The sequence below is a fragment of the Scleropages formosus genome, chromosome 24, assembly GCF_900964775.1.
Source record: "Scleropages formosus chromosome 24, fSclFor1.1, whole genome shotgun sequence".
NCBI classification, from domain to species: Eukaryota; Metazoa; Chordata; class Actinopteri; order Osteoglossiformes; family Osteoglossidae; genus Scleropages; species Scleropages formosus.
Genome location: NC_041829.1, coordinates 223,335 through 488,802, shown reverse-complemented (window position 1 = coordinate 488,802; position 265,468 = coordinate 223,335). Strand labels below are relative to the sequence as shown.

Here is a 265,468-nt window from a genome sequence, read left to right as displayed (position 1 = left end):
AGGGCCTCAACCAGTGAGAACCTCGATGAACTAAATGTGGCACCACAGCTGAAATACAGTAGCTCTTCAGTACTGTTTTCTAGCTGATACTTTTCTTCAAAGTGACTCACACTGTTAAACTCCCTACGTTTACCCATTTATACAGCTGGCTCATTTTTACTGGAGCAACTGAGGTAAGAACCTTCAAGCGCACTAGAGCAGCAGGTGGGATTTGAACCTGTTTGTCCAACATTCCTAGTGATGCAACACAGCATCTCAAGCAGTTTATTGTTTCTGTGCTTTGCAGAGTGAAAGACATCAGCGGTGATCTTGTGAACTTTCTTTAAACCATAAAAATCCATTAACCATCGAAATACCTCCTAAAATAACTAGGATGTTCTCTGGCTTTCATTCTTTGCTTTTACTTTGCCTTGCCATCTCCAAGACCCTTGTTTCGCTATTTTAATGAATGTTATATGGCTTTTTTGTCTCCAAACCAATTGTTCCCTCCCCTTATAGGAAATAATAGTAAGTTGATCCCTTCATTGTGGGGATGTGCCTGGCAGGGTTATTTCCTTGAAGAGCTGTACAACCATACATATATAGAGAGAGAGGAGCAGGTGTGCACCGCCACAGGACAGTGTACATTGATCAGGGTAATTGTGCAATTGCTGTTGTGAACTTGTGTATGTGTTTCCTTCTTGAAGTTGAACAAATGACCTGTACAAATGATAATCAGTAGAAAAATAGGCCTCCATCGTTTGTCATTGTTGTGGACAGTGAGTTGAGAACAGGCTTTCGTGTGACACTGCTGTTTCAACGTCTCTGCAATTAAAAGTACCTTATTTAGCATTTTCTCTGTTAAGCCCTGCATCAAATTGTACATAAAGATTGACACACTGCATCCTCCTCCACTGCATGTTCCAGGTGCAGCCTGTATGGTATGGGGTTGATGCCCTGGGTCACTGATCTCTCAGTGGGAAGCACCGAGGCCACGGCTCACAGCTCGCACATCGATACCGTGGTCGCCAAAGGATAAATGGGAGCATCCGAAAGCCTCACATCTAGTGACACGTTCTGGAAGCTGGAGCCCTTTCTTGAGCTCAACTTACCTTCCTATTGGGTCTTTTTTTAAAAACTGACCAAAGGTCAAACAGGCACATTTGATTTCATGTAAAGACTTTACCTTGAGTGCCATGTATTTAGAGCTGAGGAACATCAGCAGAAAATTTTCCAGTTGAACTACAGCAGAGTGGAAGGTACACCAGTATGTGTATGCCAATGCTACCCCCTACAGTACTATTATACAAGTGCAGGACAAGACTCCGCTTTGCTCTTTGCTGCTGTCATGCATGTAACCAACATACTGTTATACACCATATGTTAGAATTCTTTTAGTTCCAGGTAGCAAAAATTCCATCTTGATTTCCAGTAACTTTTCTGGCTCATACTAAGTCCAGAATGTATCTTATGACCTGAGAAACACCCTTACCAGCATCCCTGTGCCATACTTTGCTGGGTGCCCACACAATCCCTCCAAAAGGGCAATTTAAGGTGATTGGTGAACACTAAGCGTTTGTAATGTAGAAGGCTCCATATATATACCAGAACATTTCACAGATATTCTGAGGACGTGCTCATTCAATTCAGAAACTGCGCCTGGATTCCAAACCTAAAACACTGTTTAACACTAACAGGCCTCTGTTCACATACTCAGTCTAATATAGTTGAAAATATACAGACTAATCAGTCGAAAATATACGTATAGATATATATATATATATACACGCACACATACACACAACACACATCATAGCAGTTTTCGTAACAATCTTACGAATGTCAGTTATGAATTTTTCCACACACACATTTTCTGAACCGCTTGTCCCATATGGGGTCACGGGGAACCGGAGCCTACCCGGCAACACAGGGCGTAAGGCTGGAGGGGGAGGGGACACACCCAGGACGGGACGCCAGTCCGTCGCAAGGCACCCCAAGCGGGACTCGAACCCCAGACCCTGAATTTTTCCAGTAGGTGGCAATTTCATTTCTGAAAGAGGCCAAAGAAGTCAATGGTGCTTATTGTTCTAATTTTTGTGCTTAACACTTAAACTGTATCTTACAGCTTTTTATGTATATATATTTCATACAGTAACAATATAAATTCATATTTTAATTCAAAAAGTTTATAATACCAACAGAATAAACTTCAAGTTATATTAAAAGCCACACCAGTCCAAATGAAAAAGTATCCAGCTGCAGCCTTGTGACAGAAAGGTCAGTCAAAAGATGAAAATCTGGTTTTCACAAACTTTCTCTTGTTTACCCTTTGGTTGCCACAACAATCACAAGCCCACTGCAACTGTCATTTTCCTCTGTGTACACGACAACTGTTTATTTACTCCGAGAAACGTTTCACCTCCCTCAAGTATTTTCTCTTCAACCCTGAAATCCAGCTTGTTTCCACTCTCTGACTTGTACTCGTGAAGGTGGTGAGGTCCTAAGAAGTCATAATTTGTGTCAATATTCATCAAAATTATCATATTAAAGGCATAGGCATAAGAATTACAGATCAATTTCTAATCCTGGTAGTAAATAGAAAATTATCTCCAATAATCATCTAAATGCACATTATTGCGGGTACCTTTTGACTTACCCTTGTGTTTAACACTGAACAAACGAATAAAGTAGTTAATAGTTTGTTCTAACGGGCTAAAGCATTAAGTGTCTCTCAATAATAACATGCTAGTGAGTCCTACAATGCCTGTCCACAGCTAGACATCTGCTTTGTGGAGTAACTGCTTAGAGCAAGGATGCAAACAAGGATGTTCATGTTAAAATCCATGGGTTCACTACCCGTGGACTGAGAACTACCAGAAGGTTTACCACTGGCCAGTGGGCCACATATTAAACTAGTCCTCTGGCCAACCCCAGCAGTACTCCATCATCGTTTACTTTGAGAACCACTGATTATCTCATAAACGTTCAGATCTCATTTATGAGAGAAATCTTGCATGGGCTTCAGCGGAGATTTCAGAGGAAACGATTGCTGTTATTCCAAGTACAACATCTAATCAAAAGAAACATCACATTTTTCTGATGTTTCTCAGATATAGTCTACCTCAATCCATCCAATTAAATAATTATAGATGTATTGGGTGTGCTTAATAAATTAAGTTTCTGTGTGATCTGGTCTGTTGTTTTAAAAGGAAGCACACAGTAAAATGAAGGCCTTGCAAAGCACTGTTGGTTCCTTGATACATTAACCATATCAATTTGTAATTCACATCAATAATATATGAAAAAAGAGGAACATCTATCATGACACTCCACTACAAGACAGTTTCTGTCATCATCCTTCATTGGAGGCCATCTCTGCAATGGACTAGCATCCTGTCCGCAGTGGGACTCAACGGGGGTATGATCCTGAGACTGCTGCATTTTCTGCTGACTGGACAGCTTTAGCTGTGGACACTAGCTGATGATGGAGTCAGTTCAGAAAGTCTTCATGACTTTCTCCAGACACTGTCTCTGAGTGTCACCACTGTCTGCAACAGCCATGCAGCTGATGGGCAAAGCCAAAATGTTGACTGACACCTTCACAGCTGCTGCCCTTCAGCTTTGTCTTGTAATGTCCCATGTCAAACCCAGCCTCCAGAGGACCATCGCATGGAGGGCACCGTGGTCAGCTGTGACCACCTTAGAGGTAAAAAAGCTATGGGGGAAACTGGAGGCCCCACTCCGTGGGGGTGAAGGAAAGGCCAGAGCAGTGCTCTCACAGATGTCCAGGAAATTGTGGGTCATCCTTCAGCAAGAGGGGTGACGACAGGCTTGTCCACGACTCACTTGTCTTTCACTGGCACTGCTAGTATGGCCTCCCCACTCTGCTGCTGCAGATCAATGAGTTGGTTAACAAGATGGAGCAGATGGGAGTTATCCATAGCGGTGGAGTCAGTCCTGCTTCCAGCATTCAGCACCATTGTGATTCTTCCATGATTATTTCCCCCTGGAGATATTCAAACCTGGAATACCATATGAGCAAAGTTCTCCTCCTCATTTCACCTGCTCTGGGGCACTTATGGTCAATACTGTCTATGTAAGATTTGGTTGAGTTCTTCCTCTTGATGATTAATTCTTGTTACTTTCAACTCTTCAAGGAAGCAGAAGAGCTCAGGAAGGTGAGGTGGGGAGATGAGGGGAGGTGTAAAAGTTAAAAGTTGACCATGATTATTTTCCAGAGAGTCTTTGTTTTGCCTTGAGTTCTTTTATGTTATTTTGGCACCTATCATTTTCTGTTTAACATTCATTCAACAAAGTTAAATGACACCACCCTCGGGACCTTCCCTACTCGGTGTTCCTCTTGAAGGCAATGAAAAAACAAGAAGTCACTGAGGGGTAGTGGGGTTGGGACTCAGTTTGTCTACTGATGTCTCATGAAGACCATACAAAGTCAGCGCTTTGACGGAGGCTGTAAGTGCAGCTATTTCTTTATTTAGTGGGTTACTTGAATTTTTTTGTTTTCACTAATATGACTGACTGCTACTGGAATTACAGCATCATCTTCTAGCAAAGTTACATGACAAGCACTTAAACTTATTCACTGGAATGTCAACCCCATGCGTCGTTTAAACGAGAAAGATTTTAACATTCTTTAAAATGATCCTAATTGTATTATTATAAGACACCATTTCTGGATAAAATTAGCAAAATTATTTGAACTTTGAACTTTTAAAAAGTTCAGTGCCTTTTAGTTTTAAATTTGCTTGTCATATGTGCTTGAGTTGTTAAGGGGTAAACTGATGGCATGACTGTGTGTTTGCCGTTGCAGTTTAGCGAGAGGATGTCAGGAAAGCCTCAGATAAGCTGAACTGAACCTGAACTTTTAAAAAAAAAAAAAAAAAAAAAGTTTGCAGGCTTCCCTTGCATAATGGGAATTCTTTCTTCCTGAAAATTTATTCATAAATGGGGGAAAAAATAAACAATGAATTCCTGAGGGGCAAAAGATTCACCCACTTTTTCACCAAACAGGCAAAATTCCTGCTTTATGTTGTCAACACTGGGAAAATCGGATTCGGAACTATGTCCAGAATATAAAACCAGCTTTGGCCACCTTTCAAATCTTTGAAAGGTAAAGCACAAACTTTGCGTGGATCAGGACATTAACCAACCAACATCAGCAATTGCTTGTCCCGACGAGCCGGAGCCTAACCCGGCAACACAGGGCACAGGGCCGAAGAGGGAGGGGACACCAGTCCATTGCAAGGCACCCCAAGCAGGGCTCAAACCCCAGACCCGCTACCCAGCGGGCACCAACCAAACCTGCTGCGCTACCACCCCCTCCTTGGGAACATTAACGTTTGTCGAAACACATAATCCAAACGCTCATTTGTTATGTTGCACACCTGCTGATGTTTGAGAGGCCTCTAGAGCCAGTTTGATCTGGGAGATGTGCAAGAAACGGCAGACATGTGTCAAACTCACCTGCAAAGTGTTTGTCTGTCTGTCTGTCTGACACAGGACCCCTCTTCCCTTTGGATCCAAAAGAGATCTGCTCTCATAGTCTGAGCCCTTCATTGATAACTCAGTACAGTTGAGACAGGATCTTACAATATTAGATTCAGCTTTAGAAGGATCGTCTGAATATTGCTGTGATGCTTGCAACTGCTCCTAACTTTGACATTGTTGTTCCAGCTAAGTGATGTTAGGCAAGTGTAAAGGGTAATGATTAGATCAGAGTTTGCAAGTTCAAAGTAAGTTCCAACATCCTGTACTAATACCCTTGAGCAAGGTATTGTACTTATCTGAAATTGCTCCAGTAAAAGGTAGCCAGCTATATAAATGGGTGAATCATTGTCAGTAGCTTAACACTGTCAGTCACTTTGGAGAAAAACATTATCTAAATAAATAAATGGAAATGTACTGGAAACATTGCATTATGCAATGTTATGCTTTTTTCGTTAACATTTTATCATTTCAAAACTCTTGTTTTCACTAACTACACTACTGTGAAAGAGTAAGTACATCCCATGAAAAGATGCATTTCTTTTTTATCATATTTGCATGTATGTATATTTGATCTTCATTTCAATAATATAAATAGATAGTGTGATCTACACACATTTTCTGAACCGCTCATCCCATACAGGGTCACAGGGAACCAGAGCCTACCCAGTAACACAGGGCGTAAGGCCGGAGGGGACACACCCAGGACAGGACACCAGTCTGTCGCAAGGCACCCCAAGCAGGACTTGAACCCCAGACCCACCAAAGAGCAGGACTGTGGTCCAGCCCACTGCACCACCACACCCCTTATCTAGTATGATCTAATTTAACAAATAATATTTTTTTTCCAATCATTCAACAAATGCAGTTTTTCTTGTGGGAAAAATAACTCAAAATCTTGCAGACGTTTGTCTTTTATTTCATCATATTTTGTAGATAATATTGCAAGTCTGTTGAGTCTCTCCTGGAGCCTTTTTGACCTTCAATAGATCTGATTAATTTTAATTTGGAAAAGCACCTTTCCACTGAAGCCCTCTGCCCCCCTCCCCCTCCCCCTCCCCCTCCCCCTGTTGGGTCAAATAGACTCAGTTGGCCATACCCATAACCATAACTGCTTTTAGGAAAATGATTTGCATGAAATGTTTTTTTCACAGACCTATATGCAGCTGGAGCACAACGCTGATCTAAACTTGGTGGATATTGATGGAAATACAGCCCTACACCTGGCTGCTTCCATACCCTCCATCCCCCTGGCAAAGCTGCTGTCAGAGCATAAGGCCAATATCAACATATGGAACAATGTGCATGCTGAAGGATTACCTTCCACGTTTCATGGAAATAACTTGATTGGAGGCAGTGGTTGAACTTAAAACCAACTCTGTTCGGATGGATGCGCTCCTTTGACCTTGGCTGTGACAGGGAAACACATTACAATGGCAGTTTCTCCTTGAGGAAGGTGAAGATGCACATGCACAACGGTGAATTTCTTCCTGTATGTTTTTTTTACTTACATTAACTATGGATTTCTTTCTATACCGTATATAAGGATCAGAATACACATGCAAATACTCAGTCCCCATTTACAGTCCACATTATGCACATTATTTTATAGAGCTGTGTCAATTGTGTACAATTAACCAACACTATGTGACTACTGTATTATCTCAAACTTCCATATGTTTTTCATTTTTAAGCATTTCATTTGTTTTGTTCACTTTAGGACACCCCCTGATGATTGCTGTATGAATCGAGCAAATCAGTTTGGTTTTATTACTGCTGTTCCACAATGCAGATTTCACAATGAAGAACAAGAAAGGATGTTCATCTGAGGACGGCGCCATTTGCAATGCTTATGACACGTGAGTAATCTACAATGTAGATTTCTATAAATGTATTACAGAAAAGGTTTTAGGTTTCCTTTTATTTTGCCCTGTATCATTTTCTCTTCTAGTTATGCACTGCTCATAATAAAGCACATAATTAGAAGAACATGATTCCTCTTACCTTGTACCAAGAAAGAATAAGCTGATGCTGGGAAGTCCAGCACAGTGGCATGAGATGAACTTCTGCCTCAGGAGACTAGCCACCATCAGAGATGGTGAGGGAAATTACTGTATTCTACCATGAAGGCGATTGATAGCTCGTTACTTGTTTCATTTAATAATTTCACATTTTGTCCAGTTGTCTAGGATCTTCCAGTCTTTACAGTAACTAGGCAACTTAAATCGGTGGAATTTTTCATTCATTAGCTATTGATTGATATCTGTTGAATTTTTTGCATCTTACTAACACATAACACTGACACAGGGATTATTAAGTTTCACAATTCATTACAAGCAGGCAATACATCATTAACAGCAACCCAAACAAGCAAGAAAAATATATTATTTTTTGCTAATTATGTAGTCCACAGTCCATTCCATAACTTTGTTTTAAAAATAAATAAATTTTTAAAAATAGGGGGTTACCGCCTGGTGCCTATTGATTTGCTCTGAACTCCTGTGGCCCTGATCAGGAGAAGCGGTTAATTAAAATGGACTGATGGACAGTGGGGGACAAATTATACTTTTTTGCTAAATTTTTTTGAATGCTTCAGTGAATGGGGGGGGGCGTGGTGGCGCAACGGGTTTGCTGCTTTCTGGCGGGTCTGGGGTTCAAATTCCGCTTGGGGTACCTGCAACGGGCTGGTGTCCCATCCTGGGTGTGTCCCCTCCCCCTCGTGCGCCCTGTGAGGCTCCAGTTTGCCGTGACCCTGCTCGGGACAAGCAGTTTCAGACTCTCTGTGCGTGCGTGCGTGCGTGCGCGCGGCAGCACAGCGACTAGAGCTGCTGTCTCACAGTGCCTGGGTGGTGCGAGAAAATGTGGATTCGATCCCCACTCAGTCTGTGTGGAGTTTGCATGTTCTCCCTGTGTCTGCGTGGGTTTCCTCCGGGTGCTCTAGTTTCCTCCCACAGTCCAAAGTCATGCTGTTCAGGTTCCCCATAGTGTGTGAGTGACAGAGAGAGTGTGTTTCACTGATGTATGGATGAGTGACCGATTGTAAGTAGTGTATCTAGCAGTGTAAGTCATTGCGGTGAATAAGGTGTGTAGGCTGGTAACACTACATAGTATCCATTGTATGTTGCTTTGGAGAAAAGTGTCTGCTAAGTGAATAAATATGTGTGTGTGTGTGTGTGTGTGTGTGTGTGTGTGCATGTGCATGCGCTTCAGTGAACACCATAATACTAAGCTTGTACCAGATCACTTTCCCAGAATAACTGTACCAAAGTTCCAGAAACAGCCTTACATTTAAAGCACAGACAAGATGTCCCTGAGAACATCCTATGAAGACTTTTGCACATATAGATGACCATTCATCAATGCTCAAAGACGAGTCAAGGTCGTGTCTCCCTCAAAACATCATTAGAACTGTCTGTATCTGTGCTGTCACCAATCAATATACTTTTACAATTGCATTTATTCATTTAGCAGATGATTTTCTCCAAAACACCTTCCCATGAACCCTATGTAGTATTTAGCTGGAACCTTTACTAGAAATGCTACAGTACACTTTCTACAGTGACTCATCACTCATCTAAATATAAATGCCTTGCACCACCCAGCTGTCTGGAGGGTCACAAAATTGAAATTTGGTTTTCATAAATGCATAGAAATGCCCCATAAGCCGAAGTAAGGGTGTTAAATGAAATTCCCCATAAAGTCAAATTCTCAAAACTGAAATGGGTGTCTCATTTACATTACATTTACATTTATTCGCTTAGCAGACGCTTTTCTCCAAAGCGACTTACAACGAACACTATGTAGTGTTACTAGCCCACAGACCTAATTCACCAAGGTGACTTACACGGCTAGATACACTACTTACATTGGGTCACTCATTCATACAGCAGTGTAGCACACCCTCAGTTGTCTCAGGTGTCTCAAGGTTTCACTGTAATTACTTGTAACACTTGAATTGCATGATATATTAAACAATGATGTTGTAAATATGCTGGCTTTGCTACTGATTTTACAGGTCTATTTATTATGTCTAGTGTTTTTGTCTTTGCTGGCTAAGTCAGACACAGTACAAAAAGATGCAGTAAGGACCATTAACTCATATGGACATGTCAGGGGAAAGACAAGGAAGATTATTTACATTTATCATGACATATATTGTCATATATTCAAGTAGTACACAACCAAGTTTTCCTTATCTGTTGATTTTTAGTGCTGAATGGCTACAGCATGAACTCCACTGCACCACTCCCTCTCACCGAGAGGAGCCTCCTCCTGGACACGAGGTACTTTGGGTACTTTATGAGTCCTTGGCCCAGCTGGCAAAGCTAGAGGTCACCCTGGAGGCCGAGCAGGAGCATCTAAAGCAGACACAGGCCAGGGAGCTGCAGAAGAGGGGGAAAAGTGGTGAGTGGCTTGGAGCAGCACACACAGTTTATACACTGCAGAGGAGCTCTCACCTGAGAGACTTCACTGTGTTTCTCTCACATAATTTTTAATGTCATGCCTATAAGGTGTGTTGAACTGACAGCAATATATTGCATTAGTAAGATATTAAACTGGCTAACATTCTGTACTGTGCCTTCCACTATGCTAGCAGTGTAAACATACTGTATTTTGCTTTGTATATTACCCTGATACACCTGCAGCAGGACCCTGAGGACACCCTGTAGGAGTTATCCATGTGTGAGGCCTGTCTGGAGGTGAACTCTCATAACCAAAGTGATCTGCAGGAGGAGGACCTACACATATGGGAGAATGTGGAACAGCTGAAAGGAAGGGTAAGTACAAACATGTTTCAAAGCCATCTGTTGGAAACAGCATTTTCAAGGTATCCCTGTTCCATCAGAATGTGGTCTAAATAGACACTATAGTAATCAAGAAATACCAGCATGCATACATTTTTCATATAGTGTCGTTGGCATAGCATGGTTTTAACTGCCAGAAAATTTTGTGTTTTTTAATCATTTTCAAGGAATATCCATCAGGAATGTCTTTTAAAGAGAGACTAAAACATTTCTTGTCCTTGTTCATTGGACTCTGTCAGAGCAGTGCTTCAATACACTGTACTTCAAATATACTGGCTAACCAGTTAGGGATGCAGTGAAACAGAAAGCATTGTGGCTTGGAGTGACCAAGGTCAAGTACCAGGCTTGGAGCATTAAGTTGGGGACCCCAGCCTATTACAAGGCACCCATACACTTCTGCACCTACTCCTTAAAGACAGTTTAGGAAAATTCAGATATTTATTGTATGTCAACTCCAAGTGGATGTGCTCTCTATATATTATTTTTATTTATTTATTTTTATAGAGCACTCTTCTCACGCAGTGACACAGAGGGCTTTAACACAGGCATACAGCAAGAAAAATTGATACAAACAAAGAAGACAGTCAACTAATGGCTACCATAATGAACAACTTATTATAGAGCTATAAGAATACCTACTGGCCACTGGGGAAAGGAACAAAAACTCCCAACTGAAGGTTGAGGGAGAAAAAAAAAACCTCTTGGGGGTCCACGGGCCAGTGGCTGCCCACCCCTCCTGGGCATTCTAGAAAGTAACAATTTGTAAGCCAGCGTGTAACAAGTAATAATGATAATGTTGGTAAATGGCATCTTGGATCCCCAGCTCGGCATGGAACGTCTCGATCGTTATGGCAGATGGACATCATCCTCTGTCAGCACGGGATTCGTCTGTCACCACTGGCCGGCCTCCTCAGGTCTTATGTAGCGAGGTAGTGCTCAACGAGAAGATAGGACAAAGTTAATAATTTGTTACTTAAGTAAATTTAAAATGCATTTTTATAAAAGTGATAAAAAAACAACCAAGGCAGGTCAAATTACATTACGAGGTGGAATGCCTGAGTGAACATATAAGTCTTTAGTTGGGATTTGAAAACAGAAACAGATGGGGCATTTCTGACAGTACCTGGTAGACTATTCCACAGTTTAGGTGCTCTATAACTGAAGGCGCGACCTCCTACTGAGGTTGTATTGATCACAGGTACAAGTACAGGTACAGGTACTCTATACAGCTGCAGCACGTGGATGTGAAACGCAGCAAGCTGGAGGCCGTTAAATGTAGAGCTTAGGGAGAAGCTCTCCATAACTGAGTCTTTGGCTAGAAGCATTGAGCAGCTCAAAAGTAGCAAGAGGGAGTTAAAAAAGGAGATATTAGGGCTGCAGAGGAACATGGAGGTCATAGTGATGAACCAGAACTGAGCTGACCAGTTCTGCTAGGAGCACAAGAAGCAAGGCTGAAAGGAGATCCAGCAGATGTTCGATGAGATCAGCCTCTTTCTGCAGGTGAGGCTGCATGAACCAAGAACAATGCCATATAATACCCTGAACTTCTAATACTAGGACTGTACCATGTCGTGGTGTAGTAGCTTGCGTGTCTCAATGACCCCAAGAGCTGTAGCCTACGGGTTGCAGCATTTCTCCTGGTATGTTCAACCATATCGGATAGGTCTTGTGGAGAGCGGCTGGACAAAAACAGTCCACTGGTCCTCCAGGTTGGGGGTTGGGTGTGGGGCTTAAAATCCCACACTATAAAACACATTTCGTTGCAGAAACAGTAAGTCCTGCAGGAAGTCAGGAGTGTGAAGTCATATCTACTTGGACCCAAGAACAAGATTTATGTAGGAACATGGAATGTACGAGGTATCAAAATTAGCTCAAGTCCTCAGTGAGGTGGAAAGATACAAGCTGGACATTATTGCTATTAGAGAGTCCCAATGGGAGGGGGCGCGGTGGTGCAGTGGGTTTGGCCTGTGCCTGCTCTCAGGTGACCCTAGGGTTCGAGTCCCACTTGGGGTGCCTTGCAACGGACTGGCGTCCCATCCTGGGTGTGTCCCCTCCCCCTCCAGCCTTGCGCCCTGTGTTGCTGGGTTAGGCTTCAGCTCGCCGCGACCCTGCTTGGGACAAGCGGTTTCAGTCTCTGTGTGTGTGTGTGTGTGTGTGTGTGTGTGTGTGTGTGTGTGTGTGAGAGAGAGTCCCAATGGACCAGTGTTGGAAGACAGGTGACTATAAATGGGTCAGTTATACTGCGTCTTCTGGAGTAGACTGTGTCGTCACAGTTTTGAGTAAACAAGGGTACTGGCATCAGTCTCCAACTACAGAAGCAGATTGGTTAGAGAAGCCATAGAGATAGAACAGCGTCCAGACAACTTTAACAAAGAAGATGGTTTCAAGCTGTCACAAACATGGACTCCACTAATCTCATCTATCTTCACCAGATACACCATGGACTATTCATCAAACCAACCCAAAGCTGAACAGCCAATAGATGAACAGCCCCTGGCTGGTACAGCCCCTCAAGGGAGTCTACATGCTGACAATAGACCCCTTACTACCTATGACCCCGCCCTCCAGCAGATACACGATCCAACTGCAACCCTGCTGACTACAGCCCCGCCCACCAACTACTATAAATATCCAAACTCCTCAATCAACCTACTAGACTACATCAATGACCCGTGAAGACAACGTCTAATGGTTTACAATGCAGAACCCTGAGGATGTTTCCAAGATAGGAAACGAAACGTTGGGATTAGTTTCTATGACGACGCGGTCTACTCCGGAAGACGCTAAATTCCAGTCTAATGACAACGGCCGCGGAAGCCTACGTGACTTGAGATACAGTCATACTGCATTCGGGATACACATTCACAAACACGGTGTAGCCATCATAAACAAAAGTTAATACCTTGCTTGAATGGGAGCCCATCAATGACAGATTGATCAGAGCACGCTTCAGCTCTAACCCTTGTACACTTACCATGCTGCAGTGCTATGCACCAATTCACCAACAAACGAAACGGAGGACTCAGACAAAGATGACTGGTATGTGTTACGACCTCGACTAGCAGCACCTCTCTGTTCACCATGACAGTATGAAGGCCTACAACTAGCCCCCTCAAAAGTACCATAACATGACATATTACTGATCATGGGAGACATGAATTTAAAGATTTGTAGAAATAATACCAATTGCGAGAGTTCAATGGGCAAACATGGCTGTCGGGAAATGAATAAAAATGGCAGACACATGGTAGATTTTAGCCTGGAGAACAAATGTAATACCTGGTACTGTACCAGGTTTCCACACAGACATCCATAAGCCCACTTGGTTTTCATCTGACGGCAGTAGAACCAATCAGACTAACCACATAATGATCAATGGTAAATGACACAGGTGATTACAAAATGTTAGTTTGTCGTGGGGCAGATGTCTGTGCAACCACCAAAGAGTGAAAGCGACTATCAAGCTGAAGCTACGCAAAGCTAAACACGAAAGGAAGCGCAGGAAAACACCTTGACATTGCCAAGATGAAATGTCCAAAGGCCAACAAAAAGTTTATAGTAGAGCTGAAAAACTGCTTCGACCTGCTAGCCAATATGACTGAAGAGCCAAATGGGAGGCTATGAAGAACATTTATATAGAGACAGCTCAGCTACAAGTATCTTGGGCTATAGAAATAGAAAGAACAAAGAATGGTTCAGATCGGGAATATGGCAGATGACTGAAGAGACAAAACTACTGAAGAACAAGATCTTGAACATGCAGCTAGGCAAGGAGAAATGAGCACTGTTTATAAGATCACTAAAAAGCTCTGTAGCAGCAAACAATCTACCGCTGTTGAAGACAAATATGGAGACAATCTTACGACAGAGCATGAACAAGCAGCAAGATGAGAACAACATTTCTGTGAAGTGTTAAATAGACCAGAACCAGAGGACCCACCAATCTCACCACCAGCAGAAGTTGATCTGGACATTGATTCCAGGCCCCCAACAGAAGTTGAAGTTAGACATATCATTAAAGCTTTAAAAAATGGAAAAGCCTGTGGCATTCATGCAGTGATGCTGAAGGCCAACCTAAATACGTCAACAAATGTACTCATAGACCTCTTCCGAAGTATATGGGAAAAATATGCAATCCCTGACAACTGGTCTAAAGGACTTATTTTCAAACTTTCAAAGAAAGGAAACCTCCACATTTGTGATAACTAGCCAGGCCTCACACTGCTTTCAATTCCATCAAAAGTCTTCTGTAAGAATTCTACTGGGTAGAATTGATTCAGCTATTGACAGTAAGTTGAGACAAGAACAAGCAGGATTTAGGAAATGCAGAGGCTGCATAGAGCAGATATTCTCTCTGAGAAACATCATAGCACAATGCCTAGAGTGGAATAGCCCGTTGTACATTCATTTCATTGACTTCCAAAAAGCTTTCAATAGCCTACATTGGGATGCCCTATGGAAGATCTTAAGGAGCTATGGTGTCCCCCCAAAGACTTTAACCTTGATAAAGTTATTCTACAAGGACTTTGAATGCAGTGTCATCCTTGAGGGACAACTAACAGATTGGTTCCCTGTAGAATCAGTTGTACACCAAGGCTGCATCATTTCTCCAATTCTATTCCTAGTTGCTATGGACTTGATTATGTGGAAGACAACAGCTGACAGTCCAAGAGGTATCCAGTGGACTCTGTTCTCTCAACTAACCTAGATTTTGCAGGTGCTCCAGCAGTACTCTCCTCCAAGCATGTACACCTGCAAGAAAAGACTGACAGACTGATTACATATGCCAGTCATCAGTGGTCTAAATATCAAAACCTCCAAGACTAAAGTCATGTCCATCAACCCTATTATAAATAAACAAGTGACGATAAATGGTGCCCCACTTGAAAAGGTGGAGTAATGTACTTATCATCTGGGAAGTCTTGTCAGCATAGATATCAATACATGCCTTGGAAAACCCTAAAATGCCTTTGCTATACTTCTGCTCATCTGGAGGTCTAAAAAATATATCTTACGAACCAAGATTAGAATTTATAAGAGCAACGTAAAGTATGTCTTGTTATATGACTCTGAATGGCCCATGGTAACATGAAGAAATTAGAGGCATTCCAAAATAATTGCCATAATTCTGGCCAGTAAAGATACCTAATGAAAAACTGCATAAGAAGACCAAATGCTATAGTGTGATTCAAGGATCAAGCGCCGGAGGATGAGAATGCTTGGGCACATACTAAGAATGGACCAGCAGCGTATCCCAAAGGTTGCCGTCAGATGGACACCAGCAGGAAAGAGAAAACAGAGAAGGCCAAAAACAAGGAAATGCCTACTTGGAGAAGGACTGAATATCTGAGCCTAATGAGATGAACCTTACATGGGGAGTGGCACAACATGTCTCAAATGGTAGGGAGAGATGGCAAAAACTGATTGAGGCCTTATGTCCTAGGTCAGGGATGAAATCATAGAGAGACCCTGAGCTTGCTTTAGTCATTGAGAGCAAACAGCTACATCAACGTTCCAGCCTTCAGCTCACTCTTGCTTGTCCTCTTTGAACCTAGAGTTATACAGCCAATACAAAAAATTTTGGGTGAGCTTTTAAATGCCAGTTTTAAAAATATTAATTCGTATTCAAATATCAGTGATCACAGTAAGTTTTTTTATAAGTGAGCAATCTCTTCATGTTTATCAACAAATATTTATGCAGCCTGTTGAGTGCCGAAGGTGACCAGTTCTCTGTCCATTGTCGCAGGACCCAGGCTGTTTCACAAGCCAATGAAGCCATTCTGCAGACCCAACTGAAGCAGCATGTGCAGACCCTGGAGCACAGCTTGCTCTGTCTGCACAGCCCTCAGCAGCACCGATTGTCCCGGTAGAGCTCCAGCAGTACACTTGGAGCTGGAGCTCTACCTCTACAATGCAGAACTCCAGCTGTGCAAAAGCCTGGCTGCCCTAGCTGGAGAGCTCAGGATCTTGGATGTGGTCAACAGTCACCATTGTCATGTTTGTGTAATGTATTTATCTTGACATCTCTGCTTCATTTGACACAGTTAAGCCCTGCATCCTCCTCACCTTACTAGAAATGCTTAGTATCAAATGGCAGCCATTGAAATGGTTGAACCCCATGTCAGGTAAATCTTATCAGTTGGTTTGTGTGGCTCCTTCTCTGCCCCTCAGCCTCTCTTAACAGGTCTTCACCAAACAGGTGGGTAGTAAGGTGGAACATTTACCTGTTACATGTGCTGAAGTAAATTTCTGGAGAATTTCTGCAGATCTGTAAAAGAAAAAAAAAAAAAACTTTTTATATGTATGGAACATGGATCATTGACCAATGATCAACGATCATGACAATGATAAAAGATTTCTTCAACTGTGCGAGGTGTGTTTGATAAAGTCTGAAAGGCAGAAGGAAAGCAAGCAGAGGAGAGAACAGAATTGAAGGTGGATGGAACAAGACGGATTTGTGGCAGGGAGATGGTCTGTAAAAGAGGAGGACTGAGGTCATGGTGGCTTAGGGTGAGTAGGAGGTTGGAGATGTTGGATTCAGTGAAGCACATAAATGATTGAGAATTTATGTTTTATACCTTGCTACATGAGAGGGGGGCGCAGCGGGCTTGGCCAGTGCCCTGCTTGGGGCAAGCAGTTGTAGACATTGGCTCTGCTATATGAATATTTTGAGCACAGCCCATGGCATGTGACCTTATCACACTGAGCAATGGACCATCAACACCTTTCAGGGCTTATGAAAGTGAACTGAACTTTTTCATACTGTAGCGTAAAAGACAAATGGCTCAGTCATCAATTTTACACTCATGTATAATAGAATAACATACAGTCCTGGAACTATTACACACCAATACACTCTTTGGTGTTTTTGATTCTGAGCAACAGAATTTTTGCCTGTTACGCCAAAATTCTTAAATTCAAAAAAATTTCAAGTCATTTTACTTTCATAACAGCTATTGTGAGCTGGTGGGCAGTTCAACCCAGAGCAGGAGGGGGGAGCATTGTGATGGACAGCTCTCATTGACGTGGCCCTCCCCGAATTGAGTTATGACAGCCGGCAGCACCCATTCCAGCTCAACAAGGGGGACTATAAAGCAAGCTGGTCTGAGGATTTTGGGAGTGTTTGGGCAGCATTTGGGCAAGAACAGGCCGGGAGCATGGCTGAGAGGAAAATCATTTTTGTTCTGTTTGGGACTGCTTTTGGTTTATAATAAAAACCCATTTATGGTTTAAAGTCCTGCTGTCTCGCACCTTAGTCCTGCCCTGTGGCCGCCATACTTTGTTCCATACAGTGGCATAACTGCTCACATCACACGTTTCAGGACCAAGATACACAGCTGGTGTCTTTCAAAAAGACCAACTCCTTTGGTCCATCAGTGGTGTCAGCCTCTATTTTCCAGCTAAACGTACTGTAGTAACTTGTAAAGTAAGCGGGACATAACAAAGCAATATCATAAACAGACAAAGCTGCGAGTGTCACGGGGACGAGGGTGGGAAACCGAGGAGTTGGTGTGGACCCAATCGCGCGTTCATTTATTGTGGTACAGACAAGGAGCAATCCGGGATCGTAGTCAAGGACAGGCATGGGTCGTTCGAGATGCAGACACTGCTCTTGGAACGAGACGGGAATCTAAGTTGATCAGGCGAAGCAGGGGATCTGAAACCAGGAAGGCAGCAAACAAGAACCAAAGGACAAAGGGCAAAGAGGGACTGGAAGGACAAGGAGGTAAGTGGGGTTCTTTTGCTATCACAGGACTCAATGAGGTTCCGCAACCAGGTGAGCTGGGACAGCGTCTTTTATACCCTGCGGCTCTGATTCAGGGCAGGTGCGGTCGTCTGGCTCGAGGGCAGGATTGTGAAAACGATGAGATGAAGATGTAAAATGAAGTGCCCATTAGTAACACTACAGAGCCCTAATGACACAGTGTCTATGATGTGCATTGCAGAGACACACATAGGCAGTGATCCTCTCAACTTTATTTCGTTACGTCATAAACACCCGCAACACACATTACGAAAATACATCTGAAAAGGCTGAAAAGAGTACATAGGGCACCAGGAAAGACCACAGAGGTGAAGACAATGGAACTGAAGAGAAAAATGTAAGATGATGCCCTGCAGTGGCCTGGCGCACCATTCAGGGTAAACCCAGGGTAAACTCAGACTCACAGCCTAGGCTTCCAGAATAGGGTCTGGACCTCCATGTCCCTGCATTAAACAAACGGTAACTGATAACTGATGAAAAATGAAAAAATAATACTAAAAGATAAGCTCAAAATTATAGCTTTTGTTACAAATATTATAAAATATGTTTTTTTTTTTATTATAGTAATGCATGGAAATACCTTTTTTCATTTTAATGAATTTTCTGTAAATTTTTTTCGAGAAGAAGGAATTTAAATCCCTTCACAACAGGAATTGACTAATGGGGTGATTTCATGGAGGGGCTGCGGTGGCGCAGTGGGTGGGACCATAGTCCTGCTTTCCGGTGGGTCTGGGGTTCGAGTCCTGCTTGGGGTACCTTGCGACGGACTGGCGTCCCGTCCTGGGTGTGTCCCCTCCCCCTGCGGCCTTACGCTCTGTGTTACCGGGTAGGCTCCGGTTCCCCGCGACCCTGTATGGGACGAGCGGTTCTGAAAATGTGTGTGTGTGTGAGATTTCATGGAAGGAGCAAACCCTTTCATGTGAGCAACAGGTGAATAAAGTAACCAGTAACTAGTTTAATCGAGGGGTCTGTGATGGATGGATTGTGACTAACTGTGATTAATTGAGATGGGGTTGAGCACCTCTTCAATGACACACTGAGTGAAGAAGGGGATGTGGGTCATTAGTCCAGAGCTGATTAGTCCACAGAAAGCATTATTTTGTACTCGCGTCTTGGCACTTGTTATTGTCTGTGCTTCTGTCAAATTGTATTATGGCAGCTCACTTCCCATCTGCATGCATCTCATTGGGGACAGAACTCTAATACAGCTTCAGCAGGCAGCTCCACCTGTGAAAAGAGAGACACATGATCACAAACAAAATATTACAGGCCTTTGGACCAAGGCCATAAGAAGGGGGAAATATGTGAAGAAACTAAACTAACCTAAAACAAAATTAAAAGACATATAATAAAATAAGGGGGGTGCAGTGGCACAGTGGGTTGTACCAGTTCCTCCTCTCTGGTGGGTCTGGGGTTCAAGTCCTGCTTGGGGTGCCTTGCAATGGACTGGTGTCCTGTCCTCGGTGTATCCCCTCCCCCTCCGGCCTTACGCCCTGTGTTGCCGGGTAGGCTCTGGTTCCCCGCGACCCCGTATGGGACAAGCAGTTCAGAAAGTGTGTGTGTGTGTGTGTGTGTGTGTGTGTGTGATTTTTTCTTTTTGAAAAATTGGACCATTTATATCATACTTAGCTAAGATAATTGGTCTTATTGTACCATGGGAGAGCTGGTAGTGTAGTGGTTGGAGCTGCTGCCTTTGGCTCCCAAGGTTGCAAGTTCCAATCCCACTTCCAGCTGTAGTACCCTTGAGTAAGGTACTTATCCTTAACTACAAAGTAAAATTATCTAGCTGTATAAATGAAAAAATACTTGTAAGTTGCTTGGGGGGAAAGCATGAGATAAAAAGAAAAATCCTTGTACAGGTTATGAAATCTGAAACATTTTGGGTGCATGGCACAAAAAAGAACAAATTGAATTTATAACGTTTTTGAATTTTCAAACAAAATGCTTCATAGGGGAGATTTCCAAGAGCCACTCATTCACCATCTTGTACAAAGAACCTGAATGGAAATGAGCCTCATCTCCTTTTTCTCTGCTGCCTAGAGATGCTCAGCTCTTGCAAAACACAGCAGAGATTGACAGCTGGAAGCATCACTTGTCACAATGAAGTGTGTCCACAGTGTAGAGGAAACACACACACAGGTAGTCCTCCAGCGACACCCCTTTCAGACGCATGATTGGATCATATTTCTGTCCATCATCTGGGCAGACCCAATCTCTTAAAGTGTCCCCACATTTTGACATTGCGTAATACACACACACACACACACACACACACACACACACACACACACACACACACACACAGTTTCAGAACCGCTTGTCCCTTACGGGGTCACGGGGAACCGGAGCCTACCCGGCAACACAGGGCGGAAGGCCAGAGGGGGAAGGGGACACACCCAGGACGGGACGCCAGTCCATCACAAGGCACCCCAAGCGGGACTTGAACCCCAGACCCACCGGAGAGCAGGACTGTGATCCAACCCACTGCGCCACCACACCCCTTACATTGCGTAATATTATTTAAATATTTTTAATGCTCTGGTTTCCTCCCACAGTCCAAAGACATGATGTTCAGGGGGTGCGGTGGTGCAGTGGCGCAGTGGGTTGGACCGGGTCCTGCTCTCCGGTGGGTCTGGGGTTCGAGTCCTGCTTGGGGTGCCTTATGACGGACTGGTGTCCCGTCCTGGGTTTGTCCCCTCCCCCTCCAGCCCTATGCCCTGAGTTGCCAGGTTAGGCTCTGATTCCCTCCAACCCAGTATGGGACAAGCGGTTTGGAAGTGTGTATTTTTAATGTGGGGGGGCGCGGGCAGCACAGTGGGTTGGACCGGGTCCTGCTCTCTGATGGATCTGGGGTTCGAGTCCCGCTTGGGGTGCCTTGCGATGGACTGGTGTCCTGTCCTGGGTTTGTCCCCTCCAGCCTGATGCCCTGTGTTGCTGGGTTAGGGTTAGGCTCCGGCTCCCTGCGACCGTGTGTGTGTGTGTTTGTGTGTGTGTATTTTTAATGCAAACCCTAGTGAATCCCCTGTCAGAGAGGTCTTCAACTCCCACCTCCGACAGAGCTTCAACCAGGTCCCGAGGGAGGTGGGGGACATCGAGTCTGAATGGACTATGTTCCGCGCCTCCATTGTCGGGGCGGCGGTTCGGAGCTGCGGCCATAAGGTCTCCGGCGCCTGTTGCGGCAGCAATCCCCGAACACGGTGGTGGACACCGGAAGTAAGGGATGCCGTCAAGCTGAAGAAGGAGTTCTATCGGGCCTGGCTGGCTCATGGGACTCCTGAAGCAGCTGACAGGTACCGACGGGCCAAACGGAGCGCGGCTCTGGCAGTCGCCGCGGCAAAAATTCGGGAGGAGTTCGGTGAGGCCATGGAGGAAGACTTTCGGTCGGCCTCAAAGAGATTCTGGCAAACCGTCCGGCGACTCAGAGGGGGGAAGCGGTGTTCCACGAACACTGTTTACAGTGGAAGTGGTGTGCTGCTGACCTCAGCTGAGGATGTCCCCAGGCGGTGGAAGGAGTACTTTGAGGATCTCCTCAATCCCTCCGACACGCCTTCCGTAGAGGAAGCTGAGGCTGGGGACTCGGAGGGAGACTCGTCCATTACCCTGGCTGAAGTTGCTGAGGTAGTCAAAAAACTCCTCGGTGGCAAGGCTCCGGGGGTGGATGAGATCCGCCCCGAGTTTCTCAAGTCTCTGGATGTTGTGGGGCTGTCTTGGCTGACACACCTCTGCAGCATCGCGTGGAGTTCGGGAACGGTGCCTCTGGACTGGCAGACCAGGGTGGTGGTCCCTCTTTTTAAGAAGGGGGACCGGAGATTGTGTTCCAACTACAGGGGGATCACACTCCTTAGCCTCCCTGGGAAAGTCTATGCCGGGGTACTGGAAAGGAGAATCCGACCGATAGTCAAACCTCGGATTCAGGAGGAGCAATGCGGTTTTCGCCCTGGCCGTGGAACACTGGACCAGCTCTATACCCTCACTAGGGTGCTGGAGGGTTCGTGGGAGTTTGCCCAACCAGTCCATATGTGTTTTGTGGACCTGGAGAAGGCATTCGACCATGTCCCTCGTGGCATCCTATGGGGGGTACTTCGGGATTATGGGGTTCGGGGCTCGTTGCTATGGGCTGTTCGTTCCCTGTATGACCGGAGCAGGAGCTTGGTTCGCATTGCCGGCAGTAAGTTAGACCTGTTCCCGGTGCATGTTGGACTCCGCCAGGGCTGCCCTTTGTCACCGATTCTGTTCATTATCTTCATGGACAGAATTTCTAGGCTCAGCCAGGGAACGGAGGGTGTCTGTTTTGGTGGCCGCGAGATCTCGTCTCTGCTTTTTGCGGACGATGTGGTCCTATTGGCTTCATCAAGTCAAGACTTACAGTGTGCACTGGGGAGGTTTGCAGCCGAGTGCGAAGCGGCGGGGATGAGAATCAGCACCTCCAAATCCGAGGCCATGGTTCTCAGTCGGAAACAGGTGGATTGCCTCCTCCGGGTTAGGGGGGAGTTGCTCCCTCAAGTGGAGGAGTTTAAGTATCTCGGGGTCTTGTTCACGAGTGAGGGAAAAATGGAGCGGCAGGTTGACAGACGGATCGGTGCGTCGTCCACAGTAATGCGGTCATTGTACCGGTCTGTTGTGGTGAAGGAGGAGCTGAGTCGTAAGGTGAAGCTCTCAATTTACCGGTCGATCTACGTTCCCACCCTCACCTATGGTTATGAACTCTGGATCATGACCGAAAGAATGAGATTGCAAATACAAGCGGCAGAAATGAGTTTCCTCCGCAGAGTGGCTGGGCGCACCCTTAGGGATAGGGTGAGGAGCTCAGTCACCCGGGAGGAGCTCGGAGTAGAGCCGCTGCTCCTCCACATCGAGAGGAGCCAATTGAGGTGGCTCGGGCATCTGTTCCGGATGCCTCCTGGACGCCTCCCTGGTGAGGTGTTCCGGGCTTGTCCCACTGGGAGGAGGCCTCGGGGCAGACCCAGGACACATTGGAGAGACTATGTCTCCCGGCTGGCCTGGGAACGCCTTGGGGTTCCCCCAGAGGAAGTGGAGGAGGTGTGCGGGGAGAGGGAAGTCTGGAGGACTCTGCTCGGACTGCTGCCCCCGCGACCCGGCCCCAGATAAGCGGAGGAAGATGGATGGATGGATGGACCCTAGTGAATTTGAAACTCTAAAAAGTCTATTTAGGCAACCAGCTGCTCAATACACTGAGAATTTAATGACTATTATGTTTTGCAAATACATTATGTGGTTTGCTATTTAGCTCTTTTCAGCATTTAAGATGTCTGATAAATTAGTTTTTTATTTTTGGGACTTTAACATCTGTGGTTATCATACACTGATTGTTAGCATTACTGTTTAGCTAAACATGCAAACTACAGAACTACAGCTCAAACTGCAGAATTGTGACACTACACTGATTGTGATGCTGATACATTGAGTGACACAGCTGCTTTGCCAAATCACTAATCCATTGTTTATGTTCCCATGACAGATAAAATGTTTTGGGCAGATGTGCTATACGTAACCAGTAAGATGGTGAATTATGGATCCTAATGCAAAAACAGTGGCCCTCTGTGTCCAAATTCTTACAAATAATCCTTAAATTCTTATAATTTATTTTCTTAATTTAGAGGTAAGACCAAGTGTTAAGTTTTGAAAAGATTTCGAATGTACCCTTTCAATGAGGCTGTGACAGCTAGAACAGTTTCCTTGTTTATATTAGGCATCTATTGCTTTCATCAACATGATTTATGTATAGCACAAAATTATTGATACCCCATGTACTTTTCATGGTTGTTTTATATGTTCTGCTAGTTGTTTCGAGGTTTTTGAAATGGAAATTATTAATTTGCTTCATCTTGCGTCAGAAGTCACCTAAGACCACCTAGATACCAGCCACTTGGGTTGTAGCTGAAATGAGGAGGTTTGTCAGATTTGTCATGGACCAAAAAGCCTCTTCAGAATCACCTGAAACTAGTAAAGTGTCATCCAGTGGATATGAAGTTAAGGAGAAAGACTTGGGAAAAGTGCACAGGGCTGCATGTTCAGGTGATCTGGCCAAACTAAAAAAGCTTACAGAGAAGAATGATTTAAATCAAGTAGACAAAGAAAACAGGTAGGGTGGATTTAACTTCTTTAGGAATTATTCACTAAACTGACCAATAACTTTAGGCAGCAATGCAAAGAATGGCATGTTTTTCTGGAAAAAATGTCAGGAAATCACAAAGATTGTTTTTATGAAATACATTTTTTAAAAATTAATATTCTGTAGTAATATGATAGGTGATGAATTTATGGCTGCAATCTGGTGAACCTAAAATAATAATGCAGAGATGTATAATAAAATATTAGCTAAAGAGTGAAACATTTAAGGGTAAAAGCATAAATAGTTTTTCTAATTCAGTCTCGACTTGAATTCTGTTTTTCACAGTTCTTTATCTCTTTTATAGCTTTTGCTGTACGGAATCTTTATCACCAGGGGTATTGTTTTTGTACTTTAAAGAGCCAATTATCTTCTTTACAGAACCAGTTATGACGCCGATATTGATTGCAACAGTATTACAGTAATATTAATATAGTAAAACTGATCAGCATGGACTGCAAAAATGACACTGCACTATGGACCATTTATATCCGTTGTATATTCTAGGAGTGGAATAGAGTGTAACGTCAAAACTAGACAAGGATATTATATAATCGTGTTCCAGTGCTGGCCAACTAATAATACAAACGGTTCAAATAACCACACTGATCAGCCTTACTGCTTTTTTAGTGATTAATTTCTTCTCCCACAGTTTGACACAAGATCTCTGAAGAGCTCTAATCTCACTAATGTTTGTCAAATCTGTATTTTAAAAAAGCATAGTTGTGCTGAGCCTCAAAAAGTGTCACACTGCAACATTGTGAATCAATGCCCTATATGTTTCATGTAAGTAAAGATGAACTGTAATCTTTTTTCTTTTTCTTTCAGAACACCGCTGCACTTTGCCTGTGCAAAAGGACATGCAGAAATTGTTGTCACGGTTGTGCGCAGCGCGGACGGACTCAAGTGCAGAGAGTTCGGATCGACGTGCACGGAAGCCGAATCAGAATCCATAATCTACTAGGAAATCCAGCGCCACATGGGTCCAGGGTCGGGTCGGCGTAGGCAAGGGTTGTAGAAGACCCACTGCCTTTTCGGGGACGGTCCTGGTCTGAGCGCAGGTGGCACAGGCCTGGACGAAGTCCCTGACGTCATCGGACAGTGAAGGCTACCAGAACCGTCCTTGGACCAGGGAGAAGGTACGTCGGATCCCGGGATGCCCGGCCTCCGGAGCCTCATGGGCCCGTTTCAGCACCGTTGCGCGGAAGGAACTGGGGACATACACACGGTCAGTTGGCCTCCCGGGCGGTTCTGGCTCGCTGTCCTGGGCTTCTTGGATGTCCTGGAGGAGTTGCCACTGGACCGGGCCCACCACGCATCCCTGGGGTAGGATCTCCTCTGGGTTGGGGGGCAGTGGTTCTGGGTCATGAACCCGCGATAAAGCATCCGCCTTCCCATTCTTGGAACCTGGTCGATAGGAAACAGTAAAGCGGAAACGGGTGAAGAACAGGGCCCATCGGGCCTGGCGGAAGTTCAACCGTTTTGCGGTCTCTAGGTACTCCAGATTTCGGTGGTCTGTGAGTACCACGAAGGGATTGACTGCACCCTCTAGCCAGTGACGCCACTCCTCAAGCGCGAGCTTGATAGCAAGGAGTTCCCGGTTCTCAATGTCGTAATTCCGTTCGGCAGGGGTCATCTTCCTGGAGAAGAAGGCACAGGGATACAACTTGGGAGGGTCCCCTTGCCGCTGCGACAGGACTGCACCCACCCCTACCGAGGAGGCGTCGACCTCCACCACAAACGGCAAGGAAGGGTCCGGCTGTTTCAGCGCTGGGGCGGAGGTGAACCGTGTTTTTAACTCCTGGAAAGCCTTCTCCGCCTCCGCCCCCCAAGGGAGTCTTCGGTCCTTGCTTGCAGTAAACGCGGTAAGGGGTGCGGTGACTGTGCTAAAATTACGTATGAACCGCCGATAGAAATTGGCGAACCCAAGGAAACGCTGGAGCGCCCTTACCGTGGTAGGTCGAGGCCAGGAGGTCACTGCACCCACCTTCCTGGGGTCCATGGAAACTCCCTCCTGGCTCAGGATGTAGCCCAGGAAGGAGATTTGGCGTTGGTGGAACTCACACTTCTCTGCCTTCACATACAATCGATGTTGCAGGAGTCGCCTGAGGACCGCCCGGACCTGTTGGATATGCTGCTCTCGGGTCTTCGAATAGATTAGTATATCGTCTAGGTAGACGATGACACAGTGATGCAGGAAATCGCCCAACACATGGTTGAGAAAGGCTTGGAAAACTGAGGGGGCATTAGCTAGGCCAAAAGGCATGACCCTGTACTCGTAGTGACCGAGCAAAGTGGAGAAGACCGTCTTCCATTCATCCCCCTCACGGATCCGGATGAGGTTATATGCACTGCGGAGGTCTAATTTTGAGAACCAGGTTGATCCATGGATCCCCTCCAGCGCCGAGGTAATCAACGGTAAGGGGTGCGGGTACTTGACCGTTATGGCGTTCAACCCTCGGTAATCTATGCACGGCCTCAGTCCCCCGTCCTTCTTACCGATAAAGAAGAACCCCGCCGCGGCTGGTGATGTTGACGGCCGGATCAGGCCCGCTTCGAGGGCCTCCCTGATGTACTCCTCCATGGCCCGTTGTTCAGGTAACGACAGGGGATACACCCGGCCCCGAGGTGGTGTGGTACCTGGCAAGAGGTCGATAGCGCAGTCCCAGGACCGGTGAGGGGGCAGTTCGGCGGCGCGGACCTTGCTGAAGACCTCTCGTAGATCCTCATAGTCCGGGGGTATGACCGGCGGGGGAAGGCCCTCTACCCCTTCTACCGACGTGGCCCGGCAAGGAAGCGTGAGGCAGGATGCGCGACAGGATCCTCCCCAAGAAACCAGCTCCTTGGTACTCCACCGAAAGACGGGGTCATGTCATGCCAACCAGGGGTAACCTAAAATGACAGGGGTGTCTGGAGCTCGGATCAGAAAGAAGGTGAGTTTCTCGTGGTGATACGCGCTAGTTTCGAGCACGAGAGGTGCCGTCCGGGAATCAACCATCCCATCACCCAAGGGTTGACCATCCAGGGCTCTCACACTCAGGGTGACCTTACATGTCTTAATAGGGACATGGTGCGCTTGGGCAAAGCCTACATCCATGAAACAGCCCACGGCTCCGGAATCTATGAGGGCGTTCGTCTGCACCCGGCTGGCCCCCCAGGAAAGACTCACCGGCAGACATAGCTGTCCCCGGTGCTCCCCTGGGCTCGGCTTCATTTCTGCGGAGGTGCCGTGAGGTGGTCACTTAGGGTACGCTGCACGGAGATGCTCCGGGGACCCACAATAGAGACACAGTCTCCCCACCTGGCGCCGTCTCCTTTCCTCTTTCTTGAGCCGGTCTTCCGCTGGGCTGGTCCCCAGGGGTTGGTGACTTCGGCCAAGATTGTCGATGGCGATGGCTGTCTCCACAAACCGGTCAAAGTCCCCCTCCTCACCCCTATATGTGAGTTCGTCCTGGATCCGGGGATTCAGCCCTTCGAAGAAGCAGGTGAGGAGGGCAGGGGAGTTCCAGCCACTCTTGGCCGCGAGGAGTCTGAACTCAAGAGCGTACTCAGCCACGCTTCTACTCCCCTGGGTGAGACGCATGAGATAATTACCCGCCGCGCATCCCGCGTGCGGGTGGTCAAAAACCGCTTCGAACTTTTCACGGAAAATGTCATAGGTAGTTCTGGGGCGAGTGCGCCACCCAGCGGCGGCCCACGCCCGGGCTGGACCGGTTAATAACGACAGGACAAAAGCGATCTTTGCTGCGTCCGTCTGATACATGCGCAGAGAACATTCAAAAACCAACTCGCACTGCATCAGAAAGTCCTGACATTGATCGGGCGAACCGTCATACCTCTCTGGGGTCGCGATCCTTGTGACCGTCCCCGAAGCCTCGGGGGGTGTGGGCGGGACAGGCTCAGCAGGAGTCGCGGGTGCACCCTGGAAGGCGGGGTTGAGAATACCTCCGGTTTGGAGGACCTGGATTAATCCGTCGACCTTTTCTTGTATGCGCTGCAATGACTGGGAATGCGTTCCCAAAAACTCGCCTTGCTTGGTGAGCGCTGCATGCAGGTGCGCATACTCTGCTGAGTCCTGGTAGCAGGCGGAACCTTCTGTCACAGTTGCACGTAGCGCGGACGGACTCAAGTGCAGAGAGTTCGGATCGATGTGCACGGAAGCCGAATCAGAATCCATAATCGTAGTCGTGGGGCAGGCGAGGGTCAGGCGATCAGCAAATGTCGTGGAAAGGGCTAGGCAAAGAACGTGGTCAGGAAGAAACAGGCAAAGGGTCGAATTCGGAATGGGTCTCTCAGTAATACGGTTCGCAGGGAAACGAGGAGGCAAAACAAGGTTCCGCATCTGGGCTTCCTCGGCTTCCCTCTTTATAGTCGTTCCCATCAGGGAATGGCAGGTGTCGCGGATGTGCCAGATGCAGAGAACGTGACAATTGTTCAGTTCTTAGTGGACAGCAACGTTGAACTGGACAAATATGACAGTCAGAAACATTCACCGCTGATGAAGGTACAAATTTAAAAAAAAATAAACAAACAATAAAAATAAAATAGTAAAATAAATTAAATCAAAAGCTATTGTATTCTTAAATTCTGTGAAAATAATGTATTATTAATAAAATAAGTTGAGAAACATAAAAACAAACATTTTGGAGGGAAGTGTTAGACTCAGCTGCACACACCTGCCGGTCTCAGAAAAGGTATATAAACCACCACTGACCACACACCCATATGGTTATTCTCAGCACCTTCTACTCACTCATCTGCGGTTTCATTTTCATTTCCTGCTGATTTACTGATTACGATTTGCCTCATTCAATAATAATCTAAAGGGCAGCCACTAGGCAGTGCCACCATGAACATCCCGGCAGCCGAGCTGCACCCCTCTCATTCTGGGCCATATCCAGTTTCCCCCTTGTGCGTCAGCTTCTCACTCTGGCCTGCATCTGGTTTCTTGCATGCAATCCCCCAGCAGGTGCTTCTGTCATTCGCCTTTCCCCATCAGCAGACCCTGCTGTCCCCTACCTCAACTCTGCCCTCTATATGTTTTCCCCCTTAGTTAGCTTGTGCCTTGCTGTTGGTTGCTCCACTGTGCTCAGTTGAGGTCCAACCCTTCAACTAGTGAACAGGATTTTTTCAAAAAGGAAAGTTCAGAAGAAAAGCATTAGACTAAACTTTCTGGTCAATCACCGGTCAGTCACAGACAAGATGTACTGTATAGCTTCATCTCCATGCTCCTGCAGGCACTATTCTCAGAACCCCACCACTTCCCCATTATTCCCTCTCTTGTGTCTCAATTCTGCGGTAGACTTTAAGACAATGCAAAGCACACTAAGGATTTGCTCAAATACTTCTAATTACTTCTAAAAACAGAATTCTAAATGTTCTACATTTATTATTATGATTAACAAATCACCTTGAGCAGCTTTACACAACAAAGTCTAGTGCGGAGGTGACCGGACTTGGTCCCGAATTTGTTGACTCCAAAATCATTTTTACCACTAAATCACAATCAATAAAAGCTCAGTGATATAAACCTCCATGAGTTCAAATTTGGGTTAGATTTTCTAAAAACTTTGGAAGTAACTGTAGTGAATAGAAATGATTTTTTTTTTATATTTTTATTAACTTCGAGCATCAAACTAAAAGTAATGTTAAATGACTCAGAATCATGTTGTCTCCACAAACAATTTTTGTCCAGTTGTCCTCATAATCTCATGCAACGTTTTCTTCCCTTGTCATTCGTTTCCAACAACACATGTGAGCTGTGAACACTGTAAAGCCCTAGATGTACTAAGGTGGCCCCGCTGCCCTATTCTGTTGTGTGAGTGTGAAGTGGTTGGACATGTAAACAGGCAGCAAGTTTACCAGCAGCAACTTTAGAAACTTTAGAAAAAAGAAAAGTTAAGAAAAGATGCATTTTTGGAAGGAGGGGTAAAGAAACGTAAAAGAATTTGTATCTGCAAATTTTGTATCTCGACTTTTCATAACATGAGGAGTCAGTGTACATTTTAATTAGTGTCTGATTTACTCCTGAAACAACAGACACAGCTGGCTTACTGTCCCCTTTGAGGTAAATCAAAGTAAGAATACGCTAAAGCCCTTCAGGACCAGGGCTGGACTTCCCAGGTCTACTGTCCTGTTATGAATAACAAAAGAGCATCATTTTTGGATCACCTTGGGAGTGAAAACTGTTAATTTGTTTCACTAAAATTTGCTGCCAGGAAACGGATCTGTATTAAAGGATATTTTTGTACAAAAGTCTGTACAGAGAAAAAGTCTGACACGTTATTTGTGAGAGATTCTCTCTAAGGACCCCCACTGTTGTGCTTGCTGTGTGTAGGCAGTGCAATGTCAGCAGGAGAGATGTGCATTGACCTTGCTGGAGCACAATGCTGATCCTAACCTGGTGGATATTGATGGAAACACGGCCCTACACCTGGCTGCCTCCATACCCTCTATAGCTCCCCTCCCCCTGGCAAAGCTGCTTCTGGAACACAAGGCCCACATCGATGCTCAGAACAGTGTAGGTTCCACACAGCCACTTCCATGCATTTCTTCAACGACAGTCATTGAAACCTGGAGGACTTGAACATTCTGACTGTGTGTGTGCAGAATGGATGCACCCCCTTGATCTTGGCTGTGATGGTGAAACACTTTGAGATGGCAAAGCTTCTCCTTGAGGAAGGTGCTGATGTCAACACTAAGGACCATGAGCAATGGTGAATTTTCCCCTGTACATAAGGATACCATTTTAATGCAAATATTTGGTCTTCATTTACATATAATAAACAAACTGTTAGAAATGGTTGAGAAGGTTGATGGTGTCCGTAGCTCGGGTTGTTGATTCAGATGTTCAGGTGTTCGCCGAGCTCGGCATTCAGACTGCAAACGTTTCATCACCAGTCGAGTTGACATCATCATTGAGCACTGCTGATGTCACCTCAACTGTTGATGAAACGTTTGCAGTCTGAATGCCGAGCTCGGCGAACACCTGAACATCTGACACAAATTGTTAACACAGATTTGCTAATTTTGTGGAATTAATCACAACTCTGTATTTACTGTATGTTTTAAACTTCCATTTTTTAAAAAAACTTGTAAACATTGTATGTATTTTCCTCACTTTAGGACACCCGTGATGATTGCTGCTTATGAGGGACTGGCCAACTTGGTTTCCTTATTACTTTTGCACAATGCAGATGTAACAGCTAAAGACAAGAGAGGGAAGACCACAGATGATCACGCAGTTTGCAATGGCTATTTCCTGTCAGTATTCTACCTGTTTATGATGGTACACTTATTGAATGCGAGTTTTATGGTTTTCTCTTGCTGTCTTTAAAATGTTATGTTTTTTGCTTTTAGCAGTTCACGCTTGATAATAAAGCATGGGCTCAGCAGACAGTTCCAGCTCTTGCCCTCTTGTCTTACACCAAACAAAAATAAGTAGATGTCCAGTAGCCTGGTAAAGGGGGGTGAGCTAGACCTCTCCCTCGGGATACCAGACACCATCAGAGAAGGTCATTTCATTTTATCATATCATGGCCAGTTGTGTACTATTGTCCAGACTTCACCCTATGTTAACTAGACAGTTAAATGTTTCATCCATTTTTTGTTTTTGTAGCAGAAAATTAATTGGACAAAAGTTGGTTCAGTGGGCTACATTCCCTAAAAGATGGCAGAGACATCCAGAGGGCTTCTCCTCCAGCTACGAGAACTAATAAAAAAACTGACTCATGTATTTCATTACTATCGTTGACTTAACAATCAGAGCAGTTTTATGCAAAAAGTTACCTAGTTCTCTGTAGTGATCAGTGTAACTGAATATAATCATTGCAAAATTGCAGAATTTATTTGCTGCTTTTTTCAGTTAATTCAAGAATAAACTGTCAAGTCTGGGGATTCTTGACTTTCAGATGTGAAATGGTTGGATTTCATCCCTAAGGTACTGTACTTCATCACTACATCCCCCGTTGATACAAAAATGTGTTATTTTGCTCATGTAGCTCTTGTTCTCTTGTACAGAAAGCTCAGAATTCTAAGCTCATAGAACTGATGAAGGCCTCAGAGAAGAAAAGTATGAATGGTACCAGTTTAAAAACTCTACAAAGTTTGACATCCTTTCTTCTAAGACATCTACATGAATCTTTTTTGAATGTTTGTGTTTAAAAGTTTATTGTTTACTGACAAATCAAACAGTGCTGACGTGTGGAAATGATAAAACCCTATTTACATTATGCCTTTTTTTCCATTAAAGAAAACCTGACTGTAACCTGATAAAATTAAAGCACCACTTCCCTGCTGCATTCACAGTATATCTGTGTTTGCATCCTTAAAATGACAATACAACCAGTATGGTAGTTACAGATCTAGTCTAACGGTTTTTGTTGGATAGTTGGCATCACAGAGCGACCACAGGCAAAGCCACAGCTGTCTTCCCCAGAACAACATGCTTTGGAAGAAGATGAAGGTGGTGATCATCCCCCAGACCTAAAATACACTCAATACAAAAACTGTGGCTATAATGAGGCCCTCTGTGTCATGGGGTTTTGTGAGTGATTATGCTGATTTACTAGAAGTTCAGGGACAGCTGGTAGTGTAGTGGTTAGAGCTACTATGTCTAGACCCCATAGTTACCAGTTCAATCCCTGCCTCCTGCTGTAGTACCCTTGTGCAAGGTACTTACTCTAAATTGCTCCAGTAAAATTACCTAGCTGTATAAATGGGTAAATAACTGTAAGCTTATGATAAGTGTAACCTTAACATTGTAAGTTGCTTTGGAGAAAGGCATGAGCTAAAAAAATAAATGTAAGTCATTCTTGTAGCTGGAAGGGTGTCACACATGTACAGCGGTTTCTTTCTTTCTGTCTGTCTGAACAGATTTGTCTGGCTGGGACAGCTCCAGCATTGAGAGTATGGACATTTCTGGTTACATTGAGGTCCTTTGCCCAGAAGTGGATGCCAGGAATGACATAGAGCACTTGCTCCAGCAGGAGCCCAACAAGGGAGAATGCACACAGAAGTGTGTCGCAAAGGCAGCTGACCACCATGTACCTGTCCATAACCTCTCTGCACAGCTGAGTGCCGCAAAGACCCGAGTCGATAGCCTGGAAAGTGAGTTTCATCGCACCATGCTGTCTCTCACTGAGAAGAACCTCCTGCTGGAGACAGTGCAGAGGGAGCTCCATGGGACCCAGGCCCACCTGGCGGAGCTGCAGGCTGCCTTGCAGGTTAAGCAGGAGCAATCCTTGCAGCTCAGGGTGCACCAGAAGGCCATGCCACACCAGATAACACAGACCAAGAGAAAGATGGAGAGCAAGAGGACCATAGATGCTGAGATGCAAAGCCAGCTGTTGAAGGAGTATGAGAAAATTGAGAAAGAGGTATGCAGAGTATGAACTAAACTAGTTACTGGTTACTGTCTTTACCTGTTGCTCATATGAAAGTGTTCACTCCTTCCATGAAATCATCCCATTAGTTCAATTCCTGTTGTGAAGGGATTGAAATTCCTTCTTATGGAAAAAAGTTACATAAAATTCATTACAATTTTAAAAAAAAAGTATTTTTATGTATTAGCAAAATAGAAAACATATTTTATAATATTTGTAACAAAAAGCTATTATTTTCAGCATATCTTTTAATATTATTTTTTCATTTTTTATTAGTTATCAGTAACTGTTTATTTAATGCAGGGACAAGGAGGTCCAGACCCTATTCTGGAAGCCTAGGCTGTGAGTCTGGGTTTACCCTGAGTTTACCCTGGGTTTACCTTGAATGGTGCGCCAGGCCACTGCAGGGCATCATCTTACATTTTTCTCTTCAGTTCCACTGTCTTCACCTCTGCAGTCTTTCCCAGTGCCCTTGGCACTTGTAATGTACTCTATTAGAATATGTAAAATACAGAAGTGACGTAAGATGGATGTGATGACGAAGTAGGAGGTATCGATCATTGTGTTCATGCAAGATGGTGGAATAAAGAAGTCACGTTAACTCAGTCATGTGTCGAATGCTCATTAAACCACAACAACAAACATTACAGCACTCTTTTCAGAGACATTTTGTTAATGTGCCTCACAGATGTTTATGACATAAAGAAATAAAGTTGAGAGGATCACTGCCTGTGTGTGTGTCTGCAATGCACATGGACACTGCTTAGGCTCTGCAGTACAGTAGTGTTACTAATGAACGCTTCACTTTACATCTTCATCTCATCGCAACTTTGTCTCCTTAAGATATTGCTTGTTGTTAGGTTCTGCTTACTTCACAAGTTAATACAGTATGTTTATTCAAAAAATACAGGCTGACGGATAAAGAGTTGGTCTTTTTTGGCCTCATCCGGGATGGTGACGAGTCTGCTTACAGACAGGAGGTCAAAGAGCTGGCTGTCTGGTGCAGTCATAACAACCTGGAGCTGAACACACTCAAAACAGTGGAGATGATTGTGGACTTCAGGAGAAGCACCTCAGCATTATCCCCACTCGCCATCATGAACAGCACTGTGGCAACAGTGGAGTTATTCAGGTTCCTGGGTACCACCATCTCGCAGGACCTGAAGTGGGAGTTCCACATAGACTCCATTGTGAAGAAGGCCCAGCAGAGGTTGTACTTCCTTCGCCAGCTGAGGAAGTTCAACCTGCCACAGGAGCTACTGATGCAATTCTACTCTGCAGTCATCGAGTCTGTCCTCTGCACTTCTATAACTGTCTGGTTCGGCTCAGCTACGAAATCAGACATCAGAAGGTTACAGCAGATAGTTCGGACTGCTGGAAGAATCATCGGCACATCCATCCCCCCCAGCTCTCCAAAAACTGTACTCGTCCAGAGTCAGTAAAAGGGCTAGCAAAATCATTGTAGACCCCCTCACATCCAGGCCACTTCCTCTTCGAACCTTTGCCATCTGGCCGGCGCTACAGAGCACTGAGCACCAGGACAGCCAGGCACAAGAAAAGTTTCTTTCCTCAGGCCATCTACCTCATGAACAGCTAAATCCCCCCTAGAGAGAGTAAACCAGTGCAATACATAACGCTGTTTATATTTATATCTATTTATCACATCATATGTCTTACTCACATTCCCTTGCATTTGTATAGAACATACCTGTACATACATATAATGTCTAGTGACTATTTTTTTTGTATATTGTGTACAAGTTTATATTTTTTATCCTTTATTCACATATTCTATCTTCTCATCTGTGTCTTGTCACTGTCATTCTGTCTGTGCTGTAGAAGTTTCTGTCACCAAGACAAATTCCTTGTATGTGTGAACATACTTGGCAATAAAGCTCGTTCTGATAAGGAGTTACAGTTAGTCTTTTTCAGAAACACCAGCTGTATGTCTCGGTCCTGTGACGTCGGCAGTTACGTCACTGTACGACGTAAACTGTCGCGGCCCGTTTACATTTCTCAACATCCTCTTCTGAGGGCGCACTTCAATAGCGAGAGGCAGGCAGGCAGGCAGGCAGGCAGGCACGCACGCAAACCGCTTGTCCTACGGGGTCGTGGGGAGCCGGAGCCTAACCCGGCAGCACAGGGCATGGCTGGAGGGGGAGGAGGAGACACACCCAGGACGGGACGCCAATCCGTTGCAAGGAACCCCAAGCGGGACTCGAACCCCAGACGCACCGGAGAGAGTAGGACCCGGCCAACCACCGCTCCACCGCGCCTTCCAGAGAAAGAGGTACAAAACGTGCTAAAATCACTACCCTGTTCAGGGCCCCTTCAGCCCAGCAAAGCTCAGCTCCCCCTCCCCCCGCCGTAGTACCTTTGAGCAAGGTAAATTACCCTGAAAGAATTTGCTGTATATGGGTAGCGGAACACAGGAAATCACTGGAGAAACACGTCGTGCAAACGTATATAATAAATAATAACAGTGGTGGTGCTGTGTGTTGAGATTGTGTTGTTACGATTGGAGGACGCTGTGTCAGTCAGTGCGGTCGGAAGGAAGGATCCTTGGTTTTATGGAACACGTGGTGAAACTGAAGTAAACAGCAGCACTGACGGACACAAACCCTTCGGGTTCCACACAGTCTCTGTCCAGGACGCGTGCCACACAGTGTGTGACTGACACAACTTGCCTATTATTATTAATATTATTATGTAACAGTAATCATGTGCTGTGCAGAGTGAAAGACCCGCTGAAATGACCGCGGAGTAGTCTTTTTAAATCCCTTGAATGAAAACGGGTATACAGTATATTTTTCATAAGGAGTTGCGGTGGCTTTCCGTTGTACACGACTCACGTATACGACAGCTGAGTGTACATAAGTTCTTGTGGCGGCAGTCCGTTATTCCAAGATGTGCGTCTTTTCGATGTACAGCTGCTAGGGGAAATACGGTATTCATTTACGTGTGACGCAACGGGACTAAGTCGCAGTCCGTGCGCCATGTGTTTGTGCTGTAACTGCACAGGAATGAATGAACAGGTCAATACTGTACTGTATGTCGTTGCAACACAGAGCCCTTTGAGCAAAGTATGGCATCCCATGGTCCTGCAGTTATTATATCCCTCTATGCAAATAAATAAATAAAAATACAAGTCTTTTTTGGACAAGAGAATAAGCTAACAAATAGTAGTGTGTGTGTGTTTTTTAACCTGTGCATGATGATCAAGACAATTTAATTAAACATTTCTATGGATAGCTAGAAATGACCAAACAAGTTCTAGAAGTTAATATAACTCTCTTTTAGGAGAGAAGGATGTGTAATGCTTCAGAGATGCTCAGCAGCACATAATACACACACACACACACACACACACACACACACACACACACACACACACAGAGGCCACTTGTCCTGGGGGGGGGTCACAGCAAGCTCAGACATGGGGCTGGAAGGGGATACACACCCAGGATGGGATGCTAGTCTGTCGCTAGGTACCTCAAGAGGGACTTGAACCCCAGACCCACCCAGGAGCAGGCAGAGGCCAAACCCGCTGTGCCACCACATCCCCCCTCAGTATGTAATAGATTCTCTGAATCGAGACGTAGGAAATGCAGGCAAACATTAGACATGGTTGTTAAGAATCAGCGGTTATGTTTACCCTCAAATTAAGGCCCCAATAAAAGCCATCATTCAACAATAACACACACACACACACACACACACATTTTCTGAACCACTTGTCCCATACGGGGTCGCGGGGAGCCGGAGCCTACTCGGCAACTCAGGGCGTAAGGCCAGAGGGGGAGGGGACACACCCAGGACGGGACGCCAGTCCGCCGCAAGGCACCCCAAGCGGGACTCGAACCCCAAACCCTCAACAATAACTATGAACATTAATAACTATTTATTTATTTATTAAACTAAACTAATTAAAAATGGTTCCTGGTACCAGGTTACAGATGGATGAACTCATCAGAAATGGGAGTACAGGCAGTCCTCGGGTTACGAATGTCCGACTTACATACAACTCATAGTTACGAACCACCCCCTTGTTGACCGGAAGTTAATTTTTTTCGTGACCCTTAAGTAACAATCAAATAAAAACTTAATAATTAAACCTATTATATTAAAAATTCAAATTACATGTAATGATTCGTAATAACAAACGTGCACTACTTTGCAACGCAAAACAAAACATTGTGCATCTACAGCTGTTTTGTCGGCTCCTGGGCACGTGAGCCGGTGGTAGGACAGACTTCCTTCTTTTCAGTTGGACCATGTTGCTGTTAACAGTGGCTCATGTGTTACTGTATTTGGCTTTAATTTTTTTTTGTTTTTACCCTCATAACCATGGCACCAAAGCGTAAATGTGATGCAAGTGATGGTGATGCATCCAAGAAAAAGAAAATGATCACGATTGAAACTAATGTGGAAGTAATAAAGCGACTGGAAAACGCGAAACACCAACGAACATTGGAAAAGCGAACATTAAAGTTTCTTTAATGTTTTGCACGTGCGCACACACATTCTCTCGCTCTCACTCCATTATAAATACTGTAGTTGTCACAACCACATCCCTCACCTCAACCAGTCGCTTCAGTCGGAGCACTTGCCTATAAAAGACACTTCTCAACCTCTTCCCAGTTGTGGAATCTCACTGTAGACAACCATCCCCTCTGCGTTCTCAAACCTACCTCGCTTTGCTCTTCCAATCCTATTCTTCATTGTTCCCCAGTCCTGTTCCGCGTCTCTTTGATAACGACCGCCCTCCTTGACCCCCGACCATGATTTCAGATCCTCGCCTCTGTTCAGTTCACCGATTGACTGACCATTTGCCCATTCCCAACCACAAGAACACGTCTCGTCCTTTGATCTTGAATAAACGATCCTGCACTTGGGTCCGTGTCCTCTGTTCATCATGACAGTAGTAACATTTATCATTATTATTTCTTTCTACGTCTCTCTATTATAAATACTGTAGTTACATTTATTATTATCATCATTGGGGGGTGCGGTGGCGCAGCGGGTTTGGCCGGGTCCTGCTCTCTTGTGGGTCTGGGGTTCAAGTCCTGTTGCCTTGTGACAGACTGGCGTCCTATCCTGGGTGTGTTCTCCTACGCCATGTGCTGCTGGATTAGGCTCCAGCTTGCCGCAACTCCGCTTGGGACAAGCGACTTCAGATGATGCAAGTGAGAGATTATTATTATTATTATTATTATTATTATTATTACTGTATTGTTATACTAAACATGTTTTAGTGTATCCAAAACTGTTTTTTTAATGTTTTTTATGCATAGAAAGGTACACGATATACGAAGACAAACATTTGACAAACTGATATTAGGTACCCACCATACCTAACTGTTCCAGTTTACGTCAAAATCCGACTTAAAGACAGACTGAGAACATGGAACTTGTTCGTAATTCGGGGACTGCCTGTAGTAGCTTGTAATAAAATTAAGGGATTAAAAACAAGGATAAACCATCATCTGGCATTGGATTTGATAGTCCCCAAATGTGTTTTTTTCTGCAACATTTAATTCCTTTATTAAATTATTTGGGTTGTTTCACCTCACCAGGTGTTTCAAGTGCAAGTCACAGTGCTGTGAAGAAGTATTTGCCCCCTCCCTGATGATATATTTTTTTTTTTGCATATGTCACACAAATTATTGAGATCATCAAACAAATTTTAATATTACACAAATATAACCTGAGTAAATACAAAATGCAATTTTTAAATGATGATGATTTCATTTATTAAGGGAAAAAAAGCTGTCCAAACTTACCTGACCCTCTGTGAAAAAGTAATTGACCCCCCCGTTAAATCATGAATGAACTGTGATTAACCACATTTTTTGGAAAGCTGAGTTAAATTTCACTTGCCACACCCCAGCCTGATTACTGCCAGACCTGTTTAATCAAGAAATCACTTAAACAGAACCTGTCTGACAAAGTGAAGCATGCTAAAAGAGCTAAAAAAAAAAAAAAAAAAAAAAAAGGGGGCAACACATCATGCCGTCATCTAAAGAAATTCAAGAACAGATGAGAAACAAAGTAATTGACATGTATCAGTCTGGAAAGGGTTACAAAGCCATTTCTAAGGCTTGGGGACTCCAATGAACCACAGTGAGAGCCGTTATCCACAAATGACGAAAACTTGGAACAGTGGTGAACCTTCCAGGAGTGGCCAGCCTACCAAAATTACTCCAAGAGTACAATGACGACTCATCCAGGAGCTCATAAAAGAACCCAGAACAACATCTAAGGAACTGCGGGCCTCAGTTAAGGTCAGTGTTCATGATTCAACAATAAGAAGACTGGGCAAAAATGGCATCCATGGGAGTTCCAAGGCGAAAGCCACTGCTGACCAAAAAGAACACAAAGGCTCATCTCACATTTGCCAAAAAAACATCTTGATTATCCCCAAGACTTTTGGGCAAATATTCTGTGGACTGATGAGACAAAAGTTGAACTTCTTAGAAGGTGTGTGTCCTGTTACATCTGGCGTAAAACTAACATAGCATTTCATAAAAAGAACATTATACCAACAGTAAAATGTGGTGGTGGTGGTAGTGGTGGTGTGATGATCTGGGACTGCTTTGCAGCTTCAGGACCTGGACGACTTGCCATGATTGATGGAACCATGAATTCTGCGCTCTACCAGAAAATCCTGAAGGAGAATGTCCGGCCATCAGTTCGTGACCTCAAGCTCAAGTGCACTTGGGTTATGCAGCAGGACAATGATCCAAAACACACCAGCAAGTCCACCTCTCAATGGCTCAAAAAAAAAAAAAAAAAAAAAAACTTTTGGAGGTTTTGGAGTAGCCTAGTCAAAGTCCGGATTTAAATCCGATTGAGATGCTGTGGCATGACCTTAAACAGGCTGTTCATGCTCAAAAACCAATTGGCTGAATTAAAACAATTCTGCAAAGAAAAGTGGGCCAAAATTCCTCCAGAGCGATGTGAAAGACTGATTGCAATCAAGCGTTTGCGATAACTGGCAGTTGTTGCCACCAAGGGTGACACAACCAGTTATTAGGTTTAGGGGGCAATTACTTTTTCACATATGGCCAGGTAGGGTTGGACAGCTGTTTTTTCCCTTAATAAATGAAATCATCATTTAAAAACTGCATTTTGTATCTACTCAGGTTCTTTGTGTAGTAATAAAATTTTGTTTGATCTCAATCATTTAACTGTGACAAATATGCAAAAAAAAAAAAAAAAAAGCAGGGTGGGGGCAAATACTTCTTCACAGCGCTGTAGGTGCTAACAAAAAATGTAATCTCTAAAACGTGCAAGACTGGGGCTCCGATGGAAATGAAATTAAGGACTGGAATAATACTTTCATTAAAGACCAACCAATAAATGGAGATTTACCTTTTTGTCCAGTTAAGTTGCATATGTTAATCAGAATTTACAAAGACAATTATTTACCTCGATTAATATTCTGCATAGTATCTTAGAAATGTACATGTAGATTTTCAGTTTTTTCTATTTAATTAGTATTGCGGTTATATTTTGTCTAGCAATACAAAGGGTGAATATCTCCCATAGTTACATGGGTTATTGTGACACATTCTGCACTGCATACATTGCTGAGAACTGAGTGTTTAATAGAGCGATGTGTATCATGGTTCCTGGCTCCACACACGAATTCCTACACTGCAGGTTGTGTGTCACCAAAACAGTTACCAGGTTGATGGAGCATCTCAAGAACAACTGGTACCCTAGCAGTTATAACTGCTCCCCCTAGACCCCCAGGTTTCCGGTTCAAATCCCACCTCTAGCCGTAGAACCTTTGAGCAAGGTACTTGCCTTAAAATGCTGAGGAAAAACAACCCAGCTGTATAAATGGGTAAATAATTGTAGATAATTTACCACTTTAAGTTGCTCTAGAGAAGTTATAGATAAATGAATAAATCTGAAAGGCCTGGTTATTCTGAATATTGTTGAAACATGTATGTCCACACCACATTCATCACGAGCAATGTCACTCTCCACTTGGACACTTGCAACTTAAGCATGTTTCCCACTGAGGAAGCCCTGAATTCTTGTCTTTTTAAAATGCAGTTTGGTTCCCCTGCCTCTGATTAGAATCTGACAGCATTTCAAAAGAAAACCATGTAAACTGTAAGTCCAAAATTCCGTGTCAAAGTGCCACACAATGGCTTGTACGATTGTTGCACTGGGAGCAATGCAAATGTTACACAGATATGAAGCAGCCGGCCACATGTGTCTCACAGCAAGAATGGGCACAGCGCCATCAACAGGAGAACTGTGAGGTGACTGGGTGCCAGGGCAGGGCTGTGGCTCGAGTCCTGGATCTTCAGTTTGGAGGTACAGATCTCTGCGGATGGCGTTACGTCCGGGCTGCTGTAAGTGTTCCTCTTGAAAACAAAGTTGTGTGTCAGGGCGGAGTACTTGTCCGGCCCATAAGGAATAGACAGGGTCTCCGTCATTGCCTCCTTCTGCCCAGGGATTGTCACCTGTTGACAAAGTGACATGAGTAAGGTACTAAGGCAAGTTTTGCTCCAGTAAAAAAAAATTACCCACTTTGGAGAAATGTGTCAGCTAAATGAATGGATGGACATCGTGAACCTGACATTTTCCGAAAAGGACTATGCGTATAGCGTATATCATGTACCTTTCTATGCAGGAAAAACATTAAAGAAACACTTTGGATACACTAAAACATCTTTAATGTAACAAAATAAAAGTAATAATAACAATACAATGTAAAGATGATAAGAAAAATAATAAATGTAACTACAGTATTTATAATAGAGAGAGACATAGAAGGAGATAATAAATGTTACTATTGTCATGATGAACAGAGGACACGGAGGAGGCTGGACCCAAGTGCAGGATCGTTTTCTCAGAATCAAAGGACTAGACGTGTTCTTATGGTCAGGGATAAGCAAATGGTCGGTCAATCAGTGAACTAACAGGTGAGGATCCGAAATCGTGGTCGAAGGACAAGGTAGACAGTTGTTATCAAAGAGACGTGGAATGGGACTGGTGATCCATGAGGGACAGGACTTGGAAGAGCAGAGGGAGGGAGGTTTGAGAACATGGGGGGGGATGTCTGGAGTGAGATTATGCAACTGGAAAGAAGTGTCTTTTGTACCTGAGTGCTCTCTCAGAGAAAGAGTGAAGGATAGAGATAGAGAGAGCGAAAGTGTCTTTTATAGGCGAGTACTCTGATTGAAGCTACTGGTTGAGGTGCAGGATGTGGTCGAGACAACTACAGTATTATAACAGAGAGAGAGCAAGAGAGTGTGTGTGTGTGCATGCATACATTCAGAACATTAAAGAAACTTTAATGTTCACTTTTCCAATGTTTGTTGGAGTTTCACCTTTTCCGATCGCTTTATTATTTCCACTTTAGTTTCAGTTGTGATTGTTTTCCTTTTATTTGATGCATCACCATCACTTAAATCACATTTATTATTATTATTATTTTATTTTTTTATAGAGTGCTCTTCTCACGCAGTGACACAGAGCGCTTTAACACAGACAAACAAAGAAGACGGTCAGCTAATGGCTACCATAATGAAGAACTTATTATAGAGCTATAAGTATACCTACTGGCCACCGGGGAAAGGAACAAAAACTCCCAACTGAAAGCTGAGGGAGAAAAAAACCTCTGGGGGTCCATGGGCCAGTGGTAGCCCACCCCTCCTGGGCATTCTAGAAAATAACAATTTGTAAGCCAGTGTTTAACAAGTAATTATAATGTTGGTAAATGGCATCTTGGATCCCCGACTTGGCATGGAACACTCTGGTGCCATGGTTAGGAGGATAAAAACAAAAAAAATTAAAGCCAAATACTGTAACATACGAGTCACTGTTAACAGCAATGTGGTCCAACTGAAAAGAAGGGAGTCTGTCCTACCTCGGTTTCACACGCCCATGGCCTGACAAACAGCTGTAGATGCACAATCTTTTGTTTCGCATAGCAAAGTAGCGCACATTTGTTCTTAATTTTTAATATAACAGGCTTAATTATTAAGTTTTTATTTGATTGTTACTTAAGAGCGAAAAAAAATTAACTTCCGGTCACTAAGGGGGTGGTTCCTAACTACCGGCTGTACGTAAGTTGGACGTTCACAACTCGGGGACTGCCTGTATTCTGTTTTCAATGACTGAAACATCCATAAGTATATTCATATTTGGCATATGTGAATTCCAGCTCAAACTATTTTAAGAACTAGGCCCTGCTACAAAGAACACTTGATATGTGACTCAGCAATAGCAGTCATCCTTCTGCTAAAATACAGTATTATAGGATCAACCACATGTCTACTGGTGGACTAATGCTGAAGTCACACAGGGGTCCATTCGTCCACTTATCACTACCGTTACACTGACCTTTATCACCCAGAAACTGGTGTTAATATTTACTTGGGACTAACAAGACCTGGACTGGCTTAGCATTCTGTTCATGTTACTGGAAGCGTGTGCTTAACCAAGATGGGGTCCACAGCCATATCCAAACACGGACACTCTAAACAAAACCTGATATATATCCAGCTCACTCAAATACATGAGCTGCAGCTGTTTGGTAAAAGACTCCGTAGTTTTCCAGTTACATCAGAGAAACGGGCCAGTGTTTATCCCGGGATCCTTATTTTTGAAGTATGCAATGAGTCACTACTAGATCTAACATTAACAGATTCAAGAGAACTTCTTCAGGGAATGTACGTCCTCTGAGTATATAGACCAAGTGACAATGTTGGACATCACCAAAAATTTGAAAAGGACAGTCTGGAAATTGTTCAACACCAGCCTCAGGTTGAATTCTGTTTACAACCAGATGATTGCTGGGAGGGATTTGGGTGGGTTTCACTCCTAAACCCTGCATGGGATTTATTTTGATCCAGGGTCCAAATATGTTGACTAGCAACCTCACTGTTTTCTCTGTTTATTGCTGCTTTATGGGGATATTACATAATTAAAGGTCAATGGCAGTAAAGTATAATGAAAACATGGTAAATCGGTCCCTGTCTCTAAATATAAAGGAGTACGTTCCCATAGCAAACAGGAGAGGAGTATTAAGTTGCTATAGTGGTGGTGTTATCCCACTCGGAAAGACCATACATGAGGATACAGAACAATTGATAGCCCAGATGAAGGTCAGCTGGCTCACCTTGAGAGTGTAATTTCCAGGCAGGAGCAGTCTGTAGTATTCCCCATTGCGGTTTGTCTTGAAGGGGCAGAGGTTGTTTTTGTCCTTTACTTCAACAAGAGCGTTCTCCACTGGGGTTCCATTTGAATTGAGAACTTGTCCTTTCACCCCTGGAGAAGCATCACATACAAAGATTAATGTATCCCTAGCACCGCCCCCCCATCCCCCACCGCAAGCTGGCAGGAGAGAGTTTTTAATTTTGTACTGTATGTTGCAAGTACTGAGAGCTGAGATGGTACGCAATCTACTCTCTTTAAAGTACACAAATAATTCAGTTCAAGAGGAAGCACTCATAGGTGAGTAACCCACTGGGAACTGTTCCAAAAGCATTAAAAATAAGCAGATGAGTATGATCAGAACCTACGATCAGAACTGTTCAGAGAAAAGTCCAAAAGTCACTGTGACAACAGTGAGTTTGTTAGCATCTAATGTAATGTCAAATGTAACAAATGAATACTACAGATATTTTAAATGCTACTTGTATGGCAGCATTATATTCATTTCTTTTTATTAAATAACGGTTAAGATTTTACATTTATGTTTGTTTATTTAGCAGACCTTTTTCTCCAAAGCGACTTCCAATGAACTCTGTGTAGTGTTATCGACCCACACACCTTATTCACTAAGGTGACTTACACTGCTGTAAACTACTTACAATGGGTCACTCATCCATACATCAGTGGAACACACTCTTTCATTCACTCACACACTTGGGGTGAACTTGAACTGCATGTCTTTGGACTGTGGGAGGAAACCTGTTCTGGACACTTGGGTGAAGAGATGTGCTGAGCTGTCAACCAATCACCATCTGGTGGTGAACTGGATCAGATGGTGGGGAAAACTGACAGACAGACCCGTTAGACCCAAGCGCATAGTGACGGTGTGCTGGGAACGACTGTCAGAGGACCCTGTCCGAAATGATGTAAACTCCCACCTCCGTGAGAACGTGTCCCATGTCCTGGAGGAGGTAGAGGACATGGAGTCTGAATAGACCCTGTTCAAAACCTGCATTGTGAAAGCATTCAGGTGCAACTGTGGCCAAAAGCTTGTTGGTGTCATTCACAGCGGTAACCCAAGAACCCGCTGGTGGACACTGTTGAGAGGGAAGCCGTCAAGCTGAAGAAGGTCTTTAGGGCCTAGTTGGCTCTGGGGACTCCTGACTCAGTACATAGATACCAGCAGGCAAAAAAGGCAGCCACGGCTACGGTTGCAGACACAAAATCCAGAGCATGGGAGGAGTTTGGAGAGGCTATGGAAAATGACATTCAGTTGGCCTCAAAGAGATTCTGGAGAACCATCCGACGGCTCAGGAGGGGTCAGAGGAGTTTCGCTCAAGCTGTGCTCAGTAAAGGTGGAGAAACTCTGATCTCAAATGAGGACACTGGGGTGGAAGGAGCACTTTGCGGAACCCCTAAACCTGAGAGATATGCCTCCCTTACAGGAGTCAGGGCCCGAGAGTTCCGGGGTACCAGAGTCCATTTCCCCGGTGGAAGTCACAAGTAGTTGGAAAGCTCCGCAGTTGTAAAGCACCGGGGGTGGATGAGATTCGCCTGGAACTGCTTAAAGCCTTGGATGTTGTGGGGCTGTCATGGCTGACACACCTCTGCAGCATTTCATGGACCTCAGGGACAGTGCCTTTGGATTGGCAAACGGGGGTAGTGGTTCCTATCTTTAAGAAAGGGGGACCGGAGAGTGTGTGCCAACTATCGGACTATCACACTTCTCAGCCTCCCTGGGAAAGCCAATGCAAGGGTGCTGGAAAGGAGGCTCCAGTCGACAGTTGAACCTCAGATTGAAGAGGGATAATACTGATTCTGTCCTGGCCGTGGAACAGTGGACCAGCTTTTTACCCTCTCACAGATAATTGAGGGGGCATGGGAGTTCGCTAATCCAGTCTATATGTGTTTTGTGGACTTGGAGAAGGCCTATGACCGTGTTCCTTGAGAAATTCTGTGAGAGGTGCTTCAGGAGTATGGGGTGCCGAGGCCACTACTGCAGGCCATTCGGTCTCTACACACGGAGCGAGAGCTGTGTCTGCATACTTGGCATTAAGTCAAGCCCGTTCAGTGTGGGTGTTGGACTCCACCAAGGTTGTACCTTGTCCCCACTCCTGTTTGTGGTTTTCATGGACAGGATATCAAGATGCAGCCAAGGTCAGGGGGGAATTCTATGTGGGAGCCAGAAGGTGATGTCTCTGCTTTTTGCAGATGATGTTGTCCTTTTGGCACCGTCACATGGATGCCTCCAGCATGCACTGGAACAGTTTGCAGCCATGGTTCACTCATGGAAAAGGATGGCATGCCCCCTACAGGTAAGGAGAGAGAATTTGCCCCAGGTGGAAGAGTTTAAGTATCTTCGGGTCTCATACACAAGTGAAGGGAGAAGGGAGCGTGAGATCGGCCACAGACTGGGAGCAGTGGCAGCAGCAATGTGGTCGCTGTACTGGACTGTACTGGTGAAGGGAGCTGAGCCATAAGCCAAAGCTCTCTATTTACCGGTCGGTCTATGTCCCTGCCCTCACCTGTGGTCATGAACTTTGGGTAATGACCGAAAGAATAAGATCGTGGATACAAGCAGCTGAAATGAGTTTTCTCAGCAGGGTGGTGAGACTCACTCTCCGTGACAGGGTGAGAAATTCAGCCATCCGGGAGTAATTCAGAGTAGAGCTGCTACTCCTCCGCATTGAGTTGGGGTTAGCCAGCTGAAGTGGTTCAGGCATCTGGTAAGGAGGTATACCAGGCACGGCCAACTGGAATGAGACCCCGATGCCAGCCTAAGACCAGCTGGAGAGATTAAATCTCCCAGTTGGCCTGGGAGCGGCTGGGGATCCCCCGGGTTGAGCTGGAGGAAGTTGCGAGGGACAGGGACGCCTGGGCTTCTCCGCTCTCCCTATTGCCACTGCGACTCTAGAAGGACAAGCGGTCTAGAAAATGGATGGATGGAAGGGTGATTAGTTCACTTACCCAGGTGGACCAACTGTATGTATGCAAGCAGTGCATCTTTATTGTCATCCCAGAGTCCAGGTAGGTCTTTCTCCGGGGGATATTTACAACAGGACAGCTCCAAGGTGATCTCCAAACACTGACCCCAGACGTAGTTGTAGTCCTGCATCCCTCCTAAAAGTAGATTATATACTCTACAAAGATTGTTTGTACATGGAAGGATATGGAAAATCTTAGATACACGTTTTCATTGGAAGCTCCTTTGCTTAAAATCAGCGGATGTCAGGGAGACTGAAAAGGAAAATACCTGAGACAATGAACTCATGAATACTTTCACAAAAAAGCAGCAACTGTACAACATACAGCATCCCAAGGACACTGTAAAAATGTACTATTGCAAGTACATTGCTATGCTGATTTCCATCGTGTTAAGGTTAATTAATTTTATTAATGCTAAGATTTTCTTTCATGCAACGACAACTCAGGCTAGCCGGGCATATTCTACAAATGCAACGACATCGCATTCCCCGGGCGGCAATGCACTGGTGCCCCCCGGGGGCCAGGCGTGGCCGTCCCCGCACCACCTGGCGTCGAACCTTCATCAACAATCTTAAATTCGCTGGCATATCCTGGAATAAAGCTGAAGCGCTGGCAGAGGACCAGCAGCAGTGGAGAGACCTTGTCGCCCGATATGCTCAACAGCACGGGAGGATCTAAGACTAAGAAGATTTTCTTTAACAGTCCTCTGTAGATAAGGTGGTTTAGCTAAAACAGGAAGTAGCAATTTCTTAAAAAATACCTTTGCAAGGTATGATAGTAATAAGAATGAATGCCTGAAGTTAAACATATGAAACTAAAGCACACATGTTGCAGTGTTAACCCCCTCACCTGAAGAACTACAGTATAATCCAACCATGATCCAAGGGCTGATCCAATAGATAACAGAATTATAATTCATGGACATAATAGAATGAAAATTGATCCTTGTGTCAAGTAGGTAACAGATGACATTGGAAAAGTAAAATATATTCAGATTAGTTTTGCATTGTTCTTATACACAGCTCTTTAAATCACCTAACTTCATTTGAATTACAATCTGACAACTGTATATATTATATACCAATTCCTGGGAGAGCTTTTGGATCTTTAAACAGCACCCTAGTGAGTTCAAATCATTGTTTATGAGTATACCTCCTGTTTTTGTCATTTCTCCACTAAAAGCGTATTTTGCATTTAAAAGTTTAAAATAACAGCAAATAAATTTTGCTGAAAATGCAGAACCCAGACGCCAGTTTTGTGCCCTAGCATCATTGCTGACCTGGGAGAGGGTACCAGGAATAACCGTTGGTGATGCCATCCTTGAAGATTTGCGAGTCATAACAGTTGTTGCCGTTACGCATACGCTTGTGGTTGAAGGAGTACGTCTTGGCCAGATGAATGAAGACGTCATTGTCAGGGGCAATGCTGGAGCCTCTCTGCAGCTCTTCTCCTAGTTTAAACATGGTTACCAATGATGTTATACCTTTGCATGTCTACTCAGTGGTAGATAAGATACAAGTTAGGAGTATCCAACAGTAAGTCCAGCAAAACCGTATTCAAGTGGCCTTTTTGACTTTGGAAGCACATTACCATACATGTGACACCAATTAAAATGTCTACATATCTACCTTCATTTCACCATAACATCTCTGACCACCATAACTCTGACAGTACAGCTGGACAAGTTTCTTACTAAATATGCTCTACAGTAAATTGGTAAATCATTGTAAACAGCTTTGCAGAAAAGTGTCCACTAAATAAATAAAAGTGAACTGAGCTGATTTAAACAATGTTATGTTAATTCAGCAACAAAGCTGCTTGTCTTTTGTTTTGTGAAAACAACTCAGATGTGGAGAAATGTTTGAAATGCTGAAATGTGTTTTAATTGATAGGTAATGCTATACAAAAAATATGTAATTAATGCCCTACATGTGTAAACATGCCCATTTATTTTCATGAAGAGAGCCCTCAATGGGTAAATCAGAAGCCTATAAACTGTAGAAATATCACTACCCATTTTGAAATTTAACACAGTTACAAAAGCCTGTAGACAGGTTGCCGCATACAGCAGGCTGGACACCGGAGTGTGGACTCAGTTGTGGGATCTTTTTCAGCCAGGGTACAAGGGGAAAGCAATACTTATGGTCAGGAACAGGCGTAGTTCAATCTGAAGTACAAATGTCGTTCAGGAGGAGAATCTGAAGATGTGATTGATGAGGCGTACGAGGGTTGATGCCGTGGGAGAATGGAAACAGGGATAAGGAGTCGGGTGAGGGAACAAGGAGGGAGAGGCATGGAGAAGGACAGGTAAGGCGAATGAGACGTATCGTGAATACAGGAGGGACAGTTGTCTCGAAGAGATTCTGCAACCGGGAAGCGGTGGACTTGTGCCTATTATACCCAGCTGCATTGACTGTGACCAAGTGCTTGCAGTTGAGCTGAGGGCATGGGCATGACAGTACACCCCTCCTCACAGGCAGTTCTCTCTGCCCGCCAAGCTCTGGAAGGGGAACGACCACCAGGGCACAGCGCCGGCTGATCTGGATGGTCCCTGTGGAAGTCGGAAATCAAGGAAAGGTTGAGGATAACATGAGCAGGGACCCAGCACTGTTCTTCAAGCTCATATCCTTCCCAGTCCACCAAGTAGTGCAACCCCCAGTGCTGATGCTTGCAGTCCAAGAGCATGCAAACCGTGTATGCTGGGGTCCGTTCCACCTGCAGCAGAGGAGGGAGTGTCGCACCCTGTGGAGCCTGAAAGAGAGAGGTCCTGTAGAACTTGAGGAGGGACACATGAAAAGTGGGACAAATGCGCAACTCTGGGGGGCACTCTGGTAGATCACCGGGTTGATCTTCCTGAGGACCTTAAAGGGATCTATGTATCGGGGACTGAATTTTTTGGATGGGAGCTTCAGCTTAATGTCCCTGGTGGATAACTGGTGGATTGGTAGAAGAGGGTACACCAATGTTGGTCTGCCTGTTGCTTGTACCAGTGGGTGCTCTGGCAGAGGTGCTTCTGAACCGTCTGCAATGCCTCTTCGTTGCTCTGGAACCACTCATCCATGGCGAGCACATTGCTGAGACCAGGGTGCCATAGAAAGAGGGCAGGCTGGTAGCCTAGCATACATTGAAAAGGGGACAGTCCTGTGGATGAATGGGACAGTGAGTTGTCCGCATATTTATCCCAGGGCAGAAAATGTGACCACAGGTGTTACTTCTGTGAACAGTAACTCCTGAGGAAGCGCCCTAAGTCCTGGTTAAGTCTTTCCACCTGGTCATTTGCCTGGGGATGATACCGTGAGGTAAGGCTGACTAATACCTCCAACTTGCACTAGAAGTCACTCCACACCCTAGAGGTGAACTGGGGTTCCTGACTTTATATCCTCCGGCAGGCCATATATGCGAAATACTTGGTGAAACAAAGCTGTTTCTCGAGCAGTAAGGAGCTGAGGCAAGGTAATCAGACAGCAAGCCTTGAAGAAGCAGTCGATGACCAGGACAACGGTGTTATCTTCAGAAGGAGGCAGGTCCGTCAGAAAGTCAACTGCCACGTGGGGACCATAACCTGGAGGGCACCAGGAGCGGTTCCAATAACCTTGCTGGCTTTTGGCTCGAGCACATACTTTGCATGCCTCCAGAAATTCCTGAACATCCTCTTGGATGATCGATCACCTGAAAATTCCTTGCAACAGGGAGAGGGTCCTTCAGCTGCCTGGGTGCCCAGCAAGTAGTCTTAAGTTTTGGTGGTCCGTGAGAATGAGAAAAGGGTGAGTGGCCCCATCCATCCAATGCTGCCATTGCTCTAAGGATAGCTTAATGGCCAGTAGTTCCCAATTTCCTATATCATAGTTACCCTCGGCAGGCAACAGTTTACATGAGAAATAAGGACAGGGATGGAGTTTTGGTGGGTCTCCTTTCTTTGGGGAAGCACTGCCCTGACTCACGAGGCATCCACTTCCACCAGGAATGGAAGTGTGAGGTTAGGATGTTGGAGTATCAGGGTGGTGGTGAAACGTTCTTTCAGCAGCCAGAAGGCCTCTAGGGTTTCAGGGGACCAAACCAGCCGGGTTCCCTTTCCCGACATGAGGACATGAGCAGAACAGCTATGGAGCTAAAATCACAAATAAACCAAGCGATAGAAGTTGGCAAACCCCATAAACCATTGCAGGGCTTTGACAGAGGTCAGTCGGGGCCAAACTAACACCACGCGCGTTTTACAGATGGCTGTAGTCCATTCAAGAGCGGGTCCAGTCAAGAGAAGCACCTGACAGGTCACCCTGCTTTCCTCTGTGTTGTATACGATTCATCCGTTTTTGCTGTCCTCCTTCGCTGGAAAATCTGCAGGAGTTCCTGCATGGTTTCGGACAGCTGCCACAGGGTCTGTTCATGGGAGCCAAGCAGCACTCTCTGTGCTGAGTCGGCTATCCAAACCCTCTCAATATCCGCTGGGTCCATTTGTAGAGACTGAATCTTCTGTCACATACAGCAGGCTGGACACCAGAGTATGGACCCAATTATGGGATCTTTTACAGCTAAGGTACAAGGGGAAAGCGATACTCGTGATCAGGGACAGGCATGATTCAGTCTGAGGTGCAAATGTTGTTCAGGGGGGGAATCCTAAAACATGGTTGGCAAGGTGAAGTGAGGTTGGATGCCGTGGGAGACTGGAAACAGGGACAAAGAGTCGGGCGAGAGAATAAAAAGGGAGATGCACGGAGAAGGACAGGTAAGGCGAGGGAGACGCATCGTGAGCACAGGAGGGATGGTTATCTCAAAGAGATTCCACAACCGGGGAGCAATGGACTGGTGCCCTTTATACCCGGCTGCGTTGATTGTGACCAGGTGCTTGCAGTTGAGCTGAGGGTGTGGGGTACACACATCCTTGTTTTCATTGATTTGGCACTTGAGTTTATTTTGGTTTTCGCAAGTACTCTACTCAAAAGAAGTAAAAGCTTACAGTATTGGTAAAATTATATCATTCAAAAAGAACGACAACTGCTCAACTACTGCAGTAGCGTTTAGCACTATAAAATCGCTTCATGAAATTTCCAGGTTAAAATCCCACTCTTGCTGCTGTACCCTTGAATGACTGAGTAATTTTGGATGCTCCAGTAAAAATACCAACCTATGTAAATGGGTAAACATCTGTGTCACCTAGTGTACAAAACTAATAGTGTAAAATGCCTTAGATAAAAGCATCAGCTAAATAAATAAGTGAAGTGTTAATTTGGCAGTACATGGTAATCGACATAATTGGAACTAATTTCCCCACTCATTTTTTACCACCTTACTTTGTAGCCAAAGTCTTCACACTGGCCATTAATAAAGTACTCTCATGGTTTTCTTACCTGTGTTTTCCATTTTCCACTTTGACATTAAATTGTTTGTTACATCCAGACTTTACTTACACAGCTGACAGACAAGCTCTTGTCCTGTTTCTGTCTCCTTTTACATTTATTCATTTTGCTGATACTTTTCCCCAGTGACTTACAATGTTAAGCTGCCTACACTTATTTATCCATCAATACAGCTGTATTACCCAGGGCTCTGGGTAATTTCTTTTGTAAGTTACGGTAAAAGACTAAATGTAAGAACATTCTTTGAGAGAAAATAACTCCCCAGGCATAGCCTGGCATAGTCTGGCAATTGACAGAGCCTCTAAACAATTTACCCCCATTGCTGTTGTCATACGGGTAGCTGGCGACCACGGCACCCCCATGCAGGTTGGCTGAAAGGACAAAAGGCTCAGATTTCAGCCAGTCCATCACGGCTTGAACCTCCAGCTCACGCTCCATGTCATTTTGTGTGAATACATCAGGGAAGTTGCGGTTCAGGTCCACACCATGCTTGTTGAACCTGCATGAGAGGAGCAGAATGGATCACCGACCACATGAGCACTGTCTCTAACTTTTGTTTATATACACACACATAATGATACAATGTTAGAATTAAAGCATTCTGGTGCCAGGAAACGCACAGATAAAATGTAGGGAAATTAATTGGATTCCTGCATATTGAGAAAGCTTAATACCATGTCATCTTTGGACTGCTTTTATGAGGAGCACAGGGTCACAGGAACATACATGGAGACACAGAACACTAAGGAATACCAAATAGATCCACATACGAAGAGCAAGAGTTCAAGATCAGAAGGTTATAATATATTGCATATATAGTACTGTAGAACACAGTGCTCTGGGTTTGGATGGTGCAAAGAAGGACGCACAGGCAGCATTCATTACGAACGTTTATTGGAACACCCAAACACAGAGAAAATAAGTATCTCGGTCCGAGGACCTCTTTTTCTCCAGTACCTGCATCTCAAACCAGCCTTCCCAGCCTGCATAGCACCCCTCAACCTTTCTCTTTCTCACTGACAAACACTGTCGCCCCACTATATTCCCCGTAAATCCCCCCAGTGGTTGCACACGTTATTCACATTTTTTCCATAATTCAACTATTTACAATAAACAGATTTCCCACTCAAACTCACAGTAACGCGGGTCGTTACAGTACTTTCTAATATCACTGTATCATGGCACCGGCGCGAGGCGACGTGTTGATTGCTTCTCCTCGCAGACTTGTTAGTTTAGTGCATATTATTTTGTTTGTGTCACTATCTCTCCAGCCAGTTTACTCTCTTATTACTTATGACCACCAAACTCTTCTGCAAATACGTGAAGCAGTGCGATTAGACGCAATTCTTAGCGTTAAAGAGCTGAATTCACTACCTTCGCTCTGCCGCAAACAGCATCATGACTGCGACCTACCTGGGACCACTCAGAAGACGCGAGCTCAGAAAGGGGGTCGCAGGGCCGGCGTACAGGTGAGAGCGAAAAGTCGTGGGCTACAACCTCTGACGCCCAGCATTTTCCTGTCCAACGTTCAGTCTCTGGACAGCAAATTGGACGATCTACGGAACTGCTGTGTTTTCTGCTTTACGGGGACATGGCTAACCGCCAGCATGCCAGACCATACGGTCCAGCCTGAGGGCTTCTCAATCTACCACGCAAATCGGACTGGTTCATCGAGGAAAAAGAGAGAAGGGGGCGTATGCGAATTTCCAACTGGCTGCTGTGTTCACGGACATATTTAACACCTCCTTAAAAAGCTCAACTGTACCTACCTGTTTCAAAAACACCACCATTATCCCCGTTCCTAAGAAAAAAAGCAAGCTGCCTTAATGACTATCACTCAGTGGCACTGACCCCCATTGCAATGAAATGCTTTGAGAGGCTGGTGCTGGGACACATTAAGGACACCATCCCAGACACTTTGGACCCACTGCAATTTGCCTACTGCCACAACAGATCAACTGAAGATGCAATATCACACACACTTGACACCATTCTGTCTCACCTGGATAGTAAAAACTGCTATGCAAGGCTATTATTTGTGGACTGTAGCTCAGAATTTAACACTGTCATCCCAACCAAGCTGATCCACAAACTACTAGGGCTGGGACTGAGTGCCACATTGTGCAATTGGATCCTGGATTTCCTCACCAACAGACCCCAGTGTGTGCGGATTGGCAGTAATACCTCCTCCCCACTGACCCTCAACACTGGCACTCCACAGGGAAGCGTCCTGAGCCCAGTGCTATATTCCTTGTTCACACATGACTGTGTGGCCAGGCACAGCTCCGACACCATCATAAAGTTTGTTGACGATACCACCATTGTGGGTCTGATCACCAACAACGATGAGACAGCCGACAGAGAGGAGGTGAGGCTCCTGGGAGAGTGGTGCCAGGACAACAACCTGTCTTTCGATGTCAGTAAAACTAATAAAACTAAAGAGCTGGTGATTGACTTCAGGAAACAGGATATGGCTCATGCACCCATCAGCATAGGAGGGGACATTGTAGAGAGGGTCAACAGCTTCAGATTCCTAGGGGTCACCCTTACTGCCAAACTCACATGGACTGAGCACATAGCATCAACCATCAAAAAGGCCCATCAACGCCTCTACTTCCTTAGGCATCTGAAGAAAACCTGGATGTCCACTACAGTCCTCACCACTTTCTACAGGTGTGCTGTGGAGTCCGTCCTCACAGGGTGTATTACATCCTGGGGTGGCAGCTGCTCCATACAGGACAAGAAAGCCCTGCAGAGGGTGGTCAAAACAGCTCAGCGGATCATCGGCGCACAGCTACTAGCAGTCCAGGACACCTACACCACATGCTGCCTCAGAAACATGATGCGCATCATGAAAGATCATAGTCACCCCGCACAGGCACTTTCTCTTCTCTGCCATCTGCAAAGCGACTCAGGTCTATTCGAACCCGCACTGCTAGGTACAGGAACAGCTTTTACCCCACTGCTGTAAGAGTATACAACACTAACCAACGTGCCACCTTCAGTAAATAGAGTTGGACTGCTCCTCCCAAGTACATTGGTAAATTACACTGCCACTTTAAGCATTCTCATTCTCTTGTTCTGAGTTCTCTGGCTGTCAACTGGTATTATTGTTATTAACTGTTACCATTATTTACTGCTATTGTAGTTGCACTACTCACTGTCATTGTTTTGTTTGTGCAGTATTTCTATTGTCTCTGTCTTTGTCCATAGTCTGTGGAGAAGCACACACACATCATCTGAACCACATGTCCCATACGGGGTCGCGGGGAGCCGGAGCCTAACCCGGCAATACAGGGCGCAAGGCTAGAGGGGGAGGGGACACACCCAGGACAGGACACCAGTCCGTCGCAAGGCACCCCAAGCAGGACTTGAACCCCAGGCCCACCAGAGAGCAGCACCCGTCCAAAAACCACACTGTTTTACACCGTTGAATTTTTCTTGCCCTTTTCTGCAACAGCTGTACCTTGATGGAGTTTTTCATAATGATGGTTTGAGTACGTATTCTGGGATTTAAAGCTTTTTTGAGAGGGTAGGTTCTGTGGACCTCCCCTGTCCACTGCCTTGGGAATAAACAGGAAGTCATTTAGTGGTGCTCTAAGTGCACACTTCACATCACTCGTTCCCTGTCATTAGGGACTGCTTGAGCCCTGTGTACCCACAATGCAGCAGACATTAGGTAATAAAGTAAAACAATTACAAACTTGTAGCTTTCCAAAAATTGTTTACTCAAGAATACATTAAATGTACTTAACTATCATTGCAAGTTAAGTACATTTAATGTATTCTCGAGAGACCCTTATGCCTTTGTATTTGCACAATGTATGTATGTATACATAAACAGATTTAATGCACCAAGTTCACTGCACATTCATGGTTTACAGGATTAAGCTGATATGATTCTGTGCAACAATGTATATTATTACTGTTAATGGGATAAATGAAGATCTTGCTGTGTATACCCAATGTAGAGCAGTAAAACTGCAAAGTAAAACTGTACTTTTTCACCAGTGTAGACAGTGAGAAGAGATCAGAGAAATGTTAGAAGTGCAAATCTGTTCTATCATGACAAAAGGATGTTAAATCCTTTTCTAACAACTAGCCTGCTGATTTGAAGACTCACAGCTGTCAAACATCTGGGTGCAGAGGCTGTATTTAAGAGCTGACAGTTACAGCAAATGCTTTTCACACTGCATATATTGTGATTGAGAAATAATCACACACACACACACACACACACACACACACACACACATTTTCAGAACCGCTCGTCCCATACAGGGTCACAGGGAACCAGAGCCTACCCAGTAACACAGGGCGTAAGGCCAGAGGGGGAGGGGACACACCCAGGACAGGACGCCAGTCCGTCGCAAGGCACCCCAAGCAGGACTCGAACCGCAGACCCACTGAAGAGCAGGACCCGGTCCAACCCACTGCACCACCGCACCCCAATATGAGAAAAAATCTATATGTGTATATCTTGATAAACTTTTGCACTTAAATACTTCAAAACCCAGTATGTGTTTAGTTTGTCACAGTACTTTCTCCTAGTAAAAGCAAGCAGAGGAGTGAAACAGTTATACAGGCCTATGGAGTATATGATTATGGACGTAGAAAGTAAGATGATTATGAATGACCACAGAACATAGAAAGTGACCCATCTTGTGGGAGCCAATACACTGTGGTTCAGTTAATTTTAGTGTTTGTTTGATCCAGCTGTCTTTCAGGAACAAATTATAGCATTTCCAGCAATTATACTGCTGTGCCTATTTAGGGAAAAGTTTGAAAGGAAAGGTTATCATTTTTCTAGATGTTTTTTGGTGACATTGTTGTCATTATCAGTTTTTTCTGGCAGAAATTAGCTGGTCTGCAGGAAGCCTCTAGGGGAATTAGCCTTGCTTTCACTATTTATTCAAGCATGCCCTGAAACCACACCCACACATTTTCTGAACCACTTGTCCCATACAGGGTCACAGGGAACCAGAGCCTACCCAGTAACACAGGGCATAAGGCCAGAGGACACACCCAGGACAGGACGCCAGTCCGTCGCAAGGCACCCCAAGCGGGACTCGAACCGCAGACCCACTGAAGAGTAGGACCGGGGTCCAACCCACTGCACCACTGCGCCACAGCACCACCACATCTCTGCCCTGAAACCATTTAATTATTATTAGAAAACAGAAATTTGCAGGAAGAAATAACATTTGTCTTTGGACTTTTTTTTTTTAAAATAAAAACTTTTTTTTTTTTTTTTTTTTTTTTTTTTGTGTGTGTGGAAGGGTGTAACATCATCTAATGTCACAGAGGTGTCAGGTGGCCAACATCATCCATCGAAAACGAAGTGCCGGCGATGATTCCAGACCATAATCAGAGTAAGAGCCTTGTCTGTCTGTCTGTCGGTCGGTGTTCAGTGACACTGGACTCAAAATAGTAGTCACGCTGTAAGTGTCACAGCTGGTAGTGCTACTGCTAGTGGTTGGAGTTACTACCTTTGGACCCAGAGGTCCAAGTATCACCTCCAGCTGTAGTACCCTTGAGTAAGGTACTTACCTTAAATTGCTCCAGTAAAATTACCCAGCTGTATACATGGGTAAATAATTGTGCGTACCTCAAAATTGTAAGTGACTTTGGGTAAACATTGAAGAGCAGCATGCTCACCTTCCCTGGGAGTACAGGCAGTTACGGGTGGACGCCTCAAAGCCGTCAGGGTTCATGGAAGGCAGGATGTGGATGCGTGTAGTGTTGAGGAGGCAAGTGACTACCGGGTCGCTTAGGTAGCCTTGGGTTAGGTGTTCAATGAGCTGAAGAAGCAGCACCCGGCCCACCACCTGCATTTGCATCCGTACACACACATACAAGGGAAATTATTTAAAACCATGAGAAGGCACCATTTTGTTCAACAGTCTTATAATCTATAAGTCAAGATGGGAGGTTATTTTTAAGGGTTCATTAAATTAAAATAAGATGTGAGATAAAATCAAGAAGACAACTTGATCCGTATGACATAAGTCACCCACAAGACGGAATTAGACCACTATCAATGGACCAGTTAGTTTCTTATGTGATGACTATTATCCCCACCTTTTTTCTTAGGAATAGCAGTTGTGTAGTTCAGAAAAAAAAAAACTTTTATTTATCTGCACTGCAGCACAAGGTGAACATCCTCAACAACTGAGATCCTAGAAGAGAAATGATGCAGCATTATGTGGGATTTCCTTTGCTGTAACCTCATGAAAAGATCGAGGGACACCAAGCACACTGTGCGTTGGTTTATGAGGTATGGCCTTGCAGGATATGTGTTGACTCGTAGTTCAACAGAGCACATGTTTTAACAAGAAGGAAAGCCTGGGGTACCCGTTAAGCTCATTTTACAAAAACACGAAGAGTGCCTGCTACTGAACAATTACATATGTCCACAGTAAGCAAAAACTCCCTGTCAATCACATACACAAACATGCGCTCCAGCTGTACAACAGAAATTTGCCCTCAGAAATTATCTGGCTAATATAAGGGGGAGACTGCTGTCAGAAAGTGGTGGTCTGAATATTTTAAGACATAATAAAGTGTCTGATAAGGAACCAGAAATAATGCCATGGACATGTCAAGTCAAATTGTGCAGGACAAATGCATGAGCCCTTCGTCTCACATTTCTCCTCAAACACGAAGGGCACAATCTCATGCCTCTCAGATAGCAGCTGCAGATAAGATGCAGGCAAACACCATCTATGATGAGAATCTTGAAGCCTATCAGTGTTACTTTGCAAAGGGAATGCAATAGCCTGCTAATGCACAGCTAGTATCTTCTGCACACTCAGATGTTTGCAAACACATTCCTAGCTCTAACAAGAGTTCGATTCCCTGGATGGACTGGGCAGCCAGAGAAAATATCACTCACATTTCTTTGTTTTATCTCACTGTTTTCTGAACCGCTTGTCCCATATGGGGTCACGGGGAACCGGAGCCTAACCCGGCACACAGGGCGGAAGGCCAGAGGGGGAGGGGACACACCCAGGACGGGACGCCAGTCCGTCGCAAGGCACCCCAAGTGGGACTCAAATCCCAGACCCACTGGAGAGCAGGACCGGGTCCAACCCACTGCGCCACCGCGCCCCCCCTTATCTCACTGTTTAAGACATAAATCCACACATCTGTGACACAAGTGCTTCAAGCTGCAAAATCGGGAAATTGGAAAACTGGAAAATTCACTCGCTGTTTGAAGGGGCATTTCAATTTCAGTGTAGTTATTACATGTCACAGTTACTTTATGGAAACAACATGAAGAAGTGACACTGGTACAGTTGGAAACTGTTAGCGGTACAGAAAAACTACATGGATGGAATATAACTGTCATGCGGAACCAAGGGAACCGGGACGGCTGGACCCAAGTGCAGAGTCGTTCGTCTGGATTCAAGGGATCCGGAAAGTTCTCGGTGTCGGGGACAGGCGAATGGTTGGTTGGTCAGCGGTCAGAGTCAGAACGAGGATCCATGAGCGTGGTCAGGGGACGAAGCAAAGGGTCGGTCGATCAGCGGTCGGCGTTGGAATGAAGATCCGTTGACGTGGTCGGGAAACAAAGCGAAGGGTCGAAAACCGGAGGACGAGAACTGAGAACAAGGGTTGCGTGTGAACTGGACGTCACAAAGGAGGGCAGTTGTCTCTGATGAGATTCCGCAAAGGTATGGGAGCTGAGGAGGGTCTTTTAAAGGGTAAGCAGTTAGTCAGGTGCTAGACTGGAGTCAGGTGCTGTCGATTGAGTTGTAGGTGTGAATGTGACAATAACCCCCATATAAAGAACATATGTGGAGTAACTGAAAGCACTGAAATTGTAAACAGAAATATTACGTCCGATTTTGTTGAAAAGCACAATCAGAAGACAGAACGATACCTGTTTTCAGGCCTCCTCCCAAACATTTACATTTACATTTATTTAGCAGACGCTTTTCTCCACTACATTTACATTTATTCATTTAGCAGACGCTTTTGTCCAAAGTGACGGACATCTCTGTAGTCTGATCAGTCCACACACCTTATTCACCAAGGTGACTAACAATGGGCGTATTGTTACAAACAGGGCAGTGAGGAGGACTTTGCACGCCAGGAGCCTATCTGTGGGTTACCCTCTTCCGCCGTCCTCTACCCTGCCTAGGGAGTGCCCTGGAGGCACAGGTAATGAGGGGGGATGCCGGGGTACATTTCAAGAGCTGCTCAGCCAGTCGCACCACAGATCAGTGTACTTGGGCCCCATGCAGAGGTGTAATAAGAGCACTCCTACTAAAAGCTTGCAGAAACACTAGAGTAAAAACAGCACTGGCACTTGTACCACACTACAGCAGAAAGCTCAGATTAGTAGCTGTTATGCACAATTAAACTGAAAACGATGTGTTTGATGGCTGTTGCAATATGTAGGCACTATTATGGGGTAATCCAGACTGTGGGTAGGCAAAGTACTTCTGTGCAGTTATGCGGTAAAGACAAATTCCTGCTTTCATCCTCCATTATTTAAGCTCTTTCCCTGGATTAAACAAAACTGTTCTGGAATGCTCAAACTGCACATTCTGATTTTCACGTGTGAACTTTGAATCCAGAACTGCAATAAACATGCCTTGATGTCCCAGCACCACCCTCCCCCACAAACCACAGTGAGTCATGTTGGTCTCAACACAACAAATGACAGATTGCTGGGGACCGTCTCACGTGAGATGGGCCACGTGGAACCACAGCATCAGCTTAGTGGACTGTCCGGCACTTGGAACGTCAGCATTCACAGGACTGTGCTTGTGCACCTAGCTGCTTCAGACTAGTTTCCCTCCAAGCGACGAGAATGCAGATATAAACGTTAGGTTCGAAAAGGAAGGTGTCAGATTTTCACACCTGTCACCTATCACTGCTTAACCATGAAATGTAGCAAAAGACTTGTATTAAGTTCCACTGTACTGTGTTTCTGTTGCACTTAGCATTACACAGGGAGGTAAGTGGCAAAGCAAGTGCTAAGAGAAGACTTAAACCTGAACTGCATAGGTAAAAAAGTAACGCTATAAATGGATTGCTTTGGATCAATGTTTCCTCTAATCAATGCTTTCTCGTTTGTTATTCTCTGTCAACTTGTTCAGCAAAGAGCTACTGTATATAAAAACATGTGGCAGCAGGTAGTGTAGTGGTTAGAGCTACCACCTTGCACTCCACGAACCCAGATGTGAATCACCTCCTGCTGTAGAAACCTTGAGCAAGGTACTTACCCTAAATTGCTCCAGTAAAAATAAGCCAGCAAATTCTGTGATTACAAGTTGTTGAATAATGGGTAGACCTTTATGCAGCTACTTGTGTAATGTGTACTAGTTCATATGGTGGGATGTGACAAGTTAACTGTACTTTGAATCAAATGTCTGTATCCAAATCTCGGTTGAATTTTTTTCTAAAATGTACGTCGCTTTGGAGAAAAGTGTCTGCTAAATGAATAAATGTACATGTAAATTTTAAGACAGAGGGGGCATGGTAAATTTTAAGAAGAGGGGGTTGTGGTGGCACGGCGGGTTCAGCCGGTGCCCACTGTGTGGCGGGTCTGGGGTTCGGGCCCTGCTTGGGGTGCCTTGCGACAGACTGGCATCCCGTCCTGGGTGTGTCCCCTCCCCCTTCAGCCTTACGCCTCACCGTGACCCCGCTCAGGACAAGCGGTTATTGACAATGGATGGATGGAGTAAAGAAGAGTCAGGATTTGACATGTTGGCAGGTATCATGTACCTTGCACTCCCCATCTCACTGAAACATCAACCCCCCTAACAACAGCTTTCACTGAACCCCTAAGTAAATGTAAAATAATAATTCTTTGGCTTGAGTTTGATTGTTTAACATCAGTGACAGGTCTCTGGAAAGACTAATGGTCAGTTAGGCCTTTACTATGCCCACTTCTTCAAAGTTCTGTTAAGTCTCTGAGATGTGGGTGTTTAAATGGAGGTCAACGAGACAACTTGGTTTCTCGATGGCTGGGTAGTACACCTCTAGCAGATGGGTCTGGGCAAGATCAGACATAGTTGAGTGTCAGCTTTCTTTAAATGATTGATGGGATTGAAGAGAATGGTCAGTGGTAATGATAGCAGGCTGACGCACTTCTACAGGCACCTAGGTTTCTACGAACAGGTAAGCAGATACCAGGTCATGCTTGCCTGAACATGCAGTCACTCTTCAGGATACCAGTGTTTCCTAGAATGGGCACACATGGTCATCGATCCCCTTGTTTTGACACCACTGCTCCAGTCTCCTCCTGACTAGCCTGCTTTTGTTTCTCGAAAGTACCAGCACCCTGGCCCCAGCACTTAGCTTATTCACACCTCAGCCAAGTAACTGAAAGCTACCAACTCCAAAGGTTTATAAAGAACTTTCTTGTAAATGTGAACTGCTTTCAGAGAAAGTGATGTGCTGCTATATTTGGTTCTTAATTTCTCTGTTTTGAGTCAGACTTCTGCACATTTAGCTGACCATGTTGATGCAGTTGTGATGTTCCAAGGAATGGTACCAAGCTGCTCTGCTCCATCTCAGTTCACCGCTTGCACCACCTCACTTCACTCACCCCCTTTTATATAAACACCCTTGGTTTTTTTATGTACCTAACATTGACTTACCAAACATATCTACTTGACTCTGTATCTTCGATGTATGTCTATATGTAGGTTTGTGTGTATGAATGTCATATACTGTATTAATCTGCAACCAAATAGAATTTCCCTCTGGCATTAATAGTTTCATTCATTCAGACTGTTTCTACATTCCATTTTAGGGGTGCATTTGTGGATTTTCCACAAGTTTCAGACTCGATGCCAATACTCTCCTAGGTCTCTCATGACCTCCAACTTTTTTGTCTGCCACCCCCCATTCTTCTTGACAACTGCTTCTGATAATAGTAGTCTTAGAGAAAAGTTCCTTGTTCAAAGGTGGTCTTCTTTCAACATCCCCCCCAAGCAAAGGAAAAAGAGGACACAGTAAAAGGGGTCCCCAGCAGAATTCTGTGCCAGGGGTCACACTTGACAGCATCTCCACTGTGGTCAGGGAGGCCAGGGACTGTAAACCTCTTTGTGCTCATCCTCCTTCCTTCTAGATGGCCAGAAACCAACATCTATTTAAGGCGTTCTCCACTATGGGTCTTCCAATTATAGCAATGTCTGAAGCAACCTAAGAAAATGGTTGGCTGCCTTTCCTTTGTTTGAACCTGTGCCCTTGGTTCCAGCGGTCTGAATTTGAGTGTTTTTTATGTTATATGGTGCAATCAAAAGAGAAACAGAATGTTCTGGAATGAAACTCAACATTTTGTTGCATTATAAAACACAAATTGTTTAACTTGTGATAGTGGCTTAAATGGTGACAATGGTGTTTCCTATGTGTCCAGAAAGACATGTTTTGCTAATTAGCTTACCTCATTGCCATGCATATTTCCAACATATTTGAACTCTGGAATTCCAATCTTGTGCTTTGTCGGATATTTACCAAGGATGAGCACCCAGAGATCTCTTCCTATTAAAAAGACACAAACATTTAAATGAAATGATAAAAGTCTATCAACACTGTGATATGATAAAGTCTTTATGATGAAAAACTTTATGAAGTTTTTATGCCTTTCTGTTATAATGTTTACAAAATTATAGTAATTTTTAAAATAATTAAGTGGACACCCAGCCTTACTACTCTATCCCACCATGCCTGCATGTTGTCTAAATAAGCCTACACACTGGATGAATGCTAACACATGTCCACGGGCCATGGCAAGCCTCAGCCTGTGTTTGCATTAAGCAATGAGTCACTGAAGTGCAACCAGTGGAAAACATCTTATCATTTGTTCATTGTTTTGAGGAATGATCTCTGGTCCCACTGCTATCAGCATACAGTATGGCCCCAGGTATTCACACTGTTACACAAAACTACAGCTTCTCAAAGTCAACAACAGTCTTGTATCTGCATCTGCCATCCCATAAAGCTTCTGTGAAAGTTGTGAGTTTCTTCAGTATAAATGATGTATAAAGTAAGCCATTTCTTTCTAATACTAAGAGCACAGGGGAAATCAGTGATTGCTGTTAAGAGACAGGCCATATGGGTCTTCACCTACCATCCCTTAATTAGTTGACTCATAATAGAGACAGTATGGGGAACAGATTGCCGTCAGTAAGGTGGATGGCCAGCCGAACAGGTGGTACCCTAGATTAACATGAATTAACACTGTGCACTTCTTTCACCACAAGAGGGATCCCCCCCAACAGAGATTACGAAAAGGTTGTTCTGCATGCTGCAGTACTTAACCAGGCTGCAGTCTGCTCAAGATTCTCAGGCAAGTCTTTTGAAGGACCTTCAGTCCACTCGGCTCAATTGCAAAGGAGCAAACCGCATCGGCTCTGTGTGACAGTGGGTTTAAACCCCAAGCACTGTATTCTCATACAGGGCTGATGAATGATCATGAGTTCCATGCCTTCCTGGACATAAAAAAGCCATCGAGCACTACTGTGTTTACTGCATTAAATCAACCACTCTTTTTCTAATTTCCCTGCGTGCAAAATCTCAGGGCTTTTTAATCACACATTCATCTGGGCAAGGGTTTAAAATAGCTAATTTACTACAGCTTATCTGGGCCACTGCTGGGACGCCTGAGGCTGTATATCTGCCTGTCTCTGTCACAATGGAAATTGAGCTGCAATTTATTGTGCTGCCCATGGAGACTCCTCCCTTTTTCCATCCAGTAGTTGAAACATTATGTGGATGATCACATTAGCATCTGAATCTTCTCCAATTGAATTTTGAGGGGGAGATCGGGTAACCGACGGGCACCATCTCAATGCAGGCTTTGTATCCCAGCCCGGGTGAGCTGTACAGTAACTTAAACCAGAACAAGTCTCCACAAAACTCCTGAAAAGCAACAAGGAAAGACAGGATGAGAGTGGATTGGTGTCTTAGTGATGATTATGGAGGAGCAACATTCTCCTCTGTCTATTCTCCTCCTGAGAGATGTTTCACATTCCTGACCAACTGTCTGTCTTACGTCAGAATAAATCCAGTTGACCCTGTTTTTCCATAAATGTATGCCATTCACTGGCTAGTCCACTGGCATACTGCATTGTGGCAGTTTAGGTTGACAGCAATGTGCAGCACACAGGCTGATTTCACTTTCAAATCAGAGATGAAAAGAGCGCTATGGCCTTTCAGACTATCCAAGCAACGACTCTTTGGGACAATGCTCCTTGAATAAACATGGATCTCATGGTACGTGAATGTTATGAAAGGTCACCTAAAAACTCATCACAGCCCTGCAAGCTTCCTCTTCCATCTGAGCACCTGAGGTCCTTTCAAGCACATCAATCCACATGGTGATACATATGATGGCAACAGAACTGAAATATTATTTTGCTGTGCGATCGATCATTTTTCCCAGAGTAGCGACTGAAATACACATAATGAATTCTCAAATAAATATGTAGATTATTTAAACTACCATTGATACATTTACACTTCTCTGATTTACAGCTCAATGGTTTTGTTTAATTATGGCTGGGTCTACAACTGAAGAGCCGATTTAAGAATCTAGCAAAGTAAAAATCTGTATAGTCTCATGGTGTCCCATGGACATCTTTGTACTATAGTGCAGAGACACTCAGCCTTTTTTGTTGACTGAAGCCAAAGATCTCTATCAGCTGTTGTGACTAAATGTTACAAAAATGGTTTTTTTTTCCATAACAACTAGTGTCCGTTTTCTGATCTGTCTACAGATGCTTCTGACTCTTCTCGAGTAAGGGATTGATAGTGGTCAGATATGCTACCCTGTAGCTGGAAATAGAACATTCCGGATTAAAGATGTGATCTTGAGGAAGATTTCCTTTACACATACTAAGCAAGAATCATTGTTAATTCTTATGGAGTTCTGACACCACTAAGAGATATTGTCACATTGCTAAAATTGTAACTGGGAAATATGGTCTGCAAAGCAAATCAACATGCCAGATGAGGTTCTGCTGGTGTCTGCTGTCCCTTAATATAAGTGAGCAAAACCACAACCACTGTGCTGCTTATTAACAACCTGAGGTACTGAGTGAAGAATATTTATCTAGGAGGTTATGCATTTCGGGGTGCGGTGGCGCAGTGGGTTGGGCCACAGTCCTGCTCTCTGGTGGGTATGGGGTTTGAATCCTGCTTGGGGTGCCTTGCGGTGGACTGGTGTCCTGTCCTGGGTGTGTCCCCTTCCCCCTCTGGCCTTACGCCCTGTGTTGCCAGGTAGGCTCCGGTTCCCTGTGTGTGTGTGTGTGTGTGTGTGTGTGTGTGTGTGTGTGTGTGTGTGTGTGTGTGTGTGTGTGTGAGAGGTTATGCATTTCCACAGCATGACCTTGCATTGTAGAGGTCCTAGAAGGTCTCCCAAATTCATGGTATTAACTAAGCACTGTCTGTCCTGCATCATTAATGGCAGCAAGACAAAAACAGTCCTTACTATACAACAAAATTATAAGTAGCCCTGACTAAATTGGAAAAAAAATTGTGTCCTAGAGACTTAAAATTATAACTTGTCCGGTTGCAGCTTGGCTTTAGAGTTTATAAAAGCTTACTGAGAGTCCTGAAGGCATCCTGTACCTCCAGCTATATCCTCAACAGGTTCTTTTCAGAAGTTTGGAATGACCTGACTACTTGGGTACTTAAGAGTAATTTATCATTTTCACTGTGCAGGAAATAGGTGGGGTGCTGTGGTCCCTGGTGAAAATTTTAATGGTTTGGGTCTTACGTAGCCCTGAACTGCCAGCAAACGAGCACCTGTACAAGCCCCACAAGAGCCACACTCATAAGAGCCAGGCGTGCCCGTCCCAGCCAGTCTGCAGCTCACATCCCTGAGAGCCTTCCCCTAAATGCCACTCGTTGTGTTCTTCCCAAACAGAGAATCAATGTCTTCACACACAGAAACATAATAACGACTGGCCATGTGTCTCTTCCAGCATTAACACGGAGGCTCTCCGTCTTGTCTTTTTTATTCAAAGGAAAAGGAACAACCATGATTTAAGCTGACATTGTGTACAAACAGAAAGGGCAAACCAAACACCTACTGTAAATATTCTGTAAGTGTAATGTTACGGGGGGGAATACATCACATCCTTAATGTAGCAGTGGTGGCAGACAAGACCTTTAAAATCACACACACACACACACACACACACACACACACTTTCTGAACCGCTTGTCCCATACAGGGTCACGGGGAACCGGAGCCTACCCAGCAACACAGGGCATGGGACCGGAGGGGGAGGGGACACACACCCAGGACGGGACACCAGTCCACCACAAGGCACCCCAAGCAGGACTCGAACCCCAGACCCACCAGAGAGCAGGACTGTGGTCCAACCCACTGTGCCACTGCACCACCCTTTCCACCTCATAAACAAATTTTGCTATGTCTAATTTATTTTTTTAACAAAACATTCTATACTTGAAGAATTTGGAGGGTATCTTTTTAAAGAAAAAATGTGTCTTATCAGGTAATCTGAAACTCCAGTCATATGGGTGAAATATGTCAAGAGTTCACTGTATTATTCTTACCTTCCACTGATTTTCCAATACTGTACAGATGTGTAATCGAGGAATAATTTCTGTTGACTGCTTTCAGATAGTCTTCCAGTTCAACTGTGTTGTAATAGCGGAATTCCAAGCTGGAGCCCCATGAAACCAGGCTCCCAAGGCAGAAGAAGAGTGTCAGGGAAGACATGGCGTGTGACCGAGGCAATCTCGCCCTACAAGAATGAGATGTGTTAAGCCTTGAATGAATGTACACAATTTCCACAAAAAAAAAATTGTTAAGTTATGAGTAATAAAATTGTATAATTCTTTAACAAATCTTAGTTCCTACATCTTTTTTCGACTAAAGGAGATGATGGCACATCTTTTAATATGCCAGTTTATGATGACAGTAATACCACAGCAAGAAAACATAGATGTTTCTTCATTTTATGGCCTGCATCTCCTGAAGGTGTTTCTATATTTCCTCTGACATCCACTTTGATATATTTGTAATTATCCATTTTCACTGTAGAAATTAACAATGTTTTTAGTTTTATGGCACTTTATGTGAGAAGCAGTCAATGTAGTGTTTTAAAGTGTCCTGAAACAAGTGGTAATTTTAGACAGACTCAAAAGTTCTGAACCGAAACAAGTGGTGAGAACCTGAAATTTCACAAGCTGTTATACATTCACCCTAAATCAGATTAATAATTTATTATACTTATTCAAACGGCAAAACTGGAACACATCGTCACCTTGTGCAGCGGCACAAATGTCATGAAATAAAAATTAAAGTTCAGTCACACACAGGTTATTCAAATATTTCCACACTGGCTTTAGTACTTATTTTTCATAAAGCTCCTTCAGTTCCGTGTGAGAGAAAGTGAATCCAGCGCATTTTCTACTATTGAAACATATTAAGCTATGATACCTCGTACCGCGTATTACCACGGGCTGGACTCCGCTGCTCGTCCTAGTGGCTCGAAGGGCTCCGGAGCAGCGCGGTGCTCCTCGTGCTCATCCTGTCCCCCGAGCGAGCGGTCAGCGAACGGTCAGTGAGCGGTTACGGTAAGAGTCTGCTTTTCCTGCTTCTCCGCCAAGCACGCGGCACTGCCCGGCGCCCCGCTCCACCTCCCTGCTGGGTACATGCCTGGAGTAAATCAAAGCAAAGGTACGAACTCGTCCGCCGGGTTTCAAGAGCAGCGAGGCGGAGCTAAAGGGCCCAGAGGAGTGGAGCGTGGCGGGACCTGAGATCCGTATGAGCCCGTAGGCAGGTTTTATTCATAACGATCTATTATTTATTATTATTATTATTATTATTATTATTATTATTATTGTTGTTGTTGTTGTTGTTGAGTGTCATTTAGTTAACTTCACCAGGAATTTTTACCGTAGCAGCAGGGCATTCATATTCATAATTCATGGTACGTACCTTGATTTAGGGTACAGTACACCGAGCGGGAGCGACGACCGAAGCGTTGTTCGCAAAACAAAAGCCCGAATCAAATAACTGCTTTTTAAGAGGAAAAAAACAACAACATAGAATGAATAAAAACACCGGTACGTATAGCATTGCACAACTACTATCAAAGGAAAGAAAACGTGTTACAACACAAACAAATACGCATGATGAAACAGTCAACAAAAATAATATAAGGTACACATATCGCCATCATTTTTTTACATTCTGAAACACCTTGTAATTAGGTCTTTACATCTAATTTTAGGTGCTCAGGGGAAGGGTTGGACTCATCCCTGACCATTTACTTTGTGTAGCTTATGTAATAACTTGCCCATATAATAACTGTCAGTTGTAAGAGATATTTTTTATTTTCAATTGGATTTAAAGGGGAATTTATCATGATATTCATTTATCTAATCACTAGTTAAGATCCTTCACCTCGCAGCTGGTCCATCTGTCCTTTGGAGAACCTCTATCAAACTGGACAATTTGTTCATTTTCTCTACCTCTTAAGCTAAGAGGCTTGGAGTGATGATTGATTCAAGTCTCTCTTTCTCTCAACACATCAAAGCCACAACCCGGACCTGCAGATACATCCTGCATAACATCCGCCCCTATGTCTCAATAAACTCTGCGTAACTCCTGGTCCAGGCCATGGTGAAATCCTGCCTGTAGTACTGCAGTTCTCCTCTGTCTGGCCTTTCCTTCCTCTGCCATCAGACTTCTCCAGTTGATACAGAATGCTTCTGTACAAGTCATATTTGCTCTGCCAAAGCGTTCCCATGTATCACCCCTCCTCAACCCTCTGCATTGGCTTCCTGTAGCTGCCCAGATTAAATGCAAGACACTGGTAACAGTTTACAAAACCATCAATGTGTCTGCTTCTTGGTATCTACAAAACCTTCTCACTTGTTGCATCCCAACCAGACTATGCTCCTCCACCTCTGCCCGCTTGGTGATCCCACGCACAAAAGGTCTAAAATCAAAAGCACAAAGGTTTTTAGTTGTAGTTCAAATGCGGTGGAATGACCTCCCCCTGTCACTCAGAACTGCTGAATCTCTCTCTGCATTTAAGAACAGTCTCAAAACTCACCTCTTTCAGACTCACTTCTCCCCCGATCTCACAAGTGCATAATAAACACACACACACACACACACACACACACACCCACACACATTTTCAGAACCGCTTGCCCCATACGGGGTCACGGGGAACCGGAGCCTACCCGGCAACACAGGGCGTAAGGCCGGAGGGGGAGAGGACACACCCAGGACGGGACGCCAGTCCGTCGCAAGGCACCCCAAGTGGGACTCAAACCCCAGACCCACCAGAGAGCAGGACCGTGGTCCAACCCATTGTGCCACCGCACCCCCCTTTCCGCATAATAAACATTTAAGTGTTTATGTTTAATAATTTTTGTTGAATAATGGGTAAACCTTAAAAAAATGTAGTTACTCATGTGATGTGTACTGTTTCATATAGTGGAATGTGACAAGTGAACTGTACTTTAGAATCACGTGTCTCTATCCAAATCTCTCCTTCTGCTGATGTCATGTACTCATTGTAATTTTCTCTGACATGAACGTCGCTTTGGAGAAAAGCGTCTATTAAATGAGTAAATGTAAATGTACTTGATGTTAAAACAATATGTTCACTCATTATTACATATTCAACTAACACTTTTTTACACAACGTGACTTACTGTCACGTCCACTCCCACACCTCAAACAGCAGGTGCGGGGGCAGCTGTAAGCAGTAGGTTACCGAGCTGAGTTGGCGGATGATCTTGTAGGAACCGATATAGCATGGGCTGAGCTTCTTGGATAGGAGTTGTAGTTGCAGGTCCCTCCCACACAGAGCCAGACCTATTGTCAAAACCTATAAGCTCTAGTAAGCAAGCTGCTTTTCTCTGATAGTCCAAGGGCTGGTTTAATGAAAAATGAATATGTTTTGCTGATGTTGAAAGCTCATATTAAAGATTACATTATCATAGTCTACATGGGTTTATATTTGTGGAAAGTTCAGACTTACCAGTGTCCTGGGGTGGTGTCTGCAGCTCCCTGTTTATAATGCCCGTATTGCTTGTATGAGTTGCTGTAGGTGTATTCTGACTTTGTCGGGTAGGCCCCCGGCCCCCCCATTCCGTTCGGATTAAACTGGTGGTACGAGTAGGGGTTCATAGATTGTGAGTAGGTCTGGCTCTGATAGTACTCATGTTGGTTGTGCCCCGTCTGTCCTCTGTAGAAACCCATATCTGTGGCTGAGAACTCGGGCAAAGTTGGAGAGTCTTTGGATGCAGGGTGGCAGCTCATAGAGTTTGGGATGTCAGTCAAAATGCTGGCGAGCTGCTTTTCAAAAGCTGGTCCACTCATTATTGGTCGCACAGCATCTCCTCCTTCCTGAAAGCAGACGGTCCGAGTGTGCAGTAGATAGAGAAGGGAAAAGAGCAGTAAAGCAGGACCAAATCCTTCAAAAAACTTCTCTGGTGAAATTCTCTCTGCAGAACTGCATGCACTGGGGCAGCACCCAGCCGAGTAAAACTCTTAGCTATCGAACACTGGGTGGATTCTCTCTTCCTTTTGGCCCAGAAGACACACACACACCCCCCCCCCCCCCCCCCCCCCCGCAAACTGCCCCCAGGGTAAAACAGCTCTGTGTCTCCTCCCCTGCTTCAAGCACACACAGCAGCACACAACACACACCATCTTGCTGGTGCAATAATTTACTGGAATTATTGCCTTTCTATCCCAGGTCGGTAATCAGTCAAGGTAAATTCGTGTTCACCCTTAAGATGCGCATTTGGTTTGCGTTGAGCATACAACTGTAATTGAGCAAAACGCTTTTTGGAAAAGGAGCCAAAGTATCATTCTGCTGACACATTATTTATATTAGTGGGATGACCTTTTCAGTGTGAGTCACCCTGCTACCATGGCCTTCCTATATTGAGTTCATTGTCTGTGATTTTGATATGTCTCCGGAACCTATTCCCTCGGTCTAAGAGCTCGGAACAGAGTTCCGGTGGTGTTGTTGAACTCTGTTTTCTCTGAGCATATTCGGTGGAACCTGATGAGTTGGGACTTGATCAATCCCTGGAAGGTGCGTTTGGGCTGGAAGCTGGATTTGTGCGGTAGACAGTGAGTGTCAGTGCTTTTAAAGTAAACCTTGGTCTCGAGTGTTTTGAAGCCACCTTGAGGTTTACTGTAATGGACTGTGGTGTCCAGGCAGTTTACTTCCTGTGTGTCTCAGTGTTGTTTTATTGTTATTTGTGTGTGTTGCGGTGTGTGTTCATGAGTGTGGTGAATGTGTCAAAATCCTCGTGGCCATGGTGCCAGACCCTGAAAATGTCACCCAGGTATCTGTAGCACTGGAGTGGTCTGTTTGGGCATTTCATAAATAGAGTTTCCTCCCAGTCTGCCATGTAGATGTTAGCATAGGCCAGGGCAAGTTTTTATTTGTTTTTTTTTTTTTTTTAAACCCATTGCTGTCCGCTGTAGGAGGGGGACACAGTGGTGCAGTGGGTTGGATGGGGTCCTGCTCTGCGGTTGGTCTGGGGTTCGAATCCCACTTGGGGTGTCTTGCGACAGACTGATGTCCTGTCCTGGGTGTGTCCTCTCCAGCCTTAGGCTCTGAGTTGCTGGGTTTGGCTCCGGTTCCCTGTGACCCCGTATGGGCCAAGTGCTTCAGAAAGTGTGTGTGTGTGTTTACCTGTCTCATCGCACCTTTTGGAAAATCTCCCTTTTTTAAGGCATCCCTTTCTTATGATTAAGTGGTGCACGGACTGTATTAATTTGCAGTATGTTTTGGTTAATGTTTTGTTTGGTGTGGAGTGAAGTGGTTGTCCATTATTATCTTTAAGACTGCTTGCCCCCACCATGTTGCGCCCAAGCATGAAATCTATTCCGCAAACTTACCATTTTTCATTATTATACATTTCCGTTATAATAGAGAGGAGGTTAAAGACCTGGCTGTCTGGTGCAGTCATCACAACCTGGAGCTGAACACGCTCAAAACAGTGGAGATGATTGTAGACTTTAAGAGAAACACCTCAGCATTATCCCCACTCGCCATCATGAACAGCACTGTGGCAACAGTGGAGTCATTCAGGTTCCTGGGCACTACCATCTCACAGGACCTGAAGTGGGAGTTCCACATAGACTCCATTGTGAAGAAGGCCCAGCAGAGGTTGTACTTCCTTCGCCAGCTGAGGAAGTTCAACCTGCCACAGGAGCTACTGATGCAATTCTACTCTGCAGTCATCGAGTCTGTCCTCTGCACTTCTATAACTGTCTGGTTCGGCTCAGCTACGAAATCAGACATCAGAAGGTTACAGCAGATAGTTCGGACTGCTGGAAGAATCATCGGCACATCCATCCCCCCCAGCTCTCCAAAAACTGTACTCGTCCAGAGTCAGTAAAAGGGCTAGCAAAATCATTGTAGACCCCTCACATCCAGGCCACTTCCTCTTCAAACCTTTGCCATCTGGCCGGCGCTACAGAGCACTGAGCACCAGGACAGCCAGGCACAAGAAAAGTTTCTTTCCTCAGGCCATCTACCTCATGAACAGCTAAATCCCCCCTAGAGAGAGTAAACCAGTGCAATACATAACGCTGTTTATATTTATATCTATTTATCACATCATATGTCTTACTCACATTCCCTTGCATTTGTATAGAACATACCTGTACATACATATAATGTCTAGTGACTATTTTTTGTAATATTGTGTAGTTCGTATTTTTATATATTTTTTATCCTTTATTCACATATTCTATCTTCTCATTTGTGTCTTGTCACTGTTATTCTGTCTGTGCTGTGGAAGTTTCTGTCACCAAGACAAATTCCTTGTATGTGTGAACATACTTGGCAATAAAGCTTGTTCTGATTCTGATTCTGATTTAACTTTTTCAGCTGGCATAATTTGAATTGTTCATCATGCCCATTAAGTTTAAAGAAAGTAACACTGAAACACATCCTTGACAGCTGCACAAGGGTGCTAAGCAATGGCCGCTATCTGTGGCGCCATGACCAGTGCTCAAGGCTGTGGTAGAGTTTGCCAGTCCAAAGACTGCACAAAGTACTGTAGAAACTGCTGGCAGGCAAGGCAGTCAATAGTGTCTGTCGTGGAAGGGGAAAGAGCAGAATGGGCATCCAACACTACTTCAGGGCTGCTCGTGAAGGCAACTTAGATTCCCACCTACCATGACAGAGAAATCTCTGAGGGCAGATGTTACACTGCTGTCTGAAACCTCTAAGCAAGTTGGGTTGCTTAAGTTTACAGTTCTTTGGGAAGAATACATGGAAGAAGCTAATGAGAGAAGCATGGTGATGCAGTGTTATTAAAAAAAAGCTAGAAGGCAAGGTGTTTTGTTTGCTCAACAAAGTAGGCGGAGTAGGAGGAGGTAGGGGACATGGACCCTGTTCAAAACCTCCACTGTGGAAGCAGCCAGGCACAGCTATGACCAAAAACTTGGTGCCAGCCAGGGCAGCAACCCGAGAACCTGCTGGTGGACACCAGTGGTGAGGGAAGCCGTCAAACTGAAGAAGGACGCCTTTAGGGCCTGGTTGGCTCTGGGGACTCCTGACTCAGCAGACAGGTACCGGCAGGTGAGAAAGGCAGCAGCGGCTGCAATTGCAGAAGCAAAATCCAGGGCATGGGAGGAGTTTGGAGAGGCCATGGAAAATGACTATCGGTCAGCTTCAGAGAGGTTCTGGAGAACCATCCAGCAGCTCAGAAGGGGTCGGAGAAGTTTTGCTCAGGCTGTGTTCAGCAGGAGTGGAGAAACTCTGGCCTCTGATGAGGACATTATTGGGAGGTGGAAGGAGCACTTTGAAGAACTCTTAAACCCAAGTGATATGCCTCCCTTACAGGAGTCAGGGCCTGAGGCTTTCGGACTGTCAGAGTCCATTTTCCTGGTGGAAGTCACTGAGGTAGTTGGTAAGCTCTACAGTGGCAAAGTACCGGGGGTGGATGAAATCTGCCTGGAACTGCTTAAGGCCCTGGATGTTGCAGGGCTGTCATGGTTGATATGCCTCTGCAATGTTGCATGGACCTCGGGAACAGTGCCTTTGGATCAGCAAACTGGGATGGTGGTCCCTATTTTTAAGAAAGGGTACCAGAGAGTGCGTGCCAACTATCGGGGTATCACACTTCTCAGCCTCCCTGGTAAAGTCTATGCCGGGGTGCTGGAAAGGAGGCTCCGGCTAATAGTTGAATCTCAGATTGAACTTTCTCTTTGCCAATAACTATGCTTTGAATGCTAGTACAGAGCCAGAAATGCAAGCCAGCATGGACAAGTTTTCGTCTGCATGCAACAACTTTGATCTCACCATTAACACCAAGAAGTCTGAGGTCACGCACCAGCTAGCTCCTTTCGCTCCATACACAGAACCCTCCATCATTGTAAATGGACAGAGACTGCAGGCAGTGGACCACTTCAGGTACCTGGGCAGTACCCTTTCCAGAGCAGGGTCAATCAATGCTGCAGAATTGCTAAAGCCAGCTGTACCTTTGGTAGTTTGCGCTCCAACATTTGGGAACGTTGAGGGATCAACCTACCAGCAAAACTGAAGGTCTACTGAGCAGTGGTGATTCCACCTCTGTACACCTGCAAGACATGGACTGTCTACCTGAGGCATGCACAATAGCGCAATCACTTCTACATGTCCTGTCTTGTGCAAGCTTCTGAAAATCAGATGGCAGGACAAAGTGCCAGACACAGAAGTCCTTTCCAGAGACAGTCTGCCTTCAGTTCACACGCTGCTGATGAGGGTCCAGACCAGATAGGCAGGATACATTGTCAGAATGTCAGATGAGCGCTTCCCCAAACAGCTCTTGCACAGAGAACTCACTCAGGGAAAGCACCCCCATGGAGGACAGAAGAAGCAATTCAAGGACATGCTGAAGGCCTCCCTGAAGTCCCTTGAGATCGACACTATCACATGGGAACCTATGCACTTAAGCATACAGCATGGCACAGCCTCATTCACAAAGGCTCCCAAACCAAACTGGGTGGCATGGTGGCACAGTGAGTAGTGCTGCTGTCTCACAGCACCTGGGTGGTGTGAGAGAACATGGGTTTGATCCCTGCTCAGTCTGTGTGGAGTTTGCATGTTCTCCCTGTGTCTGTGTGGGTTTCCTCCCACAGTCCGAAGACATGCTGTTCAGGTTCCCCATAGTGTGTGAGTGGTACAGAGTGAGTGTGTTTCACTGATGCATGGATGAGTAACCCCTTGTAAGTAGTGTATCTAGCAGTGTAGTCACCTTGGTGAATAAGGTGTGGGCTAGTAACACTACATAGTATCTGTTGTAAGTCGCTTTGGACAAAAGTGTCTGCTAAGTGAATAAATGTAAACTGCCAAGACAAGGTGAACTGATGAGACTCAAAGAAAGTGTGAGCTGTGAAAGTCCAGAACTGCTTGTATATCATTGCCAGTGTTGTGATGTCTGCCAATATGCAACAGGATGTTCCACACCTGAATCAGACTACTCAGAGCCCACAGCTCAACCTCAAGCACCTGGTTGCAATCAATGCAGCCATGTATAAAGAGCACCATTCCACTGCTCCCTGGTTGTGGAATGTCTTCAAGACAGCTGTCCCCATTGCACTCTCACCTTGCCTGTCCTGCTCTTTACATCTCTCTTCCTTGTTTTGCTTGGCCATCTCCTTGTCCCTGTATGCTTTATCCCACAGCCATGACCATCACTTGTCCCTCCAGTCACATCTTTGGATCATCTTACATTTACATTTATTCATTTAGCAGATGCTTTTCTGCAAAGCGATGCACATCTCAGCTAAACTACAATTTGTGCATTACATTAAGAAAAAGAGACAACGTTCAACGTTCGCCCTTCGGATCTTAACCTTCACCTGTCCCGACCACAAGCCTTGCTTAGCCTATATTTTAAATTCCATACATATTAATTCTGAAAAAGTATTCATGAAGGATAAGAATTAATTGACACATTGATGAAAACTGTAGCATAAGAGAAAGAGAATAAAATCCCGTGCAGGCTTACTTTACTTAGGAGTTGTGGGTAAAAATTATATTGCACTGTTCAACTGCATGTTATTACTCTGTGTAATTAAAATTTCTCATTCATACTATGTTAATAGCTACATTTCAATGAGGCAGATATTTGGATGAGTCATTTTAATTCACTGCAAGGGAGATTTGGTTTAAGACTGTAAAACCTTTTGTTTCTGAAATGCTGAATTAGTCCTTAATATTTATAATAATGAATAACCTCCGGTGATTCAGAAGCAAAGAGTAATGTTTAGTTAATTCCAGGTCATTAACATAAGTATTAAAAGCAACTGTACAGTTGCCTATGCTGTATACCATATGTGGCTGTATTTGAGACTCTTCATATGCCTTTGTATACCCACAATTTGCGAATTGTGTATACATCCTGTGGCCAATTTACACAATCAACATTTTGCTTATAATAATGCTTTATATAACCCATACTGTATGTGTTAAGCTCAGAGTCAAAGCTATTAAAAATTTCCTCTTTGTTTCTATTAAATTGGAGAGGCACAGGAAAGAAAGATTCTAATCTCAACACGTTGTTCACTTCAGCTTCATTCGTTCTCATTCTCCCATTCTTAGGAGACAGCCGGAACATAGTTTGCAGCAAAAATGTCAGAGTTAATCTAAGATGCTATGTCATTTTAATCCAGGACATTGGTTTTATTTTCTTATATCCTTCCCTACAGTTTAACCAGAAAACTGAATTAAATGTAACTATTTTAGTAAAGAGGGCATGGTGGCGCAGTGGTGCAGTGGGTTGGACCAGGTCCTATTCATGGGTGGGTCTGGGGTTCGAGTCCTGCTTGGGGTGCCTTGCGACGGACTGGTGTCCTGTCCTGGGTGTGTCCCCTCCCCCTCTGGCCTTATGCCCTGTGTTGCTGGGTAGGTTCTGGTTCTCTGGGGTGTGTGTGTGTGTGTGTCTTCTTTAGTAAAGAGGTGAAGGGAGAGTCACATGTCACATTTGATCCCACAGCCTCACTGATAGCGATATCGAGAAGGAGATTTCCTCAAGAATTCCTCTGGCAGTGCAAGCTTTCAATCGACTTAACAACATCTGGAAGTCATCTTTGCTGCAGACCAGGACCAAACTGAAGATCTACAGGTCGAACGAGCACTCAGTTCTGCTGTACGCTGCAGAGACTTGGAGGACTAACAAGAAGATTGACATCAGGCTCAGAGGTTTTGAAGGTCAATCTCTTTGCCGTATCTTCAGAGCCCACTGGGACCAACATGTTAGCAACAGAGAACTGAGCAGATGCACCGACATCAACAACGTTATTGTGGAAGTGAAGCAGAGACGTTGGAGATGGCTGGGCCACGTGCTGCACATGAATGAAGTCAGATGCCCATACACGGCACTTACATGGACACCTCCTGGCAAGCAAAATCGAGGGAGACCGCTAGGCACCCAGAGGAAGACTGTGGAGGATGATATGAAGAAGACAGGCAAGACCCGGAATGAAGTCAGCTGGCTTGCCCAGGACCACGACGGCTGGAGGAGAATCGATGGTGCTTTATGCTCCACCTGGAGCGAAGAGAGCTAAGATAATATTTATAAAAACAAAATGTACCTTTTCTTTGTTACACTTCTGTCGCCATATTCAGGATTTTTTATATGTAATATTTTAAAAACATTCAAGTTTTACTGCAAACAATTAGCAGCATCGTCTCTCTGTCAGCTGACTCTGTCCTCCTACACATCCTTCTAGACTGTATTCCTTCTATCATATTCAGTGGGAAAAAGGACTTTCTCTTGCTATGCCTAAGACTGTTGAATTCACTTAGCAAAATTATCAAAGATTGTTATTCTCTAAGCACCTTTAAATCCAGACTCAAAACCAACATGTTAAAAATTACCTTGAAATCATATTTTTTGTGCTTCTTTTTCTTTCAATGCCATAATTTTTTTACTATTATTCTATCTGGGGGATGTGGTGGCACAGCAGGTTTGGCCTGTGTCTGCTCTCTGGTGGGTCTGGGGTTTGAGTCCTGCTTGGGGTGTTTTCCAACAGACTGGGGTCCCATGCTGGGTGTGTCCCTTGCACCCTGTGTTGTTGACTTAGGCTCCGGTTCACTGTGACCCTGCTTGGGATGAGTGGTTTCAGACAATGTGTGTATATTATTCCCTCTTTACATTATTTTGTTGATGACTTATTGTTCATTTTTGTCATGCTAATTTTCATTAAGCCAGCATGGCAGCACAAGTAGCCCAGCTGGAACGTGGGTTTGATCCCTCTTCAGTCTGTGTGGGTTTCCGCTGCGTGCTCTGGTTTCCTCCCATAGTCCAAAGACACACACACACACACACACACACACACACACACACACACACACACACACACACACACACACACACACACACACACACACACACACACACACACATTTTCAGAACCGCCTGTCCCTTACGGGGTCACGGGGAACCGGAGCCTACCCGGCAACACAGGGCATAAGGCCAGAGGGGGAAGGGGACGCACCCAGGACGGGACGCCAGTCCGTCACAAGGCACCCCAAGCGGGACTCGAACCCCAGACCCACCGGAGAGTAGGACTGCGGTCCAACCCACTGCGCCACCGCACCCCCCAAAGACATACACACACACACACACACACATTTTCAGAACCGCTTGTCCCATACGGGGTCACGGGGAACCGGAGCCTACCCGGTAACACAGGGCGTAAGGCCGGAGGGGGAGGGGACACACCCAGGACGGGACGCCAGTCCGTCGCAAGGCACCCCAAGCGGGACTCGAACCCCAGACCCACCGGACAGCAGGACCGTGGTCCAACCCACTGCGCCACCGCACCCCCACCAAAGACATACAGTTCAGGTGAATTGGTGACTCTAAATTGCCCTTAGTGTGTGAATGAGTGAGACTGCATCTGCATGGCTGCCCTGAGATGAATTGACATGCTGTCCAGTGTGTACCCCCGCTTAGCTAGACTGACTGCGTAAAGCATGTTTATAGAATGTGACAAACATAGTAGAGTTTTCATTTATTTTAAGCTTGAGTGTCTGAACTAACTTACTTTTTTCCATTTGTTAGTTCAGTTACTTTCTTCCTGGATTTTCTTATTCTTTGGCAGTTGGTAGTGTGGGTGTCAGGAATTAGGTTTTTTGTTTTAAATTGTTTCTGCCAGTTGTAAACTGCTTTGAAGTAACAAATTATATGATAACTGTTCCAGAGGAGCCTGTGCAGTACTTTGTTTTGCTTCAGGGAATAGCTGCAGCCACCTACTGGCTAAAGCATGTACTACTGTAGTGACTTTTATACAACGCTTTCCTTCCGGTGCTTGTTTACTGCAAACTGGGAATATCTACAGCAACCATAATTTGGCATTTTAAAATAATGTTCAATAATCCAACTATAAAACCGCAACTCAATCAAGTTTTATAGAAATTAAAATGAAAGAAAGGATGTATAAAGAGCAACATATGCGAGAATTAGGAAAGCAACACCAATCCTCCTTTTGGCAGTCCATGCGGTTCACCAGATGCCGGATGTGGCGTTAAGTCTTCCGCTTTGTCTTTTTTAACAGTTCAGTCGTAGAGGAGGGAGAGAGGAAAATGGCTGACGGTGTGGATCATATCGATATTTACGCGGATGTGGAAGAGGAGTTTAATCAGGTATGCAGAATTTGTGTGGTTGCATCAGCTTCCCTCCTACTAAGGTATAAATTTTACACGAAGGAAAAATATCTGTAAAACTTTTTATATTAAAAGTGGCTTCTTCGGCCTATGGTTTTGGTTAGGATTTCGAGGGAGTTGCCACCACCATCGCTCTCTGCAAAATGCCGATTTATTGTGCACGCACGACTTAAGTAATATGTTCTCTTTGTCATGATGGTACAACTACCAGTACTCATGTAGAAAATCGCACGTTGTAAAAGGTACAAATGGCGGATGGAGGAAGACTGCTGCGCGCGCTTCAGTTTGCATCGCGGGCTCCTGCTTCGCTAGGCCCTCTGGGAGCGAAGAGCTCCGTGCTGTTTGTTTGGGGATCTGATTGTAGACAACATGTAGGCCTTCGTTTCTGTAGCTGAAACAAACTGTCTATGTAGACGTTTACGTTTATTGTTTTTTCCCCTTAAACTCACCGCTAGTATGGTTCGGCTACGCCTGCGTTACGTGCTAAACCTGTTTCTTTTGCTTAGTCAGTGGTGCGATCGGTTAGCTAAGTTGTTAGCATGATGATCCCGGAATTCCCCGGTATTTGGTGCCATTTACAGGTTGTTAATAAGACTTATTAAATAAGTTATTTGTCGTATTTTTGCTGTTTATTTTTTGTACGGAAGATTCAGACAGCTATGTTTTTCTTCCACTTGCTTAGCTACAGAAAATAGTGTACAGAGTGAGGTTCACGACTGGTGGTCCCGCAGCCTACAGCAGGGTGCTCTTAAAAGACTTAAGTGTCCTACGTGTCACCTGAGGACCGATGTCAGTGTCTTGAAGTAGTATGATATATAGGTGAGGTCTTTATAATTTTATTGTCATTGATTCAATAGTATGTATAGTATTTATAAAGAAATGTATAAGGCCATATCATGTGAAATGGCAGGCTGCAGACTTGGGTTAATACCTCTGCAGCACCTTGCTCTCTCAAAATTTATAAGGGTTTGTAAACACCAAATGATTGTTTTTATTTTAAAAAAACTTTCACTGGTCCTGTATACAATGGCTATACTGATTTGCTTATAAGCATAGTATGTCAAGTTAAAATTTGCCAGATTTCTGTAATTTCTTAAATTACTCCAATGTCTGGTTGTAAAATGATTGTATGACTTCATAGTATTTTATAAATACTCTCAGCCTGTGAGCCTAAACTTAGCAAGAAATTAGTTGTATCAACCTCTAAAGCCCCTTGCTTTCTTATTCAGTAATTGCCAATGATTTTTGTGTGCTTGAAAGTTTCAATGTATTGGCACACCCATAATAGGCAAATTGCTGATTAATGAAAAAAGGGATTGCATTTAAAATATCTTGTTGTACAGGTTTTACATCCATGAATAGATATGGACCTCTCCTTCCCTCAATGCTGGTGCATGGTACTTAAATTGCTTACACCATGGTTTGGGTCATCTTATAGCAGAATGTGAGACAGTAGTTAATGAACTAGCACAAAATTAATACATTGGGTAAACCCACAGTATTTTTTGAAGCCTAGCAAATAAATTGGATTAGGTCTTGACAGACTTGTAACTTGAAGGTTTAGGCTTGAGTCCCCAGTGGGACTCTGCTGTATACCCATGAGCAAGGTTCTTCATCTGAATTTCACTAGTGAAGCTAGCTGGGTGTGTAAAGTTGTTGAAAGTTTATACAAAAGCATTGATTAGGCAGCAAAATAAGAGTAACTAAAGTTTCCGTTTCTGCACAGGAGCAGCCATGGCCCCACTGGCCTGGGATCTATTCATCAGACTGGCAAATCCAGGCTTTGGAGCATTAGCCTGTCATTTATCTGGGTCACAAGATCTGTGTGCCCATTGCAAGCTGGGCATTTGCTGGTGTTGCTAGAAACCACTGCACACCATCTCACCACTTCTGTGACCTCGTTCCACATGTCAGATCTTCCAAGTGCTTTTAATAAAGAATTACTGAGACTTACCAGGTCACAATTTAGTTGCATAAAATTGTTCCTTATTCCCCACTGTTGTTCCTCATGAATTTTGACGTGGTCTGCAAGCCTCACGTAATGGTAGTTGCACGAGAGGCACCTCTCCAGTTTGTAGCAGCTGAAAGAAGAACATAGCTACTTGAACAGGGTGGGATGTTGTTTTGTTGGTGTTGCACAGACAACAGGTGTTTCATGTGTTCATTGTTCTCCGAGGTGTGCTGAACCCTCATGTGATTTGGCCCGTAGACAGTTTCCCCCCCCCCCTCTCTGTTGTTTACTTATGTAGATTTAAGATGAAACTGCTGGAGTTTCTTTTGCAGCAAGTCTAGTTTTGCTAAGAAGACTGTGGATATTTGACAAAACTGAACTTATCTGCTTGTCCTAACCTTTGGAATACTTATGATAATTTAAAATTTGTTAAACCGCTTTTACAAATTTGGTACTTTCATGTCTCGCATGGTGTTTTTTCATTTCACAATTTATTAACATTCCCAAAAATGGGGATATTTTGTTGCGGGCTGATGTCTAATTTTACATTCCACAGGAAGCAGAGTACAACGTTCACGAACAGATAGACCTGTATGATGACGTCATCTCCCCATCAGCTAATAATGGGGATGCTCCTGAGGACCGTGATTATATAGACAACCTCCCCCCGGCAGTAGGCAGTGAAGGCGGCAAGGGACCACCTCCCAATGTGGTCTATACTTACACTGGAAAAAGAATTGCCCTCTACATTGGCAATCTTACATGGGTAGGTTCCCAGGCCCCTGTGTATATGACCAGATATTCCTGACATCTCTTTGATCAGTTTAGGAATTCAGAAGGAATTAAATTTTCTCTTATGTTGTAGTGGACAACTGATGAGGACTTAACTGATGCCATTCGTGCAGTGGGCATAAATGATGTGTTGGAGATCAAATTCTTCGAGAATCGAGCCAACGGCCAGTCTAAAGGGTAATGCATCATTCCCAAATCTGTTGTTGGGACGTGAGACTTCAGCATTTTAAGAATTCATTTATTAGGTACCATCTTGCTTTTGTATTCCTGCTACATTTGTGGAAAAAAACTGGCTTGTCTGCATCTCCTTTCAGGTTTGCCCTGGTGTACGTGGGCTCTGAAGCCTCTTCTAGAAAGTTGCTGGACCTCCTGTCCAAACGGGAGCTTCATGGACAGAACCCCGTTGTCACCCCCTGCAACAAGCAGACCCTCAGCCAGTTTGAGATGCAGTCTAGGAAAAGTAAGTTAATGAGTTTTGTTGTAGGTGTGAGATGACTGTTGATTATCATTTGTGCCTCTGTCAGTGGTCTTGGAGAGTCTCATTCTTGGGTATAGGTTTTACAGCTGTACCAATATTAGCTATCAAGAGTGGTAAGAATATTAAAGGATGGGTTTTCAAGGCATCGAATACATTGCGTAGAGCAGGGGTCTCCAACCTTTTTGTGAATGAGGGCTCCCTGGAGGGATAAAATAGTCTAGAGGGCTACTTGTTTGATATACTCAAAAAATATATAATTTGTTATAATATAAACACAATGGTGCTTTTTAAACTTTCAATTAACATTATGTCAAAGGGAAAATAAAATATCTTGATCCAATCCTGGCATAAAAGTATTAATCATTTCTCACAAGTTGTTTTAATATTTTTTATTAAACAATCAATCCTGGAAAATATTCCAAGAAAATTTATTGAAATATGTACATTTATCATTTTTTCTTTCGCATTTCCCTACAGACTCATCACACTGGAAAACCATTTGCACGAACCTAAGTCTTTCTTCAGTTGCTTTGTTACGTTCGCTGACATAGCAGTGACTCGTCTTGCGATTGTGTTCGCCCCGAGTTGAAACATCGGAGAGTGCAGACATGATTTCATCTCCATTCTTGTGATCTTTAAACAGTGTGTTCGCTATCACAGTCACATTGCTCACTTGACAATTTCACCATCCGAGAACAATTTTTGTGTTTTGTCAAAAAATGAGCAACCCTAAGCTTCGATTGCAGCCCGTGTGACTTTTTACCGGGTCTGGTAAAAAATGATTGCTGCCTGCTTAATGTTGCTTTCAACTCGTTAACTTTTTCTTTTCTAAGTGATGTACCTGTTGGATAACAAACTATTGAAGGTCTTGTGGAATCATTGTTGTGAAAATGTCTCTCCATGTTGTTGCCTCTTGGATACCGCGATGCTAGCCCCAGATGAGGCATACACTTTTGCCTTTGTGACGAGAAATTCTGTCTCCCACTCCTCGTCAAAGTAATACATTTTTGTTTTTTTGCAGGACCTGGTGCACCATCAGCCATAATTAATCCTTTGTTTTTTTTTTTTTTTGGTTATAGTTCATTTCACCTTGTTTATGCCATCAGCTCGCTACCAGTTCAACTCACAGAAAGAATAGCCTATGAGAAACGTACGCTACGTATGTTAATAACATGCGTAAACTTGTAAATATTAAAATTTTTTTAAATGATGATTTTATTTGATGTTTTAATGTTATATGAAATGTTAACACTTTTTCATTTTTTCTAAGTATAATTAAACTAAAATCAGTCATTAAAATTGAGCCTCTTTATAGAACATGCTTGGTGGGCGACTCTGACTACATGCGGGCTACCAGGTGCCCGCGGGCACCATGTTGGAGACCACTGGCTTAGAGGGAACAAATTCTATACACTGCTCAATGAGCTAAAAACTTAATTTGCTTGTTTTAATAACGTCAAGTATACTTTTTTTTTCCCTCCCCCTTTCCTTGAGAGGTCAGTGTATCAAAGTCAAATGTTTTCTCAAGACACGTTTATCTCTTTGTAATGTCTTGTGGCATAAAGTGCAAATTTTGTAATATGCCCACTTTCAGTGGTTAAGTACCTTATCCTTTTGCCTAGGCACACAGTCTGGGGAGGGGAAGGCTCCAGCCCCTGGAGTTGGTCCTCGTGGCAGCTTTCCGCTGGGAAGGGGTCGAGTCCGTTTTCCTGGCACACCTGGCTTGCCTGGTGATCGCTTCCCAGGGCCTGTGGGACCAGGAGCACCTCCACCACATTTCCCAGGTAAGGTCCTCAATGCATTAACCATGTAGAATATGGAGCACAGCTGGGTCATGATGTTGTGCCAGGTTGGTTTGATAAGACTTTCAAGCCTTTCTGTTACTTCTGTTTGGCTCTCTTACCTTCCTACTGTATTGATATCAGCTACATTTAGTCCTTTTTGATTATATGCTCCTAAGGCATGCCTCAACTGGCACAGTAACATTTTCTTAGGATCACTTGCATTTTAAAATTTGTTAATTTACACAATAGAACAAAATATCTACATGATCACTTTTATAAAAAAAGTAATAAATTTCTAACATCTTCTGGAATCTTGAAAGTTTTTTTGTAAAAATCTCCCATGTTCTGCCTCAGCAATAAGTAGGTAGACTCTTCCTAATTTGTCTGTGACTACCGTTTTGCTAAATGGACACTTTAATTCAAAGCTACTTGTTCAGCACACAGTTATTGCCCAGTTAATGTTAGGGTAAAGAACTGCAACGCTGCCAGTAACCACAGTTGTCCACTAACCATGCAATTGGGGCGTATGTCCCATTTAATGACCAGTACTGGTATTCTTTGGTTCCACTGTTTCCTGAACTTTCAAGCACAGTGTAGCGCTGAAGGTTTCTTGGTTTGTTAATGCCCTTAATTTGTAACATCTTGTTGGAAGACTTTATATCTTCCTGTGTGTATACTTCACATGTATAACTTCTTAAACTTGTTTAAAATGGCTGTTGTGGTTTGACACCCTGACTTTAATCCTTTGTCCATTGCTGGGTGATCTGAGTCTGACTGCTTTCATTGTCAGATCCTTGAATTTTTGGATGTGAGCCAATTTCTGTTTTGTATGTTGAGCTCTACTACACATGGAAACGTCAGGTTTTTTTTTTTTTTTTTTTTTTTTAAAGATGAACTTGGAAAAAGTCTTTTTGTTCTTGTCAAAGTAGTACTATGTAACATGGGGTTTCAACTGTTACATTAATGTAGTTATGGAATCATGGTCCTTGCGAATCTTTTCTTTTTGAATAATTAAATAGCTTATCTGTTTTATTGCACAAATTAGTGCTGTTGGGTGTCTGAATGCATCTTTCTCTTTGCTTGTATTCTTTCGTCATCATGAAGTTGTATTACCTCTTTCACTGAACATGGTCTTTGGAATGCTTAATCACAGGAACTTTTCCCCTCTCCCTTCAAGGACTTCAAGGCCCACCCCGACCACCTCCTGGCCCACCTGGTCCTCCAGGTCCTCCTGGGCCCCCACCTGGACAGAGTCTGCCTCCACCCCTTTCAGGGCCCCCTAACCGGGGTGATCGCCCTCCACCCCCAGTTGTGTTCCCTGGCCAATTCAGTCAACCCCCTATGGGTCCCATGCCTCCTGGACCCCCGCCTCCTGTACCAGGCTATGGCCCACCACCTGGACCCCCTCCTCCACAGCAGGGACCCCCTCCACCTGGGCCTTTCCCTCCCCGCCCTCCGGGTCCTGTCGGGCCTCCCCTTGCCTTGGCTCCTCCACCACATATGGCCGGACCCCCTCCTGGTGGACCTCCTCCTGCCCCTCATGTCAACCCAGCATTCTTCCCTCCCCCGGGAAACAGCGGCATGCCACCGTCGGACAGCCGTGGCCCCCCTCCTAACGATCCCTATGGTCGCTTGCCTCCTTACGACAGAGGGGACTATGGCCCTGCTGGCAGGTAAGGTTAGGTTGCTACTTTGGATCTGTTTCAGGACTATTAAAATATTGACACATCATTAACCTGTTGTGTCTTTGTTGTTTCATTCTTTTGCATTTCCCTTTAACATACTGTATGATCAGTCCAGCTTGTACAGCTATTCAAAAAAAGTCTTACTCTAATTTACTCTGATTAAAAAGTGTTCTACAGTCAAATTGAATCAAGGTCACATAAGGGACAGCTGAAAGTGCTACCGAAGTTGATGAAAACCATAATGTATCAGCAAAAAATTCAGATTTTACTAATTTGGTAGGTTTCAATGATGTGTGCTGGATATATCTGTGCTACTAATTATAGTACACTGCTACAAGGTAAAAGTTATTTTTTGCCATTAATACTTACTGTTGGAAGTGTCTGCTTTACTGGATGTTATAGTGTGGTCACTCATTTGTATAGTCACTTCCATAGTTTGTATAGTTTTATCTCTTCAGGAAGCCTCTGTTTACAAAGGCACTAAAATTATGGTACTTATTTACTATCAAAATCCTAGTTTGGTAAAGAAGTTGAGAATTTCAGTTCAAGTTCATTGTCTTAAAGAGTACAATGACATTTTATGTGGTTTTCAACCTTTTTATAGCTTGTTTGAAGCATCAAATAGTTTTTTTTGCAGCCTGTTGACTAAATTCTTTGTTCTGTCACGAGAAAGCCATAAATAGCATCTGTAGAAAAGTGACCTTAACTTTAACCTTCTGGCTGCTTTCAGTAATGGACAGCCCTCCTTAATCTCCATGTAAAACCTACTGCTCCAGAGACTGTGGATAACTGGGGAGTGGTCAATATGAAAAATGGCAATCAGCATTTTCACAATTCAAGTGATACAGGTTTACTAAGAAAAGGTTTTGTTAACCAGTCAGTCCCCTGACACGTGCCTCTTCCTCTGTAGTCACTGTTGCATCTATCTGCTTTGTCCTCACCCTGGTACAGTTAATTTCCCCATTGTACAATTCACCCTCAGCCCCGGATCAGCTCCCTACCATGCCCTCTTCTCTTGCAGGGAAATGGATGCTGTTCGTGCTCCTCTAAGTGAAGCTGAGTTTGAGGAGATCATGAACCGTAACCGGGCCATTTCCAGCAGTGCCATCTCCAGGGCTGTGTCTGATGCCAGTGCAGGTAGGGCCTTTAAACTACTGTAACCTGTCTCTTAGTACCATCCAAGCCAAATTATTAGTCCTTGGGTTGAAGCTCAGTGAAGCTGTCCAAGTAGAAACAAAAGAAATCATTCATTCTGTTCTGGCCATTTTGTATCATGAATGTTAGAATTTGTTCCATTTCTGTTTTTAAGATGACAATTCAAAAGAGTGTAACCCATTTTCTTTGCTGAAGTGCAGAGTTCCAAAACCTAGCTCTTCTGCTTGTAATGTTTAAACAAAATAAGAATTATAGTGGTAGGATTGTTTTGATAACACAAATGTTGACAATAGAGGTGGATATAAAAAGGAGCAAATATGCATAACTGTAAAACGTTTTAATCTAATATACTACATTTAAAGATGTCTGGAGCAGTTGTGATATTGTGGACTTAGTTTTGGAAAATATTTTCTTCTAGATATTTTTTTAGATACGTAGAATATCTAGACATTTTTCTAGATAATACATGAATTTTGGCTGTTGGTGTACAAACTGATGGGTAAAAGCAGCAAAAATTAACTTATTGCTCTGCTATAATCATCATCCTTTTGATGTACCCTCATAGCTGTGATAGTGAAAGGAGTTGTACTTGTGAGATATCACCTTAGGTGAACTGTCTGTGGCTCACTCAAGTTATCCATCTTTCCCCATCCAAACAGCGATAGTAACTTCCTTTTATGTGTTCACTTTATGGTCTTCAGGACCAAATTATGCTTGTTTAACAAGCCTATTTAGACTGCTTCTGGCTGTGCTGATTCCAGGCATTCAGCTGCACTTTCTTTCCTGGCATAACATTAAACTAAACTTGTAATAGTGACAAAGGTATACCTCACATCCAGAAATGTCACAGGCAGTATCATTGTTTCTTCTCCTTTCACTGGCTACAAAACTGGTCATCTCTCAGAAGCGTATTGAAATTCATTTAGGATTTTTGTGTGTGTGTGCGCGCGGACGTTACACCCCCCTCTCTGGTTTCTGAAGGTGATTACGGCAGTGCGATAGAGACACTAGTCACAGCTATCTCACTCATCAAGCAGTCCAAGGTGTCGGCTGACGACCGCTGCAAAGTTCTCATAAGCTCCCTGCAGGACTGTCTGCATGGCATCGAGTCCAAATCCTATGGTTCTGCATCCAGGTATAACCTGCCCTCTGAGCCCCTCCCCATGCTCCTTGTGATACTTTGTCATTCAGTTGACTCAGTCATATCTTGTTAGCAGGTGAATTGACTGTTGCCATAGCCAACAGTATAGGGCATTTATTTCAGTGCTGCTAGTATGTTCTTAAGTTGGGCAAAATGCACAAAATAATGGATAGGTAATGCAATTCTTTCAAAATGGCAAGAGCTCTAGGTCATGTGGACCCTAAGTAGTTCCATAAGGTGTGTGGGTTTAATGAATAACTAGGAATATGATTGCCCTGCTCCATTTTTCACTGTTTATGCACTGTCAACCTGGGTGTCCTGCTTAATTTCCCCTCCCCAGTAGACGAGAAAGGTCCAGGGAGCGAGACCATAGCCGCTCGCGAGAGAAGAGTCGCCGGCACAAGTCACGCAGCCGTGACAGACATGAGGATTACTACAGGGAACGCAGCCGTGAGCGAGAGAGGCACCGCGACCGTGACCGTGACCGGGAGCGAGATCGGGACCGCGAGAGGGAGTACCGCCATCGCTAGCACAGGTGTGTATGTGTGCCTTGTATCCCACTTTGTTTTGTCACTGACCAGTATCATCCATTAGGAAAGGAGGAGAGTACACAGCCACTTTTGGATGCTCCTTCAGGACACTTGTCATGTGTTCCTCAGGTAATTCCCTGGCAGGTGAGTAGTTCTATTAATGTATCGGATTTTTACCTTTAGCCTTTTCTTTGTATTCCACTGTGAATTATATTAATTTCTTTAGCAAAAGCTTAACTTTTTAGGTTCTTGTGGAGTTTTTCTGAAGCATTCCCTTACTGTCATGTAATTTTTAATTTCAGTATTTTTTTTTGTTCTGGAAAGGATATTAATGGCTCATTTGCTGAAAGGAAACTGCCTATAGTGAGACTGCGTAAATAAAATCTAATTTATTTCAAAATTTAGATACATTTTATTTGTATTCTAACAGTGCTCTAAAGCCTTGCTTTTCATACATTTTTATGCAGATGCATTGTGTGTAGCATAAATAGACCTGAAAATGTTGCTCAAGGGTACAGTTTACCTCATTGCGTTGATTTTATGAGGCTGGTAATGCATGAATTTTTTTAGTATAACTAATGGGTTGTATCAAATGTAGCTTTTCATCAATGTAACAAAGGTATACAGTTTTCATTAGGTTAAAAATCTGACACCAGAGTGGATCACTTCTGAAAATTTACAAACACAGGTTGTTAATCTAAAGTGTCCAGAGGATGGAAGAAGTTGCATTTTATTTGGATAAGGACTTATTTAAATATAGTTAACCTTCAGACTTTAGAAATTTCTACTTTATTTAGATTAACAGTGCATATTGTTGGTGCCAGTCATGTTTGTATTATGCCCCATGTGTATCTTTATCTGCATTTTCTGAAGTCATTTAGATATTAAATTCCTCTTAATCAGTTCACTGAATGTTTCCCTAATTATTTTATTGGTACAGGGAGTTTGGTCTTAGTTTTCAATAACAATCTGTTTTGAATTTTTGCTGTCCTATTTGGGTTCATGTAAAAGGGAGCTTTTTATTTTGCTATGTTCAGCATCTCATTAGTGCCTCATGGTTGTTCCAGTTCTTAAATGTAATCCTTTTTCAAGTGATACTTTAGTTAAAAAAAAAAAAAAAAAAACTGTAACGTTCTCAGTAATTTTTTTAATTGTAACTTGTGATTCAGTGGTTTAAAAGTATTTAATATATAGCAGTGTATTTGGTTTGAGCACAAATAACCTTATTAGAACTTTATAATAACCTTATTATAAAAATTACCTTTAACAAGCAATTTTTCCCCCAACATAAGGGTTTTAAATGTTCCTGGGAGTGCCATTTACACTACTTTTATATGCATTGTTAAATTTTTTTTTCCTCTTTTTTTGAAGGAATGGGATTCTTGCCTCAGGTCTGTTTGTCATGGTTGTTTCACCCTTGGTGGGTCACTTTTGTTTTGAATCAAAGAAAATTTATGTGCAGTTTGCATTCTATTTGTTCCTCTAAGGGTGAAACAGTTGCCACAAATTGTCCTGTTGCATATCTAGAACATATCTGAAAATTATAAGGGTTTTACATGGCACGGTCATAATTGAACTCTATGCAGTTGCATTGGCCCTTTTGGTCATTCAAAATTGGCATGTCAAAATGTTGTTTTTGCTGAATTTGCTTTTGAATGCTAAATTTGGCACAGTTTGATTCGACTGGATAAACTCTGTAGAAGGACAATGTATTCCTTTAAATGGTTTTACTCAATTACTAGGATGGTTGAAAACTAAGTCCCCTTGTGAAAAGTTACCATTTCACCCCTTGCGTTTCAAATAATCTGATTTAAAAAAAAAAAAGTCAGCGTGAGGAATGTATGCTCACTACTGTTCACAGGACAGATTTTTCTAGAGTTAGATCAACACCACATATCTGATACAACACACATATATGTCCTGTATCAGCTTTTTAACCTGCTTTTGAGGCATGTTAAATATTTTTACATTTCAAATTATGCTGAGAATATATAAAGGAAGTCAGCAGTGTGAAAGTAGGTTTTTCACTTTATCCCGTATTCGATACAGATGTAACAAACTATGGCACCTATGTAGATGTGTTCTGCACTGTTCATTAGTTTGATTTAGTGTTTATAAATACAAGAGGGATATTGCACCAAACATGAAACTTTGATTATGTTTTGGGTTTTTTTTTTTTTTCTCTTTTCTTATTTTTGGAGGGGGGGTTGTCAAAGATCCCACAACCTTCTCAAAATTTATGACATGGATTTTTTTTTTTCTTTGAATGTTTGGAACAAAAACTTTTGTTCATCCTCTTTTTCTTGATTCTGTCCTTCAGCTTGACTTGTTGGGGTGAACATGAAATGGGTGTTTCACATGATTCTCAATGTCTTTACAAAGTGTGATTTTATTCATTTAGTACTCCCAAGTGTATTTGTGTGCTGAAGAAATTACTAGCTGTCCCCCATTTACTTACAGGTTTATATAGGTTATGTCTTCAGACATTTGGAATGCAGTACCAGAAATCATTTCCCTATGAGTTTAACTTGATCTCTTCGGTGTAGTTATTTCTGCATATTATGTCTACCAGCACTGTGACTTTGTTCATTACACTGCACCCTGAAACTGCTACCACATATCTTTTTCACAGTATGGCAAAAGGTTCTTTTTTTTTTTTTTTTTTTTTTTTTTTTCTTTTTTTTTTGGGGGGGGGGGTATTGTTGGGCATATCAACTAGACATGGTTAAATTGTGCACACTAATGTATTCAAAAGTGAACAGTTGAGAGCAAGTGGAGTGTGCCTGCTGACTAGGTTGTGCTGATAAGTTGTCTTTGGGGGAGATATCTAGTCTGGATGAAGAATTTTGGCACTGTTAACATTTGGCATATAAAAAGTATGGGCTCTGTATTCAACTTTGCACCAGGTAAATAATGTATTTTTAGCTTGGAATGTAGATGTACTGTAACTTTAAACTATCAGATTTCCATTGTAGGTAACTTGCTTTAATGTAAACTGTCACTAGTCATCCAAATGTTAGGGCTGGTATCATAATTGCCAGTACTGTGGGTGTCTTACCTGGTGGCTAGTTGAAATGTAGTTCCTGTTCAAGTTGTCTCCTGCAATGCTAGTTAATCTGCTTTTATTGGCTTTAATACTACAAACATTCTGTCAGACTTGATTCTTGTGAATGACCTCAGAATGAAAGACTTGGGAAATCTTTACTGTCTGTCAGATTGCATGTTTTTTCTACAACTTCCTTTTGGGGCCTTGACTGCAGTGTCAGTGTCTGCAGGGTACATAGAATTTTCACGTTACATGTATGAACGCACCATGGTCTCCAGCAAAACATTTCGTTCCACTGTAATACAAGCTAGACAGAGGAATGGCAATAAAAACAACTTGAAATGTCTCACTCCCCTCAGCAGCAGCATGACTGTTCTTTTAATCCCACCTTCCACTTGGGTGCTGTAATAGAAGCCACAGGATTACAAATTGAAATTTTGTTGAATGCTACTTTATACTGTAAGTCCAGAAGCACTGTATCATTTAGTTTTCTTTGGGTGAAAAACTTTACCACTTCTCTAAATGAATCAATTTGTCTCAGAGGATATCTTTGTTTTTTATGACCAAACTCATCATTTGAGCTGACACACAAAGTATGTAGCAAACTGTCATCTAGGTGTTAACTTAAGCAATATTTATCAGCAGTTTCACCTTTTTAAGCTTATTTGCTTTAGTGTCAGGAGGATTTCATATATGAGTAATTTTGAACTGGAGTAATGGAGCTCTTTGCCCTTTTGCTTGTTGCTGTCCCATTTGGTTTTCAAGCATAACCTTACACTGCCACACTCCTGGGACAAGTTTATCTGGACATACAGTACTGATACTTTGAAAGAGAATTGGTAGGTTAAAATTGTTTAGCAACTTCGTTTTCAGTTTGAAGCCTGTGCTGCCTGCTATAGTTCATGGTCGTGGTGCCTGATGAGGGGAGTGATCTACATATATAAGCATAAGTGGCGTGGTCATTGTTCAAGGTCCTTACTGTGCTGGTACTCAATGCACTACCTTGCTAAAGGAGGGCTGGGTGGAGGAAGCTGATGTCTATGGTGATCAGCACAGGAACTTGCATGTTCTGTGTCTGGTCCTCTCTTTGCTGTTTGTAGTTAGAGGGGGGGAAAAAAAGTCTGCATTGCTGGGCTGCACAAACCAAACTCCACCCTTCATTTTGACACATTACAGCTGAAGGAAGAGGACTGGCACTGCAGTTTGCATCCCAGGCCTTCAGGAACAGACTGTCCTCGCACCACCCGGCTGGGCCTCCGCCTGCCTGCACATGCCAGCACGGGGCCAACAGCCTACACGGCCATTTAAGGCAACAGTACAGTAAAGCAAAAGTCATGCTTATGGTAAACCCAACAGTGCTTTTTTTTTTTATGTTTGTAATTGTTTTATTTGATATGAAACCTGTGTGATTACGTTTCTGCTTTACAAGATAAATTGCCTGTTGTATCCAAAAAATAAACCTTTAACAGGTATTGTCTTGTCACTAGGAGTGGGGTTTGTTTTGTTTTTTTCCCCCTCTTTTCCCACCCTTAGTTTTTACCCCATACCCCCCACTTGTTCAGAAGATATCTGTAAACATCAGCTTTCATTATTATAGATTTACTGTTGTAATAAACAGTTTAATGGGACTGATACTTGTCAATTTGCTGCACAGTTTCTCTGTATGCCAACATGCCTCTTATTTCATTTATAATAAATTTATATGTCTGATCCTTCACCTATTGTATCACACAGTGGGGAGTTCTGTGGTGGTGAAGAAAATATGGTCTATGTTAAAAGCCTCTGTGATTGTCACCTAGTGCAGCTTTTTTTTTTTTTTTTAATATAAAGTTAATTGGTAACAGCTTAACTTGGATTTGGTATTAGTTGCATTTCAATTATGCTTAGTCTTAAAAATGTACAGCTTTGTATTGGGTCATTTTGTCAAACAGGTCCTCTTGCCTTAATTTTAATAAGTTTAACTGGTCAATTTAGTGTGGCTAGATTTTCTTTGTAATGAAACTAAATTACTTTTGCTGTAGTGTCTTTGGACATCTTTCCTTGCCAGGTGTGTTGCTTTGACACAGACCATATCATGAACCTGTAGCCAGATGTGTGTGTGTGTGTGTGTGTGTGTGTGTGTGTGTGTGTGTGTGTGTGTGTGTAGTTTTGTAGAATATTGTCCCTTTAGAGTTCTTAGCTTCATCCTCACCATAATTTTCACTTTTGATGCAAATGAGCATTTTATAAGCTGTTGTACTATGAAAAATTTAGCTTTAAATTTATTTACACACCCTGTGTAATAGACAGAATAGCTTCAAAGAATACAAAAACCACTTAATTTTTAAATTGCTTAGCAGGTGTTTCAATGTATTTTGAATGCTTTCTATGTTAATCTGCAGGTATTAGTAACTGGTCTTGTTGATCTTAAAGTCAGTTTTGGCATACTGGTGCTTAAGTTCTTTTTATGGTGAAATTTTTGACTGTGGACATTTGGTGTTGTACAGAATTGAAATCATTTGTGTTGATAATTGCAGTGCATTTGTCATGTTTGATTTCTCCCTAAGAAAAGATCAGTATCTTAAATGTTAAAGGCAGTCTCTTGATTCAGCTGAAGTATTATGGGGGACAAAAATTAAGTGGGGCATCACTGGAAGAACATGGAAATGAAATCCACATAAGGGTGGCTAGTTTGCATTCTTGCCTTTCATTTAAGGGTTTCTGATGGCAGAGTTTGAAGGGGACACTTTTACTGTGAGAGCACAACTAAGACTCTCATGGCCATAGCTGTCTTGGTAACATGCAGTAACCAATTGGCATTGTCAGTCTTGGTGTCTCATTACTTTTGGACATGGTTCATCCACACACACACACGATTATTTCGCTTGTACTGCACTGTAATACTGTGGCCTTGACAGACAGAAGATGTGCTCTCATTGTGCATGTGATTATGTATGCTCTAAATTCAGATTAATGTAATTTTTACCTTGATGTCCCTGCATTTGGAATGCACTTAAAATGCATCTAACTTTATGAACAGTTTGGTAGTATGTAACACTTGGTTTATTTATGCCATAATGGAGGCTGTGAAGAATTCTAGACTTCCATAACCTGATGGGCAACTGTCAATCTTATACATATTCAGAGTTGTGGTTACATTTTTCTGCAATATTTTATCATTCTGTTGTGTGTGTGTATATAGGAAAATAAATATGCTTGTTTCTAGCTACTTTATGAACAGGACTTGTAACATTGCTGGGTTAAAGTAGTCCAGCATGCTTTTTAAGATATTCAGTATATTGGCATGTTGTGCCCTCTCCTTAAAAAAAAAAAATTGAACCTTTTGCAGGGCAAATGGGTTTTCGCACTTTAAAGAAATGCACTGTCCTATTTTAACTTTCCTCAATAAAATAGATTTTGTTAGTTTTTATGTTAGTTGTAATTAGTCATGTTCATGACCAAAGTTTCCGCATAGTACCTATAAACTTGTCCTATAAACTTGACATCGTTTACTGTGAGGTGGGTTTGTGAACATACGTGATGGGGATGGTGTGGGACAGAGGGGAATCTTCATTAACTCCTGTATTAGTGTGCAGCTGGCCTGCAGTTTTCTTTGTAGACATGCTTCGTAGATTCACTGTCCTGCATTCAGTGATTTGTGCGCTGAAATACAAGAGGTAATTATTGGGGGAAAAATAGCAATGATCAGTGCTGTGAGGGTAAAAACCAGTTTGACGGGTTTTTGTTACTTTTGGGTAGACAATTGTTGCTGCGTGCATAGACTTCTATTTATATAATATACACATCAGGCTGTTTTGCTGATATTTCATGTGCCACCCCTGACAGTGTATCCCCCACTCTGAGGCCTGTTGATGTGTCTGCGCGTAATTTCTCGACTCACCTGTTCTCCTGTAGTCCACAGTGAAAGGTAAGTTGGTGCCAAACATGGAAGACCCTCTGTGGTCGCTGATGTGGGACCTCATTTTGTGAAGAAAATGCTGTAGATGCACAGCTATACTGTTAGTATTTTACTCGTATTTCTATGAACTAGTTTTTATTACGTAAACATGAGTTTCTGAAATCATGCATCCTTCATTTGCACACCACATTTGAAATGACCTGCTTGCTTTTCTGTGTGGAAGTATTGAAAAACCGTCTGCATCAGAAGTATGATTTATAGGGAGGCTCTTATACAGGAGAATGAGTTAGCTGTTCTGTAGTACAAGAGGCCCCTTGGCTTGAACATGTAAGTGTAGCGGTAGATTCCCCTTTACAGTCTTGGAAAATTGATGTTGAAGGTAAAACTCTACCAGTTGTACAGTTCATAGCTATTCCAGCACACGGGCAGGCGCATGATGTTCAATGAGTGCGTCCTTCTAGGGCGTTGTAATCCCTCACGTCGGTGGGACATACGGTTGCTTGGACTCATGCTCACAACCCGGTTTTAGGTTTGATTTCATGTAACGGTCTCTCCTGTTTGATTCCTGTCATTCAACCATTGAGTGCCTTTTATCCGATAATAAAAATTGTATAATAAATAACTAGTCTATGGTGTGTGTTTTAACCCCATTGCTTCTCTAGTTTGGAATAAGTATCGCAGTATCGGAAACGTGTGATCACATTGCGGAGTGAACCATTGCTGTGTGTGTGTGTGTGTGTGTGTGTGTGTGTGTGTGTGTGAGAGAGAGAGAGAGAAACGGCTGCTGTTCGCTCTCCTGGCCACCAAGGCTTCTGTAACCTGGTCTGTGGAAACACAAAAGTGCACGAAAAATGTTGTTGCTTAAGCGGGAATGCGGTGCAAACGGGGGCGAAGTGGCAGCCTCTTACTGTTTGCGCTATTGTGCAGTGGGTTTTTATAATCGTTAGTGTTTTAGTCATACGTGTCCGTCCCACACGCTCCATGATTTATGGGCTTTGCGCGTTACATCAATGCTCGCGTAAACCCCGCCACACTGCTCTTCACGTTAGATCTAAATGGTAGGGGAACGGGCCGTCAGTCCGCGTTTCCCGGCGGACGCGTTTCGTCGTGGGAACTTCCGGCCGACTGGGCGCCGAGGCTGTGAATCGGAGCGTGTAGGACGCGAGTTAGAGCTGTTAATGGGTGTCTCAGCGAGTGCGTAGGGAGAGGGAAGAGGGCCGTTCCGCTCCACTCCGGTCTCCACTCTACTATGTTCAAGAGGATGGCTGAGTTCGGTCCAGACTCGGGGGGGCGGGTGAAGGTACGAGCACACTTGGTTCATTAGTACAGTCTGAGTCTGAGCCCCTGCTCTCCCACCGGCTAGTAACGCTGTTTTTCGAATGTGAATGGATACTAAAAGAAATGTGTCCGTCTCTTCAGCGCTTACAGTTTTAAAAAACACGGGACGTTCACGAAAACAAGCACACAATTTTACACCTAAATAGTGCAACAGTATCTCTCACTGCTTGAAGTTGAGCAGAGCAGTTTCCTGATGCCACACAGTGTTTACTAACAAGGAACAAACGCCGTTTTCGCCCTTTGTGACAGTAGTGTTTCCTGTGGGCCTCGTTAGCCAGGAGGGTCTTTTTACTGTCGGTGTCTGTGAGCTCAGTATGTGTATTGAAGGGTGTGATAGCAAGGGGGGCATTTGAACCCCCGACCTTTAGCGCCGCTGAAGAGGCGCGCCGCGCAGCTGCGGACCGAGGATCATTATGCCCCGCAGTCACTGCGCAGCGCATGGAGATAAACAAGCACCATGTTTCTGCACAGGGAGTGACTATTGTGAAGCCGATAGTGTTTGGCAACGTCGCACGATACTTTGGGAAGAAGAGAGAGGAGGATGGCCACACTCACCAGTGGACCGTCTATGTGAAACCCTACAGAAATGAGGTATGGCACCCCGACCTGTCCGCGTTTGGTCATCATGGTCCCCCTTTCGGAGCTTCGTCAGTTCACATCTCGCATTTTTCTCTGCAGGATATGTCTGCGTACGTGAAGAAGATCCAATTCAAACTACATGAGAGTTACGGTAACCCCTTAAGAGGTGAGCTGGTGTGATGTCCTCAGTATCTGCAGTGCCAAAGCACTTTGAGGGTAAAAGACACCCAAGCCATAAGACACGCGGTACAGAAAAGCTGCCAAGACTGTGTGCTTTCTGCATGTTTGTATCAGCAGGCTGCTGCAGTGGCCTTTTCTCGGGACAGATTTAGCGTTGGCAGAGTAAAACTGTGTGGATTTATTTTGATCTTCCATTTCCGTACTCTTTTTTTTTTTTTTTTTCCCCCCCCCCTCAATTGCAGTTGTCACCAAACCACCATATGAGATCACAGAAACTGGCTGGGGGGAGTTTGAGATTATCATCAAGATATTCTTCATTGATCCCAATGAGAGACCGGTGAGTACTGTTTGTCTGAGATGTTCAGCAATATGCTGGAATGTGGTATTCCTTCTGGTCTTTAGTGGAGTTTATATTCATTCAGTCCTCAACTGTAGTTATGAAATACACATTGTAATGAGATGTGAGTGAAGAATCTATCTATCCGTTATCAATAACTGGTTGCCCAGTTCAGGGTTGCAGTGGTCTGGAATGTATCCCACTAGAAGCGTGGCGGGATGCCAGTCCATCACAGGGCAAACCACACACACACGAGACACGCCAATTCTTGTGAAATGCGTATTTGGACATGGAGGCAAACTGTAGGACTTGAAGGAAGGCCATGCAAACTCCACAGTGACAGCACAGTCACTGTGATGCACCAGAGCTACCTGCTGCACCACTGTGTGCTAAGGGTGAAATATGTGTCTTTATTCCCGGTTATATAGGGCCTTAAATACCATAGTGCGCGGTTGTATGGGTTTGTTTGTTTACATGTGTTTACAGCATCTTTTATGCATTATGGCATAAACGACTTTGGAGAGAGGTATGCAGAAATGTTTTTATTCTACCTTGTGCTGCAGTGGACGTTCTTCAACAATAACTTTTTAAATCATGCAATAAAGTTTTATTAGTATTAAAGTATCACAGATGGAAAGTAACATTTTTTGAAATGGCTCTTCTTAGTCATAAATTAAGGTAAGTTCTTGTCTTACATGTATTCATTTAGCTGATGCTTTTCTCCAAAGCAGCTCAAAATTATTTACCTGTTTATGCAGCTGGGTAATTTTACTGGAGCAATTTGGGGTAGGTACCTTACTCAAGGGTGCTACAACTGGATTTGGGATTCAAACCTGTGACCTTAGGGTTCAAAGGCAGCAACTATAACCATTATGCTACCAGTTGGCCCATTTTCTAAACAATATTTTAACAGAAAAAAAATTATAGTGGGCTGCTCTCTCATACAGTGTACACTGCCTTGCTGTCTGTGCTTCTGCTATAGCTCCCGAGGGCTGTGACCCCAGCACTGACAAATGGTTAATAGCCAAAAATGGATAGAGGGACATGTTCCATCTGTCCTTGTATCCATTTATCCTTTTAAAGGGTCATAGCATCAACATATGCATAAATTTATTTTGATTTTGTAAGGTACAGTCTCTGCACTCATTTATTGTTAGTGTAACAATGTTTGCTGGAACACGTTTTGAAAATAATGTGAAACGATGATAGATGATTAAGGTGGACTGTAGGGATTAACTGGTGTCCTTCTTACTAGTGTTTTTTTTTTTTTGTGTGTGTGTGTGTTCCAGGTTACACTCTATCACTTGCTGAAACTCTTCCAGTCTGACTCAAGTGCCATGCCTAAGAAGACAGTGGTCTCTGAGTTCTATGATGAGATGGTGAGGTCCTGCCTTATTATTCTCACACACACACACACACACACACACACACACACACATTATTCATTGCTTCTGAAGTTATGGAGAGCCTGAGCCGTCTTGTTTGTGCAGAAGGAAATGTCTCAGTGACTGAGGACCAGTTCACTTTGAAAGATAGATGATCTATGGCTTACAGCCACGTCTTTCAATTAAATTAAATTGAATTCAGTGTTAAAAATACAACAGATTTTACTAAATGCGAAATTTTTATGTGAAAAATACTAATATTTTTATGTAAAAGTGCTTATTGTCAAAGCTGCAGAGCTTCACTTCTCTGTCAGGCTCAGTATTTGGTCAAAACTTAAAAGAATCTTTTACAACAATGAAAGCAGTGTGATGTTATGCCATAAATAAAGGTAAAGAACAGCAATGCCTTTGAAGGAGTGAAAAGCGTGATTTGGTTTGTTGGTCATGCTATGACATTTACATACATGTATTCATTTGTCAGACGCTTTTCCCCAAAGCGACGTACATCTCATAAAAAAATGCAATGTATTCATTACATTAGCAGGAAGAGACATTAGGTGCAGATGATCTCAAAGTTATGGCGCATGAACATTTACACATTACATGAACTTAAGAGATCATGGGAGAAGTGAGTCCAGAGGACGTGAGTTTTAAGACCCTTTCTAAATGAGGACAGAGATCCATTAGATCTGAGTGAGAGGGGGAGGTCATTCCACCACAACTGAACCAGAACCGAGAACCTTCATGCTTTACCTTTCGTGTGTGGGACTGCCAAGCGGGCAGATGTGGAAGAGCGTAGCAGTCTGGTTGGGGTGTAGCGAATGATCAGGTCTTGTAGATACCTGGGAGCAGTTCTGTTGATGCTTTTGTAGGACATAACCAGGGTCTTAAATTTTGATCCGGGCAGCTATAGGAATCCAGTGCGAAGAGACAAGTAGAGGAGATGCATGGGAATGCTTCGGCAAGTCAAACACAACTTGGGCAGCAGCAGCGTTCTGTATCAGCTGTAGAGGTTTGATAGCAGTAGCAGGAAGGCTGGACAGGCGAGAGTTGCAGTACCCAGATGGAACGTCACCATGACCTGGACAAGTAGTTGTGCAGTGTCTACTGTTGGATAGAGACGGATCCTGCAGATGTTTTGCAGGATGTATCTGCAGGTCCAGGTTGTGGCTTTGATGTGCTGAGAGAAAGAGACTTGAGTCAATCATCATTCCCAGACTCTTAGCTGAGGAGGTAGGCGAAATCTGTGAGTTGTCCAGTTCGATAGAGAGATGGTGACAGGAAGACAGGCTAGCTGGGAGGTGTAGGATCTCTGTTTTGTAGAGATTGAGTTGTAGGTGGTGATCAGACATCCAGGCAGAGATGTCCAACAGGCAGGCAGAGATACGTGCAGAAATGTCTGATGCTCCAGGTGCAAATTAGAGGAAGAGCTGGGTATCATCAGCATAGCAGTGGTAGTTGAATCCATGGGAGGCGATGATAGGGCCGAGGGAGGAGGTGTAGATTGAGAAGAGTAGAGGGCCCAGTACTGATTCCTGTGGGACACTAGTTGAGAGAGGCTGAGGAGAAGAACCGGAGCCCTGCCAGACCATTTGGTATGATCTGTCTGATAGGTGGGACTCAAACCATTTCAGTGCTGTTCATTTGATGCCAAGCTGACTAAGAGAGTAGAGTAGACTCCTATGACACAACTTGGTAAGTGTGGGTTTAATGTGAGTGAACAGCAGGTGTTTGTATTTTAAAATCGTGTATGTCTGTCATGGGCTTGCATATCTGAGTGACAGTCAGCTTGCAGACCCTTGACTTACAACTGTGGACCACAGTTTAAGAACCAAGACAATATCAGTAAATCGGAGACTTATAACTTGGAGCTTCCACTGAATTGATTTGTGGTTTCACAAACTTTCAGTATTCACATTTCAAAGCTGTTTTGTAACTTCCAGTGGGATTCATGTGAGTAAACATTGGGCTCACCTGGACTAATTGGATACCATGTCTTGCTTTTGTATTACTGACAGATTTTTCAAGACCCTACTGCTATGATGCAGCAACTGCTGACCACATCTAGACAACTAACTTTGGGAGCCTACAAGCATGAAACAGAGTGTGAGTAAAGTTACGTTAGACTGCTTTGACATTGACAGCTATGAGTTTAGTACTGCACGATGGCTTACGGTGTACGTATTTTATATGTGGTATTTTTGTGCTTGTACTGCTACAACTACCACAGAGGGTGGTGTTGGACCTGTGTGTTAGTCACTGAATGTGCTGGACTGGATGGACTCTCTGTGCTCAGACTGGTTGGACATGTTACGCTTCTCATGAACTTGCAACTTGTGTAACATGTTGTTCCAGTTGCCGAGCTTGAGGTGAAGACGCGCGAAAAGCTAGAGCAGGCCAAGAAGAAAACAAGCCAGGAGATCGCAGAGCTGAAGGAGAAGCTGAAGGCCAGTCGAGAGACCATAAACTTCCTAAAGAATGAGATCCGCAAGCTGGAAGAAGAAGACCAGATCAAAGAGCACTGATTCTCCTTCCCATGTTAGAAGTAGGAATATTGGCTGCACCATCGTGGCGGTCTGACTTCCCGTACAACAGTGCCCACTAGCAAGTTAACGCCAGCGGAGTTTTCAATGTAATTTAAAATGTTATGAGTAAATTCTTGAGGGCTCTGCAGTCATTTTTGTAATGTTTTTGTGTGTGTGCGTGCGCTTTGTGAGTTTATGTACTTCAGTCTTTTTTATACCCCCCCCCCTTCACTTGAGCATGCTTAACTGGAAAAGTTCTGTCAAGTATAGCTGGTGTTCATGGAAGGTTGAGCACTGGTATTTTTATGAGGTGTAAAGCATGTTTTTTCTATATTAATTATTGGTTTTGCTTTCCAAGTGCAAAAAAAACTCCTTTTTTTCCTTACCTGTTTGGTTCCAAGACCACCAGCAAGTCAGTAACTACTGTGTGCAAGTTCATCAATAAACCCACTAACTTGTCTTCATCCTCAGTTGTTTGGTAAAAGATTTTCCAAACTATATGTAAATTCAGCTGCTAAACAGATTTCGTATGTGACTTAAGCATTGTGCCACCTACAATTCTTGTTATAGTGGGTGGTGCGAGAGAACAAGGGTTTTGTTCATGTCTGTGCGGAGTCTGCAGGTTCTCGCCATGTTTGCGTGGGCTACCTCTGGGTGCTCCAGTTTCCTCCCACAGTCCGAAGACATACAGTTCAGGTGAAATGGTGATGCTAAAATGAGATTGTGGTGCTAAAATTGCCCTTAGTGTGGGAATGGGTGAGGTAGGTAATTGGATCTGCAAGAGGGTTCCTTCAGTTATACCCTTGAGGATTTGTATTTAATGTAAATATCCATCCATCCATCCATTATGAAGAACCATTTTCCTAGTGTTTGGTTGTAGTGGTCCCATACCTAAATCATACAGTGTCCAGCAGGGTACACCATGGATGGAATGCCACTTCATCATACTGTGCCACTTCTATTAACTTCAAAGTGCATTAAAAGTAATTGGAAATTACTGAAAACAAATGTGTCCTCAAACACTTCTTCAGTCCTGATGTGCCATGTTTGTCAGCTTTTGGCTGCTTCTAATTTCTATAAAATTATTTCTAAAAATATAATACAGATGTAATAGTCTTCCTCTTCCTTATGAATGTGTTCCTGAAAATACTTCGTAATGTGAATAAATCAAAGACAAAATTAACTACTTTCAACGGTAAAAATTGTGTTCCTAAGCCCCAACACTGACACCTGTTTATGCTAAAACATCAAATTCCACTAAAATGAATGCAATTATTTCAGTAATTAATATTAGTTATAACACTGCATAAGGCAGTTTCCCTTAGTCATTACCGTACAGCTGTCTCTGCACTTATTGAGCTCAGTACATGTAACAAAATGGAGATATAGTATAGTTTTAACTTTAACTCTGTGCACCTGCTTCACTGCCAAGGATTATGCCACCCATTGGCAAGCATTGGCAATCTACAGATGTATGAAGTCTCTTTGTCAAGAGTTGAAATCATCCAAAGGCACATTAGCAAGTGCCTGAGGAAGTGGCTTGGGATTCCACCCTGCTTTTCTACAGTACGACTTCACATGAAATCCAGGCGGTTGTGTCTACCTGTATCGTCACTGGTGAAGGAGCTCAAAGTTGGCAAAGCACGCCTACACTTCATGATGAGGGATGTTCACCCTGACATTTGCACAGCTGGAGAGTGGTCTGCTGCATCTGCAGTGGAAGTTGCTGAAACTAGGTACTGGAGAACCTGTCAAACATTGTGCAGGAGCAGTGCGATGACATCAGGAAGAAAACTGCTCAGAAGACACTCCAGAGAGTGGTTTTCTGCAGGCAGGATGAACGACTGCCTCAGTAGGAGCAATCTGGTCGGTCTGGACTTCTTTCTGGTGCTTCAGACTGGCAAGTTGCTGTTTATATGGGTGAGGCCCTGACGCTTCCCCTTCACATTGCCACCACAGATGAATGACCAGATCTGGTTGTTTGGGCAGACTCCATCAAACATGTGCTTCTGGTTGAAGTTACAGTACCCTGGGAGGAGAACATGGAAGAGGCATTTGAGCACAAGAAGACAAGGTATGAGCAACTCTGCATGACATGTGAGGAAGGCGGCTGGTCTGCTTCTGTATGCAGTGGAGGTCGGTTGTCAAATTCTTATTAACTCATAGGTGTGTACAATGGAGTATGGCTATTGATTTATTTATGGGTTAGCTTTTGTAAAAATCATGGATATAACTATTAAAAATATTTAGTAAGACTATTCATTGTAATGTTTTATTAATTCCAAGTGACTGACATGAATATAAAATGACTGAAAACAGAATACCTTCTCTCCACATTTTTCTATTCAGTGCTGACAGCTAATGCGTTTATCCTGTAAACATGTGGTACCTGGTTCCTTCTTTGACCCTCAACCTCTGTCATTAGGTGTTCCTCAGGACTCAATACTTGGCCCTATATTTTTTGGGGCAATCACAGACATATACTCATGCTAAGGGCAATTTAAAGTCACCAGTTCACCTAAAATGTGTCTTTCTGAGGAAGCCCATGCAAACTCACCGTAGTCTAGGCCAGACCCAAACCCTTGTCCAAACCCACATGGCAGCAGCTCTCAGGCACCAGCGTTAACCGCTGTGTTAATTCCCTACATAAATATACGATTGACTCAAATGTGGAAATTTCTTCTACTTAAAAAGCAACCATCATGACATTGGCCTGCATCATGACTAAAGAATTTTGTAATTGTCTTGGCTGCCTACTTGGAAATAGACAATATAACATGACCACTTCTGCTGCAAGTGTTAATCTTAAGCCCTTGAGCTGTATTTACTTCTATGTGTGTTTGCAGTTGCTGTGTATACTGACTTGGTCTCTTTGTTCTTGCGACCCACTTTTGTTCTATTGTTAAGTAGAACAGTATATAAAGACAAGGAAATCTCATTATATTGATCGAATGAAAATTACTACATAAAATGTAGCAATTACACCAATGTAAATACTAGGCTGATAAATAATGTAAGTGTATCACTTTTGTATCTTTCAGCAAAGTGCTGTCCCCCAGCATAATACCACAGTAAAAATACAGAATATTGGAAACTCAGCAAGTACTACATTCCCTTTCCATTCTAAGCCATTTCCAGTAAGGCGATGACTGAGCCAAATGAAAAAAATCAGCCTCTGAGCAGTATCCAAAAACTCAGTCACCATCTGCCCAAAGTTATGATGTCGGTAACATTAACACTGTTTTCTCTGTTGCCACTTATAAATGTTTTAGGGTTTGCTAATCAGGGGTTTTACAAATCACTGTTTCCTTCACACTATCGCCACTATACTTCTGCCACTTTGTGTATAATATAAAAATGTGTGGAATGAATGCAAGGAGAGGGTTTTGTGTGTGGACCATTTAACTGCAGCAATTATAAATCAAATCACATCCCCTTGTGAGCATTTCCTGGATTTAACTGCTAAGGGATATGAGCGCTGAGCAGTAATGTTTACTGAACACAGAGGCTGACAGAACAGGTCAGAAAGCTACAGGCGGTGGAGGATGTCACTGAAATGAGGTATTCTAGAATATGTATGATGAGTAACCACTGGGGACCCAGGCATCTGTTTCATCATCATCATCATCATCATCTTCCTCCGCTTATCCAGGGCCGGATCGCGGGGGCAGCAGTCCAAGCAGAGTCCTCCAGACTTCCCTCTCCCCACACACCTCCTCCAGTTCCTCTGGGGAAACCCCAAGGCGCTCCCAGGCCAGCTGGGAGACATAGTATCTCCAACGTGTCCTGGGTTTGCCCCAAGGCCTCCTCCCAGTGGGACATGCCCGGAACACCTCACCAGGGAGGCGTCCAGGAGGCACCCGGAACAGATGCCCGAGCCACCTCAATTGGCTCCTCTCGATGCAGAGGAGCAGCGGCTCTACTCCAAGCTCCTTCCGGGTGACTGAGCTCCTCACCCTATCCCTAAGGGTGCGCCCAGCCACTCTGCAGAGGAAACTCATTTCTGCCGCTTGTATTCGCAATCTCATTCTTTCGGTCATAATCCAGAGTTCATGACCATAGGTGAGTGTAGGAACGTAGATCGACAGGTAAATTGAGAGCTTCGCCTTACGACTCAGCTCCTCCTTCACCACAACAGACCGGTACAATGACCGCATTACTATGGATGCCACACAAATCCGTCTGTCAACCTGCCGCTCCATTTTTCCCTCACTCGCGAACAAGACCCCGAGATACTTAAACTCCTCCACTTGAGGGAGCAACTCCCCCCTAACCCGGAGGGCGCAGTCCACCTTTTTCCAACTGAGAACCATGGCCTCGGATTTGGAGGTGTGGATTCTCATCCATGCCGCTTCGCACTCGGCTGCAAACCTCTCCAGTGCACACTGTAAGTCTTGATTCGATGAAGCCAATAGGACCACATCGTCCGCAAAAAGCAGAGACGAGATCCTGCGGCCACCAAAACAGACACCCTCCGTTCCCTGGCTGAGCCTAGAAATTCTGTCCATGAAGATAATGAACAGAATCGGTGACAAAGGGCAGCCCTGGCGGAGTCCAACATGCACCGGGAACAGGTCTAACTTACTGCCGGCGATGCAAACCAAGCTCCTGCTCCGGTCATACAGGGAATGAACAGCCCGTAGCAGCGAGCCCCGAACCCCAATAATCCCGAAGTACCTCCCACAGGATGCCACGAGGGACACGGTCGAATGCCTTCTCCAGGTCCACAAAACACATATGGACTGGTTGGACAAACTCCCATGAACCCTCCAACACCCTAGTGAGGGTATAGAGCTGGTCCAGTGTTCCACAGCCAGGGCGAAAACCGCATTGCTCCTCCTGAATCTGAGATTCAACTATTAGCCGGAGCCTCCTCTCCAGTACCCCGGCATAGACTTTCCCAGGGAGGATAAGGAGTGTGATCCCCCTATAGTTGGAACACAATCTCCGGTCCCCCTTCTTAAAAAGAGGGACCACCACCCCGGTCTGCCAGTCCAGAGGCACCGTTCCCGAGCTCCACGCAATGCTGCAGAGGCGTGTCAGCCAAGACTGCCCCACAACATCCAGAGACTTGAGAAACTCTGGGCGGATCTCATCCACCCCCGGAGCCTTGCCACCAAGGAGTTTTTTGACTAACTCAGCAACTTCAGCCAGGGTAATGGACGAGTCCCCCTCCGAGTCCCTAGCCTCAGCTTCCTCTACAGAAGGCGTGTCGGAGGGATTGAGGAGATCCTCAAAGTACTCCTTCCACCGCCCAAGGACATCCTTAGTTGAGGTCAGCAGCGCACCACTTTCACTGTAAACAGTGTTGGGGGAACACCGCTTCCCCCTTCTGAGTCGCTGGACAGTTTGCCAGAACCTCTTTGAGGCCGACCGAAAGTCTTCCTCCATGGCTTCACCGCACTCCTCCCAGGCCTGAGTTTTTGCCGCAGCGACTGCCAGAGCCGCGTTCTGTCTGGCCCGCCGGTACCCGTCAGGTGCTTCAGGAGTCCCATGAGCCAGCCAGGCCCGATAGAACTCCTTCTTCAGCTTGACGGCACCCCTTATTTCCGGTGTCCACCACCGTGTTCGGGGATTGCCGCCGTGACAGGCGCCGGAGACTTTATGGCCGCAGCTCCGAACCGCCGCCCCGACAATGGAGGTGTGGAACATAGTCCATTCGGACTCAATGTCCCCAGTCTCCCTTGGGACCTGGTTGAAGCTCTGTTAGAGGTGGGAGTCGACGACCTCTCTGACACGGGCCTCCGCCAAACGTTCCCAACAGACCCTCACTATGCGTTTGGGCCTGCCAGGTCTGTCCAGCGTTTTCCCCCGCCATCGAATCAAACTCACCACCAGGTGGTGATCAGTTGACAGCTCAGCCCCTCTCTTCACCTGAGTTTCCAAGACATATGGCCGAAGATCAGAAGAAACGACTACAAAGTCAATCATCGACCTCTGACCTAGGGTGTCCTGGTGCCAAGTGCACTGATGGACACCCTTATGCATGAACATGGTGCTTGTTATGGACAAACCGTGACTAGCACAGAAATCCAATAACAACTCACCACTAGGGTTCAGATCAGGGAGGCCGTTCCTCCCAGTTGCACCCCTCCAGGTGTCACTGTCGCTGCCCACATGGGCGTTAAGGTCCCCCAGTAGAACGACAGAGTCCCCAGTGGGAGCACTTTCCAGCACGCCCCCCAGGGACTCCAAAAAGGCCGGGTACGCTGCACTGCCGCTAGGCGTATAAGCACAAACGACAGTGAGAGTTCCCTGACCCAAAGGCACAGGAAGATGACCCTGTCATTCACCGGGGTAGACTCCAACACATGGTGGCTGAACTGGGGGGCTATTAACAAACCCACACCGGCCCGCCGTCGTCCCTGGGCAACGCCAGAATAGTGGAGAGTCCACCCCTGATCGAGAAGAGTGGTTCCAGAACCCAAGCTGTGAGTGGAAGTGAGCCCGACTATATCTAGACGGTATCTCTTAACTTCCCGCACCAGCTCAGGCTCCTTCCCCGCCAGTGAGGTGACATTCCAAGTCCCAAAAACCAGAGTTGGCGCCCGAGGTTTGGGTCGGCCGGGCACTCGGCCTCGACCACCGCCCAAATCACAACACACCGGCCCCTTACGGTCTCTCCGGCAGGTGGTGAGCCCATCGAAGAGCGGCTCAATGTCATGGCTTCGGGCTGAGCCTGGCCAGGCCCCGTGGGCATAGACCTGGCCACCAGGCGCTTGCATGCGAGCCCAACCCCCCAGGCCTGGCTCCAGGGTGGGGCCCCGGTGACCCCATACCGGGCGGAGTAAACGAAAGCCTTGGTTTAATTGTCATCATAAGGGGCTTTTGAACCACACTTTGTCTCGTCTGTCATCCAGGACCTGTTTGCCATGGGAGACCCTACCAGGGGCATATAGCCCCAGGCAACATAGCTCCTGAAATCATTCAGGCACTCAAACCCCTCCACCACAGTAAGGTGGTGGTTCAAGGAGGGGGGCATCTGTTTAATTTTGGTATTTTTCCCAAACATGCTGTCTTACAGTGGCTGTAAATATTTGATTCATTTCAAGGGAACAGTTACAAGCTGTGCTGCAGTTCTCAATCCTTCAGAAGTTCCTTGGAATTTCGGGTGAAAAGCATAAAACATTTTTTCAGGGGGTGCCCTGCTGCAAATTTGACTTGTGGTTTTGCACCACTAGAGGGAGGTAAAGATTATCAGAAATTGAATACAGTATAAACCCAGTATGTTTACCCTCATCTTTTTCTCAGTTTAACTGTATCATTATTGAAATACAACTCAGCCATTTGGTGTTATTTCAGCAAATTATTCATTCAAATTATTCAGTTTGAATCCCCACTGCTGCAGCTGGAATGTTGCTCAAGTTACAGTACTCTACTGTAGGAATGGGTAATTGATAGCTGATTATTGAACATTATAAGTTACCTTGGATTTCAGCGAAGACCACAGATAAAGTTCAAAAATAATAATGTTATGGGCAGAACAATGGCACAGTGGGTAGCTCTGGCACTTCACAGCATCTGGATTGTGGGTTTGAATCCCTCTCCCTGTGTTTATGTGTATTTTCTCTGACTTCTCTGGTTTCCTCCCTAAGTCAATAGACATGTTTCAGGTGATCTAGTGATTCTTAATTGCCCTTAGTGTGAGAGTGTGTGTGATTGCCCTGAAGAGTAAAGGGCAAAGTACGGAGCCCTGGGGAACACCTCCTGACAGAGGCTAAGGGGCAGAGATGGAGCCGCAACACAATGGGACAAATAGATCAGCTGGCAACACTGTAGAAGAATTTGTGGAGAGAAGGGTGTGGCCATCCAGGGTGTACCTTGCCTCTTGCCCTGTGCTTCCAGAATGGGGTTTGCATGGTGGGAGAAAACTGAAGCACCCTGAGAAAATGCACAGAAACACAAGAGAGTTGGATTTAGATCCATGTCCAAACCTACAACACAGGTGCTGCAGTGCACCTAAGCTACCCACTGCAGCATCATTCATTTTTAATATTTTAGTTTAGCTGACACCTTTGTTCAAGTCCAAGGCGATTTAGAATGTTAGATAATCAGCTTTGAAAACCCTCACCCAGTTTTACAGCACAGTATTGGAGCTGGAGCAAAGGATTATAGTGGAACATCCCTAACCAATATACTGCATGCTGTCCTCATAGATCAGCAATCAGTATGGTTAACATGTAATTGATTAATTATAAGCTTAATTGTGATAACAATGATGCAGAACTGGACAGACATTTCTATCTTGCTAGAACTTTGCAACATTGATGAAAGGAACTTGTTGACACTGTCCACCATTGTTCAATAACTGCTCATCCAACTAAGGAAACATGGAAAATAAATAGTTAAGTGTCGAAATACTTAAGTACACACACACACACACATTTTCAGAACCGCTTGTCCCATACGGGGTCACGGGGAACCGGAGCCTACCCGGCAACACAGGGCGTAAGGCCGGAGGGGGAGGGGACACACCCAGGACGGGACGCCAGTCCGTCGCAAGGCACCCCAAGCGGGACTCGAACCCTAGACCCACTAGAAAGCAGGACCGCGGTCCAACCCACTGCGCCACCGCACCCCCCAATACTTAAGTATTTATATTGTATTTTGTATAAAAGTGCATTGTTCTACTAATTCTTACTAATTTAGGATTATTGATAGAAATTCTCTGTATAAAATGCCAGATCTTTGGAACCATCAATGTCCTCTCACTTACAGGTGGCAGAAGAAAAAATATTTAATGTCCAATTTTGTGTTTATCACTTTGAGTCTGTGTTCAAACGCTTCTGTGTGGACTCCCAGCTTGAGCTCCACTCCCAGTAAAGAAACACATGTGGACAGCAAATCTGCACACATCTAGTGCAGTCTGTTTTCAGTGACCCCACTAAATTCATGCAATGGTGGCCTTTCCAACTTTTACACTTTCACTGAAATTTAAAAAAAATAAAAACAAATATAATACACACACACACACATTTTCAGAACCGCTTGTCCCATACGGGGTCACAGGGAACCGGAGCCAACCCGGTAACACAGGGCGTAAGGCCGGAGGGGGAGGGGACACACCCAGGACGGGACGCCAGTCCGTCGCAAGGCACCCCAAGTGGGACTTGAACCCCAGACCCACCGGAGAGCATAATCACTGAAAATAGACTGTATTTGTAGTTGAAGGAAACTGCTGCTCTGTGGATTAGCCAGAACAGTGAGTCCTTGTTCTAGAAAGATCCATACAGTACAAACCACTGGGGTGAGAAGATCAAGGCCAGAAATACAAATGTGAATAATTTCACCCCAAACAAGGACAATCTTTACTTCTCTCCTTGTGTTTTCCTGCTGAGCTTCATGTCCACTTCTGAACTCTTAGGACCACACTTTTAAAACAGGTTTGTTTCCACACCTTATGAAGCAAATCAGTTACGAAACAACAGTATACAGCAGAAAACAGCAGTGAAGTTTTTCACGCCTCAATGCACTGCTAGCGACGTATTTTCAGTGTAAATGTAAAGGTAAATGTAGTAGTGCGGGTCACTACTTCAGGGCTGAGAAAGGGCTCTGCTCTAATTCCATTGTGCAATACGTTTTCTCAAGGCTTGAATTTCAGAAGTAAAAAGGGATTAAACAAAACTGCACAATGATTCCTATTTGACATAATGACTGAAAAGTGATTCTGAAACAGTTTTTAAACATTTCTAGCGCCCTTTCATTGAGCACGAGGACCTTGCTCCCACGGCCGACGTTTTCAAACGAGTCTCGCCGCGCTCCCGACCCGGATGTAGTCGCTGGGTCACGAAGAAGTCAGAACGAGGCCTGACACTCGCGGAGCTGCTGCTGTGAACAGAGCTCGAGCGCAGCAACGGCTCGGGCCGCCGTCGCCCGCTATTTACAAACAGCCGAGTGGGATTTTTGTTTCTGAAAACACCGGTTCTAGGGCAGACTTTTGGTCTGGGAGTGACTAAGATGTAAACGGGTGTGCGGGAAGTGTATTGCTGTGTTTGGAAGTGCAGTGCGGTTATTTTGGCGCTTGGCTGGGACGGAGGAGCGGGGTTCGTTCGGGCTCCTTCAGGCGTGAGAAGACGGGATTTAATGAGCACCAAGGCAGGAAAAACGGACTGTGTGCTGCAGTTTTTCCGTCAAAACCTCCGCCACACCGCACACTCGCAGTCTCTTCAGCCTTCTAGGTACGTACTTCACAGCTTCCATTCATCTTCTGAAAAGCGAACAGGGGGTGAGTGACCACACGCCACGGCACGCGGGGAGGTCACTGACGGTATTTTTTAATTTTTTTTTTTTTTTTTTTTAATTTTTATTTTAGCGCTTCGCGTGTGTGTGTGTCCGTCTGTCCACGTTTGGAAGCTAGTTGCAAACTAGCCTGTTTTTATTTGTGAACTAAAAGCCTCCTTCACTTCTGATTTTGCTGAGGTTTTTCAGGAGACCGGCAGCAGCTGTGCTGCACAGCTCTGTCCTGAGTTGTGGGAAACGCTTAGTGCTAGTCGGATAGCATAGCTACGAACGACAATCTTCTCCTCGCTTCGCCTGTAATTTACAGTGTAAAATCCCGAATGTCTCTTGACTTGTACTCGGTAACCGTCTCACTGCATATACGTGAACCTAAAAAAGTGCTGAAGTCCGCGAGGATTTGCTGTGTGTGTCCATGGGAGAAAGTGGGCTCGTTTTGGGTGAATCGTTGATAGGGCAAACGGAGCTGTTGGCTGTGGTGCACTGCACTGGACTGGACTGGTGCTCAGTCTAACTGCTCTAAACTACGTTGTTCATTCAAACTGAACTGTCCTCAGTTTTAAACTAGTCCTTTGGCCAGTTTCGGGGGTCGCTTCAGAAAAACACCCTGGAATTTGTCTTCCTATTCTTCTGTCTATATATCAGTTTGGAATCAGTCACTATTTTTTCTGTTATAGATTTAAATTAAAGACAATAAGTTGATGCCTGGTACATGATGATTGGTTCATCTGCTTTTATTTTTAAATAAATCCTAGTAGTGTCTTGCCAGTGTTTGATGGATGGTTTACTGGGATTGTTTATACAAAGTAATGATGTAAACAGTGTTGATGTTGCTGTTAAGCAGTTTGTTCACATTTGCTGAGAAACTGTATAATTCTCTCGGGTCACAGAATACCAGTGTTTCAGGGTTGTTTTGAGGGAAGTTATAGGTGAGTTTAGTGTCTGGCAAACAATTAATTGGACCATTCAGTTGGTGTAATTCTCTAGAATGACATCCAGTGTAGTACCCTCTAGCAGTAGGAGTTCCATGCTTCTGTGTAGTAAGTTGAAGTGCTGCTTCCACAATAAATTCCTTAATAAAGATGTGCCTCATTGTTGGTGTTTTTGGCCTTCCACCATATTAGCAATGTACTAACATTATTGAAGAGTGCCTGTTTGAACGAGGAAGTAGGTGAAAAAATGAGTCTACACATGGGCAAAAACTGAACTGGAAAACGTAATTTTAGCTTGAGTAATTATTAGCTTTACGAGGATAGGGAGATCACAAAATGTCAGTCACACTGCCCTATATATAGTTTACTTTCACTCTTTTTCTTGATCTGCTATGAGCAGCTACCATGTAGTCAGATATATGGTCATAATTGTTCAAATGCATTAAAAGGTTAACCCCCTTAATTTTTAGGATGGGCTTATACCCCATAAAATCATTTTAAAAATTTTTAAAGTCAATTTTCTTTTTAAATTTTTTTTTTGGAATTGGCTTTGTCAGCTGTATTTCCCTAAACTGGGATTTTAAAAAAAAAAAAAAAAAAAAAAAAAACTAAAACATTTACCTCCTATGGTGTCCTTTGTTCAATAATGCAGAGCCAAGATGGTTTGTTTTCCAGAGGTAATTAATATACCAGTTCACCAAGGCCATGGGCTTGGGAGAATGAATGAATAAATGAATGAAATCTGTTTAAAATGTTGACTCAGGTCTGTGTTTGTACACCTTTCCTGCAAACAGCGAAAACAAGATCTGGCATGAATGAATGGGTGCGCTGCATTTTCATGTCACGTGACTGCCACCACAAGTTAGTTTGCTACAGGTTTTTTGCATACAGCAGTTTAAACTAAAGTAGATGGGACCCAAAGGTCAACCAGGCTATCCCTTAACTACTTTCAGCTGCCAAAAATAAAACTTTGAACTGACTTGTCCTATTAATTGTTGAGTGTAACATAAGAGGAATGAATGGAAGCTGTACTTATTACAGAGGTTACTCCCTAAAGCACATGACTGAAACCTGCTGTTTAGATGTTCTGTCCACTTACTTGGCATGAGGGAAATGTCATGCTTCAGCAACCTCAGGGTGATGGCAGAAGTGTTTTTCTGATGCCCCTCAAAAGCACAATGTTGATTGGTCATACCCTTATTCTGTGTACCTTAACACTTTGTTTTTGTCTTCATATTCCCTTTAAACTCTGAAAAAGGATTATCAGACTGGAAATAAACTTTTTAAATGGCTTTGTAAATCGTTTGCAGTTCTACCTACTAAAATGAATTTGTTACCTGAGTTCTAAGGTTTGAATTTATCAGAAGATTGATTTTTTTGATGGTCATCTTTCCTAGACAGCCCACATGCGCATGTCATATCTTTGTTGTAAATTAGTGGTCAGTATGTTGACTAGCAGAAGAGAGGCAGTTGCTCACCACAATACCCATCTCAATCTGCATAACATGCCTTTTGTTTCATATGCCAGTAGACTATTGCACAGAGGACTGATTCAAAATTTAATTAATCAGACTAGCTGTCACCACTGCAATCTCTGTGGGTACACTGCTCGCAGAGCTTTCAAATCTTCAGCTTACTTCCCTCAGGCACCTTGACTTGAGGCTGTCTGTCATTGCTGTCTGCATGTGGAAACCTGCAACTCTCACCCACAGTCCTGTTTCTCTATTTTTTTTTTTTTTGGGGTGTGTTTGGCTTTTTAATCAGCACTTACTGCAGATCTCAGGCCTTTTTGCCAGTATAATGAAAATACAGCAGTTTTAATTATTATTATTATTATTATTATTATTATTATTATTATTGTTGTTAGTAATGAATGTAGATGAAAGGTATGAGTTTTCTTTGTAGAGCCAAGTTTTATGGAGTTTTCATGTCAATAGTTTCGTCCTTGAATCTAAATTTGTAAAGGGTCTTTTTTGACCTGTCTCCATTATTCATCATAATAGATTTCTGCTTGTTTAAATCTCTGGCAGTGTAAAATGAATCTTCATCATGATGAAATTCTCAGGTAACGGCATTCAGTGAGATTCATCCTCTTAAAATTCTGTGTGGCTTGTATTGGCAACTGTTTTTTGTTCCTGCTACTCATTTGAATTTTTAAGGGCTTTCATGCAAATGGAGAATTACTCTTACACAGCTGTATACTGTGCTCACATTATCTTTTTAAAAAGATTAATTGACTCTGATCAAAGTGACAGGTTGGAAATGGGGCAAGATATTCAACAGCAACGCATGGCAATGGATGAGCTTATGGAAGGGTCCATAAAAATGCACTATGATTAATTGAAGCTTCAGTGTTCAGATGTACTGTGTGTATAACCCAAACTTTATACTTATCCATGCTAGTGTTTGCCTCTGCTGCCTTTTTTTTTTTTTTTTTTTTTGTGTAAGTTGAACAGATTTCAGCCTTCAGCCATGTGTAGGTTAGTAATCAACTGTACGTTTTTATTTGATGGTCACTTTCAACAAGTTAAAGTGGCTTGTATAATCTTTTTTCACTGCTTTCACAAACTGTATTGCCCTTATGACAGTTATTTTAGTGAATTACATTCTCTTAAGCTGTGGTAGCATCTTACATTTCACTTAATCTCATTTTTTTTCTCCCATATGTGAATGCTTTTGTTGCTATTGATGGCATCTTACTCGTCTAGCGGATATAAATTTTGATAAAATTACAAAATCATATTTGAAGAAGTTGCCATAAATTAGGCTTTTTAAACAGTAATGATCTAAACTAATGAGTTGTAGCAAAACTAGCACTGAGGAAGAGTACAACTTTGTTTCCTCATTGACTTTTCATTGATCTAGCATGTATACCTAATGGTTTTTCCCATAAGTGTCATCAGCTGTAATAAATTATACTAAGTATCAATGTGTCACTCCATCTGAAGTTCACACCTGCTATGGAAAGTTAAAACTTTTTTTTTTGCATTTGAAGATGTTTTGTTGCTGATATATTACCTGGCTGATATATTACCTGGCCTTTGTGAAAGCCGGAATTGACAAGGGCCTTTGCCTAGTCCTGTTCCTTGTTGTTTACTCTGAGTCACCTCTTCCCTGACAGTTCTCTTAATCAATTGTCTGACGTGTCTTTGACGCAGTTCACCTTTCTAGATCAACATGTTAAAACTTTGTGTAGTGTAAGATATTCCCATGTCTTTACATTGTTTTTAGGTTTTTCTGCTTTTACAGGTTTAGCATTTTGTTGATTGTATCTTAGCAGATACTTCAGAATTATCATTTTCCTGTTAGGAAAGTGGCTGTGATCTCAATCAGTGACATTGAAAGAGGAGGTTGTTTTTTAAAAAAAAAAAAAGAAACAAAAAAATGTTGTGTGACAGTCATTCTTGGTTTAATGAAGGCCTGCAACTGGATCTTTCAGAGTGGGAACCAGCACTGATGCTATCACTGCATTCTCAATTAGCAGCATGATAACCTCACAGAAAATGCACAGGCACATGAATCTTAGTTGTCTAGTCTTACTCATCTTCTCAGACTGCACATCTTAGATGAAGTCTTGCTCCTGTTCTGACAGTTTTTTTTAAAACACAATTTGTCTTGTTTGATTTAAATCTTATTGTGTAACATGTGGGATGTGCTATGAATCAGTGTTGAATTTCTGGAAGGGTTAGTTGCAGTCTTTAGAAGATGTAAAGATCACCAGTGGAATCCAGATCCCATTATGTTCCTACTGTAATCTTTGGCTGAATGCCTTCAGAAGGATCACTTTAATTTTACAATGGGTACATTGGGTTATTGCAGTGTGTAATTGTAAAATGTCATTTACTGGATTTCTAAAATATGGTTAATTTATCAGTTGCTGCTTCAGTATGTCTAGCCATTACTGGAAAAATGCCAAATTGGCATTCACTTAATCAGTTACTGGTCATGTTCTCAAGAACTCCTCTCACTGGTCTGAATATTTGACCTATTAAGTTTCCTGAGGTGAAATTTTGTTGTTCTGGTGGATTTCTGTCTTGTAATGATTGTTTAGAATGTGAAATATCTTTGTCAGTCCTTTTGCAAGCTAAGTAGGTGTTTTTGCATCATAGAATATTGTAAATAGAAAGACGTGCAATTCTGGATATTGTCAACTGAGCAAAAACAATTGTGTTCTTTTGGTTGTTGGATAAGTGTGTGTGCTGGATTGAAAATGAGAAATTGCAAGAACTGTCCTTTGAGACAAACATGGTGGTGTTGAATTAAGGTGTGGTTGTGGACCTCCCATGAGATTAAGCCATCTGGGACCTGATATGTGAGATGAGTTTTTTGTGTGTGAGATAAGATATACAGCAGGTTCATGGCCTTCCATTACTGCAGCTAGGCCTAGATGGCTCTTTCAATTCCTTTGCTTGCTGTCATGCCACACAGTTGACTGTGAAAGAAATATTTTGGCCCCTGGTTTGTATGCATCTGCATGTTGTGCAGTGTATAGCCTAACTGCTTTTGCATGTATATGGTGATTGTGGCTTTCTGGTGTGCTCTGTTTCTGAATGTCTGAACTGAATCAACTTTGACAGACTGCAGCCTGGAGAGTCTGAACAGCTCTGATGACCAGGAAATGTCTGTTGCTGAAGACTAAACAAATGACAGCAAATATTTTTTTTTTCTCTGCTTTTCTGTGGATGCTTTTGCAGTGAGGCTATTTCAGTTCACATTCGTTTTTAAACGTACAAGGTTAAATGCAGCATTTAGATTGACCAATAAACTATTTAAAAAGGCAAAGATGCTTTCTAATCAATTCCTGTGCATGTTCTGTTATATCCTTTGTAAGGAATGGCTTTGGCTTACGGATGAAGTAGGGCAGTAAAAAGTGGGAAATACATTGAACTCAAGTCATTTGTTTTTGCTTCTCACATCTGAGAAAAAAATTAAGTTGTCTGCTTACACAAGACTGGTGGGTGGGTGTGTGTGGTTTTTTTTTTTTTTAAAAAATAGGCATGTCTGGATTGCTGCCTTAAGATACCATTACTGCAGGTGGAGCCTTAAATAAAGGATGTTAGTTTTTTGCCCTAGCTTTAGTTCCAAAGCTTGTGGGAAACATCATGATAAACTGCTTAATCGGTGATGTCAGCCTGGCAATAAGAATGTCATCAAATGGTTTTGTTGTATTGAAACTGGGTGTACACCAATGACAAGTGTCACTTACTGCACTCAACACTTGATTTAGCAGTGTGAGGGCAAAGTGGTGGGTGCTTCGGCATTGCTGTGTCACCCTACAAATGCCCCTAGGAATCTGACTGCAATGGTGTACAGACTTAGTCTTTCTGTGGTGATTCTGGTATACCCCAGTAGCATTATCTGTGTGTTCCATTGTAGTATCTATAAGCAATTATCAGTGCCTCAGAGAAATTCTGCATCTCCATGATGTTGCTTGTATGCCATGGCAGAGTGGTCTCAAGGTAGACCCCTTTTTCTGTATTTGCTAGGTCATATAAAAGCTGACCATTTTATGCTACACATAAGCACATCTGTACAGTATGTGAACAGATGCATGTAAGATTAGTACTAAATATAAACAAGAACAGTATAATGATAGCAGGCTTTTGTCCTCCATTGTTTGATACTTCAAATAAGTTTGTTTCTGAGTCTTTCCTGGATAGTGGAGGAGGAGGGTATTGGAGTTGTTCTCACTTTGCAGACAGCCACATAATGGACACTTGATCATAGAAATGCAGTGAGGTTAAAATCAATTCAGCCCTGCCATCCCTTGGAGTTCTGGAATGCTAGACGTTCAAAATGTCAAAAATTGGATGAAGCCCAGGGCTTGGAAAGAATGTGGGCTTTTATGTGTGGAACGATATTATGCTTTCCAAGTGAGCTGAGGATAGGCAAGACACTGTATTTATAGGACCATTTTAATTTTAACTGCTCTCTTTATTGTTGGTGTGCACTGAATGAAAATAGTGTCTTATACTTCTGCAATTAATGTTTTGGAAGACTGATGAGAGTTGTATTTCTGACCTTGTAGCCTTACTAAAATGTTTTCATTGTTGAAGGAGAATGAAGTGGTTGAAGGAACTGGGGAAGTCTTTGTCCCTTGCTTATGTAATAAAATGGTGCTAGTGTGGTTTATAGAGACAGAGGGAACTAATGCTGTAGACATTTTTCATTGGTTTTCTGCTCTTCAGACCTCAAAATGTTCTAAATTATTTTCTCTAAATCTGGCCATCTTGCCAGTGTTATGATAGAAAACCTTGTTAGTTTGTCAGTGTAGTCTTCTATGTATTGAATGGTTGCTTTCACATTTCATTAGGTAATACAGCACATTCTTTCAGCCACTGAGATCAAGTTGTTTCAGAGTTATTCCATCCATCTGTCCCACACTCCTGCACTCCCCCTCAAACACATCTTGTGGCTTTGCTTAATCTGTTGAGGACTGCAATGACCTGCCCGTGCTGGCTGCCGGCGGAAAGCCAAACAGGATCACCGGGGCATGATGAACAGGGCAGAGCGGGGGTTGGAGAGGGCGTAGCTGACCGGCTTCGTAGTCACGGGGGGTTTTTTGACGCACACAGTAAACACTGTGTGGGACCCAGAGGCACTCAAGTGAGATGGTTGGGTGGAAGAGGGGTTGTCTAAGGCACTATTTGAGGTTTTATGCTGCTGCAAATTCCTGCTTTGCTGTGCAAAGCGGCTCAACAAAAGCAAGGCGAGGGCCAAAGCCTGCAAGGAGCGCACAGCCTGATTGTCCAGAATAGCCTGTGTTCAGATTGCTTTGTGGGAGTGCCTAAGGATCCAGATAAATGCACAGTAATGGAGTTCGGTTGTATGCCATACTTGCACAGAGGTAAGCAGCAGAAACTTACAATCTGTCAATTTTAAGACATTTCGAATTATAAAGGTGTTAAGGTGTTACTCTTACACCAAAATATATTTAACTATAAACCAGTTTTGTGTTTCATCCAAATTCAGCAAATTAAGCTTTTTACGTTTTCCTAGTGTACTTAAATATTTTTATTGTTCAGTAAGATATTTTGACACGTTTACCTCATTGTTAGTGTCACAATTATGCTGCAATGCATTATCTTTCCACAGTTGATTTTGCTGTTAATTCTTGTTAGACCATCCCAGTAGTGACTGCATTAGCTTTAAAGCAACTTTATAATAGCTGTATAATTAATTATTTAGTAAACAATTGTCACCCCCCATGTTTTGCTTCTAGCAGCTTGTAATTTACATCCCAGTTGAAACTGGGGCCTGTAACATGTTCTGTTAGGTACTGAGATGGCCATAATGATTATGGGGGTGCTGGATGTTTTAGGTTCATTGTGATTTTTAATTGACAGGGCAAATAGTGGACCCTGTGGTTTATAGTTGTAGCAGCACTAAACCTCTCTAAGTAACGTTTTGAAACCATCCACTTACGTTATTCGTTTAGCAGGTACTTTTCTCCAAAGCAACATACAACTCTAAGTAGAAGTGCATTGCACCAACAGGTGAAGGGATGCAGTGGTTCTTGAAGTATAGTCAATTAGTCCAAAACCACTATTTTTGTGAGCATACATTACATGCATAGTTTCATATAGAATTAATGGGGGAAGTTTATGGGGCACATAGATCCGGAATGGGTCTGAATAATGTTAGTCTTCCTGAATGTTGAAAGGGATTCAGTAATTGAGTGAAAGGGAGCTCATTCCACCACCCTGGAGCCAGAACCAAAAACATTGGACTTCTGATTGTGGTATCATGCATGGGACACCTGAACTGTGAAGGAACACGGCAGTCTCTGTGGCGTATTGAGTGATCAGGTTTTGCAGGCCTGAACCAGAAGCTGCATAGAGTGTCCTGCAGATGTTTTGCAAGCTGTATCTGCAGGGCTGGTTATGGCTTCGATGTGTTGAGAGAAGTAAAGACTTGAGCCGATTGTTACTTACAGGCTCTTAACAGATGAAGTGGATGAAATGAGTTTTCTAGTTTGACAGGGAGACCTATTGGGAGGTGATGAATCCCCATCTTGTAGAGTTTGAGTTGTACATGGTGATTAGTCATCCAGGCAGAGATGTTCAACAGCCAAGCTACATTTTGAAAGGTTACGTTTTTAGCTGCATGGGAAAAAGAAGAGCTGGGTATCATCTGCTTAGTGGTGAATTACCTCTCAAAGGTTTTATATGGAGCCAAAGGAAGAGGTGTATGGGGCCCAGCACTGAGCCCTGTGGAATGTCAGTTGAGAGACTGAGAAGATGCAAAGCTGCACCAAACCACCTGGTAAGATGTGAGGTAACACTTAAATCATTTGCGTTGTTCCGTTCATTTGAAGAGAGGATCTGGTGGTTGACAGCATCAGTTGCTGCAGTGAGGTAGAATAGAATGAGGACCGAGGAGAGGGAGGCCGTTCTCGGTAAAAGGAGAATGTCTAACATGGCAAGGAAGGGCAGTCTTGGTGGAATGGCTCATCTTGGGTTTATTCTGGTAATTGTCAAGGAAATCATTCTGGGTAAGGAATGCAAATAACTGATGTTAGGCTATATATTTCAGTTTTTGAGAAAAAGAATATGAGAAACTGGTCTAATTCTGTACTGAGTTTGGGTCCAGAGAGGGTTTCTTTTAACAGTATTAACATATGAACTGTTTAGAAGGTAAATGGGGAGCAACCAGAGGAAAGTAAGAAATAAATGATATGAGAGAAAAACTGCAGGGAAATGGCTTGTAACACAGAAATGATGGTATTAAGGGACTATGTGGTGGCTCCATATGCAGAAATTTCAGGGGTTGAGATGCTGGAAGCCTCAGTATGGATCCTACAGGTGGATTCTGAGAACTCGATGGAATTGACTGTCTTGAAAGCACAAAGTAGTGATGGAGGAGGATGGGATTAGAGGGGAAAGCAGTGGAGGAAAAAGAAGAATTTGTGTGGATTGTTGGCTGCAGACTAGTTTATTCTAGAAAAGTTTTGGTAAGGATGCAACAGAGTGAAAGGATGCAAGGAACTTCTTAACTGCAGAGTCTGGGGGTCTTTTAGGTTTTTCTCATTTATGTTAAGCAGCACAGAGTTTGGTTCTGTAGGCACAGAGTCTAATAACCATGTAGATGTATGTGTGAATTTAATCAGTTATGGTACCTTCTGCTCCCTGTTGTACATTAATTTTTGATGCTTGGCTCCATCCCTGTACTGAGAGCCCTGTCTTAACGCAATCCTAGAAAGCTCCTCCCAGCTTTCATTCATAGTGAACAGCCAAAAGCTATAAAACATTTAATGCTAAAAGGACATCAATTACCAAAAGTGAATTGGTATAAATACCTAAATGGCACAAAAGCCTTACAGTTGGTAATTACAAAATGTTGAATACAGACCACAGTTAATAGCTTTGTCAAGGTTAATTTGTTGGTGGTTGCTGGAAATAGAAGAGGCGTACAATGTGTCCCTGGAACCAAGGTTGTGAAATGCTTCTACAGATTGTTGCATCTGTCATGAAATCCCTACTTTAGCTGAGCTTTATGGCACAGACATGATTGCAGTATAAGGTGCACACCCAAAGCAGAGATGAAGGCTCTGTTGTGACAGATTGCATTTCAAAGGTGGTGTGCCAATTCCCTTGATATTATGGGTGGTGTTGTGAGAACTGGGAGGTTGGTCAGCACTGCAGGCACTCAGACAGATGCACCCCAGTATTTTTGATGCTGAAGTCTGACACTTACAGTGTTGTGTATGGCTTAGAGAATATCCATCCATCCATCCATCCATCCATCTTCCTCTACTATCCGGGGCCGGGTCGCGGGGGCAGCAGTCCGAGCAGAGTCCTCCAGACTTCCCTCTCCCGACACACCTCCTCCAGTTCCTCTGGGGAAACCCCAAGGCGTTCCCAGTCTGCCCCGAGGCCTCCTCCCAGTGGGACAAGCCCGGAACACCTCCCCAGGGAGGCGTCCAGGAGGCATCCGGAACAGATGCCCGAGCCACCTCAATTGGCTCCTCTCGATGCAGAGGAGCAGCGGCTCTACTCCGAGCTCCTCCCGGGTGACTGAGCTCCTCACTCTATCCCTAAGGGTGCGCCCAGCCACTCTGCGGAGGAAACTCATTTCTGCCGCTTGTATCCGCGATCTCATTCTTTCGGTCATGATCCAGAGTCCGTGACCATTGGTGAGGGTAGGAACGTAGATCGACCAGTAAATTGAGAGCTTCGCTTTACAACTCAGCTCCCTCTTCACCACAACAGACCGGTACAATCGCCGCATTACTGCGGACGACGCACCGATCCATCCGTCAAGCTGCCGCTCCATTTTTCCCTCACTCGTGAACAAGACCCCGAGATACTTAAACTCCTCCACTTGAGGGAGCAACTCCCCCCTAACCCGGAGGGGGCAATCCACCTTTTTCCGACTGAGAACCATGGCCTCGGATTTGGAGGTGCTGATTCTCATCCCCGCCGCTTCGCACTCGGCTGCAAACCTCCCCAGTGCACGCTGCAAGTCTTGACTTGATGAAGCCAACAGGACCACATCGTCCGCAAAAAGCAGAGACGAGATCCTGCGGCCACCAAAACAGACACCCTCCGTTCCCTGGCTGAGCCTAGAAATTCTGTCCATGAAGATAATGAACAGAATCGGTGACAAAGGGCAGCCCTGGCGGAGTCCAACATGCACCGGGAACAGGTCTGACTTACTGCCGGCGATGCGAACCAAGCTCCTGCTCCGGTCATACAGGGAACAAACAGCCCGTAGAGAATATGTCATAACAAAATCAAGAGAGATCAGAAAACTGTTGATAAACTGAACTCTCTGAAGCATATTTCCAGTTGTGTTCACAGTGACATCATGGACTAGAGCTCTTCTTTGTTCTGGTCTTGCAGCTGTTGCAGGGAAAAGCACCACCACTAGTTTCAGGGTATGACAAAACTTATTCCAAGTTGAATGTAGCATCAGTTGTGGCTCTGGGCTGCTCTGTCATGGCCAGTATCTGCCCTTATATCTAGCAGGGCAATGGACATCTCAGTTACAACACCCACAAGGAATGTTTTATTGCAGCTCTGTCATTTTGCTCAATGGCAGTTGCAAAGGCTGGGTGTGCCTGTGTGTGGTCATGTGAATGGTGGAGTATGCAGTACACATGTTAATGTTTTTTTTTTTTTTTTTTTTTTTTTTTCCATGTATTTTCATGCTATGAATGCATTGGCTTAGAAATTATTTCAAGCCAGTTTATCTTTGAATAAGGTAATCTTTGATTTTGTCTGTGTTATGAAATGGCAGTGCAGATATGCTTTATGAATTAAAATGACTCCTTGGGGAAACTGTGGTTAATTAAGGTGTCTGGTACCCTGGCCAGATAGAAGGAATAGTAACACCAGCATTTCCCTGTATAGCTTCACCTGCCATACAAGGGGACAGCTCCTCATCCCCACTCAGTCACTGTAGCTAACAGGTTGGGTTTTTTTGTTTTTGCTTTCATCACAAGCATTTGCTTCTGTGTACTTCAGTCCTTCTCCCTTCCTATTAAGCTTTGTTGCTCTATGCTCATTGATAAATATGTAGGTCTTGACTATAACACCTCTGTTATGCACTACTGTATAACACCAAGACTAGTTTTGAGTGCTAACGGATTTGCAAGAAACAGCAGGTGATATGGTGCTTCTTGACACCTGAAGATAGATTACAGTGCTTCCTAGGTTATGATTTTTGGGATGTTATTGGGAAGACAGGCATTGTATTATGCTCTGCATGGTTTCAAAGTGTCTGAATGGTAGGGTAAATAATGCCCTAACCAAACCATATATTCAGTTCTTTGTTTGGATTTAATATAAATAACAGAATAAATGGTTAATGACCCCAGCCACCCTAGTCACGGACTGTTCTACCTACTCCCCTCAGGCAGACGGTACCGGAGCATCCGGTCCCGCACAAGTCGGCTGAGGGACAGTTTCTTTCCTCGGGCCATTAGACTGTTAAACACGCAGGACCGAGACCAAAAAACAAATACGCTGTTTTATTTCTCTGTACATACATATAGTTTATTATTTATTTATGGTTGTTGTACATTTTGCGAATACAATTTGTATATATACTGTGTTTAACATAACTTATGGCATACTCTCAATACCGCATTTTTTGGAGCTGCACTAAAGATTTTCACTCTTCTCTACATGTTATGTTGACAATGATGTGACAATAAAGCTTGATTTGATTTGATTTTAAATAGCACTATTTTTATAAACATTCAAAAGAAAAGTCTGAAAGGTGAAATGGGGAAAAATGGACTAATTGAACCAAATAAGCTTGTAATCACCAGATTATACACTGCCTACCGAGAGATAAACTATTGTAAATTCTTTGTGGTGTTTTTCATTTTTATTGGACTGATCCAGATAGTGTTATGTTCAGTAGCACAAGAACAGTTCGTCATCCAGTGGTAAAACCTTCATTTGTCCACTTGTGAATATAACACTATAAACTCAGTCACTTCACTGCATTTAAATCCACTATTTTAAAAGATTTTACACTCTAGCCCCAAATAAAAGCTGTCCTGCAGAGAAAGTGAAATTTGCTTGATATAGTTTGCATCTATAGCAAACAGAAAAGTCAGTCAACCACTGAATTGTTGTGTAGTGAGGATAAGATGCTCCCCCCATGTTCCTCTTCTGCCACCTCCCACACACTATTACACTGAGCCAAACGTAAACTGTTGAGAGTAGTGTTTTTCCTTCTGAAAGAGGAACCTTAGAGCTTATTAGTCAACCATATATTGAAAACTCTGGCTTTACCAGCAAATGTCTTTTTTTTTTTTTTTTTTTTTTTTTTTTTCCCCTCTCCTCTTCTCCCCCCCCTTTTGTAAGATGTGAACTGCTGGAAAATAAAACATTTAATTAAGTACTAGGCACATTTAGCATTGGAGATATTTTAAGGGAAAAGAGCAGTTTGTTTCCTTTTTTGCTAGTCCTGGGGTTGGCTGTCTTTTAGGCAGTGACACTGTCCCCTTCTCCCCTGACTGCCTCAAGTGAAAATGGTGTGGGAGTTAAAGTAAACTCTCCCCCGTTTGAAGCAAGACAAAAGTTCAGACGCTAGCTGGGGCTGCTTTCAAATCAACCAGCTGGCCATAATAGGAGTGCAGGGTTGCCCAGGCGACGGGGCCCGACTAAAGAAGAATTCTGCCGAGAGGGCAGGGGGAGAGGAGGAATTTTGGTGTGATCATGCTGCAGCCTTCACAATCACACACTTGCAGCACAAGAATTGGCTCGAGCCAGTAGGGTGTGTGCACGCATACATATTAGTGCTGGCTAATGGAGCTGATTATGAAATGTCTGCTCTTCTGAAACCTTAGTTCCTACTAATTATTTAAATACATATTATTGTTTGATAAAGAATGGATATAGTGTATTCACAAACATGATTTTTAAATTGAGAACTTTCATTCTCAGGACATTTGGCATTGGCACATTAGTTGTAGAATCAGATTTGTTTGGAATTCTAAATCTTTTCCTTAAAATGATAGGTGAAGCCTTGTTGGAAAGATTCACAAAATTAATCCTGTATGGTCCTATTAAGAAAGCTCACCGAAAGTTTATGGGCATCATGTCTCTTGCATTGAAATTCTTTAAATGTGATACATGTTGCACTATATATCTTTCTCTTTCAGTAATCATTTTTAAGTGCCGTCTCTAAATGTTTGAGACCTTCATGGATAGGACAGATTTGTACTGGTCTCAAAGGGCTTGAAAGTTAATCCCACCATTTTTTAACCCCAGTGTGAGATGCTATTTCATTAATGATTTGTTACTCAGTACTCGAACCCACCCCTTTCAATGCCTGAGACCTCTCATGCTATCTTTTGCACCCTGCAGATGTCCACTGCAGCTTGCCAACCCAAGTTATCCACTTATCAGCCTTGCAGTTTGTCTCTTATGAATATTTTCACATGACCACCCCAATCAATAAATTAGATTAGGTCCCTAAAGCATACTCTATAAAAAGCAGCCTGAACTCTTGTCAGATCTTTTAGGACATTGGCTGGAAATTTAGGCATTATTTTCATGTTTTTTGCCAGGGATGATTGAATCAAATTCAAAAATGGCTTGCTTGTTCTGGAAGGAACACACCAAGTGTTTTACTGGAGATCTGTTACAGGTTTGTCTAGTTTTACACTTGCATGTATTTTCTACTTTTGGTGTGCTGTGTGTGAGCATCTTTGAGGTGATCTAATGGTTGAGAGTGCCATGTTAGTATAACATGCTAAAGCTCTACTTGTAACTTCCAGTAAAGGAGTTAACATTGGTTGGACTTGGTTATCTTACAATTTAAGATTTTATACTGTTTATTTTGTTAATATCTGCTTGGGGATACAAGCATGCTTTTATCTCTCCTTTAACTCTTCTGATATGAGAAACTAAGCAATGACCTATTATGTCTGAAATTAGTAGTTTTATTATAGTTTTTCAGAGACTCACATGACAGGTGAGTTTTTCTAAGAAATTTTTCACTTCAAGCATCACTAAATCACTAGATTCAGTTATCACATTCTTGGAACCACTGACTTCAGTGATTAGGTAAAATATATTTTCATGTTTGAAACTGTATTTGTGTAGTGGTGAACTACAAGGTGTCATCCTGCTTCATACCGCACCATTTCCCCAATACTGAACCATTAATGGGAAACCCTTATTCTCTTTGCACAGTTCAATCACCAAATTGCTGGAGTTTGTGTACATTTTTATTTGCTTTATTTTAATTCTATTGTTAGTTAGCACACTCCTATTTAATGATTTTAAATTTAATTCCTGATGTGTATCAATTGGCAACTTTACATTTATCTGACCCGAATAGCTCCCAGCATGTAAATGGAGTGTGTAAATCTTGCATCTTGATATGCATCTGCTGATTTATCAAAACTATGGAGCATAGTTGAGGGGCTGGGGAGGAGGCAGAGAATCGCAAAGTGTTTGGACCGTGTCTTTATATGCCTAAAGAATGTTTTCTTGGTCCTTAGGTTAAATGGCTCCTTATACTTTTGTCTAAAGCACTTACTGCCATTAAATATCTCAGCCCCTTAAAGCTATGTCCAAAAACATGCATCTGTGAATGCCTGTGGGTGAGGTTGTCTTCCCTATTTTTGCCTTGTCAACCTTTCTCTGCTACCATTGCTCTTGTAATTGCAAGCCACTGATGAAGTGATCCATTTCCTAGTCTTGTACCGCTGAACTTCAGCTGCCCAAACATCATAGCCCATATAAGGAAAAAGTTGATAGCTTTGTGTAATAGGTGTGTTTTTAGTTCATGAAGTTCACAATTTTGCTTATGATGTACAACCCTAATGCTAATTGGTCTGTTTCCATAAGCAAGTTGCCTTTGAATATGAAGATGGAATGACTCTGAATGGGTTTCTGACCTGCATACCCAACAAAATCTTTGGAGAGCTCCCTGTATCTTTTGTTTCCAGTCTGTGTAAGATGTCTTCTGGTGCTCTGCTATTTGTTTTTGTGTCTGTCAGCACAGTGTCACTGAAATGAGAGGGTTATTAATGAAAGCATGTTAAGCAAAACTTAGCATTGCATTAGCCTTGATGGATGGAGATGTTACAAGTCGCATCCTCAGAGTTTTTAATTCTCCAAATATGTATCAGTGTGAATAGTTTCTGGCCTGAAGTGGAAGTTCAGTATGATTTAGTGTTTTGCCTCTTTATAACAAATTGAATATAAACTTCAAGTAATTTTCCTGTCTTCACTGATATTCCTGCATCAGCAGTGATTAGGCTACTGAGTCCTTCATGTCTTCATAAATTTGCCAAAAAAATGTTCACATGGAATTAAAAGGGAGTAAAACTTTTCCCATATTTGCAGCAGCAGTTTTACTGTGTTCTGCCTCCTTTACCAGCATGCATGTGACAGTTGCTATGGGCCATTTGCTCACTGACATGATGCAATTGAGCTCAGCAGAGAAATTCAGAAAAGTGTTCTTCCAGGCATGGATCAGTTAATTATTATACTGGTGACTGAGATGCTGTTGCAAAGAATGTAGGCTTCTCAGTAACATGGTGGTGCTACACATTCTTTTTCAAACATTAGCTGTTACCTTTGTCCAAGAAGACTTTGCGTGTTCATCAACTTTATAATGATTTAACCATTTAGACAGCAGATTTTTCTTGCCAAAATAGTTTATCTTAAGTATTTTTATCAAGTTTATAGTGGCGGCGGGGAACATTGAGCCCAAATGAGTACAAAGCAGTGACCCTAAATACTATGCTTTCTGATATGTCAAAAGTGTTCTTGGAGCATCTGCAATGATTTCAGAAGTGTGTGTCATGACCTAGTAGCACTGGTATGTCCCTTACCATGTTGGGGATACTGCATATAGGATTCCTTGCAAACTAATCTTCTAGGATCGTTTTTTGCTTTTTCATTGGATTGTTGCACTAGCAGCTGCAAGGTTCCCAGCACCCACACTAGTGGCATATCATCCTATTTGCATTAGCATATGGAAGAGTGGACTCAATTGAGCTGGTATGCCACAAGTGTGGTAGGCAAGAACCACCTCCAGTGGTCCATCAAGCCATAACTTTTGCACAGAAGCTCCAAGACCACACTTTTAGTGAGACTGTTGTTCTAGTTTGTTCTGATATAAGATTTCCCTGAACTAGATTTGAGGCAGTTCTTGTCCATGCATAAGTGCTAGGGGGAACAGGGTGCCTTCAGTAACTGAGGAGCATCTGGAATGTAATAATTGCCCCGATAAGTCAGGGATAGGACAAATCCTCAAGTGAAGCAACTCATCACTGCAAGAGGAGTGTGTCCAGCACCATGTGGAATTTTTGAGAGCTATAAGATTTTAAGAATGTTAGACACACCTCCACAATATCACCATCGTGTCTGCACTTTGCATTTTAGTTCTGATATCTCAAAAAGTTTCTAATCCTAAACAATTAGAGGCAAAGCATCTTGCCAAACACCCTGCTTGTTTTTGGTTCAATAAGCTGATTGTTGCTGTGATGATGAAAACGGCGCACTAAGATCATTAGTGACAAAGAGCTCTTACATCTGTGTTAATGTCAAACTGTTGGCAGTGAAACTTTTCTTGGGTAGGCCCCACTTTAACTCTTTCACATGAATCATGTTTTCTTTATGGTGTTGGATATTACATATGATAAACATTTGGGCTATAGCACTTTATTTAAGGTCTCAGCATTTGTACACTTATGTATACTAGTTTGAGGTATTAAATCGGTACATGAATAGGCAAATTGTTGCTATTCATTTTGTTGTTCCTCTGCACTTTGGCATTAACTGTCTTACATTGTACAAGTGTTTTGTATTGACTAACTGTGGCAAATGAGCTAGTATTCCACTAGTTTTTACTTTTTTATTCATGTGGGTGGTGATTTTCTCCAAAGCGACTTACAATGTTAAGCTTTTTAGTTATTTTCTCATTTATACGGCTGGATTATTTTACTTGGCCAATTTAGGGTAAGTAACTTGCTCAAGGGTATTAAGGCTATAGGTGGGATTCGAACATGTGACTTTTGGCTCCAAAGGCAGTCATTCTAACCATTATGTTACCAACTACCCCTACCTACAGCTCAGTTTTCTGTGACCCCTGTCATTTGTAGTGCATGGTTCCTGTACCTGTGCCTTTCTACCTCTTTTCACACAGATATTATGAGGTATGAGCAGTAGGGGGAGGTCTTCATTGAGAAGAGAAGCTCTGGCCTGCTCCCAGGCCATCCACCTGCATTCTTCACTAACCCTCTTCACCCAGTGGAATGGGAATGCATCCTACACACTGCATACCCCTTTTCAACACTGAAGCACTTAAAACACAAGGAGTAGCAGCCAAAAAACCCACCGATACCTATATTTACACCATGTGATTTTCTTTGAGGAGTATTGTAGTATTATTGTTCATCTCAAATATTTCAAGTTATAATCTATAGATTACATTTTTTTGTGAGAGAAAAATGTTGTTTGCTAAGATTAAATGCAGATTACCAATGAACCCCTTGGGATTTACAAACAAAGCTGTGCTGCAGCCTGGCAGCCTCCAAAAACAAGGTGACCTCCTGCTTTGCCTTGGTCCAGATACTGTGGAAAAAGGTCTTGTTTCTGTCTTTTACAAGACTGTCTTTCTCCCCCATTCAGTACAGGTCCTTCTATACCTTTAAGTCTCTGCTGCAAGTATATAGACATAGATAGTTGACCTGGAAAACTGGTCATCTGATACATAGGTGACCTAAATGGTGTATGATAAGTCAGTGCTGTATTTTTTCTTTTTTTAATCTAAATTTTGCTACCTTGATGGCATTGGTGATGCTATTGATTTTGGTTTGTAATGCAAAATCATTACAATATGTTACTGTGGACTAATTAATTAAAGTATGGGATGGCTACCTGAGGTTCTTACATCAAACATTATAAATGCTAGGAACAGTAGAGTGGTTTTTCTGCCTGGTAACTGATATCTCAGTTGAGATGCTGCTCTTACTTCCACATTACCAAACAGTAAATTTAAAAACTGAGTCACTGTACAAAGAATTTAAATGTTTGTATGTAAACATAAATTATTATGATTGTTTGAATTGCTCACAGAAAGGAGCTAAAGAAGGAACTTCCTTGAATTGCAGATGATCATGGTGATCTTAAAGTGGATGTGAGCACTTTTTTCAGGAGAGAAGTTGCTGAAAACATTGTAACACAGTCAGTATACACTACTGAGGAAATGCAAAAACTTAAAGGGACTTGTGAATACAACCTTACATTTAAAGCATAGCTGAGCTGCGCCTGGAAGTATGGCCTATGAAGGCGTACTTCACAAAGGTGAATTCTATGAATGAACTTAGTTTTGTTCAGGGATAATAAAAGTGCAGACGGAGGCTTAAATATTTACATTTACTCATTTAACTGATGCTTGTTCTCCAACGTGACCTACAGTGTTAATGTTACCATTATTACAGTTACAAGCTTACAATTATTACCCATTCATACAGCTGGGTAATTTACTGGAGTAATTTAGGGTAAGTACCTTACTCAAGGCTACTACAGCTGGAGGTGGAGTCCGAACCTGCGATCTTTGGAGCTGCTGCCTTTGGATCCAACCACTACACTACCAGCTGTCTGCAGTTTTAACTGCCTTAACACAGAAAACATTCATCACAGAAAGAGAGGTTAAGGTCATGCTCCAAAGCTTTACATATTAAAATAAGTGCCAATACTTGTTAAAGCACTATATAAAGTAGATGTTATACCTCGGGAACTGTTTGGAGTAGCATTAACCATGATCTGTTCTCTTATTTTGGGTTTTGGTGGCGTCCCAATTATCAAAACTTTCAATAGGTCAGTGTGGTCAGTGACTAAGTTTAACTACTTTGTACAGTTTTAAATCTTCAGACACTGAAGTGCTGTGAACATCCATTAAGCTGCAGAATGTCCTAAACTGATGTAATTTGCTGGATTGAATGTACAATACATGGAGGTTTTTTAACCCAGCCCATTGTCAGATTATTTTTTTTCTGATTGAAATATTCTATGGTGTGATCACACAGAAACCCTGATGAGCTGTAGTGTTCTTCGTTTTTTTCCTGGAAATCAAGCTTGGTTGGAGTGGGAGACAGGAGAGTTTGGTGGGTGTGGGGGTTGAGAGAGAAACTAGCGCAGTACAGAGACCACAATGCGCTTTGGTACATGCTGCTATTAATACCCATTTGTGCAAGGAGTGCAGTGAAATACCTGTGTCATAGAGGAATTAAAACATCTATTCCTCACAATAGCTATTTAAACAATTTTGATGGCATAGAATGTGGGAAAACCCCCTTTCCATAACACTGGTTCACAGGCAAGGTTTGTAGATAATCTACACTAAACTATAATTTTATAATCAATTTCATCCTCATTAAACAAATATGGGGAAAAGGTGTGTTCAGCTGAATTTTCAGCATGATTTGGTTTTACCGAGTTCAGTTTTTGCCATTCATCTCAAGCAAGGAATTTGTTCCTCAATTTCATTCTGTCCATCTGGGTCATGTGAGAGCAAAATGTCAAAATTAGGTAAAATCTGTTTTGGGTCACTGTCTGATTTTTTTTTTTTTTTTTTTTATTTAAAAAAAAAAAAAAAAAAAAACACAAAATGTTTACTTGTTTTCTCTGCCTTATTGTGTTGACATAGCTGAGAGGTTTACGCAAGCACCGCTGTGTGCGAGTTTTTCAGGGTGGAGCTGTGGGGTGGGGGGTGTGGCCAAGCCCCTGCCAAGAGTGTAATAATATTCATGGGCAATTGCAGTGAATTGGCCCAGGGCAACTGTGCACAGTTTTTTTTTTAAGATCTGAGATAAATCTCCTTGCTACTTTTGAGTAGCACTTGATGGAACTTCTGCTTTGAGGCAGGCTATGTATGGTAGTCTGTCACCGCTTGACTCCCTTCATCTCTTTCTTGCTCATTTCAGGCTCACGTTTGAAACGCCACCTTGTACACTTGCCTGAGAAGCACCCTACAGTGCTCAAACACAAACATGTGAGCTAAGACAGGCCCTTCTCTTAGAGGTCAAAAGGAGGAGCTGCCAGCCTCCTGTCTTGCTGCTGTCCTGTCTGCTTAAGAACTTGGAGCACCGGCAGCTGGAAGGGGAAGAGAAGTGCGGGTAGGTTGTGTGGCTGTGGGGCTTACTGAACCCAGGGCCTATCAGTCTCTCCTCTGGCACTGTGCCACCCCTCTGTGCCTACCCATGATGCCAAGAAGTCTGCCGAGGGCTCGACTAAGAATAGCCCCTACCACCACCACCCCTCTCACTGCTAGTCAGGAATGCAGGGAAGAATGTGAGCAGCAAAGATTCCTTGTTTCAAAGATAGGCCCGCTTGCCTTGTATGAGATAGCGTGCAACCGCAAACTGTTTACTCCTGTAAGATCCTCAATTCTGAAATGGTTATCTGATCCCTCCCCTCGCACTGACTGCCTCAGTCCATTGCACCAGAAGTGCTTATAAGGACTCAAAAGAGAGGGAGAACTCTACTGCCCTGTGAAGTAATTAAACTAAATTGTACGTAGTGTGTGCGTCTGCAACAAAGTATCCTTCCCAAGCAATACCTCCAGTGTGTCAGATTACACGGTCTCAATACACTGTTAATTTTGGGCAGAATGGTCAAATAGAAAGGGAAGGAGAGATGATGTGGAAACTCCCCGACCCCCCCCCCGAGGAGAATCGCCAGTATCTACATTAATTATGAAAGTATGCAGAGAAGTGTGGGCAGTGTAGTGATGCACACAGTGCTGTTTATGGGCTGTTTATTGAAACTGTTAACTCTTCCCTTGCTGCCAGCTGATCCTGGGGTAGCCCGATGTAACCACTTTGTTCTGTTTGCCGTACCTGCTCCCAGATGTGACATCTGAGGGGTTCGCAGCAAACCCCATCCCCAGAAAAAGGCCAAGGTGACAGTGGAAGCGGATGACTTATGCCAACAATTTCCCTGTTCTGCTGCTGTGAGTTTTCGTGATTGCTGGCTGTGCTCATGGAGTACATGGGGTGGAAGAGAAGGGTGATGTTATTTGAGTGGGCTTGCTATCATGCCTGCCCTACAGACTTCGTCACCATCAATTGATACTGACTTGATAACACTTTAGAACACATCTGTGAATTTGAATTTAGTCAATAGCATTAATGTAATTTTAGCTGAAAACATGATTCCTAGCCATTTATATAATAGCTAGCTATGGCAATCTGCATATTTGTTTGTCAAATATGACAAACACAAATACAGACTCACTTTGCCCATGATCTTAAGTTCATGTAAGGTGTAAATGTTCATGCACTATAACTTTGACTGTCCCTGGATGAACATTTACACAGCTACTCCTGTAATGTAAATTTTTACATATATCTCAAAGAAAATATTACTAGGAAGGTGATTTGGAATAGTCGATATTCGGATGAAGTTTTATGCAGCTACGCGTGTGATGAACATTGGTTCATATGGTGTAAAGTAACTGTACTTAATCACGCATCTGCATCTATGTTTCTGCTGATGTGATGAACACATTACATTTTCTATGAGATGTACGTCGTTTTGGAGGAAAGTGTGCGCTCAGTGAATAAATGTACATGTCAACAATAGTGGTGAATTAAGGCTTATTGAGTGCTCAGACTCCATAACTGTTGCACTGAGACTTGTAAAAATCTGTAAAAGAAAACTGAATATAAAAACCTTGCTTTAAGCAAACTAGTCTATTAGTTAATACATCTGACAAGACTTCATGTATTTAGCACCAGTTTATGAGAGTGTTACGAATTCTTTGGAAAAGACAGAAACACTGAGTTCATTTAGAAATATGAACTGATGCACTAAAAGCAAATGAACAATCTGAGGCTCCTTCTCATCCTCTACTGTGGTGTTTCCTTATGTTGTCTTTGGTTTCACATTACACTTGCTTTTGTCACAAGTTAGTTTAATAAGCGCTGCACATGAAACGTATCAATCTCTTCAAAATATTTAGACACATTGTTATGAAGTATGGAGACAATTTCTGAGATTTTTGCTGTGAACAAGTTTTGCTGCCAGTAGATCCCTTTCCCAAGCATGTATGTAACCATGTTGAAAATGGACTGCTTCATTCTTTATTGGTTTATAACTTTAGTGTACTTTATAAGTACACTGGGGGGGTATGAAAACCAGTTTTATACTGGAATACAAATGGAATGCTTGGCGTATACAGATTCACGAATACCTATTTCTTTTCCTCCTGCTAAGCATAGTAATTTTTTCCTGTGTTTTTTTGCTGTCCCTGGATATGTGGCATATTTCTTCTAGTTAGTCACATACCGGTCTCATTCTGCCACACCTTTAGCACACATCTAGTAGCAATCTGGGGGACTGTGTGCTGCAACAGTGGCCCTAGACTACTACAGAGCAGACATACCCAAAGAATTTGGTAGTCAAAGACTGTCTTGTTTTTGTGCGTGCCTTAAAATGCTTTGCATACACCTTTTGTGACCGCTTGATACCAGTGAGGGAACATGTATTATCTAGCATACGTTGCTATAAGCACCTTGTAATGCATGTATAGTTGACCTGTTCATGCTACTGGACATGTGGTTCACACATCTGTGAACCTTTTCTAAAGTTTCCGTTCCCCTGGTTTGTAAACAGTTGAAGTGGTACATTAGAATATCATCACTGAGCTTTTCCCATCTGCTCTGACAGTGCTTTAATAATGCAAATCCAAAGCTATTAACTGCAAATGAAGTTCTATCTGAAACCTCTATTCTGACAATATTAATGTAATTTGCTGTTTAGTTCATTGTATGGTTTGAATGCTTTTTGGTTCCACAAAGCAGGAGCATTTTGCATGACCCCTCCACAACAAGTGATATGTCAAAAGAGGACGTGGATAATACCCCAAATCACTTGGAGCGTAGGCATTTCTGATGCCCAGGAAATCTACCAGTACAGCCTTGCACTACCATGTCCCTCACTAATGCAGACTGTGGTCCGAACTGTCCCCTCAACATCAGACGCACTCCACGGAGAAGGCATGCCATGCCATGACCCGCTTCCCTGGCCACTGCTGGCTGAAATGGGGTGGGGCAGAGAACAGGTTTGGGCCGGGAGATGAGTTCAGTCGCGCTTCTGCTCTAATTGCAGTATGGGGGTGGTTCCTTTGGAAGTTCACCACAAAAGGGCTCCACTCCTCTTGCCTTCATAAATCAGTGCACCAACTGTAACATGTATCTGTCCTGGGGAAGCGGTAAGGCTCAAGATTACGCAGAAGTGTAATGTTAACGCAAACGTTTAGGGCTTGGTGGGTGGTGATTTACACTCAAAACTGAACAAACCAAATATGTTGTCCAGATGCTTCAAACTGTAATGGCCTTTGAGGATTTTTGTCTGAAATGTATGATGCCTGGGTGTGTATTGTGCATTGGAATGATCTTGCGCTGATCATGTCTCTCTGCCTCAGATTTCACGAGCTCGCCCTGCGAGACGCCCAGAGGCCATGCCACTGTGAAGCATGATGGCAGTCCGTGCACCAGGGAGGGAACCAGGAACATTGATGGCTGGATCTCGGTGAGAAATACTCCGTAGACTAGCTCCTTCCCCCTGCTGGCTGTAAAGGGAAAGTGAGCACCAAAGCAAAACGGTTTCTTGGTGAAAATGTGTTAACTGCCTTATTTCACTGATAAATTCAGTGTTTCATCAGCTCACTGGCACCCTAAGCACCCTGAAGAGTTTTATGAAGTAGGCAGTTCCAACTGGAAGGACTCAGCCAGGGCTGAAGCAGTGGTACTTGTATTAGGAGAAAATAACTTTTAAAAATTGGGAATTTTAATATTAGTATATTAGTAATAGAAGTATGCAGTTAACCAAGGCAGACTATCAGGCCAGTACATTTATTCCCCCCCATTTTTTTGTGTACCCGATTCACACCATATTAATTAGTGTCTACAACCTTCTTAAGGGTATGGTACTGGGGTCCTCCTGTGACTTGAACATGCAATGTAGCACAAGTTCAGGTCTGTAAGTGCAAGATGACTGCATTGTCCATAACTTTTCCAAGTTTGGGCACATATGATTCAGGGTGAAGGTCGTAATGTTCATCACATCCATATTATTGGGATGCTGGACAAACAGAGTGTCTTTTGCATGACAGGACAGTGGTGCAGGTGCTGCCCTTACTTTTACTGTGAGATGGTACTTTCTGTCCATTTCACAAAATAAACATGTCTGTTTCTGTCTTCCAAATGGAGCTGGCAATATTCTGATTTTACCACTAAAATTGAACTTTTGTTGTCTGTTATCTTTTGCAGAGATCAAATGGTCTTCTGAAGAAGCCATGGGTAGCTGCTGTAGCTGTCCAGATAAAGAGTCAATCCCAGATAACAATCTAAACAAGTTTAAGGTGGGTCTTTCCATGCAAACTCCTGTTGCATCCCTAGTGTGCTCTACCGGAAATGTGAACAAGTTAAATTACTACAAGGGAGGAGACTTATGGTGGGAGGCTGTGTGTTCCTTTGTCCTATAAGAGACACCCTCTGACATGACCACTTCACAGCTGTGCTTCAGTTGTGCCTTGGCGTTAGGGCACTATGCTCAGTTGACCATAGCTTTATGGATTCTACAAATGTGTTGTGTAGAATTACTCTTTAGCCTCATTAACAAGCTCTCATTGACTATCAGTTCTCAGTGGCCGAAGCTTGCTTATGTACTAGAGAATAACTTTCTGTGCTCTGATTAGATGTATAAGAAAAAAAATTCTTTTGCGATGGAAAGGAGTCTACTTGTAATACAAGAGCGTCCTTAGGTACAAACGTAAAGACTGAACTTAAGTAATATCTTAGAGACCATAATCCCTAAGTGTTCAGTTTCACTGAAGGGAGAATTCCCTTTTCGGGCCAATGTTTGTGGACATGTGACAGAAATAATGTACTGACAAATGACTGCTTGTGGCTGCTGTATTTGACATACCAGATAATTACTTTCCCAACTTTCTTCAGTTAGGGAATACAAAGATTCTTTTGTCTTGTCACAAGGTAATTTACAGTAAGGCTATAGTCATTACAGAGTACTCATTCCCTTTGTGCTTGTTTACCATAGTCATCCTTTGAGTGGTTTTACGGGAAGCAGACTTTTACAGCAGGTAGTGCACATTATCAGTTACACTTTGTAAATATGTTATGATTTTTTTTTCTAAGTTGACTTGTTTTACCTACTTATGTAGCAACTAAGTTAAATGTTTTCAGTAAATAATGCCAAAACCCAATTGTCATATTAAATTACTGCATAATGCATGCATCTTTACGTCATTGGATATAGCAGATTTTAATGACTTGCTCTTACACCTTTAGCTGTATTCTCTTGGAAGGGTAGCATAGAGGTAACTACAATTTGTACCTATGTTTAAAAAGCATTACCAGAAATTTTGTAAACTGCTTAGCACCATCACAGCCAAAAGTGATTGATCTAAAAACGCTGTCTGTTGCAGTAATTCCCCACATTTACATTTATTCATTTAGCTGACACTTTTCTCCAAAGCTACTTATAATGTTAAGGTTACAGTTATTTACCCATTTATACAGCTGGGTAATTTTACTGGCGCAATTCAGTGTAAGTACCTTGCTCAAGGTACAGCTGAAGGTGAGGCTCGGACCTGCGACCTTTGGGTCTAAAGGCAGTTGTTCTAACGACTACGCTGCTAGCTGTCCCACACATTTTGTGTGCAGTTATTCATGCTCTTCCTCTCATAGGTGAAATTGGTGTCTACCTGTTTTGTTTCTGAACTTGATTTGTATATTTTGTCACCTGATGTAACAAGCATTGCAAATTACTGTGGGGCCAGGTTTGATCCCATCACTACTCAGTGGGTTACAAAATTTCTGGCAATACTAGCATTTTGAATTGGGGTCAAAAGTGACTCTGCTGGTACTTGGTGCTCCACTACATTACTGTGCCCTCTAGTGAATAATTAAGTTTGCATGCACACTATTTGGGGAGTAACAAAACATGACATAACAAAAAATAAGAATTTTGCTACATTTTGTTCCTGCTGGTAAAAGTCAGGCTAGGATCATTTCTGACCCCAATGATACTGCCAGGGACAGCACCCAAAAAATCTACTTCAGTCAATGCACATTTATGGCTTAGAAATTACCTTTCTGGGTTGACTCTTAAAATTATTAATTCTAAATGGGAAGGGGGACATGCATTATTGGAGGTACAGAAAAACGGGGAAAAAAATAATCGGGCTTAACGTTGTCTCGGCAGGTGATCAATGTGGACGATGATGGGAACGAGCTAGGTTCGGGCACAATGGAACTGACGGAGGATGAGCTCATCCTTCACACACGCAAGCGTGATGCTGTCAAGTGGCCCTACTTGTGCCTACGTCGCTATGGTTATGACTCTAATCTGTTCTCCTTTGAGAGTGGTCGCCGCTGCCAGACTGGACAAGGTGAGATGTCCCTTCTGCTGCCCATCAGAATCCTCCTACCTTCTCCCACTTTCCCCTGTTGTCCGGTGAGCTGCGAGATCAGATGTCTACCCACAGTGCCTGGCCTCTGAGTTTCTCTCAAATGTCCTGTCCTGTTACATCATGAGTAACCTGACAGTTGTTCTGGATAGCCAAGTTTTATGAACCATCTCATAGGTCAGTTTCATAAGTTCCATCTGTCACGGTCTTGTTTTATTATTCTTAATTGAGCTGTGTATTTGGGTTGAAAAAAACCTCTTTACCCCTACTAGTAAGTGAGGAAAATTGCAGCTACAGCCTTTCATACGTCATTTGGGTTTCAGAGATTGATGTAAGGACATGAAATTTTTTTTTCTTTGTTTTTAAAAAAGTTAGCCTTTGAAGAGTGAAGGCATTTGATTACCATATCCATCTTTTAGCTCCACCTTTTATTAAAGTTGAATTTAATTTTGTTAATTTGGAAGAATCTGCCTTCTAGTTCTCTGAGTGAGAATCCAATCTGGATGGTGTACAGTCACTATATTTACTTAAGTCCCTGCCCACCCAAAGTGCTTGGAGAGGTCATTACAAGTTCAGTGCCTCTTGTGCAAAGTGAAGCTGTTGCTCTTTCCATTTTTAATGTAAGAATGTCAACTTTGAATCCATGCTGACAAAGGATGAGCTCAGGGGAGCCAGCCATGTCTGTGTGTGTTCTTGGGTGGGTAAGTCTGGCCTGTGGAGCAACAGTCAGCTGTGTGTGCGTGCGCACATGCACGTATGCGCAGATGTGGAGCAGCTCCTGCGGTGTTCCTTTGTCCTCTGTGTGTAGTGTGTTTTTGTGTGTGGTGTTTGTACGTATGTAGAATAGTGCCTTTGTATAATCACTTTGGTTGGATGGCTTGTGTCATGCTGTCACCCTGCCATGCTGTCCATTGTAACTGGTGTGTCATGCCATTATCCTTTGCCTTTGTGTCATGGTCCCGTGAGCCATGCTCTCCCTGTGCAGTGAGCTACCTGGTGCTGTGTGTCAGTGTCTGTGAGCCTCTCCCTATGTGTCTGCAGGCATCTTCGCCTTCAAGTGTGCTCGGGCAGAGGAGCTCTTCAACATGTTGCAGGATGTAATGCACAGCAACAGTATCAGTGTGGTGGAGGAGCCTGTGCAGGACGTGAGCCACGGACCAGCGGAACCAGAGCAGCCATGCACACCTCGTACCCCCACCAGTATGTCTTTCAGTGCCTTTCTCTCGCTGTGCATTTGTGCACATGCACAGTGTTGGATTTGTTGTGTGAAAGTTTCTCTCCTTGTGTGCCTGTTTCACAGTTTTGTCTCTACACCTAGCCATTCACAGAAGTGTTTCACCCCACGCATACATCAAATACTGCTCTGTAGGATTGTTACCTCACAGCAGTCTTTTGCAGCTTACATGCAGGCCAACACATTATAAGGGACCTGCAGTCTGTGAGTAAGTCTGTCGTTATGTCAGTAAGGTTCCTTGTAAACACAATTAGATGGAGAAGGTGGGACAGTTGGTAGTGTTGTGGTTAGAGGTTGCCTTTGGCCCCAGAGATTCAAATCTCATCTCTGGCTGTAGTACCTTTGAGTAAAGGTACTTAGCCTAAATTGCTCCAACAAAATTACCTGGCTGTATAAATGCAGTACTATACAGTAACTATAGGTAAGTTAACGTTGTATGTTACTTCAGAGGAAAGCGTCAGCTAAATGAATGCATGTAAATGTAAGATAAGACCTCTGGTCTACAACATGGTGAAAGATATTAGCTGAATCTCCTGTCCATTTTATTTTTCCATGCTACCATTTCCGTTCTGTTTTATGTGAAGATTTGCAAATGCAGGAATAGCACTGCTGCTCGGGCTCCTGTAAATATGCCTGAGACTAGATTAACACAAAATAGTTTTATGAGGATTACATAAGCTTGTTCTAGGTCTATAACTTGATGCTGTACCACTTCCTTTGCAGCCCCAGGCTACACTGCTCCAGCATTACCCAATGGCATCCCACATCCCCGATACCCATCTTTTGGCGACACATCTTCACGCCCCTCCAGCCGACACCCATCTGTGGGCAGCACCCGGCTGCCCTCAGTGGGGGAAGAATCTACACATCCCCTCCTGGTAGCAGATGAGACGGTAAGGTTAAGGTATTTTTGGAGAGGGTTGAAGATGCTATATTCTTGACAGGTAAACATTGGGCCTGTCTTGAACAATATCTAGCTCTGCAAAACAGAGCCATCTCTTGGTAAAATGTATAAAACCTGAGTATTGTTAAACCCTTATTGTTCAGTGCATCCATCCCCAACATAACTGGATCCTATGAAAAATGGCTAAAATGGCTTGTGTAAGTATATACCATTTTCTAATGGCATTTTTGTCTGTCTCCTCCGTGAACCGCCACCTTACCGTGGTGGAGGGGTTTGAGTGCCTGAATGAGTCCAGGAGCTATGTTGTCTGGGGCTGCCCCTGGTAGGGTCTCCCATGGCAGACAGGTCCTGGATGACAGACGAGACAAAGCCCGGTTCAAAAACCCCTTATGAAGGAAAAATCAAGGCTTTCGTTTACCCCGCCCGGTATGGGGTCACCGGGGCCCCACCCTGGAGCCAGGCCTGGGGGGGGGGGGCTCGCATGCGAGCGCCTGGTGGCCAGGTCTATGCCCACGGGGCCTGGCCGGGCTCAGCCCGAAGCCATGACGTGGAGCCGCTCTTCGGTGGGCTCACCACCTGCCGGAGAAACCGTAAGGGGCCTGTGCATTGTGATTTGGGCGGTGGTCGGGGCCGAGTGCCCGGCCGACCCAAACCTCGGGCGCCAACTCTGGTTTTTGGGACTTGGAATGTCACCTCACTGGCGGGGAAGGAGCCTGAGCTGGTGCGGGAAGTTAAGAGATACCGTCTAGATATAGTCGGGCTCACTTCCACTCACAGCTTGGGTTCTGGAACCACTCTCCTCGATCGAGGGTGGACTCTCCACTATTCTGGCGTTGCCCAAGGTGAGAGGTGATACCTGGAGGGGCGTGATTGGGAGGAACGGCCTCCCTGATCTGAACCCGAGCGGTGAGTTGTTATTGGATTTCTGTGCTAGTCGCGGGACTCTCCACTATTCTGGCGTTGCCCAGGGACGACGGCGGGCCGGTGTGGGTTTGTTAATAGCCCCCCAGTTCAGCCACCATGTGTTGGAGTCTACCCCGGTGAATGACAGGGTCATCTTCCTGTGCCTTTGGGTCAGGGAACTCTCACTGTCGTTTGTGCTTATACGCCTAGCGGCAGTGCAGCGTACCCGGCCTTTTTGGAGTCCCTGGGGGGCGTGCTGGAAAGTGCTCCCACTGGGGACTCTGTCGTTCTACTGGGGGACCTTAACGCCCACGTGGGCAGCGACAGTGACACCTGGAGGGGTGCAACTGGGAGGAACGGCCTCCCTGATCTGAACCCTAGTGGTGAGTTGTTATTGGATTTCTGTGCTAGTCACGGTTTGTCCATAACAAGCACCATGTTCATGCATAAGGGTGTCCATCAGTGCACTTGGCACCAGGACACCCTAGGTCAGAGGTCGATGATTGACTTTGTAGTCGTTTCTTCTGATCTTCGGCCATATGTCTTGGAAACTCAGGTGAAGAGAGGGGCTGAGCTGTCAACTGATCACCACCTGGTGGTGAGTTGGATTCGATGGCGGGGGAAAACGCTGGACAGACCTGGCAGGCCCAAACGCATAGTGAGGGTCTGTTGGGAACGTTTGGCGGAGGCCCCTGTCAGAGAGGTCTTCAACTCCCACCTCCGACAGAGCTTCAACCAGGTCCCGAGGGAGGTGGGGGACATTGAGTCCGAATGGACTATGTTCCGCGCCTCCATTGTCGGGGCGGCAGTTCGGAGCTGCGGCCATAAGGTCTCCGGTGCCTGTCGCGGCGGCAATCCCCGAACACGGTGGTGGACACCGGAAGTAAGGGGTGCCGTCAAGCTGAAGGAGGAGTTCTATCGGGCCTGGCTGGCTCATGGGACTCCTGAAGCAGCTGACAGGTACCGACGGGCCAAACGGAGCGCGGCTCTGGCAGTCGCCGCGGCAAAAACTCGGGCTTGGGAGGAGTTCGGTGAGGCCATGGAGGAAGACTTTCGGTCGGCCTCAAAGAGATTCTGGCAAACCGTCCGGCGACTCAGAGGGGGGAAGCGGTGTTCCACGAACACTGTTTACAGTGGAAGTGGTGCGCTGCTGACCTCAGCTGAGGATGTTCTCGGGCGGTGGAAGGAGTACTTTGAGGATCTCCTCAATCCCTCCGACACGCCTTCCGTAGAGGAAGTTGAGGCTGGGGACTCGGAGGGGGACTCGTCCATTACCCTGGCTGAAGTTGCTGAGGTAGTCAAAAAACTCCTCGGTGGCAAGGCTCCGGGGGTGGATGAGATCCGCCCCGAGTTTCTCAAGTCTCTGGATGTTGTGGGGCTGTCTTGGCTGACACACCTCTGCAGCATCATGTGGAGTTCGGGAACGGTGCCTCTGGACTGGCAGACCGGGGTGGTGGTCCCTCTTTTTAAGAAGGGGGACCGGAGATTGTGTTCCAACTATAGGGGGATCACACTCCTTATCCTCCCTGGGAAAGTCTATGCCGGGGTACTGGAGAGGAGAATCCGACCGATAGTCGAACCTCGGATTCAGGAGGAGCAATGCGGTTTTCGCCCTGGCCGTGGAACACTGGACCAGCTCTATACCCTCACTAGGGTGCTGGAGGGTTCGTAGGAGTTTGCCCAACCAGTCCATATGTGTTTTGTGGACCTGGAGAAGGCATTCGACCGTGTCCCTCGTGGCATCCTGTAAATAAACACTAAATGGGAATATTTAAGAAAATTACAGAACACAAATTTATTTAGCTATGTACAGAAACTTCATTAGCATAAAGCAACATGAGCAAACATTGTGTCACATTGACTGTCAGTCAATCACAACCATCAGTTGGTAGTCTGTAAAACAGCAGGTTCAGTACTAATACTTAATAAATTGTACTTTTGCTGAGATGTACGTCGGTTTGGACAAAAGCGTCTGCTAAATGAGTAAATGTAAATGTAATATTGCTAATTTAGCTGATGCTGTTCTCCAAAGCAACCTAATTCTAAGATGATTTAAAATTAATGTGTCCATTTATACACCAGGGTATATTTTACTGGAGCAGTTTAGTCAAGGTTATCCTGCTGATTGGTAGGGGGTTAGATAGCTGGAAGAGGGTTCAGACCGTGGTCTTTTGAGTCATTATAGAAAAAAACATGTCACTATTAACTCAGTCACTTAAATTCTTGACACACTGGGTTCTTTTAGGGAATGGTTGCAGACTCGGGGTGTGTGCAAAACTTATTTGTGGTAGTTACAGAAATGGTGACTGGTGAGGGCCTGGACATGGAGAACATCTAGGAAGTAGATTCTGTTTGGTAGGGATGTGCTTTCTGGTCTCTTAAGTGTGATGCTTCTTGTACTGCTAAGGAAGATTGAATAGAATCTGACACTGCCTGTCCACCCTTTGTGCTTTTGGAACCACGCACACACTGTATAGTTGACTGTATAAACAACTTTAATATACTTTTACACAAGTGTAAATAAAGCCCAAACTATGTGATCAAATGAAGATCTTGTTACAATTAAATTTGCATTATGTTTAATAGTGTAGTGTCACTGCTTTGCAGCATGACATTGATAGTGGTTGTGTGAACTTTCCTTTTGTATCATAAACATCCATGAGCAAAATGATGAAAATGTCTCTGTGCACTGCATTGTGTACCATCTCTCCTATGCTATGTAGGGTAGATTCCAGACCACCACAAGCCTCCATTGAACAAGTGGTTATTTATAATGAATGAATGAATGAATGAAAAGAAAATATTTCTGGTTTTTCTTTGTTAGAAGTATTGTAAAATATGTTGGTTTTGTTATTGTCATTATTGCATAAAAATAACTTTTTCAACATGAACAGGGAAGTGGGAATTCACCTAATGGAGTGACTTGAGAGAACAAATTAAAACCATGTTAGGTGAGGGATTGATATGTTAATGCTGTGTGCGACTTCAGCGCTTCTTTTTAATCTCATCCCTAGATACACACCTATGTAAACACTTCTGGGATTCCAGAGGATCAGAGCAGCCGTCGGAGCACCCACACCCCCTTGGAGCTGAGACTCTCCAACAGCGAGAGTGTGGCCATGCCAGAGGAATCTGAGGCCCAGGTTTTGTTGGAGCCTGAGGGCGCCAAGTTTGTATTGGGCCCCACACCTGTGCAGAGGCAGCTTATGGCTAAGGAGCGACAGCGGCAGGCCATTGAGACAGAAAAGAGGAGTGGAGAACCACCTCCGCTGCCTGCTCCTGGTGGGGGTCTTAACGGTGGCATAACCTCAGGAAACCCCACCGACTGGGACACGGGCTATGACAGTGATGAGCGCAAGGAAACCCCTTCTGGGGGCAAGCTGGCCTACGAGCACTTCAATGGCACAGCAGCAGCACCCGCCCCAGCTCCTGCCCCTCGCCGCAGCCGACCACCTATACCCCTCCCCGACGTGCAGAACGTCAACAACTCCGCCCAGCGGAGGACCGCGCTGCTCAACTACGAGAACCTCCCTGCCTTGCCCCCCGTGTGGGAGGCACCCAAGCCTAGCTCAGAGGATGAGGAGGGAGATACCTTTGGACCAAAGACGCCGTCCCTCAACGGCTACCATCATCAGCACCATGGCCTTGACCCCACGCACAACTATGTGAACACGGAGAATGTAACAGTCCCGCTCAGCGCCCACAAGCTGGACTCTGGCCGGCGGCGGGACCCCTCGGCCCCTACCGTGTTCAACTTTGACTTTCGGCGGCCTGGCCCAGATCCCCCCCGGCAGCTCAACTACATAGAGGTGGAGATGGAGAAGGGCTCGGACTCCAGCAATCCCCAGACCCCGAAGACCCCCACCACTCCCCTCCCACAAACCCCCACCCGCCGGACAGAGCTGTATGCAGTCATCGATGTCGAGCGTACAGCCGCCATGTCGATTCTGCAAAAAGCAATGCCACGCGACGACGGTACTGCCAGGAAAACGCGGCACAATAGTACAGACCTGCCCATGTGAGCCTGGAAACGCTCGGTTTAAAGCTGCACCTTTTTTGTCTTTTTTTACATGCAAATATAATGAAATCTTTTGAAGGCTGAAGGGCTTCCAGTATTTTCTTTGTATTTGTCTCCAGCAGTAAAACAAAACATCAGAGGATTCAGTCTAGTTAAATGAGTTATACTGTGTACTTTGTGCTTACCTGAAAGGGAATTGAAGTAGACCAGGTACAATACCATATCACACATTTTATCCTATAGTAATCTGCTACAGTTTCTTAAAGCACTAATTTCCAGTGCCTGTGTACTTTGATTGTGAAGCACCAATGAAGTGGTCAACAAGCATTCCTTACACTTTGCCAATGGTATGAATTGTGACTGCTGTTTGCTTATTCCTGGTAAGAGCAGTGAATTTTGGTACCCGGATGTTGTGTGTACACTACAGTCACTTTGCCACTACATAAAATATATACATTTTTATTTAACAAATAAAGGCTCTGTTCAGAGCTCAACATGGTTGTACTTAAAGTACCTTACTCATGTGGGCATAATTTTTTTGCCAGTTGCATGCAGGCTGAAATCAAATGCTTTAAGTTGTTCTGATTGAAAGGCTTATTGTTGGTTGTCCATGAGTACAAAGATATAGTTTTATTGTTCCTGGTTCTGTTTGCTGGAGGTTGTCAAGGTACTGTCAAGTGCCCTTATGGAAACATGATAAAATCAAATAATGCTGTACACTACAAAAGATACTGTAATTTTCACAGGATCTGAGAGTCTTGAGTGGCTTTTTGTTGGTTACTTTTTCATTGTATTATAATGTAAAATTTATATGTTCTAACATGCATTATAAAATAGTTTTTGTACCTACCTTAATATTGCTTAAATATAGGAATTGTGTAAAAGTAGTTTACATGTGTTCAATAAAACCAATAAAATAGTAGTGCAAAAAATTAAACCACCTTGCCAGACATTTTTGGAAAATAATGGTCCTTGGGATTTTGACCCTGAGGGTTCTTTGCTGATGTAAACATTCCAGTTTTTTTTTTTTTTTTTTTGTTACTTGGGTTTCTTACTCTAAAAAACTGCCAAGTTCTATGCAGCCAACAAAACTCACAGCTGTGCATCACTATGTATGGACATTTTTTAAATTTATATTTGCATTTTCAGGTATGAATATTAGTTTACCAAAATATTTGTATTTTTAAAAGAGGGGGAAAAAAAAGCATACTGTGTATTTTGTGGTATCTGCATCTATTGTCATATGCCATCATTGCCTGCACATTTTTGTAGCATGGCAACAATAAAATGGGGGGGGGGGGAGACAGTTTTTGTTCTCTCTGATGAATGCAGGCTGGGGTCTGATGAACCCTCTTTGAGTTGCCTGGGCAATACTGTCTAATGTTGAAAGACCTGAAACACCGAGAGACTCCAGTTTACACTGCTGATGTGTCTCAATGCACAGATGTATAAATGAAATTTAAATTCATCTTCTGTAAAGCTAAAGGACAAGGATTGCAGTTTCCATTTCCTTCCAAAAACAAATGCTCTTTACTGTACAGGTGGTCCCCGACTTACGATGGGGTTACGTTCTGCAAAACCCGTCGGAAGTCAAAAATACATTTAGTACACCTAATAAACATCTCTGTGTGACAGACTGGGAGATGCAGATCGCTGCAGCTGCCCAGCATCGCGAGAGAGTATCGCACTGCATATTGCTTGCCCGCGGGAAAAAAATTCAAAATTCCAAGTACTGTTCCTGCTGAATGTGTCAGCTCACCATCATAAAGTCAAAAAATCATAAGTCAAACCATTGTAAGTCGAGGATCACCTGTATACTGTGCTGAACCAGTCCAGTGGTACGAACTGAGGAAATGCTTTCTCTGCATGCTGCACCTCGCTGCTGAAAATGAGTTCCATGTTTGACCATTAGGGGGCAGCATGCTGGAGGACATTTTCCCAAGTTGACATCTCTGCAAGAAAGAATTTTGGGAAGCACGCTGGTGCAGCAGGTTTGCTTTTGCACCCTTATGCTGCTCTTTTTGGTATGTGGGTTTCCTTCAAGTCCTCTGGTTTCTTCCCGCTCTCCCATGATGTGCTTGGTTGGAGGTAATGTAAGCTGTTATTGTACTATACAAGCTAAACTGAGTGATTGACTCAGTGGCCATACACTAGTAAGAGCTATGTTTGTACAGTACATTGGTTCCATGTGTGAAATATTCAGAGATACATTTTCCAGCTTATTTTTCTTGTATTTTCTTCACTTGATTCTAAAATTCCTGTTGTAGAGCAAACACAACGTGCGTTTGCATGACCAGCCTGTGAAGGTCAGTAAAAAGCACCTAAACCGAAGTGAAAGACTGTTCAGCTCATTTCTACAGTGTTTACAGCTCACGTCCAGTTTTGTGACTGTGGTTCTCAATAACAAGGGGTAAATACTGCATGTCTATGGAGTGAATCAGTCAACAACTGGCATTGAAACAGTGTGAGGAAAGTATTATTTCCATTTTGCATTTGTTATATTCTGAGGCGCCTGCACAACTGAGCATTTCTTTGTGACTTGGTGCCAAAAGTGCAAAAAGCTACATGAAATGTAGCACCCATCCATCTACAGGTACATTCTTTGACTCTTGGAGTTCTGTGAAGGATCCATGCATCCGTCCACTGAAACTAAGTGCAATTTAGAGTGACCGATTCACTGAAAGATGTCTTTGCACTGTGGGAGAAAAGCCACGTGATCATGGGGAGGACATGAAAACTTTACACACACAGAGTTTGGCTTGAATCTCACTGTGAGGTTTAACTGGTGCCCACTGATCCACTGTACGGAAGTACAAACAAATAATATAAAGACATCGCCCCCGTTTTGTTTGTAAGGTAAGGAGCCGTTACAATGTAAATCACCTCTGGAAAACATGTCAGGTAACTAATGGTGATGTTTTGTGGAACACAAGGTATTAAGTATATCATATACAGTATGTGTGTGTCTAATATTGACAGTAATGATATTAATGGTTGGATACAAGGAGTCCTTTGTACACTGTCTTTGTATAAACGTCAGCCTGCGCCTCCAGTGCAAAACTTTGGCAGTAATGAACACCCCTCGGCTACACCAAGAACAGAACTTTGAGCATGATGAACGTTGCATATACATTTTACAGCAAGTTTTCCTCTCTGAATTGTGATAAGAGACAGACCTCAAGACTGTCAGACTGCAGCTTGAACTTAGAGGGCTTTTATCTGGATACTTATATTGGAATAAGAGGGTATAAAAATGACACGAGTCGGCATCTGCTGCTCAGGTAAGACATGTATCTCGTGAAAGTGTTTTAAATTCTTCATGGCCACTCACACCCAGGAGTCACACAGCTACTTTATAGACATCAAATCCCACCTATTTTTCCTTTTGTGCATGTGACAGGTTAGGAGGGCTGCCTTGTAATCAGAAGGTTCTTGGTTTAAATCCCTTCTCTTGCTGCAGCACCCTTTGTACTTGGTGGGGATTGATAAAGTAAGAGTAACCCTCTGTATAAATGGGTAAAGAACGATAAAGTTCTTTAACGAAAAGCATCCACTAAGTAGACGATAGTACTAACTGCCCTGCCCTGTCATGCTGTGGTCCTGACTACCTTATCTTCTGGGTGGTTGTGTGGCTCCTCTGCCTCACAATTTATTATGCTGTTACTTGAGTGTTGTGCTGCACTAATCTGCTGCTGTTTAACCCAAACTAATTATAATAAAGGGAAAAAATCTTTATTCTCGGTTTCTTCTGCTTCTCAGCTGCTCCTGAGCTTGTAGATCACCTGTGGAACCCAGACACCTACCTGGGGCAGCATCCAGTCTGATCCAGTCAGTGCACTAAAGCCAAGGCTGGCTGGAAACAAGAGGGTCCTCCTTAATTTTCTTCCTGTGCACTTGTTACCTTGTCTGCAGGTATTACCTGTTATTGAATAGAACCTCCAGCAAGTAAGTCCGCTCAAGTTAAGGGAGTTTATCTTTACAAAGAATTTTCAGTTTTTCATTTACCTGATGCTGTTCTCTAAAGCAGCTTACACTGATTTACCCATTTACAGCTGGCTAATCTTTTACTCGAGCAATTTAGGGTAAGTTCCTTAATCAAGGGCAGTAGATGGGATTTAAACCAATAACCTTTGAATGTGAAGGCAGCAGCTATAACCACTACACTGCCGCCCCCATTTAGTACCTTTACTTGGGATTACAAGGCATTTATTCACCTTTCAGGATGAGTGGCAGAAGACATTTATCTTTTTTTTTTTAGCAGAAGCTTTTCTCTCAGTGGCCAACTGATTATGAACTAGTATTTACAGTAGTTGGCAAAAGTATTGGCACCCTTGCTTTTTTGCAAGAAAAGGGTATAAATTGACCAGACAGGTATTAGGTCCACACAATTCTTTATTACACTGTAATATTACAATACTTTTTAATTCAGAATTTAAAATATCATTTTAAATCATAAAAAAATATGGCACTGACTTTTATTATTGAACCACCACTTTTATTATTGCACCTCTTGGAAAACAGCCACGAACAAATAACCACAAAAGTTCAAGGAAAACAGGAAGTATACAACAGAAGGCAATTAAATCACAACAGCCTTGCAATAAAACACTTGCCATCACAAGATCTTTTATTTTTTTAGTAATTGGGGGAGAGACCCAGAAACATAGTCACTAGGTATTTAGAAAGTCAATAAGTCACTCAAATAGCCAGGCGGTTTCAGAATCCTCCCAGTCCAACTCACACGCGGGTCTAACCCGGCAGGCCTCGCAGATGAACAGTTTGTCTCAGGTGAAGTGCTCAGTTCTTTCTGGAGAGAAATGCACTCTGTTCCCCCAGACATGGCTGACTCAAGAGACGGGGAACTTGGCAATGACTCAGGAATGCCACACAATGTATGGTTTCGCAACAGGGGAGAAACAGGCAACGTATAAGGCCTCAGTCTATCATAATGCACTATCTGCCCTCTCAGAGTCAAATGGATTGGTAATATGGTAAGTCAGTCCAGGTTCTCCACCCGAATCCATAACTTGCACAATTCTATAAGGTCCCTTCCAATGGGGTGCCAGCTTCATGCGGTTCTCCACTGGGTTGCTGAGCCATACCATGGCACCCACAGAATAGGGCTGGTGCCGCAGTCTTTCATCATGGTACAGTTTCTGACGCTCATGAGCTTCCTCACTGTTCATCCGTGCACTACAGAAGACAGAGTTCAATTTTGTCAACACTGAGGAAACAAACTCACCATGAGACCCTGACATCTGTAAGTCCAGAGCACGAGTGGGAATCAATACCTCAGCAGGGACCCGTGCTTCTTGTCCATGGGTCAAAAAGTATGGTGTGAAATGAGTGCTGGAGTGGGGCGTGGTGTTGTAAGCGACAGCCACATGCTTCACATAATTGTCCCATTTCCCACCATAGGTCAAGAGAGTCTTAGCCAGTTGATCCACTAGAGTCCTATTAAAGCGTTCAACCATCCCATCCGATTTCGGATGGTAGGGAGTGGTACGCGTCTTCTTAATGTCCAGCAGCCGGCAAAGGGTCTGAACCACCTCCGCTTCAAACTGACGGCCCTGGTCAGAGTGCAAAGTCTCTGGAATGCCATGAACCAATATAGAGTCCTCAAACAGGCAATGTGCAACTGTCTGCGCAGATTGGTTAGGCAGAGCGTACAGGTTGACAAATTTGGTGAAATAGTCCTCTATTACCAGCACATACCGACTCCCTTTGGTGGTCACCAGCAGCTCCAAGATGTCCATAGCCACCCTCTCAAATGGCCGTACTGTCTTGGACCCACCCATAGGTGCTTGGTGGTTCGGAACAGGACTACAGCGAGTCTGACATGCCCTACATTGCTCACACCATGTTTTTATGTCTCTGAACATGGAAGGCCAGTAGCATAATCGTCTCGCCTGCTCCCACACATGCTCAGAGGGGATCGCTACCCTTTCCAGTTTACCACCTGGGAGTCTATCGGATGAGAAGAGGTTAAGGTTAACTGAGCTACAGAGCAAATTAGATGACGTGTACAAAGCAAGAGCAGAGGGGGCTTTCGTAAGGTCTCGACAGAAGTGGATGGAGCATGGGGAGCAAATGTCTGCATACTTCTTCAAGCTTGAGAAGTCGCAAGCTAAACTTAATTCTGTTTTTCAGCTGAACGTTGGAGGTAGTGCTACCAGTAGCCCGGAGGAGATTTCCAACTTTTGTTATAACTATTACTCCACACTGTATGAATCCAAGTTTAGTGAGGATGACATTGCAGCCTTTTCTAAATATTTCAGCACCCTGATTTGCCTTAGTGAAGATGAAGCATTAGGGTGTGACGCTCAAGTTACTGTGGAGGAAATTATGGATGCCATTAAATGCCTTAAAAATAATAAGTCACCGGGCAATGATGGGATCACTGCTGAATTTTATAAGCTCTTCCCTGAGTTAATTGCCTCCTTTTTGTTTGAAGTTTATTCGGAAAGCATTACTAGAACTGCTCTTCCCGCTAGTATGATGCAAGGCGTAATCTGTTTAATTCCTAAGCCTAAAAAAGACTTGCTCTTTCTTGACAATTGGAGACCAGTTAGCTTACTTAACAATGATTATAAAATTTTTGCCACTGTATTTGCCAGAAGATTTAAGCAAGTGTTAGACTTGGTTATTGAGGAAAATCAATCTGGGTTTATTAGTAACAGGCATATTTTCAATAATATAAGATTGGTCCTAGACCTCATTGATTATTCTGATTTTGTTGCTGATGATAGCTTTATATTGTTTTTGGATTTCTACAAGGCTTTTGATACTGTTGAGCACCCCTTTATTTTTTATTGCTTACATAGTTTTGGGTTTGGTAATTATTTTTGTAGCGCAATGAAAACCCTCTACACAAATGGTAACAGCTCTGAAGTTGAGTCATGGCACCTCTCAAAGGTTCGTTCTCAAAAGAGGCATTAGGCAGGGGTGCCCAGTTTCTGTGTACCTCTTCCTTCTTGTCACTCAAGTCTTTTGTCATTTTATTAAGTAGTTTGGAGGGTATTTCTATTGCAGGGAGAAGTCTTATTATAAGTCAGCTCACGGATGATACAGCTTTGTTCTTGAGAGATGTTTCACAGGTACAACCTGCTGTTGAGTTGATTGAAGTGTTTTCTAAGGCTTCGGGTTTGTGCCTTAACCTTGAAAAATGTGAGCTGCTTGCTTTGAAGGATTGTCCTGTAACATCAATTAGTGGCATCCCTGTTAAAGGAAAGGTAAATTATTTAGGGATTCAGATAACTAAGGATCCACTGGACAGAACTGCTCTAAACTTCAACCCCATGAATGAGAAGACAAAGACCAGATTCAATCTTTGGTTGCAGAGGGACTTGTCTTTAAAAGGGTGGGTCCTTCTGTCCAAAGCAGAAGGTTTTTCCACTTATGTTGCCTTTTCGGTACATTTAGACAGCAAAACTGCTAAAACGATAGACCAGATGCTCTTTGATTTCTTATGAGGAAACCATGTCCACTATATCCGGAAGTCTGTGGTTGTCAACTCATATAAGAATGGTGGGCTTGATTTCTTGGACTTTGCTAGTTTGGATATGACTCTTAAAATTAACTGGATGAGGCATTTCTGAGACATGATACCTCCATCTGGAACTTCATTCCGAAATTTGTTTTTGACCAACTCGGCAGTCTTTCATTCCTTCTGATATGCAATTATAATGTAGAGAAGTTACCTGTTAAATTTTCAGCCTTTCACAAACAGGCGTTGTTGGCTTGGAAACTAATTTACAAGCACAATTTTTCTCCACACCGGTATTATATTGGGAACCATGGTGAGATCCTATATAAGGGTCGGGTTTTTAAGGAGTTGCTTCAACAGAAATATCCTTCTCGTGGGCCAGTTGGTGACCTCACAAGCGGCTCTCATGAGTTACACTGAATTTGTGTCATGTTTTGGGTTTCATGTCACAAAGGAAGAATTTGGCCTGGTAATGAAGGCTATTCCAAATGGTTCTGTGACTCTGCTTGGAGGGTCTCTTACCCTGCTGTTGTTTCTATAGTGAACCCAGTTGATACTCCATGTGGCAGGATCTGTTTTTCACAGTCTCTCAGACATAATAACAGAGTGGTTCAGTCTTTGTTTCGGAATGAAGCTGCCACCTTACCTTATGTCACTGCTTACTGGAACACCTTTGTTGACGAGGTCCCATGGGAGAAAGTTTAGCTGTTGACTCACAAATACTTTTTAACAAGGTTAGGGAAATCTCTTTCAAGATTATACACAAATTCTCTCCTGTCAAGCATTTTCTTAGAAGATTCAAGGATAGGATTGATGTAAGTTGTTCTTGTTGTAGCCTGCACCCAGAAATGGTGCCTCACCTTTTTTTAGCACTGCCGTTATACCAAACAGCTATGGAGAGATGTCTCAAAATTTATTATTGATAAATTGTGTAAAGATTTTGCTTTATATTATGAATATTTACTGTTTGGGTTCTTCCGTTTTGATAAACATACAGAGAAACAAGCTTATATCATTAATTTATTAATCATTTTGGCTAAATATCATATACACAGGTCAAAATTTGCTAATAAAAAACCTATATTTTCTGTTTTTCTTAAAGTTAAGCAGTACATAGACGCTATCAAGGAGTGTGATAAGAAGGCCATTAAGACTGTTTATTATTGTGATATGTTTAAGGTCCTGATGTAATATCTGGTTATTGGAGTGTTTTGTAATTTAAAGTTTTTTTTTTTTTTTTAAATTACCCCTGGCTAGGCTAACTGTTCTGAATTAATGTTCTGGTATTGTGTGTGATTTGTTCAATTTTAAAAAAAAAAAGAAAAAACCACACGCTCAGAGGAGAAATGGGAAGAGGCTGGAGCACACCATGCAGCTGTGAAAATGTCCGGTACTAGTGCCGAAGGAATGACTGTTTGAGTGACAGGATTACCCGTGAGCGAAAAGACAGCAGAGCGACAAAACAGTCCATCAAGTATTGCGAGACGGTTAAACTCAGTCCAAAACTCATGTAAGCACTGAGAGACTCCCTTTAACTGTCTCCCGGACAGCCTGTGTGACTGCTCCACCCAGCTCAACACGGTGTTAATATCAGGGTCAGCCTCCTGCATAGAACTGATGTCAGAGGCATGGTGCGATAAAGCATGTAGGGAAAACATGCTGTCTGAACTGTCCTGTGTCTTTGCAACAGTCACTTCCTCTGAAGGGTCTGCAACCTCAGAGACACTCAGAATGTCAGCATTCGCCTGCTGAGAGCTCACCATGTTCACCTCCAACACCTCCTTGCCACTGGGCTCTGTGTCACTCATGTCAGGTGTCTCAGGGTGACAAGAAAACGCATCTCCGTTTTTGTGCTGATGGCCCGCCTTATGTACAATAGTCCAATTAGGAAGATCCAGCTCCAGAATCCATCTGCCTCGCTTGCCTGTAAGGTCGTCATCAATAGACATACGCCGATGCGCCAAGATTGGTCGATGGTCTGTGATGATGGTGAATGAAGCAAATCCAACGTAATGCCGGAATTCTCTTACTACCCACACAACGGCCCACAGCGCACGATCAAAGGTGGACCAATGCCTCTGTGCGGGGTTCAATGCCCGGCTGGCAAACGCAACCACATGCTCAAGTCCATCTTTATCCTGGGCGAGCACCGCCCTGACAGCCCACTTAGAGGCATCGGTGTAGATTTTAAAAGGGACACAAATCAGGCAACGCCACAATTGGAGCAGATGACAGCACAGTTTCAAATAGTCAAATGCAATTCCACACTCAGTCGTCCCTACAAAAAGAATGTTCTTTCTAACAAGCTGATGAAGTGGAGCAGCATGCTTTGAAAAGTCATCAGAATCAGAATCAGCTTTATTGCCAAATATGTTCACACATACAAAGAATTTGTCTTGGTGACAGAAACTTCCACAGCACAGACAGAATGACAGTGACAAGACACAGACGAGAAGATAGAGTACGTGAATAAGGAATAAAAAATATATAAAAATATAAAGTACCCAATATACAAAAATAGTCACTAGATACAAATGCAAGGGAGTGTGAGTAAGAGATATGATGTTATAAATATAAATAGCATTGTGTATTGCACTGGTTTACTCTCTCTAGGGGGGATTTAGCTGTTCATGAGGTAGATGGCCTGAGGAAAGAAACTTTTGTGCCTGGCTGTCCTGGTGCTCAGTGCTCTGTAGTGCTGGCCAGATGGCAAAGGTTCGAAGAGGAAGTGGCCTGGATGTGAGGGGTCTACAATGATTTTGCTAGCCCTTTTACTGACTCCGAACGAGTGCAGTTCTTGGAGAGCTGGGGGGGGTGTGCCGATGATTCTTCCAGCAGTCCGAACTATCTGCTGCAGTCTTCTGATGTCTGACTTCGTAGCTGAGCCGAACCAGACAGTTATAGAGGTGCAGAGGACAGACTCAATGACTGCGGAGTAGAATTGCATCAGTAGCTCCTGTGGGCAGGTTGAACTTCCTCAGCTGGCGAAGGAAGTACAACCTCTGCTGGGCCTTCTTCACAATGGAGTCTATGTGGGGCTCCCACTTCAGGTCCTGTGAGATGGTGGTGCCCAGGAACCTGAACGACTCCACTGTTGCCACAATGCTGTTCATGATGGTGAGTGGGGATAATGCTGAGGTGTTTCTCCTAAAGGCTACGATCATCTCCACTGTTTTGAGCGTGTTCAGCTCCAGGTTGTTATGACTGCACCAGACAGCCAGCTCTTGGACCTCCTGTCTGTAAGCAGACTCGTCACCATCCCGGATGAGGCCAATGAGCGTGGTGTCGTCTGCGAACTTCAGGAGTTTGACAGAGGGGTCTTTAGCAGTGCAGTCGTTGGTGTATAGGGAGAAGAGCAGTGGGGAGAGCACACATCCCTGGGGGGGCGCCAGTACTGATCGTGTGAGTATTGGATGAGAATTTTCCCAGCCTCACTAGCTGCTGCCTGTCTGTCTGTCAGGAAGTTGGTGATCCACCGACAGATGGAGGGGGGCACAGAGAGTTGGGTTAATTTGGACAGGAGGAGGTGTAGGATGACGGTGTTGAAGGCCGAGCTGAAGTCCACAAACAGGATTCTCGCATAAGTCCCTGGTTTGTCCAGATGTTGCAGGATGTTGCAGGATGTAGTGCTGTCCCACATTGACTGCATCGTCCACAGACCTGTTTGCTCGGTAAGCAAACTTGTAGGGGGTCCAGCAAGGGTCCAGTGATGTCCTTCAGGTAGGCCAACACCAGTCTTTCAAGTGACTTCATGACCACAGATGTTAAGGCGACAGGTCTGTAGTCATTAAGTCCTGTGATTTTGGGTTTCTTCGGAATGGGGATGATGGTGGAGCGTTTGAAGCAGGAAGGAACTTCGCACATCTCCAGTGATCTGTTGAAGATCTTTGTGAAGATGGGACCAGCTGGTCAGCACAGGTTTTTAGGCAGGCCAGTGAGACACCATCTGGGCCTGGTGCTTTCCTTGTCTTCTGTTTGCGGAAGACCCGACACACCTCCTCTTCACAGATCAAAGGTGCAGGAGGGGGGAAGGTGGGGGTTACTGGAGGTGTTAATTAATGCGTGGAGAGAGGGTCTGAATGGGTGTGGGGTGTGAGACAGGATTTTTCAAACCTGTAATAAAACTTATTCAAATCGTCAGCCAGTTGTTGAGTTGACACAGTGCTGGGGGATGGTGTCTTGTAATGTGTGATGTCTTTCAGGCCTTTCCACACTGATGCAGGATCGTTGGCTGAAAACTTTCTTCAGCTTTTCAGAGCAGTTTCTCTTAGCCACTCTGATCTCCTTTGCCAGTGTGTTTTTGGCCTGTTTATACAAGACTCTGTCCCCGTTCTTGTAGGCGTCTTCTTTGGCCTGACAAAGCTGTCTGAGTTTTGCAGTAAACCACGGTTTGTCATTGTTGTATGTTAAACGAGTCCTGGTAGGGATGCACATATCCTCACAGAAACTGATATATGATGTTACAGAGTCTGTGAGCTCATCCAGATCGCTAGCAGCAGCCTCAAAAACACTCCACTCAGTGCACTCGAAGCAGCCTTGAAGTCCTGCTCTGCTTCCTCAGTCCATCTTTTAACAGTCCTTATTACAAGTTTAGCTGATTTCAGTTTCTGCCTGTAGGTCGGTATAAGATGAACCAGACAGTGATCAGAGAGCCCCAAAGCTGCCCGTGGGACAGAGTGATATGCATCCTTTATTGTGGTGTAACAGTGGTCCAGTATATTACTGTCTCTGGTAGGACATGTAACGTGTTGTCTGTATTTTGGCAGTTCACAGGAGAGATTTGCTTTAATAAAGTCCCCGAGAATGATTATAGCAGAGTCCGGGTGTTGTTGCTCTGTGTCTGATCTGATCGCCCAGCTGCTGCAGCACTGCGTTCACGCACGCTTGTGGTGGAATGTAAACACAAGGATGAACGAGGAAAACTCCCGCGGTGAGTACAAAGGCTTACAGTTGATGAGGAGCACTTCTAGGTCGGGGCAGCACATCCTCTTCAACGCTGTTACATCTGTACACCACCTTTCGTTGATGTAGAAGCATGTCCCACCTCCACGTGATTTCCCCGCTGATTCCGCGTCGCGATCCGCTCTGAACAGCTGGAAGCCCGGCAGATGTAGCGCGCTGTCCGGAATGGCTTCATTCAGCCAGGTTTCCGTGAAACACAGAGCAGCAGAGTTTAAGAAGTCCTTGTTTTTTTAGGACAGGAGGAAAAGTTCATCCATTTTGTTGGGTAAGGAGCGGAGGTTTGCCAGATGGATACTAGGCAGCGCTGTTCTAAAGCCGCGCTTTCAAAGCTTTACTAGCGCGCCGGCTTGCTTTCCACGCTTGCGCGTCTTGGAGCGCTTGAGCAGCGCCACTGCACCTCCGACTACAACGTCCAGCAAAACGTCAGAATAATCGAAAACCGGTAAAATGTTGGGTGGTGTGTACTGCCGAATGTTCAGCAGTTCTTCCCCTGGTAAAACTGATTGTAGGAGTATAACTAAAGACAGGGGAAACTAACAAAAACAGCAAAACAACTGTGGAGCTCCACACCGAGGCGGCCGTTCACGGCGCCATCGTAGCCAAATCTTTCATGAACCGTTGATAAGAACAGAGCCCACGAATGCCCTAACCTTAGAAGAAAACTGTAGAACTGGCCAGTCCCTCACTTTCTCAGTATTCTTGGGGTCAGGTTGGAGACCCTGCCGAGAGACGACATGTCCAAGAAAAACCACATGATCTCTTGTGATGTGGCAATTTTTTGGATTCAATTTCAAACCTGCAGATCGAATTCTCGCAAACACTTCATTCAGACTAGACAGGTGTTCCTCAGACGTCTTGCTGTAAATCAAAATGTTGTCAAGATATACCATGCAGACATGCCAAGGGTGCCCTCTGAGCACAAGCTCCATTAAACACTGGAATGTGGCAGGAGAGTTTGAGAGGCCCATCGGCATGGAACGCCACTGATAGAGCCCCTGCCCAGTTATAAATGGGGTTTCTTCTCTGTCCTCCTCCGCAACTTCCACCTGCCAATAGCCGTTAGAAAAGTCCAATGTGCTGAACCACACAGAGCCTGCCAATGCATCCAGGGTATCATCCACACGGGACAGAGGATGAGAGTCCTTAACAGTCACACTGTTCAAGCGCCATGTCATTGTACTTGGACAGCAAGGCTGAAAGTGCAGCCCTTTCGGATACAGAAACAGGTCTCCTGTATCGCTGGAGGAGTCACCCTATTTCAGAGGAAGATGTGGCTGCCATGCCAACTGGAGAATGCAGGAAAGGCTGGACATCAGACTTGCTGACTGAGTAAAACTCACCCAAGTGTATGCCTTGTCTCAATGTGATGTCCTGTCCGGTAGGATTCAAAATTCAGTCCGTTGCGCACTTCGATGACAGTGTGAGCAACTAGTAGACTGGCAGAATCGGGTACATTCGGCTCTAAATAACCAACAAAGTCACTCGACAACTAAGGCGTGCTGGGTACACATAGCTGAAACGGCACAATTGACTCGCTGAGGGGTGGTAAGTTCATAGTTGTAGCCAGAGACACATTACAGCACACTGGAACAAAGTCTTTGCTAGTAAGAAGAGGAACAAAAATGTCCCAGAGCCGCAGCTTTGCATGGCTGATGTCCAACAAAGCATGATTTTTCAACAGAAAGTCCCATCCCAACAACACAGTCTGTGTGGTCTCTCTTATGACATGAAAGGCATGCTGCCATGAGCTTGTTCCCAGCTGGAGTGTAACTGTAATGGTGCCCAAAGTATCTAGCATCTGTCCATTCACGGCACAGGCTGCCAAAGTCCTTTCTTAATGGGCAGTTACGAAGTGCAGAAATTGACATGGGAAAATCTGCGCTCATGAGAGATACACTGGAACCAGAGTCCACCAATACTGAAACATCCACACCTTCAATTACTCCTTTCACATACAACACCAGCAGTTCCTGGCTAGCGCTCACCTCATCCTTAATGTCCTCTGATATTGAATTACTGTCATTAATGGTGTCAGTTTGTGGGCCCTCAGGCAGCGCAGCTGGTGTTTGGGCCGCAACATCAGCTACAGTCTGTTTCCCGGCCCACCGTGACGGCCCTGTCCACTAGAAGACATAAAACGCACACCACGCTTCTTCGGATCCTCCTCATACCTGTTCCGCCTGTGAGGGCTTGGGCTGCATTTAGCAGGAGATTGTGCAGTATATGTGGTCATTATGATCTTGAATTTCCACAAATGACTCAATCATCTCTGTGCTGAAACATCCTCCTCTCCGGTGAACGACCTCTCCACACGCCATCAAAAGTAAGTGAATGGCATCTGCGGCCACCGCAGCATTGGTGCAAACCACTCGACTGAGAGTGGCCTCCGCCCCACTCGTCCATACCACTAGAACTCACTCTGGCCTTCAGGCTTCGGTTTTCATCACTCAAGCATCTCAGCTCCATTTTCATGTCCCTCATTTCCTCTGTTAGTCTTTCTATAGCTCTGTACAGGCCTCCATCATTAGCCACAGAGTGAACAGCAGCAACTGCCCCCCGAGCATTGTTATGGTGAGCAGCACTGAGAGACACATAATCAGTGTTCATTCTCTCGCATCTCACATTGATCTGCTTATTACAGCCTCCTCCAAATCCACCACGCCTTGTTCATGACATTTCACTCTAAGCACTGGATCCAGACCGGCCAGGAAACAACGAAATTTCTCTTCCCTTTGAGCATTATCTCCATAATCAGGAAAAGCCTCGTCCACCAACCTGCAGATCTCGGCAGCATACACCACCAAACTCTCTCGTGGAGCACGAGGGCGGGCTGATAGACTGGCTCTGAAGCGATCCATAAACTGTTTCTGGCCAAAAGCCTCTTTGAGTCTTTCTTTCACAGCCTTGGCTTGTATCAGTCTGAACCGTAGCAGGGAGGCTGTCCCACAAAAGAAACGCTGCGTTGCTCAAACGCGTTGGTAAAATCCTCGCCAATTCGTAATTATACGAAGCAGCGCCGTCTCCATCCCATCCGTGAGCGCCCTGACCGCGACCGCGACCTCGAACTGACGCTCCCAGCACAGAGAAAGCTCTGTGTCCCATCACCGGAGAACGGCGGCAGCAGTTCAATTCGAACGTGTCTGTTGCCCCTGATCTGACCACGTCCTGGACAGAAGTCATCGTCGTTCTTAAGGCTTACACCACATGATGACCTGACCGCGAAGCGTGAACTTGAACTCACACGTGCCAACGAACCAATTAGCTTACCGCTAGGCTAACTAGCACCGTAGTGTTAAACGTCAAGCCAAACAAACAAAACAAATCCACTGCCACCAATGTAACCGAGCGTTCTTGTCGAGTTCGCCTAGACACTTAGGGCTCCAGAAAATAACAAACGATACCCGTCCGGGTTGCTTTCTAACACCTTCTTTATTATTGGATGCAACACGAAGACTGGCTGATGCACTCCAGTGCGCATGTACAAAGTCCAGCCTATTGCAAACCCCCAGGGGAGAAAAGACTCATCATACACACATATGCACCACTAGTGAACAGTCTCCTAGTGTCACCATATCCAAAATTAAATCTTTTACAATATGATGTACATGTGAACTCATGTAGCACGTGCGTTTGTTCACAGAATGAGCACCTCGTGTCAGTGTCTTTTCCAAGGGTTACCAATAAAGTTTTTCGCTTTGCCGCGTTCCTTTAAGAAAAACATTTCACCGACACCCAAATACGTACCAGACGTACGTGCCGCTATCCCTTTAAGAAATAAACGTCGTTGCGTCATGAGCGCGTTAACTGGCCGCCATAACGCTCTTCACACACAGGCGTGTTTCCCCGAGTGCGTTTGGGAGCGATTTACACTGGAGAAATCATGGTAGGTTTTTTTTTTTAAAAAAAAGTAAATAAAAAAATAAATATTTATTAAAAGAAGAATGCTGGTAATTTCAATTAAGCTTTTCCTGCTAACTTTGCCTACCTTCTTGAACCTGAAAAAAGAATCTAACGTGACCATTCATTTCTCTGCCGAATCTGAGTGTGCAGGAAGCACATGGAGAGGACTGAAGTAGTGTTAAAAATGCAGTGAAGCAGCGATTTTAACATTTTATAACCTCTGCTATTTAAGCGATTATGTTCTGTAAGGATGAAAGTTGGAACTTTTGTGTAGTAGTAGTATTTTAACAAAAAAAAGCAACGGAAGGGAAGGGAAGTTGACTGTAAAATAATCCAGTTTTGTTCAGTATTCCTCATACCCGGCTATTAATTTATAATACGTACCGTCGTACGTCAAGCTGTTTTCGAAAAAAATTAAAAGTTTCTAGAAAAAATTGTATTTTAGGCTGTGAGAAGCGCTCTGCCGGTTTTTTGTTCGCAAAGTAGCCCTCATTTTATAGGCCCCATTGACAGGCTTCTAGTGGTTTCTTTTGATAGAAGGGCGGGGCTTTTGCAGGGGGAGCAGTCTGTGTAGACCATTGGTTATTAGGCGAGAGGGGCGAAATCTCTGCGTATGTTAGTCGTACAGATTATTGGTTCCTGGACGAGAAGGGTGGGGTCTCTAATGAGCAATTCGTACAATGCAGACCGTTAATTCCTAGGGCTCCTTCCCGACATAAAACAATACAGTTCTATTCGTTCTATTCGTTCAGTAACATAAAACATCACTGTGGATCGAATATTCAGTATATAGTCATTTTTGCTATAAAACAGTAGTTTTTTTCGTTAGAAAAACTGGATTATATTAATGAGTGTAATAAAAATGTTTCAGGGGGTAGATCGGTTCACAAATTTTAAAATACAATGATCATCACCATCTGAAAATATGTAATTTTTTGTTAACTTGGTAAATGCAAACCTCTAAATCTTTATTTTTCCATTAAAATCCTTACTTTGTGTTGTCACTGAACATATTACACATAATGAACACCTAATTTTGTTTGAACCTTATTGTCCCCTGGTCAATAAAGCACTAATGCTGCATTTCTTTCTATATGACACTTAAGAGCAGATTAGATAAGTAATGCAAATATGAACTATTTAGAAGAACAAATAGCTTAATTATCAGTGGAGCTGAAATGTTTACATTTATTCATTTAGCTGACACTTTTCTTCAAAGCGACTGACAGTGGTAAGGTACCTACAGTTTTTACCCTATTTGTGCAGCTGGGTAATTTTACTGGAGCAATTTAGGGTAAGTACCTTGCTCAAGGGTACTACACCTACAGGTGGAATTAAGGCCTGTGACCTCCAAAGGCAGCAGCTCTAACCACTACACTACATGCTGCTCCACTGCCAGCTGTTCTGTCTGTTTTGCAGGCCTCCATTTCAATGGCTCCTGTGAACATCTTCAAACACGGGGCAGATGAGGAGAAGGCAGAGACAGCACGTCTTGTGAGTACCGACTCCTGAGCTGCCACCAGTGATGTTTCAACATTGGTGGTTGTTGTGCTTTATTTCCCATGTAAACTGGGTATTTTGCCTCTGTTCTCAGTCTTCCTTCATTGGTGCGATTGCCATCGGTGACCTGGTGAAAAGCACTCTGGGACCAAAGGGGATGGTATGTACAAGACACCATACAGTGATCAAGAGAAAAGACTTTGTAAAAGGCCACAAGTGCAGTCTTAATATGTCATCCAGACACTAATGATTCCAGTAAGAGTCTAATATTGCATAATAAATTCACTGTCTAGAATGACATAAGCCCGTCAGTAAAGTATAGAAGCAAAACTGTATAAATGTTTTTTTCTCCTTTTGGAAAGTATTAAGTTTTTTTAAAAAAAAAAATTTGGTATGTGGAGAGGCTATTCTGCGAAGCACAATCTTTTTAAGTTGTACTCTGTGGGAGTGTGTATTGGAATAGTGTGCTGATTGCAGAATGATTTGACAAACCCAGGGCCGTGGTAAATGAATACAATGGTAAACTGTTTATTGGATCAATGCAGTACATCTTTTTGGCCATCAGTGTGCTGTCACTGACTCTGCTGTATCTGCCTTGCAGGACAAAATCCTGCTGGGGGGTGGAAGAGACGGCTCTGTAACTGTGACCAATGATGGTGCCACCATTCTCAAAGCCGTTGGAGTGGACAATCCAGCAGCTAAAGTCCTGGTTGGTCAGTTCCAGCATTTGTGGTCTTCCCAGAAAGCAGAATCATGTCTGTTGTCCCTTTGTGCCTCTCATGTGTCACCATAGCACATTTTGGAATTATGCATCACTTCAGCATTACATGGCTGTTTTTGCATGTTGTGTTTTTCAGAGTTAATTAAAAGCTTGTCTGTCCTTTGCAGACATGTCCAAAGTCCAGGATGATGAAGTAGGCGATGGAACAACCTCTGTCACAGTACTTGCGGCTGAGCTGCTAAGGGTAAGGCGACCCGACACATCTACACTGTACAGGCTCTTGCTTCATAGAGCCCTCGCTCTGCACCATTCAGCGATGTCAATTATATGAGCACGACTTCCACTGTGGCACGCTGCACTGTGGACAGTAATTGCAGTCAGTTGTGGTTCACCTGCACAAGATTGAATTTTGTAAAGTAGTTTCTAATGAAATTCTGTTCATCCCAGAATTTACTCCAGATAATAGTAGTCCTGTTTGGGTGAGTGCTTGCTGAACATGCAGGGATGTATGATTGTTTGTCATCAGTCGGCAAAGGGGTCCATTGACCACCCCCTGAAAAGGCTATTAAGTGCTGCTTGAGTGACTCTTGGAATTGCTGATGTGTACATGTGTGTTCTTATGAATGGCGCTTTGCAGGAAGCAGAGATCCTCATTGCAAAAAAGATTCACCCACAGATCATCATCTCGGGCTGGAGGAAGGCCACACAGGCTGCCCGTGAGGCTCTCAAGGAGGCTGCCCTGGATCATGGGTGAGCAGCATGCTTGAAGACTCCGTACTTTTTCATTAAGCCATTATGGCCACATATCTCCAGGGTGTCAGTATGAGAGTTGGTGTAGCAACAGAATCTCTGAGGGTCAAACTTAATTGGATATGTCTTCTGTAGGGCTAAGGTTCAAGTGTATTGGTGGGTTTTTTTTTTTTTTTTCTTCTGTGTGTGCTTGTCACTAATTGTAATGACACCAGCTTAGGCAGCAGTAACTATTCACTGAAATGACTGTTTAGGCTTTGACAATTGAGTGTTCTGTACTGCAAAGCTGCGTACTCACAGATGTGGTGAACTGCGAACCAGTAAAGAGATCCTTATGCTGGTTATTCATTCACTCTCATTGTACTTCCGTATGCTGTGTGGTTTTATGGTTGTTTTTTTTTCCCCCATAAAACGCAGTAGCCACTTCTGCTTTGATGCTGCAGATATTATCATGTCAGTTCATTTTAAGCCTCACCATACTTTTTAAAAATCAGATTGAGGTGTTTGAGTGAAGGTTAGTAGAAGGTTGGTTTCTTCTACTCAGACTTAATGAAAGTGGTTGTCTTTGTTGCCTCCAGCCTACTTGAGTACATGTGTGCAGAATAAAATCAGGAGTAACACCTTCATCCCAACTATGTTGCATTCAGCCTGTTTTGTGTCAGTTTGAAGTCCCACATTGAGGCTGAATCTCCTTTCTCTCTTAGAAATGACCAGGAGAAGTTCCAGGAGGACCTGCTGAACATTTCCCGCACCACTCTGTCCTCCAAGCTCCTGACTCACCACAAGGACCACTTTGCCAAACTGGCTGTAGAAGCAGTGCTGCGGCTGAAGGGCTCCGGCAACCTGGAGGCCATCCATGTCATCAAAAAACTGGGGGGGAGCCTCACTGATTCCTACCTGGACGAGGGTGTGTGTGTGTGTGTGTGTGTGTGTGTGTGTGTGTGTGTGTGGCATCTGTTGCCGTTTCCCTTCTGAAGCGTGTTCACTCTGCCAGCGCTCCGAGCCACAGCAGCCACTAGATGATCCTTAATCGGTGTAGCAGTTGTGTACGATGGAAGCTTGTGTGACCCTCACTTGGTATCAGCTAAAAATACTGTTAAAAGTACTGTGCAGACAGGTAGATGTGGAAGTGCTATTCATACTGCAAAGAGAATTGTAGTGATGCACAGAAGAATGTCCTGCATTCGAGGCATTTTAGCTGGCTGCTGCTCCTCAATTCCAAACAATATGAGCAGATGTTTTCGGTCACTTTGAAAGTTGTGCTGCAGTGGAGAAAGTGGTACATCTGTGCAGGTCCTGTTCACCTTGCTCTCGCTGACTCCCTGTCTGCACGTTAGGAAATATTTCTCTCTGAAAAGGCTTTTGGTACGTCCTGAGAGCAGTATGACCGCTGCTGTTCCTCCTTCAGCTCCTTCACATGCTGGCTGTGACCTTGCGGCTCTTTTCTTGTAGGCTTTCTGTTGGACAAGAAGATTGGTGTGAACCAGCCCAAAAGAATTGAGAACGCTAACATCCTTATTGCCAACACGGGCATGGACACGGATAAGATCAAGGTGAGAATCCCAGCCATTATTCACCCCCCCACATTACACGGGCTAACATCCTCTGGATCTGTGACTGACGGTGTAAAATACAAAAAGGGCAACACCTTCAGCCTCCTTGACCTTATAACCATGTGTGAATTCAGTATGATAGAATTACATGTTAGATCAACATCTCTCCCTATCACTGCCCACTCAGTTTCGGGGGAATCGGGTGACCAGCAAGAACTGAGTGTGATTTAAGAACAAATGTACAGGTGTGACTTTAAGTGTAGTGAACTGGACTGGTTCTGTAGAGCTCTCAGTACTTCGTTTTGTTCATCTGCACAACTATCAATCTTCCACCAGCAAGCAGCTTTACCTACACATAATTCTGACTTGAAGGAAGTCTTCCTTTCTCCATTGAAAGTCCCTCTCTTAAATGAACAGTGTATTTTATTCACAAAAGTATTTCTTTGATATAACAAGGACCTAGTTAAGAACAACAAAGTGTGGAGACGCTGATGTTGGTGGACTTGGTGTGACTTGTGCTCACAGCACTAGAGTGAGTGAGGAGTGACCGCTCCCATAGTGCTGTTGCTAGTTTGCTGTACACTGCTTTGTGCTTGCTTGAATTCCCACATAATCCAGATTGTCACAAACCACTAACGAGTGCTCAGATATGGCAAAATCATTGTTTCTCTGTCTGTCCTCTACTTTATCAGATGAGATGAGGTACAGACAGCATACATTTCTACCCACAAATGACATCTCAGGAGGGTACTAGCTGAACATGGGTACAAGGAAAAAAAGGCACCAACATTGTACTGTCGTTCTGGAATCAGAAATGAACGATGTCTCTGTACCTACCCTTACGTGGAAGGTATGACTGGCAGGACTGATACCTCCATTTCCCCCTAACTGAGGTCCTCCTCCTCCCCACATACCCTCAGATCTTCGGCTCAAGGGTGCGAGTGGACTCCACAGCCAAGGTGGCGGAAATCGAATTAGCAGAAAAGGAGAAGATGAAGGAGAAGGTGGAGCGCATCCTCAAGCATGGCATCAACTGTTTCATAAACAGGTAAACCCTCATGTTACCTTTACTAGGGGTTTGTTATTTGACTTTACTGCGTTTACCATGTGGACGCTGGACTTGGTTTGTCACGTTCAGCTTTGGCTCTTCTTGATCCTGCTATAGTTGGCAAGATGCCGAAAGCAGAACTACACAGTAACTGGGTTACACTCAACTGGGACCCCAACCAGCTAGTCAGAAGTTAGGCCACCAGAACCCTGGTCGCCAACCGGTGTCCATGACTAATACTCAGAGCTGCAGGAGTTGGGCCTGAGAATGGTGTGTTCAGAAGTGGTGTTTTGATGGTTCATCCTGTTAGAATTCCCTGCTCTATGAACCGAGTAGCTAAAGTGAAACGCTGCCCAGGAGATGGGATGTCTCTCACTGGGGCTGTAGTGGGTTACTGTCCCTGCCATGAATCCTACAACACAGCGTTTAACAGTTGGCGTTGTTTTTGGACATTGGCATGATTTCTTTAAGACACGTGGTTTCCACCAAAACTTTAGAGTATCTTCTGCACCATTGTAAACTAAGGTAGAATGGCCTCATTGATAGTTAGAAGATGATCCCCCAGCAGCCATGTCATCATAAACTCCAGACCTGTATCTCACCTACAGTCTTATTCTGGATTCCTCCCAGCATCACTGTGGAGGGGCTTTTTACAAATTATCTTACATAGACCTGCATAATTTAAATAAAAATTCATAGACCTGCATAATTTAAATAAAAATTATGGCCAAAAATATACTTTAGTAGCTCCACAAACTTTAAGCAGCTCTTTCCAGGGCTCTTTGTGCTGGAAACCAAAAACACTGCTGCTTTCCTTCACATAATGCAGTAACGTAGTACAAATATGTGTTGTATATGAAGGTTTATTTGCTTTGTCTGTGACCTGTCAATGCACTCTGAGTCTCTTCAGGATAGAGCACTTATAAAGAACATATTTTATTACACTCTATGGTTGCTTATCGCCAGGATCTGCCCGTGTTTGCTGTGAGTCTTTTACCGTATTGCGGTCACGTAAAAGGAGGTTCCTATGGTTTGGTGTCAGGAGTCCCTTGGCATCTAACTGAAGGGTTCTGTCCACAGGCAGTTGATCTACAACTACCCTGAGCAGCTTTTCGCAGCTGCTGGAGTCATGGCCATCGAACATGCAGACTTTGCAGGAGTGGAACGCCTGGCTCTTGTCACCGGTATGTAACTCACTTAGCCGCCCTTTGTGTTTGGAGGTATCTGTGATTGGACCATGGCCTGTCGCTGTACTCTAGCTGCATAGTTGTCAATAACTGCTTACTGTGATTAGACATTGTTAGAACAGTCCTTTCTGCTTCCATCATGGTAGAAGCCACTGCTCTAAACTGCTTTTTGAAGGCCTGGTTCATGTGCTATTTGCTAAATGAATTTTAAAGACCATGTTGGCTCCGTTCTGGGAGGAAGTTCTGGAACCCTGTTCTAAGTTTAGTGCCTCTCTTGTACACTGAAACGTATCCTTTCAGGTGGAGAGATTGCGTCAACGTTCGACCACCCAGAACTGGTGAAATTGGGCCACTGCAAACTCATTGAGGAGGTGATGATTGGAGAGGACACCTTGATCCACTTCTCTGGTGTTGAGATGGGTAAATATGCTGCAATGTTAAGATATAATGGCATGGATTGTACATCACGAGCACAACAGGACCCAGTAGAATAGTAATGTTGCCATGGCAAAAAGTGAGTTGAACGTGATATTTAAAAACATAATGATGATTGAGTCCATCAGTCAGTCTGTTTGCTACCTGAAGGGCAGTTGACTTGTGGCTCAGCAGGTGACTAATAACAATGGTGCTCAGTTTGCAGTTGATGCTCTTGTCTGTCTCCCACAGGTGAGGCGTGCACAGTTGTGCTGCGTGGTGCGACCCAACAGATTCTGGATGAGGCCGAGCGCTCGCTGCATGACGCTCTCTGTGTGCTTGCACAGACTGTCAAGGAGACCCGCACAGTCTTCGGAGGAGGTCAGTTGCTCTTCCAAAATCTCCATTTCCTCCCCACCTGCTCCCCATGGAGTCCCTGCATTTGAGCATCTGTGCCCTCCTGCAGGTTGCTCTGAGATGCTGATGGCCAAGGCAGTGACTGACTTGGCCAGCCGGACTCCAGGCAAAGAGTCCGTAGCCATGGAGTCATTTGCCAAAGCACTGAGGATGGTAAGTGCCTCCTTGTCGTCCTACCCCAATAGAGCATCCCACAGTTGGATGTCCGTTGCTCCATTCCTCTCATTTTGTGAATGTTTACTAAACGCACCCTAACGGGTGCCCTGCTTGCAGTTGCCCACCATCATTGCTGACAATGCAGGCTATGACAGCGCAGACCTGATCTCTCAGCTGCGGGCTGCTCACATGGAGAACAAGACCACCTTTGGCCTGGGTGAGAGACCTTCTCGGGCCTTGATATGTTGGAGGAAAGAGGACTTCAGTGAGGGAGCCTCTCCTCCTTGTCCTCAAGTGGCCGTCAAGTTTGGTGACTGTGAATCCTTGATTACCCACCAACAGACATGAACCAGGGAACTATCGGTGACATGGAGGAACTGGGAATCACCGAAAGCTTCCAAGTGAAGAGACAAATGCTGTTGAGCGCTGCTGAGGCTGCCGAAATGATCTTGCGTGTGGATGACATCATCAAGGCTGCACCCAGGTATGCCCCTCTCAGCTTTTCTTCACTGAGGGGATCAAGTCAGAACTGATGGAATGTGGTTCTCCTCATACTTAAGTTGCTTGTCTGGTGTAATAGAAGAGGCAGGACAGAATATTACTGCCCAATATGTGCAAAAAATGACTTTAAATTATCACATGAAGAAGTTACCTTGGGTTGTCACAGGACTCAGTGTTTGTGTTTACATCCCTGAGGCTCTCAGGAGGTTTTCGACTGAGTATACTGAGCTGTCCTCTTTGTTCTCCTCCAGAAAACGGGTGCCAGACCACCACCCCTGTTAGTGACACTGGGAAGGAAGGGACAGAAAGGTGTTGCAGAGGAAGGAGACCAACTAGTGTATTTATGACCTCCAAAGGCTGCGAGGATGGCCACCTTTCTCTCATGTATGGCTCCATTAGTTGTTGTAGGGCACATTGTGTGTAATGCCATGTTCACTCAGAAAGTTGGCATAGTTGTTTGTTCATTAAATAAAACACTTCTTGTTAATGACACTCGTGTTTATGTTCAATCCACCATCTGTCTACATTTCACCTACTTGCTTTGATATGAAAACAAAGCAGATTCAATAATTCATGGTAATGAGATGCACTCTCTAGGTTTAATTTACTTTTGATCCCGTGACATTGGATTTTATACCAGTACCAGCAAACATTGTTTTCCTACAGAAGCCAACTTGAGTACATTCAGCTTTATCTTCTGAACATCAGTTTCAAAGATTGTGTGTGAAGAATTAAAGTTTTTGTGTAATCAATGAATTTTATGCACGCATGAAACAAGCAAGTTATTACAGGGAATGGCATACATTTTAGCATAATAAATTAATGAAACCAATGTGCTTATAGACAATCTAAAGCAGAGGATAATGAGAAACTGGAGAACTTGTGCATATGTCATGTCTTCCTTTTCTGTTCAGTCCTGTTTTCAGTAGATAGCCACTGGTCCATATCCTCTTGGTTTGAAATGCTGCACTGAAGTTCCTTCCAGACGTGTAGTTTGGGGTGTGTCTCTTTCTGAGGAACACAAATGGATCTGCTGAAGGTTGGATGTCTTTTCCTTGCAGGCTAGTGACGTGAAACAGTGACATTAAACAGTGCCACCTGTATGCTGCAATCCGCTACAGGATTAAGGAGCGAAGGAATAATGCATCTAACGCATTTCCGTTCCAGGGCCAAGCAATGTTTGAGCAACAACAGGCTTCATGGAGATTTGAGAAATTTCCAAAAGAATGTACTTTTTATATTAGGGAGCTCTGGGAATGACGTTGGTGCCCATTAGTCTTGTGCTGAAACCAAAGACCTAAATCTGTCGGCAGAATTATGCATAATTCAGTACGGGAGGTGTGCTGCTGCTGGTTGGTCGTCCATCACAAACGTTCAGCAGCACAGAGGATTCACGCTCTTAACCGGCTCCAGTAACATTTGGTGCCAGATATACCTTAACAGCTCACGTTAGTGCCAGAAATGTGTCCCCTACACATGCGACACCAGCCTCAGACATCTGATGGCGTCATTTTTTAAGAGGACGTGTCTCCCCCGTTCCCGCTGTGGATCTTCTGCTTTGAAATCCTTGCTCCTTCCATCTGATGAATCGTGATCTTAAGAAAACATCACTGATTTGTAAGGGGTCTCTGAGGTCCACATTAGGTTTAGGGTATATTTTGATTTCTGCAGGATAAGTCTTTTTCCTCTCCTTCCTCCTCTTCTTACAGTGAATGGTTGGCTCTGTTGGTATCTGCTTGTTTATCAGATCAGTTCAATAAAAGCCGTTTACCGTCGTTTCACTGCTCATAAAGCTGACTAACCTCTGATGCTGAGCCTGAGGGCGGGATCTCTGTTCGGTCTTCTGTGATCGTGGACTGTGCTCTCGCAAAGGGTTTCTCCCGTGTGAAATTCCTATTCGGCCTCGCTCTGCTCAGCAGGAACTTCTTGAGCTGCCACATCCTCCACTGCTCCTGCCTTGGCCCTCCTTTCTGCTGCTTCCTCCTCCTCTTCACTGTCGTCGGTGCAGTCTGCCCAGCGGCCCACTCGCCGCACCCCCTCTGCCACGGCAGGTGCGTTGATGCAGGGGTTGTGGTCATAGATGACCAGCTTGAGGCCTCTCAGATGCACCAGGCTGGGGAAGTGCCGGATGCGGTTGCGGTCCACGTCGATCACGTCTAGCAGGTGCATGTCGAGCAGCACCGGCGGAAACTCGGTCAGCAGGTTTCCCTCTAGCCAGATGCTGCGCAGTTCCCCCAGCTGGACCAGTTCCCGCGGCAAGCTGCGCAGCCGGTTGTACCCCAGGTGCAGGGTCCGGAGGTTTGGCAGCTCACAAAGCACCTGCGGGAACTCGCACAAGCAGTTGGCCTCCACCCACAAGGTGCGAAGCTCCTTCAACTGGCCCAGCTCACGAGGCAGCCGCCTCAGTCGGTTGCTCCCCAAGTAGAGCGTGTTGAGCTGGGGCAGCCGGCAAACAACCAGCGGTAGCTCTTCCAGGCTGTTGAAGTCCAGCGCCAACAGCTGCAGCTGTTGCAGCCCATGCAGCTCAGGGGGCAGAGTCTGCAGGCGGTTCTCACTCAGGTAGAGGCGAAGAAGCTCACCAAAGGCGCACACAGCCATGGGGAACCGCTGCAGCTGACGACTGCTCAGGTCCGCCACACGATCCAGAGGCATCTCCTTCAGGTCACCCACCAGGTAATGTTGACAGCGCTCCAAAGGGACGAAGGCCAGGACTCCACGCACACTATTCCCCATGCTGGGCGTGGTTACTTCCACCGCTCTGATCGCCACTCCTACAGAGTCTAAAAGCACACATGTGTAAAGAAGCAGTCCAGACTATTGTTCGGAGGTCCTCCTGCCTTGAAGGTCCTTGGTCTTGCAGATACTGTTCCTCTGTTTCTCTGGGGGAGAAGAGTTGGAAAGGCAGGCAAAATGCACCATCTCTGCCACATTCACCACACCATGATCTGGATGAGTCTCCTACAGGCAGGGGTTCTCCAAGATGAAGCCGTAACCAGGCTGTAGACTTCAGCCCTTGAAGAACAAAATCATCCACCTCATAGGTTCTTCGATGATCTGCGTTTGGCTCTGTCTCAGACACATGAGGATGGGGGACACCATACGGACCACTGTCCTCGTCCGCGTCTTTGAGAGATCTAAGCTCTCCTCGCTGCTTCACGGCTCCGGAGACAGAAATGATGAACTGCACCCCCTCTCTCCCTCCTGAGAAAGGAATTTGCTATGGGGAAGGCGGGGGGCCGGGATGGAGGGAGGGGGCTGTGGAATGCGATAACCGTAGATGTGCTGGGTGACGGAAGACCGCGGGGTTCGACGTGTTGCTGGTCTGGCTGTACCAGTACAAGAGCCCATATCGGTGTAGCTATCAAGGCTCCTCAAGAGGCCCTTGTCTGTAGGACGGTTGGCAGAATCTGTGATGGTGAGCAGATCACAGCAACGCTCGGGCACAAACTCAGTGGTGGAAGAAGGTGTCATGAGGTTCCTTCATGGGTTTCGGCCAACACTGAGTCACCCAAAACAAAAAGTTCAGCGCTCCAGTTTGCGACCTTTCCCAAAGAGGGGAAGGTCCTTGGAGGGGGAGGGTCTAGGATGACAAAGAGCGTGCCTGCAGACTGTCATTTCCACCCTGGGCGCTGGTGATGGGTAGGAGGTCAATGCCATCTCCCCTTTCAGTAGAAAGGCTGTTGGGAGTGTTGCTGGGTATCCACCAGGCTGTAGGGAGATAGCAGCTTGAGAACTGCTGATAAGGGACCTGGACTAAATGAGGGCAAAGTGAACTTGTACCTCAGATATTTAACTGTGTGTGTATGTTCCTTCAAGAAATCAATTATTCTGTAGCGTGAACAAGAGGAGAAATTCACCTTTAAACTGCTCTCTTAGTTCCTCATTGTCCCACTAGTTGTCTCACTTCTAGTTCCTTCCAGCCATGCGTCCATCTCTCATCCATTTATTTTCAATACGGGTTTATCCAGTTCAGTGTTGCCTAGTCGAGGAGTCACAGGACAGGAGACGAAGTACACCCTGGATGTTATGGTAGTCTATTCCAGTCAATCACACACACCTACAGTAATCAATTCACCTGAAACACATCTTTGGCGTGTGGGAGGAAATCCACATGAACACAGTGAGAACAGACTACCCTGAATTTGTATCCCAACACAACCTTCTTAAATTAGCTTAATCTCAGTTTATTTAACAAATTATTTGTGATGCCACCACAGACTTTCTTGCCCTAAGATGAATGCAGAAATGAGTCACATGAGAGAAACATTAAGGTTTGGTCTCTCCAAGACCAGACTAGAACTTTCAGTTCCTTGCAAGAAACTCCCTGTGGACTCTTCTGTTACGGGTAAAATGATAGTGATTAACAGCATTGGTCCCCTGATAATGATGGGTGTTTTCTGTGATTTGGGCCTGGAGAATAAAAGGCAATATTCAGCGAGTTTGACTGAGGGTGTGATTCACACGAAAACTCAGAAAACCAGGACTGATCCACCTGGAGAAGAAGGCAAGCTGAAATGTGTCATCACAAAGGACAGGAAATACAAAGCAAAACATTTCAATGTTTGAAACATTCAAGTAATTGCTTTTTGGCATATATTTTAAAAATATTAACATTTGAATTAAAAATAATTTACTTTCTATTTAATTAATTATGTCAAAGTCACTCAAATCCTTATGCTTGTCCATTTTTCCTGCTTCCAATACATGAAATTCAATAACTGACTGTTCACTTACTGCCTAATATATCCCACGCATTGACAGGTGCCATTGTAACAAGATAACAAAAGCTGGCTGTCTGGTGCAGTCATAACAACCTGGAACTGAACACGCTCAAAACAGTGGAGATGATTGTGGACTTTAGGAGAAACACCTCAGCATTACCCCCACTCGCCATCATGAACAGCACTGTGGCAACAGTGGAGTCATTCAGGTTCCTGGGCACTACCATCTCGCAGGACCTGAAGTGGGAGTTCCACATAGACTCCATTGTGAAGAAGGCCCAGCAGAGGTTGTACTTCCTTCGCCAGCTGAGGAAGTTCAACCTGCCACAGGAGCTACTGATGCAATTCTACTCTGCAGTCATCGAGTCTGTCCTCTGCACTTCTATAACTGTCTGGTTCGGCTCAGCTACGAAATCAGACATCAGAAGGTTACAGCAGATAGTTCGGACTGCTGGAAGAATCATCGGCACATCCATCCCCCCCAGCTCTCCAAAAACTGTACTCGTCCAGAGTCAGTAAAAGGGCTAGCAAAATCATTGTAGACCCCCCTCACACCCAGGCCACTTCCTCTTCGAACCTTTGCCATCTGGCCGGCGCTACAGAGCACTGAGCACCAGGACAGCCAGGCACAAGAAAAGTTTCTTTCCTCAGGCCATCTACCTCATGAACAGCTAAATCCCCCCTAGAGAGAGTAAACCAGTGCAATACATAACGCTGTTTATATTTATATCTATTTATCACATCATATGTCTTACTCACATTCCCTTGCATTTGTATAGAACATACCTGTACATACATATAATGTCTAGTGACTATTTTTTTTGTATATTGTGTACTTTATATTTTTTATCCTTTATTCACATATTCTATCTTCTCATCTGTGTCTTGTCACTGTCATTCTGTCTGTGCTGTGGAAGTTTCTGTCACCAAGACAAATTCCTTGTATGTGTGAACATACTTGGCAATAAAGCTCGTTCTGATAATCAGTGTTATTCACTTTGCCTGTCAGTGGTTTTAATGTTTTGGCTGATCAGTGTAAATGTCATGCTTTTAAATTTGCAGTTTTTTAAATTAGCCTGAATGAGCAAGCATGCCTTGTGATGGACTGGCGTCACATCCAGGGTGTGTCCCCTCCCCCTTCAGCCTTGCACCCTGTGTTTCCGGGATAGTCTCCGGCTCACCGCGACCCCACTTGGGGCAAGTGGTTTCAGACAGTGTGTGTGTGTGTGTGTGTGTGTGTGTGTGTGTGTGTGTGTGTGTGTGTGTGTGTGTGTGTGATAGCAAGGTACACGTATTTGAAGCAATTCCAAGCATGAACAACAGCAGATTTTATTGCCTAATGTTTAACCGCTCAAACCCTGCCAGAGGGGTTCAGCGTGACCTGCACGAGGGCACATCAGGTCAGAAACCGACTCGCTTGTTCCAGAAGTTTCCAGAGATCTCTGCATTGCTGTCATTGCTGGGGTGTGGGGGTGCGGTAGTGCAGTGGGTTGGACCACAGTCCTGCTCTCCAATGGGTCTGGGGTTCGAGTCCCGCTTGGGGTGCCTTGCGGTGGACTGGCGTCCCATCCTGGGTGTGTCCCCTCCCCCTCTGGCCTTATGCCCTGTGTTGCTGGGTAGGCTCCGGTTCCCCGCGACCCCATCTGGGATAAGCGGTTCTGAAAATGTGTGTGTGTGTGTGTGTGTGTGTGTGTGTGTGTGTGTGTGTGTGTGTGTGTGTGTGTGTGTGTGTGTGTGTGTGTCAGTCATTGCTGGGGCTCACACCATGAAGAGGACCAAAATCATGGAGGATTTGTTAACTGACCAAGTGAGTTGATACCAAATGCAAAGGAACACTGGAATGTCCTCACTGATGTGTGCAGGATTTCAGAGGTCAGTTTACCAGAAGTCAACAAAGCACCTGAGCTTGTGTGCACTGGCCCTCCATGTATAGCAGTGTGTTTCTTCATCATATGTTCCATTGTAAGTGTTCCCTGCATTCTAGAATCTTCTGAGAGAGCTTTGGAGCTACACACACCTCAGCACTTGATAAGAAGCAAACACTCATCCTGTTTGTTGACACATTGACCAGGTGGCAGGGGTTAATAACTGTACTGAGCACAGCTGCACAGCTTGTGAGAGCAGCCTGACCTGGTCGTGCTCTGGGTCAAGCTCCAAGCACCACCCACTGCTGTGACAGGCAGCCATAGAGTAGGACTTGCCGTCAGACCGAAACCATCGCACAGGATATAGCATGGGGTGGAGTACCGTATTGCTGCTCTGCTGCGCTCTGCCAGCCCAGGCACTCATAAGGTAAGAAACTACCTCCTCTCACTCAATTACTGCAGTTTTACTCTTCAGATGCTTCACCTGCCGGTTGGCATGTATGAAGCTGCTCAGGGGCTCTTCACATGTGGGAAGGGGGGGCGACTCCATGTGACTCAGCTCTACACCCATTTACATTTCACTGAAACAGTCAAAATGACTTTATATTCAACTTTCAATACACCTTTACATTTCACTTAAACATAGGCCACCTGTTACATGTTGGGGGGGGTGCAGTGGTGCAGCAAGTTTAACTGGGGCCTTCTCTGTGGTGGATCTGGGGTTCGAGTCCTGCTTGGGGTGCCCTGCGGCTGACTGGCACCCTGTCCTGGCTGTGTCCCCACCCCCTCCAGCCTTGCGCCCTGTGTTGCCGCGTTAGGCTCTGGCTCGCCGTGACCCTGCTTGGGAAAAGCGCTTTGTTGGCATTGTGTGCATGTTACATGTCAAGGCTCTTAAGCGCTAGGAAATATTCTGCTCTGCAGTCAGACACCTAACGGAGATAGAGCATCCCTTGGTCTTTTGAGTTCGGGATTGAAACATGTTCACCAGGTGACAGCAGGAGCTGATTTTCACATACCTATCCCACTTTGACTGTGACACAAAGTCATTTTTAATTAACCTCTAGGGTTATTTACTGTGATGTCTGCTCTGTGCAACACTGCTGTGAATTTGTGACTGGTGCTCCACGCACTGGCAGCACACTCCTCATGTTCCTACCGAAAGTGGTGGTTTTCCTCGACAGTGCTTTGCACGTTTTTTTTTCATATGCTACAACTGGTCCTGCCGCATCGATGGAGCAAACGGCCGAGTTGCTGTGTCGACAAGAAACAGTCTGACAGTGTGTGGTACTGCACTCCCACACTACAGCCTAGAGTGGTGGGGGGAGGAGAGGGGTCTCCAAAACCTCACAGATTGCGATTGTGGGTGTTTCAAAATTCCTTTAGTAACTGCCTGATGAAGGTGAGATGACTTTTTTCCAGATGATTTATTGATCAATATATAATTAATGAATCTCTCTATTTATTACACAGCAGCAGCGAGACACAATAACACAGACACAGCACACTAAGCAACTCCAGATAGGTTCACATGGATAAATTAAGGGCAAAAGGTCACAATGTGTCACGTGCATGATCACATGGCACCGTCTAAAGTTCTAGAAGGGGGTCTAAATATTCTAAAATTCATTTAAATTACAACACACCTGACCTCAGGTGATGTAATGTTTGTCCAGCTGACTATTTTAACTGCACTACTGGGTGCTGAAGCAGCCCACCCCTGAGTCTCGAAGGCCACAGTTGCCCGCCAGCATCATTAAAGCTTTGCCCTGGCTGCCTTTTCCAGAATCCCTCTGCAGCGCTTCTCCTCGGTTCGTACCGAGCTGCGCTCTGCCCAGCTTCTCGAGAGCTTCCTGAAGGACCACCAACCCGATGTGTTTGCTCGCAAATACTCTCAGTGCTTCCCGCCGCGCCTTCATACCCTTGGCCTGGGCTGGACCAGTGAGAAGCTTTACAACTACATGGATGTGAGTGGGAACACGATGCCTTGCGCTGCACCTCCTCTCCAAGTGTCTCCAGGCCACACTCCACCACATGGAACATTTCATGAACCTACTTGGGTCAAGAACAAGTTCTTGCGGACATCTACCCACCCTCGGTACCTGGATGTACGATAAGTGATGTGAACACACAAACCATACAGCGGGAATTACAAAGTGTTAAGTAATCATTCGTGTTTATCGCAGGGTACTTACACACACACGCACACACATGCATTAGGGACAATTTAAAATCCAAAACTCACACCAAGCCACAGTACCTGGAAGAGACCGACAGAAACTTGGTACCCACAGAGTAGCTCCTACATTTGAGCCCACTCTCCTGGGGACATGAATGAATGAATGAAACTTTATTAAATTCAGTTTACATAGCTACACAGGCCGATGTGTGGCTGCTCTTTGGGTGTCTGTGTGGCTCCGGGGGTGTTAGGAGGCTCACCTCACTGCTGATGGCCATCCTTGTCTCGTGTCACTTGTGTCTCAAGGCCCAGTACTACGGACACATAGGACTGGGGACCCCACAGCAGAACTTCACTGTGGTGTTTGACACCGGCTCAGCAGACCTGTGGGTCCCCTCATCCTACTGCGTCAGTGAGGCATGTGGTGAGTCCAGGCATCGGGACATCATGTCCACAAGGGTCTCCCTGGTGCTGGCAGTGTGCTCATCGGTGTCCTGTCCATCGAACACCGTTCAGTCACCTTCCAAACTGGTGTAATAAAACTGGTGTTGGGATAGTGTCTCAAACTGAATGAGATGAAGATTGCATTTCATATTTAATATACACAACTTTTTGATTATGGCAGAACAACAGTGAACTGAAATGTCCCAGTAAAGTGTAGGTCTGAGATCTGCAGATCTTCCCCAGTTTTGGTGTTTGGCAGCGTGCTGCAGCACGGAATGTGTAACCAGGTGTGTCTCTTTGTGCAGCCAGACACCATAAGTTCAAGGCCTTCAAGTCGAGCAGCTACACGCAGGACGGCAAGGTCATCTCCATACAGTATGGAACTGGACGCATGCTGGGAATCCTGGCCAGGGACATCCTCACGGTACTGTCTGTGCAGGAAGTACATCTCCACATTGTGGCTTCATTTGAACACTAACAGCACCACATGTTGTCTGACCGACAGGTTTAAACCAGTGCGTAGCAGTACTTTCCGAACATGTTCATATTTATTTTTCAGCTGTTTTTTCCCCAAATTGCAGTTTAAAGGTATTTAAAGTGTTACAAGGCTAGTGCTCACTGTGGTAACTATATATATTGATATATACTTTTTATTTAATGTAAACGTAACAGTGATGAAATAGCATGAATACATTTCAGCCATCAGCCTTCCTCAGCGTGTAAAGAGCTAACCTGGACCAAGAAATAACAAACACAGAGTCACATGACGACAACTTTGTGGATCAATGAAGATTATTGGAAAAGTGCGAGTAGGAATGACACTGGTGTCCAGTACATGCAGGGCACCAGTTCAAAAGGATGCTGCAGATAACCTTAACAATTCATATGAACTGCGAAATGGAGATCAGAACAACAACAAAAAAAAGGGAATGGAAGAAGAAAAAATTGCACCATCACAACAAACCAGATAAGTGAGCATAAGAACCAAAGAAGTGATCAAACACAGAAAAAAATAACATAATTGTAACTGTCAGTGAAACATATGTAACCAAACCATACAATTAAAAATATGTGTAATGGAGCTGTTCATCGCAAAAAACTGATTATTACAAAAAAAGTGAAGAAAACATTGTATATAACTGTGTTGAATACAGTATCTCCTTCGGATGATGATGTCTTCACTTGATTTTTGTAATAATCATAAATAAAGATTACAATACATAAAAGTTAGCTGAAGCGTCACATGACTCTCTGTGATTCTTATTCATTTCTTTGTCCAGCTTTGGTTTTTACATCCTGATTAAGGCCCATGGTCCATTCATTTTGCAGCATTGATTTTGTGTTTACATTTAATAAAAAGTATATATGCATATACGTATATGTATATATATTTGCAGCATACAGCATACCATTGTGGGTGCTGGCCTTATAACACTTTGTTTCAGTTTTCTGTAGGCTTCAGTAGTCATTTCTACATCTACTCATACAACACTTTCTTCTGCATTTTGGTGAGCATGTATTTAATTTTCCATAAAGTTAAGGTACTTTTCAACGATTTACTGTTCATACAGCTGGGTGATCGTTACTGAAGCAAGTCAGGTTATGTACCTTGCTCCTGGTACTACACCAAGGGGGATGGGGGATCCAGCTCGGGTTTTTCGAGTGCAAGACAGCAGCTCTGACTACTATGCTACCTGCTGCCACAGCCCAAACCATTTAATGCCTTTTTTACTTCATATATATATATATATACCAGACAGACCAACCTGATCACCGCCTGGTTTGATTACTATAAAATAAAATATAGCCGCTGGATGGCCTAGAGGTGGTGTCACCGACTGGCAGGAAACCCGGGTTCAAATCCCAGTCATGGTGAGCCTTCAGTAAGAGTCCCCAGGCTTAGACTCCTAATACTATACACAAGCCTACTTTGAAAGATGAGTGAGAGAACTATAACTGAAGCCATACTGGCTTGGACATTGCCCTGATAGCTCAATGTGCAAACATCAATAGAAGGATGTTACTGTCACAGCTGGAGATTGAGAGGCTCCAAAAGAGCAGCCATGGCACTCAGCAACATGGAAATGAAGGGCTACCCCTGATGGAGGAGAGCAGGGTTACAGAACCAGCTGATGCAACCATACCAATCATGACAGCTGAATCCTCTGACCTGACTATGAGCATCATGGCTAGACTGAATACAGTCAATCTCCGGCTCACTGACAAACTCCCAGAACAGATGCTCACAGATGTCAACACAGCACTACTCACTATCCCCACTACCACCATTACAGACACCAATGAGCTTGTATATGCCACTGCAACAGTAATCCTGGAAATGCTGGGCTATAAGATCAAGATTGCAAGATGCAGAGAGTGCCCCCCATGGAGAAGAAGGCTGGAGGCCAAGATCAAGGAAACCTGGAGAGGCGTTAGCCAGCTAACAGAGGTGCAGAAGGGTGTGATGAAAGATATCTCCTGGATGAGAAAGAAGTACAGCAAAATGTCCATAAATGAGGACCTGGAAACTGCCAAACAAAAACTCACAGCTCTGTCTCCCAGGTTGAAGTGATGCACTAGAGAAGCAGAAGCCAGGAAAATAAATGGCCTGTTCTCCAAAGAACCATCTAGAGTGTACCCCCAGCTGCAAAGGAACAACAGCACATGAGCAGACCCACCCAAGGCTGAGACTCAGCAATACTGGAAGGACATATGGGAGAAGGAGGTATCACATAACATCAATACCCAGTGGCTGTTGGACCTGACAGTAGACCGCAGAAACTTCCCAAAGCAAAAACCACTCATCATCACAAAGGCAGACATCCAACAGCAAATCTCAAGCATGAAGAGCTGGACAGCACCAGGACCTGACATGATCCACACCTACCGGCTGAAGAAGCTAGCTGCACTCCATGAACACCTGGCAGCACAAATAAATGAGATGCTAACATCAGGGTCTCACCCAGACTGGCTAACACAGGGCAGGACAATCCTGATCATGAAGGATCCCCACAAAGGTACAACACCTTCAAACTATCGGCCGATAACTTGCCTCTCCACAACATGGAAGCTCCTCTCAGGCATCATAGCTGTAAGCTGAACAGGCACGTGAGTCAGTACATGAGCGAAGCTCAGAAGGGCATTGGAAACAACAGCAGAGGGTCAAAGCACCAACTACTGGTCAATAGAGCAATCACCAAAGACTCTAAGACCAGACAGATCAACCTGAGCACCGCCTGGATTGATTGCAAGAAAGTCTGCGACTCAGTGCTCCACACATGGATACTGGAGTGTTTGACACTATATAAGGCCAACAGGACACTGATGGCCTTCCTCAAGAACTCAGTGCGGCTCTGGAAAACAACACAAGAAGCCAACTCCGAGGCCGTCGCACAAGTGACCATCAAGTCATCATATACCAAGGTGATCCTCTGTCCCCGCTGCTGTTCTGCATAAACCTGAACCCCCTAAGTCAGATCATCGCTAAGAGTGGATATGGATACAAGTTCAGAAGTGGAGCAACCATAAGCCACCTCATCTACATGGATGACATCAAGCTGTATGCCAGGAGTGAACTGATTCACCTCACCAGGATATATAGTGATGACATCAGGATATCATTCAGACTAGATAAGTGTGGTTGAATGGTATCAAGAAGAGGGAAGGTGATCAGGACTGAAGGAGTGGAATTACCAGAAGGCAGAATTGCAGACATACAGGATAGCTACAAGTACCTAGGTATCCCACAGATCAATGGGAACCACGATGAGGCAGCGAGGAGATCAGCCACAATCAAATACCTCCAGAGAATAAGGCAGGTCCTGAGAAGCCAGCTCAGTGGTAGGAATAAGATCCAAGCCATCAACATGTACGCCCTGGCAGTCATCAGATACCCTGCAGGAATAATAAGTTGGCCACAGGAACAGATACCACATATGTCAAGGCACGAAAACTGCTCACAATGCATGGAGGGTTCCACCTGAAGTCTAGCACCCTGAGACTGTACAACAGCCAAAAAGATGGGGGCCAAGGGTTAGTGAGTGTTAGAGCTACTGTCCAAGATGAATTGAATTGAAGACTTTGTCATTGTACTGTGTACAATACAACGAAATTATAGTGGTATTCCCTGAGTTCTTTAGACAATATAAAAATGAAACACTTAAGTATAAAAACAGAAAATTAAACAATTCAAGCAGATAATTGTCACACCCCCGGGAACAAGCGGAGCGACAACACTTGCGCTCAATTAAGAAGACACGGATAAAAGGAGCTCCATGTCCACCCGTCGACGCCAATTCTTGCAAACGCCCTCGTGGTTTTGCAGTCTCAGCATCTTCATCTTGCTATGTGTCTTGCTCGTTCTCTCATTCCTGGTTTTTGACCCCCGCCTGTTCTCTTTGAATACTGATTTTGGATTGCCTGTGTTGTGACGTTCACGTCTGGAAAGACCTTCGCCTGTCCCTGACCCTGATTGTGTCCTGTCCTACGAACCTCGTAGAAAGATTAAACCAACCTGCAACTGGGTCCACTACTCACCTGTCTTCAGCCTGCCTGTCCTCAGCATGATAATAATACAGTAAATAAATAGATAATAACAGGATTATACACTAAAAATCAGGCAGTGTTCAGCTGTTTCACAGCTCTGCGGAAGAAGGTGATTTTCCTCCTTGTGGTGTGTGAGTGTCCTTTATCACCTTGCATAGGGGAGCAGTTTAAAGAGGTGGTGTGCAGGGTAAGTGGAATCCCTGACAATGTTGGAGGCTCTGCTCTGACATCTGGACAGATAAATGTCTTTGACTGCTGCTGTGTGCCGATGATATTTTGAACCATCCTGATGACCCGTTGCAGAGCCTTCTGGTCTTCTTTTGTGCAGCTGGCGTACCATGCTGTAATCCCATATGTCAGTGTACTTTCCACTGTACACCGATAGAAATTGACAAGAAGATCCTGGGGCAGTCTCGCTCTACTCAGTCTCCTCAAGAAATACAGTTGTGCCTTTCCAATGACAATAGAGGTGTGTGTAGCCCAAGAGAAGTCTTCTGTAATGTTCACCCCCAAGAATTTGAAACTGGGGACTCTCTCCATAGCCTCGCCATTTATGAACACAGGACCGAGATCAGTTCTCCTTTTCTTCCTGAAGTCCACCACAATTTCCTTTGTCTTATTGGAGTTAAGAATGAGATTGTTGGTGGAGCACCAGGCTGCCAGGTTTTGGTATTTTGTCCCTGTATGCAGTCTCATCATTGTTTGTATGTCGTATCACCTGTGGACTTCACAATGGTGTTTGTTGCATGGGCAGGTAGACAGTCATTGGTGAAGAGTGCATACAGCAGAGGACTCAACACACATCCCTGCAGAACACCAGTTTTCAGGAGGAGAGTGGAGGATGTGTGCTTTCCTACCCTAATGTTCTGGTCAGGAAGTCCAGAGTCCAACTACAGACGCTTGCTCTTAGGTCTAAGTTGTGGAGTTTGGACACCAGTATGCTGAGGATGACCCTGTTGAAGGCCGAACTGAAGTCAATGAACAGCATTCTGCCAAACGTCTTTGGCCCATCCAGGTGCTCCAAGGCAGTGTGGAGGAAGAGGCTGATTGCATCCTCTGTTGATCTGTTTGCCGGATATTCAAACTGATGATGATCCAGAGTTGCAGGGATGATGCTTTTAAAATGTGCCAAAATCAGCTTCTCGAAACACTTGGATATCAAGGGAGTAAATGCAATCACGTGATAGTCATTCAGGCAACTCACGTCTTGCTGTTTGGGAATGGGCACAATTATTGTAGTTTTGAGGGAGGCTAGGACAGCAACGCTGTCAATGAGAGGTTAAAAATGCTGGTGACAACCTCTGTCAGCTGGTCAGGGCAAGCACAAAGTTCACACCCTGGGACACCATCAGGACCAGCTGGTTTCCTCACATTGACACTGCGCAGAACTCTTCTAACCTCGTAAGTATCCAGTTTTGGTGGTTGATGCTGATCGGGTGGCAGTGCAGGCCTAACTGTTTCCCTACTACAGGTGGTCCCCGATTTACGATAGGGTTACGTTCCGGAAAACCCATCATAAGTCAAAAATATCGTCAGTTGAATATGCATTTAATAGACCTAATACACATCTCTGCATGACAGATTGGGAGATGTGGACTGCTGCCGCTGCCCAGTATTGTGGGAGAGTATCACACCACGTATCACGTGCCTGGAAAAAAATCAAAATTCAAAATTCCAAGTACGGTTTCTGCTGAATGTCTATCGCTAGCTCATCATCAGAAAGTTGAAAAAATTGTAAGTTGAACCATTGTAAATCAGGGATCACCTGTATTATTCTTTCTGTCAAAGCAGCCAAAGTGCGAGTTAAGTTCCTCCACTATGGATCAATTACTATCTATAGGCAAATTGTCATTCCTTTTGTAGTCTGTGAGAGCTTGTATGCCTTGCCACATATGTTGAGGGTTGTTGTTACTAAAACTGTCCTCAATCCTAAATTTAAGGTTGAGTTTTGCTGCATTAATGCCTCGCCTTAGATTAGCCCTCGCTAAACTATAGGCTGCTGTGTCACCTGCCCTGCAAGTAACATCTCTTTGTTTTAGTAAACTCCTGGTCTCTTTGGTCAGCCAGGGTTTCTGGTTAGGGAACACACGGGTTTTCTCAACTGTGGTAACATTCTATGTGCAGGAATTAATGTAGGACAGGACAGATGAGGTTTATTGCTCTAGAGAGTTGTTTTCGGCAAATACACTCCACTTTGTGCGCTCAAAACAGCCCTGTAGCGGTAACATTGTGCCCTCAGGCCATACTGTAACCATTTTGCTTATTGGTTTAATCCTGTTAATGAGTGGCTTGTAAGCTGGCAACATTAACAAGGAAAGATGGTCAGACTGTCCTAGATGGGGACAGGGCAGGGCCTTATGTGCATTATTAACATTTGTGTAAACATGGCCCAGTGTGTTCTTACCCCTGGTTGAGCATTTAATGTTCTGGTGGAATTTTGGATAAAGTGACCTGAGGTTTGGCTGATTAAAATCCCCCGCTACAATAAAGACTCCTTCTGGATGTGAGTTCTGTTGTTTGCTAATAGCTGAGTGTAGTAGCTCTAGTGCTAACTTAGCATTAGCATGTGGTTGTATGCAGAGTGCAATTACAAAAAAACCACAGAGAACTCCCTAGGAAGATGGAAAGGCCTGCACTTCTCCATAATGTATTCTAAATCGGGAGTCTAGAGTCTGTCCATGGCAACTGCATTCATACACTAAGTGTTGTTCACGTATATACAGAGTCCGCCACCTGTTTTCTTGCCGGCAGCAGATGTCCTGTTGGCGCGGAACAAAGCCTACTAACTCCAATGCAGAGTCGGGAATGTTGCGGTTTAGCCATGTCGCCGTCAAGATCAGGATACAACAATTCTTAGTACCTTGAAACAAGGAGCATCCAAGAATACATCAGGAAGATAGCCCCCCAGGAGAAACCACTAAGTGAGTACCTCAGGCAGCAGAAGACAGAGGGTGATGAGAAAGAAGAGGAGACATCGTGGAAGACCAAGCCCCTCCACAGGCTGACCCTAACCCTAACCCTAATCATTGACAGATAAAGGGAGTTACTCGCATCAAGAAATCCTACAAGTGGCTGGAAAAGGCCGGTCTGAAAGGACAGCACAGAAGCTCTGATCATGGGAGGACAAGAACCAGATCTAAGCACCAGATCCATAGAAGCTGGGGTCTACCATAGCACACAGGATCTAAGGTGCAGGGTGTGCAAAGACACTCCTGAAACAGTCCAGCACATAGTAGCAGGGTGTAAGATGCAAGCTGGGACAATGTACACTGAGAGGCATAACCAAGTGGCTGGGATAGTGTACAGGAACATCTGTGCAGAATATGGACTGGAAGTCCCCAAGTCCAAATGGGAGACACCACCAAAGGTGGTTGAAAACAGGAGAGCTAGAGTCCTGTGGGACTTCAAGTTCCAGACTGACAAGCAGTTGCTGGCCAACCAATCAGACAGTGGTGGTTGACAAGGAGGAGAAGAGGGCAATTGTAATAGATGCCGCAATCCCGAGCGATAGCAGTATCAGAAAGAAAGAGCACAAGAAGGCTGAGAAGTACCAAGGGCTGAAAGAAGAACTGGAACGGATGTGGAAGATGAAGTCCAGAGTGGTCCCAGTGGTAACAGGAGCACTTGGGGCTGTGACCCCCAGACTGGGAGAGTGACTCCAGCAGATTCCAGGAACAACATCTGAAATCTCTGTCCAGAAAAGTGCAGTCCTAGGAACAGCTAAGATACTGCACAGAACCCTCAAACTCCAAGGCCTCTGACAGAAGACCAAAGCTTGAGAAAGACACACACACCACCCCATGTGAGGGTGAGAGGGAGATTTTTTTTAAACATATTCTGTATATGTATTAATATGTACACAGTCTTCACTGGCACAATGAATGCTCTTATGATGAGAACTCAGATTTATGAGCATATGTTAAATTAGAAATTGCCAGAACGTGCTGTCACCTCACACTTATGAGCAGTCTGTGAAAGATTATTTTCAGCGTGTTTGAAAGGTAAGGTTTGGTGAAATGGGAAAAATAATACTTAGGAACAAATTATTTATTTTTCCCATTTAATGGTAATTAAATAAATGGTAATTAATTGAGCTCCTTTTCACTTACATTACACTCATTAACCCAACAAAAACATATGTGCAGTAAAAAGAAAGCATCTTGAAAACATTTTTTGTGATAAAATGTCATTTCATCAGCTGGTTACTATAGCTTATGAAAATGTCTTATTATACTTTCATCATTAACTTTTTCATACAAACTATTTTTTGTATTTTTTATTTTTAAGTAAAACCCTTTAAAGGAGACAGTTGAGCTCCTCAAAGAAATTCACTGTGTTGAAAACAAGTTTGTCTTTGAGATCATATGATTGATGGAGAAATATAAAGCACAAATCCCAACCAAACAGTGTACAGGCAATGAGAGCTGTGTTGCCATGGACACAGATTCAGGTCCTTCTGCTGTTTTCCAGGTGGGGGATCTGTCGGTGACGGACCAGGAGTTTGGGGAGTCTGTGTACGAGCCTGGCTTCACCTTCGTCCTGGGCCAGTTTGATGGCATCCTGGGTCTGGGCTACCCCTCACTGGCGGAGGAGGTGGACTCACCTGTGTTTGACACCATGATGGCCCAGAAGAAGGTGACACAGCCCATCTTCTCCTTCTACCTCAGCAGGTGGGCGAAGGGGTGTGGCTAATAGTAATGATGGGAGCGCGGGAATGGCTGTACTGATAGCTGTGTGCGGGTCTGATGGATGTCCATACATCCACCAGGAAGAAGAACACTGCAATTCCAGAAGGGGAGTTGCTGCTGGGAGGGGTGGATGAGGCTCTTTACACTGGATCCCTTCACTGGGTCCCTGTTACTCAGAAAAACTACTGGCAGATCAAAATCGACAGGTAAGCATGCAGCACTTCCTGCATTCAGACACATTGGGCTCCTGCATTTCACAGCTAATGGATAGTTTATCACTGCCTATTATGACTATGAGGTATGATTTGCTTGATGTGCTCTGGCTCCTGAACTTACAAACTGTAATGATGACGTATTATGGTGGAGACTAAGGGGTTGCTCCTCCCCTTGGTCCTCTCTCCCGCGCGCACGCAGGCTGATATACTTGGCCATGTACACATTTTGTGCCTCGCACGTTTTGGAGTTTACTTTAATGTTGTTTATTTTATTGTAAAGACAGCTGTGTGAAATATGTCATCCATAGTTGCCTACAAGATATTAAAAAGAAGAGCTTCCTTTTTTCCGTGTCCGTCTGGGTTTATATAATTATACGCCTTTCTGGAATCCACGTGAGGATCTGGGCTAACTCATTAGCCAGATCGTTACAAAACACAACTAGAATCGTGTTTGTAACTTGTTTTGTTTGAAAATCCAAAGTCACTCAAGGTGCCATCAGTAACATGTGAATACAGATCACCCTTAATTTTTTTGCTGGTTATGTTTAAGTCTAAGTTTCAAGTTTATTGTCATAGATACAAGTACCATGTACATGTATTATGAAAATCTTCCTGAATGCTTCTCCACGGACTATGGAGAAAGACAATAGAAACACTGCACAAACAAAACAATGACGACAGTGAGTAGTGCAACAGCAATAGCAATAAATAATGGTAACAGTAGTAACAATAATGCCAGCTGACAGCCAGAGAACTCAGAACGAGAGAATGAGAATTCTTAAAACACTGGTAAAGTGTTTAAGTGGCAGTGTAATTTACCAATGTGCTTGGGTGGAGCAGTCCAACTCTAGTTACTAAAGGTAGCACATTTGGTTAGTGTTGTATACTCTTACAGCAGTGGGGTAAAAGCTGTTCCTGTACCTAGCTGTGCGGGTTCGACTAGGCCGAAGCTGTTTTGCAGATGGTAAGGAAGAGAAAAGTGCCCGTGCGGGGTGACTATGGTCTCTCATGATGCGCATCATCTTTCTGAGGCAGCGTGTGGTGTAGGTGTCCTGTACTGCTGGTAGCTGTGTGCCGATGATTTCCTGAAACCTAAAATACAGATAAATATAATATACAGGAATGCTCTCTCAAACTTTTGTTTCATTCCTACACTAAGTTCAAACAAAATTAAAACTAATTTAAAATGACAGAGGGGGCACGGTGGCGCAGCGATCTTGGCCAGGTTCTGCTCTCTGGTGGGTCTGGGGTTTGAGTCCCGCTTCGGGTACATTGCGATGGACTTGGCGTCCCATCCTGGGTGCATCCCCTCCTCCTCCAGCCCTATGCCCTGTGCTGCTGGGTTAGGCTCTGACTTGCTGCAACCCTGCTCGGGACAAGCGGTTTCAGTCAGTCAGTGTGTGTGTGGGTTAAAATGACAGAAAATACAAATACATCATCTCCACAACCTTATATTTAATTCCAGTTTGTATTGCTGACCTCAGCCCATAAGCATATCAAATGTTTGTTGTCTTCTGGCCACTTTCAGCTTCTTCAATATTCTCCATAATTGAAAGCTTAATAACACAGACATCATTGGATTTTACAGCTTTGCTTCTGTCAATATCTTGAATAAATATAATTAATATAATACATTGTGAGACTTAACTTTTTTCTTAACCTCGAGCTGCTGTAAAATTAAAATAATTTAAAAAGAGCAGAAATAACTCTTCCTGGATCGGGGCCTCGGCGTGGCGGAAGGGCTTGCGTGATCTACGGATCTCCAGAGCTATGTCGTCGGGAGCATTATGCAGAAATAAAAACACCCTTCATGGCACTACTTCATGTTTGATAAAAATGCTGAATATTGGAGCAAACATCTCTCTCTACTGGCAGGAGATGGAAGTTATTCCTCTTGTCGCCTTCAAGGATGCAGGTTCAAACACCAATGTGGCCCCTGCTGCTGCACGTGGACACCTGACCCCAGCTGACTCAGTAAACACTTCCTGTCATCTCTGTGTCAAAGTGTAAAAGCAGAAGCTGTGTGTGTTTATACATCGCTCTTAGTGTGAAGGTCCAGGGGACGAGCACTTTCTGTACCGTTGGCTGCCAGGCCATAGTGGATACTGGGACATCCCTCATCGGGGGCCCCACTGGTGACATCATGCTCCTGCAGCAGCTCATCGGAGCCACACCCACATCCATGGGAGAGGTGAGAGTCATTTGCTCCTTCAGCTGACCTTCTGCTCCTCAGAACACATTGTGCCGCATCTTTACGTGACATGAGCGCATCTTTCCTTTCCCTGCAGTTTGTGGTGGACTGCGTCCGGGTATCCAGCCTCCCGCAGATTACGTTCACGCTGAATGGGGTGAAGTATCCGCTGCCTGCAGAGTCCTATGTCAAAAAGGTGTGTGTATAAGTGAGCCTGCCTCACTTACCTGGAATGAAAAAACAGGAACTGGTCTTGGAGAGGTGGGTATACAAGCAAGTCAGAATACAGAAGAACCCTGTCTAGAGCAGTGGTTCCTGAACCCAGGGTTGTCACCCAAAAGAGGGGTTCCTGAAGGTCAGGGAACAGTTTCAGAAAATTAAATAATACCGATGATTACTCAAACTGAGATAGTAAGTAAAGTAGGATAGTTCACTTCTCTTAAGTGTTTGTCCTGCTCAGGGTTGCAGAGGTCCTGAGCCTTATCATGGAATTGCAGTCCACTGAACAGCAGCCTGGTGGGTGCAGTGGCACAGTGGGTTGGACCACAGTCCTGCTCTCCGGTAGGTCTGGGGTTTGAGTCCTGCTTGGGGTGCCTTGTCATGTACTGGCATCCCGTCCTGGGTGTGTCCCCTCCGGCCCTCCACCCTGTGTTACTGGGTAGGCTCTGGTTCCCTGCGACCTCATATGGGACATGCAGTTCTGAAAGTGTGTGCGTGTGAACAGCAGCCATAGATATGCACCCATTCACACACGAGGGGCAATTTAGTCTCAATTCACCTGAACTGCATGCCTTTGCACTGTGGGAGGAGACCTGAGCACTTGACAGAAACCCATGCAGGCATAGGGAGAACATGCAAACTCCACATAGCCTGAGCCAGACTCAAACCTACACCCCAAACATCTAGGTACTGTGTGGTGGCCTCTCTGCCACCCTAGCAGAATTGCTGCAGGTAAATGTAATATCTGATTAATACTGTTTTAGCCCGTTCATGTCCAATATCGTCAAGCAGACCAGCTAGAGGCCCGTTTTAAGTAGCATCTTATCTGAATATAACACATAGTGCTGCAATTTAAGTAAACTTAGAGGAGCTCACCCACAAAATGAAGCAGTACCATGGAGAAAATCCTTAATTGTGTAATAAAGTCTTCACACACACACTTATTTTCTCCAATTACAAACTCTGAAAATGTAAATGTGTTGGTACTTAGTTCAATAATACCGTATGAATGAACATAACATATCAAAACAATTTGTCACGGTTGCGCGTAGCGCGGACGGACTCAAGTGCAAAGTTCTCGGATCGACATGCACGGAAGCCGAATCGGAATCCATAATCAGTGTCGAGGGTCAGGCGATCAGCAAACGTAGTATAAAAGGCTAGGCAAAGGGTCGAAGTCGGAATGGCTCTCTCGGTAACACAGTTCTCAGGGAAACAAGGAGGCAAAACAAGGTTCCACGTCCGGGCTTCCTCGGCTTCCCTCTTTATTGTCGTTCCCATCAGGGAACGGCAGGTGTCGCCGATGTGCCGGATGCGGGGAACGTGACACAATTGAGCTTTAACACCGCAGTATTTAAGGTCCAGGCTGGGACAGGACTACATTCAGGGTTTCCACCAAAAAGATCTGGGAACCACTGGTCCAGTGTGTGATCAGTGTGTGATCAGTGTGTGATCAGTGTGTGATCAGTGTGTGATCAGTGTGTGATCAGTGTGTGATCAGTGTGTGATCGCTTCTTGTATGAGGGGCTCTGTACTTCATGAGCATGTCAGTATTGCGTGAACCTGTTTTGAGTTTGGTCATGTGATCACGTATTCTGGGTGTGTCCATATTGGCTGGGGTATGATGACCCTACTCCCCCCATCCCCAGGAGATCATCAGTGGCCAGGAGATTTGCTTCAGTGGCTTCCAAGCTACAGAAATAACATCTCGCCATGAGTCTCTCTGGATCCTGGGAGATGTCTTCATCTCAGAGTTTTACACCGTTTTCGACCGCGGTCAGGACCGCGTGGGCTTCGCTCCAGCTCGCCAGACAGGCGAGTGGGGGTCATAGACCTTGTGCCACCCCAGCCAGGACGCTCCTTTGTGATACAGGCCCTGTTTCCATGAAGAATGTGAGCAGGCAGGGCATACAGCAATGACTTCACTGCTGTCATGGAGCTCATGCATATACAAGTGGCTAATTAAAATGAAAAATTATTCATCTTACTTTGCTTGCATGTTATTTCAGAATCACCATTAAACCAATGTGCTGTCTTTGCCCTGCATTTACAGATGTGTTGTGAAAAAATGTTTTTTTTATCCCCTGCCTTTAGTTTTGTCATTGATTATAGAGTTCACATGGTAAAATTATACCAGTGTCCTGGATTTTACTGTGCATGTCAGAGGTAAGTAATGCTAGATTTCTAATGCCACAGTCCTGGGGATTTTCGTAAGAGTTCCATTGGTCATTGGTGACGCATTTATACCTGAGCAGAAGCCACCCAATAAAGAGTCCAAGTAGGAGGACAGAGCGTGACACCGAGGAGACTGGACTGATGGTCAGCCGGACACTCAGATAAGGACTCCTAGGTGGCGATGCATAATTATAGACCTGGAACCACTGAACCAGACAGGATCTGAGAGGACAAAGCACTAAGACACACACTTAACTAGAGACTAGTACAGAAACTACGAGCCAGAGACTTACAGGTAGATAAAGGGCTACATGTTTATAAGTCCAGATCCAAGGCAGCAGCTCCTATGTGGACTGTCACGCAGAGATTCGGAGAGGATGCGTAGAGATGGTCAGAGGCTCACAGTTATCAATAGTAGGGAGCTCCCTCGGAAAAGAGCACTAGAGCTGGAGATACGCAGAACCCCAAACCACAAATGGGGATTCACAGCTGGAGTTCGGCACTGGCCAGGAAGGACAGGCAAAACAGTGGACAGGTTTACATCTCAGACCACTTTAATGTACAGGGCATTTTTTTCCTCTGAGGTAATGATAAAAAAAAAATAGTTTATAGAACAAAGACATATTCACATTTTGGAGTCATATTTTGGAACAATAGCTGAAGTTAGCTTTAACAAGGCATAGGGGTATGGCCTGTGTGTGTGCGTGTGTGTGTGTGTGTGCGTGACAATGTTAGGAGTTCCCCAGTGTTGTCGCTTTGTCGTGATGGTTGGTCTCCTCCAGACTCTCCTCACTGCTGGTCTCTACCAGGCTCTGTAGTGCCTTGCTATGGTCGGATTCAGCATGCAAGTGGGAGGCTGTGTCAAGACCTCTCTTTTTCACCACTACGCTAGGGCTTGGCAGGTGGCACAGAGAGCTCTTGGATGTGTCCTGGGTCCACCTGTCAGCAGGGATGCTCCAGCGAAACTTCTTGGGACCCATTTCTGTGGGACTGTAATCCACAGGAGTGTCTGTGCTCAGAGACTCCTCACTGGAGTTGTTCCCCGTTGGTGTCTGAAGTCTTTGGGCCGGCGCTGACTCCATCTGGCTTCTGTGGTCGACACGAGAGCATATATCTGTGGGTGGTGCGACTACGCTGTTCTGGGGCATGGGCTTTTGATCCGTGGAATGAGGAGGAGGTGGGGTGATCACCACTGTAGGCACCTCAGTGGAGGCTGGGGAATCAGGGGAAGAAGGGCTGCTGCTCACCTCCCGTACGGGTGTCAGAGTCTCTGGAGGGGAGTGAGGGCGGCCAGGGTGGGAGTTGAATAGATGAGGTCTGTGGTGGCCCTGGTCCTCATACGCTGGGTGAGTCCGGTGGTCCGGGGTGAAGGGGAAGAAGACACTGGAGATGTCGCTGCTGTGGCGCTTGAAAGTGGGACGACCGTGGGTGAGGTCTGGTGGCTCCTGCACACTCAGCAGCCGCCGCACCCGGCCCAAAACTGACTCCTGGCGCCGATTCCGCAAGTCCTGCCAGTCTAGGTCATCGTACTGCAGCACATCTGACAGACTGGTACAACAGGGGCAGTGGAGAATGGGAAAGGGTTCAAATGCATCAATGTGGAAAGGAGGTCTTTGACTGGGAGCGGACTAGTGTTCGCCATATAACTCACTGCTCAGACAGCATTGCACACTGGGAGCAAGGCTTATGGTCCTACTATCTTTGGACACAGAGCACTTTCTTAATACATCCACCCAACTTGACTCTGAAATGGTAATCTGCAGCAAAGGCACTGCATCCTTTAATGTTTACAAGAGGTGACTGAACCAGGCTCTGTCGTATAAACAGACACACACACACACACACACACACACAGTACAATATCGGGTGTGTGGACCCCCCAGGGTTCCGATTTATCTTTCTCATACATGCGGCCACTTTTTATGCGAGACATATTTCACACTCAGTAAATAAGTTTGTAGTGGGAGGACTCCTTAGTGCTGGTCACTCAAGACTGGTGAATGATATTGATGATATCAAGACAAATGTGCCTCTGTGTGTGTGTATGTGTGCGCCCGTGTGCGCGTGCATGCGCATTCTCACCCCATGTCAGTGGTGGACCCCAGGAAGGATGGGATGCAGTAGTCGGCTGCAGCCAGCGTGTAAGGAGGCCTCACGTTGGAGTCGTTCCAGTAAATGTCCTTGGTCATGCGTGGAATGTTCATGTGCATCTCATCGACGGCCATCAGGGACACCTACCATGGACAGAATGTGAGCTGGGTGCTCATGGTATGTCACGTCAAAGCAGGTTTTCTCAGATTCTGCAGAAACATCACGATTAGTGACTTGAATGAATATGACACTTTGGGGAATAGTCGGCTCACCTGCAAATTTCTGTCAATACACCAGTTGACCTCAAAGTCATCATCATCTTCTCCAAAGGGGTTAATCAGCTGCTCCGCCACCTGGGGACAAACATGAGCACAATCAATCAGATTTGAGTACATAAATATGAGCTAATGGTAGTCACAGGACACGCTTCACATGCCATCACATATGGATTAAAGCAGAGGGGTGAGGAGAAGAGTTGAGGTACAATATACAGTACTCCCCCAACCTGACTGAAGGTAATCTGTCGTATTAATGGAGAAACATTTAAACAAAGAAAGTCAACTGAAACACTGAAAAGTGTTCATGAAGTAGATTTATTTCCCACACAATGCAAGTTCTCATATTTTGTGGGGTGCTGAAGGGCAGGAAGAAGCACGGCACCTTTCAGTCAGTCTTTCCAAAAAGTCATAACCTTGACAACAGGTGGAACTGTCTATGCTGGTAGGGCAACTGGCAGCTGGTAGGGCAGTGGTTACAGCTGCTGCCTCTGTACCCAAAGGTCGCTGGTTTCACTCCTGGTTTGGATCCTCCTCTAGCTGTGGTAGACTTGAGCAAGATACTTACCATAAAAATTACCCAGCTGTATTTGGAGAAAAGCATCATTTAAATGAATACATATAAATGGCCAGCATTTACCTTCTGCTGGATCTGTTGGTGGTGGAGGCTCACAGTGTCGATGGTTTGCATAGCCATGGACTGATGGGCTTCCTCGATGTTTATGGGTTTTTAGCTGTCTGCTTTTGACAGTTCTGTCCATCTTGTGCCTCTCATATTACCGTGATCCGATGTTTGTGCATCTAGTTGTTTTTATTCCTGGCTGCGAGGCCGGTTATTATGTTGGTGACTTAGCTGGTCTATATTTTTTTGTCTGTTTTTGTTTCTGTGTTTGTCTACTTCAGTATCAGGCCGGGTCTGTTTACACGTCTGGATGTCAGTATCTCTGGTTGCTCAATGTGCACGTAGGTATGATGTAAGGTCTCCGGCTGGTCGCTCCCCTAAGTAAACTTAGCCAGTGCGATGAGCTGGTAGGATATGAGTGAAGTGTGTGTGTGTGTGTGTGTGTGTGTGTGTGTGTGTGTAGTCAGGAGCACATGTCTTGCCTGCAGTCGACCATAGACCCAGGAAATATGGGATACGCTCAGTAATCTGAGCTATATACTGTCGATACTGTTCTCAAGAGAAAAAAAATGGCAATATAACAAATTTTGTTGAGCCTTGATTTCCAAGTTCTAGGACACATGGTCTTTTCTTTGTTTGGATTTAACTTTATGTCACTTAAGCAGCTCTGCCTGAAATCTCGAAAGCCATTCCATTGGTGCGTGGTGCAGCTGCTCGACAGCAGCGATGGCAAGTCACAGAAAGGCTGGGCGGAAGCTGAGTGGCAAAAGCAATGGACTAAGACTGGTGATTCATGGCTACACAGATTTATCCCAGTGCCGTCCTCTGAACCGCCTGGAAGCCAGCTACACCTACACTGCTGGGAGCGCCTAAACCGATTACGCACCAGGCATGGCTGATTCAGGGCACACATGTACAAAATGGGACTAACAGACAACCCTGGATGCCCAAGGGGAGAGCAGCAACAAACTGCAAAACATCTGCTGGATCACTGCCCCTCGTACACACCCACACCAGTGGATGTGATGAACACTGATGATACAGATGTTAAACTTCGGCTACATGAAGCCAGTTTTAGAGCTTAAAGCTTGCCCTATGTTGCTAAAGATCTGTTTTTGATCATACGATAAATGAAATAAATTCAAATTTCTAGTCCAGCAAAGGGTTTTGGTCAGATCCCAATAATGCAAGGTAATATTAAAATGAGATAATCGATAATTTCATACAGAACAGCTGCTTGAGCCCTTAAATACACCATATCACTTACAGTGGTCACGAGTCTGCAGAAGGGCTCTCTGACAACACCAGTAGGATATGAGGAACTGAACCTTGTGCTATGCCCTAACTACATGGAGGTTGAAATGAGGAATGGGGTGGTGGAAGGGGCTTGTACCTTGAGCCAACCGGAGTAGAAGAAGAACTGCAGCAGTGTGAAGATGGGCACATAAAGGTCCAGGTCATGTCCCGGGTAGCCTTGTGCAGGGTCCAGGAACTGCCGCCCGATGATGCAAGCGAAGAAGAAGGTGTAAACAGCCAGGGTCACAACCTAGAGTGGGAAGGAGAAGGAGACACGGTTGGGTAAGACTGAGTAACAGCCCAACTGATATCTCTTCATTTAACTCAAGAACTAACTTGTGTTCAGAAGAGCTGAACCCTTACACATAGGTTTTTCAATTCCAGTCTAAGAAAAAGCCATTCACTTGTTCAGAAACATACCTCAGTTGTGCAGATTCCTATTTTGGCCTTGTTTACAACATACAGAGCTACTCAACCGCTGTGCCTCAAAAGGGCTGTGTGCTCACCTCCATGGGCAAACTTTTGGCTAACAAAGCTCAGAAACTGTTTTTGTTGTACATTTATTCATTCAGCTGACACTTTCTGCCAAAGCAACTTACAACATTAAGGTTACAATTACTTACCCATTTATACAGCTGGGTAATTTTACTAGAGCAATTCAGGGTAAGTATATTGCTCAACAGTACTACAGCCAGAGGCAAGGCTCCAACCTGCAACCTTTGGATCCAAAGGCAGTCACTCCAACCACTATGCTACCAGCTGTCCCTTTTTTAAATCAGAAGAATTGCATTGAAACTAAAAAGCATTACAATAAATGACTAAAGGCTGGGTTTGAGCCTTGACAGTTCTTAGAACCTCCATTTTCCTGTGGAACTGATGAGATGCAATGAATCTGTACGCTCACAGAACAAGGGGATCTCCCTGAAACACACTCTCGTGTAGCGGAACAACTGCACTGTTTCTTCAAACTGTTGCTTGCAGAATTAATTTCAAAAACATGCATTCCTTCCAACCCCAAGATAACTAAACGAGCAACCGATGCTTGGACTGTCTTATACTGACCTACACCCTCCAAGTGTTAGGACAGGCCACTCCAACAGCACCAAACCCAAGAATAGTTCACCAAAAATACCCACCGCTTTATATTTAGAAGTAATATGAGACAGGCGGGGTTCTGGCACAGTAGTGGGCCTCTTCCACATAAACCTTGCTGATGAATGACTGCTACGCCCAGGACATGTTGAGCATACCACACATGCGGGTACAGAATTGCTTTCAATCCTTGCATCTTGCTCTATCACGTGAGCAGAGGCCAAAGAGAGCCTCTGAATAATGCAATGGACAGTTTTAATGTTTAAGGCTCTAATAAGATCTTGTTGAAGTACAAACACTGTGACTTGTCCAGAATGTGGAGGTGTCCTTGGGTTTTATTCTCATTGGAGACCAATTAGTACATGAGACAAGTAATCCAGATGTGCTTTATTTCTCCCTGGGAGGACATTAATGGGGTTCAGGCTCTCACGCTTGAGAACAATGACACATTTCTCATGTCCCTTTAATGAAAGAAGTGGCTAAATCCAATTCAATCTAGAGCCGAGTACAAAGGATAAGTGGGAACAAAGAGGCGTCTGCTAATGTAAATGAGGACTATAGTGATACCTATTCTATAGGTCTATAGGATAGGTGACACACTGCTGGAATCCAGTGGTTAAGGGCTTCTGACACCAATGGCTATGTTTTTTCCTGCATCAATGTGGAATGATGGGCATTGTGGTTCAATGAACTGCAGCCACACTTTAATACTCCTCAAAATAGGTAGGTAACATCCACAGGCCACACCGAAAAGACTCCTCACCTGTGTGTACACCAGCGGGATCCCCACCCAGTCATAACCAAACAGGGTGGAACACCATGTCCTGAACTTGTTCATCTCCTGCATCAACAGTTTAAATAAAAGGGAAGACAGTGATGAGTTGAGAGCAGGTTTGCTTGTCTGCCCAGAGTGCTCTGTCCTCTGGATTACCTATCATTGAGGAAAGGAAGTGAGACAGTTTCAACTGGCTCTTTCATAATAATAGATACATACATACAGACATGCATACATACATACTGTCTAAAACGGCTTGTCCTGAGTAGGGTCACGGCAAACCGAAGCCTAACCTGGCAACACAGGGCGTAAGGCTGGAGGGGGGAGGGGGACACACACAGGACAGGACGCCAGTCCATCGCAAGGCACCCCAAGTAGGACTCAAACCACAGACTCACCAGAGAGCAGGACCCGGCCAAACCTGCTGCGCCACCACAACCCCCTCCATAAGAATAATTTCTGTAAATACAATATGGGATGGGATTGGAGCCCAGAAGGAATGGGAACATTCCCAAGCTAAGACTGGAACTCACGGAAAATTATATCATATTACGCTCTTTCCTTTTTCGAAGACCTTATGATGTCCAGATCTGAAACCAGACCTGTGCTCAACCTCTGCCTGGCAAGATCATTGGTCTCAGTGTGCTTTGGCAGACATTCTGACTCTTACATATTGCATCCCTACATATATCATTAAGCCCTGTGATGTCTCCAACACATTATTTCCCAAGACCTGACCCACATTTCACCGCTCGTGTAAAAGGTGCTCCTGAAGAAGTGCACTCACATTGAAAATGGCCTGCAAGTCCACGCTGTCCTGGATGCGGCCCTCCTTTCTCGCCTTAGAAGCCAGATTGGTGAACCACACCACAGGCACCCAATACTTGAGGTGGGGGGACTTGAGATTCTCAAAGATCTTCCTCTCCTCAGGAGTCATGAAGCCTCAGCAGGTCAACAGGTACGGCATGAAAACAACATTTAGCATGAACAGCAGGATTTGTAAGTTATCCTCTTTTTGCACAGATTTCAACTTTCATTTTTCCAGTCTCTGCTGTCCTCTTCCAGCTATCACGTCCTCCTACTGTTCATGTCCCCTACCGATTGGAAAAGTGCAACCCCCACCGCTACCACTGAAGCCATTTTTAAGTGCAATCATAAAGCAAAGGTGGAACAGTGCCAGTTTATTCCATCACTGCAACAGCATGGACAAATGACATTGCTGAAATCTGAACCCTAACCTGGAGTTGCCAGCCTGATCCACTGAGATGTGCCCTTCTCCACACATGGGTTCTTGGAAGGCTTGGTTTCTCTAATTCCTAACCTTTAAGATCGGTGCTGACAATTTCAAAAGTTTTCCACCCTTCCATCCTGCAGACAGACCACCTTCTGTAACTGTGTGTGGTGTGTTTGTCCCACACTGCAACATGATAGAGGAGAACATCCCGCGTGTCTGTGTGTTCAGCCCTTATTTATAGCTGTTATATAGAATTACTTCCATACCCTGTGAACGATGAGTGTGGTCCGTCCACAGAGAAGTCAAAATCCCAGACACTGTAGAACTCAACTGAAAGAACGGTAGATATGATTCTTTGAAGGATCACTGCTGACAAAACAGTGATTAAGCCGTAATCAAATGCAGATTAAGTATTCTTTAACCATCCATATTTTATTGCAGTTGAAAAAATCATGATAAATATCTACGATTGTCACAGGAGGAGACACTAAATACATTTACTAAACCTAATCCTAACCTTTACTGTAAAGGACGTTGACGTTTAAAACTTGTCTTCCTTCGTGAATACCTTGTTAAATTTGATTTCCTTTTGTATTTGTACTTTTATTTGGTCATATTACTGCAATGGCATACGGTCATTGAAAGGGACCTTTTATTTTGACACGATCTCGTTTTCCCAAGAGCCCTTGCGTTTAGAATTACCCAATTAGTTTAATACGGTTGGCGCACAGGTATAACTTAGCTCAGCCTGTGGTTAGCTGCGTGTTCCAAGAGCAAAAGAATTTATTTAATATAAGGATTAGCAACCCTCCGAAGAGGCACAAGGTTTGTACAACTGAATTGTTGTAGGTTTTTTTTTAAAAAAACTGATTTTATTTATGTAATTGTACTTAATCATTATTATGAGATGGTTACTCGTAAGTTACAGTCAGTACACTACCCGTAGTACCGGTACCTCTCTTACCAACCGCTTACCAGGCTTAACCTAACTCAGTTAGTAACTGTTACCCTAACCCTTACCGTACTTGTTCAAAGACCCCCAAGCTTAGATTTGAACCATGAGTTAAATATTAATTTAATCTTGCACGTATTAGAGGGCAATCCCCCCCAACTCATGATGCCTGGCTTCGGCTACATGATGATCATGATTTACATTTATATTTATTCATTTGCAGACGCCTTTTGTTTTTTCCAGCAAAAGTAAACACACAATTCCCATACAATTAATGCTGCAATATCAGAACAATGTTCCCCCTGGTGACTGCTTGGCTGCAGTCACTGTTCACTCCACAAGGAAGGAAGGAAGAGACTGGACTGTCTCTCTCCAGGCCTGTTGAGGAGGTTTAGGTGGAGGACAGTGGTGGGCTGAGAGCCTCATACCTGCCTCCACCACGTGATCCATGGTGGGGAAGCGCTTGCAGACGGCTGTGCTGACAGAGCGGAAGATGAGCAGGGAGGTGAGGTTGACGTAGCGCACCAGTGTGCGCCGGAGCAGGCGGCCCTGCTCATCGCGGCCCTGCACACAGCTGGATATGAGGAACATGAGGCGATCCGGCCACGGTAGGTTCACAAATTGGTTCCACCAGCGGTTCACCACCAGTGTCACATAGAAACCTAACAGAAACAGGACATGCACATTGCTCTGGGGCTGGGAGGGTGGGATCCAAGCAGGATCAGAACTGTACTGTACTGTAAAATATTGTACTGCTAATGCAGTGAACGAGGAGGCATCTGCAGCCAAGCAGGAGAGAAACTACATCATAGATGAAAATCCAAACTGGCATGTAGTCCTGCAGGGTACTGAGCCTCCACTCTGATTAGCCGTTACAGTGCTTTTGTTTTAAGGGATTCTAAAAGCCACAAACAGGATTGCACATAGTTAAAATGAATAACAAGCAACATGGATGTACAGTACAGTGTTTCATACTGGTACTTATCTGATACTGAAGCTTAACACAGGGTCACATAGAGAAAGTACTAGCAGACTCCAACCCACACAGATAAGTGTCCATTCCAGAAAGTCAAGGTGAAAAGTTGAAGGAAAAGTACAATGTGATGAAATGCAAAATGTTTTTTATAGATACATGCAGTGTTGTGCAAGGCTCAGCGCTATATCGTGGCTCTTCCACGTAACACAAAATTTCATTCAAAATGTTTTTTTGTACTTCAAAAACACCAACCTGTTTATTTCTACAGGTCGTAGAGTATTGTCTAAGTAATCCTTTCCCAACTACGAGGTCCCCTTGGTTGAGCATCAAAACGTACAACAAAAGGAATCCAAAATCCATGGGCAGTAATGTGTCCAGAACTTATCCTTCCCTGCTTTTCCTTCACATTTCACACGTTTCTCTCCTCTGCAAGTGTAAAGTAGCCCACACCTACAGAAATGGCTCTGTCACCTGCTGGCGCTTCCCCTGTCTGACACCTGGATCTGACCTCACCCTAATGCTGCGAGACGACAAACAGAAGAGCAGCAGAGATGCAAGTGCCACTTATCATCTTACCGTCAATGCCATGTAGGATTACAGATGGCAGAATAACAGCCTTAGTAGCGCCATATTTCTGCTGCCTGACTGCAGGCAAATAGCTGCAATTGCGGTTTATTCCCATTTAGTCCATTGGCGCCTGTGCCACACACTTGCATGTTCTGCAGCCATCCCAAGGCTGTATGCACAGCCTCCTGAACATATTTTTCCAGTTGTGGATCATTTTAAAGCAGGAAAAGATGTTACGAATAGAACATGGAATAGCAGCAGAAGCAGTTGTCTGGACTTTGGTGGATGGCTCATAGGAAGCGGCGTGACACTCACGGCCTCTGTCTGTTCGAATGGGTTCGAGACAAGCTCAGTGCTCTCGGGTGGAAGAATCTCACATGCTTGAGCAGAGCAGGCAAAGAGCTGTCCCTACAGCGGAAAATGGTCAAGGGAGAGGGAAAGGAAACAGAAAACAGGCCAAATGTGCTTGGCCACAATTTCGGCAGCTTTGCCAGGCATGCAAGGATGCAGGGTGAGGGGTCTTGCACTTTAGCGCTGCCCCCATTGCCCTCTGCATGACTCGGAGCCGGTCCACTTACCGAGCACGAACGTCACAGGGATCTGCTCAGCGTACTTATCGCAGTACAGGGACAACTTTTCAAAGTAATGCTTCTGTGTTTCTGTAAGAAAGAGTCTGCAATGGATAGAAGATATTTCTTATGTACATTATGTTATTGTACATATTATTTACAAAGGCTTTCGTGGGTTCACAGTGTGGCTCTAAAAGCACATTTGCATGTGACAGTCCAAAAAAAAAAAAAAAAAGTGAAAACAGAGGGATCAGTCTCAACACACACTGACCTATATCAGCTGGACTTCTTTTCCTTATCCTTTTTTACACTCTACTGCCACATCACTGTTTCATATTAGTTTACCATAGTCATTCACCTGTTCTCTCTGTGTTTGTACATGAGTGGATTTTTAACATAACACCAACTAACTGGGGACCCAAAAAATGGATTATAGTTTTAATGTCAAACACTTTAAAATAAATTGATAACAAATTTAAAAACACAGATTGAAGCTGAGTCCTTTATTTTGTTATTTATTTAGTTTTTCTCATCAGGCAGAGAAGTACTGAATAGCAATGGTGCAACAACTTGTATCAACAGAAATCTGGGACTGACATATAAAATATGATCAGTGGTACAGTAATACAGAGGTACAATACTACTGTGGTACAGCGGTACTGATAATATTTGGGGAACACGTTCCTCTTGCATGTCACGGGCACACCCTCATGCCAATCAACCGCACCTGCCCCGAATTAGAGCAGCAGGGTACATTTACATTTATTCACTTAGCAGACGCTTTTGTCCAAAGCGACATACAACAGATACTACGTAGCGTTACTAACCCACACATCTTATTCACCAAGGTGACTACACTGCTAGATACACTACTTACAAAGGGTTGCTCATCCATGCATCAGTGAAACACACTCACTCTGTGACACATGCACGCTATATTATAGGGTATAAAGGAAGACATGCCGGTTCACCCGGATGCGAAACCTCATTGAGTAAACCCACTTTTCCAGCGATAGTGATAGAAACCCACTTACCTCCTTGACCTTCCAGTCCCTCTTCGGCCTTTGCCCTTCATTCCCTGTTTGCTGCCTTCCCAGTTTCAAAATGATCTCCTGTTTCACCTCATCGACTTGGATTCCTGTCTTATCCCAAGAACGTCTGCGCCTCAAACGACCCACGCCTGTCCCTGACTACAATCCCTGCTTACTCCTTGTTTTGTTCCCACAGTAATCAAACCCGCAACTGGGTCCACTCCTCGGTCTCTCGCCCTCATCCCTGACATTGCACCCATGCATTTTTGCATTTTCTTTCTTTTCTTTCTTTCTTTCTTTCCCTCCCTACTTCTCTGATCTCCAATCTCCAACTCAAATTGTACTCAAAAACACTGTTAAAAGGAGGGGCACAGCGATCATAACAGAGGATGTGAAAGGAGTCCCATTGTGTGTCTTACATGGACAACAAGCCTTGGAAAAAACGTGTTCTATATTATACAGAGTTCATACGATAAATCAATGGAAACTTTTTATAGAGACAACAGAGCAAATACACACAGGCACACAAAGACCGATATTCACACACTAAAGGCAATTTTGAAAATAAGCACAGGAACAGAAACAGCAAAAAAGCAGTCTTTAGTCACCGCTACGCCCGATACAATCTATCAGTAGCAAAAATAAGGAATTATACGATAGTTTTTATCTCCACTATTCTGCAATTTTCTGCACTATTCTGCCTTATTCTGCAGTATTTTGTATTGTTTTACACTATTCTGTATTATTTTACACTAGTATTCTGTGCTATTCATTTACATTTATTTATTTAGCAGAAGCTTTTCTCCAAAGCCACTTCCAGTGAACTCTATGTATGTACTATCAGCCCACATACCTTATTCACCACGGTGACTTACTGCTAGATACACTACTTAACAATGGGTCACTCATCCATACGTAAGTGGAACACACTCTCTCTGTGTCACTCACACACACACACTATGGGAAACCTGAACAGAGCATGTCGTATTCTGCACTATTCTCAGGGTCTTTATAATTGCGACCACTCGAGTGTCGGGAGCTATGCGGCTCCTTTAGCGGTCGCGCGCCTCGGGGCAGAGGAGGATGAGGACGATGATGATGATGATGATGATGATGAGGAGGATGGGGGGGGGGGACGGGTAGGGGGCGCGCGGCGCTACCTGTAGACGAGGCTCAGCAGAGAGTAGAGCGACGCGAAAACGAAGAACTCGCGGTAGAGCAGCTTGTAGATGCTGCCCCGCCAGCGTAGCAGCAGCCTGTGGAAGCCGAAGAAGGTCGCGTTCGCCACTTTGCTCGAGTAGGTCACGGTCATCTTGAGCTCTCTTCAGTACCTCTCTACGGCCCGGTCTGAACCGGTGGTCGCCTCGCAGCGTCCTTTGGCCTCGCGCCACGAGGGAAAGGCGCGCGGACACCTGGCTTGCTGTGCTGAGACGGGGACACCGCTCCCGTCCCCTCAGCCGGTTGTGTGTTACAGAATTTATGTATTTCTGTATGCACGATTATTTATTTATAGGTAAGAGGTCCTGGAGAAGCGCTCCCCGATGAACAGCCCAAGGCTCCCAGGAGACGCGCACCGTCCCGCACACGTTACCGCTGCAGCTCCGGCTCCTCGGCAAATGAAGCGCGTGTCGTCAGCGCGCGTGTGGCCATGTCGCGCGCTCCCGCCTGGCACGCGCAGCGGGACAGACACGCCGTCATTGGCCGATTCAGCTCCTGCTAAAATTATCCTCCCCACAAGTGCACGTGTTTGCGTACTAAGGTGCAGCACAGGGAGAGGAAGGCAGTGAGAAACAAATGATAGAATCATCAGTCTGTTAGGGGAGAAAATTGTCCAAGTTGGAAGCAGCAGGTGTGTAAATGCACATGTTCACACACGCTGCCCGTGCCACATTAAGTGCCAGAAGCATAAGAAAGTCGCAGTTCTGCATTCTTTCTTTCCATAGGGCCCCAAAATCTCATGTAGAATCCAAGAGGACAGTGTGATTTTCCCCCTGTCATTATGTAACCGTGTCTCTCCTAAACATGGGCCCTCAAACCATAAACTATTTTTGCTGGGCTGCAAAAGAGGAGAGATATAAAGTAGCGCTTTCCAGTGGCATGTGCTTTCATGTGCCTGTGTTGAATACACACCTACAGTTCTTGGACACAGCAGTGTGTGCTCATTTTTAGATCACCACTCTTCATAAAGTTCATAAAGGGTAGCACAGTGAGTAGCGCTACTGTCTCACGGTGCCAGGGTGGTGTGAGAGGACGTGGGTTCAATCCCCACTCAGTCTATGTGGAGTTTGCATGTTCTCCTTGTGTCTGCATGGATTTCCTCTGGGTGCTCCGGTTTCCTCCCAAAGACATGCTGTTCAGGTTCCCCTATAGTATCAAATCAAATCAAGCTTTATTGTCACATCATTGTCAACATAACATGTCGCAGAGAAGAGTGAAAATCTTTAGTGCAGCTCCGGAAAATGGAGTGTGTGAGTGATACAGAGAGAGTGTGTTCTACTGATGTATGGATGAGTGACCCATTGTAAGTAGTGTATCTAGCAGTGTAAGTCACAGCAGTGAATAAGGTGTGTGGGCTGGTAACACTTCATAGTATCCATTGTATGTCGCTTTGGAGAAAAGCGTCTGATAAATAAACGTAAAGTAATAGGAAACACATGATAAACACCCCAAATAAATTTGAATCAAGACAGAATTACACCCACGCCATACATGAGAGGGTCCCATTGATTTTGCTTCCATACATGAACCTTGTGAGGTACTTTTTGACTGCAGTCAAAATGATGAGAAGTAATGCATTTTGATTTCCTTTTGTATTTGTACTTTTATTTGGTCATATTACTGCAATGGCATACGGTCATTGAAAGGGGCCTTTTATTTTGACACGATCTCGTTTTCCCAAGAGCCCTTGCGTTTAGAATTACCCAATTAGTTTAATACGGTTGGCGCACAGGTATAACTTAGCTCAGCCTGTGGTTAGCTGCGTGTTCCAAGAGCAAAAGAATTTATTTAATATAAGGATTAGCAACCCTCCGAAGAGGCACAAGGTTTGTACAACTGAATTGTTGTAGATGTTTTTTTTTAAAAAAACTGATTTTATTTATGTAATTGTACTTAATCATTATTATGAGATGGTTACTCGTAAGTTACAGTCAGTACACTACCCGTAGTACCGGTACCTCTCTTACCAACCGCTTACCAGGCTTAACCTAACTCAGTTAGTAACTGTTACCCTGTTGCAAACCCGGCTTCAGTGCCTCAAAGTGGCGCAACAGTGGCAATGGCTGTCTGGTAGCTATGGCGGTTGGATATACTCTGTATATCCTGGCAGGTTCAACCATGCCGCATTGGTACCGGACTATCGGTCATGCAGGTGGATCGCCTTAGCAGAAGCGGGCGTATGGTCCATCCTGTAGAGGCTGGAAGCTAGCTAAACTGAAGAGGTGCAATGGCCTGCCCGCCTAGCCAGTGGGGTGGCGTCATTTTCTGGCTAAAACAGCACGAAGAAATGGGCCTCAGTACCCTGCACGTCAGTCGGACCGTGCCACGGCGGCGGTACGCCATCCGAGCGACGAGAGGCCGCTAAGAATCTCAGGTTCCAAGAAGCCGCCACGGAACAGGACTAACCTTGCCATTTGCACCTACAACTGCAGGTCTTTGGCAAGGGGGAACGGATTGAACCACCTGATGGAGGAGAAGATGAAGATCAGATGCGACGTGTTGGGTCTGTGCGAGACTCGGCAGAAGAAGGAGATGAGTGCGAGGTGGGAAGATGGATGCGCTGTAAGACTAGGAAAAGCGGATGGTAGCAGATCAGTTGGGGGTGTCGGGTTCATCATAAGCAAAGAATGGACTACGAAGATCGCCTCATGCCATTTTGTGTCATCGCGTATCGGAGTGCTCAACGTGAACCTCTCGGGAAAGGCCATCCTTAAGATCATCCAGACCTACGCTCCCACCAGTGCCAGCGACGACGATGAAGTGGAAGAGTTCTATCGCCAGCTAGACATGGTGCTAGCTCGGAAATCCACTTACACCGTCGTGATGGGAGACTTCAATGCAAAGGTCGGAAAAGGGAGGCAAGGTGAAAGGTATGTTGGAAAGTTTGGAACTGGAGAAAGAAATGAAAGAGGGGAACGTTTGGTCACTATGGTAGAGGCGAGAAAAAATCTACATCGGGAACAGCCTGTTCAAGAAGAACAGCGAGAAAAGATGGACCTGGATAGCCCCTAACGCTGCACATCGCAATGAGATCGACTACATCCTGGTCGACAAGCGGCGCATTCTGCAAGACGTCTCTGTCATAACGCCATTCAACACCGGCAGCGATCACCGCCTGCTCAGGGCCAAGATCGTCATCGACAGGACAAAGGAGAAGAAGACACTGCAGCTGACGTCGAGGGAAGAACGTGTGAAGGTCTACGATGGAAAGCGACTGCAGGAAGCGATGGAGAGGAAATCCTGGTGCTGAATTGACGGAATTGACGATGATTATGACTCACTGATCGAGAAACTGAAGGAATGCTTGAGGGAGGCAAAGGAGGCGGGCCCAAGGGAGCAGAAGGGAAGAATCTCGGAAGAAACCAAAAAACTTCTCGAGAAGAGAAAGAACATGAAGAGGACTGCGGAAGATCACCTTGAATATTCCATTCTCAGCAGGGTGATACGACTGCAGCTGAAGAGAGACTTCGAAAAATACCGGATGGAAAAGCTCCTGAAGGCCGCCGAGGAAAGGAAGAGCCTCAAGAAATGTGAAAGGGGGATGGCACTCTATAAATCGGAAGTGACGAAGCTGAAGAACTCGGATGGTGCTACAGCCGATGAAAGAGGCGAGGTGGTAAAGATCTGTAAAGACTTTTACACTAAGCTTTTTAAATCTGCTGTGAAGATTGAACCACCACCGTCACTTCAAAGGAAGGAGAATGTGCCCCCCATTCTCGTAAGTGAGGTTGAAAGGGCCGTCAATTTGATGAAGAGGGAAAAAGCACCGGGGAAAGATGGCATAACATCTGAAATGCTGAAGTTGGGCGGAGAACAGCTCTGGAAAATCCTCGCCGAACGGTTCAGTCACTATCTGAACACGTGCAAGATACCATCGCAGTGGAAAGAGTCGAGAACCATCCTGCTGTATAAGAAGGGAGATAGAGAAGATCTGAAGAACTATCGTCCCATATGCCTCTTGTCCCACATCTACAAGCTGTTCACGAAGATAATCCTAACACGATTATCAGAACACTTGGATGGACAACAACCAAGGGAACAAGCAGGCTTCCGAAGAACCTACAGCACGATGGATCACATCTTCACTCTGACCCAATTGCTGGAGCGAGCGAAAGAGTACAGGCTGCCACTATGCGTCGCGTTCGTGGACTATGAGAAGGCCTTCGACAGCGTCGAGATCAACGCAGTGCTAAAGTCGTTGGAGATGCAAGGAGTCGAGGCGCAATACATCGAACTCCTACGGGAGGCGAATTCCGGATGTACCACCGACATCGCTCTGCTGTCGTCGCCGATTAGAATACCAGTCGAGAAGGGCGTCAAACAAGGAGACACCATCTCTCCGAAGCTCTTCACCACATGTCTCGAGCAGATCTTCAGAGACATCGACTGGAAGGGCGGCGTAAACATCAACGGCGAGCTACTGACCCACCTCCGTTTCGCTGACGATATCGTCCTCGTCGCCGAAACCACAGATCTACTTCAGACCATGCTAACCGAGCTAGACATCAGAAGCTCGAGAGTAGGCCTCAAAATGAACCGCATGAAGACCAAGTTCATGCGGTCAGATTACGCAACAAGGGGCCGAATAGTGGTTCAAGGCGATGAAATAGAGGAGGTGGAGGAATACGTCTACCTTGGACAAGAAGTAAATATGCGTCGAGACATGGAGAAGGAAATCTTGCGGAGAATAAGGGCCGGATGGAAAGCGTTCAACTCCATCAAGGATGTGCTCAAAGGAAAGTTGGATAAGACCACCCGCGCGAACCTCTTCAATGGCACAGTTTTACCTGCAATGTTATACGGCAGTGAAACTTGGGCCACCACGAAGAGAGAAGAGCAAAGGTTGGTAACTGCTCAAAGGGCGATGGAGAGATCTATGCTGGGAATATCACTAAGAGAACATATCCGGAGTGAGACGATCAGAGAGAAATCCGGCGTGAAGGACGTCATCAACGAGTACGAGAAGCAAAAGTTGAGATGGGCCGGACACGTTGCTCGGTTCACCGACAATCGGTGGACTCGCGCAATTGTCGAGTGGTATCCGCGTGAGCGGAAAAGGCCACGCGGAAGGCCTCCAAAACGATGGATTGACGACATAAGAAAAACGTTTGGAGCTACGTGGATGAGGAAGGCGCGATTCAGAGAGGAATGGAAAGCGTGCTGTGACCAGCGGAGTCGATTCGACGCCCGATAGTCTGGTCAGTCAAGTGATCAAGTGATCAATGCATCAGAATTTTACAGAACAAATCAATCATTTTTGCTACTGTGTGTAAAGACAATAACATTTAGTCTACAACAGCAGGGAGAAAAATGTTCTATGATGCTGACAATCTCAACCAATGACAACAGTCAATTACGGTCTATTTAATGTTATAACCGAAACAGCAGCTTTAATCCTATTTATTAACGGTTTATCTGATTAGTTTCTCCAAAATTACTTACATCCATCACCAATCATCGTTTCTCTAAAAAGCATGAATAGAAGCACATGTTTCACATGCACCTTGAGTCTGTGCTCTGTCCTGCTCCCTGAAAGAACCTGGAGTGTCATAATGATTCACATTATTGTTCTAATAGTTACGTGGGCTCAAAGGACTCAGGTTGAAATCCTACCCCCTGCTGTAGTACCATTGATCAAGGTACTTGCCCTAAACTGCTCCAGTAAAAGACACCCTGCTGTATAAATGGGTAAATAAATGTATACTTTCATCCCCTCGGAGATCCTACAACCCCCAGAGCCCATCGGAATTGCCATCCCGCCAGGATGGCAACGCAGGAGGGAGAGGAAACAGAAGCGGGGACATGAAGTCCGGCCACATGCTCAGCTACAGGCTAACCCGTACACTTACCAGCACTTTCAGGCCTGTTCCTCACCACCCCCAGGTCTATTACCAACAAGATGGATGAGATGATAAGCGGATTGGAAGAGGGTCTCCGGGAAGAGCAGAGGAGGAGGACTGTGAACAACAGTAGGTGCAGCAGGCTATACTATACATTCTCCCACAAGCCGAGGCTACAGTATGCCAGCATTAGAAAAGCTACATGAAAGGACTTGAAAGTTTTAATGTAATTCTTATCTTTATTTACTTATTTAAGTGTTATTTTTTTATGCTGCTGTTGTTCTGAGGGCTGCCAAACAAAATTTTGTTGTATTGCATACAATGACAATAAAGTATCTCATCATCTCAACAGTGAGGGACTTGACATGGGAAAGGTCTGAGAAGTAGAGTTTCACCAGGATTTGTTCTAGTCTCCTTCTGAGAGTTGTGAATCCTGCTGCTTCTGGGGAAGGTGTAACTAAAGGGTGATGAGGACAAGAGGCCTGGTGCTTTGAATGCAGTCATACTTCCCACTGCACCATCATTCCAACCTACCTGCATTAAGTTCATGTTATTAATTGCATTTATGGCCTTTCTGATTCATTTCTACATGGTAATTATTCTTTGTCTTGGATGCATTTTAATCCAGTAAACTGATCCCTGTTTCATGTCAAATAGATGAGGAAGAGGCTCTAATGGAGGACTTGCATAACTCTGCAAACAAGGGATGTAATCTCACACACACGCACACACACACACCATCCGAACCACTTGTCCCATATGAAGTCACAGGGAACCAGAGCCTAACCTAGCAACACAGGGCATAAGGCCAGAGGGGAAGGAGACACATCCAGGACAGGACGCCAGTCCACCACAAGGCACCCCAAAGCGGGACTCAAACCCCAGACCCACCGGAGAGCAGGATGCAGTCCAACCCATTGCACCACCGCACCTCCTGGGATGTAATCTTTACCTTAAATCTATTCTATTCCTGTTACACTTTACTTTTTTATGCAGTGTCTTTATTTACCATATTTAGGAATTCAGTTCAGCCCTGCTTCCAGACAGAGCAGAAACTTGGAATTGGTGGGGACAGTTTTAGTCAGATTGTGAAAGATTGTACATGGGTGGGGGGGGTGCAATACCCACCTCCAGCCCCCTCTAGTCCTGGCCATGATCAAATCCCAGGGAACAAGCATACGGATACGAGTTGTGTTGTGTGAGTAAAACCACTCCTCCTGGTGATGTGTACCCCCCCAACCCCCGTTGCTGGGATTTGCTCCATCTCTGATTTTAATTTATTATATAGAACTTTACTGAGCTTCCATCTGTGCACTGATGTCCCTCAGAGGTTAACAAAGAAATGATGCATCTGGTATCATAGCGGTTATCGACAGGGCATAGGTTCGAATCCCTCTTCCAGTTGTACTAGCCTTGAGAAAGGTACTTACCCTAACCTACAGGAATAGTACTGCAGTACCCAGCTGCATAGACGGGTAAATAATGGTACTGTACGTCGCTTTGGAGAAAAGAGGGCGGATAGAGGTAAACATTAAAAAGGTACCTGTAAGAGCAGCCCCGTCTCACATAGAGCGAAAAAATCGGCGTTATTTCTGTGATCTAGATGCCCGACCATAATTTTACGGACATGATCATGATTAAATAAGTGTTAATCTCTCCGCGAAACATAATGATCTCCCCATAGATTTTAAGGAATACGGGGACTGCTGCTATTTCGTCACTGGTATCGGGAAGCTTAACTCGTACTTTGGAGTCTGAACGTTTTTCTCAATCATTTACCTCATTAAAATAAACGAACAGTTTTCCCGAATTACCGTCGCGTCCACGAAGCGACACACCCACGCGTGCGGAATTTCAGGCTGGTCTCATAAAGCGGTTGTGCTGCACATGTACTGTAGAGGGCGCTGTGGCGCAACACACATACAGTATTTGGCAATGGAAAGGTAAGAAGAGCCTTAGCGTTCAGATAATAAGTCTGATTTCTAGTCTGTTTTCTTCACATAACTGGGTCGTGTAACTGAATCTATAAGTGCATATATAATTATTATATGACCAGAAATTTGACGTTGCCGGAGTTTAATACGTGAACACGGAATGACTGTAATGTCTGCGCAGGCGCCGCAGAGTGTAAGCTGGCGCTCGTTCTGGGTTGCCAGATATTGCGTTCTCCCATTTATTGCAATGCGCTTATATGGAAAATACATGCACTGAAACTGGTATCGTATTTGCATGATAATTTCAGGAATTGGAGAAGACTAGAGAATGACTAAATTTTAACCAATTAATTTTGAGGCAGTATAATTGCATTATATACATTCCCTTTTTTAGCTTTATATTTTCTGTCATAGAATTCGTGAGTGTGTGACTTTTAACTGCAGTACAGTAATGTGTCACGATTTTTAATTTTTTTTGCATTGTGTGACGTTCTCATATGACCCCGCCTCCCGGTGACGTCGCTCTCATTAAATCTCCGACACAGCCTGGAAACCCTTCCTCCCACAGCCCAACAGTGGGGATCAGGTGTGACGCCTGGGCTTGATGCTTTAATCTGGTGTTCACGTTTACCCTGCTGTCTGTCCACGGCCGCGAGGAACCCACCAGGATCTCCGTTCGTACGGAGACCCACGGCCACAGGTACGGGGTCGGGTCCGGGTCTGAACGTCGCAGGAGCAGGTGGGCTGGAACAATGGACATCGATACAAGATTGTAACCGGTTGGATTGAGAGTACGTGCGACGCAGAGGCTAGCCTAGTCCGACTCGTGGTGGATCTCTGCATGATGGATGAAGGCTCGAACTGATAAATGACGCCGCAGTAGTTCTGTGTGATGCTCAGTCTAGCACGGTCAGCTGGTGGTGTAATCATTGCTGTATGTTTCTCCACAGGCATAATTAACTAGCAAATACTAGGCATAATGACGGGTGTGTGTTCATTACAGTACTCCCTGGTCCACCAGCCTGAGCCTGGGGTGTTGCATGCTCTCCATGTGACATTGAGGGATTTTGCAGGTGTACAGCTTAGGAGGACTACGCTGCTGAGGTGGGAAGGGAGGCCACCGTGTCACGTGTGTGTCGAGATCATGGGTGGCGGTCGTTCGGACCCTCGGACCGCTTGGTTCGCATGCCTGGGCGATTGTTGTAGTTCCTCGGTAACAATGAGTTGAGGGCGACTGTGGCTCCCTGTCTATTCATTGACAGACGCTGGAGAAATGTGAAAGCCAGGCTGATTAGGCAGGTACAGTGACGTTTTTACTGTATTTTGTTTCCCTGATGCTGATTTTCCATACACACGTCTTTTGCTACTGTTCTTCGTGCCCTTACTGGTATCCAGTATGGCGTCTGTCTAGGTATGGGTATATTTTGTCAGTTTGTTACATGGTAGACTTAGAATGTGTGAATAAAGGATGGAAAAATATAGAAAAATGATATGCGATATACTATCTTCTCATCTGTGTCTTGTCACTGCCATTCTGTCTGTGCTGTGGAAGTTTCTGTCACCAAGACAAATTCCTTGTATGTGTGAACACACTTGGCAATAAAGCTCGTTCCGATTCTGATCGTGTACGTTTCTATGCATAAAAAAACATTAACACTTCCGGACACACTAAAAACATCTAATATAACAATGGAGGAGGAGGAGGAGGAGGAGTAGTAGTAGTAGTAATAAAATGTGGTGATGATAATGTAACTACAGTCTTGATAATAGAGAGAGACAAAGAGATACTAAATGTAGTGTTATGATGAACAGAGGACACAGAGGAGGCTGGACCCAAGTGCAAGATTGTTTATTCAGAATCAAAGGACTAGACATGTTCTTGTGGTTGGGGACAGGCGAATGGTCAGTCGATTGATCGGTGAACTGATGAGGGACAGAACTTGGAAGAGCAAAGGTTTGAGAACGCAGATGGGGGTTGTCTGGAGTGAGATTCTGCAACTGAGAAGAAGTGAGAGAGAAAGAGTGTGTGTGCGTGCGCAAAACATTAAAGAAACTTTAATGTTCGTGTTTCCATTGTTTGGTGGTGTTTCACCTTTCGCGTTATTATTTCCACTTTAGTTTCAATCGAGATCATGTCCCTTTTCTTTGATGCATCGCTTGCATCACATTTACATTTTAGTGCCATGTGGTTATAGGAGGGCAAAAACAAAAATTAAAACCAAATACAGTAACACATGAGACACTTAACAGCAAAAGAAGGAAGTCTTTGTCCTACCTCGGCTCGTGGGCGAGTGTGTGAGTCCGACAAACCGCTGTAAGAGGCGCAATGTTTTGATGCGCTTCGCAAAGTAGCACCCATTTGTTATTTCAAACCATGTATGTAACTCAAATTTTGAATATAATAGACTTAATTATGATGATTTTATTCGATTGTTACTTAAGGGTAACAAAAATTAACTTCTGGTCAGTAAGGGGGTGGTCCGTAACTACAGGTTGTACGCAAGTCAGACTTTTGTAACTCGGGGACTGCCTGTATTTCATAATAAACGCACCAGAAACAAACCAGCTTGTGGATTGCTCCACACCTTTCATGGTCTGCAGGACATTTTGAAGGTGTTCTGTAAATGCGGTTGATTGTCCTGCTCAGCAGCAGTATGGCGGACACTGTAGACCTTATGGGCTGTACAAATGATGGATGCCCGTGAAACGTGTGTGTGCTGAGGTTTGTTGTTGGTTGTGAACAGTACATGCCATCAAGAAATCAAAGTCATTATGATTCCATTCCCACCCCCTTGTTTCTTTTGTGACTGTGGATTATAGGACAGCTGTTTGAGGGAGGCCTAGTGCATCCCTAAAGCCAGAGGACAAGGATGTGGGTATGATCACATGGTCCCCTTTCAGAATCTCGCCACTAAATGATGCTTTGCTGGTACTATTAATGACCATGGGGATTTGGACCCACGTTCCAGAAACGAAGCCACTGCTGATAGCCAGTTGAAGAACACTAAAACGAGGACCTTGTTAGTGAAGTGCAGGTGACACAGTGAGACCATTTCTGCTGTGTATTGGGTTCCTTGCTTGAGTATCAAGTGTCTCTGACCATGTAGTGCAGCTGGTTTAATATACTGTAACTGTGTCTGCCTGGCCTCTCTTTCGGTGGGGGGGCAGCTCTTTGGAGTGTCAGCTAATGAGATTAATTCTCATTGTTTCATTTCCTGGTTATTTTCCTCTGTGTAGCATAATCATATTATGTTTTTACTTCTCTTGTCCGGATGAAGTTCTTTGAGAGCATATGATATGCTTGGTGGAAATCCAGCAATGCTTGAATAATTGAAGGTCAACCAATACTGCCTTTGGAGTCAGTGATTAACAAGGGGTCTTCAGCTTTCATATATTCCTAAATGAAATGTGGGCTACGCATTCTTGAATGTCTAGCTCACTTTTTTTTTTTTTTTTTTTCTCAGGATCTGGCTCTCTTCACAGATTTGATTTGAGCGTAGGAGGCATTTCTGTGCAGTGCTTTTTGTTTTCTCTTGTCTTGGATCTGTATGTTTCCAGGCATCCATAGTGGCGGAGGTTCACCCAACAAGTGAGCAGTTGGCTTTAGTTCTCCCTCGTCTGCTTTGAGAAAATAAGCCCCTGCTTTGTGCCATAATAGCCATTAAATGACTCCACAGCTGCTTAGCAGGCAGCTCTATTGTGCTAAAGATGGGACCACTGTGTTTGCAGGCCGGATCATCATAATGTGGCTTTGTAACATCATGCTACTGGGATTTTTTTTTCCTCGTCCAGGGTAATGGGAGCGGCCCCTGTGTCGATGCGGCAAGTGGTGTGTGTGCGTGTGTGCGCGTGTGTGTGTGCGTGCTGGAGGGGGACGGGAGCTGCTGCTGTTGGTAGTGGTGGTGGGTGCACGCAGCTGCTCAGGCATGATTTATTATTGATGTGATCTTGTGTAGAGGGACTCTGTGTGTTTGTCTCATTATTAAATCACCTGAGGGCACTGGCAATAACCTGGAGCACAGCTTGTGAAGGAGAGGTGTGAGCTTTTAAGTGCCAGCATTTCCATGAGAGTCCTGCATCTTGAGCATTTTCTGGCTTAGCATACTTGGAGGAAGTAGCCCTGGGGTTTTTATTGTCTAAATGTAAGAAATGGAAAATGAAATAAAAGGTTGGAGATGGAGCCCTAGTGTGCCCAGACACTTTTGCATTGCTACACTTTTTACATTTTTACACTTTTACAATTTTACATTACACCAGCGTCAAAAATTTAAATGGTCTTCTATATAGCAGCTTTATTGGGTTTTTGCAGTGTCCACGAGGAGGCTTGAAGTGCAACACAGTCCAGGTTTCACATCATTGTCACACTACCCTGAATACAGTATGGTATTGTTACCTCTCGAGTTGTTAGCAAATTTTTTTTAATGAAAATTATACTCACATTATCTAGGCAAAATCCCAGAAAATGTAAAATGCAGGAAAGCAATCAGTAAAAACCCTCTGACTGCACTACTACTACTGCTTGTTCTCCATTTCATGGCATTTGATACATACATACATACATACATACATACTTTGAGATGAGATTAAAGCAGTGTCCCTTCCCCTCGCCCATGCAGTATGTACTGTATTACAGAATGAAACATTTGAAATGGTGCCATGTGCACTTTTGAAGTGAGGTGTTCAACTTCGCTGAAATTTATATTGAAATAAAAGTTGGATTACAGGCAATCGCGTCAGTGAATAATAAATTTCACTGGAGTCCTTCTCCGTTTTCAGTCGCCCATGTGGATTTTTGTGTCTGTGCCACTTGACTGCCAATCATAAGATGTATGAGTGATAGTCATCTGTAGGACTTGATTGGGTTTGTGGAGCTTTTTGTTTAAATAACCTTCAACTAAGATAGCGTTGCCATACTGTCTTTTGTAAGAACTGGATGGTGTTTAGTAGATGTAGTGTTTTCCCTATCTCCACAGTCACAGTTTTTTTTTTTTCTCCTTCCTATTGCCATCTATGTTGATCCTGAAGGAAATTGCACAAAAAACTGTAAAAGACGTGTAATGTCATATTCAGCTCTGTAGTCTCACATAAGCTTGGGACAGACCATATGTTCGGTGGTAGCCGGAGCTGGGCTATATGATCAGAACATGAAAAGCCTTTATGGGATTTGTTGCACCATAGAGATTCCTCTGAGGAACAGTCTCTGGAGGCCCTAGTCAGTTTATTCTTTGAAAAAGTGGAAATCGGACACGTCTTGAAGGTTGGTAATCATCTTAAAAGACTGTCTTTAAGGAGAAACGCATAACTAGACTTAAAAATGGTTTATCATTCACTCGTGTGGTTTAGTTTTTCTTTGATCATGGAACAATGGCATAGTTGCTCATGTTAAATTTCCATGGAGGAGATGTCTCCAAGAACACAACTAGACGAGAATGCAGATTCGTTGGTGTTGACCGCCTGGATACAGGAGGTATCCCAGTTGGCTCCGGGAGGAACGGCCGAGATGTGTAACCTTTAACACCTCTCTTCCATAACAAGCAGGATGAGAAAAGGAGTCGTTTGCAGCACAGTCAGCTTGACAGCAAGTTGTGGAGGAAGCAGTGTGGAAATAGAGGGTTGGCCCAAGAGCTTCTAATGGGTGCCTCTGATTGTTTTATTGTGGGCACTGACACGTTTGGATTTGAGTTCAACACAAAAAAGGCTGCATCCAGACTCTGTGTGTGTTCCTTTCGATTGAGGTCTCTCTTTAGGTGGATTTACAGGTTTTATAATGATAAGAAAACAAAGGGAACATGGAAAGACACAGCTTGGATGGAGGTGGTGTATCCTGGTGTTGCTGAAGCTGCCGGTGCAGTGCATAAGCTGGTGTCCACTGCCTTTCCAGGCTGAACTGCGACTCCATCCCTTGTACTGCTCACTAGCCAGGCCAAGCTGCAGAGTAGGTGTGTTCTTGTGCGCTCTTGTGAATAACTGCAAGGAGGAAGGGGGTAATGGGGAACAAAAGATAAATGATGGTATGCTCAAAATACAGCAGGTACCCCAATCCCATGTTTCATGTCCCTCCCCAGGTGGCTGAGAGAGGCAGTGTGCTTAATGCAACACAGGTGTTCCTGTGGCAGTTTCCCTGTCGAGCATTTTCGCAGAGGCCTCTTTTATGGCTTTGAACAAAACAGTTGTGGAACACACTGGTGCAGCTGGAAAAAGCTTCAATTTGAAGAGTGCAAGAGGAGGATTGGCAAGGCAGTCCCTTCTGATGTCCATGCAGGGAACACTACTGGTAACTCAGTGTGTATATTGATTCATGCCATGGTAATATACACGCAACGAGATGCTGGGAAGCATGGTGGTGCAGTGGGTAACGTCAGTGCCTCACAGTGCTTAGACTGTGCAGTTGGACACTGGTTTGATGCCCACACAGACTGTGGAGTTTGCATATTCTGGTGACCCTGAATTGCCTGTAGTGTGTGTGAGTGTGTTCCACTGCAAGTGGATGACTGTAGAGAGTTTACTGTCGTGTTTGTAACACTGTAAGTCACCTTGGGCGAAGGTGTCAGCTAAGTACTGGTTAATTATCATTATGCTTTGGAGAAAAACTCCTGACAAAGTAATACATGTAAATGTATGAAGCGACTCGTACCCTGACGGATCTGAAGTTTTGCCATTTGGAGTAAATTTGAGTACAGCATTGTTGGGACAAACCTCTGATTTTGGCTCAGGAGAACAGCTTATCTCATGACAAAGCATGTTCTCCAACTCTGTGTTCCAAGTGCCTCAAGTTTGCCCACCTTTAGTTCCGCAAGAGACAAGAAGGAAACAACAGTACATCAATGCTTCACGTGTCCACTGGTTCAAAAGAATATACATTTATGAAAATTTGTATGTTTCATGTTATCTGGCTAGGGGGGCTGTGGTGGCGCAGCGGGTTTGGCCTGTGCCTGCTCTTTGGTGGGTCTGGGGTTTGAGTCCTGCTTGGGGTGCCTTGCGACGGACTGGCATCCCACCCTGGGTGTGTCCCCTCCTCCTCCAGCCTTGCGCTCTGTGTTGCTGGGTTAGGCTCTGCATTGCTGCGACCCTACTTGGGACAAGCGGTTTCACACTGTGTGTGTGTGTGTGTGTGTGTGTGTGTGTGTGTGTGTGTGTGTGTGTTTGGCTAGCAAAACCTCTGGTTTAACTCATGGGACTCAAGACATTTTCTGAATGTGCTGCATGAGGTGGGGGTCCTAGTCTTTGTAGGGAGGTGAACAGAAGGATAATCCAGCCTTTGCAATCAATAATAATAAGGACTTTTAGAGTATCTAGTGTTTGCATCTCTGGGACAATCAGCCTTTTCTTCCAAGCATATCCACATGTGGAACTTGGGTTGCTGGACTCTGTGGATCAAGTAATTTCTCAGTTTATCATAATGACAACAAAGAGCAAATTAGAAGTTAATTTGTAAAGTGCATATTGGATGTTCTGATCCAAATGTCAGAGTACACACACTTTCAGAACTGCTTGTCCCAGATGGGGTCGCGGGGAACCGGAGCCTACCCGGCAGCACAGGGCGTAAGGCCAGAGGGGGAGGGGACACACCCAGGATGGGACGCCAGTCTGCCGCAAGGCACCCCAAGTGGGACTCGAACCCCAGACCCACCCGAGAGCAGGACCCAGTCCAACCCACTGCGCCACCGTGCCCCCCCCAAATGTCAGAGTATCTTTTAATAAAAATAATTTATATAAATATAAAAACAATTGTGTTAAATGCAACATAATAGCTGATGGGTTAAAATTATGTCACATGAAATTGTAACACCTACATTAGTGATATAATGAGCAAAAGTACGTTTTTCGTTTCCTTTTTTTGAAATGAATTATACAGTGGTCATTATTTCAACAAAATAATAATTGTTGTTACACCACTACAGTGGACTAGCATCCCATCCAGGGTAAACCTAAATTATCCTTGCACCATGTACTTCCAGCATAGGCTTCAGATTGCCTTGGCCCTCACTTGGAAAAACATTTAGGGACTATGTGAGACAGTTATTACATCATGGATTTATGTAATATTTTTAGCCTTTAAATAATTTAGACTTGTCCAGTCCAAATGGTCTTTAGTACTAAAGACTGGGGTGGAGAACCATAGGTACAGTATATACAATTCCTGGATATTTGAAATTGGATTTAATATCCCAAAAATTAATATTTTAACAGGTACATGTCAAATTCTGAAAAGTTAGATATATTGATATTGGCTGACTTTCATATATAGTAGATGGAAGAAATTTTTCACTGTCCACTGGATTTATGACTTTAGCCGCCTGTTTTTTCCCACTGACTACTTTTTTATAGTTAAAATGCAATTTTTTGCCATTGTACTGCATAAAATACTCTTTGTGGAAGTAAGATAACCATGTAAAGAGCAAAAATAATGTACTGAATAATGAGGCATTATTTGGAAAAAGAACATATATTTTCATGAACTGTTGTAGTGCTTTATTATGAACGGTGTTATGTGAGCACTGAGTCTACGTGATATATTGCTTTGGCGTGGGCAAAGACAAAGGGCACAGTTGTGATTCTCTCTTTCCTGCAGGTTGTTAAAACTGAGTAGACTGGCTTTCATTCTGGGACTAATGGCTAGTTTGCCCTGATTTAACCTTTATAACTTTTATTTTTTTATTTTTTTTTTTTAAAAAATTGTGACTGTGATGGGGTTTTTTTTTTTTTTTTTTTTTTTTTTTTTTTTCCCGGCTGGGGGCTGGGTTCAATTAGTCTTCGGAACTCTGACTTTAATATATCTATCAGATACTGTCATAGTTCCAACCATAAACAATGCCGATCTGCAATCCAGCGGCATTATTCCCATGACCCGCCAGGCAGCGTGCATTAGACTATTTTCCCTTCATAGGTATTTGACAGTGTGAGTTTCTTTCTTGTTGGCATTGTTATAATTTACATTTACATTAATTCATTGATGCAGTTGCTGATGTAATGAACTCACTGTATTTATTTCTCTGAGATGTATGCCGCTTTGGAGTAAAGTGTGTGCTAAATGAATAAATGTATGTCTTTATTGAACTGATGCTTTTCTCCAAAGCTTCTTACAATGTTAAGCTACTTTCAATTATTTACCCATTTGTATAGTTGGATAATTTTATTGGAGCAATTTAGGGTAAGTACCTTCTACAAGGGTACTTCAGCAGTAAGTGAGATTTGAACTGGTAACCTTTGGAATCAAAGGCAGAAGCTTTAACCACTTCCCTATCAGCTTAACCCTTGAAATAATACTGTAAAACAATAAAACCCTCAGAGTAACAGTCAGTGTAAATTAGTGTAACATAGATGGCAATTTAAAACAATGGCTGAAAGCATAAGAAATTATTTTTTTGCAGGCTTTACAGAACCAGTTATTGCCTCTGTTTCCTATTAATGATACCATATGGTGCAAATGTATTTCATACATTGTATTGTTAAGAAATGAATACAGAAAAATGAAAAAGCATAGAAAACATAAGTAGAAATGCAACGCCTTCATGATTCCTGGGACAGTTTGTCCAAGAATGAAATACTGTCACAAGGTGTTTTTCCTGCCGTGAACATAAAACAGGTCCGATGTGAATATGTAGGGCAAAAACAAGGCACATTTTGTAGAACTAAAGGAAAGGCAGCACAGGAGCGTATTCACGTATGTACATATTTGTGCCACACTTCTGTAGGGTTTGGGGGTCACGGTGTCACAGCGAGTAAAGTTGCTGCCTAACAGCTCCTTAGCTGCTTAATGACCTTGGGGTTGTCAAACCACTTCAGTTACTGCCTAGAAAACAACGTATTTCCTTTGAGTCATTGAATCCCACTCATTCTTCATCCAGAAGAACTCTTGAGATGCTGAGGAGCTTGAGTCATGGGCACCAGGCTGAGATGCAAGGTTTCACAGGGCTGCGTGAGGCCTCGGCATGTCAGACATCACCAATGCCAACGGCCTCTTAGCTGCCAGGATACCTTTGGCAAGCAGGCACAGATCTGCCTGCACTTATGAAAGGGATAAAGGGTCTCTTTGACCATGTGCTGAGGTAGGTGATATGGTGTTACTCTGGACATCAAGACAAGCTCCCCGGGGATCTGAGCGTTTGGCTTCAGTGTGAGCAGGACTGTTTTAAGAGTCATTAGTTGATAATGGGAATGGTAATGGGGAGGGCAGGCCCGGTGAAAGGACAGAGCTCTTTACCTTTTCACCTACAGTATATTGGTATCGAAGTGGGCAGGGATGGATAGCAGAGTTCCATTATCTTTCTTTGAAACAGAAAGAAAACTAGTTTAAAATATATTGCATTTTGATGTGGTTCTTCTGTGGCATGTATATGTGCAAATTTCCATCCCTGGTTCAACAAACTCAGTCTGAGCTCTTCATGTTAGCTTCATATCAAATTCATCTGGGTAACATGTAGCATATTTATCCTAGTGCATCCTTTACAGTATGCTGTCACGTTTACTGCTGTGTTTTCAAGAATATCTAGTGGACTGAGGGGGATCTGTTGATATAATTTCCTGTCTTTCCATTTTACTGGCTTGCTTGTTCAGAAAACTTTTCTGTGTGTCTACCCCAAGTCATGGCATCTGCTGTGAAGCCTTTGAAGGAAGCCAATCAGTATTCCCAGCTCCTCTCCTTACTTGCTCCGCCTCTCTGACTGAGCCTTCCGTTTGACCTTGATGGGTGGCTGCGGGGGAGCCAAAATCTGTCTTTTCCGCAGCAGCTCTGTGTGTGTCCATTCCCCTTCGCTGCACTGCGGTTGGCCCGGTGTGTTGGGCAGCTAGCTAGTGCCTTGAGCACAAGTCACCTGGTCCTTTCCTTCTTATTAATGTCCAGGTGTATGAAACAGCAGAAGTAGTCTATAGTTCCTGTCATAATAGCGCTGTTGCGAATGTGGAAGGCGACCTGATGCAAGTGCAGTGGAGCATGTGCCATGCCAAATGGGATGCACGAGCCCATCTGTGACATGTAGCAGAGTTGCACCAAATGCTGTGTGTGTCCACTCCCTCCACTGTAAATATCCCTTCCCTGAGCTTTAGTGTTATTCTATAACAAAAAGTGAGCACATGGTCTGGAATTCAGCTGTAGAGCAGTCTCCGGGGGTTTATTTGCACTGTTCCTGTGTGTCTTATCTCTTGCTGCTTGTGACTGAAGGGCATATCAGTGTTGACACAGAGCATTATTGTTGCACACCATGACTTTGTCAAGCTTGAATATGTACAGTTTACCCCCAGGAACCTTGACAACACACGGGAAGAACATAAGATTATTCATCTGGTGGTTGGCTGTAGTTGGCAGCAAAGTCATAATTCCAACCCCGGGGGAGTAAATGATTGGTGATGTACACTGGCAGTCTGGCAGAGCAGCACTTTCCCCATTAATCAGAGACCTTGTCACATGAAGAGGAGCTTTAAAGTGGTGTTTCTGTGCTAACTTGATGTTCATCAAGTCTGAACATCTTGACAGGAAACGGCAACTCCTTTTTCCTGTGCGACGTGAACAAGGTGCCATGCTGTTGTCGCCATGCTTAAGCCCTCCTTCACTGGCACGGGCTGTGCCAACCACGGACACACCAATTTGAATCTGTGGGTATTTACTCCTTAAATATGCACGGCCTAACCTTTGGAATGCACCAGCGGGTGCGCCGTGTAACCTGCCAAGTGTGGACAGGGGCGTGTCTCCGGTCCTGGAGAGGGGTGTGTCTTTCTTTGTGCTTAGCAGTCGTCTGTAACTGTATACTATGACCCTGTGACATGAGGTCTTTTACCATGAATGGTCTAAGTTCTTTAGTTGCTTTCCACTGACACGTGGTAGAAGTGTGTTGGCGTTTCTAAGTCCGCAGCTTGACACCCTGGAGATACTCGTTCTTTACAGCTGCCCATTACAACCTGTTTTCCATTTAGGTTTCCAGTGTCTTTTTCACATCTTTTATGCTCTGGCTATACAGCTCTGCTGTGAAGCAGCTTTCTGCAAAACTTCATGTCAGGCTTCTTTATTTGTATGGATGATGGAACTTGATAGCAAAGAAGACAAGAGTGTGTATTGCTCTCTTTTGTATTGTCTGAGGAGCTCCAGCAGTATTCCTTTTTCTTTCTCAGTTCTCAATGGTCATTGTGCCTTTTCCTAAACTCACTATGTTTTGTTTCTCAGAAGAGACTGAGACCACTCCAGCGATCTGCTGAACGAAGGAGCACCCCACCACACCCCCCCCCCCCCCGCCAAGAATCTAACCCTCTACTGAAGCAGGGCACAAGTTCTCAGTTGACTTTGCGGTTGAAAAAATTGCTCAGACATATTGATTGTAATGGTAAGTTGGCCACGGCAGATGAAACCCAATTTTATGCAGAAAACCCACTTCATAGGAAAGTTATTACAGTTTCAATAGAATTACACATTCGGACCAGCCGGCTTATGCAACTATTAAACAAGATAACATTATTAGGTTATGAGACTTTAAATGTTGGTATTAATTTCCCTATGTCTATCAGTTATGTTCTCTCATCTGGGCAGGGTAAAAATGTTTTGCTGACATTTACCTCAGTGCTGGCTTTTGGCATTTGACCTTTCAACCTTACTTTTCTAGGTCTCCAGCTCATTTGCATATAAAACATAATTAATCAATTTTTTTAAATGCAAATGATTTTATTCAAGGTGACAGACCTTTCACAGTCTCATGTTTGACATATCACGTGTACATTTCACACATCACACCTGGGTATTTGGCTGGAGCAAATCATATGTAGCATATTTCTCCCGGGATACAACAGGAGTGGTATTCCTCGGGCTAAAACCGACAACGTTCAGGGTACGAGACCATTTTCTCCACCGATACTGTGCATAAAACTCCTTGGTGCTAAAATAAAAGGGCAATGTAAAGCCTAAGGAGATCAATGTCATTTTCTGTTGGCTTGCCCCACCATCACCCTGCCTTGCAGAAACGTGTATGATGACCCCAGGGCTATGGCCAGTGAACCTCTCGAAGGCTTCCATGAAGTGAACCTAGCTTCACCCACCACTCCTGATGTGCAAGGCTTCACAGAGCCCCGCACACCCAAGCACAGCTCCCTGCCCAGCACGCTCTACCGCGCTCCCTCTGTCAATTCCAGCCCTTGCCCACCGAATGCCCTTCGAGCCGAACAGTTGCCCACCCAGCCTGTCTACTCTGCCCCCAGACTCCTGGCCACTGAAGAGGCCCATAATGGCAGGTGGGTGCCCTGGAAAATGGAGAGACGAATACTTTTGAGGTGAACTGGATGTGTTGAATTACATGTGGAGTCTGTTTACTGTGCATTTTTTACTGGAGTCCAAACATTGTTGGAAAAGAACTGACATTGACTGGGCAACTGCACAGAAGCCTTTTGTTTAAAGTCAGATATAAATGATCTGCTGATTACATCTTCATTGCTTAGCAGTGTAGAATCAGTCATCTTGTATTATGCATCCATTGTGCGTTTGCGTGCTTTTCAGTGTCCCAGGATCGGACATCCAGCCTACTGCCTCTGGCCCCGCCTCTTCGGCCAGCTTTGCCCGAGTGGAGGTGGAGTCTGCTGAGGGTGGGGTCCTGAACAGTGAGGAGGGGGAGGAGCTTCTGGGCCTGAACTCTGACAGCTTGTCCCACCTAAGGAGCCCCTCAGTGATGGAAGTAAGAGAAAAAGGGTATGAGAGGTTGAAGGAGGAGCTTGCCAAAGCGCAAAGGGTAAGAGGCCCAGTACTGCAGCACATGCCTGTCCACACCGTTTTACATGTTCTTGTAGCAGGTGAAACCTCATTTTCCCCTTTTTTGATTTTGCTTTATACCCTGTTTTTAATTTAAAAAGAAAAAAACCAAACATTATTGATCACCTGTGAAAAGTGTTAATGGTACTGAGAGATGTTTACATGCTTTCACACTGAACTACAGCTTTTTTTTTTTTTTTTTTTTTTTTTTTTTCCTCCTTTCCTTCGCCCCCCCCCCCCTCAACAACTCAGCAAAGAAGAATGAGAATTACCCTCCCCAGCTTGCAGTCACCACTGAACCAAATCCAGAATGTTTACTTTCACTCGTGGATCAGTTAGATTCAGGGAACCTGAAGTGTTGTCTTTTCTGTTACACCTCTGCGCTCACTTTTGTTTTTACTGGGGTGTTTTCTTACTGAATATCTTGACACACTTCAAATTCTATACAGGAAAATAATACCCTGCAGGTGTCTTTGACAGCCGATGGAGATCCCCCCAGATTAGTTTCTTTCTCATGAATGCTGTAATTGTCTGGACTCTGTATGCTAACAGTGGGGCTGTTCACATACACACACTGCCTTGATTATAAACCCCAATTCGCAGAAGTGTGTGACCAGAAATGCTCCAGCTGTCCTCATACACCGCCTGATCAAAAAGCTGAGCAGTGTCCCAGGAGGATGGGAGATGGACATGCTGCTGAGGTCGGCACTGCTCGCTGTTATCTTCAGACGCAGTGAGAACTGCCTCTTAAGGCTCTGATGGTGAAATTCTCTTGGAAGATGAAGTCATGTGATTTGTCCTGCTCCTGACTGACAATTAGGTGGAGTATTTCATTGCGAAATTTGGCACTGCACTCTTTGTCACACTTTTGTGTGGATTTAAAGCAAATGGAGGGGGAGGGGGTGGAGCGAGTCAGGAAAAGGACCATACGATCCTTTGGGACCCTGATTGAGTGATGTGCCTGTTGGCCTGGCCTGGCCAAGACCTGTCTGTGAGTGATGTGAAAAAGTAAAAGTGGATGCCTTTGGAGCTTTGTAACCCTTGCAATTTGTGTTCTCAGGCTAGTTTTGTCCTTTTTAAACAAATCTCCTTGCAGTGGTTAATATTAGTGCTACTATGTCGCACATCAGTTTCTGACTGGCCAGTATACTGTGTGTGTTTTCCCAGATCGCTTTACAAGTCACGCGTCGGAGCGCCCACAGACTCAACCCCCAAGTGTGTGTGACACCATGTGTGAACGCCTAAATGACTATATCTGACAATGGCTCTGATGACCGTGACCACCCTACCCTCCCCAGCTCACATGTCTGTTGTTGACAGTTGGCAGTATATGAGCTGGCAGAGTCAGCTCTTTCGTTTTGAGTTGAGCATTCCCCCCCCCCCCCTTTGTGACCTCTTGTTTTTTGGCTGTGGTGTCCTGTTTTATCCACTATCATATTCCCTAAAGAGAACAACAATGTAGAGGCGTTCCCCACTGTCCACCCTCCCTCCCGGTATTTGCCCTTTCACTGTAACGCCACTTGGAAATGAATACTGTACCCTTCTTCGCTGTCCGCTCCGATCCCTCCTGCTATCACGCCTTTTTATCAGTGTAATAATTGGCTTCAAAGAACGCGTTTCCTTATATTTTGATATCCAACTTATATCCACCGAAAGTGACAGAAAATTGATGCTAAGCACATTGTAGGGGCAGTGCCTGGAGCGGTAGCTCTCCCATGATGCAGCACTAGCACTGTGGCTGTACAGTAAGTAGCTGTTGGACAACCACAGAGGGGTATTATGGGGGATTAATGACTCTGTGTTGTTCGAAACCTTTTGACATTTTGGCCAGGCGTGTGTGCGCTTCATCATCCGTGTTCCCATACTTGTGAGTCCTGAGCCATCTTCCTGTATCGCTCTGCGTGGATTGTTCCAAAATTTCTGGGCAACTTAAATATTCTATAGCGTACTCTCTCACACACAAACTGAAACTGTTAGTCCTGCCTGGGGTTGCAGCGAACCGGAGCCTAACCGGGCAACACAGGGCACAAGGCTGGAGGCGACACACCCAGGACAAGACGCCAGTCCATCACAAGGCACCCCAAGCTGGACTTGAACCCCAGAGAGTAGGACCCAGCCAAACCTGCTGTGCCACCGCACCCACTCTATAGTGTACTGCTGTACTTTATTATTTCAACTTATTGTTTGCTGAAGTGTTTTTTTTTTTTTTTTTTTTATTTATTTTTTTTTTTATTTTATTGTTTTTAAAAAGAGCTGGGGTTTTTGGGATGGGCTGAGGACTATACCTTTCTCCATACGGAATAATGGTAAATAGGCTCCTGCTCTCCACCTTCTCCTTATCCATCCCGTTTTCAACGGCGGATTAAGGGCAGATAGTGGGGTACGCCTCTACTCTGCACATGTTCAGCTATTTTGGGTCGGTTAAACTTCACATCTGGAGCTGGAGGTTAAATTAATGGGAGCATTGCAAAATAATTTTGCAGCGCCTGTACCGCTGTTATCCTGCCAGCACAGATCAGTGCCCAGAGTACGACTTACATCATGGTAGAACACTTGGAGTTCTGAGAGGTCTAGTAGTATGGCAAAGCTTATTAATTCTACTGAGGGTGTGGACTTGGAGATGGTTTAACTTGAGCTGAAACACAAAATTATTACAATAGCCATATCTATAGTGTCCTTCAATCAAACATTGTGTAATAATGTTTGTTGTAGGACGTGGGTTCGGTCCCCACTCAGTCTGTGTGGAGTTTGCATGTTCTCCCTGTGTCTGCTTGGGTTTCCTCCGGGTGCTCCAGTTTCCTCCCACAGTCCAAAGACATGCTTTTCAGGTTCTCCCATAGTGTGTGAGTGACAGAGAGAGTGTGTTCCACTGATGTATGGAGGAGTGACCCATTGTAAGTAGTGTATCTAGCAGCGTAAGTCACCTTGGTGAATAAGATGTGTGGGCTGATAACACTACATAGAGTTCATTGTAAGTTGCTTTGGAGAAAAGCATCTGCTAAATAAATAAATGTAAATATAATAATGCATGCAAGGTGCTGTTTCGGAGCTGACCCATAGTGACGACTCGCGTGGCTTCTAAGGCAAGTCAAGGGAGGAACAGAGGTGGATTACCAGGTCCTTCCTCCGCATGGTGGGGGAGGCAAACACAGGGGGAAAGATAGCGCCGCTGCACACCCCAAGCACTACTCAAATCCCAGACTCACCACACAGCAAGGCACCAGTGAAACCTGCTCTGCCACCTTGCCCCCAAATGTAATAATAACAGCAATAATAAAATCCTGATTATTATTTTTATATAGATTATAAAAATTATATAGATTTATATGGGACAAGCGGTTCAGAAAGTGTATGTGTGTGTGTGTGTGTGTGTGTGTGTGTGTGTGTGTGTGTGTGTGTGTGTGTGTGTGTGTACACACTTCTGAGTGAGAGGGGGAGGTTGTTCCACCACAATGAAGCCAGAACCGAGAACCTTCGTGCTTTACCTTTTGTGCGCGGGACCACCAAGTGGGCAGATGGGGAAGAGCGTAGCAGTCTGGTTGGGGTGTATCGAATGATCAGGTCTTGTAGATATCTGGGAGCAGTTGTACTGGTGCTTTTGTAGGCCATAACCAGGGTCTTAAACTTGATCCGGGTGGCTATAGGAAGCCAGTGCAAAGAGACGAGTAGAGGAAATACATGGGAACGCTTCGGCAAGTCAAACACAACTCAGGTAGCAGTGTTCTATATCAGCTGTAGAGGTTTGATGGCAGTAACGGGAAGGCTGGACAGGAGAGAGTTGCAGTATCCAGATGGAATGTCACCATGACCTGGACAAGTAGTTGTGCAATGTCTATTGTTGGATAGAGATGGATCCTGCAGATGTTTTGCAGGATGTCTTTGCAGGTTTCGGGTTGTGGCTTCAATTTGCTGAGAGAAAGATACACTTGAGTCAATCATCATTCCCAGACTCTTAGCTGAGGAGACAGGCAAAATGAGTGAGTTGTCCAGGTTGATCGAGAGATCATGGCAGGAAGGACAGGCCAGCTGGCAGGTGTAGGATCTCTGTTTTGGAGAGGTTGAGTTGGAGGTGGTGATCAGACATCTGTGCAGAGATGTTCAACAGGCAGGTACTAATGCGCGCGGAATTGTCTGATCTCCCAGGTAGAGAGGAGAGGGTGAGCTGGGTATCATTAGCATAGCAGTGATAGTTGAATCCATGAGAGGCGATGACAGGGCTGGGGGAGGAGGTGTAGATTGAGAAGACCAGAGGACCTAGGAGTGAACCCTCCGGGACACCAGTTGAGAGAGGCAGAGAAGAATGGAAGCCCCGCCTTAGTGCCGTTCCTTTGATCCCAAGCTGACTAAGAGAGCAGAGTTGAATCTGGTGATGGACAGTGTCGAATGCTGCAGACAGATCGAGGAGGATGAGGACCAAGGAGAGGGAGGCGACTCTAGCCGACTGGAGAGCATCAGACACTGCCAGAAGCGCTGTCTCCATGGAGTGATCAACTTTAAATCCAGACTGATATCTATATAGGAGATGACTCCGGGTGAGGAATTCAGATGGTTGATCACAGGCTGCTCGTTCTAGAGTTTTAGAGAGGAAGAAGAGGAGGGAGACTGGTCTGTAGTTTTGGGCTGAGTTGGGATCCAGGGAGGGTTTATTTACCAGAGGTAAATTTGTTACATAGAAAGGTGATTTACTACTTCTCTGTATTTCCTCATGAAACAATGTTGAAAGAGTTTGTATTAAGGTTAGGGGGATGAAAGCATTGCCATGTTTGTATAAAAAAGAGCCTTTCCTTAGTAGAGACTCTACTTCACAGGACTCTATCGGTTGCCATGGAGCCATTTCAGGCATGCTTCTCCGACTGACAGTTTTAATAATCCATTCCCTGCTCTATTCTTACCACCTCTTGTATACACCTGGGCACATCTTGGCAGCTGAACAGTTTGTGTTCAACTTCAAGACTGATCTCTGTGTCCTTCACTGGTCCTTCATCTTGCTGTCATCCAGGGACTGTCAGTTGCCTCCTGTAGACATTGGGTGGTTGGAATACTTTAAAATCCTGAACTCTCTGCCCTCTAAGGTCAGTGTGAGTCAGTTCACGGAGATCTTGCCACCTACGGAATGCATCGTTGTTGGTTTCCCTGTGCAACATAAAGCTGGAGACTTATGTTTAGACCTACAGTGTACCTCATGATTTTTGCATGCCACTACATAACCACATATTTGTGTGTGTGCTCGCGCCATTCGCTTTTCCAGACTCCTTGCCTCATCTTTCAGACCGGAAAACATTATTTTTCTTTTTGCTTGCATCCATCTAAATTTCTTGGTTGTATTCTTTCATTGTAAGTGGATTGCAGTAACTGGTAACTAGTGCAGGTTTTTACCATAACTGCTCCTCTATGTACGGTCGTCTTTAAGTGGAGTTGTTTTGTTTTGTTTTGTTTTGTTTTGTTTTGTTTTGTTTTGTTTTAAAACCCTGGGTCTGATCTTCCTGGATCAAGCAGCTCATCGTCAATCCTTTTTGACGCCAGCTTCTGTGGCCATGTGAGCCAAGAGCCTTTGCTACAGCTGATGCCATTGTTCTGTCCAGCTTCTTAACCCAAAGGTATTTTGGAGCATTACCTCAGCAACATGCATAGATCTGTTGCCATGGCGATGACCCTGGACAAACAAAGGCACTTGGAGAAGGATCAAGTAAGGTGTGTGTTGGCTCTTAAGCTGCGTGAGTAGAGGAGCGCTGGTCAGACAGGCATTTTGAACTGGGTCAAGCTCTTCAGGTCGGGCCAAAGGAAAAGAGACCAGCATGCTTTGCTGTACAAGTGTGCCACTCAGCACGCTATCATACTAAGGTCCTTGTCTGTTTTGTGGACAGTTTACGTAAAAACAGTGCCGTTACCTGTTACAGGTGCCTTTGAGCAAACAAATGTTTTATTTGTAGAATTAAAACCAGAGAATACATTCCATGGACTTTTCAAGAACCTCCTTGTTATTTTTGTAAGTGTTAAGAACAATTAAGCAACATAGGCGTGGTGGTGCCTCACAGTTCCTGGGTTATAGGTTTGAATCCATTGTAGTCTCTGTGGAGTTTGTTCTGCCTGTGTCTGTGCATTTCCTGCTGGTGCTCTGGTTTCCTCCCACTGTACAAATTGCTGTCTCTAAATTTCCTGTAGTGTGTGTGTGTGTGTGTGTGTGTGTGTGTGTGTGTGTGTGTGTGTGTGAGAGAAAGACTGTCCTGCAATGGACTGGTGTCCTTTCCAGGGTGTACCCTGCATCATACCCTGCGCTTTTTGGATAGGCTTTGGACCACTATGACCCTTGCGCTGGACAAGTTGATGATGGATTTATATTGGTTGGATTATTTTTTTAAATGTTTCTTGTTCGCCATTCACATTTATTTTGATTGAGAAAAGTATTTAGGAACATGTTATGTAGTTATTTCAGAAGGTTCTCAGGCTATGAAATTTAATAGATTTGAACATTGATTTTTCCCAGTTTTTTGGTGCTTTTGTGTTTTCTGACCCAGTAAAGTATGTCAGAAAAGAACTGATATTTGCTACAAAGCAAAGGAAAGTGCAAATGATCCAAGTGGACAAGATGAGGGACCTGAAAACCATCTGTGGTCAGCACAGTTGTTTGCCTTTTTGAACTGCTATCACGGGCAGGAGCAAAATTACCTGCCATTGTTTGCAAATAAGATTCTTCCTGTGGTTTAACACGGCTGAGGGAGGACAGCAAGTTCTCAACCCACACGTTTGTTCGTGTCATCAATACTGTGAAACTCGTTCAATTGGAATACTGTACTGATCAGGGGTGTGTAATTGAAAGTGCAGCTAGAAGAAACAGAAGAGCTGTCTGTGGCCCTGTGGTGACTGGGGTTCCCCTCCTCTCACAGCGAGGGTCACGGGTGGGGAAACGTTGTATGTGAGCCGCCTCCTTGAGCACAGCGTTGCCCATGGTAGTGATTCCAGGCCACAATTTAACCTCTTCTTGGCTGGGGACCCCTTTGAAAATCTCAAAGCTAAGAAGATCTACTAGTAGGGTGTCCATAAATAAATTCTTACAAAATATTGCACTCAATGTATTGCAATAAAAATGAATTAGTAGATACCTGAAAACGTAATTTTTCCCGAAGGAAATTGCACAGAGGTATAGCCGCATACGTACTACAAAGTAGGGACAGATATAGAAGAGTGTAAAAATAGGTGTATGAGTGGAAAGTAGTACAGAGCGCTTAGCAGTACTAGGCAGTAAGAGGCCAGGGCTGCCCAACTCCTTGTAGTAGCAGGAATGACCTCAGGTGGCTCTTTGGAACAGCACGGCTGAACCGCTCTGTTACTGAAGGTGCTCCTATCCAGGAGGGGCATTCAAGGGGTGACAGTTATTGTCCGTGATGGACATAGTCCATTTCCATTGTCCGTCTGTTCTGTAGGTAATAGCACAGTAGTGTTTTATATTAGTATTTCATTTAAACAGTGGTGTGTCTGTGTGTGTGGGGATTCACCCTATGTTGGACTGGCATTCCATCCAGGGTGCACCCTGCCTTGCCTTGTGGCCTGTGCCTCGGGGTTAGGCTTCAGACCACCACGAGTCAACCTTTACATATGTGTGTGTTTAAGAGTGAATGAGGAATGTTTTGAAAGCAAACCTGTGCTCCAGGGACCCCCTAAAGCACACTCATGGACCCCAGGTTGAAAGGACTTTTACAAGGGGAAAGCCAGGCACAAGCCTTTATCTGTGCTTCTCTGACACAGAAGGCCTGACAGATGGTTTCTGGTTGAGACAGTAAAATTACAGGAATTTCAGGTTTATTCAGCTTGTTGTCTATGTCAGTGTTATGTGTTGTCCTGTTGAGATGTTGTCTGTCCCCAGAGTAATTGTGTAATGTCCATTAGCAGTGACAGTTGGACACAAGTAGTCTCACAAGTCATTGCTTCTTTGTCTCATAACTTCTTCACACATACATTTATGTCCTAACACAATTCTATTTTTTTTTTACATTTCATCTGTTGCTTCTGATGGCCCTGGTGTTAGCAAACACCACGGAAGTCAACATACATTTTGCCATTCATGTTTGGGAGAGGAGGGTGGAGCTTAATGAGGGCGGAGCTAAACGATTGAAAGAACCCAGGGAAATTGAGGCGTTCTGTGTAGCTTTTGAGTTTCCTTTTTCATTATGGCCCAACAAATAAGGCACTTTTATTTTTTTGTTCATTTTATTTTATTTTGAAGGAACTTAAGTTAAAAGATGAAGAATGTGAAAGGCTATCTAAAGTAAGGGACCAACTTGGGCAAGAACTGGAAGAACTCACAGCTAGCCTGTTTGAGGTTTGTTTTGGATTCTTCATCAAACTGAGCCACAGAGTAACTTGTAACTGAGCACCTAGAGGCTGGACTCCCTAGAAATGCATAAAACTACTTGACTGACTTAGCACATCAGATCACATCACACAAAAAATAATCGTGCAATCATGGTGTACGTGAATATTTTTAAAAGAGCTTCACCATTAGTAGCAGAGTTTAAGGTTGCTGGTTCTAGTCCCAAGCAGGGACATGTATTGCAGCTTGAAGGATGGTACATGATCAAATAACTTAAGGATATACAGGTTGTCCCCAATTTACGATGGTTCGATTTATGATTTTTTTCGACTTTACAATAGTGAGCTGGCGATAGACATTCAGTGGAAACAGTATGTCACGCCCACACCCTTGTGCCAATCGACTGCACCTGCCCTGAATTAGAGCAGCAGGGTATAGAGCAGGGGTCGGCAACCCGCGGCTCTTTCATCCCTCTGCCGTGGCTCCCCGTGGCTTTGAAAAAATAATGTGAATAAATGGCTATTTTATTTGAATTATTTAGTTAGTTTTATCAATGTAATAGTTATTATTTTGGAGATTAAGGTGATCTTGTAGCATTAAAATACACACACACACACACACACACACACACACACATTTTCAGAACCGCTCGTCCCATACGGGGTCACGGGGGAACCGGAGCCTACCCGGCAACACAGGGCGGAAGGCCAGAGGGGGAGGGGACACACCCAGGACGGGACGCCAGTCCGTCGCAAGGCACCCCAAGCGGGACTCGAACCCAGACTCACTGGAGAGTAGGACTGTGGTCCAACCCACTGCGCCACCGCGCCCCCTCAGAATAAAATAAAACGTTGTAATATTTTGTCGATTAAAATTTGCGTCCCAGCTCTGTATAGGTTGATACCATTGTATGCGTCACCTGTCGCCGCCCGGCAAGTGACATGTCTTAAACTTTTGACCCCCGGTAAGCTAACCATGGATAAATTTAAAAAAAAAAAAAAAAAAAATTCCTGATGAAAATAGAACATTTAATGGTTCATTCCTGGAAAGCAAAGGGCTCACCTTTCCGGAGCTGAAACAGCCGGATTGGCTGGAAAAGCTGCACTTCATGGTGGATATGACAGTGCATCTTAACATGCTGAACAAAAGTCTTCAGGGGAAAGGAGGCACAGCCCTGCAGATGCTGGAGGAGGTTTTGGCGTTTGAGTGCAAGATGACAGTGTTTGCTAGAGATGTACAGAGAGGTACCGCTGTCTCATTTCCCCTCTTTGTGTGCTTCTTTGAACTCCTCTCAATCAGATCAATTACGAGCATTTACAGCGTGCAATCATTGCAATGAAAACTGCGTTTGGGGAAAGATTCTGTGAGTTCAGAGGGGGACAAAAACACTTTGTCCTTCCCTGTCACTCCCCTAAACATCGATGTATCTCTGTTGAATATGACTGCATTTACAACTGTGAGTCAATCCGATCTTGAGATCGAACTGGCCGATATAGCTGATAAAGATTTATGGGTGTCTAAGTTTAGAAGCTTGACAGCTGATCTTGAACATGTTGCTTGTCAGAAGGCCATTCTTGCTCAGAACCACAAATGGCGTGAAATTGAAAACCTCCCCAAACCGGACAAACTTGTGTTTGAAACATGGAATTCAATTCCCGACACTTATATGAACATGAAAAAATATGCATTCGGAGTCCTGTCGATCTTTGGATCCACATACCTATGCGAGCAGGTTTTCTCCAGCATGAACTACATAAAAAGCAAACATCACTCGCGCCTCATGGATGACAGCTTGCAATCCTGCTTGAAGATCAAAGTGACATTTTACAGCCCTGATATTAATCAGCTGTTCAGTGAGGATCAGGAGCAGAAGTCACATTAACCAAGTGAACAAAATCATTTAATGAGTTATTATTTTGCAAATATATATTATTATATTGGACCCCGAACTGATGTAGTTATGTTTTATATTCAGGTTGGCGGTTGACTGCTCTAGCTACTGAGGAAATCAACCGATGACGGCAACCTTTAGAATGAACTGGCATTTTTTTGTTTGCTCTTTTGATTTCTTTTTAAAAAAAAATCCACAAATAAGGGATAAATAAGCTTATATGTGCCAGTGTCAGTTGGGGTTTTTTTTTTTTTTTTTTTAAAGAGTTCAAAAGAATTTGTTTTGGTTGTTACAAATAATTTAGAAATAAAATGTCAGTCGTTTTCTCTTTGTAGTTCCTTTATTTCATAAATGTAACAAATCAGTCTTTATATACATAGCATAAGTGAAGAAAGAAAGAAGAAAGAAACTATATATGCTGTGTTTTCTTCATTTTAGGGATCAAACTGGGTTTGCGGCTTCAGATGGGTTTTATTTGGTGGGAAACAGGCCCAAATGGCTCTTTTAATGCGGAAGGTTGCCGACCCCTGGTATAGAGGAAGCCATGCCAGCTCACCTCGTTGTAGAACCTCATTGAGTAAACTTGCTTCTCCTGCGATAGTGATAGAAACCCACTTACCTCATCAGCCTTCAAGTCCATCTTCGGCCTTTGCCCTTCATTCCGTTTGCTACCTTCCCGGTTCCAGAATAATTTCCTGCTTTGCCTCATTGACTTGGATTCCTGTCTTGTCCCAAGAACGTCTGTGCCTCGAACGACCCAGGCCTGTCCCCGACTACGATCCCTGCTTACTCCCCCCCCCCCCACAATTATCGAATCCACAATTGGGTCCACACCAACTCCCCGATATCCTGCCGTCGTCTGTGACACCATACTTCGAATTTTTATTCCCCCCCCGGGGCAAGCGATATACTCTCTCTTGCGATTCTGGGTAGCGGTAGCAATCCGCATCTTCCAGGCTGTCACGCAGAGGTGTGTATTAGGTGTATTTTTCGACTTATGATGGGTTTCGCGGAGTGTAACCCTGTCGTAAGTTGGGGACCAACTGTAATGTAAATTTAATATTAAAAATATACACAATTACAAAATGTATCTATAAACACAAATATGGAAGTTGTGAGTCAGATAATGACCTTTGGAATAAATAATCTGCAAAGCAACTGACATGAATAAATGGCATATAAAGTAGTGGTAACTTGTATAACATGACAGTTCAGTGCTGTCTCCATGCAGCCTTTGTGTTTCACAATGTCATGTTGTATGATTATGTTGAAAATGTGTGTTAGGAAACAACGTTGAATAAATACAGTGAAGTGCAGCAGATGTCCAGACAGCTGTAGGTCCAGTGCACATGTGAGATGTGCTAAATCAGTCTCCTAGCTCTATGGTGTCTAAGTCCCTTGTTTTCTCTCTCATGGAAAATGTTTATCTTTCCCCCACCTCTTCCTAGCTTAACATTTTTCCTTCCTCCTCTCTGTACTTTGTGATTCCAAGCTCCTGTCATAAGCAATGACTAACATCCTTGGGGGTGTGCTGTATGGTAGGCTTGGCTTTTTGTGTTTGGGGGGTGGGGCAGGGTGTGGGGGTTCAGCTGTGGCATTCTGGGTCAGGTGGGGGTTAACCAGTTGCCTTAACTGTTATTCTGCCCTCCACCCTCAGGAGGCCCATAAGATGGTGCGGGAGGCCAACGTGAAGCAGGCAGCTGCGGAGAAGCAACTGAAGGAGGCTCTAGGAAAGGTGAGAATCCAGGGGAGCTGCTTCCTCTTGGCGCTGTGCTCATCCGCCAGAGAGTCTGCTGTTTAAGGATGGTTGTGTGAAGGTCAGCGTCATTATGGGAGAGGCTGCAGGTATTCCTGAAGATCTGTGGTTGCGTGTGTGTGCTGGGCTGAATCCTGGGGGGAGGGGTGGAGGGGGACGAGAAAGACATATGCTTGTTCCTTAACTTTAATAGTTAATGTGCTGCGTGTTTCAGTATTCGTAAGTGAATAATTAATGCATGAAAGCTCACTTTTTCGCTTGCTAGATGTTTTAAGTAAAACAATATTGACGATAATCATAAATAAGCTTTTATTCACTGATGGCGCAGCCAGTTAATGTTATTGTACAGCAGATGGAGTGATCGCTGTTAGACAGTATGACCCGATGTCAGGACTCAAAAATAATGCAATAATGTTAATGGGAGAGTCTCAAGGAGCACCTGTACTAAAATAGATAGTATTCAGTATGGTCAGGAATACTGTTCATGTATTCATTTACAATACATAATTTTGCAAGACAAAGTCTTGTGGCATAGGCCTTATCATAGCCTCCCCCCAAATTTTTTGTAGAAATATCTAATTAAATAAAAACTTAATGCAAGCTTAATGTTTTAATATGAGTAATACTGTGCAGTGGTATTCCCACAGCAAATGGTTGACTTTTGTCTGCTGCAATACTGGCTCTAAGAGTGGCATGACGTGTGTGTGTGTGTGTGTGTGTGTGTGTGTGTGTGTCAGACATCCTATTTGTGTGTGCTGGAGACCGGTTTCTGCCCTTCATTTTACTGGGTTCCAGTTCAACCCATAGTCCCTGTTCTCTGCAGATCGAGGTGCTTCAGGCAGAGGTGGCAGCGCTGAAGACCCTTGTTCTGTCCACCTCTCCCACCTCTCCCTGCAAGGATCTGCCCCCAGGGCCCAAGGCCCCTTTCAAGAAGGGCCACACCCGCAACAAGAGCACTAGCAGCGCCGTGCTGGGTAGCCAGCAGGAGTTCAGTGTCACTCAGCCCATCATTCGCGATTGCAAGGAGGTATGACCCCTGCCCTCTCTCCATAAGTCTCTTCCCAACACCATGCCCACATTTCCATTCCATTTATTAATATAGCTGATGCTTTTCTCCATAGTGACTTACAGGGTTAAGGTTACAGTTATTACAGTTACAAAGGTACAATTATTTACCCATTTACACAGCTGGGTATTTTCACTGGAGTAGTTTAGGGTAAGTATTTTACTCAAGGGTACTATAGCTGGAGATTGAACCTGTGACCTTTGGCTCTAAAGGCAGTAACTCTAACCACTATCCTACCAGCTGCCTGTAATTGACATTTATTCCTTTAGCTGACACTTCTCTCCAAAGCCGCTTACAGTGTAACTGGTGCAATTCAGGGTAAGTACTGTACCTCGACCAAGGGTACTGCAGCAGCAGCTAAATTTCAAACTCAGGTCCTTTGCAACCAAAGGCTGCATCGCTAACCGCTTTGCCAGCTGCTGCCTACCTCAGCCTAGCTGCCACTGCACAGGCACGTTTCCTTTGCATGTGATTTTTCTCTCTGAATTAGGAAGAAACAGTTATGACTTATCAGTTATGACTTATTATTATCTTTGTATAGACTTCTTTTAAACATAAAAGTGGTAGATACTTGATTATTGTTATGTGAATAAGTGCTGTTAGTACTGATGCAACTTGCTTCATGGTGATTTATCTTGTATGTTCAAAGGTCCCATAAACACCTGGAGATCTCAGATCTGTCATGTTTGTTAATGCAAGCCCATATTGTTTCATATTTACTTAGTTTTTCCAGTACTGTACTGCTATACATACTTAGGCATCAGTCTGAATTTATGCTGCACTTGTACACCCATGTATACAGCCTGGTGGGCAACTCTGAACGGTGAGTTGTTTTCTACCAGGCTCACCTTCAAATGGCACAGCGCACTACTGTGCTATGCTTATCTGTAAAGAGGGGGGGATGTGCTCATTGCAGGGACAGCACTGAAGACATAAGCACCCATGTTCACCCTGAAGGTCCTTCTGCTCTGTGTCAGCATGGGTGTAATCAGAGCTTGTGGAGCCACAGTATCACAACTCAGCCAGCACCCTCTGTATTTTCCAGAAAAACATGTCCTCACCCTTCATACTGGCGGTGCATGCCTGCCTGTGCCATAACTTTGGTAGTTCACACTGCCCAGGCTTCCCGCTTGCTTACCTTGATACTGTGTTTACTCAGAAGGTGAAAGTTGCACCATCAGCTATGTGCAGGGAGATTTTCAGGAAACTTCCTTGTCAGTGTGCTGCTTGACATATGGGACAGCAGGTGGTGTAGTGGTTAGAGCTGTTCTCTTGTGCTCAAAGGACCCAGGTTCAAACCCCACCTCTTCCTGTAGCACCCTTAATCAAGGAACTTACCCTAGATTGATGTGGTGAAAAAAATGAGGCAGTTGTATAAGTAGGTAAATTATTGTACTGTGCATTACTTTGTACTAGTGAAATAAATGTAAATAAATACTGTTTCAGTTCCGTGGCCTAAGAGCTGCTGTGGAAACATACTGAGACAAGTCCCACTTATTTGTTTGCTCACCAGACAAGAAAATGTTCAATAAAGTACATCCATAAAAAATAGTGCATGTTTTACCATACTATTTTCATCTATATGCAGTCAGTCTTTCACTGTTATTAACCACTTGTTCATATAGGCATCATGGTCCTCTGGAGCCTATCCCAGAAGCACATGGCACTAGGCTGTTTAGGGTATACCCTGGACAGGATGCCAGTCCATTGCAGGGTAGAGCTATATGTAGTTAGGTTTACATATACCTGTATTTTTGTCACGGTGTTTCCCCGGGGCGGGAGCATTGAACCCAAGTGCGGAGCAGGGTAAGCTGGTTCAGGGGGCGATCAGGAAGACATGGTCGAGGAGGCAGGCAGGGGTAACTGATGTGCGCACGTAGTCCGAAGGGAGAATCCGAGAGGAGTAATTCAAAGACTGACTCCCTTGTCTGCCTCGACTCCTTGTCTATCACGAGGAGCAATTACTAGGAGCGCGAGTGAGTCACAAGGCTGAAGCAAGGTTCCACAGCTTCCTAAGGTCCGGGCTGCCCTTTTATGTGCCTGGAGCCCGATTAGCCGCCAGTGTTGCTTGTTGCTGAGGTCGTGGGCGTGACAGTACCCCCCCCCCCAACGAGCCTCGGGACGCCCCCTAGGCCTGGGCACTGGATGGTCAGGATGGTGTCTGTGGAAAGCTGCGATCAGGTCCGGGTCCAAGATGTCCTTAGCCACCCAGCAGCACTCTTCCGGCCCATAGCCTTCCCAGTAGACGAGGTACTGCAGGACTCCCCCACGTCGACGGGAATCCAACAAGGCCCGCACGGCCTATGCCGGGGCACCACCCTCCTGTAGGGGAATCGGAGGAGAGGACAACTGGGGCTGGTGTAACGACACGGCCCAGGGTTTCAGGAATGAGGCGTGAAAGGTCGGGTGGACCCATAGGTGAGCAGGCAGCTGGAGACGGTAGGAAACTGGGGAGATGCGTCTCAGAACCTTGAACGGACCGATATACTGTGGGCTGAGCTTCTTGGAGAGGTGAGACCCCGGGTGGACAACCAGACTCTCTGCCCGGAGGAGAAGGTAAGCGGGCGTCTCCAGCGGTCCGCCTGGCGTTTCATCTGAGTCTGGCTGCGGAGGAGGTGCTGCCGGACCTCTCTCCAAACGTCTGTGCTGGACCGGTACCACTCATCTACCACTGGCACATCACTGGAGGCAGGTTGCCACGGGAACAATGGGGGTTGGTAACCCAATACGCACTGAAACGGAGAGCGGCCAGTAGAACTGTCAGGTAGGGAGTTGTGCGCATATTCTGCCCGATGTAAGTATTGCTGCGGCTTCTCCAGGCAATAACTGCGCAGGAACCAACCAATGTCCTGTTGGATTCTCTCCACTTGCCCATTCGCCTGGGGATGATAACCCAATGTGAGACTTAGACACACCTAGTTTCTTCCAGAACGCCTTCCACAAGGAGGGGCGTGAACTGGGGACCCCTGTCGGACACAATGTCTTTGGGCAGACCAAAGAGACGAAACACGTGGAGGAAGAGAAGTTCGGCGGTCTCCATGGCCGTCGGAAGCTTGGGAAGGGACACCAGACGGCAAGCCTTAGAAAAACGACCGACAACAGTCAGGATTGTGGTCTTACCATCTGAGGTGGGTAAATCCACAAGGAAGTCCAATGTGATGTGGGACCAGGGACGGTTTGGTACAGGCAGGGGCTCCAGGAGTCCTGCAGGTTTCTGGTTTGACGGCTTGACTTGTGCGCATACCTGGCAGGCCTGAATGTAATCCTGGGTGTCCTCCTGCAAGGACGGCCACCAGAAATGCCTCTGGAGGAGAACTTGGGTCTTGCTGTACCCAGGGTGGCCAGAGGCTGGATGGTCATGCGCCCATTTTAGGATGGTGGCTTTCATCCTGGGAGGTACGTATTGTTTGCCTGTGGGGGCTGGGGGTTCGAGGACCTGGAGACTCGGGATCCATGGCTTGGGCTCTGGCTAGGTCCTGGTTAAAATTCCATTGTACCGGTGCCACAACACAAGACCAAGGCAAGATGTATTCAGGTCCCCGTTTTTGTGGCTCCCAGTCGTACATGCGGGAGAGGGCATCTGCCTTGGTGTTTTTACTACCTGGCCGATAAGAGACAGTAAAATTAAATCTGGTGAAGAAAAGTGCCCACCTGGCTTGCCAGGGGTTGAGGCGCTTTGCCTTCTGCAGATATTCTAGGTTCTTGTGGTCTGTAAGGACAACGAATGGGTGGCGAGCCCCTTCCAGCCGGTGCCTCCACTCTTTGAGAGCCATCTTGACTGCCAGGAGCTCTCGGTTTCCGATGTCGTAATTCCTTTTGGCCGGGGAAATCTTCCTTGAAAAAGGCGCAGGGGTACAGTTTCAGGGGGTCTCCCTGGCATTGGGACATTCACAGCTCCTACCTCAGTTTCCGAAGCATCCACCTCCACCACAAATGGGACCTCAGGATCAGGATGGGTGCTGTCGTGAACCTTCCCTTCAGGGTGTTGAAGGCGCGTTGCGCGTCGTCTGTCCAGGTGAGTCTGATCATTTTCAAAGAGGTGAGGCTCGTCAGAGGAGCAGCCAGAGTACTAAAAGCCCCGGATGAAACGGCAATAGAAATTACCAAAACCTAGGAATCGTTGTAAGGCTTTTACCGTAGTGGGCCTTGGCCACTGGAGTACTGTCCTTACCTTTTCGGGGTCCATGGTTACCCCTTCTCGGCTGAGAATGAAACCTAAAAAGGCAGTCTGTTTTCAGTGAAAGCTGCACTTCTCACCTTTGACGAAAAGTCTGTTCTGCAGCAGTTGCTGGAGGACCTGAAGAACATGTGGCCCTAGTTCGTCCATGGAAGGGGAATAAATCAGAATATCATCGAGATGCACCAGGATCCCTTGGTTAATGAGATCCCCGAGAACGTGATTTACAAAAGCCTGGAAAACACTGGGAGCATTGGCTAAACAGAAAGGCATTACCAGGTATTCATAGCGTCCAAGGGCGGTGCTGAAAGCTGTCTTCCATTCACCCCCCTCACGTATCCTGACCAGGTTGTAAGCACTGCGCAGGTCCAAATTTTGTGAACCACTGGGCACGGTGGACCTGCTCCAGTGCTGCGGTAATCAGTGGCAGGGGATGGGGGTTTTTGACGGTGATACTGTTGAGTCCACAATAATCGATACGTGGGTGGAGGCCCCCGTCCTTCTTCTCGATGAAGAACCCTGCTGCAGCGGGGGAAGTGGAAGGCCGGATGATCCCCACTGCGAGGGCCTCGGTGATGTATTGTTGCATAGCCTGTTGCTCCAGAATGGCGAGTGGATAGACCCGGCCCCGAGGCGGTGGTGTTCCCGGGAGAAGATCTATGGCGCAGTCCCAGGGCCGATGTGGAGGGAGGACAGCAGACGTAGCTCTGCACAGGACACATAAACAGGTCTTCCCACATTGTGGGCCCCAGGACACCAGGTCCCCCGTGCTCCACTTGAAAACTGGGTCATGCAGGGCGAGTCAAGGAAACCCCAGAATAACTGGGGTTTCGGAAGCAGGAATCAGAATCAGCTGTTTTTGGTGTGCGACCCCCACAGCCAAATGGAGCGGTTCCATCTGGGAGTCGACATAACCTTTCCCCAAAGGCTGTCCATCCAGAGCAACTATTTTCATCCGGACTTCACATGGAGACCAGGGAAAACCGTGGGATTTAGTGAAGCCGACATCCATAAAGCAGCCGGCTGCCCCTGAGTCAATTAAAACAGAGGTCTCAACTGAACGTTGTCCCCAGGAAATGACTACAGGTACGGAAAGGCGGTTGCAGCGGAGGGTACCACTCGCCAGCGGGTCAGGTCGGATCGGGCATTTGGCCTGGAGATGTCCTAGTTCTCCACAGTAGAGGCAGAGGCGACCCTGTAAGCGGCACTGTCTTTCGCTGGTGGTGAGGTGGCCTTGGTAGAGGTGAAGGGAGTTAACCACTGCCCTCCAAGCAAGGGGATTATCTGGAACGGGTTTCGTGCAGGCCCTCTCTCCCTGACTTGATTGTCAAGAGCTACAGCTGCCGCAATGTCAAGGGTCCCTGTCTTGCCTCTGAATACCAGTTCTTTGCGCAGCCAGGGGTTCAGCCCCTGTCGAAAGCAGGCACGCAAGGCGTTTCGATCCCACTCACTTTTCTCCGCAAATATCTGGAAGTCCACTGCATAGTCTGACACGGGACGATCACCCTGGGTTAGGTCCATGAGGCGTTCACTGGCCATTAGGTCTGGGCAGGGGAGCCCGAATACTGCCTGAAAAAGGTCTTTGAATTCCTCATATTTAAGTAAGGAACAGCGCCCCCATGCAGCAGTGGCCCAGTCAAGTGCTCGGCCAGACAGGAGGGAAATTACGTAAACTGTGCGACTTATATCAGAATGGTAGACGTGGGGCATACTAGAAAACATGAGTTCACGCTGCAGCAAAAAGCCTGCACAATGAATGAGCAGGCATCCCGTCAAAGTGGTTCGTTGGGGTCAGGTGACTGTAGTGCGGTAGTGACAGGGGGTGTGTTTTGGAGGCTAGGCGCTGCAGGAGCGGTTGCGCGCGGTGCGCAGACGCCAGCTGTGGTTTTCAGGGCGCTTACCACTCCATTGTAGGCGGTAATTAGGTCGGTGACCATACGTTCCATTCCCTCCAGACGCGCCTCATACCGCCAGTACTTGGTCCAGCTCTGCTGGGTCTGCATCTGGTGCGGAACCTTCTGTCATGGTGTTTCCCCAGGGCAGGAGCGTCGAACCCAAGTGCGAAGCAGGGTAAGCTGGTTCAGGGGGCGATTCGGAAGACGTGGTCGAGGAGGCAGGCAGGCGTAACCGATGTACGCACGTAGTCCGAAGGAGAATCCGAGAGGCGTAATTCAAAGGCAGGCAAGGAGTCGAGGCAGACCAGGGAGTCAATCATGAGGAGCAATTACTAAGAGCGCGAGTGAGTCACAAGGCTGAAGCAAGGTTCCGCAGATTCCTAAGGTCCGGGCTGCCCGGAGCCTGATTAGCCGCCGGTGTTGCTTGTCTCCAAGGTCGTGGGCGTGACAGTTTTTTTCATTAATTATTATTGATTGATTCTTAAAGGGGGGGGCGCGGTGGCGCAGTGGGTTAGACCACAGTCCTGCTGTCCGGTGGGTCTGGGGTTCGAGTCCCGCTTGGGGTGCCTTGCGACGGACTGGCGTCCCGTCCTGGGTGTGTCCCCTTCCCCCTCCGGCCTTACGCCCTGTGTTGCCGGGTGGGCTCCGGTTCCCCGTGACCCTGTAAGGGACAAGCGGTTCTGAAAGTGTGTGTGTGTGTGTGTGTGTGTGTGTGTGTGTGTGTGTGTGTGTGTGTGTGTGTGTCTTTTTAAAACTTAAAATCTTGTGAGGGTATTGTTTTTGGTTTGTCCAAACGAATCTAAACCAGACCCTGGACTGTAAGTGGGAAAGATGCTGGGACCTGGTCGTGCTGTGATTTGTCGTTGCTGTTGAACTCTGACACTGGTACCTACTGTACATTAAATCAGCTTGAGCAAATACTGACAAATCAGTCGGTAAGTTTAGACAACATATAGTGTTGTATCTGTATACTATTTAGGACCGGCAGACATTACAGACTCGTATGTCACACTTTGAAATGGTCAGTGGGACTCAAGGATCGCTGTGAGTCGGTGAGGGCGCTGAGCTCAGATTTTGGGTTCCGTACCTCTACTTTGGTCATCTGGTCGCGATTGCAGCTTGTGAATATTTTCTGCCTGACGATACATTCCCCAGCTGGGCGCTGACTGCTTGTGACTATGATGGAAAGGGTGGCTGTATTATTAGGACGTTATTTTAGGCTGACAAATACTGTTACGGTACATGGATGTACTCCTCGTTTCCCTAACACTGAGCCCCGTTTCTGACGTGCTCTTTAGCCTGTTGAGATATGTATCACTTTGTGTGACTTGTGTGCACCCTTTGGGTCATGTTCTTCATCCTTCTGATCTCTCTTTCTGTTCCCATGTGGACAGTAACGGTACAGTACTTACTATTCCCATGTGGACTGTAACAGTGCTCTTCCCTCTCCAGGTGGACATTTTGCTGTTTAGTGAGTTTAAGGCCTGGAGAGAGGAGCCCACCTTGGAGAGGAGCTCTTCCTTCCTGGAGCGCATCTACAGAGAGGACATTTACCCTTGTCTCACCTTCTCCAAGAGTGAGGTGTGTACATAAAGATTTCTTTGTATCCCTGTCTGTCTGTCCATCCATCTGCTCCTTACTGGCATATCTCTGCAAAGTGGATCACAGCTGCCTTGTCTTCTCAAGGATCAGGGTTGGTGTATTAAAGTCTGATTCTCAAAGTGATACATGTTAATAATTAGTTGGTCACTGCAGTGGGAGATGGGAAAGGAGGAGCTAAGATGGATAATGTATGTAGCTGTATGTACATATATGTATAGCACTGTATATAATGTTACGTTTTCCTTTACTGTCTATAGCGGCACACTGCCTTACTTCAGGGCCTTATCCCAGAAGATTTACTGCTGCATCATTGTTAATGGTCTCTATGTGTCCAGCCTTCCACAGAGTAAAAAAATACTCATTTATTATAGAGGTGAATGTGTCTCTCTGGTATCTCGCTGTATCTGCCAGTAGAGACAAGTAGACAGAAGAGCGTTGCGGAGCTCAGTGTGAAACAAATTCCAGTTGCGATTGGTCACAAAGTACCTTCTGCTTTTGTACCTTCCGGAAGCTGGAAAGTGTCTGTGGGCAACTCCATGGTGCCTGGTTTCCTGTCATGTGATCAGGAGCTGGTTTTCCCAGCTGTTTGTACACTGTTGTACGTATATACACACACACACACACACACACACACACACACACACACACACACACAAAATGGAAATAAGACACCCCCCCCTTTGGTCTGAAGTGTCAGTTGCACTCCTTCTGTATTGATATGTATTTATTAATGTTCTGAATGTCACAAAACACCTGTGGAGCATTGTCATCTAGTGGAGAAACATCCATGGTGAATCAGGATGTTTTTTACATTTATTTATTTAGCAGATGCTTTTCTCCTAAGTGACTTCCAATGAACTCTATGTAGTTTTACTAGCCCACACACCTTATTCACCAAGGTGACTTAAACTGCTAGATAAACTACTTACAATGATATGTCAGTGGAACACACTCTCTCTGTTATTCACTCTATGGGTGAACCTGAAGAGCATGTCTTCAGACTGTGGGAGGAAACCCACACAGACATGGGGAGAACATGCAAACTCTACACAGACTGAGCTTGGGATCAAACCCACATCTTCTTGCACCATCCAGGCGCTGTGAGACAGCAGCGCTACTTGCTGTGCTACCATGCACAATCAATTCAGATGACTGGAAAATATAAATACCTTCTTTCCATACATTCTTATCAATGTCGATCATTAACTGGTTTATCCCGTAAACGTGTGCAATGTTCATCATTTTGTTAGTGAGGAACACAAGACCGGCGATAAACACACTCCTGCTCTGCTGCCTTTCACTACTCTATTACTTCACTTATTACAAGGCTCTGTGCAGAAATGCAAGCCTGGCAACAAGCAATTTTTTTTGAAAACAGTGATGAAAACAGAACATTTAAAAAAAGAAAAAAAACAAACATTTCCAGTTAATTATCTCCCAGACTCATGAAACAATTGAGGTGAGGCTCCAGTGTACTTTTTCTGTTTGTTCGCACTGCAGGTGTGTTCATGGAAAGCTACTAATGATTGAATGAAAGTCGACCGATTACTTTATGCAAATGAACGCACATGGAGGTGTGTGTGTGTGTGTGTGTGTGTGTGTGTGTGTGTGTGTGTGTGTGTGTGTGTTACAACCAGCTGCCTCTGCATTTACCAGCTACTTTTGTTTGTCCGTGGACCACCTACATAGTGACTGACTTGTACCTGGGTTACTCCTATAGGCAGCTCTGCTGTTGCAGCACCTTCACTTACCTGCAGGTTGAAGTAGCAGTTCTTCTCAATAGTAAACCTGTAAATCACAAGTGTGTTTTCACCAAGTGCCACCTGCTACTCCCATCTCATTCGTTCCCCGTGCACTGCCTTAGCTTGACCTCTTCTTCTTGCTGCTTCCCAGTTGGCGTCGGCCATCCTGGAGGCAGTGGAGAGGAACACGCTGAGCGTGGAACCAGTGGGCTTCCAGCCACTGCCTGTAGTGAAGGCATCTGCTGTGGAGTGTGGGGGTCCAAAGTAAGTGCGCTGCAGACGTACGAGGCCCTGTTGCATCATTCTTGTGTTGTCTTTCCAGTGACGGTGTGGCGTTTGGTACTGTGGTGCCTCATCTTTAGTGCGATCACTCATTACACAAGTTCATTGAGAAATCAGTCATTCGTTGCAATATAACCCTAACCTTTACTGGGTTTCTCCTCAATTTACTTTTATTCATTTAGCTGACACTTTTCTCCAAAGCAGCTTACAGTGTTAAGCTATTTACAGTTATTTAAACATTGGGGCAAGTTTTACTGGAGCAATTTTAGGGTAACTAAACTGTTGCTCAAGAGTACTACACCCAGAGTTGAGATACAAACCTGTGACCTTTGGGTCCAAAGGCAGCAGCTTTAACCACTATGCTGCCAGCTGTCCCCATTATTAAGTAATAAGTAAGTTAATAATTAAGTAAATAAGTTTTGAGTAAATACATTTTTTTCTACTCTTTATATGCTCAAAAGTATTCATAACACTGGAACAGGTTTTTTGTCCCATGAAAAAAAAAACTTTTTTTTTTTTTTTTTATGCTGAATTCAAATGTGTTTTCAGAATTTCTTCATCACCCGTAGTTTTTATGTACCAGTATATTTACATATCATACTATATAGTATAGTGCTATCGGTACTATATGGGGCATTTGACACAAAAAGTTTGCAAAACACAGCTATTTTCATTATTTGTGAAGTACAATAGCTTATTTTTGAAAGCACGAGCCTAGATAGGTGAGTCAGTAATGAGAATGGCGAAATATTTCACCAAGACATTTTGCACATGGAAAAACGGTACCAAGGCAAGTCGAGTCCCAGACTATTGCTGGACACTGAAGAGGGATGTTCCTCAGGCCAAATACAGCTGAAAAGCCTATGCTCTTACATTTTACAAGTAAATTTGTACATATTTTAGGTGTAATAACAGCCTTATATTACTCATTCATAAATACTTTTTTTTCAAAACTTAATTCCTTTGTAACTTTTAAACCCTGCCTGATAGAAAAATTCTGAAAACACATCTGAATTCAGCGTAAAAAGTACTATAAACTACACAAATTTTAGTTTGTGAGACAAAAAAAAGTTAAAATTTTGTTGACTAGTGTAATTATAGCAATTGATGGTAGTTTTAAAGCTGTTCTCCCAAATCATATTTATGTGTCAAACAAGTGGCTCACAAGGTGGGAAGAATCTTCGAGAAGCAAACTATCTTAGTGTGCACAGTCTTGTGTGTGATTTTCAGCCATCATTTCTTATTCCAAGAGTTTTACTGATGTCTGGTTTTGATTCTATCAATTAATTAAAGTATGTAGGATTGTAAGGGAAATAAAAGGTGACATCACAATTCATTGTCGTCATCATCCTTTTTTTTTTATTTTTTATTTTTATTAATACCGGTCTTCAGCCTGGGCCTTGGGTATTATGTTGGCATGTGAGTCCCGAGAGCAATTCTTGTGAGCAAACTGAACTGGACAGATAGGCTGCCCCAAAGTAGGAAAGCAAAATATGGAAATGTATGAAAAGTAATTTATTTTCTAATTTCAAAGGAAAAATTCAAGTTTCCTGACCAAAGGCATTGCTTTCTTTGACCCACTGTCTTCTGTCGCCTCACCTCCTCTTTTTCCAGCCGGCATCAGTGTCCTGCTCTGCTACCTCTTTTTCATCTTTTCTCCATCTCTTTCTTTCTCTTGTCCCCGTCTGGGTGCCCTAGTGGCCGGAGGTCACACATAGTCACGTAAGTGACCTGAGTGCCCCTTTAAGACCGGCCCTGCCTTTTGCCCTGCCTCTTGCTGCTTTTGACATCTCATTGGCTCTTGGTATCAAGCTAGGTGTCCTGAAGGGTGCTCCCAGCCAATGACAAAGCCTGCTTGCTTCTCTTCATTATATAATCTTAGACATTTTACATTTTGGCTATGCCTCTGCTGAATAAATGTCCTTGCCTCATTACAGTTTTTGAACACAGTTTAAATAATGCAGTACACCAAAGATTCTTTTTTTTTTTTTTTTTTTCTGCTTTATTCAATACCATACCATTCTCAAAGATTCTTTTACTCCCTCTTAAAAACTTTCCATTTTAACCCTGAAAAGTCCTTGCTTGAATTTTGAGTTGTGCGTGTTCACTGAGTGGGGGGTGTGCGGTGGCACAGTGGACTTGGTTGCGTCCTGCTCTCTGGTGGGTCTAGGGTTCGAGTGCTGCTTGGGGTGCTCTGCGACAGACTGGCGTCCTGTCCTGGGTGTGTTCCCTCCCCCTCCAGCCTTGCACCCTGTGTTGCCAAATTAGGCTCCGGTTTGCTGCGACCGTGCTTGGGACAAGCGGCTTCAGACAGCGTGCGTGCGTGCGAGTGTTCACTGCTATGATGTTCTATCTCTGAAACCTACAGGAAGTGTGCACTCAGTGGGCAGACCAAGACCTGTAAGCACAGAATCAAGTTTGGAGACTCTAGCAACTACTATTACGTATCGCCCTTCTGTCGTTATCGGGTAAGTTTTTGAGAATCCCTGCAATTTTATGTTTTCCTCCCCACCGTCGGTGTTCCTCCTTCCACCAAGCATGTAGTGCCTCTCTTGGCACCATCACCTTGAGTCTATAGGAGGATGGACCATGGGTATGGGATGATAGGGAGTCCACAAGGAGATCTTTATGGACCTCAGCTACGAGTCAACATTTCTTGATGGGATAGTGGAGCATTTTACTGGAAGTTGGACTAGAACTTGCAGAACTCTCACAACTGAGTGGCACAGTGAGTAGTGCTGCTGTCTCACAGCGCCTGGGTGGTGCAAGAGAACGTAGGTTCGTTCCCCGCTCAGTCTTGTGTGGAGTTTGCATGTTCTCCCTGTGTCTGCATGGATTTCCTCTCACAGTCCAAAGACATGCTGTTCAGGTTCCCCTATAGTGTGTGAGTGACAGAGAGAGTGTTTCACTGATGTGTGGATGAGTGACCTATTGTAAGTAGTGTATCTAGTAGTGTAAGTCACCTTGGTGAATAAGGTGTGTAGGCTGATAACACTACATAGTATCCATTGGAAGTCACTTTTGAGGAAAGCATCTGCTAAGCGAATAAGTGTAAATATAACTTCTTGACACTGTCATATGCTACTTTTCTAGACTGATAACCGGTAAAAAAATTATTTGCTGACTAATTTTTGGTGGAATTAGAGATAATGGTGATAATGACAAATATAGACCAAAGAGTACAGATCAGGGAGAATGACTTGAAAGACTCTGTGAATAACACACATAGTTACACACCTGTCTAAATGAGTACAGTGCATCCTGGGGACCCCAGCAGCGGCATTCGGATCAACTGCTCTGTACGGTATAATGGGAACCCTGAACTCCTGCCTGTTCAACATTTATTGGGTTGCCTCCATGAGTCTGCTGTTGTTCCCCCCCATCCCTTAGATCACGTCTGTCTGCAATTTCTTCACCTACATCCGTTACATCCAGCAAGGTCTGGTAAAACAGCAGGATGGTAAGCATACGGTCATATACTGAGCTTCCGCTGCATGGCTACACAGTTATTTTATGGCTGTAGCACATGAGCAATGCTTGAAAATCCCCTTTTATATCACAAGTCTCCTGGAAGCATATATTTAATGTTAAAAGATTATATTCTGATAGAAATCTCTTGTATTTACATGGCAAGTGTACAGCACTGCATTTTTTTTCCCCATTTTGTCTCAAACACACAACCAAAAAAGCAGCATAATAGAAGGTTATGATTTGTACCTGTGTATTGACAACCTTTTTTAATGCATTTTTCCAGCAGAACAGATGTTTTGGGAGGTCATGCAGCTGCGGAAGGAAATGTCTTTTGCAAAACTAGGCTTCTACAAGGACGATCTGTGATGTGGGCATCGCAGGAGGAGTCTTGCCGATTCTCGTTGAGCCAGGAGTGGCAATGGACATGGGAAGCCCTCTACTCACATCAATCTGACAGGCAGCATACCTGGGCACAGAACCCACCTTGCCCCATCACCTCTGTCCCAAGGATTACATTTGCAGGGATACCCCCCGACCATTACATGCGATTGTTGTAGACTGAACTGCGTCCAGGCTGACATCCTTCCGTACACAGTTAACGTTCATGTTTAGAATGGAGACAATGCGAGACTGCTGCTGTCTTTCTGAAAACCTAATGAAATGCTGAATGAGTTCTTAATTTAAAAAAAAAATATATATGAAAAGTGATATAGTTTGCAATTAATTCTTTCTCTACAGCAGTGACTAAAAGAGATTTGAAAGAGAAGACTGTGCTCTGTTGGATGTTATTTTAGACTCTACCAATACATTTTTTTCAGCTCATTAGTTCCTAATCCAAATTAACTGACAATATGTGGCAGTGAAGTTGTGTGTGTACATATGACATGTGCTGTATGTTTGTTTAACCTCTGCGTGTTCTTAAGGTTTTTTTCCCCCCCTCTCCTTGTCTGCAATTGAATCTTATGAGGCTTGTTTCCTTACTTTATTTTAGTGCCTTTCTGGAACCTAATGAATAAAATTCTATACCTATTGATGACCATGTGTACACAAGGCTGTCATGACTGCAGACTGACACACACACACACACACACACACACACACACACACACACACACACACACACACACACACACACACACACAGAGAGAGAGAGAGTTGGGTTACCGGTGAAATTGTCCAGGTGATGAACATGCAGTGTGAGAGTTCTTCAGGATTCACAGACCATCCAAGTGCACAGGAGACCTTGTACTTGCAGAAAGACCTTTGCTAGGTGTGTTGTCCATGTAAAGCAGTTTTTCTTAACACTGCATTGTCTGTGAGACAGCAGCGTCTGGGTGGTGTGAGAGAACATGGGTTTGATCCCCGCTCAGTCTGTGTGGAGTTTGCATGTTCTCCCTGTGTCTGTGTGGATTTCCTCCAGGTGCTCCGGATTCCTCCCACAGTCCAAAGACATGCTGTTCAGATTCCCCCGTAGTGTGTGAGTGACACAGAGAGAGTGTGTTTCACTGATGTATGGATGAATGACCCAATGTAAATGGTGTATCTAGCAGTATAAGTCACCTTGGTGAATAAGGTGTGTGTGTGGGCTAGTAACACTTCATAGTATCTGTTGTAAGTCGCTTTGGAAAAAAGTGTCTGCTAAGCGGATAAATGTAAATGTCTAGACATTATCCGATCCTCGGTGCTGCTCTCTGACATGCCAAGCCTACCCCCAGTTCTTAACTCATTTTCAGCACCACAGTAACTGGAGCGCTCTCATTCCTGTCCATTGTTAACTCTGCTGGCTTCTTGGAGCTACATTTTTTCGTGACAATTCAACATTCTTTGTGATCTCAACGATGAGCTACAGTAACAGTAAAGCTTTTTTTTGCAGTTATGCAGAATTTCACCAGCTGTTATCCATCACAAACATACGTGCATGATGGAGAGTGTACGGCCGCACCCATGTGTGTCCCCTGTCCAGAATGTTCTTGAGACCTTTCAGCCTCTGCTCCTGGGCTGTGAAAAATAACCAAGTTACAGAGGCATTCTGTGTTTTGGAACTCCTGTAGCTCTCTATACAGTTCACAGCAATAAGTAAAGGAAAAGAATACAAAAGATATAATAACATAATGAAGACCAGGCAGCACGGTGGCACAGCACTTGCATGGTGCAACCTCTCGCGACCTTCGATCCGGTTCAATTTTTTTTTTTCTTTCCCCCCCACTACTGTCTGGTGCAGGTTTCCTCTGGTTTCTTCTCACAGTCCAAAGACATGTAGTTCAGGTGTATTGGTGAGTCTAAATTGCCGTGTGTGTGTGTGTGTGTGTGTGTGTGTGTGTGTGTGTGTGTGTGTGTGTGTGTGTGTGTGTGTGTGTGTGTGTGTGTGTGTGTGTGGGGCTAGCTACCCTGTCATGAACTGATGTCCAGGGTGTCCCCCCTAACCTTGTGCCTAATGCCTCTGGGATAGGCTCCTCACCACCACCTGCTCAAGACAAGTTAGATGGATGGATGAAGACTGGTAAATAATAAAGTAAAAAATAAGTACACACCACTGCGTTTAATCCGTGCTTTGGTTCTTGGAGGGTGGAATGATAATTCTTACTGAGTCTTCATCTCAATGGATGAGTGATTCCCTCTACTGGAGCAAAAAAGCTTGATGAAACAAGTAATTTATAATCTGTGTGAATATAAAATATCTGCACTTTTGGGTTGTGTGGTGTAGTTAGTGTGTTTTCAGACAGCAAAAATGTTGGAGGAATAAACACGGCACACGTGGGCTAGGGGGCATTGTAAGACTTTTCAGAGACTTGTGAAAATCTGCAATGGAGCAGATAGACTGTCATGGATAACATCACACAAACACCTCAGCACCCAGAGAAGCTCTTTACATGTTTACTTATACATTTGTTTTTGGCCAGATGCATTTCCCAAAAGTGACTTACAGGGGTAAGTTACATTACATTTATACTGCTGTGTACTTTTCTGCTGTATCAATTCAGGGTAAGTACCTTGATCGAGGGGACTACAGCTGGAGCAGCTTCTTTCAGTGCAGCTCTAACCACTACGCCACCTGCTGCCCCCGACTGAAAACTACTAAGTGCCTGTTTGAGGAGAACTGTCTATTGGTTCACCTGTTGGTCCCTCTGCAGTGATTTTTTTTTTTTTGGTCTAGGCTTTTAAAATATTTGCAAGTGAACTGTGGTCCTTTTAAGCCAAACGTGTTACAGTAGACAGTGTAGGTGACACCTGTTGAATCTCTCAGTTCAACACTTCATTTTCACACATCACTTCACAGGATTCCACCTACTGCTCTGTCCTGACAATCCTAAACATTTACCGGAATTTGTCCCCCCTCTCCATGTGACTTCATCTGTAATCACAGCTAGGTTGGAGCTAGGGTTAGGGTTGGAGCAAGGGTTAGGGTTAAAGCTAGGGTAACAGTTAGAGTGAGGGTGAGTGCTGGAGGTAGGGTTCGAGTGTCAGTGAGGGTTAGGGTTTGGAGCTTGGGTTAGACTGAGGAGAGTTATGGACTTAGTACACACAGTTGTGTTTTTGTTGCTCTGGCAACACTGTTATCCTCAAGGTTGTAACATGTCCCTTTTGTTTTAGGTGTGTTTGTGCATGGTGGAGTGATGCTGGTGAAGGAAGCGTTGCTGAGAAGTGTGTAAAGGCATTATGTATGTGTGTGTTTGCCTATGGGGTGTCCAGTTATGGGAGAGAGGCGGACCATGAGTCCCATGTGTTGTCAGAGAATTTTTTTTGTTTATTTGTTGCGGAGTAATGTCTCCCCCTTGTGGAATTATAAGTGGGGTTGAAATTTATGTGGCGAATGTGTTGTGATGTGGTTGGGGGTTTAGATATCCAGGGCAGGTTTGTATTCTTAGATAGGGGTAGGCTGTGGATGGGAGATTTTTTTAAGAAAAAAAAAACTTTTGAGCATGTACAACTGTCATGTGTGAGTTGGAGCTTGGGTTAGGGTTGGAGATAGGGTTAGGGTTCAAGCTAAGGTTAAGGCTGGAGGTATGGGTAGAGCTGGAGTGTGGTTAGGGTTGGAGCTAGGGTTTGGGCAGGAGGTAGGGTTAAGGTTGGAGCTTGGATTAGGGTTGGAGCAAGGGTTAGGGTTAAAGCAAGGGTTATGGCTGGAGGTAGGGTTAGGATTGGAGCTAGGGTGACGGTTGGAGGTAGGGTTAGGGTGTCAGCTAGGGTTATGGCTGGAGCTAAGGTTAGAGTTTAAGTTCAAGTTGTTTTTATTGTCACTCCTCTATACAGCTTGTGTACAATGGAATGAGGTGTCGATGCTTCGGAAACCATGGTCCAACACAGAACATAGCACAAGACAATAAATAAATACAGAGGACAGGATGTGGACGTGGGTATGACTGCGAGCTGTAGGCAGTTGTGGTGTGGTGTAGTGTTAATTGTTCAACGTAGCCAGGTGAGCGTTGGGAGGTAGCTGGGTGTTGAGTAGTCTCACTGCCTCAGGGAAGAAACTGTTGCGGTGTCTGCTGGTGGTTAGTCTCACTGCCTCAGGGAAGAAACTGTTGCGGTGTCTGCTGGTGGTGGCGGGGCGGATGCTCCTGTACCTCCTGCTATCTAGAGCTGGGGTTAGAGTTGGAGCTTGGGTTTAGGGTTGGAGCATGGGTTAGGGTTGGAACAAGGCTTTGGCCTGGAGCTTGAGTTTGGGTTGGCGCTAGGGTTAAGCTTGGAGCTAGTCGTCTACAATGCTGGTGGTCTTGAGCATGCAGCTGGTTTTGTATGTGGAGTTGATGGCGGGAAGAGGAACTAAGATGATCTTTTCAGCTGTTCTTACCACTCGCTGTAGGGTCCTGCAGTTGGAGACTGTGCAGGTCCTGTATGACACAAGGAGACAGCTGGTCAAGACGCTCTCTATTGTTCCTCTGTAGAAAGTAGTGAGGATGGGAGGGAAAGTTTAGCTCTCTTCCGCCTCCATAAGAAGTGAAGATGCTGCTGGGCTTTCTTGGCTAGGTAGGTGGAGTTCAGGGTCCAGGAGAGGTCTTCTGTCATGTGCACACCTAGAAACTTGGAGCTTTTGACTCTCTCCACAGCTGTTCCATTAATGTACAGAGGTGAGTGGTCTACTCAGGTCCTCCTGAAGTCAACAATTATCTCTTTAGTCTTATCAACATTTCGAGATAGACTGGGTTAAAGCTACGGTTATGGCTTTGAGGTAAGGGATAGGTTTGGAGCTAGAAGTTAGAGCTAGGGTTAGAGTTGGAGCTAGGGCTAGGGTTAGAGCAATGCTTAGGGCTGGAGCTTGGGTTAGGGAGGGAGCAAGGGTTAAGGTTGGGAAGGGTTAGGGTTGGAGGAAGGTTTACAGCTGAAGCTTGGGTTAGAGCTGAAACTAGGGATAAGCTTGGAGCTAGGGTTAGGGTTGGAGGAGGGCTTATGGCCGGAGCGTGGTTAGGGCTGGAGGAAGGTGAAGGGTTGGAGCTTGCATTTGACTTGGAGCAAGGGTTAGGGTTGTAGCTTGGGTTAGGGATAGAGAAGGTGTGCAGCAAGGGTTAGGGTTGGAGGAAGGCTAACAGCTGGAGCTTGGGTTAGGGAGGGAGCTAGGGTTAAGCTCGGAGTTAGGGTTTGAGCAAGGGTAAGGTTTGCAGGAAGGGTTAGGGTTGGAGGTTGGGTTAGTTCTGGAGCTTGGGTTATGGATGGAGATGGTTAGGGTTAGGGTTAGAACAGTCCGCTGTACAAAACACAACTGGAAGCTGAATGTGACTACAATGGAAAATGTGAATCCTCCAGATAGCTTCACATAGGATGAGCTGGGTAGGTTAAATGTGGTATTTCATTTTAATGAGGTCTTCATTGAACACATGCAACATTTTGAAATGTTCATTGACTCAGTGAGATGTACTGATGGATGATTTTAAAAACTAATTTTCTCCCATCTACAGAAGCTGTCTGGACGCAGGGCATGCTTTCAGGGAGCCTGCACACGGTAACACTCAACATCGTGCCCCAGGTGTGTGTGCTGCCCGATGGCCATTGCAGTTCACTTTGTCTGCCAGAAATGGGAATTTAGTGAAAGAGCAATAGAGCAATAACTGACATCCGTGAAATATTTAATGAAGTTTGATGTTGTCACAGAAGCAGAAGTCCATGTATAACTGAGTCCTTGACCTGTGAATATAGCAAACCTTCTTTTCTTGTATGTCTACAGCTTCTGCAGTTTTATTAGTCAATTCTAATCAACAAAATTTACTTAAGACAGCTCCCTCAGCTGTATACAACACAGGGTCATTCCCTTCATAGGTCTTCCACTTGTAAGTGAATTATAACATAAAACAGGGTTACTGTTTGGCAGGAAAGCACGTCTGCCTATAGATCTGTGTTTTGGTGTCACCTGAGGGTGACGAGGGAGTGCAAAATCAGTGCTATGTCACAAAATTGAGAGCAGAAACAGTGGACAGCAGACTTAAACTTAAACAGCAGACTTAAACAGATCAGTGAGCTAAAGAAGCTGCTGAAATGCTGAAAAGAATCATGAACAGAACAAGGGAGCACATGACAAATTAGTCAAGGAACAGGTTCTCGAAGAGGGAGACCGTGACCATGAGGAATTTCGGTGTCACGGGTAAGTTGCAGAATAAGTGGAGATCCTTACCTTACATTGTGGTGGGGAAAAATGAAAAACCTGCCAGTGTACTAGATCAAGCCTGACAGTGGTTTTGGGACAGTTCACCATAATCATCGATTTCCCATTGGGTGCTTAGTGAGACTGCCAGGGAGCATGGAGGAATCAGATCCTCTGCTGAGACAAGCAACTAAGCTACAAGTCCTCAAAGAGAAAACAGTTGTACTGTTCTGTGAGATATTTCTAGATTTGTTTTGGGTTTCTGCCATTTAGGAGTGGTCATTCAGGAGAATAACGTTATTCTTCACGTTATTTCTTACTATTACGTTATTGGATGAATAAGCCACGTGACGCAAACATAGCTATAGTTTAAGAATCAGGAAGTGTTTTCAGTCGATGTGTGCCATGCGGTCAGCTTGCAGCTGCAGTGCCTTCCCTCCTTGTTTGTGCCTTGGAAAGCATCGCTTGTAAGTTGCATTTATGTTTTTAGTAAATTATAGTAGCGTGAATGCAATATTTACGTTAATGTTAATAGTGTAGACATTATTTAGGTATGTTTATGTATTTAAAGATGTGTAATTAATGTTTGGTAATTAGCGTTGCTTGTTTTAGTTTTACAAAAATCTTGTTGTTGTGGTACACACACACACACATTTTCAGAACCGCTTGTCCCTTACAGGGTCACGGGGAACCGGAGCCTACCCGGCAACACAGGGCGTAAGGCCAGAGGGGGAAGGGGACACACCCAGGACGGGACGCCAGTCCGCCGCAAGGCACCCCAAGCGGGACTTGAACCCCAGACCCACCGGAGAGCAGGACTGCGGTCCAACCCACTGTGTGTGGTACATTTAACTTGAATTAAACCTTCATAAAACCACCATAAAATAATGTTTGATGAGGGCATCAGGGGAGAGTGTAGCCCATTAGCCTAGGGCTAGGACTCCTATTCTTATAATCCTGTGAGGGATGGTGGAACATCTCTGGCAGAAGCTTCGAAA

General features: G+C 44.5%; 10 protein-coding genes across 22 annotated transcripts; 7 read left to right on the top strand and 3 right to left on the bottom strand.

The window, feature by feature from the left end:
• The first annotated feature begins 23,954 nt into the window (after positions 1 to 23,954).
• LOC108936352 (ankyrin repeat domain-containing protein 7-like) lies at positions 23,955 to 33,573 on the top strand. Its single transcript, XM_018755690.1, has 9 exons — positions 23,955 to 24,154; positions 25,010 to 25,052; positions 28,602 to 28,685; positions 30,519 to 30,701; positions 30,791 to 30,897; positions 31,307 to 31,469; positions 32,201 to 32,252; positions 32,571 to 32,726; positions 33,056 to 33,573. Exons 1-9 carry the CDS (start codon positions 23,955 to 23,957, stop codon positions 33,571 to 33,573), a joined length of 1,506 nt encoding a protein of 501 aa, XP_018611206.1.
• A 6,934-nt stretch (positions 33,574 to 40,507) lies between these two features.
• Positions 40,508 to 69,767, bottom strand: cpm (carboxypeptidase M). 2 transcript variants are annotated; one of them, XM_018755982.2, is made up of 9 exons: positions 69,520 to 69,767; positions 68,631 to 68,821; positions 64,489 to 64,586; positions 58,743 to 58,912; positions 53,399 to 53,583; positions 49,010 to 49,180; positions 47,713 to 47,865; positions 44,711 to 44,859; positions 40,508 to 42,047 (listed from the first exon to the last, which is right to left on the bottom strand). In XM_018755982.2, exons 2-9 carry the CDS (start codon positions 68,794 to 68,796, stop codon positions 41,799 to 41,801), a joined length of 1,341 nt encoding a protein of 446 aa, XP_018611498.1. In that variant the 5' UTR covers positions 68,797 to 68,821; positions 69,520 to 69,767; the 3' UTR covers positions 40,508 to 41,798. The 2 variants fall into 2 exon arrangements, with proteins under 2 accessions (XP_018611498.1, XP_018611499.1); XM_018755983.2 differs by having other exon boundaries at positions 69,527 to 69,767.
• An 11,835-nt stretch (positions 69,768 to 81,602) lies between these two features.
• On the top strand, positions 81,603 to 97,592 carry LOC108936530 (cleavage and polyadenylation specificity factor subunit 6-like). Of its 2 annotated transcripts, none has more exons than XM_018755944.2 (10): positions 81,603 to 81,709; positions 84,238 to 84,447; positions 84,547 to 84,650; positions 84,788 to 84,933; positions 86,574 to 86,735; positions 87,913 to 88,408; positions 89,442 to 89,557; positions 90,557 to 90,710; positions 91,060 to 91,251; positions 95,469 to 97,592. In XM_018755944.2, the coding sequence occupies exons 1-9, from the start codon at positions 81,650 to 81,652 to the stop codon at positions 91,244 to 91,246; spliced, it is 1,635 nt and encodes a 544-aa protein (XP_018611460.1). In that variant the 5' UTR covers positions 81,603 to 81,649; the 3' UTR covers positions 91,247 to 91,251; positions 95,469 to 97,592. The 2 variants fall into 2 exon arrangements, with proteins under 2 accessions (XP_018611460.1, XP_018611459.1); XM_018755943.2 differs by having other exon boundaries at positions 91,057 to 91,251.
• A 1,668-nt stretch (positions 97,593 to 99,260) lies between these two features.
• On the top strand, positions 99,261 to 104,999 carry yeats4 (YEATS domain containing 4). The gene is made up of 7 exons (XM_018755945.1): positions 99,261 to 99,490; positions 100,000 to 100,119; positions 100,207 to 100,273; positions 100,530 to 100,624; positions 101,914 to 102,003; positions 104,028 to 104,115; positions 104,365 to 104,999. The coding sequence occupies exons 1-7, from the start codon at positions 99,440 to 99,442 to the stop codon at positions 104,532 to 104,534; spliced, it is 681 nt and encodes a 226-aa protein (XP_018611461.1). The 5' UTR covers positions 99,261 to 99,439; the 3' UTR covers positions 104,535 to 104,999.
• Positions 105,000 to 114,330: 9,331 nt separating this feature from the next.
• Positions 114,331 to 150,639, top strand: frs2a (fibroblast growth factor receptor substrate 2a). 2 transcript variants are annotated; one of them, XM_018755634.1, is made up of 7 exons: positions 114,331 to 114,712; positions 139,613 to 139,719; positions 140,460 to 140,551; positions 142,414 to 142,600; positions 143,660 to 143,818; positions 144,576 to 144,745; positions 148,674 to 150,639. In XM_018755634.1, the coding sequence occupies exons 3-7, from the start codon at positions 140,486 to 140,488 to the stop codon at positions 149,679 to 149,681; spliced, it is 1,590 nt and encodes a 529-aa protein (XP_018611150.1). In that variant the 5' UTR covers positions 114,331 to 114,712; positions 139,613 to 139,719; positions 140,460 to 140,485; the 3' UTR covers positions 149,682 to 150,639. The 2 variants fall into 2 exon arrangements, with proteins under 2 accessions (XP_018611150.1, XP_018611151.1); XM_018755635.1 differs by lacking the exon at positions 114,331 to 114,712 and having other exon boundaries at positions 139,282 to 139,719.
• Positions 150,640 to 165,924: 15,285 nt separating this feature from the next.
• Positions 165,925 to 174,762, top strand: cct2 (chaperonin containing TCP1, subunit 2 (beta)). Its single transcript, XM_018755643.1, has 16 exons — positions 165,925 to 166,008; positions 167,445 to 167,519; positions 167,620 to 167,685; positions 168,127 to 168,238; positions 168,414 to 168,490; positions 168,884 to 168,996; positions 169,701 to 169,903; positions 170,449 to 170,549; positions 171,470 to 171,597; positions 172,678 to 172,781; positions 173,085 to 173,204; positions 173,451 to 173,579; positions 173,665 to 173,768; positions 173,889 to 173,988; positions 174,114 to 174,255; positions 174,524 to 174,762. Exons 1-16 carry the CDS (start codon positions 166,006 to 166,008, stop codon positions 174,552 to 174,554), a joined length of 1,608 nt encoding a protein of 535 aa, XP_018611159.1. The 5' UTR covers positions 165,925 to 166,005; the 3' UTR covers positions 174,555 to 174,762.
• Positions 174,763 to 176,165: 1,403 nt separating this feature from the next.
• lrrc10 (leucine rich repeat containing 10) lies at positions 176,166 to 177,005 on the bottom strand. The gene has a single exon (XM_018755689.1). The coding sequence runs from the start codon at positions 177,003 to 177,005 to the stop codon at positions 176,166 to 176,168; it is 840 nt and encodes a 279-aa protein (XP_018611205.1).
• Positions 177,006 to 180,955: 3,950 nt separating this feature from the next.
• On the top strand, positions 180,956 to 197,419 carry nots (nothepsin). 2 transcript variants are annotated; one of them, XM_018756047.1, is made up of 9 exons: positions 180,956 to 181,285; positions 182,642 to 182,822; positions 183,341 to 183,458; positions 183,784 to 183,902; positions 192,494 to 192,693; positions 192,792 to 192,917; positions 194,973 to 195,117; positions 195,215 to 195,313; positions 196,986 to 197,410. In XM_018756047.1, exons 1-9 carry the CDS (start codon positions 181,227 to 181,229, stop codon positions 197,166 to 197,168), a joined length of 1,230 nt encoding a protein of 409 aa, XP_018611563.1. In that variant the 5' UTR covers positions 180,956 to 181,226; the 3' UTR covers positions 197,169 to 197,410. The 2 variants fall into 2 exon arrangements, with proteins under 2 accessions (XP_018611563.1, XP_018611564.1); XM_018756048.1 differs by lacking the exons at positions 180,956 to 181,285; positions 182,642 to 182,822 and adding an exon at positions 182,829 to 182,963 and having other exon boundaries at positions 196,986 to 197,419.
• A 735-nt stretch (positions 197,420 to 198,154) lies between these two features.
• LOC108936583 (bestrophin-3-like) lies at positions 198,155 to 210,599 on the bottom strand. Of its 3 annotated transcripts, XM_029248817.1 has the most exons (9): positions 210,152 to 210,599; positions 207,970 to 208,064; positions 206,277 to 206,510; positions 204,450 to 204,604; positions 203,651 to 203,728; positions 201,893 to 202,045; positions 199,875 to 199,955; positions 199,594 to 199,745; positions 198,155 to 199,059 (listed from the first exon to the last, which is right to left on the bottom strand). In XM_029248817.1, exons 1-9 carry the CDS (start codon positions 210,301 to 210,303, stop codon positions 198,243 to 198,245), a joined length of 1,917 nt encoding a protein of 638 aa, XP_029104650.1. In that variant the 5' UTR covers positions 210,304 to 210,599; the 3' UTR covers positions 198,155 to 198,242. The 3 variants fall into 3 exon arrangements, with proteins under 3 accessions (XP_029104650.1, XP_018611561.1, XP_018611560.1); XM_018756045.2 differs by lacking the exon at positions 210,152 to 210,599 and having other exon boundaries at positions 206,277 to 207,799; positions 207,970 to 208,034; XM_018756044.2 differs by lacking the exon at positions 210,152 to 210,599 and having other exon boundaries at positions 207,707 to 208,013.
• A 7,356-nt stretch (positions 210,600 to 217,955) lies between these two features.
• Positions 217,956 to 263,858, top strand: LOC108936587 (RAB3A interacting protein (rabin3)). Of its 7 annotated transcripts, none has more exons than XM_018756057.2 (13): positions 217,956 to 217,992; positions 218,529 to 218,683; positions 230,141 to 230,297; positions 230,926 to 231,195; positions 231,458 to 231,686; positions 239,928 to 240,023; positions 243,563 to 243,640; positions 244,485 to 244,688; positions 252,252 to 252,380; positions 254,295 to 254,407; positions 256,794 to 256,893; positions 257,816 to 257,885; positions 258,183 to 258,898. In XM_018756057.2, exons 4-13 carry the CDS (start codon positions 230,951 to 230,953, stop codon positions 258,260 to 258,262), a joined length of 1,344 nt encoding a protein of 447 aa, XP_018611573.1. In that variant the 5' UTR covers positions 217,956 to 217,992; positions 218,529 to 218,683; positions 230,141 to 230,297; positions 230,926 to 230,950; the 3' UTR covers positions 258,263 to 258,898. The 7 variants fall into 7 exon arrangements, with proteins under 7 accessions (XP_018611573.1, XP_018611571.1, XP_018611576.1 ...); XM_018756055.2 differs by having other exon boundaries at positions 258,180 to 258,898; XM_018756060.2 differs by lacking the exons at positions 257,816 to 257,885; positions 258,183 to 258,898 and adding an exon at positions 263,791 to 263,858.
• The last annotated feature ends 1,610 nt before the right edge of the window (positions 263,859 to 265,468 follow it).

Bases quoted from the DNA above. Each gene is read 5' to 3' on its own strand.
- LOC108936530 (XM_018755943.2), top strand. From the start codon at position 81,650: ATGGCTGACGGTGTGGATCATATCGATATTTACGCGGATGTGGAAGAG. The intron at 84,651-84,787 runs GTAATGCATCAT...ATCTCCTTTCAG, and splicing joins GCCAACGGCCAGTCTAAAGG to GTTTGCCCTGGTGTACGTGG. The intron at 89,558-90,556 runs GTAGGGCCTTTA...TGGTTTCTGAAG, and splicing joins TGTGTCTGATGCCAGTGCAG to GTGATTACGGCAGTGCGATA.
- LOC108936583 (XM_029248817.1), bottom strand. From the start codon at position 210,303: ATGACCGTGACCTACTCGAGCAAAGTGGCGAACGCGACCTTCTTCGGC. The intron at 206,511-207,969 runs GTAAGTGGACCG...TGTTTCTGTTAG, and splicing joins CCCTGTGACGTTCGTGCTCG to GTTTCTATGTGACACTGGTG. The intron at 199,060-199,593 runs GTGAGAATGCGC...CTGTTGTACCAG, and splicing joins GGGTCCACCACTGACATGGG to TCTGTCAGATGTGCTGCAGT.
- LOC108936587 (XM_018756055.2), top strand. From the start codon at position 230,951: ATGGCCAGTGAACCTCTCGAAGGCTTCCATGAAGTGAACCTAGCTTCA. The intron at 240,024-243,562 runs GTTTGTTTTGGA...CTCCACCCTCAG, and splicing joins TCACAGCTAGCCTGTTTGAG to GAGGCCCATAAGATGGTGCG. The intron at 244,689-252,251 runs GTATGACCCCTG...TTCCCTCTCCAG, and splicing joins TCATTCGCGATTGCAAGGAG to GTGGACATTTTGCTGTTTAG.
- LOC108936352 (XM_018755690.1), top strand. From the start codon at position 23,955: ATGAGGAGGTTTGTCAGATTTGTCATGGACCAAAAAGCCTCTTCAGAA. The intron at 25,053-28,601 runs GTTGTCACGGTT...CCAGATGCAGAG, and splicing joins CAAAAGGACATGCAGAAATT to AACGTGACAATTGTTCAGTT. The intron at 30,702-30,790 runs GTAGGTTCCACA...GTGTGTGTGCAG, and splicing joins ACATCGATGCTCAGAACAGT to AATGGATGCACCCCCTTGAT.
- cct2 (XM_018755643.1), top strand. The intron at 168,239-168,413 runs GTCAGTTCCAGC...TGTCCTTTGCAG, and splicing joins AGCAGCTAAAGTCCTGGTTG to ACATGTCCAAAGTCCAGGAT. The intron at 173,580-173,664 runs GTCAGTTGCTCT...GCCCTCCTGCAG, and splicing joins CCGCACAGTCTTCGGAGGAG to GTTGCTCTGAGATGCTGATG.
- frs2a (XM_018755634.1), top strand. From the start codon at position 140,486: ATGGGTAGCTGCTGTAGCTGTCCAGATAAAGAGTCAATCCCAGATAAC. The intron at 140,552-142,413 runs GTGGGTCTTTCC...TTGTCTCGGCAG, and splicing joins ACAATCTAAACAAGTTTAAG to GTGATCAATGTGGACGATGA. The intron at 144,746-148,673 runs GTAAGGTTAAGG...TCTCATCCCTAG, and splicing joins TCCTGGTAGCAGATGAGACG to ATACACACCTATGTAAACAC.
- lrrc10 (XM_018755689.1), bottom strand. From the start codon at position 177,005: ATGGGGAATAGTGTGCGTGGAGTCCTGGCCTTCGTCCCTTTGGAGCGC.
- nots (XM_018756047.1), top strand. From the start codon at position 181,227: ATGGGGTGGAGTACCGTATTGCTGCTCTGCTGCGCTCTGCCAGCCCAG. The intron at 182,823-183,340 runs GTGAGTGGGAAC...TTGTGTCTCAAG, and splicing joins AGCTTTACAACTACATGGAT to GCCCAGTACTACGGACACAT. The intron at 195,118-195,214 runs GTGAGAGTCATT...CTTTCCCTGCAG, and splicing joins CACCCACATCCATGGGAGAG to TTTGTGGTGGACTGCGTCCG.
- yeats4 (XM_018755945.1), top strand. From the start codon at position 99,440: ATGTTCAAGAGGATGGCTGAGTTCGGTCCAGACTCGGGGGGGCGGGTG. The intron at 100,120-100,206 runs GTATGGCACCCC...TTTTCTCTGCAG, and splicing joins TGAAACCCTACAGAAATGAG to GATATGTCTGCGTACGTGAA. The intron at 100,625-101,913 runs GTGAGTACTGTT...TGTGTGTTCCAG, and splicing joins TTGATCCCAATGAGAGACCG to GTTACACTCTATCACTTGCT.
- cpm (XM_018755982.2), bottom strand. From the start codon at position 68,796: ATGTCTTCCCTGACACTCTTCTTCTGCCTTGGGAGCCTGGTTTCATGG. The intron at 44,860-47,712 runs GTAAGTGAACTA...ATGCTTCTCCAG, and splicing joins CATACAGTTGGTCCACCTGG to GGGTGAAAGGACAAGTTCTC. The intron at 42,048-44,710 runs GTGAGCCAGCTG...CTTTGTCAACAG, and splicing joins CTGGAAATTACACTCTCAAG to GTGACAATCCCTGGGCAGAA.